At 44.2% G+C, this 255,226-nt stretch overlaps 3 protein-coding genes across 13 annotated transcripts; 2 read left to right on the top strand and 1 right to left on the bottom strand.

Moving 5' to 3' along the window:
• Positions 1–51,541: 51,541 nt before the first annotated feature.
• Positions 51,542–107,562, top strand: MTM1 (myotubularin 1). Of its 2 annotated transcripts, XM_075260662.1 has the most exons (15): positions 51,542–51,632; positions 63,775–63,847; positions 65,477–65,549; positions 67,159–67,253; positions 74,869–74,979; positions 75,733–75,834; positions 88,733–88,816; positions 95,033–95,182; positions 96,207–96,395; positions 96,720–96,905; positions 97,305–97,511; positions 99,702–99,794; positions 99,889–100,002; positions 102,718–102,894; positions 107,259–107,562. In XM_075260662.1, exons 2-15 carry the CDS (start codon positions 63,785–63,787, stop codon positions 107,415–107,417), a joined length of 1,803 nt encoding a protein of 600 aa, XP_075116763.1. In that variant the 5' UTR covers positions 51,542–51,632; positions 63,775–63,784; the 3' UTR covers positions 107,418–107,562. The 2 variants fall into 2 exon arrangements, with proteins under 2 accessions (XP_075116763.1, XP_075116764.1); XM_075260663.1 differs by lacking the exons at positions 51,542–51,632; positions 63,775–63,847 and having other exon boundaries at positions 65,476–65,549; positions 67,159–67,242.
• A 14,202-nt stretch (positions 107,563–121,764) lies between these two features.
• Positions 121,765–177,800, top strand: MTMR1 (myotubularin related protein 1). 9 transcript variants are annotated; one of them, XM_075260653.1, is made up of 18 exons: positions 121,765–122,049; positions 128,324–128,429; positions 130,674–130,697; positions 136,413–136,439; positions 137,200–137,250; positions 142,101–142,176; positions 144,772–144,866; positions 148,225–148,332; positions 149,612–149,713; positions 156,565–156,648; positions 160,919–161,068; positions 161,232–161,420; positions 162,476–162,661; positions 163,083–163,289; positions 163,542–163,634; positions 165,325–165,438; positions 166,695–166,871; positions 176,907–177,800. In XM_075260653.1, exons 1-18 carry the CDS (start codon positions 121,913–121,915, stop codon positions 177,069–177,071), a joined length of 2,091 nt encoding a protein of 696 aa, XP_075116754.1. In that variant the 5' UTR covers positions 121,765–121,912; the 3' UTR covers positions 177,072–177,800. The 9 variants fall into 9 exon arrangements, with proteins under 9 accessions (XP_075116754.1, XP_075116753.1, XP_075116756.1 ...); XM_075260652.1 differs by having other exon boundaries at positions 137,200–137,253; XM_075260655.1 differs by lacking the exon at positions 136,413–136,439.
• Positions 177,801–191,173: 13,373 nt separating this feature from the next.
• Positions 191,174–245,690, bottom strand: CD99L2 (CD99 molecule like 2). 2 transcript variants are annotated; one of them, XM_075260664.1, is made up of 12 exons: positions 245,225–245,690; positions 218,253–218,312; positions 214,851–214,895; positions 212,115–212,192; positions 209,998–210,045; positions 205,759–205,821; positions 204,899–204,946; positions 203,204–203,266; positions 202,358–202,414; positions 201,219–201,338; positions 196,194–196,259; positions 191,174–194,490 (listed from the first exon to the last, which is right to left on the bottom strand). In XM_075260664.1, exons 1-12 carry the CDS (start codon positions 245,283–245,285, stop codon positions 194,426–194,428), a joined length of 774 nt encoding a protein of 257 aa, XP_075116765.1. In that variant the 5' UTR covers positions 245,286–245,690; the 3' UTR covers positions 191,174–194,425. The 2 variants fall into 2 exon arrangements, with proteins under 2 accessions (XP_075116765.1, XP_075116766.1); XM_075260665.1 differs by lacking the exon at positions 204,899–204,946.
• Positions 245,691–255,226: the final 9,536 nt, after the last annotated feature.

Raw genomic sequence — 255,226 nt, 5'->3', positions numbered from 1 at the left:
CGCCCCCTGCACTTCGTCACGCCCCCTCCGCTCCGCCACACCCCTCCGCTCCGCCCCCTCCTCCCAGCCCCCTTTCTGTAGTTCGCCTCGGGCGGCGAAAGGGGAAGGTTCGCCCCTGGGTTTAGTCCCTTTGCATACCCATGTTTAGAAAGAATAAAACCTGAAGGTGACATCGTCTACCAAAATACAATTGAATGCACTTACGGTAAATCTGAATTGACCGAATATTCTGCTCAATAATCCATCTATGTAAAATTTCATGAGGATATCACATTGTTGGTTTGCACACCTCTGTATATATTTGTAGTATAAAGGCAACCGGTTCCTGGGTTTAAGGCTTTTTTTCCCAGTTATGTTTTACTGAAAAAAAAACTGTTTCAACGAAAAAAAACAAAAAAACCTAGACATGGATTTTGTCAATTTTGTCTATGATGTTTTCTGTCAGCTAATATTGTCCGATGTATATTTAAGAGTCTGTTTATAAAAAAAAAAAAATCCACTGTACTGTAAACCTATAAATGTTCATACTTTTTTGTGTAATCATATTTTAATAGTCGCACCATATTTCTGTAATACATTTGTAATATAATGTCTGCATCAAGCACAGAATCAATGATGTTTTTCTTCATACCATAATAAAGAGCCAGGGAAATAAATTGGTTTCTACATTTAATGCTGTAAATATCTCAGGAGGTCAACTAATAGAAGCGGATAGAAAGAGCTGTTCCAGGAGGCCCCATACAATTCAGCCGCATCATTGTTAAGCGATTAAAATCACATCCGTCTAAAAATATGTAATTTTCTACCATTTTGGATGTGTTTACTTTTGCCCTCTGTTCCAAAACTACCACTCCTCTGTCTGGGGGAGGCTTATAGCTCTGTGCATCAATTTAAAGGGATTCTACCATTATAAAACAATTTTTTCTAGGTAACACGTCGGAATAGCCTTTAGAAACGCTATTCGTCTCCAACCTTTGGAAGTGCTCTCCGCCACACCGTTCGTACAAAATACCGGTTTGTACTGGTATTCTAATTAGTTCTCTCGCAGCGATGGGGGCGTCCCCATTGCTGCTCGAAAACCGACTGCTGCACCGCCTCTATGTTCTTCTGTATCCTCCCCTTCCTTCTTCAGCTTGATGTCGGACGCCTGCGCAGTACGCTCTGTTCGGCGAACTTTGCCGAACGTACTGCGCATGCCCGGGGCGCAGTACGTTCTTCGAAGTCTTCGCCGAACAGAGAGTATTGCGCAGGCGTCCGAAATCAAGCTGAAGAAGGAAGGGGAGGATACAGAAGAACATAGAGGCGGCGCTGCAGTCGGTTTTCGAGCAGCAATGGGGACGCCCCCACCGCATCTCCTGCGCCGGGGGATGCCCCCATCACTGCAAGAGAGCTAATTAGCATACCGGTACAAACCAGTATTTCGAACGAACGGCAGAGCACTTCCAAAGGTAGGAGACGAATAGCCTTTCTAAAGGCTATTCCGACGTGTTACCTAGAAAAAATTGTTTTTTAATGGTAGAATCCCTTTAAGAATTACAGTAGACTAATACAGACAGAGCTGTACTGAGATAGGTATGAGATGGGATATATCCCTGCGTAGAGATGTATATTCATATGGCATTTAGGAATGTGGAAAGTTCTAAGACAACATAGACTAAGACTTTACATAGTAGATGAGGTTGGATGAAGACATCAGTCCATCAAGTCCAACCTATAACCCTTCAATCCCCAACAGTGTTGATCCAGGGGAACCCTATGTGAACACTACAACAGTAGCAATGACCATCATCTGTTACCTGTGTGGGAAACTGACATAAATACCCCATTGCACCAGCCTCCCAGCTGGTCATGCCCTGCTAAGAAGTCTGGGAAAGGGACATGCTTGGTGGAAGAAGGGAGCTTGCTCTAGCACCACCTTTTCCCCTAGATCAATACTTGATTCTTGAAACCTAGTGGCATAATCTGCTGATAAAGCCAAACCAGAATAACTCTTCCAAAAAGAATAGAAACCCATGCACAGACAGCTGTTTCGAGATTGACTCCCATCAGTGCAAAGCAGGGTATTGGCTGGCAGGGTGGTGGGACAGAATGGCATGCATGAGATATGTCCCCTGTACGCTGAAAAGCAGCTTCTTTGAGAAAAATGTCTTCTTAAGGCTGAGACCCCACATTGCGGAAATGCACCTTTTTTTGTTGCAGATTTTGTTGCGTTTTTTTTTTTTTAGCCAAAGTCAAAAATGGCTACACAAGGAATGGGAAATATATCGGACATTCTTACACGTCTCCCTTCTGCTCAATCCACACTGGCTTTGACTGAAAAAACCGCAGCAAAATCTGCAACAAAAAAAGCTGCGTTTCCGCAATGTGGGGCCTCAGCCTAAGGAGATATATTACTGCTTCCAAACGATGTCTATGGCTGAGTTCACACAGGGTTTTTGGTCCTGATTTTGAAGCAGAATCTGTGTCAAAATACAGCTCAAAAAAACGCCTCCCATTGAAATCAATGGGCTCCTTTTTACGCAAGCCTGTCTTCAGGCGGATTCCGCGACTCATTCAGCTGTGGAGGTCCGCCTCGAGACACTCCCTCTGGACTAGGCCCATTCATTTGGGCCCAATCCAGAGCAGAATGCCAGTGCACTATATGCACTGCACCGGCATCCAGTCTCGGCTAGCTGCTTTTTGGGCTGGATTCTGAGGCAGCCTTCACCTCAAAATCTGGTCCAAAAAACTACGTCTGAACCCAGCCTATGACTTCTCACCGTTTCGCCCTGATGAGAGGCAATAACCTCAAAACAGCTGTTTGCAGGCAGCTTTTTCTTTCTTTGGAGGAGTTATTCTTTCTTGGCTTTATTCCCAGATCTTATTCAACTAGGTTTCAGGAAAACCAGGCATTGATCTATACGGAGTTGTCTTCCAAAAAGTGGAACTAGAACAAATTCTCCTTTTCCACTAAGGAGGACTTAATAGCATATTCTATCCCATTCTACCTAGGGAAAATTAACATACATAGTTCTTTTCTGTACTTTTGTACCTTGAGACCATACTTAACATACACTGCTTGGGTGGAGGGGGCAACAAATCGGCATGGTCATTTCACTGGTGAAACTCCTGCATTGGTGAAGTCCATGCACTGACTGCTCACTAGTAGCACCTCTCTACAGTATAGCGCAGTACTACATGTCCTGTACTTCTCTTTACTTGTGTCTCGATGAGCTGCTCCTTTGGCCACCAGATGAGAGTGGTTCCATATTTTTCTTGGAGTGCACCATATATTATCTTTAGCACCATAAAAAATTCATCTATCACCATCATAGAAAGTGAATTACAGTTTCCAGCAGCTCTTTCTGCCATATCTATATCCTACTAATATTATAAGTGTGAAAGTTTGTGTGTTTGGATGTTTGTGAGTTTGGATGTTTGTTCCTCAATCACGCTAAAACGCCTGGACGGATTTGCATGCAATTTTCCACAAACATAGTTTTCCCTCAGGATTGAGTCACAGGCTACTTTTGGTGCCACTACACAACATGGCTTCCTAGCAGGAGACTCACAAAAGCTGGACTCCTAGCCCCAGCTATAGACTCACACACACTGCCTGGCATTTCCTGCCTCAACCTGCCTGCACACTCCTTACTGTCACCTCAGGAGTAGCTCTCACTCTACTCACTCACATTTACATATAGCTTTCCACTATATAACACATCACATTGTCTGTATCACTACATACACAATATAACACATCACATTTTTGAAATGGGGTACCCCCCCCCCCCCCCCCCCCCGGCCGACTCCGAAGACCTCGACCGACCCCCTCCTCCACATTCCTGCGCACACTATTATGTCCCTTAGTGGTCCCTGCACACAGTATTATGTCCCTCAGTGACCCCTGCACACAGTATTATGTCCCTTAGTGACCCCTGCACACAGTATTATGCCCCATAGTGGCCCCTGCACTAACTATTATATCCCTTAGTGGCCCCTGCACACAGTATTATGTCCCTCAGTGGCCCCTGCACACAGTATTATGTCCCTCATAGTCGCCCCTGCACACAGTATTATGTCCCACTGTGGACACTCATAAACAACTATTATACTCTGGGGTCTCTTCAGACCCCAGAGTATAATAATCGGAGACCCAGGGGAATAAAAACATTTAAAAAAAAACACTGTTGCTTACTTGACCCCGCCTTCTTCAATGATGTCGGACGTCACATGACCTGGGATGCAGGCCGGGTTCATGTGACGTCAGACAACTAGACCTGAGGCCTGCCCTGATCGTGGAGAGGTAAGTAACAGTGTTTTTTATGTTTCTTACCTCTCCCGGGCCTCCAATTATTATACTCGGGGGGTCTGAAAAGACCTCCGAGTATAATAATAGTCTTTGTGGGGCCCCAGCCCAGCCTGGATCGGTAAGTAAATAGAACCCGTTACCGGCTGGAGTAACTTCAGCTGCTAACGTCCTATTAAAAAAAACAAAACGCAGCGGTAGCGGCTGTCACCGGGCCCCCTAATGTCCAGGTCCCTGTGGCAGCTGCCTCTGCTGCTATGGCGGTAGTTACGCCACTGCTTATATGAAAAAAGACCTTATAATGTTGGCCATATTCTAAATAGCCATGTTCAACCAATAGCAATCGCTCTCATCTCTACAAACACACAATAAAGTGTTTTTTTTAACCTAGTATAGTGACACTTCTCAACTATCTAAAGTATTAATAAATGGTCGCAGACTCAACTCTGACAAGTTAAAAATTTATACTCAAAAAGCCAGGGCAGCTTTGGAACCCTATATCAAAGTTACATAAAAACATGCTGGTGGTTTAGTGGCCCCCAAGCCGGTGACATCCCAGGTCCCTCTGCGTAAACTAATATATGATACAGTAAGAAATTACAGCACACTGATGCTGGTGCATAGGATACCTTATCGCAACTTAATGCAATGCAAATGCAAAATATGTAATGGGGCCTCTATCTACCTTGTGTCTCTTGTGTGCTGCTTCAACCCCTATAGCTACGTCCCTGCTTTTAGCCTCACTAGAGATGAGCGAACACTGTTCGGATCAGCCGATCCGAACAGGACGCACCCATAGAAATGAATGGAAGCACCTGGTACGTACACTTTACCGGCGGCCGGCCGGCGTCACAGGTGCTTCCATTCATTTCTATGGGAGCGTGCTGTTCGGATCGGCTGATCCGAACAGTGTTCACTCAACTCTAGTCCTCACATTTTGTCGCACTCTTGTGATTCAGCTATAGATGGAATTTTTGTGTCTTAACTATCCATTTATTAACATAACTGGTATGGAGTGGCTCTTAGGTACCGATATGGTTAAAATTCACCATTATAAACGTCACTTTAATTCCAGGTATCAGTTACATTCTGTTATTTTTGCACCTGCAATAAAGTTCTGCCTGCTAACCTCTGGGGTTGTGGCTTTGGCAGCTATATAAAAGCATGGTTTAATCTTGCTGATAATGCTCCTTTGTTACAATAAACAGGTAATACTTTACTGTAACTGCAATAAGGGCTTTTTGTTAAAAGTAAAAGTTATTAAAAGAGAGTTTAAAGGACTACGGCACCAACGTGCTGTCTATATAAAACAGCTGCTATAAACTCATTAGTTGGTCCCTATACCTTATTTAGGCACCTACAATGCTGTTTGAAAGTCTCGCCAGAAGGCCATTCCTTTGACAAGAATACTCCCTTAAAGGGAATGTATTACCAAAAATGTCACTATCTAATTTTTTAAATAAGAACTATATCCTGCAATTTACAAACTGCAATAAAGCCTGATAATAGACCAGTATTTGAGATTCTGTTGTTATATTCACTGCAGTTATTACGTTATTCAATCACAAACATCCTAGACAGAATCACAATAGAAGTTAACACCTGTACAGATAAAACCAAACACACAGTTATACATCATTTCATCCACTACAGACAATAGATGATGTTGCTGCTTATTTCCTTCTCTTCCCAGCTTATGTAGAAAGCTCCCCTGTAGTCCTCAATGAATCAGTCCTCGACTATTTTTGCCTAAAGCTATGACCATATTCAGGGGCGTAACTACCGGGGTAGTTACTCCAGCCGGTAACGGGCCCTATTTACTGCCAGGATCGGTAAGTGATGCTGCGGGCCCCACAAGCACTATTATACTCAGGGGTCTTTTCGGACCCCCGAGTATAACGATCAGAGGCCCAGGAGAGGTAAGGGAACATAAAAAACAGTGTTACTTATCTCTCCGGGCTCCGCGCAGGCTTCGGACCTACTTGCATGACGTGTGAAAAAGACCCCAGAGTACAATAGTTCATGGGTGTCCATAATGGGGCATAATACTGTGTGCAGGGGCTACTATGGGGCATAATACTGTGTGCAGGGGTCACTATGGGGCATAATACTGTGTGCAAAGGCCACTATGGGGCATAATACTGTGTGCAGGGGTCATTATGGGGCATAATACTGTGTGCAAAGGCCACTATGGGGCATAATACTGTGTGCAGGGGTTATTATGGGGCATAATACTGTGTGCAGGGTCCACTATGGGACATAATACTGTGTGCAGGGGCCACTATGGGGCATAATACTGTGTGCAGGGGTCACTATGGGGCATAAAAGTGTGCACAGAAATGCGGGGGGGGGCGGTTGGTTGAGGTCTTTGGTGTCGGTCGGGGAGGGGGGGCATTTCAAAAGTTCGCCATGGGGCCCCGCCATTCCTAGTTACGCCACTGACCATATTGTAAAGCATATGACTAAATGTTGTTAACAGAGCAAAAGAAAAGCTCAAGTAAGTTGGCAGTTCCCATAATCATGTCCAGGAAATAGAATACATAATCTGAAAATTTACAGTCTGAATATAAAAACAGAATAGGAAAAAGTAATATATTTTACTATGTGGTTTTAATAAATAAGTTAAAAAATAAGGACCATTTTTTCGGAAACTGATTTTCCTCTCCATTATACTCCACATTATGAAAGCTACTTCACTAATAACAGGCCACCATTATTCCAACCAAAATCCACTTTTTTAAAGCAAATTGATCATTGAAAAAGTTCACATTGTAGGGAGGCTGTCAGAGAATGGGGAGACCAGGATAGAGAATGGAAACCATGGATGGGACCAGGCAGCGCCGCACCTCCCATGAGGCGACCTGAAGCGAGCGCTTCAGGCGGCGCTATGTCAGGACCTCAGGGAGGGCGGCATTTTTGATCACCTAAGCCAGTCCAGGACAAGTTGTCCTGGACTGGCTTAGCACCGAGTGGTGGTTTGGGGAGGCCACTGGAGCAGCGCTGCTCCAGCAGCCTCCCCTCACACTCAGGCAGAGAGCAGGTCATCTCCGTGCCTGCTCTCTGCCTGCGAACGTCGCTAAGCCCCACCCCCTTTGCGGCTTTCTGTAGTTCGCCTCGGGCGGCAAAAGGGGTAGGTTCACCCTTGGGACCAGGACTCAAAGTGAGAACCATGCTGGGGACCAGGAATGTGGGTGGATTATGCTAGAAATTAGTGATGAGTGAATCAGTTCATAATGAGCTGAAATTTTTAGAGGTCACCTAAAAAACCCCATCAAAGTTGATTCAGGCCCCAGACTATAATAATCGGAGGCGTGCACAAAAATTTTTAGTAAAAAATTCCACTTTTCCTAGGCCTCTTCCTAGGCCATCCACCATCTGTAAGCACCAAGTCTCCACTAACGCCTGCGATTGATCCTCCCACTACTTTGGCATCACCCATTCCTTTTGAGAAGTAAGAGCAATGCTCCCAGAGTTGAAGCTCCACCCTCAGTGCACCAACTGCGTCAGTTGCATTAGGCCGGAAACGCCACAATTTTACAGTAATTGCAAAGTGGATTTATGCGAATTCCATGCCCACTTTAAAACCGCAGCGCGGACATGCTGGGATTTCCAAAACCGGCACAGTTTTGAAAATCGCAGCATGTCAATTATATCTATCGAAATTCCGGAAACAGTTTCCGGAAATCACAGCATGTCAATTATATCTATGGAAATGCCGGAAACGGTTTCTGGAAATCACAGAAGGTCAATTATATCTACGGAAACGCCGGCATTCCCGTAGATATACTGTATATACTCGAGTATAAGTCGGATGCATGACATTCTGTTTGTGCTCATGTTAATCCTAGCAGGCTTTGGGCCTGTATGATAATGTCCTAGACTTCACATGGTCTGGGATATTACCATATAGGCCCAAAGCCTGTGCTAGTAGTAATTGCCTGTTACTGCTAGTACAGGCTTTGGGCCTATATGATAATGGCCAGACATCTGAGATATTATCAAACAGGCCCAAAGCCTTATGGTAGCAGTAACAGCCTGTTGCCATACAGGCCCAAAGCCTGTACTAGCAGTAACAGGCTATTACTACTAGTACAGGCTTTAGGACTATACGGTACTACTACCACAGGCTTTGGGCCTATGACCATGTAACATCTGGGATATTACCATATAGGCACAAAGACGGCTAGGATTAATACTGGATCCCCGTGAGGTGAGTAAAACTGTTTATTATGTTCTCTCACCTCCCCTGGAGCTCCAATTATTATACTCGGGGGTCTGAAAAGACCCCCAAGTATAATAATAGCGGCAGTGGGATCGCGGCCTGGGCTCGGGCCTACTCACTGCCGGCCTCCACGGCCTATAGTATAAGTTGAAGCGGGGGTCCCCAATGAGCAGGCCCAGGGAGGTTGGTAAATAGGCCGCTACCTGCTGGGAATGGTCCAGCAGGTAGCGGCCTATTATAAAACAAACAAACATAAGTCCTTATACTTACCAACCTCGCGCTCCCGCTGCCTCTGTCTCCTCTTCTCCCTGCAGTACGCTGCTAAGACGCAGTGAGACGTCATCGACGCACGCTGGGTGCAGGCCTGAGCTTACGAGGCCGCGTCACCCGGCGTGTGATGTAGCCGGGGGAAGGGGCCGGGACTGGAGCAGAGGCCCGCTGCTGACTGTGGGCGGCCACTGGAGCAGTGCTGCTGCTGATAGGTGGGTGGTGAGGCAGAGCTGTCTCCAGGGCCACCTTAAGATGTTTCCAAGGCAGAGAAGACACTCTGGAAACATCTTGGGTTGGTCCTGGAGACAGCGCTGCCTCACCACTCACCTATCAGCAGCAGTGCTGCTCCAGCGGCCTCCCATAAATGTCTTGCACAGGGAGGTCCTCTTTAAATTACCATATTGACTCGAGTATAAGCCGAGGCGCACTTTATCAGCACAAAAACTGTGCTGAAAAACTCAAGTATATATGGTAATTGTAACACAAAGACTCCACAAACTTTATATTCAAAGCACTGCAGGAAGAACCGCAATGTAATCTTGCTGCATCTTTTCCCGCAGTGCTTTAGTGCTGCGGATTGTCCCGTGGGGCCTTAGCCTAAGACTTCAAAGTTCTTTATGTCCAAATCTACACAAGTGACGTCCATGACAAATATATGTTGTTTATCACTGTAATGTGCCCTGTAACATGGTGGTAACAGTTCTTATGAGAGGAGGTAGATTTCAATATATATATATATATATATATATATATATATATATATATATACACTTTTATTAGACTATCTAATGGTATGATAGTGCTCAGTATAATGTCCCCCACATGATTTCATAATGAGATTCCTGTTGACAGACTCCCTTTCAGAGGCAAAAACAGCCAATAGCTTCTTTCTATATCCATATCCATATGTACTTCTATACAGGTACACACAATGAAAATATGTGACATCCATTAACTTTGGCTTATATAATATGACAATAATGAAGTGCAATAGCATTGACTGTTAAGCTGGATTTCTACACTCATTTTTTAAAAGCAGTTTTTAAAGCCAAAACCAGGACTCAATTGGAAAAAAAGAGAAGTACCATCTGTCCTTTCTATGTTCTCTCCCTTTATGATCCACACCTGGTTCTGGCTTCATAAACTGCAGAAAAAAACCTGAATATGAAAAAACAGCCCTAGATCATTCCATAAATATGCCACAGTCATTAGTATATATTGCATATCATCCCTGCTTGTCATTTCCCATCAACATAACCATATTTATATTTGTAGATAATTAAAAGTTAAACATTTTTACAACTATAACTAATAAAAAAATTTGCAGAGTTTAAAAAGTAACTGTTGTTTCAAATTATTATTTTTTTGGAAATGAATAGTTCGGATGAATATAAGAAACTTCAGAGGAAATTGCTTCCATCTGCTGTTATCAGCTTCTCTTCAGCAAGGTAAACTACTTATTTCACTGAGAAGTCTTCGGGTAAGTTCACACGGCTTTTTTGGACAGGCCCCTGAGGCGGCGTTCTGATCCAAAAACCAGGTAGCCGTGACTGAAAGCCGGAGCACCGCACTGGCATCCAGCCGCACACTCTGCTCCGGATTAGGCCCAATGAATGGGCCGCACCTCGGGCGGCGGAATGCAGGGGGGAGGCAGCATGGGCGATGTTTTTTTTTTTTCCTGGTTTTGGTGCTTTTCTGTTATCGGGCCAGCATCGCAGTTCAGCATCAGCATCAGGACATGCTGAACTTCTGACTGCTGGCCTGATGCTGGCTGGCACTGGAGCTGTGTAAAGGAGCAGCGGATCACAGGACACCAGAGAGGGGCACCCAGACCCTGCCCTCACTCGCGGTACAGAGAGGATGGTGGAGCCTGACCTGGCGTGAGCGGTGTGCCACCGTGACAGACGTTGTGTGCGTGTCATTGCAGCCGCAGCATCAGGGGGTGACGTCCAGCCTCACCGTGTCCTCCCAGCACTGGGATGTGCAGCCCGGCTGCTGACAAGCTTGTGCTCATCATCAGTGCAATCCCCAAGTCAACCCACGCCCCAACCCCGTCATCATCCTCTCCGCACCGCGAGTGAGGGCAGGGTCTGGATGCCCCTCTCTGGTGTCCTGTGATCTGCTGCTCCTTTACACAGCTCTAGTGCCAGCCAGCATCAGGCCAGCAGACAGCAGTTCAGCATGTCCCGATGCTGGTGCTGAACTGCGATGCTGACCCAATACTGTTTTTACTGTTTTCTCTCTGAACCTTGCTATTACTTGTGGGGCTATTTGCATACTCCAGAGGTAAATGTTAGTATTTATTTAAAAAAAAAAAATCCGGCCTCCTGCCACCCCTTAATAGCCGGCCAACTCACACCTATTCCTCCCACCTATGACATTACTGTAATAGACAAGAGGAATTCCTAATATCGGTAACATTTTTTTTTAATGACTATTTAGAGAGTATATCTCTGTATATAGTATTAAAAATGTCATAGGCACGTGATAATCTGACTTTCTCCAACTCAAGGCAGCATCACAAGGCGCTATCATGAATTTGAGGAAATCCACTTACCGTTAAAATACACATGCCCGTGATTAGACAGGAGCACCGATGTTTTGGTGCTCCTACTTACCACCCATCCAGGTCTTCTACCAGCCGGGTCCGTTAGCGACGTCCAGCGATGTCTTCAATAGCTTCGTCCTCTTTCTTGAAGATGTTTCTCTTGAGTCCAGTCCAATCTTCTGTGTGTTTTGAAGAAGGTTCCTGTCTTTGGCCTGTCCATTGGTCTTCTGCCAGGAGCTCAGAGGATATTTTTCTCTGGTGACTTGAGAGCCGGTGTCTTGCAAAGGGTTCATCAGATGACAAATGAGAATCCTTTGAATATGGCCTGATCTTTTGCTGTTAAACGTCTTCTCTTGGCTTCCGCTGCCTCCATTTTGGCCAGATTGAAATGTTTGGCTGGGCGACGAGGTGCTGCTGGTTCTGGGATGTGTGGTGGGGGCATCCGGAGTGCTTCAACAGAGACCCAATCGATATACTTGAAAAACTGGTGGCTCCGGATCTTTCCATTCACTCCCAAGCGCTTCGCTGGATTTTTCAGGAGGAGCTGAAAATAAGAAATAGCATTATGAATATCTACATATATCTTACACACAAAAAATACAATATCATTGTATAATACAATGGTGGCATACTGACTTGTGTGATGGTAACTGTGTATAATACAATGGTGATATACTGACCTGTTTGATGATGTCTTCGGCGCCGGAGGGCATTGAGGTGTACAGTTTGGGATGGTAAGTACACTCACTGGTAAGCATGATGTTTAGGATGACGCCAAATGAATACCAGTCCACTCCGGCGCCATATTCCTTGTCTGCGATCATCTCAGGAGCGATGAAGCCTTCAGTACCAGCATATTCGGTGGCAGTACGGTCTTCAAACATGTTCTCCAGGGCGAGACCGAAATCACTGATCTTCACGTGGCCCGACTCTGCCACCAGGATGTTCTCGGGCTTCAGGTCTCTGTGGATGACTCCTTTTTGATGAAGAAATTGGATGCCACATACTAGCTCGGCAGCGTAGAATCTTGCACTGGGGATGTCAAGCCGCCCCTTCCGCTGCAGAAGTTGTTTGAAGTCTCCGCAGCTCATATACTCCAGCCCTAGTAGAACGTGCATCTTTGTTTGAAATGCAAATGAGGGCTGGATAAGGAAGGGGCTCCCAGCTGCCAGCCGTAGGACACGATGTTCCACCCACACATCCGCCTCGTTTCCAGTAGATAGGAGGGATTTCTTGCTGACGATCTTCACAGCAAACTTCCGGTGGTTCGAAGCGTCCTCAGCCAGCACAACTTTGCCGAAGTTTCCTTGCCCGAGCACGTGATGGAAAACCAGTCTCAGTCTTATGGAGAGCGTGCTTCCAGAGCAGGTAGGCCTGACACCGGTGTCCTCTGTTAGAGGGAAAATAATTGGAAAACTTAGAAGACAATTAAAACAGGTCAATAGAAATTCTCTATTTATATCTCTGTTAATAATATTAGTATAACAATCTTATTTTGATGTCAAAACCTGGGGAATAGAAGCTGTAAAACTCTCTATGTGCTCAGCTCCCCTTAGTGGTGACTATTGGAAAGCAATTTCATTCTCTTGAGAAGCTAGAGAAGGCGGCCTGTGCCAGGCCCTCCGTCAAATACAGGCCCCATGGAATGCAGACACGTTCACTGCTACAGTCATATTAATGGGAGTGCTAACCACTCTATATCCAGTGCTCCCATTGGAATGAATGGAGTGTGGGAACATCTGTATGTTTCACTATATTCTCGATGGGAGTAAAACACCCCCCATTCTCAGGATCGGTGGGGGTCAAACCACTGGGATCAGCAGTTTATGCTCTATCCTATAGAAAGCGGATGCAAATTATCACGGCATAACCCCTTTAATACATGGGGCGGGTTTTTTTTTTTTTCTTTATACCAATGTAAATGACTAACCCTGATCAAAAAATGTAGAAATTATCAAAATTTTACAGTATAAAGTAAATTACAATTATTACTTTTTAATAATACATTTTATTAAAGGGGTTGTCCAGAGAGGATGACTAAAGATGAACCAGAGGTTCTGACAACATCGCAATCTCTGGGTCATGTGATCCAAAGCAGTATTTTGCCCCGGGTTGCTCCGCCCCTTCCTCCCCAATCTCACAGGTATCTAACTACCTGTATTATGGTGAATAACTTTTAGTTACCCAGCTCTCATAGAACATGTGATTAATTACCTGCTAGATTGGGGAGGATGGGGAGGAATGGTCCAGAGGGTAGAGTGACCCAGGAGGGGTGGGGGTTTGGGGGGAATGCTGCTTTGGATCACATGACCTGGGGGTCATGACATCATCAGTGATACCCAGGACTGGGTAGGTAAATTACTACTCCGCAGATAACGCCTTTTTTAAATGACTATCACATAGGAAGGAGCAGGAAAAATATTCGATATTGCAATAACTGGTATAAAATACACAATAAAATGAACACAATATTTATAGTGAGCACTAAATGGCCGAAATAAAATGGCGTCATTGTTTATTTTATATAAACAGCGACAATCTAGAGTCCAATATTATTATATGGGGTCTCAGTATATTTAGCTGTGCCCTATCATAAAGGTCACACCCTATGAAAAGGCCACCCCTGCTTTTGCCATGAAATAGCATTTGTGAAATGCTCTCCCTGGTGACACACATACACACACATGTATACATACTCACATATACACACACACACATATACATACATACATATACTCACAAATACACACACATACATATACATACAGACAGTGGCGTAACTACCGCCGTAGCAGCAAAGGCAGGTGCCACAGGGCCCGGGACATTAGGGGCCCGGCGACAGCCGCTACCGCTGCGGGGTTTTTTTTTTTCTCCTTAATAGGCCGTTACCGGCTGGAGTAACTCCAGCCGGTAACGGGCCCTATTTACTTACCGATCCTGGCAGGGCCTGGATCGGTAAGTGACACCGCGGACCCCCACAAACACTATCATTATACTCGGGTCTACCCCGACTATAATGATCTGAGGCCCGGGAGAAGTAAGAAACATAAAAAACACTGTTACTTACCTCTCCACGATCAGGCTTCAGGCCTAGTTGTCTGACATCTCATGACCCCGGCCTGCATCCCGGGTCATGTGACGTCTGACGTAATTGAAGATGGACTACAGCAGAGGCCGACAGTGGAGGACTGCAGCAGAGCCGGGAGATAGGTGAGTAGCAGTGTTTTTTTATCGTTTTCTCCCCCTGGGTCTCCGATTATTATACTCTGAGGTCTGAAAAGACCCCAGAGGATAATAATTGTTTATGGGTGTCCACAGTGGGGCATAATACTGTGTGCAGGGGCCACTATGGGGGATAATACTGTGTGCAGGGGCCACTATGTGGCATAATACCATGTGCATGGGCCACTATGGGGTAGAATACTGTGTGCAGGGGCCACTATGGGGGATAATACTGTGTGTAGGGGGTCACTGAGGGACATAATAGTGTGTGCAGCGGCCACTAAGGGACATAATACTGTGTGCAGGGGCCACTATGGGGTATAATACTGTGTGCAGGGGCCACTATGGGGGATAATACTGTGTGTAGGGGGTCACTGAGGGACATAATACTGTGTGCAGCGTTCACTAAGGGACATAATACTGTGTGCAGGGGCAACTATGGGGTATAATACTGTGTGCAGGGGCCACTATGGGGCATAATAGAGTGCGCAGGAATGCATAGGAGGGGGTTGGTTGAGGTCTTCGGTGTCAGTGCTGGTTGGGGGGGGGATGTGAAAAGTTCGCCACAGGGCCCCGCCATTCCTAGTTACGCCACTGCATACACATATGCACACACAAGGACACATCAATACACACATTTATACATAAACACAAGTATGCACACAGACACACACCTACACGCCTTGAGAAGGTGACAGGCAGAGTGCTGGAGTCCCGATATATCAGCCCCAGGTTCCTGACATATGTGTGGGCCAGGGCAGGTCTTGAATAGGCCTCAGCCCAGGTGTAGGTCCCAGGCTTGTTACTGGGTCATAAAAGGCTGCAGAGGCTGCACTTCAGCAACTTATCCCCCAAATTAAACTAGGGACATCTGGAGGGGGACATTAACCCTTTCACTGCCAAGGGTCTCTGGAAATTCTGCACCTCCAGTAGCCAGAGCAATTTTTACAGTTTTGAGATGGACAAATCAAACCTAAATTGCAACATTAAAAAATCATCCAACCTCCCCATACCTATATATTTTCTGAAAGTAGACACCTGCAGCATTGTTAGAATGCCACTTGGTACTGTATACGAACAGGCACCTTCATGCAATTTTGATTGAAAGTGAATGTTTTATGAAAAAATGCTAATAAATGTATATTAGTTGTTAAAAGTAGAAACCAAACAATAAATTATATGCACAAAACCTACTAAAAATAAGAGTTCAACAAGTGCAGAGTCCATTCATATCACTAAGACCTACACCCGCATGCACGTGTCTTTAGAAAATCACCAGAACTGGAAGGAACAAAAATCTGCTTTGAAGCTGGAAATGTTAAAAAAGTATCATATAATGTAGGGATTACACACTGTGAAAAGCAAGTGAACCCCTAAACCCTATATATTTTTTGAAAGTAGACAACCTGAAGATTACATATGTCTCAATGGGTCATCAACAGCCACATCCGCCTTCATGCAACTTTGTGACAAACAAAACATTTTTTGAAAAAAATGCACTAAAACAAATACTTGTACCTAAAACTCATGTTCAATCTCGCATTCATATACAAAATACATTTAAAATAATAGCTTATGGTGTAGACAGTGTATATATGTATATATATATATATATATATATATATATATATATATATATATACTATATGCACTGCAAAAATCAACTACAACAAGAGCTTGGACTCTCAAAAACACTAAGGGTGCCTTCACATGGCGTAGTACGCTGCTCCTTTAGACACGTATACACGTGTCCGAGTGCGGTGCTTCAAAACAGAGCCCATTGATTTCAATGGGTGCCGATATACGTGCGCTACCCATTGAAATCAATAGGTAAAAAAGCCTCCGATTGATTTTAATGGGTAGCGCACGTATATCAGCACCCATTGAAATCAATGGGCTCTGTTTTGAAGCGCCGCGCTTGGACTCGTGTATACGTGTCTAAAGGAGCGTCGCGCTACGCCATTTGAAGGCACCCTAATACAGAAGACAAGCAGGATTTTGCTGTTATTCACTAATATGTTAAAATCTATACTGCACCTAGCAAACTGTGACTGTGATGCCAAAATCTAACTTTTTTCATATTGCACAGCATGCCACATATAAAAACACAACTTAAAGAGGACCTTTTATGGGTTTGGGCACAGGCAGTTCTATATAATGCTGGAAAGTCAACAGTGCGCTGAATTCAGCACACTGTCGGCTTTCACGATCTGTGCCCCGGGTGAAGAGCTGTCGGTAGCGGTACCGTAGCTCTTCATCGTCAGAAGGGTGTTCCTGACATTCTGTCAGGGCCTATAGCGTTGTACTGTGTGAGCGGGGAGGAATGCCTCCTCCCTCTGCTCACAGTACTCGTCCATAGACAAGTACTATCAAGAGGGGAGGGGGCGTTCTTTCCCGCTCACACAGTACAATGCTATAGGCGCTGCTGCGGAGACACCCTTCTGACGATGAAGAGCTACGGTACCGGTATCAATAGCTCTTCACCCGGGGCACAGATCGCGAAAGGCAGTGCGCTGAATTCAGCGCACTGTCGGCTTTCCAGCAGTATATAGAACTGCCTGTGCCCAAACCATGAAAGGTCCTCTTTAATGTTTCATATATACAACCACCTTAATGCAACTTTGCAGCAGACAGAGATTGCGCAAAAATTCTAATTTGCCACTAAAGTGCCAGCTCATGCAATCTCTTTCTGCAAACAAAATATACTTTCCAAAAAACTGCAATATGTGAGGAGTTCATACATGCCACACATGTACTGTATATATTAACATGGGCGGACAGGGTCGCCGATAGGCCAGTATTACTGCTATTGGCGTCAGGGGCCTGGCCAAATTGAAAAATGGGGAGGGCCCGGTTTTGGCCCGCCACCGTGTGCCGGCCCTCTGGCGCCCACAGCAGTCATTGTATGTCCGATTTCAACTCAGATCTGCGTCCAGAGGATGCAGATCTGAGTTGAACACATACGCAGCTACAGCAAGGAGCTGTCACAGCTCAGCTCCTTGCTTCGCCGCTCCACGCCGCCTACTGGCTGTGTAGACGCGATGTGATGACGTCACATCGCGTCTACAACTATGTGCGAGAAAGAGAGAGAATCGCGCAGAGAGAGCGGCGGGGGAGCGAGGAGAAGGTAAGTTTAATGTGTACACTGAGGTGGAACGTGAAACTGGGGGCAGATGAAGGAGAGGACGGCATGAAACTGGGGGGCAGAGATGTGGAGACATGAATCTGGGGGCAGAGATGGAGGGGACATGAATCTGGGGGCAGAGATGTGGGGACATGAATCTGGGGGCAGAGATGTGGGGACATGAATCTGGGGGCAGAGATGGAGGGGACATGAATCTGGGGGCAGAGATGTGGGGACATGAATCTGGGGGCAGAGATGTGGGGACATGAATCTGGGGGCAGAGATGGAGGGGACATGTATCTGGGGGCAGAGATGTGGGGACATGAATCTGGGCGCAGAGATGGAGTGGACATGAATCTGGGGGCAGAGATGTGGGGACATGAATCTGGGCGCAGATATGGAGTGGACATGAATCTGGGGGCAGAGATGGGGGGACATGAATCTGGGGGCAGAGATGGGGGGAACATGAATCTGGGGGCAGAGATGTGGGGACATGAATCTGGGGGCAGAGATGGAGGGGACATGAATCTGGGGGCAGAGATGGGGGAACATGAAACTGGGGCAGAGATGGGGGCATGAATCTGGGGGTAGAGATGGGGGACATGAAACTGTGGGCAGAAATGGGGGACATGAATCTGGGGACAGAGATGGAGGGGACATGAATCTGGAGACAGAGATGGAGGGGACATGAATCTGGGGACAGAGATGGAGGGGACATGAATCTGGAGACAGAGATGGGGGGATATGAAACTGGGGGCAGATGAAGGGTGTATATGAAGCTGGGGGAGAGATAGAGGGGAGACATATAATTTATGGGTGACTGTAGGAGGATTATACTGTGTGCGGGCACATGAAAAATGAATGAGAATGGGCGGAGTCAACATAAAAGTGGGTGGGGCTAAATTTGCTGTGGCGCACAGAGCGCGCCGCACATTTTGTCCCTCTTTCGGTTCTTCAAAAGTTGGGAGGTATGGGTACAGGGGGCAATGGAAAGATGTTAGAAGGTGGACGGGGGGGGGGGGGGATTGTTGGGGTATCGGGTGTGCGGCACTGCAGAGAGGGAACTGGGGCAATAATATATAATATATAAGTTTTTAGCTGGGGAGCTACAAAGCACACAATATCTCCAAAGTGTGCTTTGTATTAATAATGATGTAGGCTGCTATGCTACTAGCATAGCAGCCTGTTTGGGGGTGGGACTTTCACTTTAAAGGAGTGTTCACATTGCGTTTTTGGCCTCCCTTGCCGGGATACGTTGGTAACCAGTCACAATCAGCTCCCCACTTATCTCTGCACGAAGAACTGCAGGCCCCCCCTTTTTTTTATTGGCCAGTTCTTCGTGCAGGGATAAGTTGACAGCTGATTCTGACTCGTTACCAACATATCCCGGCAAGGGAGGCCAAAAACGCAAAGTGAAAAAGCCCTGAGGATTTATTAGGAGGCTCTTATAGATGGTGTTGGCTCTCTATAGGCGCGGTCACACGTAGCAGATTATACCTGCAAATAGAATCTGATTAAGCCTTTTAATGCTGCTAAATAAAGGGAAATGTAATACAGAATTGGTATGTCGCAAAATAAAGTAGTTTTAAAATGGCGGGGGGGGGGAGACACTTAGGCTGCATGGGGCCCCAAAATTCCTGATGGCGGCCCTGTGGGCGGATGTTAAAGAAACGCCAAAATTGCAGAAATGTGCCATCCCATTTTGTGCATGCAAATTAAATAGGACTTTACATAAAAATATTATTTTCTATCCCCCTATAAAAAATTTTATCAAACTATACATTCATCTCTAGTGATAATAGTTATTACTATTATTTTATTGTGTAGTGGACATCGCTAGAGGCGTATTTTACTGTAGAAAGCTCAGGTATGGACAGGACAGGGATTAAGTGAAATGTAAACTTTACTCATGACTTTGTGCATGTGTTGTGTTAGTGTTTGGTGTGACTTTTATTATGGCTCTGAGACCTGGATAATGGTAAACGTCTAGGTTACAGCACCAATAAACTTCCTGATTATGCACAGAGGGTATTACATAAGAATACCCCACTAGTAAAGCTCAGGGGGAATTGCATTATACTTATATGTGTATCAGAGAGCAAAAGTATAGTATACTCTGATTGGCATGAGAGGGGTTAACCCCTGCTAACCCCCGTCCTGGGGTCACACACAGGTTATGCACATTGATAAGAATCTCTGTGCACGCTGCAGGAGTCCTCCTCTCCAGGGGTGAACCTGCCCCTTTCGCCGCCCGAGGCGAACTACAGAAAGCCACCCCCCACCCCCGCCAGAGGAGGGGGCGGATCGGGGGCAGGGCTGAGCAGAGGGGGCGTGACAAATCGAAGGGGGTGGGGCTTAGCGTCGTTCGCCGGCAGAGAGCAGGCATGGAGAGGGCCTGCTCTCTGCCTGAGCGTGAGGGGAGGCCGCTGGAGCAGCGCTGCTCCAGTGGCCTCCCCAAACCACCGCTCGGTGCTAAGCCAGTCCAGGACAGCTTGTCCTGGACTGGCTTAGGTTAGCAAAAATGCCGCCCTCCCTGGGGCCCTGGCATAGCGCCGCCTGAAGCGGTCGCTTCAGGTCGCCTCATGGGAGGTGCGGCGTTGCTCCTCTCCCCTCCCTTTCTGCTACAGTTCACTCACACTTCCCGAGACAGGAGGGGGGTACACTTTAAAGTCCTGTATCTCAGGACCCGTTTGGCCTATGAAGATTCATTTTAAAGATGAGAATCTCATCTTTAAAATGATACCAGGTTCTTCATAATAGCCCTTACAGATTTTGAGCGATTTGCTGTTAAAAACGCTGTCGGGAATTGAGATCTTCAATGGGATCTCAATCCCAAATAGGATTTTTAACAATGAATCGCTTTGGCACTGTAAAGGTTAACGTGAAATCCTTGGTATCATTTTAAAGGGATTCTACCATTAAAAATCTTTTTTTTTTGTTCACATGTCGGAATAGCCTTAAGAAAGGCTATTCTTCTCCTACCTTTAGAAGTTCTCTCTGGCCCACCGTTTGGTTAAAAACCCGATTCTTGTCAGTATGCAAATGAGTTCTCTCACAGCAATGGGGGCGTCCCCAATGCTGCGATTGAACTCTCTCCAGCGCCGCCTCCATCTTCTTCAGCAACCGCCTCTTCACTCGTCTTCTTCCGGCTGGGGTCACACGTCAACGCCTGCGCAATCGGGCCGCAGGCAGAGCCGAGTGCACTGACCGGCGGCCATGTTTTGGAGGCCGCTTACACGTGCATGCGCAGTACGCGCCTGCAGTTCTATGGAGTACAGGAGCGTACTGCGCATGCGTGCGTAAGCGGCCTCCAAAAAATCTCCACCGGCCAGTGCACTCGGCTCTGCCTGCAGCCCAATGGCAGAGCCAACTGCGCAAGCGTCGATGTGTGACCCCAGCCGTAAGATGAGTGAAGAGGCGGTTGCTGAAGAAGATGGAGGCGTCACTGGAGAGAGTTCTCTTGCAGCATTGAGGACGCCCCAGTGCTGTTTGAGCGCTGGGGCCCGCCCCCAGTGCTGTGAGAGAACTAATTTGCATACCGAACGGTGGGCCAGAGACAACTTCTAAAGGTAGGAGACGAATAGCCTTTCTTAAGGCTATTCCGACATGTGAACTAGAAAAAAATGATTTTTAATGGTAGAATCTAAAATTATCTTCAGAGTCCAAACGAGTCCAGAGATATGGGCTTTAGAAGTAAGGACGTAGCAGCTACCTCCTCAGCTAGACAAGTGATACCCTGAGAGGACGTAGAGGTACGTGCTTGGCAAGATAAGGATTAAACAATGGGGGGTTACTGGAGGACATTAAACCATTGGAGTAGCTGGAGGGGGACATGATCACATCTAGTTGCCCCTAATTTAATGTCTCCCTCCAGTTACTATTAATTAATTAATAATAATAATAAGTGAATAAAGATAAATGAATAAGACACAACACACACGCATCCTCATGTGACTCTTGGCAATCACTAAGCAGTAATATTACCTGATATCAGACAAGAGTGAGTGTCATTTACATACATAACTTTATTGTTTGTAAGTGATATTTAAACAAAGTTCATTTGAAAAAAAAGCAACTGTCACCTGGACAGCACTGACTGGATACCAGAGGTCACATGACTGGCACCATGACTGATTTAAAGGGCCATACACTCATACTAGACTTGTAGGTGACAATGGAGCCAACATGAGGGTTGTTTAAAGTATAGTTGCCAATCCACCCAGCCAATGGGCCAGAAGAGGCCTATGGTATTGAGGAGGTGACATCATATAATGCTGCAGCTCAGTCCCATTCAAATTAGTAGGGCTCAGCAGTAGCATGGTCATGTGACCAACATACCACTGCCCAAGAAGAAGACGTGGAGCTCAGTATCCTCGTCCCGGACAAGCCCTTTAAGGTGCATGCTACCCAACCTATATAACTTATTAAGGCCAGGCGTATGATACTGAGCTCCACTTTCTCTTCTCAGGCAGTGACATCACAACCATTTGTTTCATGAATTTGAATGGGACTGAGCTACAGCATGGCTATGTGACCAAGGGACATGAGTTCACTTTCTAATAAGAGGAGATGGAGTTCAGTATCAGAAGCCTGGACAACCACTTTAAATTGTAGGCAAAAATATATAAAATCATTGAAATAAAGCATCATGTGAACAGGCATCTAACATTCCTATTATGTGGCATGTACAAACAGTTCAGATTTCAATCATATAAACCAGTCATATATATATATATATATATATATATATATATATATATATATATATATATACACATATATATAGTCATATATATATATATATAATATACTGTATACATATAGTCATAAATATACATAGAATAACATGAGTGAGTGATGTGTTATGTGAATAGGCACTTAGTATCCATCACTATATCGCATGCACTTACAGCTAGATTTGAAACAAATAGTTACACCCTAGCTGTAAATGGGAGATGTAAATCTAGAATAGTCTTACTTCTGGTTCTAACCTGATCCCACCAAATTAGCCCTACAAATATTTATATATAATATGTATATGTATGTATGTGTTTGTGTGTGTGTGCATATGCACATACCTGAGGCTTCCTGGTCTTCTGGCCGGTCTTGGGTCTTCTGGACATCTTCACCGGCCTTCTGTGCTTCCGTTGAAGGGGTCTTGATGAATCTCCTCTTCTTGACACATTTCCGGTGGGCAGTCACATCTTCTCTCTCATCCTGGATGGCAGAAGGCATCTTGGAGGATTTGGATGGGTCAGTTCTCTTCCTCTTCTTGGATGTCTTCATATCTTCATCCGGTGAGGTCAGGACGATACGTCGCTTCTTCCTGATGAAGAAGTCCCCTTCTTCATCTTTCATGGCCTGCTCATCAGCCGATGAGGGCAGGACAGCACGTCGTTTCTTCGGTGCTTCCTTGAAGATTAAATCTTCTTTCTTCATGACTCTCTGTCCATCAGCCGATGAAACAGAGGTAGTTCTTCTTTTCTTGACTCTTCTCCTCCTCAAGACAATCTCCTCTTCTTCCATATCCAATAAAAATCGCTTCGAAAAAGGTCAGCCGATCCTTCAACGTCGCAGTCAACTCTAACTCTAACTGTCACTGTCACCTGCCAGTCACTATACATCAGAATGGCCGCACGGCTGGCACTGGTCATGTGCTCAGTAACTGACCGTTACAGCTCAGCCATATCTGCCATTGACTTATAGTATACATTCTACACCAACTGATAATATGTCCATATGTGGCACAAACATCCGCCATATTTATGTAAGACGTGTTCTGTGACATGTATGACACCTGTAATACAAATCCATCACATGGTAGACCAAACAACGAGTAATGGTTACACCAAATACAATGCGGTGAGATAAGGCCAATATATGATGTAGCCTGCGCCATGGGGTGAGATTTGGTGGGATTTGCTCCACACTTTGCTCTGTGAAGTATAATTCTTACACTATTGATGAATGTTCCCATCTTATCACTTTTACTGAGATTTGTGGCACAACCAATAAAAGTTATACAAGTTGTTCCCCTCAGGAGACTGCCCATTGTCCATAAGCAGAGCTGGGGTGAGGGGTTGGCCAAGTAGACGCCATCCAGGATACCAGGGGGTGTAAACTCCTATGGATAGGCCATAAAAACATCTCCCATTCATTTCAGTGGGAGTCACTCGCTTTTTTTCCCACTAGCGCTTATTTTTCAGCTAGCGGGGAAAAAAGCGGCATACCCTATCTTCACGCAGATTCCGCGGCTGAGTCAGGCGCGGCGTCCATGGCATGAGACTCACTCCTGATTAGGCCCATTCATCCAGGCCTAATCAGGACTGCCAATGCACTGCAACAGCATCCCATTGCTGGTAGTCGCACCAAAAAAGCCACACGGTGGACTTTCTTTGAAAAGCACTGCGGGGAAAAAACGCAATGCATTTACGCCGCAGTGTTTTCCGCAGTGATTTTTAGCGCTTGAGTCCATGTGTGCTCTGGGACCCAGTATATTAATGGGACGATCTCCACTGTATGTTGTTTGCTCATCTCACAGAACAGAGATCACAGAAGGACAGAAGACACATGGGCGCAAACTAGACCTTCCTGCAGTGCTGCATTCAGATCACACCACATATGAGCTTATCAATGTAGCAGAGCTGAGCTGGTCATTTGGCACAATGTGCTGTGGGTTTCCCTTAGTATACTGAATAATAATAGCACAGCTATGTCTGTATTTAGTGCAGTATTACCATACACTATGAATATGGCTACAAATCTAATAGGTCTGGTAGTCTGGAAGTGTCTCATCCTTACAGGGTCATGTAAAGATAGCTTAAAGAGGACCTTTCATGTCTCCTGGCACCCGCGGTTTTATATACTGCTAGAAAGCTGACAGTGCGGTGAATTCAGTACACGCCATAGTGCTGGAGTTATCTGCGCTTCTAGTTTTGGCATTGATATCCCTTCACCATCAGAAGGACGGGCCTTACTGCCCAGTGTCATGTGACCGTACAATTCTATGGAGGAGTACTGTCAGGTGGGGCGTTCCTTACCGCCCAGCAATGACACTGAGCAGGTAAACGCTTCTCCAGCACCCGGGCACCCGTCAGGAAGATTCCCTGTCAGCTTTGTAGCGGTATATAATACAGCGGGTGCCAGAGGACATGAAAGCTCCTCTTTACTAACTCCATATAATGACATTGACAAGTTACATAGGGACATACAATATCTGAGAAAAGTCAGTAAACCCCGCACATTTTTGTAATAATTTCATTATATGTTTTCTTGGGACAACACTGAAGATCCAACACTGTGATATAACCTAGAGTAGTCAGTGTACAGCTTGTATACCAGGATAGATGTGTGCCCTGAAAATCACTTAGCACACAGCCATTAATGTCTAATCCCCAGGCAGCAAAAGTGAGAACGCCCCTAAGGGAATGTGGACAAATTGTCAAAGTGTTGGACCACCATTATTTTCCAACACTGCCTAAACTCTCTTGGGCATGGCGTTCACCAGAGCGTCACAGGTTGCCACTGGAATCTTCTTCCATGACGACATCACAAAGTTGATGGATGTTATAGACCTTGTGTTCGTCCACCTTCCGTTTGGGGATGCCCCACAGATGCTCAATAGGGTTTAGGTCTGGAGACATACGGGGCCAGTCCAGCACCTTTACCCTCAGCTTCTCTAGCAAGGCAGTGGTTGTCTTGGAGGTGTTTGGATTGGTTATCGTGTTGGACTACTGCCTTGTGGCCCAGTTTCGAAGGGAGGGGATCATGCTCAGCTTGAGTATGTCACAGTACATGTTGGCATTCATGGTGCACTCAATGAGCTGTAACTGCCCACAGTCAGAAGCCCTGGACCATGACACTCCCTCCACCATGCTTAACTGCAGGAAAACACACTTGTCTTTGTACTCCTCACCAACTCGCCATTCATGATTGACACCATGTGAACCAAATAAGTTTATCTTGGTCTCTTCAGGGCACAGGACATGGTTCCAGTATTCCATGTCCTTAGTCTCCTTGTCAGCGCAAAACTGTGGGCTTTCTTGTGCATCATCTTTACAAGAGGTTTCCTTCTGAGATGACAGCTATGTAGACTAATTTGAGGCAGTGTGCGGCATTATATGGTTTGAGAACTGACATGCTAACCCCCCACACCCCTTTAACTTCTGCAGCAATGCTGGCAGCGCTCATACATCTATTTTACAAGACAAACTATGGATATGATCCTGAGCATGGGCATTCAACTTCTTTGGGCGACCATGGCGAGGCCTGTTCAGAGTGGAGTCTGTTTTGTTAAACGGCTGTAAGGTCTTGGCCATGGTGCTGCGGCTCAGTTTCAGGGTCTGATAGCCCGGGCTATTATTATTATAGATGACACATGGTGGGCGGGGGCCTTGCTGTAGATTTTGCATTGTGCAGACCACGAAAGATGTTATTAACCTCTTTGCAGCCCTAGACCCTGAGGGAGGTTATCACTGATTCATTCACTAGTTTATCCCGCCAAAGATGTTAACATTACATTTTTTGCTTTTGTAACCTACATGAGGTTTTAACCCCTTCTCTGCCCTAGACCTCCATACTGATACTGTGACCTATCCTGTGGCCAGAAAACTCATTTCACTTTTTTTTTTTCCTAACCCACAAGTGAAGTTACCATTTACATTTTAACTACCCTAGACTATGGGAAGAATATGCAAATCTGTATCCCAAGATGTTTATATCTTGGGAGACAGATTTGCATATTCTTCCCATGTTCCCTTGCAGTGGAGCAACTCTGGCTGTATAAGTCTCCACACACCTGAAAAGGTGGTCTCTCCCTAAGGAGTGACATTATCCCCATAATCTACCCTAGACTAGTAAGAGTATCATTACTAAGCCAGGCCGACTACCTAAAATTAACTAGAGAGTATCTGTCCAATAAGAGATGATTTATTAATTGTCAATAAATACTATAAATATGAAAAGATGCAATTTGTGGGTTCTGCTGGCTGAAGAGGGCCCACAATTTGTTTTTGAACAGGAGACCCCATAGTCCATGTCTGCCCCTGATCAGGACACACAATGTATAACAGCTTTATCTGTATGGGGTTAGTCAGAGAGCCCATGTCACCACTAACCTCGAGCTACCACTGACAGAACCTACAAAAGACACATGAGTACCAGGACAGGACCATAGACAGTGGCAGACAGGGTCGCTGTAGTGGCTGCCAGGGGGCCCACAATCACCTGCTGCCTCTATTTTTAATAGGCCAATACTTTCAGCAGTAATCCCAGCAGGTAATGGACCCTATTTACTTATCAATCACCGCTCCTGCTCACAGTTGTCTCCACTTTCCCTTCTGCCCACCAGGGGTCTGATGCCCCTCTCCCCAGGTTGTTGCCCCACCCTGTGTATGTCACGTCTTTTGTCCCATGTTTGGTTTGTCCTTGGTTATTAATGATTATTCTGGATTTTTGTCCCCATCCTCTTACCCCCTTCCCTGACTCTTTTTGTATTTTGTTTACCTTACTGTCAGTATTCTGAAAATTTTGTAAAAACTCAATAAAAATTACAGTTAAAAAAAAAATTGAAGAAATACAGAGGGGCCATCCAGCTCATACATTGTCTATTCCATGTTCATTTAGGAAAGAAATATTAATCAGGCCTATATCTGAGTAATAAATGTCTCTTTCAGAACTCCGCACAGACTCACATCTCCTGTATAAAAATAGATTTCCCTCACTGTGTTTCCTGCCTCATTTGCATCGAAAAGCTGATTTGGAATATCTAATAAGAACATTTGCATTTTGTGCTGGCTTCTAAGACCAAATTGGTTTGGGGCACTTTACCGAGATCTTATGGAAGGTCAGTTCTGCTTAAACTTCAAGATGCAGTTTCAAGCAATACCTGACCGATATGTGTTTAATCCTGTTTTAGTAATGGATTAGATGCATATTGATGGGGCACTTATAGACAGCCATAGTGCTACGCCTCCAGGTCTTGTAATTAGCTGCTAACTCTGTTTTTATTTACAGGGGATTGTGGGTTTTTAATGCCGGCTTATGCGTCTTGTACAATACATGGCTGTCAGGGTATACTTGGAGGTATAGTTTCAAGTAATTAAATGTGCAATTATTTTTCAGTCCTTGCTTAAGGGGATGTCAGCTGTGGACAATTTATTTTTGTACATGCGCACATGAATATAACCAGATTAAATGGCGGTACCCGGCAGTAAGTTGTGATCTATGTAGGGATCCAGAGCTATAGCTAGGCTTTCCTTCACTCCTGGAAAAGGTTCTGTTCACTGCTCTTACCCTTGGTTCAGATCTGTGTTTGGTAATCCGTTCGGGGATTGAGCATGGGGACCCCCTGAACGGACTACAAAATGCATTTGCAAGCAGCGTGCAGTGAAAGCACATGGACCCCATAGATCTCAGCAGGGGACATGCGGACAGGAAAGTAGATCTCACGGCAAGCACATGGACCCCATTATAGTCTATGGGGTCCATATGCTTTCACTGCACACCGCTTGCAAATGCGTTTGGTAGTCCGTTCAGGGGTTCCCCATGCTCAATCCCCGAACGGACTACCAACACAGATGTGAACGAGGCCTTACTCTGTATCTAAATACATAAAGGTGACTTGTTGGCGACCCCCTGACAACCATCACCCAGGACATATGCTTCAATTGCCCCCCAACCCCACTACACCCCTGAGAAAGTCGTGCATGCAGGACCATCTCTTCCATTACAAAGGTAAATAAACATCTTTACAATAGTGTCAATGGGAACGGACAAAGAATCAGTCTGTGACCATTCTCTGTGACAGTTTAATGTCCGTTGTTGTCATCGTATGATGGAAGTGTGAACACGCCCTAAGGGTTAAAGGAATTTATTTAAAGTAGATTTCCCATGAACATAGCCATGATTAAATGTGTACACACAAAAAAATAAAATAAAATAAACATTTTTCTACATATAAATGATTAAAAGTTTTCAAGATTTTCTCTTCCCATCTTAGTGGTGACAGTCTGTTGTCTTGGTTAGGAGCCTATGGATACGACCATGAAAGCAGAATATTTCTATGCTATGGCACCTGTTAGAAACCCAGTCCTGATTTCCTTTTTGTGGCAGGGTTATCTGCTCATAGATGTAGTGTCCCTGCCTGGTAACCTGTCGACTATAAGGACATCATGGTTGGGTTTCCCACAAGTCCCAGACCATAGAAAGTTTCTGCATTCATAGTCATATGCATTTGCAATCAATTAAGACAACAGACTGTCACCACTAAGCCCTCTTTCACATCAGCATTTGGAATCCGTCCAGGGGAGTCCGCATGCAAACCCCCCGAACGGAATACCAATTGAAATTGCAGGTGCTGTGCAGTAAAAGGACACGGATCCCATAGACTCTAATGGGGTCCACGTTCTTGCCGCACGCTACCTGCACGAATCATGCGGACAGGAAAGTAGCTTGTGAACTACTTTCCTGTCCGCATGATCCCTGTGGAGATCTCGCGGTAAGCACACGGACCCCATTATAGTCTATGGGGTCCGTGTGCTTTCACTGTCAGTTGTGTTTGATACTCCGTTCAGGGGGGTCCTCATACAGACTTCCCTGGACAGAATACCAACACAGATGTGAATGAGGCCTAAGGGTAAATTCACATGGAAGAATTTGCAGTGGACAGGGACTGTCAATTTTCACCATGTGAATTTACCCTATGACGGTTAGAGAAAATCGTGAAGGCTACATACCCTACATAGCAGATTGCAGGAAAAAAAAAGCTCTTTTCACAGAAAGTCCAGTCTTTGCAGGGACTGTAAAACGCAGTGGCCTAGTCACAGTGTTTACGCCGTGTAGGGCCGTGGCTTAAAAGTCTGCACTACTTCATGTCCATTATACCAACAGAAGTGTTGGTGGTTTCCCTGTAGGTATAAATGAAATAGAAAGCCTGCACGGGACAAAAAATGCAATGAGTTTTCCTCTGTGTTTTTTCCCGCAGCCCGCTATGTGAGGCCTTAGCCTAACATGCCATTTCTAAAAGTAGGGTAAAATGTTGTATAAATATATTTTGGTCTTACAATGGATCCAAACTACTAGGCCAGGGTATCCATTTCATACAAACCCATTTTAGGATTCTATTCTGAAAAAAAACGACAAGAAGGTATGCATTTTGACATCAATTCAATCCAAAGAAATACATAGAATTAATCAATACATTAATAATAAAACAATTTCTTAATAATGTTTGTATCCAATAACGAAACTTTTCTTTTCAAGAGGAACATGATTTATCATTGCAAGTCCCTTGCGTTTTATTCCAGCACCCCTGGTGAGAAATTGTCTTCTTGACTTATTATTGACCACCAGAAAGCCCAAGTCATTTGGGTGAAGAATTAATGGAATGTTCTTGTCCACGTTCTTTTTTATATGTTTTACTTTTGTCAAAGTTCCTGGATTGAAATTTGGAAAAAGTTGGACCACAAACTCTATCTAACTACATCCAGTAACGGCTTAAAGTGCAGAACAGCGCCCAGAAAGCGCCCAAGTTATGCCAAGAGCTCAAAGCCAGGTTAGTGGACATGATGGAACAATGGCATCAATCATGGAAAATGTTTTCTCCTGGCTTTTGCAATGGAATACATTTAAAATACCAAAGATATTTACTATTACATTCATGCTTTTCAGAAAAATTAGAATTCTAAGTAAGTGTCCCATCACTAACATCGCTTCTAAACCACTTATATGTGTTTGTAGAGCTGGTAAGTGACATAGTAAATAGGCCTGTATTGTCTGAAAGTGCAGACTTGTTACTTAATCCATATGCAAATTAGATGTTTTTGTGAGTGTTCTCCACTAGAAATGGTTAAACTTCTCAGGATTCGTTTTGGGTGGTTCAGATCTCTTTAGATTCCAGAGTATAATACCGTGTTTCCCTGAAAATAGGTCATCCCCCGAAAATAAAGCATGAGGGAGGTTTCTCTTTAATTGCCTAATATAAGACATCCCCCAAAAACCATTGCAGCCTGCTGAACACTGTGCGCGATGTTCTGTGTGCACAGGAAAGCCGGCTGCTGCCTCTGCTGTGATACTGTAGGTTGTATCCACTGTCCCTGCTGTAGGATGAGCTGGGAGATGCCGCTGTGCATATGCTGCGGGGAGTTGGCTCTCCCAGCTCATCCCACAGCAGCCAGTATCACAGTAGAGGTAGCAGCCAGCTTTCCTGTGCACATGGAACACAGTGCACAGCATTCAGCCGGCTACAATGCCCACAAAGTGAGGCTCCCTGGCAACTGCCGGCGGCCTCGCTAAGCCCCGCCCACCACTTCCGCCGCTGCGATCAACAGCAGCACCAGCGCTGCTATGAAGATGGGGAAGGTAAGTAGCCTACCTCCCCCTCCCTCGCCTAACCTCCTGCATGTCTTATAGAGCAGGTAGTCCCCCGCTCCATAAGACAACCACCGAAAATAAGACGTGCTATATTTAGGATGAGAATTTAATATAAGACACTGTCTTATTTTCAGGGAAACACAGTAGTCGGAGGCCCAAGGGAGGTGAAAAAAAGAATATTCATACTCATCTTCGTTTACCTTTTGTGGGCCTCCTTATGGAGTCCGACACTCTCTCTTGGTCTTCTTGGTGATATCATGCACCTGGGGTCAACATTGAGGCCTGTGATTGGGCACGCTGAGCGTCATGATGTCACTGAGGAGGTCAGCAGGTCTGTCAATATTATTCAGGAATTTCTGCAACTAAATCTGCAACTAAAAAAGCCGGGGCCTCAGCCTAAGAGTGAATCCCCCATTCCCTCCATCCTAATTGCATCTTTGGCACATGCCCAGTCTGCACCCCTTCACCTACCCCAGCTATGTCCCTGACTAGGCCTTGGACTGAATATTCCCATAGCCATATTTTAATCAGTGCTACATAGTTAAATGTTTTTGCCATAGTGCACATAGAAGGAGGACAAGAGACATAAAATTGCTTCATATTTCTTGTTTATTCTCTTTCCAAGTAAAGGTCAAGCACAAGATTCTGCAGTCACAGATTTGATTACCTGAAAACAAACAGGATGATGTTCTGCTTTCTATTCCATAATAAGAATTAATCAGGAAAATGGACAAAGGAGCGATTTCTACAACATACTCTTAAGAAAGTACCTGTCAGCTCTCCTTGTGTGACTGTTTTAGTAATACTTACATTTCTGTTCATATAACTCCCCTGAAACATCCTTTTGGATAACTCCGTGTTAGACTTTTGCTCTGGCATATAGGGGCATTTAGTAAACACACAGCTGTCCCTGGAAAATTTCCTCATATGGCACCAATTTAGACCCTAAGGAGGCATTCATATTTGCACCTTTTGTCTGCCCGTCATCATCCCACCGAAATTGCATAAAAACAGATTGGGGCCTGCTTGCATACGGTCCGTTTAAAACCCCATCCATTTAAATGGGTTTTTAAAGCAAATCACAGGTGTCTGTATGCAGCCTTTCTGCCGTGAAACCGCTTTTTTGCATGGACATGCAGGATATTGTGCATATGGTTTGCTTTAAAAATTGAAATGAATGGGGTTCTAAACTGACCAAATGCAAGCTGTCCCCAATCTGTTTTTCTGCAGAATCACGGTGGGCAGACAGCAGATGCAATTATGAATGCCCCCTTACAAAGACACACAGCCTTCACTCCTTTTTCGAAGATTTGCAGAGCTCCAGCCCCGAGACTGCAATCTATTGGTTTTGATTAGAGATGAGCGAGTACTGTTCGGATCAGCCGATCCGAACAGCACGCTCACATAGAAATGAATGGACGTAGCCGGCACGCGGGGGGTTAAGCGGCTGGTCGCCATCAAAGCGGAAGTACCAGGTGCATCCATTCATTTCTATGTAGCGTGCTGTTCGGATCGGCTGATCCGAACAGTACTCGCTCATCTCTAGTTTTCCTATGTGGGGACCACCCAGCCTTATAAAGGAAAGCTCACACTGAGTTTTTTTGAAGGCTGATTTTGAGGCAAAATCTGTCTCAAAATCCAACTCAAAAAACACCTCCCGTTCATTTCAATGAGAGTAAGTAGCTATAAAAATCAACATGACCTATTCAGCCTTGAAAAACCCATTGAAATCAATGGGTGGTAAAAAAAAACGTGATGTAGTTGTTGACATGGTTTTTGCAATTACCACATAAAAACCTGCTATAGTTTTTTTTTTTTTTTAAGTGAAGTTTTGAGGTCCATACAGTGTGCAGGAGTAAAAAAAAAAAAAAACCGTAGCAAAGGTGCATCAAGAATCAAAGAAACTTTATTGGCACATCCGAACAGATATTTGGCATTGCCAAAGCAAGTAGAGTAGGAAGGGGGGGGGGAGTAGGGGGGGATGGGTGAATGGGTGGATGATTTGGGGTATAACAGTCCATGGGGTCTCATCTTCCCCTCATTCGGTGGCAGGGGGACAAATATTGGGCAGTGATCGCCACAGTCGACTCCTCTTCTTCCAGTAGGATGTAGAGTTTCCACTTCTCATTAAATTAAATCAAGTCAGAAGATCTTTATTGGCACCAAAGGGAGTGGTTAGTATGGTGGGGGGGTTGGGACGTATGGGGGTGGATGGGTGATTAGAGGGGTGGTGTAAGGGAATTGCTAGAACCACAATTCCCCAGTAACTGTTTGAACCCTGGGACAGGACACAACAGACAGTGAGCCCTAAGCTGAAGCCCCCAACTTTCCCTTCCTATTGCCAGGCCCTATCCTATGTAATAGGCGGCAACCACGAAGACAGTCCCTACCTGTATAGGTGAGACAAAAAACGCAGACAAGACTGACAACAAAAAAGAGAGGTTAGCTAGCCAAGGGTCAGTAACAGCCGAGCGATGCAGTGCCAAATCGGAGTCCATAGAATAGTCAGTAGGGAAAGCCAGAGGTCAAGGATAATAGTGTAAGCAAAAATAGGGACAGTAAAGAGCAAGAATGCGATAGCAAGCATAGGTGTGAATGAGAGCCAAGGTTAAATAGGGAGGAAGAACCCGCCCATGGAGTTGACAGGAAGGCAGGCTGTCAATCACAGGGCAATGTCAGATTAACCATTAGAGGAGCAGAGACAAACAAGGGCAGAAGACAGGTGTGGTGCAAATACAATCACAGCAGTAGAGCCATGTTCACACAGTGCGACCAAAAACTTTAAGCCATGAACCAAACTGCACCCGCCTCCTGCACCGCAGCACAGCAGAGGGTGGCGCAGAGACCCGAACAGGCAGAGATGTTACAGGTGGTAATGGGGTATAACAGTACATGGGATTTCATCTAACCCCTCATTTGGTGACAGCTGGACACATTTTGGGCAGCGATCTCCACAGTGGCCTCTTCTTCTCCCAGTAGGATGTAGAGTCTCCTCTTCTCGTCAGCTTGCAAAAAAAAAATAATAAAATTCTCACAAGATGCTACCATTTTTCTATATTGTTAAACAATCTCAAATTTATGTTTAAGATGTGAAGGATCACTGATTGCAATGCTCCACATCTGGTGGGATCGCCCCATTCGATCTGCTTTATAGAGAAACATTTTCTTCCTTTACAAGAGCCTTATGGGATCTTCCATATTGGCTTCTCCAAAGATCTCCTGTTCATCCTCGTTGACCCCATCAAGGTTCTAAAAAAGGGAATTTCAGACATGTTTTGGTGGCTGGTAGGACTGTCATCCCTCGCCATTGGCAGTCAACGGTCCCTTCCCTTCCTATAGGAGTGGGTGGTAGAGATGGGGGAAAAAAGCAAAAACTATAGGTAAGGCCTCGTTCACATCTGCGTTGGTAATCCGTTCAGGGGAGTCCTCATGGGGAAGTGGAATAGCAAACACACTGCCAAGCAGTGTGCAGTGAAAGCACACAGACCCCATAGACTATAATGGGGTCCGTGTGCTTGCTGCCAGATCTCTGCAGGAGACATGCGGACAGGGAAGTACTTCACAATCTACTTTCCTGTCCGCATGACTCGTGCAGAGATAATAATAATAATACATTTTATTTATATAGCGCCAACATATTCCGCAGCGCTGTACAATTTGTAGGGTTAAAATACAGACAGATACATTACAAAGAGAATCATTTCACACAATGGAACTGAGGGCCCTGCTCGCAAGAGCTTACAATCTATGAGGTAGAGGGGGTGACACAAGAGGTAGCAGGGGCAGCATTACTTATACAGGGGTCAGACACTTCTGTAATAGAGGTGACTGTCATTACACAAACAAAACTTTATGAGCCGTCACCAGTCGTGTCCTGTAACATGTGGATGGAGCTTGGACCTATAAAATTATCCTGAGATGACATCATATCATGTGGGGTAATGTGGGAGCGGGGACAGAGGACGGTTAAGGGTTTACGCTAGACATTGTGATAGGCTTGTCTGAAAAGATGCGTCTTTAGTTTGCATTTGAAACTGTAGAAATTGGGAGTTAATCTGATTGTCCGGGGTAGAGCATTCCAGAGAAGTGGTTCAGCTCGGGAGAAGTCTTGTATACGAGCGTCGGAGGTTCTGATAATAGAGGATGTAAGTGTTAGGTCATTGAGTGAGCGGAGAGCTCGGGTTGGGCGGTAGACAGAGATGAGGGAGGAAATGTATGGAGGTGCGGCATTATGCAGAGCCTTGTGGATGAGAGTAATAACTTTATATTTTATTCTATATTGAATAGGCAGCCAATGTAGCGACTGGCACAGACCAGAGGCATCACTGTAGCGTCTAGCCTGATAGATGAGCCTGGCCGCTGCATTCAGAATAGATTGTAGAGGGGAGAGTTTAGTGAGGGGAAGACCGATTAGTAAGGAGTTACAGTAGTCAAGGCGAGAATGAATCAGAGAGACAGTAAGTGTCTTTAGTGTATCTCTGGTAAGGAAAGGGCGTATTCTGGAGATGTTTTTGAGGTGGAGGTGACATGAACGTGCAAGTGATTCAATATGAGGGGTGAAGGAAAGGTTTGCGTCAAACATAACCCCGAGGCAGCGGGCCTGCTGCCTAGGAGTTATAGTAAGGCCTGAGACTGCAATGGATATATCAGGGACAGATCTATTAGATGGTGGAAACAGTAGTAGTTCAGTCTTGGAGAGATTTAGTTTCAGATAGAGAGAGGACATGATATTTGAGACAGCAGAGAGACAGTCACTGGTGTTCTGTATGAGTGCAGGGGTGATGTCATGGGAAGATGTGGAGATCTCGTGGCAAGCACATGGACCCCATTATAATCTATGGGGTCCGTGTGCTTTCACTGCACACTGCTTGCAAATACGTTCGGTAGTCCATTTGGGTGGTCCCCATGCAGATGTGAACCAAAGGTGATAAATTTATTCACCCAAACTGCAACATTTCAGCCCTTCTCAATGGGACTTTCTCCAGACAGATTTACTAGAAATAATTTTTTATGATTTGTATAAAATTTGTCAATGGTCATATCATTCGGCTCTAATCATTATACGTCTTAATACTAAAAGTGTCCTTCTTAAAAATTTTCCCCGTCTGATCTCTCCTTCTGCTACAATAGTGGCATGTAAATGGTGAAGATAAATTCTGAGCAACAACGAGATTTTTTGTTTTTTTTTTCTTTCTCAAATGGAAACAATTTTTGCATCTCCATGTATCTGTGTAAATGTACAGTCAGGCTTGTGTCCCGGTAATTTACACATTGCTACATCGTCTCTGAAGGCGTGTTTAAGAAATACAAGATTTTAGATGGCAAAATATAATAAAGCAAAAAAAATTCTGTTGTCTAAAAATACATTTAAATACAAGCCATAATGAGAGAAAAAACACACACGCATTGAAAGAGATATCCGTTAACATTATTTCCTCCATTTTGATTTCCGAACCCATTTTTATTGCCGAGGCTCTTCTTTACAGCTCTTATGCAGATTAGAGAGTCATGTGATAATTTGGCTCTTTAGAAAAATATCATTTCAAATAGCAAAGTGCTGTCAGCGTTTAATTCTCATTGCGGATGCATGAAAAGCCATTTTCGTTACTGAGGTGTCTGCATAATTTGTATTCAGCAGTAATTCTGTCTGCCGCTGGCACTAAGTGAAGTTGGTATAGGTACTAATAAGAGTCTAGTGTTAATGAAATTGTCAAGAATTATCCACAGCAGTTTAAAGGAAATCTTGACTTAATTGGAGCATTTATTGGCTATGCGGTATCCTTATATAAACTGAAAAATGTCATAACCAGGGATTTTTTTTTTTTTCATTGCACATGCAAAAGATTTTAGGTGTGTATTAAAATGTCCTGAGCATTTTACGACTGCAGTCATGGGAATGTCTAGTTACTGCCGGAGTATAGGAATGGCCGTTGCTAAAAAATATTGTAAGGGATAGTAGGTATGGATGCAAATCTAACCCATACACATACCTGTACATGTTCATGGGAGGATCCGTGACCATGAGGATAGTCAGCTGATGACTTCTTGCAGCACTCTATGTCTACTTAAAGGGGTTGTCCAGGATTGTGAAATGCCTTAAAATAGCAAAGCAAGCCGTACTTACCTTTTAAAGAGGACCTTTCACTATTTGGGGCACATGTGGTTTAATACACTGCTAGAAAGCCGACAGTGCGCTGAATTCAGCGGCTTTCCCGTTCTGTGCCCCCGCTGATGAGCTATCAGTGCTGATACCGTAGCTCTTCACTGTCAGAAGGGCGTTTCTGACAGTCAGGCAGGAACGCCCTTCGTCACAGTAGCGTCTATAGTGCTGTACTGTGCGAGCAGGAAGGAACGCCCCCTCCCCTCCTGATAGTACTCATCCATAGACAAGCACTGGGGAGGGCGTTCCTCACCACTCAGCATCATCACTGGGCGGTAAGCAATGCCCCCTCTCACAGTACAACGCAATAGCCACTGCTGTGAGGAAGGGCGTTCCTGACTGACTGTCAGAAACACCCTTCTGACAGTGAAGAGCTACAGTACCGGTGCTGAACTCAGCGCACTGTCGGCTTTCTAACAGTGTATTAAACCGCATGTGCCCCAGATGGTGAAAGGTCCTCTTTAAATTGCCTGCCACACCAGCGCTGCCTATCTGTCTCTCCTCACTAGTGTATGTTTATATGGCCATAGCAATGGCCACACACTGAGACATATGACAAGCGCAGTACATCACTGGCCTTAGCAGTACTCTACCTTGTATCTTGGTTTCATATTTTAAGATGACCCGTGCCTGTTGCCCAATTGTTTAATAATGTGGACAATGCCTTTGATGTTTACCCCTCTGTAGCCATAGAATTAAAAAAAAAATCTGTCTGCCCAAAGTCACCACTAGATGGAGTTCAAGAGCTCACTGCATACTGTTTTATAATGTTATACAATTAAGCTACTGAGTGACCCCCAAACAGTGTTTTATGGTTTTACTAACATCCACCCCATGACATACTATTACATCTTGGGTGGGAAGCTGTTAACACAGACGGCCAATCAAAGTGACTGATAGGATTAGGAATACAATTCAGCAAACAGTATCACACATGATAGGAATAGATACATTGGTTCAACAGACAGTATAACATATGATAGCCTTACATACAAACAACCCCTATGAGGATTTAATATCTAAAAATAATCAGATTTTCCATCAAATAAAATTATATCACCCCAGAGAACAGGCCAAACACCAGTATGGGTGGTGATATCCAAAATAACAAGAAGGAAAAATCAGAATATTCTCTGGTGGTTACTCCCCAGGGTCAGAGAAACAAGCCATCTATGGTAGTCAAACTCCTTAGCAAGAAACAAACTTTCAAAGAACAAGAATGTTCTCAGTAGCAAAGGATCATGAAACCTAAGATGGCAACCAAGAAGAAGACTATAAACCCATCAATGAGCCTTAAAGTGGTTGACCAGGAATTAAAAATTTAAAAAAGAGAAGCAAACTGTCCCTGATGCTCCGGAGTGCCCCAGGGCTTGTTCTGGAAGAAAGGAGCCGTAACCTCACTCACATTACATCACCCGTCACATCTTGGTTCCCTTCCTTAGGTTGCTGATTGGCATCAGTGGTCACATGTGGCAAAGAATTCTACCAGAACAAGTCCCGTGGACCAGACTGCAGTGGGGCACAGCGGAGCAGTGGAGACAGGTAAGTATGAGGGGGGTTTTCTTATGTTTCAGCTTCCCTGGCCTCCTTACCAAAACCTGTAATTCAGGACAACCCCTTTAAAACCCACAATAAGCCAGATTTATGTTTCGGATACAATTTATCTTCTGACCACTTGTTTCAATATTAATATCTCAATATATCATTATTCGTTTACTATTATCTACAGGACAATGATACAACTGCTGCAGTTTTGATTTCTATGAGAGCAGAGACTGGAAGTGATGGGAGGTTGGGATGAGGATGAAGAATACAGGGGCTATAGGCAGCCTTTCTTCATTTTTTAAAATGGTTGTTTCCAATCACCATGGATTTTGTTGCACCAGTAGCGAGCAGAAGTTCAGCGCCCCCCAGTGGCAGCTTTACCAGAAAAAAACAGATACTATAGTAAAGGCTAATGTACCGTATATACTGGAGTATAAGCCAAATTTTTCAGCACAGTTTTTGTGCTGAAAAAGTCCCCCTGGGCTTATACTCGAGTCAATTTTTTTTTTTTTTAATTTTTTTTTTTTTTTTTTGGGGGGGGGGGGTTCTATGACCAGCTGCAATAGTAATGTATAGAATCTCCCATAAAATAGTGGGAAAAAAAAAAAAAACCAGGAAGCTTTAATAAGATAGATAAAAGTTCTATATCCCTCCTTTCCCTAGAATACATATAAAAGTAGAAAATGACTGTGAAACACAAACACATTAGGTATGCCTGTGTCTGACAGTGCCTGGTCTACTGAATATAGGGGATCTGCAGTGCTCCTGTTCCGTCAGGAAGGGGTTAATAGGAGCACTGCAGATCCCCTATATACAGCCAGACTGAATTCCAAGTGGGGGGAAAAAACAGTCCTCAAGCTGAGGGAAGGGGCAGACAGACAACCAAAACACCCCCTCCCCTTCCCCAGCACCCAGCATCTACTGCACCTAAAAACAATTTTAATTTTTGAAATTTCCCAGTAGCTGCTGCATTTCCCCCCTCGGCTTATACTCAAGTCAATCATTTTCCCCAGTTTTTTGTGGTAAAATTAGGGGCCCGGGCTTATATTCGGGTCGGCTTATACTCGAGTATATACGATATTTGCATTTTGAAGCAGCCTGTATGACCTGTGCGAGACAGAAAGATATTGTTATCTCCAGGGTACTGTAATTTCCTTTCATGATCATTTTTTATCATTTTAATTTATTTTTGTTATTTACTATTTTTTTCTTTTAATTAGATTTTACTATCTCCATTGGTGCGAAGGTTTCACAAAAGTAGTGTCTATTCAAACTGCACTGTACCTCAGAAAGATCTCTCCAAATTAGATCTAAATACAATATAAAATACATCATGTGGAAATTTATACTCATAAAGTAATGAGAAAGCGATTACATCATAAGTCTATGGGGTCTATGGGTAGATGGTTTTTAACCCCTTCCCGACATCCGCCGTAATAGTACGGCGCATGTCGGGTGTGTAACTATGGCGACCGCCTGGGAGCCCGGGACCGCCCGCCGCCAACCAGCTCTATTGCCTCCGATCAGTCCCCCAACCGATTGGAGGCATTAACCCCTCCGGTGCCACGGCCATTTTGCCGGTGATCGCTGGCTCCTGGAGCATGCTCCAGGGCCGACGTCACGTTGGCATGACAGCCGGGAGCCTTTACAAGGCTCCCAGGCTTGTCTGCAAGCTCTTTCTTTTGCAGGCTGGTCTATGCAGCCTGCAAAAGAAAGGATGATTTTTTGCAATGCATTAGCATTGTAATGCATTGTGTTAGTGATCAGACCCCCTGGGGTTCAACACCCCTAGGGGGTCGAATAAATTAAAAAAAAAAAAAATTAAAAATTTTAATATATATATATATATATATATATATATATATATATATATATATATATATATATATATATATAACGTATTAAAAATTCAAATCACCCCCCTTTCCCTAGAACACATATAAAAGAAGTTAAATACTGTGAAACACATACATGTTGGGTATCCCCGTGTCCGAAATCGCTCGCTCTACAAATCTATAAAAATATTTTTCCTGTTCGGTAAACGCCGTAGCAGGAAAAATAGTCAAAAGTACCAAATCGCCGTTTTTTTCACTAAATAAAAATTTTAATAAAAAGTGATCAAAGCAATAGCATTTCCCAAAAATGGTAGAACTAAAAAGTACACCCGGCCCCGCAAACAACGACGCCCTATGCATCCCCGTACACTGACGTATAAAAAAGTTACGGCTGTCGGAATATGGCGACTTTTAGAAAAAAAATTTTTTAACACAGTTTTGAATTTTTTTAAGGGGTCAAAATGTAAATAAAACCATATAAATTTGGTATCCCCGGAACCGTACCGAAACACTGAATGCAGGGGACATGTCAATTTGGCTGCACAGTGAATGCCGTAAAACCAAAGCCCGTAAGAATGTCGCAGACATGCATTTTTTCTTCGAATCCACCCCATTCTGAATTTTTTTTCTGCTTCCCAGTACATTATATAGAATAAATAATGGTGGCATCATGCAGAAAAATTTGTCCCGCAAAAATTAAGACCTTATATGGCTCTGGAAGCGGTGAAATAAAAAAGTTATGGGGTTTAGAAGGAGGGGAGTCAAAAACGAAATAAAGAAAATCAGAAAATGCCATCGGCGGGAAAGGGTTAAAGGGATTCTATTATTGGAATCCCGTTTTAAGCTAAACCCACGCTGGAATAGCCTTAAGAAAGGCTATTCTTCCTCTACCTTTAGACCTTCTCCGTGATGCCGTTCCTTAGATGTCCCGATTTTTGTCCATATGCTAATTAATTTTTTATGCAATAAAACTATCCAGTGCCGCCTTCTTCTTGTTTGCCGCCTCCGCCTCTTCTTTTCTGTTCAGTGACAAGAAAATGGGCAACTGCAGCCACAGGAAAATGGCGACGTATACGCGCAGTCGTCGCTTATTTGAAGAAGACGTGATGGGACAAAGAAGTAGAGGCTGAGGAAGCGAACAAGAAGAAGGTGGTGCTGGATAATCTTCTCACAGCACTGAGGACCACATATGGAACCAAGATATCTAAGGAACAACGGCGCGGAGAAGACGTCTAAAGGTAGGGGAAGAATAGCCATTCTTACGGCTATTCCGACGTGAGTTTAGCTTAAAACGGGATTCTAATGATAGAATCCCTTTAAATGGACATGGTCTTTTGGGTCTCCATGCAGACACGAACCATGGAGACACGAATGCTAGTACGAACCCAGTGTAAGAGCTCGCATGCCAGCAGCTGCAAGATGTTCTATTACCTAAGTTTCTACTGTGTTCCCCTAATGTCTATCGAGTGGATCTGAAGTTCTGTTTGATGACAATTTTTATTTATATAGTGCAAACATATTCTGCAACATAGAAAGAGTTCCATCTCCTATAAGTAGTATTAAGAAATTAGCACAACGCGGAACTATCTAGATAAAAAGAAATAAAATAGGCATTCCATTTCCTCTACTCAATACCTTCTATATTGTACATATCAGTGTATTGTAGAGTAGTGAAATGAAGAATCCGTTGATCGCATTAAACCTTCTAGTTACTCATGTATAGCATTCAGCTATGTACAGCAGTAATTTTGCTTGCTCTTTAAAGACTTTCAGAGCAAGACATCTTCTATTAATAGAAATCCAAGCTTTTCATGTTAAGTTGAATTCTCTTAACCATAGTAACAGTGTAAATACCCACTGAGAAGCCTGTAGTGATAAGAAAGTATATTAAGGCCTTGTCTAGTGTATAATGATCTGGTAAATTACAGATATCATAAGGGGGTCCAAATGCCTGCAGATGAGCATTGTGGGGAGGGGGCAATGAGTGCAAATGTAAAATGATATGAATTGAAAAATAGCAGCAATGTAAAAAGAAAGCCTGCTAACAAATGGATTGCAGGAGGTGGTTGAGTGTTCCCCTTTAAAGACAACAACAGACTGTAATGACTTTTCTTTTTGACACAACGATGAATTAGATTCTTGACCATTTGATGACATTGAATGGCATATTACGCTTCATGGGTACAGCTCACTTTCATAAGGCATGAAATGCGTGGCAATAGATTGCGCTGTATCGTGAGTGGCAGAAATACAACGCACTTGGAGAAGTTACTATGGATGGTTGTAAATCATACATGGTGGCACAGAACACTTGAATGTTCTAGGACTCAACTTCAACAGTCGTTCACGCAACTTGAAAATCCCCAAGAGCTCCCACAAAGAATCCCTCCTAAAACTCCCTTTACTCCATTCATATTTCAGAACCAGTCATATTGTTAGGTATGTTCAAATGGGACAATGATCAGGAAGGAATATATGTATGAACACTTGACTCTGGAACAAAGATCAGAAATTGTAGGGTCTGGCTGACAACAGAGAGCAGTAGAACCAGCTGTTTAGATGTTACACAGCACTGAGAGATAGATCCCGGGCATCCAAACGCCTTCACCAGTGCCAGCCATGAGGCCAGATGGATTTGTGCTGAATTTAGGGCCAAAGTTATCACCAAAGAAACTGGTACATGAAATAAACTCTCCACAATCTTAAGTCACACCAGAGCCTATGATATGTTTACAAGGTGGATGAATCGGTAGAGTGAATGAGTCCAAGCCTTTTCAGTCTGAGAGTTAACATCAGAGCCTAAATCAGGAGAAAAGCAGACTTCCAGGAACAAGTCAAAGGTTACTCCAAGAGGTAATAGCAGAACCAAAATCAGAAGACAGAATTCTTCTAGGTACATTTGCACATAGTTTTTGAAGGAACTTGGAAGGAAGGTTGTTCCAAACTTCTTGGAGGACTAAGCACAGATCTTCTGTGAATGTTCGCTTGCTTCAATCCTTCTGTCTCTTCACGTAATCCCAGACATACTGGATGACATTGAGAAAGAAATGAGAGCATTCTCGTGTATTAATGGAGTGGTCCAGTGGTCTAAGGTTTGTGATGTGATCACAACAATTCAAGGTTATGCAGGGCGGCTGCTACTCCACGTAACGAAGACGTACCAGAGAACAAAGTGATGGACCAGCCCAATCAATTGATTCGGGAAGAGGAAAGCGCTCACCCAGGAGTAAATTCAAGGTTTCTTTATTGTGGCAGAAAAGCACATAACGCGTTTCGGGCCATACACAGTCCTTTTTCAAGTGCAATTCTTCCCAGAGTGCATTTGGCCCGCTCTGGGAAGAATTGCACTTGAAAAAGGGCCGTATATGGGCTGAAACACGTTGATTGGGCTGATCCATCACATTGTTCTCTGGATGACATTGAGATCAGGGCTCTGTAAGGACGATATCATCACTTCCAGGACTCCTCCTCCAAAGGGTGTTCACACCAAATATTGATGGGATTTAGATGTATGTTCATTCACTTTACATTGTAATTTACAAAAATAAAGTTATTATTTTTATTATTATTATTTATATTTGTTAAAGCATTCTTACTTTGCTATTCTATTTTTTCCACATTTTCTTATAATGGTTGCACACTATTGTATGTATACAGGAAAATACAAGTGCAATAAGACAGTCTGTACAAGCAGTAATATGAAAAAAAGGGACGTCAGATAACTGGATTTTTGCAACCATTATGGAAAAAAAACTGTCACGTGGGAGCAGAAAAAAGGCTTTCAAAATCTATCTGAAATTACAAATTGTGTCAAAAGCTATGTGGCTTCAGCAAGCAAGTAAGAAAAACAGTTTGGACGTGAACAGGAGACATGCATGATAAGGCCAGACACGGCACAAAGATGTGCGAAAGGGAAAGCAGCTAAAGCAAAAATGAAATCAACAAAAATGATATATCTCGAAGATGTCCAGAAAAAAAGCGCCTGCTATGTTAAATTATACCTAAATGTAAATGCGCTAGTTTCTCGCTTAACATTGCTTGATGCTTCTTTTTGTATCCTGAGGGTTTACTAGCTTGTTAATGCATGTAAAAGAGGCAAGCAAAATTAAAAAAAAAAAATCCAGTCTGTGCAAACATCAGAATCTTGGGCCCCTGCGGTGACATCAGTTGTACAGCAGGAGGACAGCAATTGGATTGAGGGACAGACTTGTCCAAAATGCACCATATTTTAATTAAGACGATTACTGTGAGAAGTAATCGCCTTAGATTAAATATTGCCTTTGTACAGTTTAAGGGTACGATTAACAGATGGCTTCTGATCATTAAGGACAGCCGGGCTACAGCCGAGCTACAGCACAGGGTTTCACACACATCACATTCGGAGGCTGGTAATTACGTTTGATTAAGAAGGAAAAAAAAATTATATAAGACCTTGAAATCCTATAATTCAGAGTAATATCAGTAAATTAGACGTATCACAAGTTCAATGGAAAGGCATCTGAGGGGTTAACCTTTGTAAGCCATTCTGTATGCACGACCCAAACAGAATTGGCAAATGATTACAATTAAAGAATCATGTAACCCTCTCTTAAGTGTATAGGAAGATCCCCCCCCCCCCTTGTTTTTGTCTCGTCGATGACGTTTAGTCTGGTTGAATCTGTGCCACACATAGTTATGCCAAGGCCAGATTAGACCGCAGACCGTGAACCCTGCGCACGCTCGTATCAAGGCCTAGAGATGGCCGCTCCATTGTTACGTTAGTCAGTTGCAGTGTAAAATACCTTTCAGCTATTTTTATCTTGCTGCATCAGAGAACTGGATAATTGCTATATTGAGCGATATCCTTTTTGTTTTCCACTGAGTGTCTGTTCTGGAACCAGACTGTGGACAGATGGGGTGGGAGGGGGGTCCTCGTCTTTCTCAAGCAGTAGGTTATTTTGGGACCTACAGCTAAAGTGGTCAGGCAAAATATTAAAATCAGCACATTGAAAGTCATATATATTGTCATTGCAAGGTAAGTCATTGCAATATATTAGAATATTCAGATCAAGTTTATCCCGTACAGACAGGTGAATGGGCAGATGTGAAAAGTGGCGTATTCTAATATGAGCTAGGCCGAGTGTTTGGAAGAGCCTTAACGTAGATAAGGTAGGGTTCACACTACGGTTGCATATCCGTTATGATAGTGTCCGTTACACTCTGAAAAGACCTCAGAGTATAATAATTGTTTATGGGTGATGCACAATGGGGCATAATACTGTGCATGCAGGAGCCACTATGGGGCATCATACTGTGTGCAGGGGCCACTATGGAGCATAACAGTGTGTGCAGGGGCCACTATGGGGCATCATACTGTGTGCATGGGCCACTATGGAGCATAACAGTGTGTGCAGAGGCCACAGGAATGTGTGTGGGGGGGAGTTGGTCGCTCGGGGTCTTTGGTGTTGGTCGGGCACAGTCCCAGTGCCACAGTGCCCCATCTTTCTTCTTTTATGAGGCTTGTCGAGGTACGTGGTCTTCCGGAACGCTTCTTATGGATGTCCTGAACAGTTCTATCAGCTTCAAACTTATCTCTAATTCGAGTGATGGTAACTCGTGTAGGTGGTTCTTTGTTAAACTCCCTCCTAAATTGTCTTTGCACTTCTACTGCGTTTTCAGACTTCCAGTAGCATTTTAGAATAAAATTCCTTTCTTCAAAGTCAAGTCTGTATGCCATCACTCGGTTTAATGGGTTCAGTCTGTAAAGAAAGAATAAATAATTGAGTTATCAGCTGCTAAAATGTGTATACATTTTTTTGGGACACTATATATATATATATATATCGGGAGAGCTGGCAGCTTGCATTTATGCGGGAGCTGACTTTTTCTCATAGGAGTGCATTGGCCAGTGTACAGCATTCGGCCAATCAACGCTGGTTCTGCTGGAGGCTAGTCCGTGAGGAGGTGGAGTCTAAGATCGGACCAAAGCAGTCTCCATTGTGGTCCAATATTAAACTCCGCCTTCTCACAGGCGAGCCTCCAGCAGAACCAGCGTTGATTGGCCGAATGCAGTACACTGGCCAATCAACCCTGGCCAATGCATTCCTATGAGAAAAAGTCAGCTCCCGCATAAACACAAGCTGCCAGCTCTCCCTGTACAGTACGTGATTTAGTGTGCAGCGGCTCGGAACTGAGGAAGACTGTACTGTACTGTATATGATACAGTCTTCCTTGGTTCCGAGCCGCTGCACACTAAATCATGTTGATCCGTTCCTACGTGGCGTCATATGGTACAGTGTATGTTTGCGAATTACGTCGAAATTCGGTTTACGACGCCACGTAAGAACGGATCAACGCCATAAGTCAAGGACTACCTGTATATATATTTTTTTTCCATTAACAAGAAAGGGAAGAAGTCTATTTTTACTTTTTTTGTAAAGCTATTTACAAACTCCTGCACATTGGTTAAAGGGATCCAATCATTGGAATCCCATTTTTTCACCCAAAACACGTAGGAATAGCCTTAAGAAAGGCTATTCTTCTCCTACCTTTAGATGTCTTCTCTGTGCCGCCATTCAGTAGAAATCCCGGTTTTCTTCTGTATGCAGATGAGTTCAAAATTGGCCATCCCCAATGTTGCCAGAGAAATCTCCAGTGACACCTCCATCTTTGTCTGGAACGCATTTCATCGCGTCTTCTTCCATCCTGGGTTTCAAACTTTTAGGTATACACAGTTTGTTCTCCCATCGACCTCGGGCAGAGCCGACTGTGCATGCCTGCGGCCATTTTCTTGTGGCCGCTTACACAGTAAGTTGGTGTAAGCGGCCACAAGAAAATAGCCACAGGCATGCGCAGTTGGCTCTGCCCGAGGACCGATGGGAGAGCCAACTGTGCATACCTTGAAGTTTGAAACCCAGGATGGAAGAAGACGCGGAGAGAGGCGTTCCAGACGAAGATAGAGGCATCGTTGGAGATTTCTCTTGCAGCATTGGGGACGCCCCCAGTGCTGTTTGAAAGCTGGGGCCCACCCCTAGTGCTGTGAGAGAACTCATTAGCATACAGAAAAAAAAACTGCGATTTATACCGAACGGCGGCACGGAGAAGACATCTAAAGGTAGGAGAAAAATAGCCTTTCTTAAGGATATTCCTACGTGTGAACGAGAAAAAATAGGATTCCAATGATTGGATCCCTTTAAAGTGAAAGTGTAAGTATATGCAGCTCCACTTTAACCACTGATATCTCAAACATTTCAGGCATAAAAATAAAAGTCCACTGACCACTGTATAAGCAATGCTACCTCCGATGCCGCCCCTGCTATCTCTTGTGTCACCCCCTCTACCTAATAGATTGTAAGCTCCTGAGAACAGGGCCCTCACTCCTATTGCATGAAGTGACTATTTATTTGTAATGTATCTTTTTGTCTGTCTTTGAACCCTACAAATTGTACAGCGCTGCGGAATATGTTGGCGCTATTTAATTAAAATGTATTATTATTATTATTATTATTAGAATATTCCTGCCTGATTCATCCTGTTACTTTTAACCAAGGGGGTTGGTATGAGACCAAGGTCTTATTTCCTGCTGACAATGATGTTTTACTTCCATGCAAACACTATGCCTTAATGCAGTAGAGAATACACATTAAGACAATGCACAGTAAGTGTGAATCACAGGAAGCCATGTAATGGAATCCTCTTGACTTTCATGTAATGGAGACTGTATATTTCATGAAGCGTCACATGGAATATTTACATAGTACAGATATTCAAGAGTACTAGAGCTGTCAAACCATCCAGTGACATGTTGTCTCTATTGTTGGGTGTAAAAACTCCCTGGTAAGAGTAGCTTCTACTAGTCTTGTCTCAACAAATAATGCTTCTAATGTGTTATGGGTCATTTAAACATTTATTGCAGCTCCTTGAAAACACTTCTTCTGGTGTTGTCCACAGCAGTGCTGCTTACCATGTGGTCCCAAGAGACTCCAGCATGCTACCTTGTCAGATACTATATACAAAATGCTTATACTGAATATAAAATGCTTATATCACCAGTTTTAACATAAGAAAAAATTGTGCATCCCTTCAGATATTGTGTTATGCCATGCCTGATGAAGAGACCTGAGTAGTCTTGAAAGCTTGCAATCTTTCACCATTTTTGTTAGCCATTAAAACTGTATCAACTACTGAGGACTCTCATTCTTTACAGTTCTAACAAGGCAATATTCATTATAAATAGGGCAAATGGGGTCACTATAAACAACTAGAACATCTGACCTGCCCAAGCCCGTAGATGCACCGAGAAGAGAAATAAATGCACTGCGCCAAGTGCAAATGCTGTGGTACTGTGGTGGATCAGGAAATAGGAATAGCATGAATAGATTGAAGGCTCTGACAATAGTTCACAACCGCTATATAGACATATAGGAGAGGACCTCCAAAATGAGGAAGGAACCTCTCCAAGTGGACGGACACCAGTAAGCAGCAGCCAAACCTCTGTAACGGCGAATAACTGTTACGGGCTTCTGGAACATCCAATGGGCAAGCAAAGAAGGAGGCAGAATGTGTGTTGGTCCAAGTCAAGTCTTCTGCCTCCTTCTTTGCTTGGCCATTGGAAGAAGCTAATAGATGTGTGTGGGTCAGGTTTAGGCTAGGCTCACCTCTCCGTTGGAGGACCATAACATCGGAGAGACGAACCACTAAAATAGCGATAACACACAGATCAGACAGGTCCATTTGACTATAATGGGGTCTATCATTTTAAAACGGAAGCTATCAAAGGAAAAAGTCCTCCGTGTAGGAGTCCCCAGCAGAGACTCCAGACTGGGAAAGTGCAATGCACACGTGTATGACGTCAGTCCACACCCAGAAGTGCCCGACCTGTACTTCATAACGAGGCTTCATAGAGGTTATTATGAAAGATCCCATCAATTAAACCTTTGCATGGCGGCTATCTGAAATCTAATGTATGGCCAGATATAAATTCTAGAGGCACAGCTATATTTGTGGTAAAACTCTACTTAGGCATGGTTTTCACACACATTGCTTTGTGCCTCTACCATACTGTGGCGTGTGTGAATTTTCCCTTATCTCTCCTTTATAAGAGCTTTCATGAAATGCAATAATTTGCAAGCAGAGGCCACAAGTTGCAGAATGCAGTGTTTTGGCTGTGGCAGAAATGCAAAGAGAATGACATTTTGTTTCTTTTCATACAAACATTGCCAGAAGAAAATATTATTTTTTGAAAAATGCTGAATTGATATTATTATTACGGTATTTATTTATTTATTACCATCAATCCCATGGTGCTTTACACTTGAGGGTTTACATACAGTACACAAAATATACAAAACAAATATAATACTAACAGTGACTGACTGGCACAATGGGGTAGAGGGCCCTGCCCGTAAAGGCTTACAATCTAAGAGGGATAGAGACAGGAGGTGAGGGGAGAGACTGTTGGGATGGTGGTGAGGCGACAGTAGTGTTATTGGGATGTTATATATATTGGAATGTTATATTTACCTGCTGAAATGTTTGGAATTTCTGCGTTTTCTCCATAGACTTAGATTAGGGGAAGGGGGGGGGCTGAGAATGCTGAAGAATACAAGTACTTTTGCTATATTTTTTCTGCACCATTTTTAGCTGTTTCACTATGTGTGGCCTTACACTAGGTTCACACCTGCGTTTGGGTTTCTGTTCATGGTGTTGGATTGGGGACCTGACAAATGGAAACCTAATCCGCTTAGAAATTCGATTACCCGTGGAAACCCATAGACCTAGACTATAATAGGGTCCGTTGGGTCTCTGCCTGAAAAATGTGGAGAGAAAGGTCCTGCTTGCAGGACTTTTCTCTCCGCATTTTTAAAGCAGATTTGGGAACGGAATCCCTGAGCGGAGATCCGGCGAATGTGTGAACCCAGCCTTAGACTAAATGAAAATATCGTAAACCTTCCAGTGTTCTGCTCACTGGGGTCCCACCATGTCAACGGGAGCTGAGCTACAGTAATGCTGAGTTCACATTGAGTTTTTTGGACCGGATTTGGACGCGGTAGCCGCCTCCCATTGTCTTCAATGGGAGCCATTCACTTTTTTTTCTGCTACCGTTTAAGGAAGCGAGCTACCTTATCTTGCCACGGCTGAATCTGTCCTGGCGCAAGACTCCCTCTCGACTAGGCCCATTCATTTAGGCCTGATCTGGAGCCGAATGCCGCGACTGGATGCACTGCACCGGCAACCAGTCGTGGCTAGCCGCGGGAGACGTTTTTTGGAGGCGGATTCTGAGGCGACTTCCACGTCCAAAAAACTCCATGCGAACTCAGCATAACACTGTCTAGTAGAGATGAGCGAGTACTGAGAACAGCACGCTCGCATAGAGATGAATGGACGTAGCCGGCACGTGGGGGGTTAAGCGACCGGCCGACGTCAAAGCGGAAGTACCAGGTGCTTCCATTCATTTCTATGGAGCGTGCTGATCGGATCGCAGTACTCGCTCATCTCTACTGTCTACACTACACAGTGTATGGAGCTTTCTGCTCCTGGCTCTGTACACTGTTTACTATGGGGATCGGATGCAGCTCCGAACAGCTGCTATGGGCAACAAAGAGACTTTTTAGACAGTTTGGACTATTTGCCCAACCATAGCCATGTCTATCAGTCCGGTACTATATGGCACTTATAATCCTATCACACAAGTACAAGGCACCGGTCTATTAGAGTTTACAAGCACTTGTCTGTGGCTATGTAGGTGTGTATGTGAGGGCTATGGCGCTCACTATGAGGCGGGGGAGCTCCACATCCCTATGACAGCTCTCCGATATATAAATAACTCTGGCGTCGCCTCGCAAGACCTTCTTGACTCCAAAAAACTGAAAAAAAACTACATGTCCCATCGTGCACTGCGCGGCCTGCTCGCGGCCCGTCCAATCCTAAGTGCCGCCTGTGCTAACACCCCGCCCCTGCCGGGATCACGTGACGGCTGCTTGGGCTGTTCTCCTTAGGAGAGGTGAGCGCTGCTTTCAGAACTTCCTGTCAGGCTGAGCGGCCCTGGAGGCGGATCTGACCCGCACAGGTAGGCAGCGCAGTCCGGGGCTGAGGCCGCCGGTGTGACCAGGGGGGATTGTTGTGTCTGGGTGGATGAAGTATGGCGTGCTGACCGCTGCCTGTGTCCGGCCGGGCCCCCGGCTTAGTTGTAGCGAGCAGGCGGGGCAGTGAGGAGTGTCCGGCTGTCAGTGCGGGTTGTTGCCTTCTTATTGCCGTATATGTATCATATTGGACGTGTGTGAGCGGCAGGAGAGGCGCAGGTGTTATTTATGGCCCGTCCAGGCACCCGTCCTTATCTGGAAGTGTAGTCATGTAGCCTGGCGGAGTCAGAGCCCTGCACTGATGGAAAACTACCCAGCTGTACCCCCTCCTGGGATGGAGGGCCCCAATCTGTGGTGTCTACACCAGGGGGTACTTGGATGGAATTTGAGTAGTGGTCTCTTGGCTTGGAATTGTTATAGATGAGAGAGATGACCTGTATGACAGCCTGGACCCCACTGAGCATAAAAATGGGGGTCCTGTATAAAGAGAGGGGCAGGCTGCTCATGTGCATTGATGATCCCTTCATAAGACACCTCTCCATGGAGAAATACGGGGACCCCTGTTCTCTTGATCGGTGGGGGGTCCTACAGTCATCATCATCCTCATTAATAACCTTACCCCACATCAGCAGGATAGAGGGTGAGAGATTCGCATGGCCCCCCAGTGATCACAAGAACAGGACTCCCCAGCAATCTGTTCATCCCATACAAATGAATAGAGCGGTGGCCCCACTACTTGAGTCACACAGGCGCCCTATACCTTCTCATTATTGCTGGGGGTCTGTCTGCTGACCCCAGGGTCAGACACTTATCAAAGTGTTATTAATTGGGCAAACGCCTTTAGGCTGGGATACATGTTATATACTTGCAGTGGGGAAGGTGTTGCAAAATATCTGGAGGTTGATCCACACACTGCAGCAAAATACACACTGCCCAGTGTCTTGCTCTGCGGGTTTTGCACACTGCACTTGTTCAACGTTGCCAACGTAAAGGATGAAAGCAGGAGCCTGTCGTCTGAAAGATCGATCAAAGACTGGTCGTATTTTTATTTTTCCGCTGTTGGGATGTCTGGCGTAAACTTCCTGCAGTGGACTCGGTCGTGTAGTTTCTAATAGTCTTAAAGGTGGCGTTTTTTTTTTTTAACTATTTGATACATGTAATGCAAGGCTCTGCCACCAAGGCTGACTGCCTAAATAGATGCCCCTAGATGCTAGTCTACTAAGAGGTTGTGTTCTAGCTGGAATTAACCCGACACATATGACTAGAGATTGCTTTCATGATGCTCGGACAGTAAACCTTGGCTTCATAGCACTGGAGTCAGACTCTTGGCCTTATTGCAGAACTGCCCATGATCCAGAGGTAGCCATTGGTTATTTTCCTTACCTTTACAGTGTTCCATGGAGATATTTGTGACACTAAACCACCCTGTTAGATTCTCTTCAGAAGCCTGTGAGATGGCTTTACTTGCTCTAGCAACGTGAATTCTAAAAAAATAAAAGGACTGAAATCTTTCTATAGGGTGTACTTATGACAAAAAAAACAATATATACAGGAAAAATCCTGTGTTCTAAAAATCTGAGCTGGACTTGAGTTGTATCCTTCAGGATTTCTAACTATCTGAAGTATTTGCTGTGTATGTGTTTGACACTTCTATGTCATTTGCACCCGGTTCCTATCACAGTATAGTGAAAGTCCAGCATAGGATAATAGGAAATTACTGCAAGTTTGTAATGTAACACTTACCCAGGAGCGGACATATCTGGGGACAAGGCGCCTAGAAATGTTTTGCAAGCGTCTCACTTTTTGAATTGCTTTCCAAGGGTGCCACAATCTGTAGCCCTGATACCCGACAAGTCTCAGAACGGCGCTGATGGGGTTTAGGTAGATGCATTTACTAATATTGATACCGGGCATGTCATTCTATAGGTTGTGTTCCCCAAGATGACGCCTGTTGAACGAGGAACTCACTTCTTTACTGGACTTTGGTACCTGGCATCACTCATTGTTACCTTTGCAGATGGGAAGATGCTGGGATACTTATGTAAATGTTTAACGGAGGAATTTTTGAGATTTTTTTTATTTTGTGTTTGTTGTATGGTGTTAAATTTTGGTTGTTGCTTGTTTAAATACACATACATGTGCTACCAGGTCTGACCATATCCGGGACCTTAGTCCTTAATGGAAGAGATTAAAAATGGAGTTTAGTAGTTCTCTCCCAAAGTCTGCAGTGATTTATCAATTTACTGGAATGGTACGGCTCCTTTTCGTGATGCGGTGCTAGCGCTGTGGTCGCAGTTCTGGGAACTGTAACTGTTCTGCCCCCCCTCTTTCTTTACCTGGGGAATAAGAGTAGGTGGTATGTCTGAGTGCTGAGCCACAATTGTACTGAAACAGGTGTCACTTCCTTTTTCTCAGACGTCGGGAAGGAACAACACTAGACTAAGATCACGAACATCACCAAAACAGCGAATGCCAGCCATGTGTGAAATTTCTTTTTGCAACTTATACTGCCCGTTTGTGTGTGTGTGTATATGTATATATATATATATATATATATATATATATATATGTATGTATATTTTTTTTACTCTTCCGGTGTTGCAGAAATGCAAAGTTTTTTTTGTAGCTGATTTTGCTGCATTTTTTGCACAAAAGCCAAGAATGTCTCCCAAAGGAATAAGAAATATATAGGAAGTTCTTATACTTCTTCCTTCTGATCAATCCACTCCTGGCTTTGGATCAAAAAAAGCAGTAAAATCTGCTACAAAAAAAAGCTGCGTTTCCACAACGTGGGGCTTTAGCCTAAGGGTAAGTTCATACGGGGTTTTTTGGTCATTGTCAACATTGCAGGGAGAGTAGGTTGAACCGGAGAAGGGTGTGCGTCTGTGTGTGTCTTCCCCCAGAGTCTAATTTTCCGGGTGCAGGTTTAATGAGATACAATGGGGCTGATACTCGTGAACCTCTTGCCGCTGGTTCTGAATCATCTCTGGAATCCGCAGCAAGGACACTGAGCAGGACATTTATTTTTTTGAGCATCCTGAAGAAACGAAGCCTCTATTACTGCATCTCAGTGAGCACATTTTGAGGCAGAATCTTCCTCAAAATCTGCTCCAAATTCCTTGTTTTGACCATATCATGGCCTATCCACATTCTTGTCTCTATTCGGAACTCCCATAGAACTAAATGGAGAGAGAGCTGCATTTGTGACTACGTCCCAGGGAGCATCAGCTGTGGTTTCTGTAGAAGAGCGCAGGTGTAACCTCTAGATATAACAGAAGTATCCAAGGGGGCGTTCACACTACCGTCTGTGTCCGAAAGGTAGTGTCCGCTCCTAGTGTCCGTTCAAAATCTAGCACGGACATTAGGAGCGGACACTAGCTGTGTCCGTGACACCTGTCATTTATTTAAATGGGCATCGGGTCCGTTCTTTTGCACTCTGTGCCCTTCCTTCACTGTCCGCATGTAAAGATGTCCGACTTTTGAAGCGGACAGAAAAACCCGACATGTCCGTGCCAGATTTTGGACGGACACTAGGAGCGGACACTATCTGTCGGACACAGATGGTAGTGTGAACACCCCACCCCCCCCCAAGATGGAAATTTTCATAGCAGAAAAAATAATTTTCCGGTTGTATTTATGCTGTAGGCTGTTTCCAAATCTTCTCCAGGTTGTAGCCAGTGTGATACAAATGGTTGCAGAGAAGTGGTCATATTCCAAGAGAACTAACTGCATACATTTACAGCCACGTCTTCAGGGACTCCACTACTTTTTTTTTGCACACGACTGTATTCCGTTTGGGTGAAACAGTCCGTGTGGGGGCCATGTTTCCTAAACTGACCACAACCGTCTGCATAGGACTCCTGAATAACCTTATCACTACTGCACTAGACTGGAGTAAACCTGTGAGTTCAGGACTGTAGAGATCGGGCCCTTCTTGTATTTAATCCTCAAATACTAACCCAGAGACTTCACTGCAATGTTCATAGTTTAGTATATGTGCGGTTTTGCAAAAGCTGTTCACATATATTGTCCTGTATGTTATTCTGCACCTATTACGCCACATGGAAATCCGTCCCTAGAAGAACGTCCATGTGCACTTTATTGTATTCCTTAGTGTAGGTCCAATAAGCAGTTTGTCAGATTACTATGAAAGGTAATGACGTTTATGGTAGAACGCTAGGAGTAGTGATCACAGGCCATATATGTGCAGGATTCCCTTCATAATCTCACTTCCTACAGTTATGGGAACAGAAAGTCGAGTAAAAAGCACCATGGAACAGCTATATGGAGGATAAAGTAAAAGTAAGGTTGTCCTGTGATGGGGAAGAGATACTGAGACCCTGCTGACATGAAGGGCGAGTACTTATACACCCCTGCAATATATACTTTATATAAATGGGTTGTTCTGATGTCATTGTATGTGATTTCTGCTATAACACATATGTAGTACATACGCCACATAGAGTTCTGTTCTGCTGTGAATAAAGGTATAGACCCATACGTTTCACTAGGTGCAGACACACAGAACTAGTCTTTGTGACACTGCGCCCAGGCCAAACTGAAGAGCTGCAAAATATGGAGCGGGTTTTATACTTCTCCGTACTTGTCTCATCTATTGACGTGCACACAGTAAATTTGGCCACTGCTGTCTTACTTGTGACCAACTGTCTACAATGTTATAGTGGCAGCAAAGTGGGAGAGGTTTAGGCCGGGGCCCCACGTTGTGAAATGCTGCATGTTACGGTACATTCAAAGTGGATGGGATTCTGGCTAATCCCATCCACACATTGCAGAAAATAAAAACGGAAAAACCGCCTTTTTGGAAATCGCAGCATCTAAATTATACCTACAGAAACTGTTAAACTCTTTGTGAAAAAAACCAATGCTTTTCTGCAGCAGCTTTTTTTTTCCCCCCATGGCTCACTTCGTGGAACCATAGCTTTAAAGGTATTTTCCAGGCTAAAATATTGATGATAGGTCAGTAATATCAAATCTTTGGCCACTCCCAGTGATGTTGTTCTAAACAACTGATAACAGAGGACAACAGCGGAATCAGACAGCTCTGTTCTGTGTAGTGGTGAAGTCACTGAATGGAAGCTGATCCGCAGTACCTGCTCTGGCCACTACACTCAGAACAGAGCTGTCTGCTTCCTGTTTTATTGCCGATGTAGTACCAGACACTTAACCTATCCTTAGAATGGGTCATCAGTGTTTTCAGGCTGATAAACCCCTTTAACCAAATCTCACCACATCCAGTCTCTCGGTGCATATTGATCCGAGTTCTGTGTTTTAACTCTGCTATACGTTTTTCCTGTGGTTTTCACAGTTTGCTACCCAAAGTTAAATGTACTGTGACACCCTAAAGGCCCCCCATTATTGCTGTGGCACATTTGGACAAATCAGCAGTGCGCCCATCCTGTGTATAGTCAGCCTTATAGTCCCAAAAAAACCTGGTAGTCCTTGTGGATCATCATTAAAGTGAAATGTAATGTTTTTCTTCTCCTGGAATGTAGCGCTCAGGGCGCCAGGTCCTCCTTCTCTCCCATATCTCTAAGATGCCTTGGCCGTGCAGGTGTTGCCTCTTTAAGTCTTCTCTATTAACAAGGACAGTCCTCGTCTGCTGGTGGAGAGTCTTGGAGGGGTCGGCCATGCCCAGCGCTTGTTTTTCCTATTAGGTTTCCCTTTATAGTCTCTCCATCAGTTATAGGCGCCTTCTGCTGCACCCTTACTAACCTCTCCGCCTGTAGAAGGATCGCCTTCAGAGAACACATCCACAATTCTCACTTTATATCCATTGTGTTTGATTTCTTGGCTTCCGCCATTCAGAGCTCCTCTCGAGAACAATAAAGCTCTTAAGAGTTGACAGATGTCAAAGTTTAGAGAGACACAATTGTTCTTGCTGCTCCGCCGTCGTGCCCAGTCCACCCATAAAATAACAATGATACATGTACAAATGGAGTCTGTTCTATAACCATTTCATGTCTCAGACCTTGTAGACATCTTCTTCAGTCGATGTCAAGAAATTCTGCGCCTGATCGAAATGATTGACACTCACTTGCCAAGATGGGAGAATTAACTAGTCCCATTTGCCTGATCTAGTTTGTGCTCCGGCATAAGATCTTAGTGTTTTAGTTTCGTAGCTGAAATACAAATGACTGGAAATGTTTGTCTACCCGTATACTTGGATATAGCGTGCAGTGATGTGGTTGTCAGTAAAGTAAATGCGGCCCGTAATCTGTAAAACCTTGTCACAGGAGCATGCAGAGAACTCAGTTTATGTTAAAGGGATTCTACCATTAAAATCAAATTTTTCTTCTCCTACCTTTAGATGTCTTCTCCGCACCACCGTTCGGTAGAAATCTCGGGTTTCTTCGGTATGCAAATGAGTTCTTTCGCAGCACTGGGGGCGTCCCCAATGCTGCGAGAGAACTCTCTCCAGCGCCGCCTCCATCTTTTTCAGGAACGGCCTCTTCACGCGTCTTCTTCCGGAGTTGGGTTCAAACTTATAGACCTCGACAAAGCCGACTGCGCATGCCCGTGACCACAGTAAGCGGCCATTTTCTTGTGGCCTGTGGGCATTAGCAGTCGGCTCTGCTTGAGGTCTATAAGTTTGAACCCAACTCCAGAAGAAGATGCGTGAAGAAGATGGAGGTGGCGCTAGAGAGAGTTCTCTCGCAGCATTGGGGACACCCTTAATGCTGTTTGAGCGTTGAAGACCACCCCCAGCTCTGCGAGAGAACTCATTTGCATACCAAAGGGATTTATACCAAACGGCGGCACGGAGAAGACATCTAAATATAGAAGAATAGCCTTTCTTAAGGGTATTCCTACATGTGAATGAGAAAAAAATTTGATTTTAATGGTAGAATCCCTTTAAGGGTAAGTTGACACAGGCATGTGTGGATGGTTTGGATAATATGGTCTCGGTGACTACTATATTTTACATACTGGCCATATGTCACTGCTGTGAATGGAGAGGTGGCCGGCCATGCACACGACTCTTTCCATTCAACTCTATGGGAGTTCTGAAAAAAGTTGCATCCTCTCTGTTCACTGACCCCTGTTTTTAAGATAGATGCAGGTCACAGATATGTCATATATGTCTGAGGTGGAAATACCCCTTTAACTCTGGCCACTTATTTTTTTCCTATTCTACTTTGACCTTGTCTGCTCTCCTCACTACTTGGACAGACAAGTCTCAACTCCTGCCGTGCAACCAAAATTTGCTGCATTGAAGTTTCGCTGAAACTCCTTCACTAATGTTAGTCCCAGTCAGCATCTGCATTCGGGTTTCCGTTTGGGACCCCCTGATTGTAAACCTATCCACATAAAAAGCAGTTACCTTAGGAAACCCATGGACCCCATAGACTATAATGGGGTCTGTGTGGTTGCCTCTCGGTTTCCACATGGAAAATGCGGAGAGAAAAGTGCTGCTTGCCGGACTTGGGGACCCAGAACACTGAAACAGGTTACACCCCATTGCAGGACTTTTCTCTCCAGTTTTGGCGATGGTTTTTCCAACCGAGATGTGAACCCAACCTTACTAGCTGGCGGCTTCTGTCCTTTCCATTATTTGCTGCCAATACCAAGACCAGTTTGGTTAAAAGATATTTCTTAAAGGCGATAACATCCTCCTTTCCCTTCTTGTGCAGTAATAGACACAGAATATAAGACGTCTTACACGTATGTGTGGTTTTTACTGTCGGTCTCTCCTAATCCTTTGTGTGGACACAGAGTACACGGCTGTAACAGGGAAGGAATTAGACGCCCTCCTCCTCCTCGCGTCTTGTATCTCTGTGCTATTAATCCTTTGATTCATTTTACTGACTGTTGTATGTCATCGTTGCCCGCAACTGGACCATATTTTATTTCGGCCTTTGGGACTATTGTCACCTCAGTGGATCCGTTCAGTGTGTCCCCTCCAGCCACGCTTGTTTCCAGGTGTAGGATTGTGTTGAGGGGTGATGATTTTGTCTTTTAGTATTTCCGCCTGCTGTCATAGAAGGGAACACACGGGTTTACATTTAGAGGTTGTAACCTGTAAAGACGTGAGCACTTCTCACAGCTGATGGTTTGTTACAGATGGAGTATTCGTGCTTACGGGTGAGACTAAACCCTGCAAAATGAAGGGTTAATCCAAGCCTTACATCCTGACCAGCAAGAATAGGATAGGTCATCTGTATCACATTGATGGGGATCCAAGTTTCCAACCTTGCCGCTCATGTTTCATGGGACTTTGGTGCTCGGACGAGCTGTGCACCCTCTTTACAGTTTACGTTGGTCCAAGTATTGCACTTTTGTCTCTGTCTGTGACACAGAGTATCTCAGAATACCTATGGGCTTTGATTGATCTACACCCCATAGGCACCCTATGGCCGGACCAAATCTTATTCGAGTGTTTCTTGTGCAGGTGTAGACAGGGTGTGAATGTCAGACAGAGCTCTAAGCAGGGGATAGATTTATTGTGTGTCTTCCTGGTCATATGATAGATCTGGGCTCAGCAACCTTCGGCTTTCCAGCTGCTGTGAAACTACAACTCCCAGCATGCTCCATTCACTTCCATGGGAGTTCCAAGAACAGCAGAGCAAGTATGCATGCTGGGAGTTGTAGTTTTACAACAGCTGGAGTGCCGAAGGTTGCCTACCCCTGTGATGGAGGAAGGTCGGAGTAGTACGCCAGGCTCCGCAGTGTCAGAGGTATGGGTCACTTGATGAGAATAAGAAGCAGCGGTCAGTCTCCAGAGGTCACAAGAATGCCTGCTCAGGCAACTTGTGCTTTGAAAGTAAAATTGGGTTGGTACAATACGAGCAGCATAATATAATATGGCACAGAGCAGGAAGGGGTTAATGAATTTGACATTGACTTACAGGGTAGCCACCTAATGGTGGCACTGGAGGCAGCTTTCCTTCTGGAGGAGAGCTAATTTGCATACCTTTTCCCAGGGTGCACTGCCTGTAAGACTCCTTACACTATCCAGAACTCCAAAATGAGAACGGCATCCCCTTGAGAGCAATTCTGAACATTCAATTAATTGAATCCTGGAACCAAATACAGGCTAGATAGAATTACAAAGGCAGTCATAGGGGAATCCGGGCTTGATCATCCACTCTGTGGATCTTTTGGATTTCCAGGCCTGAACCTTGCGTGAGGACCTGGACTCCTTGGATCATAGTGATCCGTCATCCTGGGAGTCTCCTGCCTTCTTTTGACTTCACACGCCATAATGTCTATACAATAGTATAGGACTGTAAAGTCCCGTACTCCTAGTATCCTAGAAGTCCTGGTCTTCAGACCTGGAATTCCAGCTGATGTACAGACTGGATTTTCTGGTGCGGATTCCCCTGAGTGCACAGGACTTTTTATAAATGTCATTGATATTAATGGGTTAATAAATGCAACCATATACCCTTGGCAGTGATTTCTGGGTGTCTCTGGGGGCTCCTGGTATCTTCTGCATTTGTTTACTTGGTTCAGCTTCCCGCTATATAACTCTACCATATTGTAATAGTGACGATCCGTTTCTGGAAATGGGGAAACGGATCGCCACCGGATAATCAGAAAATACTGAATTAAAAAAAATTCTGAGAGCTTCATCATATACCCATGCTATGACGCACGTGGGTTTGTGTTTGCTGGTCACTTGGTCAGGACTAGAGGTGCAGACCCCCGCCTGTCCCGTGTCGGACCCCTCTGCCTTCCTGCTTGTTGTTAGCCCGCTCTGCTCCATTGCCTCGCTCTTATCAATTTGCCATAGGGAATTTCTGAATCTTAAATTTGTTTTCCCTCCTCGACGAGAGTCTTGAAATCGAATTATATCTATTTGTACTCTGTCTAGGATGATAAACTGTGGTTCATAATTGGCCCCGAGCACTTTATTTTACGGGGTTTTTTTTCGTTTTTTTTTCCGGTTTACAGAAACTTTTAGTATTTGACATCATACTTGTGACCGATACTTGTCAGAACGATTCTGCCGAGTCCTGATTGAGACCTGAGTCGACACGTCTGACTCAAAGCTGGTTTTGTATTGGAGGGAGAAACATCTTTGGTTTATAGACGCCCCCTCCCCGAGCAGGCACATGATGCTGGGATCTTTACTTTTTCATGCAGCTCTGCATGTCTGTTTTGTATGGGTTTAAGCTAAAGGTTTAACTACCCGAATTTCATAGTGCAAATGTGTTCTGTTGTTATTATTGTGTCGTCTTGCATTAGTTATCGAGGACTCTATATCTTCATAATGTCTGACAGATTGAACAGTGGGCCAGGGGCCAAAAGGGACTTTGTAATCTGCAGACGTTTGGTTTAGTTTATCTGCATGGTCAATGAAGTATAGACCTAAATCCTACTCTTGGACTTATGTTGTGCAGCGTTTCTGGAACTATCAACTTTCTTTAGGGATCTTCCTTCTCAAATACTAGTTTGGACCCATCTCTGGGACTCACCTGTGTGACTCGAGCCCCTGCTCCGATCTCTGGGGCCATTTTGTGGGCCAAGTGACTCCTCCAGAGCTCATCTGTGTGACTCGGGTTTCTGGCCTCATCATCTGTGTGACTCGGGTTTCTGGCCTCATCATCTGTGTGACTCGGGTTTCTGGCCTCATCATCTGTGTGACTCGGGTTTCTGGCCTCATCATCTGTGTGACTTGGGCCCCTGCCTCCATCTCTAGGGCCCTTCTGCATTCCAAGTCTCTCCATCCAGGGCTCATTTGTTTGGCAAGGTCCCCAAGGATTCAACTGTGTGACTCTGGCCCCTTCCTTCATCCTCAGGGCTCATCTGTGTGGCCAGGTCCCTGCATTCATGCATGTATCACTGGACCCCCACCCTCTGGGTTCATCTGTGTGACTGGACCGCTCCTCTAAATTTCATTGTAAATGGCCATAGTCAGTATTTCCTTGAGGTATTTTTTTTCATGATACCTCCTACAGGATTTGTCATCTCTCTAGCTCAGAGTCCATTCTTAAAGAGATTGTATCCTTATCACATTTTTTTCTCGATCACAAGTAGGAATAGCCTTAAGAAAGGCTATTCTTCTCCTACCTTTAGATGTCTTCTCCGCGCCGCCGTTCGGTATAAATCTTGGTTTTCTTCGGTACGCAAATGAGTTCTCTCGCAGCACTGGGGGCGTCCCCAATGCTGCAAGAGAAATCTCCAGCGCCGCCTCCATCGTCTTCAGGAACGGCCTCCCTCTGTGTCTTCTTCCGTCCTGGGTTTCAATCTTCTAGGCCTTGGGCAGAACCAACTGCGCATGCCTGCGGCCATTTTCTTGTGGCCTGTGGGCATGTGCAGTTGGCCCGATGGCATAGCCGACTGCTCATGCGTAGAAGTTTGAACCCAACTCCGGAAGAAGATGCACAAAGAGGCCGTTCCTGAAGAAGATGAAGGCGGCGCTGTAGATTTCTCCTGCAGCATTGGGGACGCCCCCGGTGCTGTTTGAGCGCTAAAGACCATGCCCAGTGCTGTGAGAGAACTCATTTGCGTACAGACAAAAAACTTTAAGCCAAATTTTTATTTTTTGGTATTCTCAGTTGGTTTGGGTTTTGCTGAACAATATAGGTATTAAGGAACTGCGCTTGTCTATTGTGGATACCTCGAATACAACGCTGTCAGCAGGTAGCCCGGTCCGATACCAGAAGACACCAGCGTATGTCAATGCAGAAGCTTCTGTATCTCCGCCAACATCAAGTGCATAGTCATAAGTAGCATTCCAGTCCTATAAGGTCACTTGTCACTATGCACTTGATGGAGACGTAAATTAGGATCCCTCTGTATTGAGAGGTGCTGCCGTCTTCCACACGTGATGGTGCAGTTAGCGCTGACAGATTTCGGGTCCGGTGGTGATAGAAAACCATCCCGAATTCCTGACTCCAGTGCTAATAGTATGACTAGCTGATACGGTGCTCTTGTCTGTGGTATTGACACGTATACAGCTCCATTCACACCATCCATGTGTACTGTTTGAAGTGAAATCTCTTCCAGACAGAGGTGTTAAGCAGCTGTAGCGCCTGATAGCCATTTCTTTCATTCACCAGCGATACCTGGCTGTCAGCGGCGTCTCTAGAAAATCGCCATCTGCAAACAGCCATCTCCTCAGGTAGACATTATCTTTTATTTCTTTTTTTTTTCCTTTTGCAGGTTCCTCATCATGGCCTCGTCCTCAATGACAAGGTTCAACTCCAACTCCTTGGAAAATGCTTCAATAAGAAGGGTAAGTGTAAGACGTGTATGTTTACAGCACAATATTTTCAGTGCACTCGAGGAAATTGGTTGTCTTGAGAAAATTCCACCAAGGACAAAGTCATCTTTAGTTAATAAACCTTCTGGCAGTGCAAGGGTCACACTGAATCTTGATATATTAACAGGTGTTCTGCTGTAGTGGATCACATACTATCACTTCTGTCTGGAGTGCTCCTTTAAATCGCCTGCACACCTTCCAAATGTCCAAATATATTCGATATCTCCAATGAAAGCCTAACGCGTTTTTTGGAGAACGCTCCTGCACAGTTACGCTTTTGTTTACCAAGGATCCATATGGATTTCAGTGGTGGTGCTAAGCTCTCTAACAATAATGCACAAGCATTCATTGGATTGGCAAATAAATTTGCAAAGCGGGCAATGAAAATATCACCAAAACGGTCGGGCTGGGTTGATATATTCGGGCTCTGGTAACTTTTTCTCATTGTTTCGGTCGGGGATTCTGAAAGCTTAGAAATCTATATAATTTTTATTTATTTTTTATTAAATACGTGCTTGAAACTATTTAAACTACTTAAAACCGCTTTTGCACTGATGGTGTGCTTGTTTTCATGGTGACAGACTACAAACAAACCCCGTGTAGTCTGAAACTATAGTGATTTTTCTCTTCCATGAAAATGGCGATACTCGGCTACCTCCCTGTCTCTCAATTCTCCAAGTGCAGGCACTAGCCAGGTCAGAAGTAAAGTGGCTCAGGTGACTACCACAGCCAATCACTGGCCTCAGTCATCACGTTGGGTTCCGGACACGCAGTGACATCATATCCAACGTGTGATCGCTGAGGTCAGTGATTGACTGAATTGGTCACCTGAACAACCTCACTTCTGACCCAGCCAATACCTGTGCAGAATGGAACAGGACTTGGGGTGGCGGTAGGGGTGTAGTTGGTTATATCTTTTTTTTTTTTTTTTTTCTTTTTTTTCCCCTATTTTAACCTACACCCTGTCATCCCTGACTTTTCCAGTTTGCCTGGAAAACTCCTTTAAGCTAAGGCCCCACGGGCCGTATCCGCAGCACAAAAGCGCTGCAGGAAGAACCGCGGCGTGAACGCATTGCAGTTCTTTCCGCAGCGCTTTTAAGAGTAAGTTCACAGAGTTTTCCTCCGCGGACTTTCTCTTAACATTATATCTACGGGAAAGCGGCCGGCATTTCCGTAGATATAATTGACATGCTGCGATTTGCCAAGCCGCAACAGCTTTGCAAATCGCAGTGTGTCCGTGCTGCGATCTTTTCCGCAAAGTGGGCATGGGATTCGCATGAATCCCATCCACTTTGCCTGCACTGTACAATGCCGCGATTTTTCCCACAGCATCTCTGCTGCTGGCAAATCGCGGCGTTTCTGGTCCGTGGGGCCCTGGCCTTTAAGTGACTTTAAGTTTGAAGGTTTTTTTCCCTTTCACAGGTTTAGTTAATAATTGATATAGGATATGTTCTTGGTTCCTTATGACAGTAATGATTGACCTAGTAAATGTTATACTTGTAAAATATATACCGTGTGTGTATGTATGTATGTGTATATATATATATATATATATATATATATATTCTATTGCAAAACCTAGAAACTGCTTAATTTTCGCAGCCTCCCAGAGATGGTGCCAACCAAGAACACAACAATGAAGTCCCACTCCTACCTGGGGAAAGTCTTGTAACAGGTGTGTGTTCTACGTAACAGACCAGACCATTTGTGTGTGTGTATGTATATATATATATATATATATATATATATATATATATATATATATATATATATATATGCGCTAACCTGCTGCCACTTTCAGTAGCAGCATTGTGGATGACATTCCATGTGCTGAGACTAAAGCCCTCTCCATCATGACCATTATTACTAAGGATTTACCCTTTGCAATGCAAAGTTGAAAGCCCCGGGGAAGGGGGACAGGGACCTACAGGTCATCCGCAGCTAAATAAAGACAAAATGCCCAATGTCAGTGGTTCTGATTCCTTTATTAGTCAGCCCTAACCCTTCTTCATCATCTATAATAAATAATTAGTAGAAACCCACCATCCGTCCCTGGCTCCTTTCTCACCGTGGCACCTATTGTTAGAAGTGCTGGCTTACCATATGACCAGTCCGCTATCAGTAGCTCTATGCAGTGATGCTATGGCTCTCTTCTGGTATTATCTTGTACACTTTTACCGGAGTTCCCCATTAAGACAACAGCTAAGTAACGCCTTTGAACCATTACAGTATCTTCTGTTTTGTACAGATTTGTCTCAGAACACACTGAGCTTAAGTTATAAAAAAAAAAACAAAAAAAAAAAACAACCTAGTGCAGACATAGTGATGTTATTGATATAGACGTCTATATACATTACTGTACTTGCATTTTCTGTCTTGCTGTAGCAAATTAATCCTTTAGTGTATAACCCTGGCACTTCTACGTAGAAGGACCCCTAAGTGATCAGCTGTTATTACTATAGTGTCTCCAGCTGTCTGCCACAGTGAATATTTAAAGAGGACCTTTCACCACCTCCACCATTCTAGTTCTTAGCATCTATTAATAGGTGCTGCTTACAGCCTTAACTTCAGGCAAAAACCTCAAACAAAACCCTGCTCGTCCGAGCACTAACTAAACAGTATCAAGCTAACTATTTGTGTGGCTTATTACCAACCACACGAACAAAATAGCACAGTACAGTCTCACCAGACTCTCAGTATTTTAGGACAGATCAGACGCCTCCTCTTGCTCCCAGGATCTGCCCTGAAGTGCAGGCGCTACAGCTTTTTATGGCCATTAACGATCCTAGGACCTACGCCTGGGACTGAGGCCTACTCAAGACCCGCACTGGACCACACATATGTCAGAAACCTGGGGGAAATATAGCAGGACTCCAGCACCCTGTCTGTCACCTTCTCACACCTCATTACTCACCCTTCTTTTGCTCTGGTCTGTTCACTTTCTATTGGGGGCCTCCATGTTGTTATTGGGGCACGGCTCCCCACTTCCTTATCAAGTCCCTGTAAACTTCCTAGATTGCAGTCCATGAATACATGGGAGACGTATTTGAATAGGTTCTATAATACATTACATTTGGTTATGTTCTACAAATAACTTTTGTTTTGCATTTAGTAGGATTGTGCTCAAAGGAAAATGTTCCTTTTAGTTAAATGGGATTTTTGGCTAGTTTTGCATTTTATCATTTGGCTAAAAAAATGTGACTGCTTTTATAGACTTTATTTTGTTTAAAAACAAAAAAAACCTATATTCCTGTTTGATGTATGCGCTCTGTTCTTCTTGGCAGATAAGGAAGTTATTTATATGTGTCCTTTTAATGCCCCAGTAAAAGGAAGGCTGTATGTCACAAATTACAAACTGTACTTCAAAGGTGAGGAGACGGTAAGTTAAAGTCGTCTTGTATCACAATAGCTTTATGTTTCTGTTCCCTGCCAGGGTGGAAATAGGTGCAGGTCCCACATTTGGGACACGCACCTGTAGGATATGTATGACACCTCTTGTGGATATGATGTCTATGATGAGAATATCCATCTTATTTAACCGGTTAAGGACCGAGCCCAAAAGTATGTTAAAGACCAGGCCTTTTTTTTCAAAACTGACATGTGTCACTTTAAATGGCAATAACTTTGAGACGCTTTAACATAGACAAGTGATTCTGAGATTGTTTTTTCGTAACACCTTGTACTTCATGTCAGTAGTAAATTTTGGTCGGTATGTTATGTCTTTGATTATTAAAAAATATGAAATTTGGCGAAAATTTGGAAAAAAATGCAGTTTTCAAACTTTGAAATTGCATGTCTTTCAAATAGAAAGTCATACCACCCAAATTTTTTCATAAATATAATTAACCATGTCTTTCATTTATGTAGCAATCAAATTTTAATCACTCTTTAATTTTTTTCAGATATTATAAGGCTTACAAATCAAGCAGTAATTTTCAAAATTTTCAAGAATATTTCCAAAACACATTTTTCAAGGGACCAGTTCAGTTCAGAAGGGAACTTGAAAGGCCTCTGTAATAAAAAACCCCATAAGTCACCCCATTCTAAAAACTGCACTCCTGAAAGAATCCAAAACAGCAGGTAGAAAGTTTTTTAACCCTTTCAGCATTTCACAGCAATTAAAACAAAATGGAGGTCAAATTTACATTTTTCAATTCCTATCACTAATATATTCATTTAGCCCTAGAATTTACACATTTACTAAGAGTTAAAAGAGGAAATGCACCCCACATTTTGTTGCACAATTTCTTCCGAACACGACAATACCCCATAAGTGCTGTTACCCTAATGTACGGGCACACAATCGCTCTCAGAACGGATGGAGCGCTAATTGGATTTTGTAGGCCAGATTTTGATAAAATAGTTTGCAGGCACCATGTCCCATTTGCAGAGCTCCCAAGGTGCCAAAATAGTGGAAACCCCCCAAATGTGACCCCATTTTGGAAACTAGACCCCTCAAGGAATTTATCAAGGGGTATAGTGAGCCCTTTGACCCTACAGGTGTCTCACAGATTTATTTACCATTTAGACGTGAAAATGAAAAATTACTTTTTTTGTAATAAAATGTTACTGTAGCCCCAAATTTTTCATCTTTACAAGGGGTTAAAGGAGAAACTGCACCCCATATTTTGTTGCACAATTTCTCCCGAACACAACAATACCCCATATGTGCTGGTACCCAAATGTACGGGCACACGGTCGCTCTCAGAGCGGATGGAGCGCTAATTGGATTTTGTAGGCCAGATTTTGCTAGAATACTTTTCAGGCACCATGTCGCATTTGCAGAGCTCCCAAGGTGCCAAAATAGTGGAAACCCCCCAAATGTGACCCCATTTTGGAAACTAGACCCCTCAAGGAATTTATCAAGGGGTATAGTGAGCCCTTTGACCCTACAGATGTCTCACAGATTTATTTACCATTTAGACGTGAAAATGAAAAATGACTTTTTTTGTAATAAAATGTTACTGTAGCCCCAAATTTTTCATCTTTACAAGGGGTTAAAGGAGAAACTGCACCCCATATTTTGTTGCACAATTTCTCCCGAACACAACAATACCCCATATGTGCTGGTACCCTAATGTACGGGCACACGATCGCTCTCAGAACGTATGGAGCGCTAATTGGATTTTGTAGGCCAGATTTTGATAAAATAGTTTGCAGGCACCATGTCCCATTTGCAGAGCTCCCAAGGTGCCAAAATAGTGGAAACCCCCCAAATGTGACCCCATTTTGGAAACTAGACCCCTCAAGGAATTTATCAAGGGGTATAGTGAGCCCTTTGACCCTACAGGTGTCTCACAGATTTATTTACCATTTAGACGTGAAAATGAAAAATTACTTTTTTCATAATAAAATGTTACTGTAGCCCCAAATTTTTCATCTTTACAAGGGGTTAAAGGAGAAACTACACCCCATATTTTGTTACACAATTTCTCCCGAACACGACAATACCACATATGTGCTGTTACCGTAAAGTACGGGCACATGGTCGCTCTCAGAACGGATGGAGCGCTAATTGGATTTTGTAGGCCAGATTTTGCTAGAATACTTTTCAGGCACCATGTCCCATTTGCAGAGCTCCCAAGGTGCCAAAACAGTGGAAACCCCCAAAATATGACCCCATTTTGGAAACTAGACCCTTCAAGGAATTTATCAAGGGGTATAGTGAGCACTTTGACCCTACAGGAGTTTCACAGAATTGGCCCAGCAAATTGGAAAATGACATTTTTTGCTATAAAATGTTGCTTTAACCCAAAATTTTGCATTTCCACAAGGGGTTAAAGGAGAAATTGCACCCACATTTTGTTACACAATTTCTCCCGAACGTGACAATACCCCATATGTGCTGGTAATCTAATGTACGAACGGATGGAGCGCTAATTGGATTTTGTAGGCCAGATTTTGCTAGAATAGTTTGCAGGCATCATGTCCCTTTTGCAGAGCCCCCAAAGTGCCAAAACAGTGGAAACCCCCAAAATATCACCCCATTTTGGAAACTAGACCCTTCAAGGAATTTATCAAGGGGTATATTGAGCACTTTGACCCTACAGTTGTTTCACAGAATTGGCCCAGCAAATGGGAAAATGACATTTTTTGCTATAAAATGTTGCTTTACCCCAAATTTTGCATTTCCACAAGGGGTTAAAGGAGAAATTGCACCCCACATTTTGTTACCCAATTTCTCCCGAACGTGACAATACCCCATATGTGCTGGTACCCGAATGTACGGGCACACGGTCGCTCTCAGAACGGATGGAGCGCTAATTGGATTTTGTAGGCCAGATTTTGCTAGAATAGTTTGCAGGTATTCAATAAGTGCTTTAGCATCTTCTTAGAGTATCCAGATTTTTTGTGAAATGTTGAAAAAGATGCAAAAAAATGTAATTAGTATTTTTGTTCCCCAATGTATTCATCTAGGGGTATAATTTAGGGAATTTAGAGTTTATAACAATAGGAATTTGCAGGTTTATGCAAAAGATGGGGCTTGGTGGCAATCACAAAATTAGAAATGGAATTTTCTGGGGAAGAGATCTAATAATGAAGAACAGTGTGGTATCTCTCAAAGCAAGGGACAATACACAGGCCTGGTTTTGAGGGGCATGAGGGACAATGGTAACGGGTATCTCTGCGTCGCCCATTTTTGGTGCAGACACGGCATTTTTTTTGCGCGTTAGCTCGTGTTGTTGTGGAGGGAAGTAGACTAATAAAATGCCTTTCAGTGAGTCGTTTGACATCTTCAGACTGGGGGGTCTCTATGGGGTCCTGAGGGTCAAAAAGGAGGTTGTGAATTATTTTTTCCTGGAAATCCAGATATTTGTCGGTGCCTCCCTTCTTTTTATAAAGTAAAAAGGCATTTTGGATTCCAATTTGTATTAGGTAGATGGCCACTTTTTTATACCAGGTTTTGGTTTTTCTTTTTACTAGATAGGGCTGTAAGATTTGATCACTTAAATCCACCCCCCCCATGTGTTTGTTATACTCGGACACACTTATTGGCTTATGCTTGTCTGCTGTTGCCCCTCTTTCCCTCACTGCCACTGTTCCTGTGGGGTGTATTGTGCTCAACAAATAGACATCTCTCCTATCTCTGTATTTCACCGCCAACAGCTCCTCACAAGAATAAGAACAGGACTCCCCCTTTTGTATGCCCTTCCCCACTAGCTGCTGCGGAAAACCAATTCGGTTTTTGCGCATGGTTCCACATGCTCCTGTGCTTGCACAATGCAAGTGTCTAAATAGGGCCACACCTGAATAGAAGTTGTCACAATACAAGTGGTACCCTTTGTGTAGCAGGGGCTGCATTATCTCCACCACTATTTTACTACTGATGGGAAAATTTGGGGGGCATCCTGGGGAATTAATTTTTTTATCTCGTCCCTCATATATTCTGAAGGCGGCGGTGTAGCCAGAACTGCTTTCGCAAAGCTTATATAGCTTTATGCCATATCTTGCCCGTTTGGAAGGGAGATATTGGCGAAAGCTCAGTCTACCGTGAAAACTAAGGAGGGATTCGTCCACACTGACGTTTTGCTCTGGGGTGTAATGTTGTAAAAAGGAGTGGTTCAAATAATTTATGAGGGGTCTCAGTTTGAATAACCGATCACGGTTTGGATCATCACTTGGGGGGGCCTGTGAATTATCACTGAAGTGAAGGAACCTCATTAGTCGCTCATAGCGAAGCCTGGACATGACTGCCGAATATATTGGGGTTGACTGTGCGGGACTTTTTGACCAATATGATCTGATTGAGGGCTTTTTTACAATACCCATATTTAGGGTGAGGCCCCAAAATTTTTTCATTTCCACCAGATCTGTGGGTGTCCAATCTTTGGCATGGGCAGAGGAAGGTTTTTGGGTTATGTACTGGGTGGCATATAAATTTGTTTGAAGGACAATGTCATTGAGGAGGTCGTCGCTTATGAATAAACTAAAATAATTCATGTGGGTAAACTGGGAATCATCCACTGTTATGCCAGGAGATGCAGTAAATGGGTGGACTCTAGGGGCAAAAGATGGAGCAGGTGCCCACTGGAGGGAACGCACATCAATTAGTGGGAAAGTGTCACTGTGTGCTGCCGCACTGCTAGTTCCGGCACCTTCACCATCTGAAGAGTCAATGTCATCAGGGAGAACGTCTCCTGAAGACACATCTGAAATGACACTTGTATTGTCATTTTCATTGTCTGCAAATGTTTCAGTGTCAGACGCATCTGATGCATCTGACCAAAGAATGGCGTATGCCTCCTCACTAGTATAAAACCTCCTCGCCATAATGTCACTGATTGCGAGCCCTCTTTGGTAGAGTGGCTGTAAAGCGCCGCAGAATATGTTAGCGCTATACAAGTCACAGATATATATATACCTATATGGCAGGTATATATATATGTATATATATATCTAAAATTTATACGGTAGATATATATATAGTGCTAGAGAGCTGATTATTGTGAGCCCTCTTTGGTAGAGTGGCTGTAAAGCGCCGCAGAATATGTTAGCGCTATACAAGTCACAGATATATATATATACCTATATGGCGGGTATATATATATATGTATATATATATCTATCTAAAATTTATACGGTAGATATATATATAGTGCTAGAGAGCTGATTATTGTGAGCCCTCTTTGGTAGAGTGGCTGTAAAGCGCCGCAGAATATGTTAGCGCTATACAAGTCACAGATATATATATATACCTATATGGCGGGTATATATATATATATATATATGTATATATATATCTATCTAAAATTTATACGGTAGATATATATATAGTGCTAGAGAGCTGATTATTGTGAGCCCTCTTTGGTAGAGTGGCTGTAAAGCGCCGCAGAATATGTTAGCGCTATACAAGTCACAGATATATATATATACCTATATGGTGGGTATATATATATATGTATATATATATCTATCTAAAATTTATACGGTAGATATATATATAGTGCTAGAGAGCTGATTATTGTGAGCCCTCTTTGGTAGAGTGGCTGTAAAGCGCCGCAGAATATGTTAGCGCTATACAAGTCACAGATATATATATATATATACCTATATGGCGGGTATATATATATATGTATATATATATATCTAAAATTTATACGGTAGATATATATATATATGGTGCTAGAGAGCAATTTATTGTGAGCCCTATAGGGTACGGTGACTGACACTTTCTGTAAAGCGCCACAGAATATGTTAGCGCTATACAAGTGACAGAAATATATATATATACCTATATGGTGGGTATATATATATATATCTCCCTATCTAGCTCTGATATACACAGATATATATATATATATTTATTTTTTTATATATATATATATGATCTATATATAGATCTGGGGATAGGGGATTAGGAATTAGGGGATCGATGGGTTTGGGGGCAGGATCGGGCAGTGGAAAGTGTGTATAGGGGTGTTTTTTAGCAAGCAATGTCTCAAGTCTCTCTCCTTCTTCTCTTCTCCTCACAAAGTAACAATGTGTAAGGAGAAGAGGAGAGGGAGGAGACTTAAGACGCTGGCTATACTGTAAATAAAAGAGATCGCTGTGACTTGCTGTCACAGCGATCACATGACCGGGGACCAATCAGATCGGTCCCCGGCATCTTCACCAAGTCCCGGGCTAGAGGTAGGGGCGGGACTGTTACCAGGGGGGGGCGCGATCTGCTCTAAAATGGCACCTAAAGACCGGACGTATTTCGACAATAGTCCGGTCTTTAGGTACCATCACATGAGGCCGTAAATTTACGTACGGCGGTCCTCATGTGGTTAAAGTGCACCTGCAATGAATAGTTCAGGTTAATAGAAGAAACTTTGTAATATATCTTATTATATACATAGGTTTCCTTTTTCACTTACCAGGCCGTTTTCCCTTCTCTCTTCACTCACTCTCATCTGTTGTATCTCTTGTGTCTGTATCCAGCCTTACACACAGAAGTCTATGGGGAGGGGAGAGGAATCGGCTGCTGCCAGTTAGTAGTTGAGTTTTTGCCTCATTCTGTACAGTGACAGTGTTGTCTTAATAGATATAGTAGAGTCAATAGCGTTATCTTAGGCCTGGTTCACATCTGCGTTCGGGAGCCTCCCCGAACGGAATACCGAACGCATTGGCAAGTGGTGAGCTTTTGAAAGCACACGGACCCCATAGACTATAACAGGGTCCGTGTGCTTTCTGCGCAGTGTCCACACGGAACATGTGGACAGGAAAGTGCTTCATGATCTACTTTCATGTCCGCATGACTCGTGCGGGAATCACACGGGCCCCATTATAGTCTATGGGGTCCGTGTGCTTTCACTGCTTGCCAGTGCGTTCCGTATTCCGTTTTGGGGGGTCCCCATATAGACTCCCTGAACGGATTATCGAACATAGATGTAAACCAGGCTTTAGTTACAATGCATCAGAGCGTAAAAGTAGCAATATGTGTGTGTCCTTTCCAGCAGTTTCCTACATTCTCTTTCCATAGACTTCTATGTTAGAAGTAATTCTGTCTTATAAATGGAGAACAAAGCATTCTTAATTAGTAAGCTATATTGCAGATCTTCTTATACTACAACACTCAGTGTCTCGGTATATATATATTCTAGTTGCCTATGTCGTGCAGAGTGTTATTCAATGAAGGTCATGGATAGACTGGTCTGGTGAGGCGGCTCTCCACAAGTAGCCATGTTGGGACCAGCATTGTAAAATGGATCTGACTCTAATACACAAGGGGCATCTTTGCTTGGCTAAGAACAGCAGTGCTAATGGCCTACTCCACTATATTAGTAAATGCTCATATTGCTGTTTCCTTCACATTTGTAGACTTCAGATAAAATGGTCAAGTCCCTTTAACCAGAACCAGATATGTTCTCCATCATCCCTATTATCTGTACTGGAGTGTTGCTTGCGTCTATAGAGTTTTACATAGAACAATCTTGAAATGAAGAATTAATAAGTGAATATTTATATATATTATGTCTTTTTTTTTTTTTCTTTTTCTTTTTTTTTTTTAGGAGCAGTTAATTGTGTTTGAAGTTCCTCTTGGTGTTATTGCAAGGATTGAAAAGATGGGTGGCGCTACTAGTAGGGGTGAAAATTCCTATGGACTGGATATAACCTGCAAAGTAAGTATGGCAGCTGTGCTGCGTGCCTTTGTGTTAAATGGTGCTTGTATGAGTGAACTATTTTATTATGGCTGACTCTGGCAGATCTAAAAAACAAAAAAAACACATCATTGGCCTTCACCATTTACCCCCTGCTGTGAATGAAGCTGGGTTTAATGTGGGTTTAACCCCTCTGGACATAATGCACTTCAATGGGAGTGTCGGAGATAGTACTGTACTTTGGTTATCTCTGACACTCTCATTGAAGTGAATGGGAGCAGGTATGTGTCCCATCCAGCAGGGGCGCTCCTACTTACAGCCTGACTACATTCATAATGTCCCCTGTTCTCATTGGTGGGGGCTGAACAGTAAGACACCCACTGATCAGCTATCTTATGACTAGACGAGGAATATGCTTTGTGGAATAACCTGTGAACAACCTCATCAATGGGTTGGGCTCCTACTCTTGGCGCCCCTACTGATAGACTTGTGAAACTGCATCTTTGCCCCATTTACTTGAATGAAGCTGCAAAAATTGTGCAGTGCTGCTACTAAGTCTAGGTGGTGCAGGTGTACTAAGCAATGAGAACAGCTCGGCAGCTGATCAGCAGGGGTGCCAGAAGTCACCCACCAATCTGAAACGCTGTTGCAATGGTGTGATATGAATCCATGTTCCACAATTTTTCATCGTATATAAAGAAGTACAAGTCTTATACACCGGGTACTATTTATATTTGTGATGCATTGATTTATTTGTATCGTTTTGCACTTTAGGACATGAGAAACCTGCGTTTTGCTCTGAAACAGGAAACTCACAGCAGAAAACAGATATTTGAAGATCTGAGCAGACACGCTTTTCCTCTTTCACATGGTTTGGTAAGAGGCTGATAATGCTATCATTTCGAATTTCTATCATTTTCCTCCGTAGTCGCTGACTGATGTCGGATCAGCCTAGTTGACGCTCAGTTTTATTGGTGGGTTTGGTGACAAATAGACATTTTCCTAGTTGTTACTTAATACATTTATGACATGCATCAGTAGCAATGATCTTGTACATGTGTTTGTGTGTATGTATATATATATATATATATATATATATATATACCCATAGGCTGAATCCCAAGCTGATATGTTCAGTTTCTGAAGCCATCGATACAATAATGATGATCGGTGGAGATCTCCCACTTGAAGTGTACTGTAAATTGGGCGATTCTCCACCACTTACTTGAAAGTACAATTGTATCTAAAGCCAAAAGTAACAGCACCAATATTTTTTCTCTCCTTCATATCCCATTCCAAATATACCAGTGGGGGATTCAGCAGAGCGCATCAGTCTATGGGTATATATGGCTCCTGAGGTCCGAGGACATGACTAAATCAGTAGCTATATCCTGCAAACACGTGTCCAGCGTGTTCTATTATTTTTTTGTGCCGTTTGGCTACTAAGTATACAGACTTGTAGCCATAACGTGCTGCCTTACTGCACTGTAGCATAACATAAGCTGATAAATTCCCTTTAAGGAGTGACTTAAGCTTCCTTTCCAATCTTTCTTTATACTGCATATTACATTGAGGTTTCAGATTTAAGCATCACAATGCAGTAGTCCGATACCGACCGACTGTACTCCAGTCTCAAGTGCGACTTTCTTTGTACATCCACCGAGCGATACAGCCGAGCTAAGAAAAGATCTAAATAAAGGGCATGGTATTGTTGAAGAGAGTAATGCATGCTTGACTTGAGTAGGCTATTATTGATGGGAAAAGCCACTCAAGGCTGTTCTAATCCTTAATCCTCCTGGGAGAGTTCTGCGGAGTGACAGGGTTGTAATGTACGGTATATTGTGCCGTCTACACTTACCTGTCATGAAAGGGGCATTAACTGGTATCACACTGAAGGGAGCGAGAAGTATTACAGATCCGAGGCGGGACATCTGACCTGGGTATTAATAATGTGTTATATACCTGCAGTGCTATAAATAGTGCCGCCTGGTGTATAAATAAGACGCTCTCCGGTGTCACAATCCATTATTTAGAGACTGTTACCCTTTAACAAAACCTGCTGAAAGTTGAATTTATGAATAATGTATTTCATGCCAGGTTTGCCACATAGTTGTTGTCATTGCTAGGAAAAGCGCTTGTCCCCACCACAGACCCAGTGTCACCAAAGCTAAAATTACACTATAAACTCAATATCTCAATAAGCTTAGAACGGTATAATTAAAAAAAAGAACATGACTGAGGATCGGGAGCAGAAAAACACCACTAGATGTCATAAAACAATATGTCCACTCATTATGTAAGTAATATACCTCCCCCATACTGATACTTTCTATGCTGATGGCTAGTGAGGTCATAACATAGACTTGTGGTAGGTTTAGTAGAATAGCTGCAGTATGTGCATGAGGGGTGACACTGTTTCTGGCCATATATCTTGTATTCTGCTCAATTTAGCAGTCTTTCCCCCTGCAGGGTCTATCGCTAGTCTTCACTTGTGCCTGAGCGGGTGGAAACTAGCTGCTATAATGTCTCCTATGACGGCACATGGCGAAAACACACAGGCGTCAAACACACGACCAAGTCCGTTCTGATGTTTATAGAGCAGATCCTATAAAATATTGGAACAGAGCATCAGTACATCCTTGGGGCCACAAACTGTATGTGCATGAAACCTAACTCTCTCTCAGAAGCAACACCCTATAGGTCATTCTTGTAAGACGTGGCCGGTATTGATATGAATAAAAGCACTTCATAGCATGTTGTCTTTCACTTGGCTAATACCTCCCTCCCCCCTTTTATGGGAATATACAAGCAAACTGTAACTTTTAAGCCAGATTCAGATGTTTTTTTTTTTTGTTTTGTTTTTTTGTCAGGATTTTGACGTGGAATCTGTGTCAAAATCTTGACCAAAAAAAGCCTCCCATTGAAATGATTGTGAGCCGGTCATTTCAAGCGAGCTGCCCTTTCTTCAAGGCGGATGTCCGCTTTGTGACGTCCCCTCCCGACTTGGCCCATTCATTTGGGCCTACTCCGGAGCAGAATGCCGTGACCGGATGCCGGTGCACTGCATGGTGGCTCAGTGGTTAGCACTGCAGCCTTGCAGTACTGGGGTCCTTGGTTCAAATCCTGCCAAGGGCAACATCTGCAAGGAGTTTGTGTTCTCCCCGTGTTTGCATGGGTTTTCTGAGTATCCAGTTTCCTCCCACACACCAAAGACATGCTGATAGGGAAAGTAGAATGTGAGCCCTATACGGGACAGTGACTGACAATATCTGTAAAGCGCTGCGGAATATGATGGCACTATATAAGTAAGCATAATAAAATAATAATAATAATGTTTTTTATTAAATGACTTTGTAAAACCAGCTGAAATACAGAAGATGAAGGTAGTATCTGCTTTTACATTTCACTTCTTAATGTCACAATGATATAACTGTAGTAAACTCTACTGAAAACTGAGCCATCGCTTGTGGAGGGATTTACGGTTTAGACTGAAAATACCAGACCTTAGGGAAATACATGATGGCAGCCATCTTCTGGGGACTCGCTTCATATTCTTTGGCCAATCCATTGCAGTGACTGCAGTCGGACAGAAAAGTTCTGCAAATCCAAATTTATTTATTTTTTTTATAGTTTGGCAATTTCAGTTTACAACAGACACCCAGCGCATTCTTCTATAGTAAATGGGCTCCGTGGATCAACGTTGGTGTGCGCTGGGGTAGTGGTCCTTGTCTCGTTGCTCTGGTCCTCAGACACCCGACAGGTGAAGCTATACTAAAATTTCCAATCATACATCTCATTCCCTTCATAGGCTGTGAAAATGGCACAGTCCATTTTGCACACTTGTAAAACCCAACTCGGTGGCTGGACAGAAGTATATGGGCGGTTTCACACATTGCAGTTTTTTTTGGGGGGGGGGGGGAAAAACCACTGCAGTTTTCATATTTCGCTTTCATTCACTTAAGTTTGGCTAAAAAGAAAAGACAAACTACTACAACTTGTTACATAAAAAGGTGTTGTTTTTTTTTTTTTTGCTTTTTTTTTTTTTTATGTATAAAAACCAACTCCAAAATTGGCTTTGCCTGCAGCGCTGTTTTTTAAATACTGCTATTGAAATAAATTTGGAAACAGGAGGTTGGCGGGGAAATTTTAGTATTGCGGCTAGGGAAGATGAAAAATAACCCCCACACACACACACACACACACACACTAACCTGTTGTGGTGCTGTGGTGTGACTGGCTGCTTTGCAGTGTCGTGGTGTCACAGAGCTTTTCCATTGGAAGCGACTGCTGAGGCCAATCAACGGCCTAAGGAAAGGAACCCGGGACGTCACCGGAGACGTATGCAAGTGACTTCCAATATATATATATATATATATATATATATATATATATATATATATATATATATTAATATGTTTTGTAATTTTTCACCTTCCCAGCCTTCACAGAAAGTATAATTTCTCCTGGACAAACCCTTTAAGGCACAAATTGCAAAGCCACAAAGCAGTGTGAATCTTTCCTAAATCTCCAAGTGTTTTCTATCACACACATGTGCTAAGTGTTATTGCAACCCTGTTCACACGTGTGATCATTTTCATGCAGATTTTAGTCTTGGCCCTGGGAATTATCCCAATAAGTAGCCTACCAGCAGTTTATCAGGCACAGAAATTCCCTCTTGAATACGGCTTATACTCTTGCAGATCCATTACTCCTCCTACGACACGTTTGCGGTAGAATCCAATTCTGCCACAAGTATTGTGTGACTAGTCGCTGATGTGAGCCCCTCCTAAGCTGCCGCTGCGCTCCTCATTGACCCTGCTGATTTTTATAGAGTTGTGCTATTGTATGAGCGCGGAGCATTACGTGGTGATGTTTGCGGTCTCTCCTGTCCGCAGTACGGTGCGCGCTATTATGAGTTATGTTTCCTTATTAAGCTTGCCTATGTAGTTAATGCTTTAGTAATTAACCCACATATGAAGATTCGCAGTCCCAGAAGATGGAACTCATTTTGACTGACAGCGTTTTAGTAGCTGGTGGTGCTGGACCTGAGCGATATTGTAATGCCAAATGCATATTTGCCAGTGGATGTGATCTAAAGAGGAATTCACTTCCTCCGCTGCTGCTGACCTTGCAGTAATACAATTCCTTTGTTAATCTAGGTTGATTTGCATGCAGAGATAATGCCGGTTTACAGCTCTGTTCAGATGTTCATCTGCCTGATTATTTTTTATTTTTCCCCTTGCAGATAAGGTGGTATAGAGTGACATAAGGTGGCCAAGGATATAACTGGGTTGCATAACTGAGCAGGTGCCTCAATGCTGGAAGTATCCCTCATGGGACCTCACAAGTCACAATAACTGGGTCCTGTGTAGAGATGAGCGAACACTGTTCGGATCAGCCGTTCCGAACAGCACGCTCCCATAGAAATGAATGGAAGCAGCTGGCATGGCCACCGGCCACCGGCAAAGTGTACGTGCCAGGTGCTTCCATTCATTTCTATGGGAGTGTGCTGTTTGGAACGGCTGATCCGAACAGTGTTTGCTCATCTCTAGTCCTGTGTCCTCCCCGTCTGTATAGAGCGACTATCAGATATGCACACCGCCCCTCTGTTCAAAGTCTATGAAACTGCTGATGGCTAAATGTTGGCTATCCGTGCCATAGCGATTGAAATGAGCACCTGTGTAGTATCACTCAATTCAGTTGGGGACCCTGGACCCAGTTTTTGTGATTACTGACAGGGCCTGTGTCAGCATCCAACTGACCTGGGCAGGTGCCGGTATCGCAGAGCCTGGGGAAGCTCAATGGAATTTCATTCAATAGCACTGGAAGTAATCATTGCTTTTCAGTAGGCTTTGCTACTCCCAGGGCTGCCCATCCCCTTGCTTCAGAGCTCAGTACAAGGAATTTTTATTAGCAGTCAGTAAAGGTTGCCCTTATATATGAAATAATGAGTCAGTAAGAGTAGGCCATAACCCAACTCTGACTGCAACTCCTTCATAAATGGATGATAGTCATTGACATCAGCAGTAAAGCTTTAGGCTACTTTAGGCTCAGCCCATGTAGCAAAAAGCCGCATAAGGCTGGGGCCCCACATTGCGGAAACGCAGCTTTTTTTTTGTTGCATTTTTTTGAGCCAAAGCCAGGACTAGACTGAACAGAAGTTAGAAGTTTAAGAGCTTTCTATATATTTCCAATTCCATTTGTAGCCATTCGTGGCTTTGGCTCAAAAAAACGCAACAAAATCTGCAACAAAAAAAAGCTGCGTTTCCGCACCGTGTGGCCTCAGCCTAAAGAAGCTTCATAAAAAAAACCTAGTTGCGTCCCGCAGCGTTTTTAAGTATTTTTGCAGAGATTTCCTCTGTGGACTTTCTTCCCTTATAGCTATACAGAAAACTCCACCATTTCCGCAGGTATAATTGACATACTGCCATTTTAGAAAACGTGGGCGTTTTTGAAAAAGCAGTTTTTCCGCTGAGGTTTTTTTCCTGCAATGTGTGGATGGGATTAGCCAGAATCTCCTTTATTTTACAGGTATGGCAAAACACTGTTTTTTGCAACGTGGGGCTTCCACCTTATAGGAGTTGTCCAAGCAGTATTTATTTACCTAACTGATTCGGCAGAATTCTTTTGATGGACTTTGGGGTTCTGGCAACATCACAACCCTCAGGTCATGTGATCAGAGGAAATATTAGGCTCCCCGGGTTGCCCAGACTCCGCCAACACGGCCCTGACTCGGACGGTGATTGTACTAATGTTAATGCCCATTAGATTCTTTGGTGGTTTGATGACTTGTTACGTGTTAATTTAGACATTCTGGTCTGTACATCAACTCGATTTCCCAGCGTGAGCTCAGTCAGGAGACAGGACTCCTTGTATCCTAGTGCTCTATAGTGCTAGGAGTCTGGGCCTGGCGGTGGCTTCACTGTTCTGTCCTGTATGTAGTATAGGATATCAGAGCCATGAGAAGGCAGAGACTAGATCATTACGATGTCATGAGTCCCTGGACTGGGTCTGAGCCAGGTACGCCGGCCCATGTATGGACTGAAATCTCATGCACATGGGGCCTAAAAATGCCAACACTGAAGCACCATTATCAGGGATTGTCGCCCGTTTTGTTTTTTTTTTCAGTGCACAGTAAATCTCTCCTTGAATGGGTCCAGTCAGTCCACCGGCTCGCAGCGGTAAATGGAGGCTTCTATATTTTTGCTGTGGAGCCATGGCTATCATACTTTTTCAATGTATATTATTGCCTTGTGGATGTACCTTTAATATTATTACACCGTGGACTGGGCACTTGCATTGTATATAGCATTTTTGTGTAATGTGCTGATTTTTTATTCATGGCATTGCAAGAGGCTCACGTAAAAATCACGTTGCGTAACCACATTCCAGTATCCTATTTATAAGTTCGGCGCCTGGGCCACATTTTTGCCAAGAAGCTGTAGTCACTATATGTCAGTTATGTGTCCAGCTAAATAAACATTTCTTCCTCCTCCAGCAGGTTTCTTCTGATGAACTGTGCTGAATTTTGATGTGTATAACCTTGTCCGGCATCTTCCCAGTTGACCAAGACAAATGGCTTTTCTGTTTCAGTTCAGCCGGCTCCTCCATTATACCCTGACCGCTATTTTCACAGTTCACTTTCTGGAAATGTTCGTGCGTGTAGCTCTAAAGTAAGATTGTAAGCGAGTCATCTGGCCGTGTTGTAATGGCTCTGTCCTTGGGAGTGGGTGGATTGTCACCATGGTTGTTTTTACTTCTGTCTTGTAATATATTCCAAGGCTTCTTAATTTTTTTTTAATATATAAATAATATCAAAAAGTGACCGCATATAACTACGAGTTCCCATGACTTCATGATCGTTATCTTTAGTTGTTGTTGTTTTTTTGTTTTGTTTTTTTTGTTTTTTTTTGTTTTTTAGGATAAAAAAATAAAAAATTCCGAGTTGGAAAATTTTAACCTTATGCTTTCTTTTTTATACAGTGTGTGTATATATAGATATACACTCACCGGCCACTTTATTAGGTACACCTGTCCAACTGCTTGTTAACACTTAATTTCTAATCAGCCAATCACATGGCGGCAACTCAGTGCATTTAGGCATGTAGACATGGTCAAGACAATCTCCTGCAGTTCAAACCGAGCATCAGTATGGGGAAGAAAGGTGATTTGAGTGCCTTTGAACGTGGCATGGTTGTTGGTGCCAGAAGGGCTGGTCTGAGTATTTCAGAAACTGCTGATCTACTGGGATTTTCACGCACAACCATCTCTAGGGTTTACAGAGAATGGTCCGAAAAAGAAAAAACATCCAGTGAGCGGCAGTTCTGTGGGCGGAAATGCGTTGTTGATGCCAGAGGTCAGAGGAGAATGGCCAGACTGGTTCGAGCTGATAGAAAGGCAACAGTGACTCAAATAGCCACCCGTTACAACCAAGGTAGCCAGAAGAGCATCTCTGAACGCCGCACAGTACGTCGAACTTTGAGGCTACAGATGGGCTACAGCAGCAGAAGACCACACCGGGTGCCACTCCTTTCAGCTAAGAACAGGAAACTGAGGCTACAATTTGCACAAGCTCATCGAAATTGGACAATTGAAGATTGGAAAAACGTTGCCTGGTCTGATGAGTCTCGATTTCTGCTGCGACATTCGGATGGTAGGGTCAGAATTTGGCGTCAACAACATGAAAGCATGGATCCATCCTGCCTTGTATCAACGGTTCAGGCTGGTGGTGGTGGTGTCATGGTGTGGGGAATATTTTCTTGGCACTCTTTGGGCCCCTTGGTACCAATTGAGCATCGTTGCAACGCCAAAGCCTACCTGAGTATTGTTGCTGACCATGTCCATCCCTTTATGACCACAATGTACCCAACATCTGATGGCTACTTTCAGCAGGATAATGCAATGCCATGTCATAAAGCTGGAATCATCTCAGACTGGTTTCTTGAACATGACAATGAGTTCACTGTACTCCAATGGCCTCCACAGTCACCAGATCTCAATCCAATAGAGCATGTTTGGGATGTGGTGGAACGGGAGATTCGCATCATGGATGTGCAGCCGACAAATCTGCGGCAACTGTGTGATGCCATCATGTCAATATGGACCAAAATCTCTGAGGAATGCTTCCAGCACCTTGTTGTATCTATGCCACGAAGAATTGAGGCAGTTCTGAAGGCAAAAGGGGGTCCAACCCGTTACTAGCATGGTGTACCTAATAAAGTGGCCGGTGAGTGTATGTGTGTGTGTATATATATATATATATATATATATATATATATATATATATATATATATAATTTCTTTTTTTTTTTTTTTTTTTTTAAGGGAGAATGTTCTCTTCATTTAAGAGATTACTTCAACTTTTATTTATTTTCCCATTTACAAACTTGGACAGTTCCATCCTTGTTTTTTCTTTTTTAATCTGATATACCATATATACTCGAGTATATGCTGACTCCCCCTCCCCCTAATTTTACCACAAAAAACTGGGTAAACGTATTGACTCTAGTATAGCTGAGGGAGGAAAATGCTAGCAGTACCATACAGGCCCAAAGCCTGTGCTAGCAGTAACAGGCTATTACTACTAGCACAGGCTTCGGACCTATATGGTACAGCTAGCACAGGCTTTGGCCTATATGGTATATGGTAATATCCCAGACCACATGACGTCTGGGACATTACCATATTGGCCCGAAGCCTCCTAGGAGTAACATCAGATCCCAGAGAGGTGAGTAAAACTGTTTGTTTTCTCTCACCTCCCCTGGGGCTCCGATTATACTCGAGGGTCTGAAAAGACCCTCCCCCCGAGTATAATAATAGTGGTAGTGGGATCGCGGCCTGGACCTGGGCCTATTCACTACCGCCCTTTGTGGCCTATAGTACAAGGGGAAGCAGGGGTGACGGTAAGTAGGTCTGGGTAGGTTGATAAATAGGCCGCTACCTACTGGGGATACTCCAGCAAGCAGCGGCCTATTATAAAGCCAACAAACAAACAAAAAGTTCTTTTACTTACCACCTCGCCGCTGCTCCCGCTGCCGCCTCCTCTTCACTGATGAGACGTCTACGCGTGTGAAAGAAACCAGCACAGGATGCTGATAAATGATATCAGTGTGTCATCCATGGACCCAGGCCGCAAAACAGATAGGAATAGGGTCTGTCCTGATTTTTGCCACCTAGACGGACTCCTGATATGGGGCCTTAAGAAAATATTGAGTCATTGGCAGCAAGGTGGCTCAGTGGTTAGCATTGCAGCCTTGTAGCTGGAGTCCTGGGTTCGAATCCTGCCTAGGGCAACATCTACAATGAGTTTATATGCTCTCCCTGTGTTTGTGTGGGTTTCCTCACATACTCCGAAGACATACTGATAGGGGGGAAAAAAATGGAGCCATTGTGCTATCCCTTGGTTGTATACATGGAGCCCTAGTACTAGTTTCCAGGCTCACACCTTAGCAGCGGCTTTTGTGGTTTGTTATTTTAGGGTTTAGAATCCTATAAAAACATTAATATTGGAGCTGAGGGTTCAATAGATTGTATTCATTGACGTTATCCATTCATTGTAATATAGTCTGACCACCGCTATATTAGTGTCTCTGGTGAGATATGGCTGTTCATCGGGAAGGCTAGCCAATAGTCCTGGGGTTAGCTGTGTACATACTATTAGGCTTGGTCATTGTTCTGCCTATACCGGGTCCCTGTTACTGCTTCATCATTGACAGCTACAAATCTTTGAGTTTATATAGTGAACTCCTGGGGAGTCAGGAAGCCGTGCACAGGGTTTCCTTCCACCCTCCCCACGTGTGTTAGTCATACTCGTCCTGTCTCGAGCAGACTAGTTTTACATGTCAAACTGCTTATTTTCTGTTGGACAGACCTGATGGTGCGATGCATGAGCGTTACGTACTGTGTTTATGAGCCGTCTATCATCAGCGTTGTGCAATCTTATGTAATTATACACTCCTATGGCAATACCTGCGCTGGTAATGGCTTGTAATGGATACAATGTTCTCTCTAGTAGATGGTTTATTAGGGCGGATGTAGATGTGTTTTATTGTAGAACATTTTTTTTTTAATGTGGAAAGAAGTAAATCAGAAATCCACCAGTCTATGTATATATGTATGTCATCTCCCACCAATGTCTGATCACTCCTCTCCTCGCCCATCACTAGAATATAGAGACCACTGCATTAGGAAAGTGCAATGCCACTACTTGTGGCTTTGATGTGAGAGCCCCCTCCCCATAGCCTTTGACATGGACATTATTTTCAAAGATCAACCATTCAGATGCTTGAGAAAAGCCAGGTCAATGTCGCTTAGCTGTCAAACTTGATCCCATTGGGGTTCTGGTGTTTTGACGGCAGGGCTGGTGTCCTAAACTGTTCTTGGTAGTGGCTTGACTTTGTGTGACTTTATTACATTCTGGTAAATGGTAAGTATTTAAAATTATTAAAGGGGGTGTCCAAGACCTTGGATCCGGAGGATTTAGGTTATTACTATTTCATCGGTGGGGAACTGACAACTGGACCCTGCACCCATCAGTTGAACCGGCTGCCGGGAATCGCTCTCCTCTACAGTGTACCCTCTCTGTAGTAATGGCGTCGGAGAACTGCAAATCTGAATAGGACATAGCTGCTTCTGACTACACACAGCTTCTGGATCAGCTGATCGTTGCGGGATTTGGTTATTGATTCCCCACCATTCAGATACTAGTGACCTATTCTGTGGATTAGGTAATCAGGATCCAAAACACTTGGGGATTAGACACAACCCTTTTAATTTTAAGAGGCTGTGAAGGATTGGGACAAAATGGATTCCTTCTTCCAAAACCAACTCCACCCTTGTCTATAGTTTTCTCTGGTATTCTCATACCATATCGTCACTATTAAATGTGGATGGATGGATGGATGTAAATGATAAAGGCACCATGTCCCATGAAGTTAGAGACTGGTCCCCAATAATGATCTAAAAATTGGCTATCAATATAGTGATCCCTGGAGATACCACAATGGGACAGCTCTGTTTAGATTGGGACTACCAGGACAGTCTGCTAATAGTCCAGAGTCCTGGTTTATATTGAACCAACACATCGTACTACATGGTGGTCATTTAGATGAATGGCTCTCCATGTAATACCTGGTCAGCTCAAGTCTGCCAGAACAGGAGTTGCTCCCCAAAGCATCCCCCCATACACGTCTGTTTGGCTTAGTGTGCAAGTGTTCTGTATGGGGAGAAGAGTAAGGCATTGCCATACACCACTGGTAACACTTTAGCACTCCTAAGAACAGAAGGAATTGGTGTTGAAATTCCACTTTTTTCACACCCTATATCTGTAAATCTGACAAGTGCTTCTATACCCTGCATGTTTCCCTGACGTTGCTCTTATATGTATAGGGGCTGTGGGGAAAGTAACTCAGTAGCAGCACAGCAATGGTGCGGACCCAACCAGTCACAGACATGGACACACAACTGTTGCAAAACAGGTTTATTTAGGAAAAACAAACCTTGACTTCAGGCACAAAAACAGCAAAATAAAATACAGCTTTAACTTCAGGCAAAAATGTGAAACAAAACCCTGCTCGTCTGAGCACTCACTAGACAATACATACTAACTGTATGTGTGGTTTACTTTCAGCCCTATGAATCAACAAAGCGCAGCACAGTCTCTGTGTCAGGACAGCCCCAGGCACCCCGTGTCACTCCCAGGATCTGCCATGAAGTGCAGGCTCTGCAGCCTTTTATGGGCCCAATAATGAGTCCAGGACCCACACCTAGGGCTGAGGCCTACTCAAGACCTGCCCTGGACCACACATAGGTCAGAAATCTAGGGGACATATACCCTGACTCCAGCATTCTGCCTTTATATATGTCTCATGGAAGGGGGGGAGAGTTTAGGGGGTTACCGTTGTGCCAAGTCCCATCTAGGATCCTGGGATTGCACGGTTGCCTGTGTCATATGTTGCTCCATGTTTAACCCCTTTTCTTCCTTGTATTGTGGCATTTATTGATTTATTGCCCCGTTCAGAGCCTTCCCTTTGTAGCGTAACCTTAATTTAAATGTGTTAAGTGATGGAGCAGTAAGAAATTGCTAGGCGCTTGTAAGTAAAGGAGATGTTTCTTTGTGCAGAAATTGCCGTGTTGGGGAAAGATACTGATCACAGCAAATCTGTCATTCAAAGCACAGCAGTAGACGCATTGTTCAGATTGCTTTCTGTACACATTATCCCCCCCCTCTTATTCCTCTCTCGCGAACGCTTTGATTACAAGACTATTTTTTTTTTTTATATTCCTTTCTCTAACGAGAGCTGTGGACGCTGCCAGAATTTCTTGTAAAATTGACATATATTTGTCAGACGGCCTTGTGTTGTCTATTAAGGCATGGATGTTGAAGAATTAGTAGTGTTGTGAGTCCTATGTACTTCATATAAGGCATCTGTAAGGAGTACGCGGGTACGCCTAATGTACAGTCTACCCCAAACCCTAGGGTCTTAGTGCTGTATAGTGTTACTTCCGACAAACCAATGTAGTCTGACAAGTAAGAGATTGAAAGCATTTTGTTTTCTGCATCGTGCATGTATTCTTTTACATTGCAGGCTGCTCGGTGTCATTCATTGATAAACCTGACTGATATGATGTTTAATGCCCTGATCTGTAGCTCATCTCTCTGCCCCCTCAAGCATACATAGAAGGCACCATAGAAGGCTGTTCTCACCAAAAAGATGATTATTTGAGACTTGCTGATTAATTTTATTTTTTTTCTCCCCTCCTTCTTTTATTCCAGCAATTCTTTGCGTTTGTAAGTGAAGAAAGATTTCCTAACAATGGTTGGGATATATACGATCCTATTAAGGAGTTTCAGAGGCAGGTAAGGCAAATTCTCCATTTCACTATATTGACTACCAACCTAGGCTATGTAAACGGCTACCGTGTTTCCCCGAAAATAAGACAGTGTCTTATATTAAATTGTTGCCCTAAATATAGGACCTGTCTTATTTTCAGGGGGTGCCTTATTACAACCGGCACTTCCTTAGTGGAGTGTCAGCATGACTGCCGGTTGTAGGTAGTGTAGTGCAGGGGAGGGGGGAAGTTATCATACTTACCTTTCCCTTCTTCCTAGCAGCGCTGGTGCTGCTGTTCGTCCTGGAAGTGGTGAGCGGGGCTTAGCGAGGATTCGGGGGGCGGGTCTTAGCGAGGATTCGGGGCGGGGCTTAGCGGAGCTTTGCAAGCTTCACTTCACTGACACAGCAGCCGTGCTCTGTGCTCCGTGTGTACAGCAAAGCCGGCTGCTGCCTCTTCTGTATGGCAGCTGCTGTCTCTGCCTCTGGGATGAGCTGGGAGAGCTCATCCTACAACAGCAGAGGCAGCAGCCGGCTTTGCTGTGCACACGGAGCACAGAGCATGGCTGCTGTGTCAGTGAAGTGGAGCTTGCAAAGCTCCGCTAAGCCCCGCCCCCCGAAACCTCCGCTAAGCCCGGCCCCCCGAAACCTCGCACACCACTGCCGGGCATGCCTTTTTTTCGGGGGATGCCTTATATTAGGCAATTCAACAGAAACCCCTGCATGCCTTACTTTCAGGGGGTGTCATACTTTCGGGGAAACACTGTAAATGTATGGTCTAGTCCTATGTAAACATGGCATAACCACTGTATAATAACATTATTTAATGCACCTAATATCCTGGTTATATTGACCAATATGACAAGGCAGTGGAGGCCCCGATCCACAAGGTAGAAACACAGTTTGATGCAGGTGACAGCATTCACCTATTTCTCCATGCAATGACCTACGGTTTTATTTTCCATGAACTGTGGACACTACAGGTCATGCTGAGCTATATGTTTGCTAAAATTGTGAAAGGGGAAAGACTAAAGGGGCTCTATCATTGCCAAAACGTTCTGAGCGCTACTTCGCGTGCCCGAGCGCCATTTTCTTGTAGATCGCTATAGAACAGCATACTGAGGTCTATAGGTAGCTACAAGAAAATGGCGTCCGGACTTTTGTCTCATTGTGTAATATATCATTTTTACTGGAGGGTTCCCCCAGGATCATCATCAGATCAATTTATACACAATGGGTTTACAGACCTTTCTTAAAGGTCTGTACTTTTTAGTGGCAGGAGGCACCTGCCCCCCCTTACTTACTCTTAATAGAACAAACTTATGACAGACATGATTTCTGAGGAAGAAAGTCATGTAGGTCTTAAATTTTCCTTGCAAAATTTTCCTTATAAAAATAGCAACCACCGCATTGGCCAGGACAACACCAGTTGTATGACTGGTCTTTGCGGCCTCGTGTACTGCCCAGGTGGACTGCGATGACTGCTCTGTCTGATTCATCTACGAGCTAGTGTCTACGTCACAAGACCGATTCATTCCAGTAGTCGGGATATACATATGAAATCATAAAACCAAAAATTTTAGTACAGAGTATGACAGAATCCCTCTCCAAAAATCATTTTCACAGACCCCCAGTGAATTGATACTTGTCTGATGGACTCCCCAGTAGCGAGTGATGGAAGTTAGGGCCATGAATCCAAGACGTTGGTGAAGAAATGCCGATATACAGTGGCATGCAAAAGTTTGGACATCCCTGGTCACAATGCTATTGTGAACAGTTAAGCAAGTTGAAGATGACGTGATATTTAAAATGCGTAAGGTTAAAGATTAAACAAACTGGTCTATAATTTTAAGCACTATTAAATAAAAAGGGAAAGGAGTACCTTGCAAAGGTTTGGGAACCCTTGTAGATTTGTGTGCTCATATAAATTTGACCAAGGTCTCAGACCTTCATTAGCCGGTTAGGACTGTGGCTTGCTCACTATCATTGTTAGGAAAGGCCAAAAGATGCAAAAGTTACAGCTTTATAAATCCCCAGTTGCCTTTTCTAACCTTGTGCCGAAAACCGCAGCCTTGGGTTCTTCTAAGCAGCCGCCTAGCACCCTGAAAATAGTAGAGGCCCACAAAGCAGGAGCAGGCTATAAGAAGATAGCAAAGAGTTTTCAAGTTGCCCTTTCCTCAATTCAAAGTGTAATTAAGAAATGACCAAGGAAAATTTCAGTGAGAGCTGCTAGGAATGCCAAAGTGGCAAATCAGAACCCCTGCTAGACTGCAAAAGACCTTCAGGAAGATTTAGCAGACTCTGGAGTTGTGGTACATTGTTCTACTATTCAGCGATACCTGCACAATTATGGCCTTTATGGAAGAGTCATCAGAAGACAACCTCTCCTGCGTCCTCACCATAAAATTTAGTGTAAGAAGTTTGCAGAAGAACATCTAAATAAGCCTAATACATTCAGGAAACGGGTTCTGTGGACCGATGAGGATAAAACAGAACTCTTTGGTCTCCATGATCAAAGTTATGTTTGGAGAAAAAGGGCACAGAATTTCAGGAAAGAACATCATCTCCAACTATTAAGCATGGGGTTGGATTAATACATTTTAAGATAATCCTTTAATAGTCCCACCATGGGGAAATTCAGTGTGTTACAGCGGCATGGTAATAATAAAGTAATATATTACAAGAAAGAACACATACAAGTTCAGAATAGCAGATAGAAAAGATACTAGGAGTCATAGCAGCTAAGAAGAAAATAAGACTTCAGGATCATTTAGTTCTCTGTGCGGAGTGATCTCCGCTTAGCCTGATGTTGATTATACAGCCTGGCCGCGATTGGGAGGAAGGATCTCCGATATCGCACCTTCGCACACTTGGGGTGAAGCAGTCGGTCACTGACAGTACTGTCCAGTGCTATCACTGTCTCTTACAAGGGATGAGATTCATTCTCCAGCATGGAGCTCACCACAGACAGTATCCTTCTGTCACCCACCACCTGTACTGGTTCAAAGGGACTCCCTAGGACAGAGCTGACCCTCCTGAGCAGGTAGAGCTTGCTGTGACCCTTTCTGTGCAGCGCATCCAGTGATCAGCCCAGTCCAGCTTATTATTGAGGAGCACACCCAGGTACTTATAGGTCTTAATTATCTCAATGCTTGTCCCTTGGATGTCCAGGGCGCTGTTCGGGGCACTTGCCACCTTACTAAAGTCCACCACCATCTCCTTGGTCTTCCCATCATTAATCCTGAGGTGGTTCCACTGGCACTATTCTACAAAATCCCGGTTTAAATCTCTGTACTCTCTGCAGTCTCTGTCTGTGATGAGGCCTACTATTGCAGAGTCACCGGAGTAATTTTGCCAGTAACAGCTACATGAGTTATAGCTAAAGTCAGCAGTGCCCAGTGTGAAGACAAAGTGGGCAAGAACTGTACCTTGTGGTGCCCCTGTACTACAGATCAGTGTCTGACACACAGCCCCGGGCTCCCACATACTGATGCTCATACTCACATAATACTGCTTTGGGGTTGTGTTGGAGTCATTGGCACAGGGAACATTTCATGGGTAAAGAAGAATGGAAGAATGGATTCAATGAAATTTCAGTAAATTCTTGGAAATTGAAAAGATGAGGAGGAGTTTGGCTTCTACAAATTGATGGAATGGATGAAAATCCCTCAAACAAGAATGGAAAGACTCTTGACTGTCGACAAAAAACGTTTACAAGCTGTGATACTTGCCATAGGGGGTGCTGCTAGGTACTAACCATGCAGGGTGCCCAAAAATATAAAAAAATTAAAATGTTTTTTTTTTTTTTTCTTTCCAAAAATACATTGTGATTGTGTCATCTTTAATGTTTTGCCTTTTAGTAGATCATTTTATCTTCTACTTGCTTAACCGTTCACAATAACAGTCATTTTGACCAGGGGTGTCCAAACCTTTGCATGCCACTGTAGGTATATACATAGAACATATACAGTATTTGTCTAGGATAGGTCTAACCAAACCATTATAGACACACGTCAGCAGCAGGATATTATCATGCTTGGTGAATAGGAAAGATCAAAGAATACAAAGTAACGTAGGAGATTTCCTTATTGCATTTGCACCAGAATTCTCTTAGGGCAGAGCACAGCTTTACTATAATGTGCACGTCTTTATGAATCTGGCGCATGTTATTCCATTGGGTTTTAGTTGAAGACTGGCATATGAAATTCTCCCTTATTTTTTTTAACCTGTATTCATGAGCAGAGTTCTTCTGCGCCTCCCCTGCCCTATACACATTGATGGGCTATGGTGTGTACAGATCTCATAAACTGTATACATGGCAGGGATGGATCACCTTAACAATAACTTTCCCTTTTAGATATGCAAATACTAAAGAACCTCATTGCTCACCATTACTGGTAGTGTCTGAGAGACGTAAGGGGGTGCTCTCTACTGTAATATGTAATAACTAGGTGCCCATAACTGTTCTTGCACAGGGGTCCTCCGCTTTTTGGGTCCACCCCTGGTCCTGTTCACCTAAGGGTACTATATTTGTGTGCGGTATTGGTTAATAGGAGAATGTCCCTATCCACATGCGATGCTGTGTTGTCTGATGACAGATCCGCTTTAAATCACCCCTGAATGTTGATGGTGTATGAGGAGTTCTCCTTTACAAAATACTGCAGCTTCCCGGGTTATTAAGGCCCGAGTTCTTCGCTACACAAAGTGTCTCGCTGATGGCGCTCTGAAATATTCATCAGGACAACCCCCCGTCACATTATCTTTGACGCCTCCATAATACATGTTCCATGTGCAATGTTTGGATCGACACATTTGTGTTCTACACAATGTAACAGGGAGAGTCCATGTGCTACAATTGTGTAGCTATTGGAATATGAGCATTTATATATACTGTATATCCAGAGTTCTCTATTCTATACTGGCTTCTGTATTTTTACTGATTGTATCCGAAACCCGCTTAGTATTCTTTATTGATACATTGTCAGTTCCATAAAACTAAAAAGGAAAAGTGAAGGCAAAGATCGCAACAATGAAATGTTATATACGTGATGGCAGTGTAAACCATACCATAGTGTAGTGTTCGGCAATCAATGGCGGCACAGGGCTCTCACACATGGCGGTGCTGATCTTTCAGGCTGCGTCCACCTTTGCGTCAGTCTCCATAGGCAGAAGAAAAAGTCCTGCAGACACCGTCCAAAGGATCCCATTATAGGAAGGTCTCTTGGGCCCTGTATATAACCTCTATTTTATAGTGGTCTGCCTGTCCTCCATTAAACCAGAACAACGGACAACCAATGCTAGTGTGAACCTAGCGTCAGTCCGAGGGGAGGATGAACATCATGGCAAGGATCACTGTAGTGGTTATGGTTTGTTATATACTGTCCTCCTGACTATTATTGCACGACACTGACTACTTCATCTTTATTTTTATTTTTTCCAATTGGGACCCCATCCATAAAAGGTTGCTGACCCCTGGTCTAGCCTATAAATTGTCATAGGAATATCTGAGCTAGATTTTGCTATTCAGGAAGGGAGGAGATGGATTAAAATGACTGACCTCTCCTTCTCTTTGGGTGTGAGCACAATCTGTCTGACCCTGTAACGTATAGCGTGAGTGATAGGCGGCTTGCACTAGAACTAGCCAAGAGCCACAGGTTGCATTGTAGAGCGGTGTCTTGTGTGATAGGAGGTAAGTGAATACGCACTTGTCATAGTAAGTGTCAATCGATAGTTTCTTCATCTCATGCCCTCTTCATCTGTATCAGGCCGACATACAAAGCAATAAGTGCTTCACATTATTGTCTGCAAACTTCCATGTGGTATGAGCAAGGCTTCCGGGCTTCCTGCCCAGGTTGAGTCAGCCTGTTAGTACAACAGCTGCCAGCTCAATGGCCACTCCGCCCTCCTAACATTTTCAATCGTTATGCCATTAAAGCGATTACACCCATTTTGTGTCTGTACATTTCCACTTAGGGCTCGGATACACCTCCAAGCTCTCTTCACACTATGGCCTCCTTCACGGATCCTATTGAAGATCATGGTGTGAAATGTTCAGTCTGGTATTTATGTCTTTTGTGTTTTGTCGCCTTCTATATTGTTTGAATAATCCTTATCGCAGATGGTCTTCGTAGTGTGAGATGTGATCACCACCCTGTGGTTACATGCTCAAAGTACAATGGAAAGGAAACCCATTCCAGAAGTGAATTTACCGCCATCATCTCTTTTTCTTGTTTTTCTCCCTGCAGGGCTTACCAAACAATAATTGGAGATTAACCTTTATTAATAAAACCTATGAGTTCTGCGACACCTACCCTCCTCTGTTAATGGTCCCATTCAATGCCACAGATGATGATCTCAGGAAAGTCGCCACCTTCAGGTCCAGGAATAGGATTCCGGTACGTGGAAGGGTTGACAATGTGCATGGTAAAAATAAAGAAGGTTAGATCCATTACAACAGGGGTAGGGAACGTACGGCTCTCCAGCAGTTGCAAAACTACAACTCCCAGCATGCATACTGGCTCTTCTGTTGTGGGAACTCCCATGGAAGTGAATGGAGCATGCTGGGAGTTGTAGTTTCACAGCAGCTGGAGAGCCAAAGGTTCCCTACCCCTGCATTACAAGGTGCAGTCAATGGACAGATGTGGCTCTGTGTAGGGACAAGTCCTGGGCGATCCTTTACATTGTAGCTTGCAGGCTTAGAATCAGCAAAAAACCGTATGCACCACTTTATTTTAAAACAACAAAATCTTTATTAATATATAGAGATGAGCTCGATCGAATACCTCCGCTGCATAGCTCCCGGCGCCTGGGAAGGTGGGAGGGGCAGTAAAAATTCGATGCCCCGGAAGTGTTTTTGCACGGGAACTATGCGGCGGAGGTTTTTTTGATCGAGTATATTCGCTCATTTCTTTTAATATATAATATGGGTATTGCTGTCATTTTACTGACCTGCAGAATAAAGTACTTAATAATACTTGGCGTCAGTAAGGGGCGGTTACCTAGAACAGAGGGTGGAGCCTCAGCAGGAGAAGAAATGACCCTAAAAGAACTTTTCAGATAATTTACAGAACAGTAAAATCCTGATTTTTGTGACCATGGAGCTGCAATGCAAAATAAGGCCTATTTGGAAAGCATAGAAGCCGCCCCACAATACACGGTTATTGGTGACTCCCGAATTTGCAAGTGGGCGTCAGGTTATATATGCATGTAGCTGTACAGTGGCCCCCAGAATTTTTTTTATTAAAGGGCCCCAGACACTCCAATCTGACAATAGGCATGGGGGCGTGAGAAAACGAAACCGTATGAGTAAGACCTAAAACTGCAGTAGTAAGAGGATAAATAAGCATCGAATTGTATAAAATGAGAGGACAATGTGGCCCAATCTCTGCTCTGTAACTAGTAATGTCCTCCCCTCTGCAGGTTTTATCTTGGATCCACCCAGAAAATCAGTCCGTCATCACAAGGTGTAGCCAGCCATTAGTAGGGATGAGCGGCAAGCGGAATAAGGATGATGAGCGGTACCTGGATATTATTAAAGATGCCAATAATCAGGGCGCAAAGCTGACCATTTATGACGCCAGGCCAAATGTAAATGCTGTGGCTAATAAGGTAAGAGCGGTCCGAGTATCACAGCTCCCCTCACACACCTTGTATGTCTTTATACTAAAAGTAAATACCTGCAATGAATGAGCCTCCATGTATGGGGGACTATGGGATGTTGAAGGGATGTATGATTCTGGTACAGAGTGACTTATTTTTATTAAAGAAGACCACACTGCATGTTACAGCTATAGGTCTGCACTACTGCACACAACTGTTGTGAAAGAATACACCAGACTTATAGTTTGGGTCCGGCTGTATTCATGAGCAGAACACCCCTCCCCCACCCCCTCCGGATGGTGATTGACATGTGCTGTATCGGTCTTTCTATAGGCTACAGGAGGAGGCTACGAGAGTGACGACGCATATCCATTTGCAGAATTTGTTTTTCTGGATATCCATAACATTCATGTAATGAGGGAATCTCTGAAGAAGCTGAAGGATATCGTCTTCCCGCATGTGGAGGAATCTCACTGGCTGTCCAGCCTGGAGTCTACGCACTGGTTAGAGCACATTAAGGTAGGACGGACCCATTGGTGTAAAGAGCTATAGATAGAAATGAGAGGAGGTAGAGGCAACGTCATGTTATAATAGCAAGTCCTAATCTTAGGATGGAGTCATTCCTGTATCATTGTCTTGTAGATGTGAACGCTATTTCTAGAAGTGGTGGCCTATGAATAAGATTTGTGTTATTACTTTTAACTTCGTGAGGTTTCACTCTTTGGATCCATCACCATGTGAATGATCATTGTGTACACTGTAGATGGGGTCTATTGGAGACTGTTGATTTCAGCATGTTATCTCACTCCTATTGTATGAACTGAACTATATGTACTTGAACCCAACAATTTATATTGTGCATTATGGCCAGTACACTGGTTGCAAATAACTTGAGCGTTTTCTCTGTCCCCTCTCCAGCTGGTCTTGACAGGAGCCATCCAAGTAGCAGATAAGGTGGCGTCTGGTAAAAGTTCTGTGGTCGTGCACTGCAGCGACGGCTGGGATCGGACAGCCCAGCTGACGTCTCTGGCCATGCTGATGCTGGACAGCTACTATAGGACCGTAGAAGGCTTCGAGGTGTTGGTACAAAAGGAGTGGATTAGTTTTGGGCATAAGTTCTCATCGGTAAGTATAGAAACCATCTTTTCATCCATCATATTCTGTTTCTTGAGAACGGTTATGTTCATTTTAGGAGTCCTAGATATAAAGTGAGCTGTGTGTGCATTGCGACATATGCATAACTTTCTTTTTTTAATGTAGATTGTGAGCCCCACATAGAGCTCACAATGTAAATTTTTTTCCCTATCAGTATGTCTTTGGAATATGGGATGGAAATCCATGCAAACACGGGGAGAACATACAAACTCCTTGCAGATGTTTGTTTGCCCTTGGTGGGATTTGAACACCAGGACTCCAGCGCTGCAAGGCTGCAGTGCTAACCACTGAGCCACCGTGTATATGCATAATGTTCACAGGGGAAGGAAATATGTGGCAAACAGTGGCAACCATTGCATGGTGAAAGGGGGAAGCAGCCTGGAATGTCCTAAAAAGTAGACCTGCATACATTCACCTTAAATATTTATCTTCACCAAATGCTTGTGTTTCCCATCTGTAGGAAAAAAAAAAACATATGGAGGCACAGACTAAGTCAGCCGCTTTATCTTTAGAGTTTTAGGGAGTTAGAACCGGTTTACTGGTTTGCATTCTGGCTGCTTAATTGACTTATTGCTCACTTTGTGCTCTCAGGGCTTCTTATCTACAACCTAGCAGTGTTAAAGCAATGAATAGCAGAGTATAGCGGCAGCTATTGTTTTAATGATGCTTTCGAATTACCCCCCCCCCCCCCCTTCATAGAGTACCATGGAGAAAGTAACTGTCTGAAAAGTGGAGAAGAAAACTTATTTCTTCAATAACATATATTACAATGTTTCATAGTTTAACCTGTACTATTCATTTATGAAACGTTGTTCATACCTGGAGGCATGCTTTGTCTCCCAGTTTCTGAGCATATCATGTCTACATCTCCTGGTCTGTGCTACCATTCAAACCCTGTTGTATAGCCTCACCTGTCTTCTCTGCACTAAAGCGTAAACCACACAATGTGTGTTCCTGAATCTATACCCAAAATATGATATGACTTAAATATCTGGGACCCAGAGTTACCATATATAGTTGAGTATGAGCCGACTTTTTTAATGCTGAAATAGCTCTCCTGGGCTTATACACGAGTCGGGCCACAGAGCACGGAAACTGGAAGGACCTGGAAGGGGGAGGTCCTTTAGTGCTACTGCTCTGTGATTGGCTTGTCATGAGGTCACGTGACTGTGATGTCATCAAAGGTCCTGTAGCTACTGGTATGTAACATCTGCAGATAAGGTTGAGTCTAAATCCTAGTAGCTCCGCCCACACCAGAGTCAGATCACATGGTCATGATGTCATCAGAGGTCCTTTAGCACACTAGGATTTAGCATCTCCCCTGCAGATGAGTGGCCAGGATTCATTGTGTCTTATGGAAGATGTCTGTTGTATGGAGGAGAGGAAGCTACAGTAACGTGACACACAGGGACCTTCCTTTAGTTACTCTGCCTAGTAATGTCAGGCATTTGGGGTTATTCATTTAGTTTCAGTAACTCCGTGTGCCTCACATTAATAACAGTTAACCCCATCATGTCCCTCATATTAACCCCTGTGTGCCCTATATAAGGGTTACTAAAATGTGAGACACATGAAGGTGCTAATGAAGGACCTTAATTATGAAGATACCTAATTATTACCTCCATATGTCCCACATATCAGTAACTCTTATGTGAGGCACACAGGGGGTTAATGTGAGGGACATGATGGGGTTAACTGCTATTACTATGATCCCCATGCAGTTACTAAGCTGCAATGCACATGACCAGACTTGTTATCTGCAGTGGTGGGTTGTCCTCCCCTCGGCTTATACTCGAGTCAATAAGTTTTCCCATTTTTTAATGGTAAAATTAGGGGTGTCGGCTTATATTTGGGTCGGCTTATACTCGAGTATATATGGTATATTGTTCTCTGATCCACATTCCAGCCAGATGGGGTGTCCACTGGGTTTGGGCCAGGAACGACTGGAGAGCTGGTTGCCCATGTGCATTGCTTTCTTTGTTCATTTCTGTGGAAGTTACAGAAGCCATTTTTACTAACTCCTATAGAAGTGAATACAGTGATCCACCGGACATTGTTCTAATGATGAACACTACATGTATAGCATTGTCTTTACACTCACCTACATGTATTCTTCTGTATAGGAATCATTAAAGTTACAAGCTGTTATCTTAATTTCAGAGAATAGGACACGGTGACAAAAATCACGCCGATGCCGACAGATCTCCAATCTTCCTTCAGTTCATTGACTGTGTGTGGCAAATGTCTAAACAGGTATATTGTCCATCTATGCCAGCATTCCTGTAAGATCTGCCATATATCCAGGCGTCTCTGGTCCTTCTCATGTAACATTGATGCTTTCCTTCAGTTTCCAACAGCCTTTGAATTTAATGAATATTTTCTGATCACTATCCTGGACCATCTCTACAGCTGTCGATTCGGCTCCTTCTTGTATAACTGTGAGTCTGTCAGAGAAAAAGAGGCAAGTATCTCCAAGCTATGTGAAGGCAACCATTTCTACATTACAGGACAGGGCTAGATCACTCCTATTAAGGTGTATGGTGCAGGGCCGCAGTACCAAGCACGACTACATAGAATATATAGCGCTATACTTGGTGAGTAGTGATGAGGCCACAGCACTTATGGAGACCCTGCAACCTCTTCACAGCTGGTTGGTGAGGGTGCCGTTCATAGGACCACCACCATTTTGATATTGATGGCTTATCCTAAAGATAGTTCCTCAATATTTAAACCTCTTAAGACTGAGACCACACTATATGGCAAAACTGCGTTTTGGGAAGTAAATTTTGCTTTATTTTTGAGCCAAAGCCAAGCCTTTTGTTAAATCCACTCCTGACTGTGTCAAAAAAAAAAAGGCTGCAAAATCTACCCCAAAAACACAATGTTTTTGCAAGGTGTGGCCTCGGTCTTAGCTGAGGTTCTGTAAGTTCAGGTGTCCTCTTATTCCTTCAAGTGAAATTTCTCAAACCCTATTTCTGGAAAGTGCACCATAGGTGTTCCCGTATTCTTACAGCCAAACCAATTTTACAAAGTGCTGCAAACCATTCAATGTAGTCTGTCCCTGGTAAATTGGTTATAAACCTAATCCCAGCACCTTGTCCAGGTGATTCTACACTTTCCAAAATTGACGACTGTTCAGCTTTGGAGCCTTATTTTGATGTATGTAAATGAGGGGGGAAGTGTTTTGGTGTGTCTTAGATTGCCCTCATTTGCATATGAATAAAACAGCTAGTTGCAGGACAGTGGGGCTCCAAAGCTCCTCCTGTCCTTTATTTTATCTACATTTTCCCAGATATTAACCCCTTCCCAGCGCAGTCATTTTTTTCGATTTTCATCTTTTACTTCCATCCTTCCAAAAGCCATAACTTTTTTTTTTTTTGTATTCAAAACCGTATGTGAGCCTACCGTATTTTCCGGACTATAAGGCGCACATAAAAACCTACGATTTCCTCAGAAATCGTAAGTGCGCCTTATAGTCCGGTGCGCCTTATATATGGATGGAAGCGGCGGCAAAGTCTGCGTGCCACTTCCATACATACATAAAAGGCACCGTAAGGGTGCATTCACACTACGGAACGACAGCCTGTATCACAGCCGTACACGCCGGCGTTACAGCAGGGCTGCCGGACACTTCCCATTCATTTCTATGGGAGCCGGCATGCGAGCGCTCCCCATAGAAATGAATGGAAAAAAAGCAGTCCATTCATTTCTATGGGGAGCGCTCGCATGCCGGCTCCCATAGAAATGAATGGGAAGTGTCCGGCAGCCCTGCTGTAACGCCGGCGTGTACGGCTGTGATACACGCTGGCGTTCCGTAGTGTGAATGCACCCTTAAAAGTTTTATATTAAACTACCCCCCCCGTTTTAAAATAAAACCCTGAAACAGAATGTGAAACTTACCGAACGGTGCAGGGCGGGCGGGCATTCAGGCCTCCTCTTCCTCCGATGTCCTGACCACTTCCTCCGGCGCTCGCTAACTGATAATGGCCTGGGCGCATGCGCAATATCATAATGCTTCTACTACGGCTACTGCGCATGCGCCCAGGCCATTATCAGTTCGCGAGCGCCGGAGGAGGAGGACGGAACATCGGAGGAAGAGGAGGCCTGAATGCCCGCCCACCCTGCACCGTTCGGTAAGTTTCACATTCTGTTTCAGGGTTTTATTTTAAAACGGGGGGGGGTAGTTTAATATAACTTTTACGGTTGGGCTCTATCAGCATGATTTTGCTGATAGAGCCCCTTTCACTCCACGCCTGCCGAGCGCTTCCAATAGAAGCGGCTGGCACGCGGGGGGTTAAGCGGCCGCTGGCAAAGTCTGCGTGCCGCCGCTTTCAATAACCTATAATGCGCACCGGACTGCGGCTTATAGTCCGTTGCGCCTTATATATGAACCGAGACGGACTATAAGGCGCTCATGGGCAATGCGCCTTATAGTCCAGTGCACCTTATAGTCCGTAAAATACGGTCGTTTTTGCAGGACAAATTGTACTTCACATTGGTACAATTTAATATTTCATACAATGTACTGAGAAGCTGGAAAACAAAATTCAGAATGGGGTAGAATTAGAGAAGAACTGCATTTGTGTGACTCTTTGGTTTTATGGTGTTCAGCGTGTGTTCATAGTAATAGTATCGCGGAAAGGGTTAAAGTGAAAATATGCCAAAATAAAAACTTAAAAATAAAGCCCCATCTATTTATCAACGAATAATGGCGCAAAATCATTTCAATAATCCAAAGGGAAAAAAAAAAAACGTTGTTGCCCTCCAAAATCACACAAAAAAAACTCAAAAATGGGCCAGTCCTCAAGTGATTGACTACCCAAACCTCTTCGGATAGATGACGATGACTGGTCAGAAGATGGCAGGTGACAATCTCAATAAGTTTCCTAAGTGAGTTTGACGAGTCCTGGATTAATATGAACAATATCCCATATTTTGGGCTTTTTTGCACTCCTCCACTAATCCCTCGTATTCAGGCTATTCCTCCGTGTTACTGACATCTCTCCGCTCCGTTCCCAGGGGGTCTATAAACTCTTGGCAGCATTTTTTGTCTTCCTATAATACAACCTGAAGTTCTGTTTACAATTGCTCAGTAGCCCGGACATGGTTGGAAATGAAGCAGAAACATGTTTTCTTGTCATTTTCCGTCGCTAGATTTATGTTTCTTTTATCCTAGAAACTAAGGGAAAAGACACAGTCCCTGTGGTCCTGGATAAACAGTGAGAAGGCAAAGTACATAAATCCCTTTTACACAAAGGAGTTGAACAGAGTCTTATACCCCGTCGCCAGCATGCGTCACCTGGAGCTCTGGGTCAATTACTATATCCGGTGGAATACAAGAATCAGACAGCAGGTAAACTTTCTGTATCCTCTTATACTCTGATGTTTAGTGGAAGAACTTTAGCGGATGATGGCGTAGAATAGAGGAAACCATGATAAGGTGGTATGCACGAGACCATCCACATTGATCACTTTATTCTGTTATATTAAAGGGGATTTCTGGACCCAAATGGAGTTTCCATACCAATATCTACAGGACAGGTCCATGATGGTGAACCTACAGCACAGGTGCCAGAGGTGGTCTCTGTTGGCACCTATCTGTGGAGCAGATTGTACTGTGTGGGGGCCACTGTGGAGCAAATTGGACTGTGTGGGGGCCCTTTACTATTTATATCACACAGTATCGTTTTATAGCAGACATGTGATATTATTATGGTTCATAATAACAACGCACTGACCTATAAAACAGATCTGTACAATGCAAATAGTGAACATTAATTGTTCAAAATTATACCAAATGCAGTACAAAGTTGTTGGTATAATTTGAAAGCTCTGTAAAGCTCCATTCACACGACCGTATTTTGTGGGTCTGTAATTGTCCGCAATTGTGGATCTGCACAGTATCGAGGTTAAAGTGTCGTGTTGGCACTTTGTGATAATTTAGTGAGTTAGGTTATCCGTATGTGATCTGTGGGGGTCCACACTGGTCAGCAGCTGAGAGTATGTGCAGGCACAGCAATCCCCCAGAACCATCACTATACTCTAGACCAGGGGTAGAGAACGTACGGCTCTCCAGCTGTTGCAAAACTACAACTCCCAGCATGCATACTGGCTCCACTGTTCTTGGAACTCCTGTGGAAGTGAATGGAGCATGCTGGGAGTTGTAGTTTCACAGCAGCTGGAGAGCCGAAGGTTCCCTATCCCTGCTCTAGACACAGGGCTGCAGCTCGACACCTGTTAACTAAATAGGAGCTGCCTGCACACGCTCTCCCTCCACTGCAACAGATTCTGGTGCTTGGAGGCTGCTGGAACAGCTGATCTGTGCAGGGTCAGGGTGTTGGACCCCCTCACACCATCGAGATGGTTCATCGGTATGAACACTTCAGTTGGGGCTGGAAAACCCCCCTTAGGCTAAGGCCCCATGTGCCATATCTGCAGCACTAAAGCGCTGTGGGAAGAACCGCAGCAGAGACGTTTACGTCCCGTGGGGCCCTGGCCTTAAGTGAGTGCTCTGGAGTAGTTGGTTTCTACTATGTGTTTTGGGATGTTTTGGACCGCTCTAGTCCCCTAGGTCCCCAATAGACCAGAAGATGACTTGTATACAACAGAGTGGATGCTACATGGTCAGAATTGGAGCAAGCTCAATCTGCAGCTGGCGCTTTTGGGATTTGGAGAGAACTTCTCATGCACATTCGGTGCAAAGTGACCAAAGCATCTATGAGGTTTGAAGGGTGCAGAGTTTTAATACTTTGTCATAGCAACTGAAATCCGAATGAAGGTCCCCAGATCTGCCGTCTCTCTCCACCTATTGTGTAGCCCAATGCACTACAGATGGTTTGGGACGTGTTATATAAGTTCATAGACCTTCAAATCCTCATGTAGGGAAGAAAAGTCTTTTATCCCATTAAATCCCCGGTGCATTATTAAGGAATGGACAACCCCAAATGCCAAGGCCACACCAAGACGCCTTGTATCCCTACTGATACCAAAGGAATGTCTTCACGTTTATGAAATGTTGTGGCCTGTAGCTGTCACTTGGTAGGAAAGTCAATCGCCAGCTCAACAAAGTCAAGCCTGTTTTGTAAGATGATTTTCAGATTTACTTTAGGTGCTGTATTTGGAGTTTTTTTTCTTTTTCTTCAGCCTCATATTGACTTTTAAAGGCAGTCTAATCATAAGAATCCCTTTTTCAGTTAATATCACGTCGGAATAGCCTTAAGAAAGGATATTCGTCCCCTACCTTTATATTCCTGCTCTGCGCCGCCGTTCCGTTGATATACCTTTTTTTCCCTAGTATACAAAAGTCCAGACAGCACAGTGGGCAGGAGTAGGGGACCAGGGGGCCGTTATGGAAAAACCACACTCTCTGGTGTATAGAAGAGGATGGTAGAACAATTTATTGGATAATGTACAGCACAGCACGACACGTTTTGGGCCTCACAATGGCCCTTTCTCAAGTGCAAAGACGAAAAGCAGGTCTCGTCGGGCCAAGCGATTGGGTGTCCATGGGTGTTCCCCCTGTGCTCAAACAGCAAAGGGGCATCCCCTGTGTTCCTCTCCACCGCGTCCTTTGTGTAGTCTTCTTCTGGCGAGCCTGCTTTCAGAATCTAAATTCTGCGCATGCGCAGTTGGCTCTACCATCGGGCTTTGGGCAGTGCCAACTGCACATGTCTAGTTGGCCATTTTACTGTGGCCGCTTATACGAGCGTACTGTTCCTATAAGCGGCCATAGTAAAATGGCCGAACAGACATGTATTTAGATTCTCAACGCCCCCTGTGCTGTCTGGAGACTCTTTTGCATACCAGGGAAAAAAACGGTATATCGTTGCAATGGCGGCATGGAGCAGAAATATAAAGGTGGGGGACGAATAGTCTTTCTTAAAGAGGACCTTTCATCAGATTGGGCACAGGCAGTTCTATATACTGCTGGAAAGCCGACGGTGCGCTGAATTCAGCGCACTGTTGGCTTTCCCGATGTAAAGCGCTATCGGACCCGGTACCGTAATGCTTTACAGTCAGAAGGGCGTTTCTGACACTTAGCTAGGAACGTCCTTCTGCCTCTGCCTATCGTGCTGTACAGTGTGAGCGGGGAGGAACGCCCCCTCCCTCTGCTCACACAGCTCGTCCATAGACGAGTATTATCAGGAGGGGAGGGGACGTTCCTCCCCGCTCACACCGCACAGTGCGATAGGCGCTGCGCGGCAGAAGGGCGTCCCTGGCTAAGTGTCAGAAACGCCCTTCTCACTGTAAAGCATTACGGTACCGGGACCGATAGCGCTTTACATCGGGCACAGATCGGGAAAGCCGACAGTGCGCTGAACTCAGCGCACTGTCAGCTTTCCAGTACTATATAGAACTGCCTGTGCCCAATCTGATGAAAGGTCCTCTTTAAAGGGATTCTGATGTGATGCTAACTGATTTTAATGATACAATCTCTTTTCTGTCTCAAGATGGGGGGGTCGGATGTTTTTTGTTTTTTTTCTTTCAGCTAGCTGAAAAAAATCTGAACTAAAAAAGAAGCTAGGCGACTCCCATGGATATCAGTTGGAGAACTTTCAGGCATTTTTGAAGTGTGAACTGGCCCTACAGCGGGTTTATAGACAACCTGTGTCTCCCTTATATCTCATTTCATTGCATAAAAATTTTTAAGCTACCGTATTTTTCGGACTATAAGACGCACCTAGGTTTTAGAGGAGGAAAATAGGGGAAAAAAATTTTGAAGCAAAAAATGGTAAAATATTTAATATATGGGAGTTGTAGTTTTGCAACAGCTGCAAGGCCACTTTGTATTCTAGGGAAAGGAGGAGATTTAGAACTCTTATTTATTTAATTTTTTTTATTATATAGTTTTAAAGCTTTTTTTTTTTTTTTTTTTTTTTTTAACTATTTTATTAGTTCCTAGGGGGCTTGAACCTGCAGTTATTTGATTGCAAGTCCCATAGACGGCAATACAACTGTATTGCCGTCTATGGGACATTCTGTATATTAGTATTACGGCTGGTCATAGACCCAGCCGCAATACTAATATAGCTGTGACAGGCCTGGGAGCCTTCATTAGGCTCCCGGCTGTCACCCGAACAGGTCGGCTCCTGCGATATCACCCCCCGGGGGGGTAGTTTACACTTTGGGGGGGAAAGAAGGGGCCGCCAATACAGACCCGGCATCCACTGTAATAGGCGGATGCTGGGGAGGGTTAGACACCGGCACATGTGCCGGGGCCTGAGACATCGCTATTGCGATGCTGCTATTGCGGGGAGGGATGGAGGAGCGGAATAGCAGCATCACTCCTGCCACTGCTGGCTTCATGCAGGGCAGGAGTGTAGCGATGTCTCAGGCCCCGGCACATGTGCCGACGTCTAACCCTCCCCGGCATCCGCCTTCCTATTACAGCGGATGCCGGGTCTGTATTGCGGCCACATTCGGACTATAAGACGCACCCTTCTTTTCCCCCCAAATTTGGGAGAAAAAAAGTGCGTCTTATAGTCCGAAAAATATGGTAATTTTAAAAAAAATAAATAAATTGTCCCTATAAACAGTAGTCCTCCCCCTCTTTTCTTTAGTTTGAGACTGTTTTATTTTTTAATTTTTGGCAAAAAATGTTGTCAGCTCCCATGGGCGGTTACACACAGTGGTCAGATTGTATTCAAAAAGGTCAAGCGACTTATAGACACGGTGTTACTCTTTGTGACTTTTTTCTTTTTCTACCTCTCTCAATAGCAACCAAACCCAGTGGAACAGCGATACATGGAGCTCCTGGCTCTCCGAGACGATTATATAAAGAAACTTGAAGAACTCCAAATCTCAAATTCACCAAATATGAACAACTCGTCCACCTCTCCTCCGTCACCTTCACGAATTATGCAAACTCCGTTTTGAAAGCCCCCCCCCCCTTCCCCTTTGTATGAAGGATAAATACGGACTCTGCTCGGTTTTCGGGAGGCCATTTTGAATGATGCCTTAATTTGGATGAAGTTTGAATCTTCGCGGTTGAATAAAAATGTGCCTTTTTAAGATCTTGAAATATTACCTTTTTTATATGTTGCACTGGTATGTAGATCCTGTTAAATAATATATGTAGGAAACGTTCCCTGGCCGGCTTTTAACCATATCACATTGGACTTGTGAATAGAGATATTAACCAGAGCGCGACTTCTGTTGCTATTTTTCAAGACTTGGTTTTTCTTTTTTGTAAACCGCTTTCTTTAGGCAAAATTGGATGCAACAGTCCGTGTGTTATTGTACAGTGTGCCCCCAGGGTCATATCTTCCTTGTGCTGGTCACACAGGGCAAATTGTATGCTGTACAGCTTATAGGGTGCATTTTACAGTATTTACTATGCGCCAGAATCTTCAATTTTCCTATAAAAGGGGAAAAAAAACTCAAATTTTTATGCTCTGCCCACGGGTAGTCTTCTTACCTGCTGTGTTCTGGTCCTCCACTGTACCACATGACCCGCAGTCTTGGTTCACAGCATCTTATGTGCGGACCAGACGTCAATATCTCAGTTCCTATGAGATGTTCAAGGTGAGTCCCATAGACTTGAATAAAGAAAGTGAATTCTAACCCGCACATAAGACGCTGTACAGAGTGCAAGTCATGTGATACAATGGAGGACCAGAGCGGATAACTCCTGTATAAAGGCACCGCTAGAAGATCGCTCTATAGGCCAGAGAATAAAAATTTGCAGGAGTGCTTCTTAAACATTTTTCATGTCTTCTAGGTTGATAACTATAGACGCTATATAGACGACCTCTCAAGTTTTCTTAGAGATATGAATGTTGCTGTTCTTTCTATGTGTAGTGAAATTCTTATAGTAAAAGTTTATTTTCTAACTATTAGTTTTATTAAAAGGGATGCCGTCTGCCGATCAAAATACTCGCTAGTATACTCTGCGAAAAATCTACATTAAATAGGACCTGCAAGCTCTCCGGACGTATTGTAGTAAATGGTATTCTGCATGAATTAATTCTGTAGCTTGTACTATTAGAGCTCTGTCTTGTGCTGAGAAATGTAGGGATATATTTGGGGTGTTTCACTGGCCAGTCAGGGCTGACACCTCCAGACTCGGATGGGACACACCTCTCTGACAGTGACTGGTAACAACCCATTAAGTTGTTATAACCATTTTAGAGAACGGAATAGCACAATGTAGAGTCCTAAGAAAATATGTTCCACAATTGATATCTAATGCAGAATACTAGTATTTACTAAATCTGAAATGTTGAAAGGTAACTGATCCTCTAAACTGCCCTTAAAGGGATCCTACCATTGGATACCCTTTTTTTTCCTGACTAAAACGTAGGAATAGCGTTAAGAAAAGCTATTCTTCTCCTACCTTTTAGAGGTCTTTTCCGCGCCGCCGTTCGGTAGAAATCCAGGTTTTCTTTGGTATGCCAATGAGTTCTCTCGCAGCACTGGGGGCGGACCTCAGTGCTCAAACAGCAATGCTGAAACCCCAATGCTGCGAAAGAAATCTCCAGTGACGCCTCTATCTTCTTCTGAAACACCTTGTGTCTTCTTCCGTCCTGGGTTTCAGACTTCTAGGCCTTGGGCAGAGCCAACTGCGCATGCCCGTGGCCACAAGAAAATTGACACTTACACCAGCTTACTGTGTAAGTGACCATTTTCTTGTGGCCATGGGCATGTGCATTCTGCTCTGCCCGAGGCCTGATGCGCCAACTGCACATGGCCGGAAGATTGAAACCCAGGATAGAAGAAGACACAAGGAGAAGGCGTTCCTGAAGAAGGAGGCGGCGCTGGAGAGTTCTCTTGCAGCATTGGGGACGCCTCCAGTGCTGTTTGAGCGTTTGGGACCGCGTCCAGTGCTGCGAGAGAACTCTTTTTCATACCCAAGAAAACCTGGATTTCTACCAATGGTGGTGCTGAGAAGACATCTAATGGTAGGAGAAGAATAACATTTCTTAAGGATCCCTTTAAGGCCCCATTCAGACATTGGAAAATGAAGAGGAATTTTAAGCTATCACCCGCCTCAGATTCCTCTTGATCTTCTGCCCCCCTGCAAAATACTGATGCAGAACATGGGTATCCATTGCAGATGGCGCCTAGATGAATGGGCCTAACCAGTGGGGAGTGTCAAATTGTAGACTCTGCGGCTGAACCTACGACTAGATCAATTAGGACTCTTATTTTTACAGCGTCCTCTTCTGATCTCTACCTTCCATTGAAAACCATGTAAGGCAAAATCAGGGCAGGTTCTGCCACAAATTCAGTAGTAGATTCTGCTGTGTGAATGGGGCCAAAGTTCCTTATGAGCAGATAATTGTACTGTAATAACAAAGTTGTATAGTGTTATGTTAAGCTGGTCACTGTCTGGATATTGCTGGTCTACATTTAGCCTTACTTGCCTTGTGCCTTCCAATAATGACCTGTTCCTCTCCACTGACACCTCCATTTAATATGTAAAAAATCTAGTACATGGACATATGTATAGATGATGATCAATAATAATTTGACGCCTCCAGTGTAAGCAAATGTCAGAGAATTTATCATTTTGTACATATTGGCTATATACTGTTCTAGTAGCGTCTCCTAGGCTGAACTTGTAGTATTAGTGAGAATTTGTAAAGCGTTATTGCATCCCTCTCCCTGAGCGTTATGTACGTGTACACACCTGTATAAAGCTTCGAGCAAGTGACATAACTGACTATTAGAATGACTGGCTACAGGATCTTTAACACTAGAAGTCCCAGAGAGGGGTCATTTAACATTTCTACCATTGCTTCAAATGGGAGCTTGAAATGTCTGGGACTTCTAGTGTTAAGGCAAGAAACCTAACCTTTCAGTACATTGGGGGTGTACTGGAGAAGTAACACTATTTCTGACCATTACATGACTTATATTTTTAGCAGTTTTTCCCTCTGCCTCTTAATTTTTAGTGAATGGGTAAAGACCAGCTGTTATGGTGTCTCCCGTACACTATCCCCAGAAAACAGAGGAAAATCTGCTTACTTGCCACTCTCAGAAGCATCCGCAGGATCGTATAAGATGAAATAGAGAAGTACTGGCCTGTTTAGACGTGCATAAAGTATTTGGGGTGAGAGAGAAACTTCCTATTTACCTATACTCTCTGTCTGAGGCTGTTTCTCTTCCCCGCTCCATAGACTTCTATGTAAACCATCATTTGACACCTCTGTGAGCATCTGTCTCCTCTTGCTAGAGTAAAAGGGATTAAAGGAGCTAAAGTTAGACCACCACATATCTGATATTATTGACCATTAGCCGTTTTCAGCAGCTGATACACAGAGAATGGAGCAGAAAGCAGACAGCTGTATTTTGACTGTTCTGCTACCACGCAGACATCAGCTTAGCTCTTATTCATATAAATGGGAACTAATTTTCAGTAACTGGTTTGGCTACTAAACTTAGAACAGAACATTTTGCTCAATATTTCAGGGCTGTGGATTCAGAGTTGGGGGGCATATTACTGTAGAATTGGGAGTTACCAACTCTAGCGTCGAAATAAAGTGATTAAAGGGAATTTCCAGGTGAAAATATTCATAAGTTATCCTAAGGATAGATTTGTCACGAATATCAAATCAGTAGGGGGGGGGGGGTCTTCCATCTGCCACCCCATCAACCAGCTGTTCTTAGCAGCGGATACACAGAGAATAGAGCAGGAAGCAGATGGCGCTGTTCTCTGTGTAGTGGTTGAATGAGTCGCTGCAACTTAGCTCCTATGTAAGTATATAGCAGTTGATCTGTAGTACCCGGTCTGGCCACTAGACTATCTGCTTCCAGCTCCACTCTGTGCATCAACTGCTGAGAACAGCTGATCGGTGTTGTTGGACCCCCATTCCTCCCAATTCTTAGAAGAAGTCATTCATTTTTTAGATAGAGAAAAATCCTTTCAAGCAAAGACTTTACAGTGATTGCCAGTTTGGCTCTTTTCCTTCTTCCTCTCCCCCTGCTAGATGAGGGGAGAAAGAAGCATTTTTCTCTATATTGCAAAGTTTTGTATATTTTCTGCACTATTGATTGAAAGTATGTGACCATGTTATGTATGTGGCTATATAACATTGCTATAAACCTTTGTATGTACATACCTTCACCAGTTTAGACATTTGTAAAACCTTTAACTGAATTGTTAACCAATAGAATTGTTGTTTCTGAAACCGCTAAAGATCTAAGTTTTCTGTTCTGACTATACGTGTATACTTATGTACTGCATTGTGTTTAATGCATAGGAAACCAATGGTGATGTTTATCATAGGAAAGGCATTGGTATGGAAGTATAATGTGCAGTGTATGCGTCAGTAAAAGAGTTTCTAAACCCAATGGAAATCTGTTTTAATTACTTCCCAGGGTCACCTTTTTCTGTTCATAGTGATTCCTTTAAAGAGGACCTTTCATGGTCCGGGGCACAGGCAGTTCTATATACTGCTGGAAAGCTGACATGGGGGTCTTAGCCCAACACTGTTACCTTATAGGGAAGGGAACGTACGGCTCTCCAGCAGTTGCAAAACTACAACCCCCAGCATGCACACTTGCTCTGCTGTTCTTGGAACTCCCATGGAAGTGAATGGAGCATGCTGGGAGTTGTAGTTTCACAGCAGCTGGAGAGCCGAAGGTTCCCTACCCCTGTTATAGAGGATCTGTCACTGCTCTCGATGTGTTCGTTTTAGCATGTACTTGTATCCCCATGACCTGACCATTCTTGAGTATCTTTCCCACAAGTCTTTTTGGGTTGTTACTCTGTTATTCCTCCTGAATAAATTGACAACTGGGTGTTACCATTCTCTTTGCAAAGACTAGGTAAATAAAATCCCAATGGGTAGCATGCAGTTATCAATTTATTTGTAAACTCCTAGGAGTAGTAAGGGTAAGTTCACACAGAGATTTTTGGTCAGGATTTTGAGGCCGTATCCTCCTCAAAATCCTGACCAAAAAGACGACTCCTATTGAAATCAATGGGAGCCGCTCAGGAGTTTCTTCCGGCTCCTGGAAAAAAGAAGCGAGATGTTCATTCTTCAGGCCGAGTCGCGTCGCGATTCGGCCTGAAGACATTCCCATTCATTGGGCTTAATCTGGAGCGGAGTGCGCGGCTGGATGTTGGTGCAGTGCACCGGCTTTCAGTCGCGGCTACCCAGTTTTTGGACCTGAACCTGAGGCGGCCTCTGCCTCAGATTCCGATCCAAAAACCTCCGTGTGAAGTTACCCTTAGGGTATGTTTCCACATAGGAATTTTGATGCAGATTTGGCTTCAAAAGCGCCAACAGACTCTGCCCTCAGTCTGTCTCCCAGTGTGTCAGTCCGCCAACTAGCCACATTCATCTGGGGCTACTCGGCAAGGGAAAATGGGCAGAAATGGAAGATGTATTTGAAACTGGCTTTCATTTCCACCATGAGAGAGATGCAGAGGTCTAAGGAAAGTTACTCCAGAATAATTTCATGAAGAATAGGAGTATTTATAATACGCAGTCTTAAAGGCCTGTGCACACAAGCATATTTCAGTTCACACAGCTGCTGAGTGGAATCCAGTCTGTGGGTTTATACTGTACCTCCGGATTACACACAGATTCCATAAGGATTTTTATTTTAAGAGACCTAGCTAGTTTCACACAATCGTCAGCTTATCCGTTGGAGGATCAGAACAACAGATCGACTGATCACTACAACAGTGGTCTCTTACAGAGCCCATGACTCATGTCAACCTTAATGTGATTAGTTGGGTGTCTGTTATTTTATACCTCAACTACCAGAGGAAAAAGACTGACTTAGGTTAAAGGGGCTCTATCATCGGGAAAAGTCATTTTTATCTAATCAAATGCTTGCATAGGCTTTAGAAAGTCTATTCCACACTTACCTTTAGTATGTAGATTGCCTCAGTGGTTTCTGAATAAGTCCGTTTTTATTCATATGCTAATGAGCTTCCAGCCAGCACAGGAAGTTCCCAGCAGCACTCGTCTCTGCTATTATCTCCTATGTGTATGAGGCAAACAGGAAGCTGAGTCATCATCAGCAGCAGCCTGTGCAGTATATACCCATAGGAAACAATAGCAAAGGAGGTGCACGATGCATCCAGTCTAATTAGCATATGAATAAAAACAGACTTATTCAGAAACCACTGAGGCAATCTACATACTATAGGTAGGTGTGGAATAGACTTTCTAAAGCCTATGCAAGGATGTGATTAGATAAAAATGATTTTTCCCAGTGATAGAGCCCCTTTAAGGTCCCATGTTGCGGACACGCAGCGCTTTTTTTGCTGCGGATTTTGGAGGCAATGCCAGGAGTGGATTGATCAGAAGGGAGAAGTATAAGAACTTCCTATATATCTCCCATTCCTTTTGTAGCCATTCATGGCTTTGGCTCTAAAAACCGCAGCAAAATCTGCAACAAAAAAAAGCTGCGTTTCCACAACGTGGGGCCTCAGACTTGCAGGCTCTTAGGTGTATTCTCTAGCGGAGAATGCCTCTGTAGCATATTGCTAAACACCTGGGGTGGCACCTGAGTGTGGATGAGGCCTAATGCTGACCGTACACACTATATAGGTTTTAGACAAACACGTGCAACAATCTATCCAGACCACCCCATACACTTGTCCCCTAAGCTCAACCGGGCATACATGTATTCTCCAAGGAGTGTGAGCCACTGCTATACAACCCTGGTGGTAGCTTTTATCATCTAAGGGGGGGGGGGGGGGGGGAATTGTCCTGTTGACCTCTATCCCTACCACCTCTCCAAGTCCCTATCACTAGATGCTTCCATAAACATACTCAGGAATGTTACGTCTTTCTTTTCCTGATGTTTTTGGCTATATTTCGCCCAAGTCCCGTCTTTCTGTACCAGTCACCGTTACAAACCGCAGTATTTAAAGGGAAGTTTTCTCCTGTATCAGACTGTTAATTACTGTAAAGGATTTTAGATAAAATATACCTTACTATATAATATGGGTTCTTAAACATTCATGTGAAATAAAGTAAAAACGCATTAAAACATTTTTGTGTATACAGTATATTCGTAACGGAAAAAATCAGTAAAGAATTGGAGTTGCCGCATGTAGCTGACCTTCTGCGCATTGTGTTCATATAGGACTTTGTGTTTCTTATATCATCAGATGTTGTGGTGCGGTCTACTAATGTAAGCCTATGCTGTTTGGAATATTTATTATGTTCTCAGGTTGCTGTGCCTTTAAGAACCGTTCTGAATAAGTCCGCTTTAAGAACAGAGTGGGGCCACCTCATTTTTGGGCTAAACCAGTAGTGTAAAGCGTAAAAGCAGGAACTCCACTAAGGGCGCGTAGAGGTTTTTCCTTAAACATAACCATGTTTAAATTTGGAGACAATTAAAAAAAAAAAAAAAATTCAACAAATTTTTTGCAAATTTAAATAATTTACAAATATATATATATAATTTTCTTTAATCATAGTATTGTTGCCTTGATCGGTTGTCAATGGATATGACCAGGAATGCGGAAACTGTCTACACTACGCAAAACCAGTTTTGCGCGGTGTGGTTCATGCAATATCGTAGTCTGTTTTTTTCTCTTCTAACTTGAAGGTGCTATCAGATACCCAAAATTAGTGACTTATCCTTACGCTAGGTCATTTTTTGATATTGGAGGGTGGGGGGTTGGACACCTATCTCTGTACACTATTCGGTTGGCGTTGCGCTGTCTGCTTTTATCTCCATGCGCTGTAGACTGTTGAAGCGAAGATGATTTCTATCTGAATAGTGGTAATCTATTCCGCAGGACACATGATACGTTATATGTACAGACAAGATTAACCATTAGTAATTAATAATCAACTAAAACAAGAGCGCGAGCCCTGCCCACAAGAGCTTACCATCAATGAGCTCCCATTTCTGTAAATGGGAGCAGTCTGTTCCACCTCTGTATACTGTGCAGAAAACAGTGGATTGGTGGAGGCCGGAAACCCAAGATCCTTACCAATCACAAATGAATGACCTGTTCTAAGGATAGATCATTAATTTTGGGTCTTGGATACACCTTTAATGTCATAGGCTGGCTGGAAGTGATAGATTGAAGGGAACATGTCAGTCAGATCAGACTAGAGTTTATATATTGGCATGGAGTCTGAGTCTGCATAGGACTGCATGGAAAGAAATGACAATTTGGTTTAGTCCATACATGCTATGGCCACGGCATGGTTATGTAAGGTGTTGGTAAGTAGGGGGTTCTCCTGCAGACTCCTTCTGGACAGGAGGCAAGTGCTAATGTGAACTGGCCCTTACTCATCCTGCAGAACCAGCATTGATTGGCCGAAGGCTATACACTATATAGCATTCAGCAAATCAACGCTAGTTCTGCAGCAGGCTCGTCCTTGCTAGTCAGGAGAGCTGGCAGCTTGCATTTATGCAGGAGCTTACTTTTTCTCATAGGAATGCATTGACCAGCGTTGATTGGCCATTGTACAGCATTCGGCCAATCAACGCTGGTTCTGCCGGAGGCTCGTCTGTGAGGAGGCGGAGTCTAAGATCGGACCACAGCAATCTCCATTGTGGTCCGATCTTAGACTCCGCCTCCTCACAGACAATGCCTCATGTAGCCATCAGCAATCTGTTGGGAGGTGGCGGTGGGATGCAGGGTCAGAGTTCAGATGTCGGGTCACTGTTGGCTAATGGAGCATGTTTATTGTGTTTGAGCAATGTCTGATACACTTGTGAAAAGTATAGTGTACGGTGGAGTATTCATACTTACTACACAGCCTGATATTTTCTTAGTTCATGTATTACCTGTACAGAATATTTCCAACTTGTAACTAAAAATAAAAAAAATCCATTTTTTTCTGTAATTGCATTATCATACAATTTAGCTAGTTTTTTTTATGTATGGCTTCATTTGATTTCTTTAAACTGAAATAAATATGTATATAGTAAGCTCAGTATATGTGTGTGGTGTAATTGTTTGTTACCCGTATCCTATGACAGGCACAGAGGGAGTCCTCTACTTGGGCCCCCCTCCGTTTAATCAGGTATTGCAATGAATCCCTCATTCGGAGGACTATGACCATGTTTTATATGATACATTAATGCAGTTGGGTGTTGTGATCTATTTGGGTGCAGTAGACTTACAATGAGTGCACCTGGTATGTTGTTCCCCCCCCCTCCCCCTCTCTACTGCTATTAGTTTTAGCTGATATGATGGGATTTGTGCCACCCAGTTCACATAAAGTAGACAATTCTGCGCAGATTTTTGGCTACATTAGAAAAAAAAACAAACCCTGTTTTCGCAACGAACGCCTTTTTCTTTTTTCACACTGAAACATGAAGGATTGGCCTGCTGAAGGACAACAGTGGCAGTTCTTGTGAACATCTGAGTGACCTTGGATGGGGGAAGTCAGGAAGGGATTAAGACGTAGAACACTTACTATTAAACCCTTAAGGCATACAGTTGTGGCCTTTTTTCTTGACAAAGTTGAGGGCTTGTATTTTGCATGATAAGTTATATTTCTCAATGACGCCTTTTTGGGATACTTATATAGTATGGAATAAATTTTATTAACTCTTTTTGAGATGGATGGAAAATAAAAACAACCAATTTTTAATGTTTGCTATGAGACCCCAGAGTATAATAACAGCAGTTCCAGTTCAGACACACATACTCCTACTTTAAAGGGATCCTATCACTCAGACATGATTTTTTTTCTAAGTAGCACGTCGGAATAGCCTTAAGAAAGGCTATTCACCTCCTACCTTTAGTCGTCTTCTCTGCGCCGCCGTTTGCCTACAATCCCGGTATGCTAATGAGTTCTCTCGCAGCACTGGGGGAGAGCTCCAGCGCTCAGACAGCACTGGGGCGTCCCCAATGCTGCGAGAGAACTCTCTCCAGCGCCGCCTCCTCTTCTTCAGCAGTGTCACCTTCAGCCTCTTCTTCCAGCGGTAACTTCTAAGGCCTCGGGCCTTGGACAGAGCAGACTGCGCATGCCCACAGGCCACGAGAAAATGACCGCTTGCACAGTATTGGAAGCGGCCATTTTCTTGTGGCCTGTGGGCATGCGCAGTCTGCTCTGCCCGAGGCCTTAGAAGTTACAAGCCACCGCCGGAAGAAGAGGCTGAAGGTGACGCTGCTGAAGAAGAGGCAGCGCTGAAGAGAGTTCTCTCGCAGCATTGGGGACGCCCCCAGAGAGCTCATTAGAATACCAACAAGAACCGGGATTGTAGGCGAACGGCGGCGCGGAGAAGACGACGAAAGGTAGGAGACGTATAGCCTTTCTTAAGGCTATTCCGACATGGTACTTAGAAATAATCATGTCTGAGTGATAGGATCCCTTTAAAAAAAGGCTTGGTTTGAAAAGGGGCAGGACCTAAATAATTGCTATTAATCATAATGGAAGCCTGATTGTGCACAAATGATCAAACTCACCTTTTCCCGGTGGGCTGGTGCCTCCCTGCGCGGTCCGCTCCTGCCAGTCCATTGTTTTCCCAGCAAAAGTCTCCGTGGCATGTGACCACTGAGGCCAGTCAGCAGACTTAGCAAAGGACACGTGATGATGTCACTTTCTGATGCCACTGATTCCACAGAAGGGACCTTGGATGTTACAGCTTCACTTCAAGAAGATGCCGGAGCAGCAGGACCAGACTGCACTGGAAGGACACCAGAGAACCGGTGACAGGTGAGTATGACTTTTTTTCACCTCCCCGGCTTATGTTAAAATATATTTTTTTGCCCGGATAGCCTCTTTAAGGGAGCCCTCACACGATGTTACGCTTCGCTCATTCTGAACGTAAAATTCGTTCAGAATAAGTGCGTAACAAGCTGCTCCCATTGATTTGAATGGGTGCCGGCATACGCGCGCTACTCAGTGAAATCAATGGGAGCTGCTTGTTAAAGGGATCCTACCACTAAAACACATTTTTTTCTAGTTAACACGTCGGAATAGCCTTTAAAAAGGCTATTCGTCTCCTACCTGTGGAAGTGCTTTCCGCCGCGCCGTTCGTTCAAAATACCGGTTTGTACCGGTATGCTAATTAGTTCTCTCGCAGCGATGGGGGCGTCCCCATTGCAGCTCGAAAACCGACTGCAGCGCCGCCTCTATGGTCTTCTGTATCCTCCCCTTGCTTATTCAGCATCTGTCGGACGCCTGCGCAGTACGCTCTGTTCGGCGAAAATTGCCGAACGTACTGCGCATGCGCGAAATTGCGGTGCCCGCACTATGGCTGGGACCGCAATTTTGCGCTTGCGCAGTACGTTCGGCAATCTTCGCCGAACAGAGCGTACTGCGCAGGCGTCCGACAGACGCTGAATAAGCAAGGGGAGGATAAAGAAGACCATAGAGGCGGCGCTGCGGTCGGTTTTCGAGCTGCAATGGGGACGCCCCCATCGCTGCGAGAGAACTAATTAGCATACCGGTACAAACCGGTATTTTGAACGAACGGCGCGGCGGAAAGCACTTCCACAGGTAGGAGACGAATAGCCTTTTTAAAGGCTATTCCGACGTGTTAACTAGAAAAAAATGTGTTTTAATGGTAGAATCCCTTTAAGCACTCATTCTGAACACATTTTACGTTCAGAATGAGTGGAGCGTAACATCGTGTGAATGCTCTCTAAGAGTGCACCAATACTAAAAATGTATATATGGAAAGCACAAGCCAAAAAGTGGAGAGGAATCTAAAATGAAGGACTGCTTCGAAGTTTTCTTCATTTTCCAACTTACGATCTTAGCTAGTGTTGATAGCAGATTGGAATACCTCACTCCATAGGAATGCGTGTTAGCGGCCGGTGCTTAACCCCTTGGTGTTCAGCCGCTTACATGCATTCCTATGGAAGCGGAAATATTTGAAACTATTTGTGGAATACTATTCGCTCATCTCTAATCCTAGCCTAATGGGACTAGCTCATGGGATCGCCTGATAGACACTAATATATGCAGCATATGGTGACTGTCCGCGTGTGGCAGATCACCAATCGAGACAGGACCTGATTACCAAGTGAAGATGGCGGACCCTGGAGACTTGTTGGGACCCAAGGTTGCTGTAGCAGCATGGACACTCACTGCCACCAATGATATTTATAGAACTAGCCTCCGTTGGCTGGAGAAGCATCCAGTCCGACGTGAGTTAAGGTAAGATCTAAGAATTTTGGGCTATTATTGCCCTACAGCAGCCTATTTGATTAGAAATGGACTTCTAAACCAGACCCCTTTTTATTGACGAGTAGTAATCTGCTAGTCTTCCACATAGTAGTTAAATGTTGGACGTGACACCAGTATCTCTGGTGGAACCAATCCAGACCATTTGTTGTATCTTTGGAGTATTTCACCCAGAACACTTGCTGTATTCTGTACTTGAGTCCCAGTATTTATACATCCATTTGAGATCTAACTGTTTTTTATGGTATATGACGTTCAGTTTGTGAATTAGCCACATTGTTTACACGCATTAGCTTGCACAACTGTTACTTATTGATCCTTCGATTTGGCACTGAATAGAGTTGCATTATTTATTTAATGGAACTCTTCAACTGGACAGACAGTCCTGCTTATATGTGGATGCATTGGATTTTATTATGTGTTTATTTTAAGGTTGAGGTCCCACCTTACAGAAATTTAGCTTTTTTTGTTGCAGATTTTGCTGCGGTTTTCTGAGCAAAAGCCAAGAGTAGCTACAGAAGGAATGTGAAATATATAGGTAGTTCTTATACTGCTCCTTCTGTTCCATCCACTCCTGGCCTTGGCTCAAAAGAAACACAACCAAAAAAAGAAAAGTTATGTTTCCACAACATTGGGCCTCAACCTAAAGGATCCTAGTTGGTTAAAGGACCTGCATCTTCTGAGCACTAGAACAAGGTTTATCAACTAGCCACAAAAAGTTAAAATCAACTACCCCCAAGGATGAGTCCAAAAGGCAACACAATAAGGGGATCGGCATGTCTGCGGGGTATCCAAAAGATTATACAGTCTCCAGACATTCCCGGGAGAGATTACAAGTATTACTATGAGACACAACTAACCAGACTTATGTTATGTCCGTCCATGTGACATTCACATTAGCCTGACTGACCGCACCTCATCTGAACTAAACTTACTGTGTCATACTGATGTATATTAGAGGGAGTTCTGCTCAAATCCAAGAGGGCAGAGGGACCTGATCCTTCTGCTCAAAACTAGCTATCTCTAATGGGTAAAGGCACCTGCTCCTTCAGCCCCCATAGGATTCTTAAATAGAGCAGTCTAAATCCTAGTGGGCTAAAGGACCAGATCCCTCAGCCCCCTAGATATAGCTAGATTTGAGTAGAAGGACCAGGTCCCTTAGCCCACTAGGATTTAGTCTGAAAACTATCTCTAGTTGGCAAATACAGATTGTCAGAAGTCCACAGCGGATCTGCGTTCACGTGCTTTCACAGCTCAGCTCATTTATTTGAGTGGGACTGAGCTGCGATCAAGTCATGTGACTTACGTCATAGGACCAAAACAATGAAAACAGTTTCTGCGAGCGTCACTACAGCATCAAACTGCTGATGAAAGCCCCATGGAATAGAAAGTGATCAGATAAGGCATAAAAAAAATGGACCAAGAACATCAAAATAAACCATTTTTATATTTAAATAAAAAAAATTAGATTTCTGTATATATTACAAGTCCTTTAGCCAAATAAGATTTAGCTTTCTTATATAAAACAAGATAAATGCTAGTGGGCTAAAGGACCTGGTCCCTCTGCTCACTGGGATATAGCATCCTTATATAGAGCCGGCTAGTAGCTAGTGGATAGAAGGACCTGGTCCTTTAGCCCACTAGGATTTAGAGCAGGGGTAGGGAACGTACGGCTCTCCAGCTGTTGCAAAACTACAACTCCCAGCATGCATACTTGTTCTGCTGTTCTGGGAACTCCCATGGAAGTGAATGGAGCATGCTGGGAGTTGTAGTTTCACAGCAGCTGGAGAGCCAAAGGTTCCCTAGCCCTGATTTAGACTCATCCGTGCAGCCTACACATGGCTCAGACAGATTGGATACATTGTCACCAGTTTTGTATCTTTCACCCTGTCCTGGTCTTGGCTTATACTGACGCAGAACACTGCTGTGTGGATAAGGTCTTATAAATGAGCCGCCTGGCTTATAGCCACAGTGGCCCGTGACTCGCCCTGTACCCCGGACTGTGCTAGTAATGACAGCTCGGAGCCGGCGGCCGCTGCGCGCGGTGCATTGTGGGCGCTGCCCGGTCTCTATACAGGCGCGGTGCATTGTGGGTTGTTATTAGTAGTCGCCGCCGCGGTGCATGCCGGTCCTTGCAGGTTTGACAGCGGGGACGTCAGAGTGACTCCCCCCCTCTCCCTCCATCACAGCAGGAAGCCGGCAGGAAACGAGGCCTCCAATCCGGCCCTTCCTGCGAGATAAGCGGCTCAGCTGCATCCCGAGCATCCGGGGAGGAGGTGGAGAAGGAAGGGAAGAGTCATGGATAAAGTGCCGGGGCTGGAGACTAGCACTGGAGGCGGCACCGCTGGAGCATCTGCTGCTAGGAAACCTCCCAGACCCGCCGCACCGCCGTCACTGCCCAGCTCCCGGCAGGCCAGCGTGGAGACCCTGGACAGGTACAGAGGGGGGGGAGGGGGGGGGAGCGGGCACTAAGGGGTTACTAGAGTGCTAGCTCTGCGGCCAGCTGGTGTCCTAGTGCTGCTGTGTGTCTATGTGGCACCGCACAGCTGCTTCACATGACGTCACTGACTGTACAGTGACGTCAGAAGACTGCACTAGTACAGTATATACATCCCCCTAACTGTGATGCTGTGGGCCTGGTCTCCAGCTGAATATCCCCTGTATATAGATGGGGCAGGTCTGGGTATGTGAGGGGGGTGGGGGGCTGCCAGTCACATCTTTAGCCTCCCCATTGTATAACTGCAGTCTTGCCCTGAATTCTCCTCATGAGCCCCCTTTACCTTCCTGCAGCTGTCGGCTCCACATTCTATAAAGGGTTAATGTTGGAAGTAATAACTTTGGGCAGTGTACAGACTTACTGATGTACACCCCGAAACGTGGGTGTGATCCTATAGTCAGGGTGCCAGACGTCCTCTCTTTGTGGCGACGCTCCGACCCTTATGTCACATGGCCGACCCTGCTCTAGTTCTGTTGCTTGTACGCTGAGTTGGTCAGACATGTGGCCCAGAGTCTCAGCGTCCCCAAGGAGGTAGAAGGAGAAGACTTCAGGCACTCGGAGAATGTAAGAATCACCTGGACAGGGGGCTGGGTATATACTAGTACATCTACTGATATGGTGCACTGAGTACGCTGCCCAAAGTTTCTCCCCCTTGTGCTACCCACTGAGTCAGTGTTCTGCCCATTTGCCTTGTCACGTCTGAGCTGGGACATAATCTGCATGCAGTCTGTATGGTCTTTCTGCCTTGGCGTGGATTTCCTCCAGGTGCTCCGGTTTCCTCCCACACCCCAATGATAGTGTATTTAGATTGTGAGCCCTACTATGGACAGTCAGTGATAAGTGTCTGCAAAGTGCTGCGGTATATGTTGGCGCTGTATAAGTAAGATCAATAATAAATAATTAAAAAATCCAGAACCCATTAATTTCAATGTGAGACAGACGCTTCTGCGCCCCGCCATTCCCAAGCAAGAAGTGCTGTTAGTTTTGGTGTCTGGTATACTATTTAGGCTGGTCTTACACGGCCGTAATGTAAGTCCGCAATTGCGAGTTTTCAGACACATTATATTCAATGCAGCCTCTTACACCACCGGATATTTTATCTGTGGTGTGGCCGGTCCGCAATTTATAGAACATGTCCATAATGGCTGTGAATTGCGGCACTGCCGGACTCGTACATAGAACTCTCAGCAACTTGCAGACCGTAAAATCATTACCTAAGTCTCTGTACTGTCAGGAGGGCGGGGGTTAGACAGAAGCAGGCAAAGGGTGTGATTTTGAACTCTGACATTGGTGCTCTGAATCACACCCCCTGCCTGACACCGCCATTCTGACGTTACAGAGCTTATATAGCACATCAGATACAAAAACTAACTGTGCTTGTTGCTCGGGAATGGTGGGGGATAGAGAAAAAAAATGCCAACTGACGTCACAGAGCTTACATAGCACATTGAACACCAAAACTAACTGCAATGATTGCTTGGGAGTGGCGGGGACTTGATAAAAATGTGTAACTGCATTGGAATCGGTGGTGCCTATTAGCTGCTAGGAACTGGAGATGGTGAAAGGTCCTTCTTAAAGGGATTCTTCAGTTTCAGACAAACGTATAATTAAAGGTTTTCTGATATACTTTGTGTATCATTTTCTCGCCGTTTTCTAGATCTCGGCTTGTTGTCATTCTTTGGTTACTTACAATGGATATACATCCGTCGTGTGCACAGGTACATAGCTCGTTACCAGGCTGATGTCTGATTACTGTAACGAGCCGTGCACCTCTGTGTAGGTCACATGACCATGGATTGATTTTTTTTTTATCCAGAATGAATGACAGCAAGCAGAGATCTAGAGACCTTGATGCAGAAAGTACACGGTGTTCCAAACTATTATGCAAATCATATTTTTTCATATTTACATGTATGAATTGCAGTCATTGTCATTTTCCAGCCATCCACTATTAGAATACGATGGAAAGGTTTTTGAACAGACTGCCTATGATAACCGTATATTTTAATAAAAACACAAAATACACGTTCTAAATTATTATGCACAGCAGAGTTTTCAACCTTTTTATTTTTATTTGGTCATTTGTGAAATTCTAAGCATTAGCAGGTTATTACAAAGTGAAATCAAACAGTTTTCAAGTCAAAACTTTCTTCTAGGTGATGTTACATTTGCACATCGGACCCCTTGTTCATAAGGAGCTTCTGAACTCTCTTGTCCATTGGATTTCTCAGGTTTTGGATGGTTTCGGCTTCAATTGTTTTGCATGAGGACTGAATACCCTCCAAGAGTTGTTGCTTAGATGTGACCTGCCTCCCGCCATCATAGACACTCCTTTTGATGATGCTCCAGAGGTTCTCAATGGGGTTGAGGTCAGGGGAGCATGGGGGCCACACCATAAGTTTGTCCCCTGTTATGCGCATAGCAGCCAGAGATGCAGATGTGTTTGCAGCATTATCATGTATGAAAATGATCTTGCTGCGGATTGCACGGTTCTTCTTCTTGAACCCTGGTAGGAAGTGCTGTTTGAGAAACGCCACATACATTATGGAGTTCATCTTTACCCCTTCAGGGATCCGACAATCTCTCTCCCCATGATTCCAGCCCAAAACATTACTCCACCTCCTCCTTGTTGGCGCCGTAGCCATATTTGCCTGGGGTTTCCATCAACCAGCCATCCTCCACTCCATCCATCTGGACCATCGAGCGTTGCACGGCACTCATCGGTGAACCATACAGTTTTGAAGTCAGTCTTCATGTATTGTTTGGCCCACTGGAGCCATTTCTGCTTGTGTGCAGGGGATAGAGGAGGTGGACAGGATGGCTTACGCACAGCTGCAAACCTCTGTAGGACCCTGCACCTTGTTGTTTGGGGGATGTTGGAGGCATCAGCAGCTTTAAAAACATGTCTGCTGCTATGACCAGGCATTTTTTCCGCTGCTCTTTTATCCTGACGTAATTGTCTGTTGGAAAGAGTCCTCAATTTTCCCTTCTCGGCACGCACACGTGTGTGCTGTGAATCCGCTACATACTTCTTGATTGTGCGATGATCACGACGAAGTGTCTTGGCAATGTTGATTGTAGTCATTCCTTGACCTAAATACTCCACAATTTGTTGCTTCTCAGCAGCCGACACATCCTTTTTCTTTCCCATTTTGGCAGAAAATGTAGGTTGCTTAATAATGTGGGACAGCCTTCTTAAGTAGTCTTGCCTTTAAATAGGACACACCTGCCAATCTAATTAGCACAGGCGTCTGCAATTGCTCTCAGTGATATAAAGAGCCCTGACACACATCGCCATCAATGACAAACAAAAAAAATTCTTACCTTATCACTCCTAAACACTTTTTGCATAATAATGTGGAACACCGTGTATATTGGAAAATTGTCTAACTTTTTTTATTTAGCAAATATTGCAGATCTTGTCTTGTCATTGTGGATGATACAACATATAGATAATCCTTTAATAGTCCCACAATAGGGACATATATATATATATATATATATATATATATATATATATATATATGCTCCTTTCTCTAAGGCTATGTTCACATACATGTCTGAGTTTCCATTTAGAGTCTCAGACAGAGTTTTCCGTAAAAATCCCAGACAAAATTTCAGAAATCTTCTGCACTTAGTGCTGTTCTCCCAGCGGACCCCATTATAGCCGGTGCGCTCCATTAGGGGACATCTGCGCACATCATTACACTGATTCAGGGCTTCAATTATTTTCGTTGTTCGGATCCCATTATGGAGCAGAACAATGAAAATAAAAAAAGTACTGATGTGAATAGAGTCTAATGCGTAGCACTTATAATAAGCAGTATTTCTCGTACCCGGATAATCTGAGTATTTATTCAATGCTGGTTCCAAAGCAGGAAATAAGCAGTGTGAACATGCTCTAAGTGTTTGTACTACTTGTCCTGGTGCCTTCTCTACATTCCTGATTTGCAGCGCTAGTCTTCATGTATATCTGTATGTTTTACAGGAAAGCACTGGCGTGGCGGTTCATAGCTTAACCCCTTCTTGCCCTGAGCTTTAATAGTACTTTGCATTAAAGGGGTTCTGTAGGGAGAAAATCTAGCTTACTGGAGCATTGTCTGTACTGGATAAGCTGAGTACACATAGATGCTGGTTCCCTGATGATTAGATTTTCAGCGTGCCATAAAGGGAGACTGGAAGTTACTAACCCTGCTGCCATTCTGGCTGGCTGTGATGTCACTGACTTCTCTCTACTCCTGATGCAGGTTTAGGCCGGGGCCCCACGGGTCAGAAACGCTGTCATTTGCCTAAGGGCTAGTTCACAGGGGGCCAAAGGGGCAGATTTTGACAGCGGCATCCACGTCATAATCCGCCGTTTTACAATGGTGGTCTATGGAAACGGCAACGGCCGATAGCGGGAAAAAAAAGAAGTGAGCTGCCCTTTCTTCAGGCGGATTCCGCTGCCCGCTGAGCCGCGGCTTCCGCCTGGCAGCCGCAGCCTCCAGTGTCAGCCCATTCATTTGAGCTGACTTCGGGGTGGGGGAAACCACGACCGCGTCATCGTGGCAGGCGGGTTTTGACCATATTTTGACTTGGCTCCCCAAGTCAAAATATGGTCAAAATCCGGTACACTGCCCCCCGTGTGAGCGAGCCCTTAGGCAGAAATGCCGCTGGAAAAATCGTGGCGTTTTATAGTAATTGTAAAGTGGATGGTGTTCACACGAGTCCTATGCCCACGTTGCGATTTCCAAAATCGGCATGATTTTGGAAATCGCAGCGTGTCAATTATATCTACAGAAACGCCAGCGGCTTCCCCGTAGATTTAATGATAACAGAAAGTCTATGGAGAAAAACTGTGAGCTTACAGCCTATCCTCATCACTGGACTGAGAGGAACGCCCTCATTACAGTATTCTTCCATAGACTTCTACTGTTGAGGGGGGCGTTCTTTATCACCAAGCCATGATATGCTGAACTATAAGGAACGCCCCCGACAGTGGGATTGGTAGTTGTGTATCTCTCATCTTGAGCTATGTTTCTCCTTTGTAGTCTGATGCTGCGGGCCTCTTCTCTTCTATCTGTCCACTACTTTTTGGTAACGAAGAACTAAGGGACAGATACGTGTGTGACTGCGGTGGTTTGTTTGCTGTCTGTTACATGGAGACACATAGGCCTGCATAGGAGCTGTAGATCCGGAATAGAACAATAAGACCTAAACGAGCTCTGACATTAAGGAGGACGTAGTCTTATTATGTTTTCAGTGGCCATTACCTCATCCCACCGTTAGATTTCACCCTTTCCAGGATCATTTCTTCCCTCCTTTCCTAAAGGTCACGCTCAGTCAGAGATGGACGGATCCGATCATGAGCTATTTCTTTCTCCTCTTTCCGAGGACGGTCCTGATCACTTGTGACAAGGAAACTTTCTATTCCAACTATTTTGTTTTAGCAACAAAATTCACCGGCCAAACACCATTGTGAGACTGAAGGCTTAAAGCGTCTCCCGTGAAATGTCACTGGTTTTTCCATTCGCCGTTACAGCTGCTTCTTACAAACCAAGGAGGTTTGGCAAGAGGTTTCCAATCCCACACAAGGAAAATCTTGTCTTGTATCATACAGATTAGATAATAAGCAGAGATTAATCGAAAGGTCAAGGATTTTATAGAATAGGTTCTGTTCATACCGAATTTAGTTTTTAGCAGAATATCGTAAGGACATGAATCATTAAAGGGCTTGTCCAGGCAAGAATTGGCAACCTGTTTATGTAATAAATAGGCATGGGGCAGTGGAAAAAAAAAAAAAGTACCTTTCCACGGTGCTGCGGTGCCTCCCTGTACGGTCCAATCTTCTGGGTCCTGGGCTGACTTGTGGCGGAGGTCCCAGCCTCATGTGACTGCTATCATCTATGCTGCTGACATCTATGTAATCGTAAGCATATAGGCCCAGGTCTTGTTTTGTTTCTGTGCAGCCAAACCACAAGCTTCATCTTGGTGACTGATGCTATTTAACCCTTTCCCTCCTGCAAATGAAAGGTTCATTTTTTTAGCTTAATTTGTCTTGTTGGCATTATTAGTGCAGACTCCAGCACAGTTCTCTCAATCTAAACTGTTGGAAGCTCAACAGGTCATTTTGGTTCCCTCTCTCCTGTGGCCCTGGTTCACCCGCCTGCTGAAGAGTAACCTGTAAATCTAGTATGTCAGAACTTATTGGACGTGTCTGTTCTTTCTTGCAGTCCTACTGGATCTCATGTTGAATGGTGCAAGCAGCTGATAGCAGCCACAATATCCAGTCAGATCTCTGGGTCCGTGCCCCCCGAAAATGTTTCTCGAGATTACAGGGTGAGTGGCTAATGTAGTATATCTGTGTGTTACGTTAGATAAATGCTATGTTTTCAGGCAAGTGGGTGAAATGTTCATCTAAGCCCAAACAAGATGATATGTTACCCTGTTCTATTGAGTTTTGACTTTTTCAGCCTCTATACCAAAGCCGTGCCTGACCTAAAGGGGGTCTGCAGGTCCGAAATGCCATCCAAACCAATAATGGTGCTTTGTAGGGGCCTTTAATAGAAGCAGAAATATACCTTTGTGGCCACAAACTGATGCAGAGATGATCTATTTATGGATATGCAAATCACACTGCAGGTTCACTGAGGGCGGGGCCTGATTTGTTGATGTGGATTAGAAAAACCATGTTCCAGAAACAGTGCCACACCTGTCCTAAAGTTGTGTGTGGTACTACGGGTTACACTGGGTTCACACCAGCGTTCGGCACTCCGTTCTCAGGTTTCCGTCTTCTGCATGCAGAAGACGGAAACCTGTCATGCCGAGTCCGGCCGTGAGCGCTGGTGAGTGTTTTATGCTCTCCGCGGCTAAACCGTTTTTTTTTTAAAACTGACACAGAGTACTGCATGTCCGACTCTGTGTCCGGTTTAAAAAAAAAAAAAAAAAAAAACGGTTTCGCCATGGAGAGCGTAAAACGCTCACCGGCGCTCACGGCCGCACACTTTTCAAACACACTCAAATGAATGAGTTTGAAAGATGCCGGCAGGTTTCCGTCTTCTGCCCAATTTTGTGCAGGAAACTGAAACCTGCAGAACGGAGTCCCGGGCGCAGATGTGAACGAGCCCTTAGCGCTATACACTTTAGTGGGGTGGAGCTGCAATATCAGACATAACCCATTAACAAGTGTGGTGCTATTTCCAGAAGAAAGTCTTGGTTTTCTAATCCTACACAACCCATTAAAGGGATTCTACCATTAAACTACCTTTTTTTCTAATGAACATGTCGGAATAGCCTTAAGAAAGGCTATTCGTCTCCTACCTTTAGACGTGGTCTCCGCCGCACCGTTCCGCAGAAATACCGGTTTTAACCAATATGCAAATGAGCTCTCTGCAGCAATGAGGGCGGGCCCCAGCGCTGAAACACCAATGAGCGCGTCTCCATTTCTGCCCAGAGCTCTTTCCTGCGCCGCCTCCTTCTTCTGCAGCAACTCCGCCTCTTCTGGCTTCTCTTGCTCTTGTAGTTCTATACAGGAGCATAGAGAGGCCACCCCAAAATGGCCGCCGGCCAGCTCCTGTATTGAACTGCAAGAGTGGCTACCCCAAAATGGCCGCCAGCCGGCTCCTGTATTGAACTGCAAGAGCGGCCACCCAAAAATGGCCGGCGGCCATTTTTGGGTAGCTGCTCTTGCAGTTCAATACAGGAGCCGGACGGCGGCCATTTTGGGGTGGCCTCTCTATGCTCCTGTATAGAACTACAAGAGCAAGAGAAGCCAGAAGAGGCGGAGTTGCTGCAAAAGAAGGAAGCGGCGCAGGAAAGAGCTCCCGGGCAGCAATGGGGATGCGCTTATCGGACTTTCAGTGCTGGGGCCCGCCCTCATTGCTGTGGAGAGCTCATTTGCATACCGGTGAAAACCGGTATTTTTACGGAACGGCGCGGCGGAGACCACGTCTAAAGGTAGGAGACAAATAGCCTTTCTTAAGGCTATTCCGACGTGGTAATTAGAAAAAAAAGTAGTTTAATGGTAGAATCCCTTTAACACCTTTCCTGATTTTTGGCTTCACCCTAAAAGGTCAGTAATAGACTAGAGTTTGGGGACTATAAATAGACAAGTCATTTCCCCTTAGGCCAGTTTCACACGACCGTATGCAGTCCCCGGCCGTGATTGAACGGCATGGGCAGCACGTAGATGTCATCCGTGTGCTGACCGAGCACTGGCACAGGTCCTATTCCTATCCACAAAACTTGTTAGGAATAGCACCTGTCCTAAATTTTGCAGCCTGAACTGAATGAATGGGTCAACGTGCTATCCGGGAAAACCCATATAGCATGCTGAACCACGCCACGGTATATATTATTTTTACTTTGTAATTTTATTAGCATGTCCCTGCAATGGAATGATAAAGTTCAACGGAAATACCATATGCCAGTATATCAAAATGTAATATTCTAGTTCGCTGGCAAAGTATCTTTACAGTAAGGGCCGACTATGATAAAAGATGAAGTTTCTTACACCTACTATGAATTTTAAGAGCCCACTACAGAGTACGTACCTTGTCTTGACTTTGTTGTGCATCTTAACAGGTCTACAAGAGGCCCGATATAAGGGTAAGATATTCCTGGTGTCCAGCAAGTCGGCCTCTCGCCTGTTTGTCCACTACGTGCCACATGTTGATAATTTTTTACGTATATCGAGTATCAAAATCTCTATATGGTACAAAAATGACCCTGCAACATTTCTGGAGAAGATGATTGGGAGCGGACGGATTCCAGATTTGTCTTTCTGTTTTTGTAACCTTTTGTCCATTTGGAGATCTTGATGCTCTTCTTGCGTTTTGTCTCTTCCTTGTGCCGTGAAGATGTTTTTCAGGTTTTGCAGCCTGTGTTTTTCGCTTACATTGTGCGTGCTTTGTTGGTTGCTCTGTAGTCTCACCGGTTTTTTGTTCACTTGTGCGAGTGTATTGTATTTTATGGTTGACCTCAGTCTACATAGACATTTGGTGGCCAGTCTGTGCAGTGTGTTTTTTGGCTTTTATGTGTGGTGACTTAATGAGAATGAACAGTATATTGCCTCACTTTACTTGTTACTTTTAATCTTATTTTTAAGGGAAACTGTGCCGCCATATGGGGTCCCAGGGGATGCTGTATTTTTACCTAGAAGTAATGATTCTAAGATTGGATACCTGTGAATTGAGCAAGCCACGATACTTTTTTTTTTTTTTTTTTTGTTTCTCCAGATTCCTTGCGTACACGTAACACTAGGTTCACACTAGCGTTCGGACTCCCGTCCTTTGGGTCCGCATGTGGACCTGAAAGATGGAGACCCTGTCTGCTTAAAAAGTAGAACATCACCCCATGTGATGAGGGCTTTTGGTACTGTGGGAACAATTGCTTTAGCGATTGATCCTCTTGCGTCTTGTCTGGAATAGAGCGGTGCGGAACCAGCCCTGATCGGTACGATTAGTCACGGATCAGTTCTCATTAAAAAATAATCTTTACATCTAATACAGCCTTAAGGTTGTCAGCCATCAATTCCAGTAACTCGACCTTCTCTGGTTTGAAGAAATCCTAAAAAGCAGCCAAAGGGTGAGCTTAAAATATAAATTGTAATATTAATCAACTAAAAAAAAACAAAAAACCTTAATACTAGCCAGAAAAAAAACCCCCTCATATTCTAGGTCTGAACACATCGGTCAGAATCTCCAGTATAGACATTGGCCCCTATATCGGGGCTATCAGACTGAAGTCCTTGTATGGGTTGGACTGGTCTTATTAAGGTTCATAAGACCAAGGCCTAGGTGATGTAGAAGAAGGGGAAGGATCTGTCCTATGTCAGGATTGGCGGTCCTGTGAGACAGCAGTCGTCGCATGCCTCGGGAGTATATGTCCCAAAATGAGGTCCATGGAGCCTAGCCTATGCTGCTGTAGTGTTATGAAGCCAGTATAGATGGTGGCGGGTAGCAGTGTCTTGTGTTAAAAGGGGTTGTGTGTAGTATTTCAGCTTAGCCCTATTTCCTTCAATAGAATCACTTTGCAGTACCAGACATGATCTGTGAATAAGAGTGGCGCTATTTCTGGTATACCATGATCTTCTAATCCTGTACAACCCCTTTAAAGGGATCCTGTCATTGGATACCCTTGTTTTCTGACTAACACGTAGGAATAGCCTTAAAGAGGATCTTTCGTGGTTTGGGGCACAGGCAGTTTTATATACTGCTGGAAAGCTGGTGAGTACTGGGGGGGGGGGCGTTCCTCCCCGCTCTCACTGTACAGCGCTATAGACGCTGCTGGGAAGAAGGACGTTCATGACAGACTGTCAGGAACGCCCTTCTGACGATGAAGAGCTACGGTACCGGTAACACTAGCTCTTCACCCGGGGCACAGATCGGGAAAGCCAACAGTGCGCTGAATTCAGTGCACTGTCTGCTTTCCAGCAGTATATAACACCGCATGTGCCCAAATCCATGAAAGGTCCTCTTTAAGAAAGGCTATTCTTCTCCTACCTTTTAGATGTCTTCTCCGCGTCGCTGTTTGGTAGAAATACAGGTTTTCTTCGGTATGCAAATTAGTTATTTTGCAGCACTGGGGGCGGTCCCTGGCGCGTAAACATCACTGGGGGCGTCCCCAATGGTGCAAGAGAGATCTCCAGCGCCGCCTCTATCTGCTTCTGGAACGCCCTCTCCTTATGTCTTCTTCCGGCGCTGGGTTTCAATCTTCTAGGCCTCAGGCAGAGCCGACTGCGCATGCCCACAGCCACAAGAAAAATGGCCTCTTAATCAGTAAGCTGCGTAAGCAGCCACAAGAAAATGGCCACTTACACAGTAAGCTGGTGTAAGTGGCCATTTTCTTGTGGCCCGGGCATGCACAGTCGGCTCTGCCCAAGGCCTAGAAGATTGAAACCCAGCGCCGGAAGAAGACACAGGGAGAGGGCGTTCCAGAAGCAGAGGCGGCGCTGGAGATCTCTCTCTCACCATTGGGGACACCCCCAGTAATGTTTAAGCACTGGGGACCGCCCCCAGTGCTGCGAGATAACTAATTTGCATACCGAAGAAAAAACAAATTTCTACTGAACAGCGGCGCTGAGAAGACATCTAAAGGTAGGAGAAGAATAGCCTTTCCTTAAGGCTATTTCTACGTGTTAGTCAGAAAAAAAAGGCTATCCGATGATAGGATCCCTTTAAATGAGATGTCTGCTAGAAGAGTCACGTAAGTGTAATATAGGAGAACACGGCAGCAATTGTTCTATTTTACTTTCCCTACAGGGAAAATCTTGCATAACCTTCTCAACAATGACGGTGTAATGTACTGCCAGATCTTCCATTTTTAGCAGTTCCCTTATACCGTACGTGACTGGGTTTTCCGAACTAGACAACCATGATGAGCGTTTCTCACCTTTACACAGTATAGGGGATACATATGCCCTTGCTGGGGGTCCTCCACAGCCCCATTCATTCTCACGGTGTTGATGCGTGCAGTTGAATGGAGCAGCTCACGTGTCCTCACCGCTACTCCTCACTACAGACGGGAGACCTAAAGGCCTCAAAACTCTTATTCTAAAAGTTGGCGTGATTCCAGCGACCGGATAAATTTACGTTGCAGAAAAACCCCTTTATTAAACCTCCTTGCGATTTTAGTAGCTTTATAGATTTTTCCGCTTTCGCTCTCTTCCCCGTACACCAGTCCGGTGAGTATGTGCAGAACACTTCGGGTTTAATGGCTTTAAATAAAATGTAAGCTCCCATTCCTGCTTTTTACTGGCGTGTAAGGATCCTTGACAGCTTGATAGATGTGTTACTAGAGGCCGTCTGCTCCACATCATTGGGAGACGGTCAATACTTCTGCTGCGGGATGTGCTTTGTTTAGTGTCATTCTTCCACAGCGCCGCTTGCCTGATCCTCGCCATTACACCGGCTTTTCTGCTGCTCAAGTGAGCATCCGGTTTTCTAAACCAGGCGAATCCGTCAGCTAGGGACAATCTGTAAGGAATCAGCACAGTAGTCTCATGGGTCACCATGTCACCGCTGTGTCCCCGTAAACGCGTATTTCATAAGTTTATGAATATACAGCAATGAGCCCCCTATCACTCCAGGACGCTGAGACGTCAATTAAAACCGTCAATTACAACCATCTATATATTATATTTTATGTACATAACGTTATAGCCATTGGTAATACAGACCACTGCTTTATAGGGTTTTGTTGATGGGGCTCATTACTATACGTATTTTGCGGACTATAAGGCGCACTGGACTATAAGGCGCATTACCCATGAGCGCCTTATAGTCCTGTCTAGGTTCATATATAAGGCGCACCGGACTATAAGGCGCAGCGCTGTCTGGTGCGCCTTATATGTGATTGAAAGCGGCGGCACGCAGACTTTGCCGGCGGCTGCTTAACCCCCCGCGTGCCAGCCGTTTCTATTCATTTCAATGGCACGCGTCCATTGAAATGAATGGAAGCGCTCGGCACGCGAGAAGTTACATCCATACATTGAAATGGGAGCGTGCTAAGTTAGAGATGAGCGAATACTATTCGAATAGCACGCTCCCATTGCAATGTATGGAAGTGGCACGCAGACTTTGCCGGCGGCCGCCGCTTAACTCCTCGCGTGCCGCCGCTTCCATCCATATATAAGGCGCACCAGAGTATAAGGCGCACTTTTGATTTCTGAGGAAATCGTAGGATTTTATGTGCGCCTTATAGTCCAGAAAATACGGTAATCTTAGTCATTAGTCTGTGTCTTGGGGCTTATTCACACTCCTCCTTTGCAGACATGTGATGATCACACATACTATCCAATCTTGCTTATTTTAGGGTCATTTTTTTCACATTCATTAAAAACCAGATCAATTTTTTTTTTCATCTGTCTCCGTGAAAACTTGACCGCTTATGGATGGCATCTGTACGCCGTTTATTTTTACGGGCTGAGGCGAGATTCACAAGACGTGAGTTTCTCCTGTGAAACTTAGTCCGTGTACGTCGGATTCACCAGCCTGAACGCCATGTCAGGAGCAGGACTCCTAACAGTATAGTGATATATGATGCTAAGGATTCGCTCACACGGGGCAAGAGATGCCAAATCCACCTCAGAATCCGCCCCATCACAATGGAGGACTATGTAGACCGCTAGCTTCCTTTTTACCGTGAGCGGTATGTTTTGGCTCAAGAAAAAAGAAGCGAGCTGCCCTTTCTTCAGGTGGATTCAGCCCCATGGTCCGCTTCGCGACAGCACCCTCTGGACTAGGCCCATTCATTTGGGCCTACTCCGGAGCGGGATGCCGCGACTGTCGGAAGCTGCGGCAGTCTCATTTTGGTCCTAGTCTGACGCGGCTTCCCGCATCAAAATCAGGACCAAAATAAGCCGTCCCATGCCCGGAACTAGCCCTAAGAGTCCTAGCCTCCCATACAATAATCCCTACTGGACAGTATGTCACTGGCAGGCAGGGACTCCTATCTAGAGAACTATACTGCTCTCTGTCAGTAAATCTGAAGCACACGTGGACCAAGTTTCATGGGTCGTCTCGTGAATTTGGCTATATAGACTTTAATGGAGCGTTGTGGTCTGCACAATAGAGCAGGCTGCCATTGTTTCTCAAATAGACCTGTTCATGCACCCATATTAGCAGTAGGTGTTCACGATATCCATGGACATTACGCCAGTAGGCCTCGTTCACACGGGGCACGGAACCGTGTATTTTGGTCCTGATCCCAAATGAATGGGCCTAGTCCGGAGGGTGCGGTCACGAGGCGGACATGGGGGCTGACTCAGCCACGCAATCCGCCTGAAGAAAGGGCAGTTCACTTCTTTTTTCCGTGAGCTGGAACATGCCACACGCGGAAAAAAGTAAGCTAGCGGTCTACATAGACCTCGATTGTGAGGGGGCGGATTCTGAGGGGAATTCGACGTCAGAATGCGCCCCCTTTTGCCCCGTGTGGTGCTTTACTGTAACTGACGGGCTTACACTGTACACCATAGTCCCTCTGTGTATTACTAATGTGGCGAAATCTTCCTGTAATGACTGTGTATTTGTACATTGCATCTTGGTAATAACGGGATTGTTTCCAGGTAAACGTTCTTGTGAGTACCATCCACTTTCTATAATCTGATCTTCTATTTGAGCATGATTCAGATGGTTACACGTCTGCTGCCGGTCTGACCAGTGATCCGCATGGTTGCCCCCTTGTACGCTGCCTATTTATGGCATGCCCGCTGTGTGTCTGGCTTCTTGTAACTGCTTGTCTATCACAAGACTGTGCACCCGCAGCAGATGGTGATGTGTATTCTGACATTCATGTACATTCTCTATTATGTCTTACTCTAAGCCGACCCCAACACTCGAAATTTCTCAGGTTTGTATAACGTGTATTACAAGCATTTCAGGAAACTGAAGGAAGCTACTTGTGTTTTCTTACCATTGAGTCCTTCTAACACACAGGACGTCCATAATGGTATATACAGATGATGTCACATATGGACGTATGACCTCTCTGTGCAACCTCCTAAACTTTAATGGCTCCCTGTTGGACAAATGGAGTTTTGGGGTTGTGTTTTTTTTTTTGTTTTTTTTTTTTTTTTAATAGACCTTACACTGTTATGTCGGAATCCCCAAGTGTGGTATTACTATGGTAAAACACAAGATACCCCAACAAGGCCTCCCCCAAATACTCATCTACAGGTCCACGATTCACCCTTTGCAGGTATGAAGCTATACAGGTGGTCCATTGCATGTCAATGGCCACGCTGACAGATACCAGAGACCTCCATCATCCATGGGCTGCCATATCCCCTCTAACATGGGCACCTATGGGTCACGTCATAGGTCTAGAGGCATACGCCCGAGGTCTTTGCCAGTAAAGCTTCCACCACCGTGGTTGACCATTGCAGTATTCTGTGTATGAACACTTTGGTAATAACACCTATGTAGCGTTCCTTCTCAGTTTCTGCACGTGCTGACTTACATGCCAAAGAGGACGTCCACCCTCCACTTTGTGCGCATGCGTGGCTACTGTCTTGACTATGTCTTTAAGTCTGACCTGTCCTTTTATCTGTTGTCTGCATGATTATTTTTCTCTTGTTGCCTCCGTTCTGTCCCGCCTCGTGCACACTCAGGATATACAGGACGAGCACAATGGCTATCATTCCGAATCGGAGGCTGAGCAGGTGGCAAGTTGTACCCCTATATTTTATATCACCGTAGTGCATGTCTCTAGGTTTTAGATATGTCTTAGTATAATCCATTCTATGAATATTCTGCTCATTTAGAAGTCATCATCACTTTTGAGAACATTATATGTTATAGATCGGGGTCGGCAACTTTCGGCACTCCAGCTGTTGCAAAACTACAACTCTCAGCATGCATACACCCATAGAAGTTAATAGAGCATTTTGGGAGTTGGAGTTTCGCAGCAGATGGAGTGCTGAAGGTTCCTGCCCCCTATTATAGATTATACCCTTAAGACTGCAATCACTTTTTCGGTGAAGAATGTTGTATTTTTACCTGGGCTAGAATACCGACTCTGACTGCTGCGGAATCTGCTGCAGAATGTTTCTGCCTCTCATTCACTTCAATGGGAGTTATAAGGCAGGATCTGCCTAAATATCCAACATAACGCTGATTTTTCCGCTAGCTGAAAAAAATAATTCAGCGTCTGACTACCATTGAAATCAATGGCGGCTGGTTTCAGGTGGAATTTGGTGCTGCTTTTGAGACACAATCCAATTCACATTCAGCACCAAGTTCCACCATGTGAACATACCCTAACCGTAGCCCTAGGCCAGTGATGGCGAACCTTTTAGAGACCGAGTGCCCAAACTGCAACCCAAAACCCACTAATTTATCACAAAGTGTCAACACGGGAATTTAACCTTAATGTGCGGATCCACAATTGCAGACAATTACAAACCTGCAAAATACAGTTATGTGAATGGGGCTTTATAGAGCTTTCTGCTCCACTGACCCCCCTACACATTCCAAACTGCTTCACAGTGACACCCACACAGTACAATCAGCTCCACAGTGGTCCTCACACAGTATAATCTGCTCCACAGTAGCCTCCGCACAGTACAATCAGCTCCACAGTGGCCTCTGCACAGTACAATCAGCTCCACAGTAGCCTCCGCACAGTACAATCAGCTCCACAGTAGCCTCCGCACAGTACAATCAGCTCCACATAGGCCTCCACACAGTACAATCAGCTCCACAGAGGCCTCCACACAGTACAATCAGCTCCACAGAGGCCTCCACAAAGTATAATCTGCTCCACAGTGACCCCCACACAGTACAATCAGCTCCACAGTGGCCTCCGCACAGTACAATCAGCTCCACAGTAGCCTCCACACAGTACAATCAGCTCCACAGAGGCCTCCACACAGTACAATCTGCTCCACAGAGGCCTCCACAAAGTATAATCTGCTCCACAGTGACCCCCACACAGTACAATCTTCTCCACAGTGACCTCTGCACAGTATAATCTGCTGCACAGTGACCCCCACACAGTACAATTTGCTCCATGGTGGCCGCCACACAGTATAATCTGCTCCACAGTGGCCTACACACAGTACAATTTGCTCCATGGTGGCCCCACACAGTATAATCTGTTGCACAGATGGGTGTCCAAAGAGAGGGCTCAGAGGTGGCACTCTGTCACCCGTGCCATAGGTTCGCCATCACGGCCCTAGGCCTCCGTTCACCCCTTTGCACAGTGAGTGTCTTTCTAGCTTCAGTTGGGGTGGCACGTACTAGTATATCTTTTGTCTCACTTTACTATATTGTGGGACCTGCCAAAAACTAAACCATGGTATACGCTGGAGTATATACCTCTGATATCTACCAGTACCCAGCTGTGAACAGAACCCAAACTAGACTTAACTGCATTTGAAACCTTGATATAAGTGTGTGAATGAGACCAAGATGGCAGACTAGTTCGCAACCTATAGGGCACGCTGCAGAATGTAAACCCCACCGCTTGCTCTAAAATCTGCTCTGAATGTTTGTTTTTTCTAATTCATGTGAATGAGGTTCAACATTACTGTTTTTCACGCCAGGTGACAAGAAGGCCTCAGATACGATGTGCTTGTACATTTAGGCTTCATTCACACCTACATTTGGTCTGTTCCCAAGCAGAAACCTTATCCTCATAAAAATGCGTTTACCTCAGGAATCCCACAGACTCCTTAAACTAGAAATGGGGTCCGTGTGGTTTCCGCTCAGTTTCCACACAAAAAATGTGGACAGAAAGGTGCAGCTCGCAGCGCTATTCTCTCTGCGTTTTTCATGCGGAGAAGGGAACGGAATCCCCGAACGTAGATGTGAACTGGGCCTTACACTTCTAATTTACTTTTTTTGGGATTGTCATTACTTATAGGCTTTTCCTGTGTAAATTGTAAAACTGCCACAGGGTTTTCCCCTTTGGTTGATATCTGACCACAGAGTATGAATAAACCCTAAGGCAGGGGTGGGCAATTAATTTTCCCATGGGGCCGCGTAAGAAATTGAAACTATGCTAGAGGGCCGCGCCATGGCAAATTTAGCTCCACCCACTTCTACGTTGACTCCGCCCATTCCCAGTCATCTTTCCATGTGCCCCCACAAAGTATAATCCTCCTACAGTCACCCGAACATTATATGTCCCCACATTATAATGTTCCCTTCCAACTGCCCCACATTATTAAGTCCCTCTCCTGGTGCCCCAGTATAAACTTGTGGAAACTAGAGGGGACATGAAACTGGAGCAGCTGGAGGGGACATTAAACAGTGGGGGTAGTTGGAGGGGGGCAATAAATTGACAGCTGGAGCGGGACATGAAACTGGTGGCAACTAGAGGGGGACATTAAAATCAGGAAGCTGGAAGCAGACATTAAAACCGTAGGGGTAGCTTGAGGGTGACATTAAACTGGGGGCAACTAGAGGCAGACAGGTCCCTCTCCACCTACCTCCATTGTTTAATGCCCCCTCCAGTTGTCCCCATTTTAATGTCCCCCCAGTCTAAATGCCCTCTTCATCTACCCCCAGTTTCATGTTCCCCCCTCCATGTCTCCCTCAGTTTCATATCCCCCTTCATCTGCCCCATTTCATGTCCCCCCTCCATCTCTCCCCCAGTTTCATGTCCCCCCCCCCTCCATCTGCCATCTCTGCCCTAGTATAACATTCCCCTTCCATCTTTTATGTGGTATTTTGGTCATGTGATTTGTACAAGATGTACCAAGTGATAAAATAAAAATAAATTTTAAAAAATGTGCACGTTAAGAAAGCAATCACTGTCATGTCCGCCATCTTTTTGCTGTTATTTTTTCACGAACTTGGTTCTAAAGATAGAAGTAGCGTTACTATTGTCTAGGATAGATATATACTGTCAAGTGGGCGGTCCTCCACGGACCAGTAAGGACCAGCTGAACAGACTGATTATAGTACTTGACAATACACAATTTGCAAAGTGTATTGACAAGGCAGTGGTCTACGACTTTCCATGTGACAGAGCATGCAAACCCGGCACGCTACACCAAAAAAAAAAAAAATGGCATCAGTGGACTCCATGCCAGTTTGTTGGCGTATACAAGACAAAAAGTGATATAATAGTTCTGTGAAGACCTGGGTGGCAGTGAGAGACTTCAGTCCCAACATTTTCCGTATGTATATCACCAGCGTCGGCTCTTTATAGGCCTTGACAGTGCAGGTAATGTTGGGAGATTTGAGCTGTGGAGCTGACAGAATTGTGAATTCAGCTCTGGACTAGTATACAGACTGTAACTAGTGATGGAGAATATTTTGCTTGCGTATGGATTATTTTAATAATCTAATTCTCACCAGTTGGCGTTGACGCCCATTTGTACATTAGTAGTAGAACTTTGTATATGATAGCAGCATTATAGCTTTGCTTGCCCATATTACGATGCATTCATTAATGTGAGGTTAGGCAGTGGCAGTTTCTACATTAATGAAGTGGATTTTTTTTCCATTAAATAACCATTCTGCAGCCTCTCTTTCGCGCCAGTCCTCTGTTAGTCCTCCTGGAAATATATGACTGAATTGTCAACTGGGCGTTACCAGTGGAAGGTGCATGCTCTGCCCAATAACTGCTCCCAGTATCAGCCTGGACAGGGACACTGCCCTTTTATAAGGAGAATGCCAACACCCGCTGGTCAATCAATTTATTCCTAAATATTCAGGAGGAGTAACAGAGGAACGGCACAATGATCCAGAATTCTTATTTCATGTCAAGTATTTACTAACCTAGCGCAAGGAGAGGCGACATCCTTTTTAAAGGGGTTGTCATTTACTTACCTGGTCCCGGGGGTCCGTCCATATCACGACCCCAGAGTCAGGTAAGTAAATGACACCTCCCTGGACAACCCCTTTAAGGAGTGGCAGCTCTATCTGTGGACAAATAGTCATTACACCGTCCCTCGATCAGCATTTTGGGATGCCTTTTATTGATCCTGTAGATCTTAAAGGGGACTATATCAGAGAACATGCCCTTTAAATTCTATTCTAACTTTTTATTACAAACCGAACCGCAGTAAGTTTAGCATTACAGTAAGGATCTCACATTAATGGCTGTGTCCGTGCTCGTATTGTGTACGCTGCTTGTTTTTTGTGGGCTCCATTCAAGCTACAATAGCGAGCCTTACATTGATTTCTATTCTTCACTTCTGCTTCCCACTGTATATAAAAGCAGGACATTGATTTCTGTGCCCGACCTCCCGGTGGAGCTGTTCAGTACACAAACATGTCTATAGCTTCATATGCATTACTGTTATGAGCTGCCCACGGAAATCAATGTCTGCCCTGGATATTAGGCCATAGAATGATGTCGCATTTCGGATGAATTTATTATACATGAGATAATGATTGCGGCGGGAGGTGATCTAGACTGGATGGAGCCCACTGTGTCTTATTAATCCCGTATTCACCGGTCATTTTGTAAGGGGCCGCGCTCCTCACTGGGTGGGGAAGGGCTTCTACTTCTTGGAAAAATTCGACTGGGATATGACACACTTATTCTTTTTGTCAGGCTCTGAGAGATGGGAACAAGCTGGCACAGATGGAGGAGGCACCACTTTTTCCTGGCGAGTCCATCAAAGCCATTGGTAAGAGAAGATGAGCTTCACACAGTCATATATAATACTTATACGATAGGTCTTTTTGGTCTTAACCATCATTATATAAAGACCAACGTTATCAGAGAGGAATGTCTCTTTATGCTATTGGACCATGGGAAGAATATGCAAATCTGTCTTCCATGATGTAATTAGGAAGTCAGCTGCTGTCTCAGTGTTGCAAACCAATAGAGGGCGCTCACTGGAATGTGCAAGCCTGTCTTCCCTGATGTAGTTAGGAAGACAGAATTTCAGTGACATAACCCAATAAAGGCTGCTCCCTTTAGCATCATGCTCGACCTTCCAAGAGGCCTTTGTTTTGCAATGACGCTGGGATTATTACTAGGTATAGTCTCTCAATCGAGGACGGCCGTTTCAATGTACTTGCATCTCGTCAGCTCGATGTAGAGAGGACTATAACCTGGTAGAGGTGAGACTTAATAAGTCTCCACACACCTATATGTTGGTCTCTCCCCAAGGAGTGACAATATCCCCTTAACCCTGTCTAAGCCTCTCACCTCTACCAGGATATAGTTCTCTCTACATCGAGCTGACGAGATGCAAGTACATCGAAACAGCCGTCCTCGATTGAGAGACTATACCTGGTAATAATCCCAGTGTCGTTGTAAAACAAAGGCCTCTTGGAAGGTCGAGCATGATGCTAAAGGGAGCAGCCTTTATTGGGTTATTTCACTGGAGTTCTGTCTTCCTAACTACATCAGGGAAGACAGGCTTGCACATTCCAGTGAGCGCCCTCTATTGGTTTGCAACACTGAGGCAGCAGCTGACTTCCTAATTACATCATGGAAGACAGATTTGCATATTCTTCCCATGGTCCCTTGTGAAGTGGAGTGCTAAAGGCTTAATAAGTCTCCACACACCTATATGGTGGTCTCTCCCCAAGGAGTGACCATATCCCCTTAACTCTTTATGCTATTATCAGACTTCATTCCCTCCCTCTACTAAAATGACTTTCACTCTGAAAATCTCTGCTCTGTCCATCTCAAGACGAACTGGTCACGTGGCTCGAGTATATAAAGGGAAGGGGGACAAGGGAAGACAGGTTTAGGCTAAAGCCCCAAATTGCAGAAATGCAGCTTTTTTTTGTTGCGGTTTTTTGAGCCAAAGCCAGGAATGGACTGAGCAGAAGGGAGAAGTATAAGAACTTCCTATATATTTCCCATTCCCTCTATAGCCGTTCTTGGCTTTGGCTCAAAAAAATGCAGCAAAATCTGCAACAACAAAAAAAAGCTGCGTTTCCGCAATGTGGGGCTCCAGCCTTAGGGTATGTTCACAGAGAGGAATTCCGCCTCCAATTCCTGTAGACTTTTCATCATGAGGACATACCCTTCATCTGATGCAAGAGCTGAATGTTAAAACTTTCTATCACTACTCACAGCAGCACAAGTTCGTACTTCTCTATATATGTCCTGTATGATGCTGGAGCTGTGAGATGGAGCTGGCTATAGAACAGATTCTCCTTTGCTTACTGTGTGTTGTGTATGCCAGCTAGTCTTCGCCCACCAGCTCGGAGAACTGGAGACTCCAAATACAGCATGCGGAGGGGACAACTGCAGAATATAGGTCATAAATACATGTAGAAATTATTTTCTTTCTCATGTACACAGGTGACAGCTTAACTTGAGAAGTCAAATTAAATGACAGCTGTCTGTCACGTAAATTTGAGACACTAAACCACTAACAGGTCCTCATAGACCAGTGGTTTGTTTTTCCCAGATAGCTAGATGTACCTGATTAATATCCCAAAAAAAATCTTTATCCCTACCTAGAGATGGTGCTCATTTCTAGTTCTGTTGGCGCATGTGCAGCGACGCCAGGGCAGTACACCTTGACTTCACTGCGCGTGCGCTGGTAGCTTTGGTTTTATTGAATTTCTATATGGATATTAAATTACTATTGCTTAAGGACCTGCTAGTGGTTTAATGTCCCAAATTTACCAGACAGGTTTCCTATAATGAACACCCATTTATTAATGTATTTGCTGAAAGTTATAGGCGGCAAGCTCCTAAAAATAACAGGGAAAGAATTTTAGACCTGTGTAGACTACAAAAAGCAAAATGCAGGAGCGGAGCCTTAGTATCTGTCTATTGTATATGGCTGTTTAGGTAAAAGGACCTGTTTTATGCACACACCATATATCCAGGGTCGTACACTTTCTGTGGGTGGTCTTTGGTATTTTTGTACCGCTGAATGTCTGTTTACTTGCCTACGCAGACTACTAATATCTACATTATACACAACTTTACGACTTTTTTTTTTTTTTTTGTTAACCTCTTCTAGATGAACCCATGATGTGCCACAGGGGGACAAGCTCTGGTACTAGTGTGGTATCTGCAGCTAGGATCGCACGTTAGTTGCTATAATGCCTTTTAACCAAAAGTGACTCTCGTTTTCATGGACTTGTTTTGTCCTCTGTTACATGGCTGGACTGTAATTCCTGCAGCAATGTTCTCGTTGTCTGAAGCTTGACCCTTGTCCTTCAGCCGGCTTCAATCCAAAAACAGAATGTCCTGCTAAGACGTTTAACACCGTTCTGCAGTCTTAACCTAATATTTTATTTTGCAGCGAAGGATGTCATGTACATCTGTCCATTTTGGGGAGCCGTGAGTGGGACTCTTACAGTGACGGATTTCAAGATGTACTTCAAAAATGTGGAAAGGGTAAGATATCAAGAGAAACGTGGTAGTGTAAAACAGAAGCTATAAAATCGGGAAGAAGACTCTGGCTGCGCTGTGACTTTTTGTAGTGCTAGTAGTTGTCACTAAATAGTTAAATTCATTTAGTAGCGCTGCAAAAGTCGTAGTGTAGCCCGGGCCTAAAGCTGGATAGGTTCATCTATTGTGAGGCCAAATGGCAATAAAACCAACATTAGCCTAGATTTACTAGTTAGATCGGCAGTCTGAAAATGCAGCATGTTTATCACAGTCAGTGGTGTAAGTACGAAAAGACCCCAGAGTATAATAATTGTTTATGGGTGTCCACAGTGGGGCATAATACTGTTAGGGGCCACTATGGGGCATAATACTGTGTGCAGGGGCCACTATGGGGATAATACTATGTGCAGGGGCCACTATGGGGGATAATACTGTGTGCAGGGGCCAATATGGTGCATAATACTGTGTGCAGGGGCCACTATGGGGCATAATACTGTGTGCAGGGGCCAGTATGGGGGATAATACTGTGTGCAGGGGCCAGTATGGGGATAATACTATGTGCAGGGGCCACTATGAAGTATAATACTGTATGCAGGGGCTACTATGGGACATAATACTGTGTGCAAGGGCCGCTATGGGGCATCATACTGTGTGCAGGGGCCACTATGGGGTATAATATTGTGTGCAGGGGCCACTATGGGGTATAATATTGTGTGCAGGGGCCACTATGGGGTATAATAGAGCACGCCGGAATGCAAGGAGGGGGGGGGGATCAGTTGGTCAAGATCTTTGGCGTCGGTGGGGTGGGGGGGGGAGCCCACGTCAAAAGTTTACTACGGAGCCCCGCCATTCCTAGTTACGCCATTGATCACAGTGTCTGATGCTGGACCTTTTAGTTGCCTTGCCTTACCTTACCAATGTCTAGTCGTAACCACGATAGCTCAGTGTTATAAAGAATATAGCAGGCTTAGGCTAGGTTCTCTTCTGCACTGGGCCCTCCATCGTTCAGGTTCCAAACAACACAGAGCCAAACTGCTAAAACGTTGGTTACCCACAGACACAAGCGGACCCAATGGACTATAATGGGGTCCGCCATTTTTATACTAAAAGTGACAGAGGAAAGCCCTCCATGCAGGATTTTTCTTTCCAATGATTTCTGGCGGTTTCTGCGGTGGGAAACTTCGGGGCAGATATGAACTTCGCCTTAAACGCCATGGGTTCAATCTACATTAATAAAAAAAATTGCAGACAAGGATGAAGTGATGCTATCCATGGCACAATGGGAAAGATTTATTCATCTCTCTAGGCCAGTTCTTACTCCGGAGCGACTCCCTTTTTTCTTTGACATTTGTGTCTGACGTCAAGAGCCGCTGATTGGACCTCAGTGCGCCGTGACGCATAGTCAGAAGTAACGCAACACCACTTGACGTCAGCCAGAAGCCTTTTATGGCCACATCTCATAGGTCTGAGCCTGTGGAGATACCAACCTCACTCCCTCTGAATCTTGTTGTAAGATACCTATACGTAATACTAGAAAAGAATTTACTGACTCCAACTCTGGCTATAAAATAAAATGATTATTTTTGAGATTTTACCATTTTTAATTCTGTATAATTAATTAGGTATATCGTTTATTACATTTTTTGTTTCCTAAGAATTCCAATCACTTTTTAATAGATTAGAGGAGCTTTATAGCTTCTGACTGATCCTGGCCAGTTATGGAGGAGTCTGAGTGTGAGACTCTCGGCTTGCGCTGGCAGGGGGTCATCTTGTGCTTATGGGATTTGTAAGCTGTAGCACAGAGCGATCCTTTGTAAGATACAGTAAACTTTTGTAAGGTATTGTGTTATATTTGTATGGCCATTATCTAAACTTCATGATACCATTACCGTTAGCTTTTCTGATTATTGGTGTGATTTTGCCATGTGACTCTCACCATTATGGCTTTAAAGAGTTAAAGAGACTCTGTTAGGGCGATTTGGTACTCTAAACCGTATAGATCGGGGGTTTAGTGTCCCAAGTCTCACCATTATAAAATCATCCTCCCCCATAATAAGTCTTTATCCTCGCCCTGCCGTTGTGGCGGCACAGTTCACCTCCTCTCCAGTGTGCCGGCCCTGTAACTCCAGCACTTGCACAGTGAGGTTGGGGTGTATGTCCGGCTTCGCTATAGAACTGCGCAGACGCCGGGAGCACCAGGAATGAGTCCGATGAGACGCATCTGTAGGGAAGTATAAAGGTTTAGTTTTTTTAAATGCAGACACGGATGGACTTAAAGGGATTCTACCATTAAAAATCCTTTTTTTTTGTAGATAAGAAGTCGGAATAGCCTTTAGAAAGGCTATTCATCTCTTACCTTGAGATGTGATCTCCGCCGCGCCGTTCCTTAGAAATACCGATTTTTTTTTTACTGGTATGCAAATTAGTTCTCTTGCAGCGATGGGGGGGGGGGGGGCAGCGCTGGAAATGCGATGACAGCAGGCCCCAGCGCTGGAAATGCGATGGGGCGTCCCCACTGCTGCTCGAAAACAGGCTCCAGCGACGCCTCTATCTTCTGCTTGATCCTCCCCTTTTTTCTTCGTCTTTCTTCGCCGTCACCTCCGACGCCTGCGCAGTTGGCTCTGCCAGTGAGACACTAGTAGAGCTGACTGTACATGCTCGCGGCCATAGTTCCAAGGCCGCAATTGCGCACATGCGCAGTCAGCTCTACTAGTGTCTCACTGGCAGAGCCAATTGCGCAGGCGTCGGAGGTGACGCCGAAGAAAGAAGGGAAGGATCCAGCAGAAGATAGAGGCGTCGCTGAAGCCTGTTTTCGAGCAGCAGTGGGGACGCCCCCATTGCACTTCCAGCGCTGGGGCCCGCTCCCATCGCTGCGAGAGAACTAATTTGCATACCGGTAAAAAACGGTATTTCTAAGGAACGGCGCAGCGGAGACCACGTCTCAAGGTAAGAGACGAATAGTCTTATCTAAAAAAAAAAAAAAAAAAAAAAAAAAAAAAAAAAAAAAGGTTTTAATGGTAGAATCCCTTTAAATCTGGTCAATTTTGGACTCTGAACCCCCCTCTAGAAGGGTCGGTGGGTGGTTTTGTTTCCCAAATGAAACCTAACAGATTCTCTTTTAACTTCTCTACTTTCTATGGGCTTTGATAAAGGTGTATACCAAAGAGCCCAAGCACTGGGGCTGGTGTCCTCTATGGATACTCCCATGTACATTGGTAATCTTACTGGGACTTCTGAAACACTGCACATGTCTGTCTGCAGACCAAGTGCCGGGATCTGTTCATGAATCAGCAAGAACAAAGTTATTTGCAACAAGGATCAGGTTTTTCTTATTTTTCCCTAACATATCTGTGTTGTATTGCAGGACCCTCCATTCATCCTCGATGTCCCTCTGGGCGTATTCAGCCGAGTGGAGAAGATTGGTGTCCAAAGCCAAGGGAACAACTCTTGTGGTATAGAGATAGTTTGCAAGGTATTTGTCTGTGTAACTTATAGAGGGATAAACCTTTCTTTTCCACTGATCCTGTCTCTATAACAATGTGTTCTGCAGACAGCATGTTATAGAGCAGGAGGGACTGAGCAGATGAGTTATAGTTTAGTGGGAAACATTCAGTGTAACATTATTTATCCATTGAAATCTCTGACTCTTCTATGCTTAGGAACCCAGCGGTCGATCCTGCTTGGTTAGTAACAGCCTATCCATTCTGTCAGTCTCAGCTCCTCCTTCTGTGTATATATGTATACTGCTGCCTGTGGTTTAGCATACATTTCCAATCTGACCGGTTCCCTTTAACACTAGAAGTCCCAGACATTTCGAGCTCCCATTTGAAGCAATGGTAGAAATGTTAAATGACCCCTCTCTGGGACTTCTAGTGTTTAAATGAGTTTTCCCATCAAAGCAAGTTATCCATTAACTTGCTTTGATGGGCAAACCACCTTTAAGAGAACTGGTGGGGTTAGACCACTCAGACCTTCACCTTCCAGAGAAGAGGGGCCTTTTCCTCCCTGTTCTGAATGAAGGGATGATTGGGCACTGTGTGTACCACTCAATGGAAATCCCAGAGATATCCAAAGTACGGTATTTGGCTATATTCGGCACTTCTATTGAAATTGAGTGTGCGCTCTGTCCAACCGCTGTTTTATACAGAATGGGGGGCCAAAGTCCTCTGATCTCTTGATCGATTCCGACTGATCTGCAAGGTTGCCATAGGGTGGCCATAGGATAGGGAATGACTTGCTTTGCTTTTTAACAGCCAAAGAGCTTAATGACAAAAATCTACTTTTTATGGACAAGTAAATATTCTAATATCTAGTACATTCTAATGAAGTGTTCTCTCAAATGTAATGAGTGACGCGTTTCATGCCTTTAGGATAGCCAGGAGACCTGTATGTGCAGCCATGACCAGCAGTCCAAATAAGATGCATAGGCTTTATACATCTCTGGTGCCAGATAATTAGTCATTAGAACATTGTGTCCCTGCCACCATTAAGCGCCTCTGCCTTCAGTTATTCCATAGAGCAGTCCCCAGCGATGGGGCAGGGTATTCCTTCTCCCCACCATGGAGGTCTGACCAGCATAGAGAGTGCTGGTGACCTCCGCTGCCACCAAAGAGGAAATGTGCACTATTATTTGACATGACATTGGTAAACAGTGAAATTCTTCAGCTTCCTCTTCTTTTAACATTCTTCGTAGCATAACCCAAGATTATGGCTTTATTTGTAACACAGCCCATATGTTTATGTCTCCAAAGGATATGAGGAACTTGCGGCTGGCGTACAAGCAGGAAGAGCAGAGCAAACTGGAAATATTTGAGAATCTTATAAGGCATGCGTTTCCTGTCTCCAATGGGATGGTAAGTGATGTCATTGACCCTGATAATGCCACTGATGATGGACTGAAATACATACTGGGGTCACGGGGGAGTTTGCAGTGTAAACTACACAGCTCTACAAATAACAAGGGGTCACTGACTTGGCTCCATCGCTACAGCTACCTAATTTACAAGGCCACAGCAGCCGTGTGTTCAATGCAGCACTGCAGTTATTTAAAGCCCATATTCACACAGGAAAGTCTCCTCTGGGAAACCTGGTCTGTGTGTAGGCCGTCCTTCCCAGACTGAACTCGGTACAACGTAGTGAATGGTACAACGTAGTGAATGAAGTTGCTAACTTTTTAGAATTTTAAATATCAGTCACCAGATCTGAGCAGTGGTCGGAGTGTGTGGTGTAGACTGTCACAGCATGTTATATAAGAATACCGTGCTGACATTTGTAGTTATACAGTGACGGTATATCGCAAAGGTATGTCACCATTCCATAATCAGTGTCCGTCTTACCAATGGAACACTGATCGATCCTGAGAATGACGGTTCTGCAGCGCTTATGTCACACTGGGTTCTATTACCCTGCACGGTGGTGCCCTACCCACTCTGCAGGGGGACAGCAGTGCAGCTCTATTTAAAGACGACCTGGTGCTGCTCCACTGATTCTGGCACAGATGAAATTTCTTTTCCCTAGCCTCCACCATTCCTGAGCAATAAGTGTTGGTAGTTTTGGTCCCTGATATACTATTTAGGCTCTGCACTGTCAGGAGAAGACAAGGGGTGCGATTCTGAGCTCTGACACTGGCTGCCTCTGAACCACATCCCCTTGCCTGCTCCTGCCTGACACTGCCCACCTAACACAGGCACAGAGCCTATATAGCAGTGATGGTGAAGCTTTTAGAAACCAAGTGCCCAATCTGCAACTCAAAACCTACTAAATTATCACAAAGTGCCAACATGGCGATTTAACCTTGATACTGTGCGGAGACACTATTACACCTTAGAAGCATGCTGCAGGACAAGCTGGACAAGCATGCTCTTACCATCCCCCACGAACTAATAAGGAGACTTAGAAAACGCGGAAAACGAGCCGGCATACTGAGACGCGAAGGAAGAAAACGCAAAAAGCATGTGATCCCGTCCATCATTATGGGGAATGTGAGATCAATTGTGAATAAGATGGATGAACTGACAGCACTGACCAGACATCAACAGGAGTTTCGTGAGTGCAGTATGATGCTGTTTACAGAGACTTGGCTTACTGAAATCACTCCGGACATACTTGCCTCCGTGGAGGGCTTCAAACTTCTTCGGGCGGACAGAACACTGGAGAGCGGTAAGCGAATAGGCGGAGGAATTGCAATATTTGTCAATGAGAGATGGTGTAATCCAGGACATATTGTGGTTAAGAAACAATTGTGTGGAAAGGATATTGAACTGCTAGCCGTGGGCATGAGACCTTTTTACCTGCCAAGGGAACTATCACATGTTATTGTACTAGCTGCCTATGTCCCCCCCTCTGCTAAAGCTGACGCTGCCTGTGAAGTCCTCCATGCTGTTGTGAGTGAGCTGCAATCATCTCACCCCCATGCCCTGCTCCTAGTGTCTGGAGACTTCAACCATGTCTCAGCATCCACTCTACCAGGCTTCACACAGTATGTAACCTGCCATACAAGAGACAACAAGACGCTGGACTTGCTCTTTGCCAATGTAAGGGATGCATATAACTCATCTGCCTTACCACCCCTAGGCAGATCAGATCACAACCTGGTACATCTGCGACCCACATACATTCCACTGGTGCGCAGAGAACCGGCGGTTACCCGTACCGTGAAGATTTGGTCAGAGGGAAGTGTCGAGTCTCTAAGGGACTGCTTTGATATAACTTTATGGGAAGTGTTTCAAGACTCATTTCCAGAGGACATTGAGGGACTCACACATTGCATAACGGACTACATTAATTTCTGTGTGGACAGCACGGTACCAACTAGGAAGGTGAGGTGTTTCTCCAATAACAAACCATGGATTAACTCTGAGATTAAAACTCTCCTCAAGCAAAAAAAGAGAATTTTTAGGTCTGGGGACAAAGATGGCCTGGGGGCGGTGCAGAAACAACTAAGACAATTGATCAGAGAAGGGAAAGCCAACTACAGACGGAAGATGGAACTACAGATGGGGGAGGGTAGAATCTCTGAGGTGTGGGACAGCCTTAAGGCAATTTCAGGACACAAGGAAAAGACAAGGCACCGAACAGTAGGGGACAGGAAGTGGCTTAACGAGCTTAATCTATTCTTCAATAGATTCGACTCCAAGCAAATGCTCCCTCCACCAGCATGTCAGCCAACCCCCCATCCCTCACACACCAAGACCCAACCCCCACCGACCTGCGGTCAACTGCAATCTGACTATCTGATCCTGCAGGAGTCTCAGGTGTGTAAGGAAATGAAGAATATTAGAGCGAACAAAGCGGGGGGACCTGATGGTATAAGCGCAAGAGTTCTTAAAATGTGCAGTGACCAGCTGTGTGGTATTATAACGCACATGTACAATATGAGCCTGAAGCTGGGAGTGGTACCTCAACTGTGGAAAACATCTTGCGTGGTACCAGTCCCAAAGAAACCCAACCCGATGGGCTACAATGACTACCGACCTGTAGCACTGACATCACACCTAATGAAGGTCCTAGAGAGACTGGTCCTGACACACCTACGCCCCCTAGTGAGCTCCGCTCTGGACCCCCTCCAGTTTGCCTACCGGCCAGGCATTGGGGTAGATGACGCCATCATCCACCTTCTTCATAGAGCTCTCTCTCACCTGGAGAAACCCGGGAACACTGTGAGAATAATGTTCTTTGATTTCTCCAGTGCGTTCAACACCATTCAGCCAGGGCTACTGAGGGAGAAGCTGAACCTTGGTGGTGTGGACCATCACCTGTCCAACTGGATCCTAGACTACCTGACAAACCGCCCTCAGTATGTGAGAGCCCAGGACTGTGTGTCTGACACTGTGATCTGTAGTACGGGGGCACCTCAAGGTACAGTTCTTGCCCCATTCCTCTTCACACTGTACACTGCTGACTTCAGGCACAACTCATCCAGCTGTTACTTACAGAAGTACTCCGATGACTCTGCTATAGTCGGCCTTATCACTGATGGCGATGATAGGGAATACAGAGACTTAAACCGGGATTTTGTTGAATGGTGCCAGCAGAACCAGCTCAGGATTAATGCTGGGAAGACCAAGGAGATGGTGGTGGACTTTAGTAAACGGAGAGGTGCTCCGATCCTAGTGGAGATCCAAGGAACATGTATTGAGATAGTCAGGACCTATAAGTACCTGGGCGTGCTCCTCAATAATAAACTAGACTGGGCTGATCACCTGGAGGCGCTGCACAGAAAGGGCCACAGCAGACTCTACCTGCTCAGGAGGCTGAGGGCCTTCGGAGTCCAGGGGACACTTCTTAGGGCCTTCTTCAACTCTGTGGTTGCCTCAGCCATCTTTTTCGGTGTGGCCTGCTGGGGAAGCAGTATATCAACCAGGGACAGAAATAGACTTGACAGGCTGATCAGGAGGGCCAGCTCTGTCCTGGGGAGCCCCTTGGACCCAGTACAGGTGGTGGGTGACAGAAGGATACTGTCTGTGGTGACCTCCATGCGGGGGAACAAATCCCACCCCATGTATGGGACCCTGATGGGACTTGGCAGCACTGTAAGCGACCGTCTGCTTCACCCCAAGTGTGAGAAGGAGCGCTATCGCAGGTCCTTCCTTCCAACCGCGACCAGGCTGTATAATCTACATCAGACCAAGGGAAGACACTCCGCACAGAGAACTAATGATTATGAGGATGACCATGAGGTCTTCCTCTTCCTCTTCTGTTTTTCCTTAGCTGCCATGGACTCCTAGTATATCTTCTCTTCTCAGCTTATCTGTGTCTACGTCTGTAACATATTACTCTGTATTATCCTGTATCTGTATTACTATGCTGCTGTAACACGCTGAAATTTCCCCAAGGTGGGACTATTAAAGGATTATCTTATCTTATCCACAATTGGGGACAATTACGGACGCACAAAATACGGTCGTGGGAATGGGGCTTTTCATTATACAAACAACTTTGTAATGTATAAGGTGTATATAGTTCTGCTATATAATTCTTTGGTATAATTCTGAACAATTAATGTTCACTATTTACATTGTTCAGATCTGTTGTATAGGTCCCTTCCTGTGACCTATAATAATATCACGTCTGCTATAAAACAGATACTGTGTAATATAAATAGTAAAGGGTCCCCACACAGTCCAATCTGCTCCACAGTGGCCCCCACACAGCATAGTGTGCTCCACGGTGGCCCCCCCACACAGTACAGTCTTCTCCACAGTGGCCCCCCACACAGCACAGTCTGCTGCACAGTGGCCTTCACACAGTACATTCTGCTCCACAGTGGTCGCCACACAGTACAATCTGCTCCACAGTGGTCGCCACACAGTACAATCTGCTCCACAATGACTGCCACACAGTCTAATCTGCTCCACAGTGGCCCCCACACGGTCCAATCTGCTCCACAGTGGCCTTCACACAGTCCAATCTGCTCCACAGTGGCCCTCACACAGTATAATCTGTTTTACAGATGCCTGCCCACAGAGAGGGATTTGAGTGCCACCTCTGACACCCATGCCATAGGTTCGCCATCACGGCTATATAGCATATCTGGCACCAAAATTACCACTTAACTTTCGCAAAGGAAAAAATGTTCCATCAGTAGAGTTTACTGGCCTGAATGCGGCTCACTGAACCGTCTGGCTGAATTCCGTTTAGTGGGCCACATTTAGGCCGATACATGGACGGTTTTTAGCCGTCTGAACTTGGCCATATGAAATACCACTTGTGTTAATAAAATCTTGATGTCACCGTGGTCATCTGCGTTACTGCCGATCTGCTGGGAATGTAGTTCGGGACTGCTTATTGAAAATGGCGTTGCAAGCCCTGAGTTGCAGAGGAGGTCGTGCCTCCTGTAGGGATAACTCCAGCAGACACCCCTGTTGACCCCTTGTGTTTCCAGATGACCAGCAACCTCTCTACCACCCAACAAGTCAGAATATTCAGATTCTCAGCGGCCCAGTAAAAGCCCTTCGCTTTGTACTTACTGATGAGTAATTTGGTTTCAGATTTGGACAGACTTCAGATTTTTAATGGAATAAGTGTTCATTTGGATCGTAGTGAAGTCTTCGTGTTTCAGTTCTGTGACTGGACTCCGCACTGGAACCAGTTTTATTTTGCTATGAGTTCTTTTGTGCACTGCCAGGAAAACTATACAGTTGTGCTGGAAGGATGTAAAGCCCCCCATCTTGTTATTATGGGATCAAAACATGTTTACGAAGGCTGAGAACAGCTGTGATGGTGGAAAGGATGAAGCCAGAGCAACACTGGACATCTAATCTACCTGGATTAAATGTGTTAAAGTCGTGACTTCATGTTTAATATCGCCCGTTCTGTGTGACTGCTGTATTCTTATGTACAAATAAATAGTCTCCCGGATAGCTAGTACATGAAAAAAACACCCCTCCCTGTTTTTCTTAATTTATTTGAAGGTTTTCTGTCCCCACATAACCCCTTTCACAGTGCATTCAATGCATTGGATAAGTGTCCTTATTATATAGATAAGGGTCCCCCCCCCCTCCCTCCCGCTGCTCCGGGGGACCCTTATCTATTGGCTTTTCGGAGAAGATCTAACACTGTGTCTCACAGGACTGTTCCGCTCTGCTCTGTGTAAAAGCAATAGGAGGAGAGCAGAGTCAGGGGTGTCATATAGAGCTGGAGATGGAACAAATTGTGTTATATGCTTCTTCTATTCATTCATGTTCAGTCCACCATATATGCATTTTACAACCTTCTCCTAGCTTTAGACTGCTATGTACTTATGTCGCTCACAGTAATTCAGGCTGGGCGTGAAGTTTGTCCAAGATGCTGCTACATTCACTAGCTCTAATAGATCAGTACAGCTTTTTCCCTTGACTGATTCCTCCTTCTGCTGCTCCCTTGAGCGTTCCCCATTCTCTCCTGTTTCTGTACACTCATACAGTCTGTGTAGACTCCCTTCCTTGTCCCCACCTCCCACAAATTGCCTCCTCATCAATCTCAAGTTTCTGTACAACTTGTATGGTGTGGGAGAAAGCAAAAAATGCTGAGGGAGCCAGGAAGTCTTATACTGTCAGATATGTCCGAATCAACAGGGCAGCCAGCTAAGTGAAGGAGATCAACATATGCCACATCAAGAAAATGGTAGAACTTTTTTATTTTATGAAGACTTTAGGTCAGGTTATAAGCCTGTTCAAAGTCCGGTTTACATATGTATTTGAAGTTTTGGAAAGTATTAGGTGGAAGGGAATTATATAGAGAGCCACAAAGCGTGAGAAGGTGATTGGAGCAGGACAGAGAAGTCCGTCATGGTCAGAGCAGAGATATTATTCTATAGTGACGTCTACAGTTCAGATATATGATGTAGATAGACTGTAGGAGAGATTTTATCATGAGGGGAAGTTCTGTTCTGTGATGTCACCCCGCTGTCTACACCACCACCCCTGCCAGAGTGACATTGAAATTATATTTGCAACTTTTTACCATTTGCTCTGGGGTATACCAGTTCTGTAGGCTTACCACATCCACTTTCCCACCCACTTCTCTAAAAGTGGAGTTAATGGCGTTGCGGTTACCTTTGTGACATTTTGTTGCTGACATTCTGGAGATCGTGGCTTGTGTTTCCGATCATGGTGGCAATGCAGTTACTACAGTGTTGTCTCATGTTCCCATTGGTAATTGAGGAGGGGGTTATTGCTTTTTGTGACTTCAGATTACTTTCATAAAACCGTTTCTTCTTTTTCAGCCTCTGTTTGCCTTCAGCTATAAAGAAAAGTTCTCTGTAAATGGCTGGAAAGTTTATGACCCTGCGGCAGAATACAAAAGACAGGTATGGTGCGATACCTTGCTGCACTTCCTTCAGTTCTTTCTGGAATCTCATGTATTTTATTCACTTGTGCCTCGTTTTATCCATTGTAAGGCTATAATTACACCTAAGAGGGGCCACACGGTGGCTCAGTGGTTAGCACTGCATCCTTGCAACGCTGGAGTCCTGGTGTTCAAATCCCGCCAAGGGCAAAAACCATCTGCAAGGAGTTTGTATGTTCTCCTCATGTTTGCATGGATTCCCATCCCATATTCCAAAGACATACTGATAGGGGAAAAATGTACATTGTGAGCTCTGTGTGGGGTTCATAATCTACATAAAAAAAATAAATAAAAATAATAATAATAATTACATCTAAGGCCTCGTTCACATCTGTGTTGGTATTCCGTTCAGGGGAGTCCGCATGGGGACCCCTTGAACGGAATACCAAATGCACTGGCTAGTGCTGTACAGTGAAAGCACACGGACCCTATAGACTGTAATGGGGTCTGTGTGCTTGCCACGAAATCTCTGCAGGGAACATGTGGACACGAAAGTATTTCACAATCTACTTTCCTGTCCACAGAACTCGTGCGGAGATCTCGCGTCAAACACAAAGACCCCATTACAATCTATAGGGTCCGTGTGCTTTCACTGCGCAGCACTTGCAATTGCATTCTGTAGTCTGTTAAGGGGGTCCCTGAACGGATGACCAAATGCAGATGTGAACAAGGGGTAAGTTGCTATAGTGTCTTTTGTAGGAAGAATGCTATTCTTACCATCAGAGTTACAGGCACTTCGACTAACACCTCAACGGTTACTCAGCCAGTAATATAATGAGGTCGGTTTGTTTGGATTCCATTTATATCGGACAGATGTGACGTCAGGTTCACACTAGCATCCGCCTATCTGTTGTTCTGATCCTTTGGCAGATTAGAACAATAAAGAGGTGGTTTGCTACAACAGTGATCACATATGGGACCCGGCGGACCCTATTAATTATAATGGATCTGCAGATGTCTATTCTTTTAAATTGAAACCACAAAACATAGTCGTACAGGAGCTTTTCGTCAGGTGACTTTGGACACACGTTGCGTCAGTGTATGCAAATGAAAAGTCCAGCGCAGATGGAGTTTTAAAGGGATCCTATCATTGGATACCCTTTTTTTCTCCCTAACATTAGGAATAGCCTTAAGAAAGGCTATTCTTCTCCTACCTTTAGATGTCTTCTCCGCGCCGCCGTTCGGTAGAAATCCTGGTTTTCTTCAGTATGCAAATGAGTTCTGTGAAATCAGCCATTTTCTTGTGGCCTGGGCATGCGCAGTCGGCTCTGCCCGAGGCCTGGAAGGTTGAAACCCAGGACAGAAGAAGACACAGGGAGAGGGCGTTCCAGAAGTAGATCGAGGCGTCGCTGGAGATTTCTCTCGCAGCATTGGGTCCGCCCCCAGTGCTGCGAGACAACTCATTTGCATACCAAAGAAAACCGGGATTTCTACCGAACGGCGGCGCGGAGAAGACATCTAAATGTAGGAGAAGAATAGACTTTCTTAAAGCTATTCATACGTGTTAGGGAGAAAAAAGGGTATCCAATGGTAGGATCCCTTTAAGTATCTGTTTTCGTATGTGTAAAATTGGCCATAAAATGCGATAGGTATTGGCTAGTCAGTTTTTTTTTTTTTTCATCCGATAGCTACCGTATTTCTTGGACGCCATCCATCTCTGCTTGTACGGTCGTGATCAGCTCAGCCGAGTGTGCATGTTTCACAATAGGGAGAAGGGAATAAGCTACTGACAGACTCCTGGCAACGTTTTATCTTCTTAGACATCAGAGGATCAAATGTGTTGAAATCCAACATGCTTGACCTCTACTGCTGGAAGGAGACAGATTAGATGGTTGGGGGGATTGATGGCCATTCATGTAATAGGTACGCACCCCCTCCCCAGTGACTGCTATAGAATAGATGCCTTGTCTTTGCTGATATAAGGGCTGCTGAAGAGTTCCTCTTTAGGATATTTTGCAGTAAATACAATGCAGATCCTTATCCTTTATTTATATAGTGCTGACCTATTCAGCGGCGCTCTACCACGAGCGCTTTGATTCCTATCAGAGGCAGAGTCAGCAATAACATGCCTACATAAGACACGAACATGAAGACCATTATCTTATATCCTATATAAACCCCAAGTTCACGTTATCTCCGTACTAGTCACAAATAAGCTGCTGGTAATATACCTAGTATACACTGCAGATATAAATAATAGATATACCATTATAGTGCAGGAGCCATATATCACACCGGGTGGGTATACAGATACTAGTCAGCGACTCGTCTCTCCTGAATAGTAATTGCGGTCCCAGATAATGACATGTTATTCCTCCCTGCCTATATTTGCTATTGATTCCTCGGTCCTCTGTATTACATTTATTAACCTCTCGGTGATTCATTTTCCTGTTTAGATCGTGTCCCCTAAGGACGTATTGATCAGGTCTCTTATAGAGCTCAGGTCTCTGTTTGAGAATATGTTAAATCTAATTACCTTTTATATAGGATGTAGATGGTTTAGTCTGGTGTTCAGAACAGGGCGGATTATGTACCAGAACGTCATACGGGAAGTCGATTTACCCGGTGAAGTCATTCATACAGTTTACATGGTTTAAAGGGGTTTTCCAGGACTGAAATAGGATAGGCCGTCAGTATGTGATGGGTGAGGGTCTGATGTGCACAACAGCCGTCACCTTGTATGGACAAGCGCTGCAGCCTCTTCATTGCTTACCAAGCGCAGCGCCGCACATGGTTCAGCAACCGTCAATGGGACTGAACTGCAATCTGTCATGTGACCTCACGGGAGCGCTGCTGCTACTTAAAGCAGCCCATCTGCGGGATCTCAGGTGTCAGACCCCCACTGATGTAATATTGATGATCTATCCTAAGGGGATATTCCAATCCTGGAAACCTATTTCGCTGCCTGCCTACATTTCTCCTCATTGTTGCCTATAATGTATACTAATCTATCATTCTGTCATACACAATGTGTTCTTATCAGAGTGGTATCAGTAGGGACAATACTACTGAGAATCGTCCAATCCCTTAGAGCTGGACCTAACACTGGACAGAGGAGAATCGCTCGCCAAGATGCTGAGGATCTTATATCTTCTTTCATTTCTATGGTCGGGGGCATAAAGTTAAAGCCAGCCATTACCCTGGAAGAAAAGGGATTTCTACGAGATATTCTCCTCTGTGCAATGTTGTGCCTAGCTCTAAAGAAGGAAATAAGGACGACAGTGCCCATCACCCAGTAAGGGTATGTTCACACAGTTTTTTGCAGGTGTTTTTTTTTTTTTTTTAAATGTAGATCTGTGAGCCTCTATATGGGGGCATTTTTCCCCCTATCAGTATGTCTTTGTAGAATGGGAGGAAATCCACAAAAGAACGGTGAGGACATACAAACTCCTTGCAGATGTTGTTTCTGGCGGGATTTGAACCCAGGACTCCAGCGCTGTGCTAACCGCCGAGACAGTGTTGCCCCCGGATTTTGACGCGGAAGCCGCCTTTAAAATTCGCCTGGAAAAATGCCTCTCATTCATTTCAATGGGAGAAAAAAATGCAACATGTCCTATCTTCACTTCACACCTATTCCACGGCTGAGTCAGCCGCACCGTCCGCGACTTGAGACACCCATTCATCCAGGCCTAGTCAGGAGCGGGATGCCAGTGCACTGCGTTCTGATGCAGCTAGCCATGTGAAAAAAAAACACACGGCGGAAAAGGTTTCCACCATGTGAACTAACCCTAAGAAATACTCTCCTTTGTGCAATGTATAGCAGAGCTGCAGTGTAAAGTATGGGTGAGGGGCAGTGCACATGGTGAGTGTCCTAACTCCAGTAGGTAATGTAGACAATGATAGTGAAGTCTGGTGTCAGAGGACTTATCCTGGATATACAGATGACAGCTGAAAACAGATATGACTGAAGAATATGGTCATGGCCAGAATCCATATCTAGACCAAATTAATGGCCGAGATTGATATCAGACAATTGAATTGATAAGATTGATATCTTGCATCTATGGCCAACTGGAGGCTCATTTGGTCACCAGCAATTTCTCCCGACTTTACACACAGGCATACCTGGTTCAGGGCTTGCATGTACTATTGTCAATGGGGAGAGGAGTAAGCCATTGTCGGGCACCTTAATGGTGTCTAGCCATCTTTCTCCTGTGGTATTTACATTATATTAAGTCAATACGATATCATTATGTTAATAACAGGCTTTATCTGCTCATTAATCCCTTTAGGGTTTACCTAATGAAAGCTGGAAAATCTCAAAGATCAACAGCACCTATGAGCTCTGTGATACTTACCCGGCGGTTTTTGTGGTCCCCACAAGTGTGGCAGATGATGACTTGACCAGAGTTGGAGCGTTTAGAGCCAAAGGGCGTATTCCGGTAAGACGCAGGTTTTTGCATAAAATATCATTTTGATTTTTCTGCTTGTTCCAAAACCTCTGACTATTCCATGGGAAGTATTATATGCAAGTTCTACTCTCTTCAAGCAAATGTCTGCCCCTGTAGATGTAGCAGGAGGTTGATCGTGGTGTTATGTTTGCAGGTTTTATCCTGGATTCACCCAGAAAGCCAGGCAACCATCACGCGTTGCAGCCAGCCCTTGGTGGGACCCAATGACAAGCGATGTAAAGAAGATGAGAAGTATTTACAGACCATCATGGATGCTAACGCTCAGTCACACAAACTTATTATATTTGATGCCAGACAGAACAGTGTCGCTGATACTAACAAGGTAATGTCAGGATTATTGTTGTGATCTTATCAAAAAGAATCACCTATAAAGGACTCGTAACGTTCTCCACACTGTTTGATTCACACTTATCTTGTAGCAATCCTTCTGAGATTCATTTGCTTCTGGTCGCTTGGATTTTAAGCCAAGGAATGGCTGTGGGTGTGGGGCTGAATGATCCTTGTGTCCTTCTGCAAAGAGAGCAGTGGGGGGAGGCTCCTGCTGCAGACATTTGTTTTACAGCCACAGAGGATCATGGGAAGTGCAGGAAAAGACTTCTTTACATCTTTCTTCATTTTAAAGGGGTTATGTGGGCAAGAAAAAATTCTGCAGTGTATGGCAGGGTTGACTTACTGACAGTCTTCTATTTCAAGCTCGGACTTTTTCATTATGTGGCCAACTCCGCTCTACCCCTGCAGCCTTACTTAGGCTAGAGCAGGGGTGGTCACATGATGATTTGGAGCATCAGCAGAGCAGGCTTAAAGGGGGTGTGCTGCTGTGGACACTTATTCACATGGTGATCTGGAGCATTGGACGATTAGTCCCCTTGAAAATCTCCTTGTGAATGCGCTGCCGAAAACTACATAGAAGCGAATGGAGCGACAGTCACACGCAGGCGCACTGACACTCCTTTCACTTTCGGTTCCCCATCCTCCTGATCACTGGGTGACCGGCAATTGGGTTCCCAGTGCTTGAACCCTTATCCAGTGTCCTGGGGTGTGCCATGAGCCTTACCCTCCTGTCGCAGTCTATTCTGGGCCAAAATATAACTTCTCTTCACATAATATCCTTAATTTTAATTTTTTTCTTTCTTAAATCTGAATTCAAACCAGACTTCAGATCTGTAGTCCAATATTCATAGCATCATTTAAGAATGGGACACTAGACCTATATAGTCTGATTCAGCCAAACCCAAGGGGATCCGAGGAACGTTGCCGGCACAATGACAGTATTAACCAGTCCCAATTCTGCCTTTGGAATAAGGACATGAATAAAGCTTCTCATCTTTGTACTGTTGGGACTTCAGAGCTAATTTATGAACTCTTTGTATTTTTCAGGCTAAAGGTGGAGGATATGAGAGTGAAACTGCTTATCCCAATGCAGAGCTAATTTTTTTGGAGATCCACAACATCCATGTAATGAGGGAATCGCTGCGTAAACTGAAGGAGATTGTCTATCCGGCTATTGATGAGGCTCGCTGGTTAACCAATGTGGATGGAACGCATTGGCTGGAATACATTAGGGTAAGGGATATACATGGGCATATGGATGTTATTACGTAAAGGTTAGCCAATTCCTTACAATCGATGACCTAGGGGAACTGATTCTAGCCGCCATTGTGAATCAGCTGGTTATATTACGTCATTTTAAGTCATTTTGCTTGGCATTGCAGCTTACTGTGAATGGGGCGAAGTTGTAGTAGACCATAATACCAGGCACAACCTCTACTATATGTTCGGAGGAAATGTAGTGATCGCCAGAACACACAGCCCCTTCTAATGTCAGATCATCGGGTGTGACGAGAGACTGACCCCACTGATCTGATATTAGTCGTGATGTTGGCGGAGTCTTACAGAGCTTACTCGTGTGTTGTATTATCTACTTATTGCGTTTATCATCTATTTTCCAACCATAATTTTTCTTCTGTTTGCGGTTTCCTTCTAGATGCTCCTGGCGGGTTCTGTGAGGATCGCAGACAGGGTTGAATCCAGCAAGACCTCGGTTGTGGTTCACTGCAGTGACGGATGGGACCGAACGGCCCAGCTAACCTCCCTGGCCATGCTAATGCTGGACAGCTACTACAGGACTATCAAAGGCTTCGAAGTTCTCATTGAGAAAGAATGGATAAGCTTTGGCCATAGGTTTGCTATGGTACGTATGTGAAAACAAACAAAAGAAATATTGGGCTCTTAATTGAAAAAAAAACACCGTACATTTGGTCCACTAGATATTCATTAATATAGGGACAATGAGGTTCTTTTAAAGGCAACGTATCACTAGAAAATGACCTCTTGTTTAAATCGCGTTTTTATGTTAAAACAGGTTTATGAAATCTTGGGTATTTCTCCAGTGTTAATATTTGGGTTTGCCATTTGTTAATGCGATGTCTCCTCTTCTTTTCAGAGAGTGGGTCATGGGGAGGACAATCACGCCGATGCAGACCGGTCCCCAATTTTTCTTCAGTTCATTGACTGTGTTTGGCAAATGACAAATCAGGTAAGTTGTATCTTCATCATTGCTGTGACATAGTCCACATTGTAAGGAGATTGTGTGGTTTTACATAGAAGGGTTTCCCACAATCCATAGGAAAGGTGATGAGGGTCTGACTGCTTGGACCCCTACCGATCATGACAACATTAAAGGGATTCTACCATTAAAACCTCTTTTTTTGTGGATAAGACGTCGGAATAGCCTTTAGAAAGGCTATTCGTCTCTTACCTTTAGATGTGATCTCCGCTGCGCCGTTCCTTAGAAATACCGGTTTTTACCGGTATATAAATTAGTTCTCTGGCAGCAATGGGGGCGGGCCCCAGCGCTGAAAATGCAATGGGGGTGTCCCCACTGCTGCTCGAGAACACGATCCTGCGACTCCTCTATCTTTGGCTGGATCTTCCCCTTCTCTTTCGTCTTCCTCCTGCGTCACCTCCGACGCCTGCGCAGTTGGCTCTGCCAGTGAGACACTGTAGTTCAATGCAGGAGCCAACTGTAGTTCAATGCAGGAGCGGCTTCCCAAAAATGGCCGCCGGCCGGCATTCGCACTCGGTTCTGCTGGTGTCTCACTGGCAGAGCCAACTGCGCTGGCGCCGGAGGTGACGCAGGAGGAAGACGACAGAGAAGGGGAGGATCCAGCCGAAGATAGAGGCGTCGCAGGATCGTGTTCTCGAGCAGCAGCAGTGGGGATGCCCCCATCGCATTTTCCGCGCTGGGGCCCGCCCCCATCGCTGCCAGAGAGCCAATTTGCATACCGCTAAAAACGGTATTTCTAAGGAACGGCGCAGCGGAGATCACATCTAAAGGTAAGAGACGAATAGCCTTTCTAAAGGCTATTCTGACGTCTTATCCACAAAAAAAGAGGTTTTAATGGTAGAATCCCTTTAACCCTGTGTCTCTCATTTTAAGTATATGCCATAACTCTTATTTAGTATCTATAGGTATGATGAAGCTAGTGCCTATCTATCTTTGTCAGGGCTCGTTCACATCTGCGCCTGGGGTCTCCGTTATGCAGGTTTCCATTTCCTGCCCAAAACTAGACAGGAGACGGAAACCTGCCGGCATTCGTCAAACTCATTCAAATGAATGGGTTTGGAAAGTGTCCAGCCATGAGCGCCGGTGAGTGTTTTGTGCTCTCCGCTGCGAAATCCGGTTTTGCATGTCCAACTTTGTGTCCGGTTTAAAAAAAAAAAAAAAGTTTCGCCACGGAGAGCACAAAACACTCACAGGCGCTCACTGCCAGACACAGTCTGCAAGGTTTCAGTCTTTTGTCGGCAGAAGACTGAAATTGAAAGCAGAGACCGGGGCGCAGGTGTGAACCCAGCGTCAGACCTATAGACATCGAATGGAGCCCTGTGTGCATCACTTAATTCTAATGGAGAACACAGAACCCCTCTTCTCATAATCGGTGGGGGTCCCAGTGGTGAAATACTTATTAACTATCCTGCAGCCATATTACTGACCTATAAAACTAGGCTGGTGCTGTATTACAGCCAGAATACCCATCCATGTCCACAAAGTGCATAATCTGTGCTGGCTTCATTCATCTAAGACACTTTACACTTGTCATGGTGGCAGTAATGTGTGTCATCCCCTGCCAGGTGTTTGCTATAGGAATAATGAGATTTCACGTGTTCTCTGTGTATTCTGAATAGCTTCTGAATATTATAATAACTCTCTTGTTTGGTTCCTTTAGTTTCCTGCAGCCTTTGAGTTTAATGAGCTTTTCCTCATCACCATTCTGGACCATCTCTACAGCTGCTTGTTTGGCACGTTCTTATACAATAGCGAGCAGCAAAGAATGAAGGAGGTATGTATTCTCTCCGCTCCAAACCATCACATTTACTGTCTGTCAGCTGACCACATGGACCGTGCGGCTCCATGAAAACTATTGATGTAGGCCGCAATTCATGTGTATATATCTGATTCCAAAAAAAATCCATATAAAGCATTTTTCTATGATACCCACCGATGGCGGGTTAGGGATTCCTTGGCCCAACAAATTTACTAAACACTCTCCAGAAAGTTATCATGAGCCCCTGACTGGTGTAGATTCCAATTCTGGCGCACAGGAGTGCGCCAAAATTATTAAAGGCAGTCATCACAACCCAATTTATTAGCCCAGCCCTGCAGATAGATGTTAGGGTCACCTGACTCTATAGCAGGGGTAGGGAACCTTTGACTCTCCAGCTGCTGTGAAACTATAACTCCCAGCATGCTCCATTCACTTCCATGGGAGTTCCCAGAACAGCAGAGCCAGTATGCATGCTGGGAGTTGTAGTTTTGCAACAGCTGGAGAGCCGTGCGTTCCCTACCCCTGCTCTATGGCTAAGATATCATCACTTTTCTCAATTTGCAGATGTGCTTGGAACAATGATGGCGTTGTTGGAGCAACGACAATATCATTGCTCCGGTGAGATCTTGTTGGCACCGATTGATCCAGGTGACCCTATTGTATCTGTGGGGCTAGGTTAATATTCTGGGTTCTGGAGACTTCCTCCCTTTAACAGGCTCCCCTGGAGCCTTGTAATCCTTCTGGTCATATCTCATGCCAGGGATTAGCGTAGCACATAATTTCCCCCAATGTGATTTTTACCTTTAGCCAGATATAAAGTCAAGTACAGTCAAGACAGAAAAGTGGTAAAGTCTTGTAAGTGTTTAGAAAGCAAAAAACGTTCATGGCGAGAAATACGTAATAGTAGTAACAATCTGCACTTAAGATATGTAAGATTATGGCATTTATGTTGTAGACCACTAGGTGGCGATAAAGGCTTTCCAATTTTTTGGCCAGGGCGCACAGTCATTATTATTCTTCACATCTTTCCTGTTTATAATGTTTCCAGAATAACAGACGTATAGCACTGCCTACTTGCAGCTTCACGGAGAGAGAATTCTTCTGTTGCATTCATAAGCAACTTAGTATTCAATATGAGGCTTTTTAGAAAGAAAACCTGACATTTGTTGTTTTTGTCCCTATGATCTCATGCGATGCATTACTAGTTTTGCATTCTGAACGCCCCATAGTATGTACATGTGTAATTGTTCTTTGTGTGTTTTCTCATCTAGGAGGTGCAGACAAAGACTATATCTCTGTGGTCCTACATTAATAGCCATGTGGATGAGTTTACGAACCCTTTCTATGTGAATTATGAGCACCATGTGCTGTATCCGGTTGCCAGTCTCAGCCACTTGGAGCTGTGGGTGAATTACTACATTAGGTGGAATCCAAGGACCAGACCTCAGGTTTGTAACTACAAGTCCAACTGTGAATTGCTTATGGAAACCTTCTCCATAATGTAACTGCTTGCCCCATAGAGCGGTCGTATATGGTTTATGCCCCTTTCACACTTGCGCTCGTTCTCCAGTTTGTGCATTTTGCCAGGTTTTCGTCTTCTGCCCTGGCGAAACTGGACAGGGGACGGAAACCTGGTGGTCAGTTGTAAAACCCATTCACCTGAATGGGTTTGCAAAGGGTGACCGCCTGTGTGCGTCTTCTGCCTGCCTGTTTTTAAGTCAGACATACAGAACTTTGTGTCCGACTAAAAAAAAAAAAATCGGGTTCTCGTGGACAGGCAAAAGAGGTACATGGGCGGTGACCTTTGCAAACCCATTCAAGTGAATGGGTTTTACAACTGACCGCCACGGTTTCCGTCCCTTGTCCAGTTTCGCCGGGGCCCTACAGTGTTGAATAGTATTGCACAGTATTGCAGATAGGCTAAAAAATGGCAGAGAACGTTACGTCAGAGTGTCTCTTTTTGGGTAAAACTGTCAGATACCAGAGGACAATCTCTGAGCACACTCAGACACAATGGCTATGATCATATGTAATGTGTCACTGTCCAAGGGGACTGGTGAAGAGTTTTCCAAATGGACTACAAAGGATAGTAGTGAATAAAGGAGGAGAAAGTATGGCAGGGCCATCCGTCCTCTGTCCATCCTGGTTCATACGCCAAGAGATAGGTGGGAGGAATACGTGTCATTACACGGGGGAAAGGGATCTAATACATGAGAGCTGGTGAAGGAAGCCGCATCCTGGACAGATATTGATGTTGACTAGTATGTGATTTCCCTTTCTGTCACCGAAAACGTGAGTTCTTTCCCCCCTCTCCACAGTCTGATCTATATATATAACACCCCTATATTGCTACCTTGAATGTGGAGAGCCGAGAAAGCCAGGAGCCTTGTTCTGTTAGGTGTATATCAGAAGCAGCAGGACAGCCATCTATGAGAAGGAGTTAAACAGCATAATGGTAGTAATTTTTCTAATAAACACCATTTAGAAAGTTTTCTAATTTTGCTTTTAGAAAGTTAACAATGAAATTAAACATCGGGCTAAAGGTGTGCATATCGCACAACAATGTCTAGTCAACGTTTTGGTTCGCCGTACTGTTCCTTACATTGAATAGTATAGTGCTTTTCTTTCACTAACCCGTTTCTCCATGACTCCAAATTTCTGAACAATGGTGTATGTGGCTGTTTTTAATAAATGCATTGTCTAGACTCCCATCAGCAACAACAGAGCTGAGATTTTAGAAGTGAAGAGCCGGCAGTCTGAGAGGTGCAGCGTACTGTTGTCAGAATAATAGAATAATAATAATGCATGGCAAGGTGATATGCTTTCTGAATCACGGCTCATTGTCTGCACTATGTAATCCATGCTGGGTGTACGGAGAACAAAGCCTGGCTTTATAAAGAGTGTTAAGTGGTTTTCAATTTTTACTTCCCTAAAAAATTACAAATTGCCAAGAAAGTGAGGCCACAAGTGGGTTTGTAGATAGACTGGGTGCACAGCGCGGAGAGGTCCTGTCTGTAGGATGGCTTTGGAGTTCAGTCACGTGTATTCAGAACCTGTCTGTAAGACCTAATTGACTATTCATTCCTACAGCCCCGACTTCCTATTTCCTACAACCTTGCTTTCCGTTTTTTTTTTGCTGTTGGATCTAGTTAATCGCATGGCTACTAAGTATTGGCAGCCCAAGTATTTGGATAAGATGGAGCGTGTAGCGGAAATGTCAACACTGGTTAATATTTCCCCAAAAGAACGCCATCCTATCCACCAGTGCTCTGTTGGGGGAGCCACAATCAGATTTCTCCATCTTATACAGTCTGGGATCAGTTTCGTAGAAAGTCAGTTAAAGGGATTCTATCATTAAAATCACTTTCTTTTTTTTTTTCTCGATCACACGTAGGAATAGCCTTAAGAAAGGTTATTCTTCTCCTACCTTTAGATGTCTTCTTCGCGCTGCCGTTCGGTAGAAATCTCAGTTTTTGTCTGTATGCAAATGAGTTCTCTCGCAGCACTAGGGGCTTCCCCAATGCTGCGTGAGAAATCTCCAGCGACGCCTCCATCTTCTTCAGGAATGGCCTCCGTGCGTTTTCTTCTGGAGCTGGGTTCAAACTTCTAGACCTCGGGCAGAGCCGACTGTGCATGCCTACGGCCTCAAGAAAAATGGCCATTTTCTTGTGGCCGCTTACACAGTAAATTGGTATAAGCAGCCATTTTCTTGTGGCCTGTGTGCATGCGCAGTCTGCTCTGCCCGAGGCCTAGAAGTTTGAACCCAGTTCCGGAAGAAAACGCACAGAGAGGCTGTTCCTAAAGAAGATAGAGGCAGCGCTGGAGAGTTGTCTCGCAGCATTGGGGACGCCCCCAGTGCTGTTTGAGTGCTGGGGACCGCCCCCAGTGCTGCAAGAGAACTCCCTATGACCAGCTGCAATAGTAATGTACAGAATCTCCCATAAAATAGTGGGGGAAAAAATTTGAAGCTTTAAAAAAATATATTAAAAAAATAAAATAAAAGTTGTAAATCCCTCCTTTCCCTATAATACGTATAAAAGTAGGAAATGACTGTGACACACATACACATTAGGTCTACTGAATATAGGGGATCTGCAGTGCTCCTGTTCCGTGGGGAAGGGGTTAATAGGAGCACGGCAGATCCCCTATATTCAGCCAGGCTGAATTCCAAGTGGGGGAAGAAAAAACCCCAGTCCTCCAGCTCAGGGAAGGGGCAGACAGACAACCAAAACACCCCCTCCCCTTCCCCAGCAACTACTGCACCCAAAAACTCCGACCATTTTAATTTTTGAAATTTCCCAGTAGCTGCTGCATTTCCCCCCCTCGGCTTATACTCGAGTCAATAAGTTTTCCCAGTTTTTTGTGGTAAAATTAGGGGCCTCGGCTTATACTCGAGTATATACGGTATTTATTACTGTTTGAGTTCAGTATTTAGGCCATTAGGCCTCTGTTATACCGATGGACAATGACAACCCAGCAGTGCTCTAGTTATCATGTTCCTGGCCCACCCCCTACCCAAGTGGACCCAAAGAACCTAAACCCGAACGCAGGTGTGAACCTAGCGTGAGAGTGCAGGCCCAGTGAGTGGGTGCTTTTTTTTTTTTTTTTTTTTTTTTTTTTTTTTTATATAAAGAGAAGGCAGTCTGTTCACATTAAGATGACATTTGGGGGTCTTACAAGCTTCATTCATTTCGGGTTCTGTCCTGTTCCAAACCATAATAGAGTATATAGGGTCTGTTCTATATTTATTGGATCAGTACAGAGTATTGGAACCCCCTCAGATGACCTATTCTGCATCCTGCTGCGATCTTCGCTTTCCATTGACACAACATTAACGATCTGCATTCGGGGGCGTAATCTGCCCCATTCCGTGACAAATTCCTCCATGTGAACACAGGCTTTTTGGATTTCCGGTTTTTGTAACCTAAAAGCTGTTTTTGAACACCGCTCTATAGTGGAGAAGCCTCATTCTGACTGCAGCCTGACATGATACATCCGACTTGCCTTGTGACAAGTATAATATTATGACTTTTGCGGATAATTACAGCGCCGCTCTATTGTTTAGGTAGAAGTTATTAAAAAGTCCATAGATCTGACAAAGGCTTAGCATGGCGGCTGCGGAGACGACTGCAGTGCGATGCTAATTGTCGCCACTGAAAAACATCACATTGCCGCTCGTCTAATGGCTAAATAACGCCTTTCGCTGCGAGGACATTTAATCGTCAGGGCTCACTTGTTCAGACCCAGTCAGATAGCGTTCTATTTCATCATGAAGAGAAAGCACAGGGAGAGACGGAACCGCGGGGAAAAAAAAAATGTCTTGAAGTAAATGTGTTTTTGCAGATAAATGGGAATAAATGGTGGCTTGATTTGACGGAGATCACACGGTGGCATTAAAACACATTTGCTTTTCTATCAAGACTCCCTGTAGCAACCGAAGATGAAAAAAAAAAATCCCACAGACTCATTCAGCAAGAACAAATAGATTCATCACTTAACAGTTTTCAAGGTAATGCGTGTCCTTGAGTGAATAATGTTCGGCACATTATACAGCCAGACACACTTGGTGAATAGGAGAAGCCTTTGTGTAGAAGACCTTGTAGAACCTGCAATCTCCCGGCCCCATCCTCCAGAGTGTACACACGAGTCCCTTTAAGAGCACCTACACTCCTGGGCCCCCCCATTGTCTGGTGAACTTGCTGGAACTGAAGTGGTCACCATTGCTGTACTGCTTGTGTATGATCTCCGATCTGACGCCATAGCTGCTTACATCTTCTTTAATTTAGTATTACATTGCTATGCGGGATTTCTGCTTATCGACTCGCAGCTCCTCCTCAGTGTATTCAGGATGCCTAGCAAACCGGTACGGGTGACAACCGAATGTGAGTATCTCGGTGCAGACACCGCAGCGATCGCAGGATGATCTATCCACAGCGAGCACATTGCAGCTCTGCGATACAGTCCTGCGTTGCGTCCCCTCGTGTTATGACAGCACGTGAAATCTTACAGCATGTGGGTAAGAAATACAAGGGGGGGGGGGGTATATATAGCGAAGAGACGGACTAAACCTGGAAACGTACAGTGCGCGCTCCTATAAACTTTCTGGTTTCACATATCGGGACATAAGGAAAAAAATCTGGTCTTAAAGGTGAAAGGAATTAGGTGAAAATAACTTTCGATGAACAAAAACACACAAGAGATTCCACCGCTTACAAACAGGAAGCCAAGGGTGAAAAACTAAGTACACCCCAGGAATCAGTAGCTTGTGGAACCTCCTTTATCAGCGATAACCTACAGTAATGGTTTTCTAGAAGACTTTATCACTTCCAGAATGTTCTGGACGCATTTTGGCCCAATGTTCTTAAAGGGATTTTCTGGGCAATTTTTTTTTTTCTAAGAAAACTCTTCTGCTATTAATGGGTTAATAAGTGCACCTAAACACCTTTTAGCAATGTTTTGAGTGATTTCTGGGAGCTCCTGGCATCTTCTGCATTTGTTTACATGGTGCAGGTTCCTGCTGTCTTAGCTCATGAAATGCATCATGGTAGTTTTAGGCTGACTAAGGCTGGTCATACACGACCGTAGTGGTTTTTGCGGTCCGCAATTTGTGGATCCGCAACACAAATTTCACTTTAAAAATTAATTCTGCAGAAATCCGCAAAGTGCATCTGTAACCTTCCGTGTGTATCCGTATTATGAGGATACGCAAAAAACAAAACACACCACAAAACACACATGTTGATATCCGCAATTGCGGATATATACTGATGTATGTTCAGTGTATATCCGAAAAAAAATGCACGCGCCCATAGACTTTTATTGGACGTGCCGTGCCGTAAAAGCACGGCCATTACGAACATGTGGTATACTGTCTGGACCACGGTTGCAGCACGCCACACCACTGACAAAATCTATGATCGTGTAAGAGGCCTAATAGAAAATTATTTTGAACCCGCAATTGCGGACCATTTGCGGTGCAAAACTACGGTCGTGTAACACCAGCCTAACACTACCTCCTTCTCACTCACTCCCCCTCCCTGTCTCCCTAGCTATCCCGCCCCACTACTAGCCCTTCCCAACTATCTCAGTCCACTCCTCTCCACCCCATCATACTTGCCTGTCTTTCTTCCCAACTTCCTTCTGCAGGGACTGCTCCTCCTCTTCTTTGACTCTGCTGGCGCATGCGCAGTAGTCCCGGTGTTGCAGTCGGCAATCCACCTGTACTGTGCAGGGGTGGGAGGCTCCTTCAGCCTGCACATGCGCTGGCAGACATCAAGAGGAGGAACCGTACCACAGAAGGAAGACAGGTAAGTATGATGGGGTGGCCTCAGGGAGTAGTATTGGTGACTTTCTGTTGCTGGAAACGGTGAAACTGAATGTCGCCGGATAATCAGACAATGTGCTTGGGGCGGTCACAGGGATATATAGGTAAATAGAGGGTGTTTAGATTAGATTAGTTTAGGAATTCCATTTTATGCCGGACAATCCCTTTTAAGAGCGATGCTTCAGTCCAGTGAGGTTTCTGAGCATGTATTTATGCACCGCTCTCTTAATAAACTATCACCACCAACTAACAGCATGTTTCAAAAGGTGGTACCCCACTGATTCTGGCGCGGTTGGAATTTTTTCTCTTGTCCCCACTTTTCCGGAGCTATGAATTCTGTTAGTTTCAGCACACTTCTGCTGTCAGGTGAGCGGTCCTAGGCTGGAGCATAAAGGCAGGGGCCTGGGATTATTGTCCTGCTGCAGCTTGGCAAATTTATAGGGTTTGACCGGGAATTGGTGACTGGAAAGGATCCAGTGATGTCCCTCACACGTCACCGGTTCCTTACCTGTGGCCACTGAGGTGCTGAATTTCCAGCGGCCTGAGGACACTGTCCAGGTGAGTTTGATTTGGTTTCATTGTATATTTCACCATCCCCTGTTTCCTTTGTGATTTGTCCAATTCCTGGGCAAGCCTTTTGAGTCATGCTGCCATGTTTTTTGTAGAAATAAGAGGCTTTCTCCTGGCGACCCTAAAGTTCTGTAATAAATTTGGCATATTAAATATTCGAGGCCTCTTAGATTTAACTCTTGCGCATTTTGCAGTTGCTCCAAGCATTGAACTGTCTGACCTTGGAATAAATTTACTGAGATGTGCGGGCAACACGGTGGCTCAGTGGTTAGCATTGCAGCCTTGCAGCGCTGGGGTCCTGGGTTCATATCCTGCCAAGGACAACATCTGCAAGGAGTTTGTATGTTCTCACCGTATTTGCGTGGATTTCCTCCCATGCTCCAAAGACATACTGATAGGAAAAAAAAAGATTACTGAGATGTCCACTGCTGGGAAAATTACAAGTGTCTTTAAATGTTTTCCACATAATCGTTCTCGCTGTAGAATGATGGACCTCAAATGGTTTGGAAATGGCCTTATAATACTTCCATATTAATGGGCAGCAAAAATTACTACTCTAAGATCATTGCAGTTTAGCATTGTGTTGACATAAGCCTATAATCTGACAGACCTTCCTTTGCTTTGTGTGGGTAAGCATTATACTACAGAAAAATGCCAGTTGGACGCCCTGCCATGAGCACATGTGGCTGCAGAATGTCCTGCACATATCACTACTAGGGAATACTGACTGTTGTATGTAGTAACTCCCCCAGATCACCATACCAATAGTCGGGGCATTGTGTTGCGCTACAGCAGATGCAGGATTGAAACACTCGCCACATGGTCTTCATAATCAAATTTTATCTTCCTTGGAACCCAAAGGGGTAGTTCACACGGAGGCATCTGCCACGGATTTGGGGGCGGATTCCACCCGAATCCACCTTCCGTTGTTTTCAAGCAGGATGTGAAAAAAAAAAATGTCCTGCTCTATTTTGCCGCAGATTCCGCCCACGGCTTGAAAATCCCTCCTGATTAGGCCTATTCATCCGGGCCTAATCAGGAGTGGGATGCCGCAACAAAATGCTGATGCACTGCATCGATATACTGGTGCGGCGCCTGAACTGACCCAAATAGAACCTGGATGCGGTGCTAAAAGTGATACAATTCCAGTCTGCAACAGTCCAGGGTTCTCATTCCCAATACCAATGCTAATAAAGGCAACTGTCTATTAAATGGCAGGACGCCTAGTAGGTGACATGACACCACACTTCTTTCTTCTATCACCTGTAAATAGTCTGGGCTGATATGGGAAATATAATGAAGCTGCCACTCGCTTGTATCTGGATGGTAGAGCAGGAAGCTAGCTGCATGTGTTTGTGAGTGGATCCCCTATACCAGTGGTTTGCAGCAACCTGTCCGCCTTGCATGCCCTTCACTAACCACCGCTCCTAACATCATCTGACAGCTTGGTCAGAATGACCTTGATGGTTGCCAACTTTTTGAAGTCGCCATCCTGTTTCTCTCACTCCAGTGATATGCCCCCTCACCAAGTCTGTCAACTGGTCAAAGTGTCTTCCAGTGCATCGTAGAGGTATGTCTAGCCATCAACTATCTCTCACGAAGAGATACACTACCCAAAAGTGGCCAGTGATGGCTTTTTTTTATAGGGCAGCAGGGCAAGAAATATATGACCCCTTGTGATCAAACCACACCTGTAGCCATTTACAAATGCTTGAGACACACCTACAAACCGAGCATTGCAGTAATGTGGAATCTCTATCTGGGTGCCTTATGTTTTTTTCTGTGACCTCAATACAGGTCAGCACTTCTCTGTACACGTCCTGCATGATCCTGGGGCTGTTTGTAAGTGAGTGAGAGAGTTATGGAGCAGATTCTCCTCGGCGTCCTGTGAGCGGTGTATGATGGCTAGTCTCCATCCACCTGCTCAGGGGGAAATGCTGCTACAGTTCTAACATGCAGATGGGAGAAAACTGCTAAAACTAGTCCTTTAATGGACAACTACAAGGACACAATACTTGTCTGGCTCATACAGAGATGTAAAACACCTCTATTGTAGTGAGTAGTGATGACTACTATACATAGATGGTAGGTATCGTATCGGTATTCTTACATTTAGCTACAAGGGGTTTTCTTTACAATTGACATATGTATTCTAGAAAAAAAAAGTGCCGTCTATTTAGAGCTTTGGATCAGCCCTTACACAGGGAATGTAGATGAGTCACAGGAGCCCAAACCATCAATATACAAGTATGTACTAAATCTATTATACCGCATTATTATAGTATGTTTTCTGCAAGCCTGCCCTGCCTCTGTCTTATTTGGGGAGTACGGGCACAGCGTGTCCCTCTTGCACATACATGTTTCCATGTAGATGAGAGCCATATGCACATATCCGGCACTGGAGAGCCCTTGCCGCTCGGTGTTAGGTTTTGCAGCGGCCATGGGATTTGGAGATGTATTCTAATCAGCAGATTGCAGGCGACTTCACAGCGGAGTCAGGCTGGCTTTTTGATTTAGTGATCTTATGCGTTTCAGAGTAAAACCTGGAGCATCTGAAAAGCAAATGAAAGCTCTGCATGGGAAAGCCGAGCTGTGAAGAGCGTATATTTAGAGCCTAATGTGTGCGCGCTGTTACCATCATATTTATCCAAAATGGTTGGTTTTTCCCTGTACATTAATAGTATTCTCATTGCATTGACTGTAAGAGGCAATAATCATGTATAACTGAAGTATATGCGGTAATGTATCGTACACACTGTGCCTATGCTAAGCCTGGCCTTTGCAGGTTTTTGGGGTTTTTTTTGTATTTTATAAAAAGTCTGCTATTTTCAGTCTCTGATGTACACGTTGGCTCACCGTGCTTATGGTGCATGCGTATTGAAGCCGAAGTATAACGCTCCAGCGTCGTAGATGGAAGGCGCAGGTATTGAATCAGTGGCCCATAGACACGCTGGTGGTTTAGGCTCTCAAAAATGGCTAATAGTTTGCCTTTAAGACTGTTAGTTTGGTTTTTTGGAGCAGGTAGATCAGCTCTTAATTGTATTTTAATAAGGTGAACTTTAAAGGTTTTTCTCAGCCATTGAAGAGACCCATGGAAGCAGCGCAGTTGGGATTGTAGATGTAGGGTGACCTCTTCTGCTGTCAGCCATCATTAAATCAGGGGAACATCAGACTTTTTCAAGGGCAGCTCCTGTTTTACTATTTCATATTCCAGGTCTGTGTATATTGGAGTAACTTCTACAGTCCTTTTATTCGGATATTGCATTGCCAGGGTGCATATAGGGACACCTTAAAGAGGAGCCTTAGAAATCTAGTGACTTACATCATCTGATCAGCCACTCCTTTTAATATTGATGCAAATTGGGGTATATAAAGCAAGTGGGTGGTAACACTGGTTTCTTTGGGATGGGGTCTGTGCTGGATGTCATGTAGGCTAGTATACCTGAATTTTCTGCAACCTCTGACTCTGGTAGTGCCTGCTGCATTCTGGGTTCAATCAGAGATAGCAAGGTCCAATCCATATACATACATGCAGATAGATATTGGTTATATGAGAGATCTATACCTCAACCTTGTTCCATTTTCTTAGATGCCAATTCATCAAAACCTTAAGGATCTCTTGGCTATTCGAGCAGAGCTACAGAAGAAAGTGGAGGAGCTTCAGCGAGAAGCGACAACCAGATCTGTCTCCTCTTCATCAGATCGAGGATCTTCTCCTTCACATTCCGCGACTCCTGTACACACCGCTGTCTGATGAACAAGTACTGAGCGGCGCAGCATGGAGACTTGTCCTGGCCTCCTGCCAAGTGCCCTCTAACATCGGCCGTGCATGAAGACATATCCTATCGGGCACGCAGGAACCAGTTGAATTTCGTTCAGGGTTTTGGTTTTTTTTGTAAATACATGTCACCTGCTACATAAGGACACGACGGCCGGATTAAATGCTGGAAGCCATTCCGTTTTTTTTTTTCCTCCCGATGAGCAGGACTTGTAAATATGGTCAATGCCGTTCTATATTGTTTACAGGCCGTGCACTCCTGTGCTCTTCAGCTGTTACAGTGGATTGTGGTCCCAGTGCCGTTTACGGTATACAGGTGTTCTGTCGTGTTCTGTTCATAGCACTCGCCCCCCCCCCCCCGAGTTTTACAGACGTCTATTTTATATTGTATTTCTGTTGGTAGGAAAATGAAGCTGACGTAATTTCTAGCCAGTGATTGTAGTAACGAACAAGACTCGTTTTATGTTATCTCTATGAAGGGATCCCGGGCCTGGACGAGATGGTATTTTTTTAATCTTGTATGAACTGACAATGTAAATTGAATTCCATATTGCACCTATTTAAGCAATGTAATGCACCTGATGCCGTGTAAAGCTTACTGAACAATGAATGGAAGTTACCACGTGTAAGTTATCCTGTTGCACTTATGTATGTATTTCTATAGTGTTTTTACCTCAAAAAAACATGAATTTTTATTTCACCATTGCCATGTTTTATTTGTAGATGTTCTCATGTCCCTCACGTGTTAATAGTAGTTACCCTATATACCGACAAAGTGCACATACTTCTAGCAACACAAAATACCACAGCACCAAATATGAGCACTTAGCCAAAAAAAATACCTAAGCAGAACCCCCGCACAGCCTCACTGGTAGCAGCACTGCCCCATACCTTCCCCTGTTCTAATATCAGGTGCGGTCTCCCCCCCCCCCCCCAACCCCCTTACCACCTGTAGCCCATTGCCAGCAGCATTCTCCCAAATTAAACCTTCTAAGCTTGCAGCAAATTACTCCCCAAACCCCCACTATCAGGAGCGCCCCACACCACAATGGTATCAGGAGCGCCCCACACCACAATGGTATCAGGAGCGCCCCACACCACAATGGTATCAGGAGCGCCCCACACCACAATGGTATCAGGAGCGCCCCACACCACAATGGTATCAGGAGCGCCCCACACCACAATGGAGAGAAGTAACATTCAGCCTGCAGACTCCAGTTGCGCTCTCCATCGTGAAGGACCTGTGGTTCCTTAGTGATCTCCTCACAGGTCCTTCAGCCTTCCTAGCCATGGAGTTGGCCCTGACAATGCAAGGCTGACATTATCAGGGCAGTTTCTGACACTGGCAGGGATCTGCGCCTCTCCAGCCAGGGAACTAGGCCTCACCCTATGCACTGCTATAACCTAGCAAGACTAAGTGTCTTGTAGGACCAATGCGACAACTACAATATAGCGGATTTACCCCTGGACACCATGATTTTGTGTAATGCTGTAAGGAATTGATTTAGATTTTTCATTTCAACTGGTGTCCTATTTAGGATAAAAGGAAATTTAAAGGGGTCATCTGATGAAGACCGCTCCTCTAATTCCTAACCATCCGTGTACAAGCCTTTACCTCCTTAATGTATTTGTGAGGGTTTTTTATATCGTAAAAAAAAATCTGTATTTATTTGAGGAATTTAGGGTCAGTAAATTAATTTTTTTGTTACCTATTGACATGAGACGGGACTCTTGGTAGGTCTCACCTTTTCTCTGGACAATCTTGAAGAAAGTATCAAGGACATACTGATAGTATCCAGGAAGATCAGGGACTGGACTGCGGAGGACTGGGGACATGTTATTCTCTCTGATCCCCCCTCTAGACTGTTTGGGCAGAAGAAGGAAAAGTTGAGCTCTACCATGACAAGTAAAGTGTCCCAGGACCAGACCATTCATGTGTGGGGTTGTTTTTTTTCCTACAGGTGAGTGGGCTCGCTGACTATTTTGCTTAAGAACGCTACAATGAATAAAAAAATTATATCTAAACGTCCTCCAAGAACAACTTCTTGTAACAATTCAGATGTAATTTGGTGATGAGCAATACTTGTCCATCATGATTTTCACATGGAAAATGTCATAACTAAGTGGATCAGTGAGCAAAACATTGAAATTTCAGGTCCGTGGCCAGAAAAATACCCATATCTCAATCCCATTGAGCCCCTTTGGTCAATCTTCCAAAAAGAGTATCAACAAATAAAAACAGAAACATTGGATATGCAACAATGGGTTGTCATCAGTCAGGATTTGGGCCCAGAAGCTGATATCCAGAATGGCAGAAGTCTAGAAAAGTAAGGGTTAACCCTGTAAATACCGAGTCTTTCCATAAATTTGTCAAAAGTTTAAAAACTAAATAAATTCTTATTATTGTACTTCACTAACCATAGAAACGAGGGCTGGGGGATTAATTGGATAAATTAAATGGGCTCTCTTCCCACCCAGGGGTGTGGCTATAGGAGGTGCAGAGGTAGCAGTCTCTAGCGGGCTCCAGACCCTGAGGGGGCCCCAAAGGTCTCTCTGCCACATATAATATACCACTATTCTAAATTATGCAATTTTGCATTGGGCCCAGGGCTTTAAAGGGATTGTCCAGTGAGTATTTATTCACTTACCTGTCCCGGCAGAATGATTTTGATGGACCCAGGCGTTCTGATGACGTCACAACCCACTGGTCATGATCGGAGGGAGCGTTTGGGTCCCTGGGTCCCTCCACCCCTCTGTCCTATAGTGACTGGCTTTACTATAATGAGCCAGCTCCAATATTTAATTACCTGTAAGATCGGGGAAGGAGGAGGCGGAGCGACCCGGGGAGTCAAATGTTGCCACCGATTAAACCACCCAGGGGTCGTGACATTGATGGAACTCTTGGGTCCATCAAATAATTCCATTGGACCCGGTAAGTGAATAAATACTCTCTGGACAACCCCTTTAAGCTACCCCTTTGCATCCTTGTGCGAGCTTCATTGTACTTTATTGGCTAAAGTGAACCTGCAGGCGAAGATGAAGATGACTGTGCAGTTTTGGTTTGTTTTTGAAACTGTAATTTTTATTAAGTTTTTACAAAAGTTTTGGAAACCAAAGGATAAAATACAATATAGAAGGATAGTTGGAGAAGGGAAAAATGAGGGAGGATTGTGTGTGCATGTTGTATGTCTGCTCAACGGCCTGTGGTCCAGAGGTCTCTATGTTTACGGAGTATGAAGAAGCTATCCAACACCTGCTCTACTCTCGGATCCCTACGGTCATGAGGATTCCCCTCCCCCTGCCAGGCCTCCAGGTCAGGTAATCCAGCGAGCTAATCCTCCCATCCTTCTCACTGTACGGAGACCTCCTGGTGTGAGCCTGTCCTGTGAAACACGACCTAATATCACAAGTAACTGTATTCTTACATCAACAATGTGGGAAATGAGTTTGATTTGATTTTTTTTTTTCTAAGTTTTTTTCTATTATTCTCTCTGATTTAGTGATGTGACATGTTCTTCAATGTTTAAGTATCTAGTTCAGCGGTTGTCAACACGAAGGAGGTATTAGAAGAAGCCCTGAGCGTAAGGTTACAAGTTCTGGCAGCCGCATGTGGTCGAAAATGTGTCCAACTGCAGTCACCAGTTTCTGCACAATTCGGATGGTAACATCTCAATTTTATCCATAAAATCTTGTAGCCACTGGCCAGTGTGAGCTGGTAGGGTTATGTCAATGTGCCGCAGCCACTGTAGAGCATTAACGGGGCTCTGGAGAGCCTATTATATTGTATGGAGCCATTATACTGGGGGGATGGTCTGGGCAGCATAATATATTGTGTGGAGTTACATGTTATATTGGGGAGGCCTCTGTGCAGCATAAAATATGTGGATCATTATACTGGAGAGCATATTATACTGTGCAGCATATTATACTGTGTGGTGCCACTGTGGAGAATATTATACTGTGTGGTGCCACTGTGGAGAATATTATACTGTGTGGTGCCACTGTGGAGAATATTATACTGTGTGGTGCCACTGTGGAGCATATTATACTGTGTGGTGCCAATATGGAGCATATTATACTGTGTGGTGCCACTGTGGAGCATATTATACTGTGTGGGGGCCACTGAGATGCGTCTTTTATGCTTTGCGGAGCATATTATACTGTGTGGTGCCACTGTGCAGCATATTATACTGTGTGGAGGCCACTGTGGGGCATATTATACTGTGTGTGGGCCACTGTGCGGAGTCTTTTATGCTTTGTGGAGCCTATTATACTGTGTGGTGCCACTGTGGAGCATATTATACTGTGTGGTGCCACTGTGGATCATATTATACTGTGTGGGGGCCACTGAGAGGAGTCTTTTATGCTTTGTGGGGCATATTATACTGTGTGGGACCACTGGGTGGAAAATTTTATACTGGGGGGAAGGGGTGCTCAAAATTCCTTCCAGCAGCCCTGTGTGCTGTGTCTGCATCACATCTCCCTCACTATAATCTTGCACATACGTGTAATGGTCCATGCTGCAATATTGCAATGTATAAGGGATCCGTGGTGCCAAATTGCTGCAAAAAATTTAAATTTTTCAAAACTTTATATCTATAATAACACAAACACGGTTATATGAATGTGGCCCAAGAGTGATGTCCTAGAGATCCCCACGGATTCCTTACACATGGGGACTCTCTGGCGGTCTGTAACCCCTCCACCTGTCCTGATGGAGAGTCTGCTGACCAGTATAGGGCTACGTTGCATTGCCAGCCTATGTGGTATATGGTAAGGGACTAGTGTGCGGGGCCGATGGCTGCCGGGATAAGGCAGGTGCTGCAGGCTGTAATTTGTCTGTTTTCATACAACCTCTATAGCCGCCCTCTCTGCTGCAGAATTACCGCTACGCTAATGACGGGTCTACCTTGCCAAACTGTGTATTTAATGTTTTTCCAGCCATTTTACTCCATCATATTTTTAGCTGAGTAGGTTTGATGTTGCCTAGCAGCCCGGAAGGTCACTGTTTGGCGTTAAAAGCCGGGATGTTCGCACTTTTAATATTGCCGTTTTGTTATGCCACAATACTGTGAAATTGTGACCTCAAATATATGCAAAATGACACTTTCTGCACACTGACTACAAATATTGTTTTCTGGCAAGCACAGTAGTGTACGAGCGGCGGCTGCGACATGTTTTATTCAGAGGAATCAGGATTTAACCAGCGGGAAACTCATTGCAAACAACCCCTTTAGCCCCCTTGCAGACGGCCGTGCACGAGATCAGTGTGCTGTGTTGTTCCCGGATTCATTTCTATGGGCCCGTACACATGACTGTGAATTACATGGTCACTTGTGCAGGCCAATAGTCCGGGCCGCAAAATATGGAACAGGTTCTATTCGTATCTGTGGCTCCTATATGTTTAATGAAAGGGGTCGTGGAACACGGCTGGCGCACGTGTGATATCCGCATGTCCCCGTTAGCCGCCTATGCCTTTAATTCACAGCCACCTGGAAGAACGCGGTCATCTGCAACCAGCCTTCATGTGAGAGCTGCAGGGATCCCTAGCAAACAGTTGGATTTACTGGTGGAAGATGCGGGCAGGTATGACTTACCTTAGCTGTTCATGTAACACAATGAGGGCCTGGCTAAGGGGTGTCATTGACTCTTAGTTTTCCAGATCGAGGGGTTGACTCATAGTCAACACATATCCAAAAGATAAGGCTAGATGCACACGAAAGAGGTGGAAAGGGCCGTGAAAAATTTCCATAAGATATGACCTATATTTTGATGGTTCGTGACAAGAGACGTCAAAATAAGTCATGTGAATAGCCCCCATTCACTGCCATGTGACATCCGTTTAAAAAAAAAAAAAAAAAAAAACACGGCCAGGTTTCACAGTCAGGTGAATGTAGCCTCAGATTAGATTCACACTACCGTTATTTGATGTCCATTGCTCACCTCCATCACAGGAGGAGAACAATGGACATTAAATTACAGATGGTGTCCCTACTGCCTGGGGCCCAGCTGCAATCTCACCCATGCAAAAAAAAAAAAAAAAAAAAAAAAAACTTTTTTTTTTTTTTTTTTTTAACCTTTCTGATGTCTTGCATGCAACACTTGTCTTCGGTCATGTATTTTTTATATTGGAAGGCAATGTGACATTATAGTCAATGGGATAGGACGTAGTGACCTATTGCAGATGAAATGGTCAATTTTAACATGTTTTGCAAACAATTATCTCCTATTTTTCATCATATTTCTGGGCCATCTGACCATCAGTGTCATTTTTTTTTCAAAATTTTTGCATTAAAAAAAATTTAAAAAATAGTCGAACTTCACCAGACTTTTTTTTTTTTTTTTTAAACACTCTAAATTCTAAGCCGTATTAGTTTCCCATAGCATCCAATCACAGTGCAGCTTTCTGTTGATAGTCTGCACCCGAAAAATCAGAGCTGCTATGGGTAAGTAACGTAGCTTTATTAACTCTTCCACAATGACTTGTATTGGGTCCATAAGGTTGGTAAAAATTGTCCAAAAATAGGTTACGTCCTATCGCATGGACACTTTTCACTGTGATGTGCATGAGGGCACAGGGGGTAAGGGACTGCTGGACCCCCGTGCTCCCAGGTCGCAGGGAATAGAAAATGTACTTGGTTTGCAAAAATGGTTAGGAAGGTGGAAAAAGTAATAACCACATCAGAGGTGTAGCCAGGGGTTTAACTCAGGAGTAGGGGGCAAAATTCCCATGATTGGACCCGCAAAATAACAGTGACCATATAGTGGTAGATAGTGGATGTGTACAGGAGCTTGGTGGACCAGTACAAGTTTACCTCTCTGGCCCACATTGCCCGCTATGCTTAGAAAGTGGCCAAACCTGACATATTTTTGGTGCACTATGGGCATCTCAGCCGCGTGCCACTTTTTTTTTAGGTGATGGGTGGAATGGGGCAGGACTCTTACCATGGGTTTTAGCTGTAAGTGTCTTGTACAGCTATATGGTGAAAGTGGCACTCCCAAGGATCTTTGGTGTTACTCCCCCTTTGCCCCAGCCTCCCCCCATACTAGCTACACCCCTGATCCACATGGACCCAAGTTTTTCCATCAAAACATTGACGAGAGCCTCACACCACCTCTATTAGTTAGTCGTCTTCCCATAATGTATCCTGGTACCATGTGGTATCCATCAGATCAGCTCGCCTTCTTCCATTACCCCACGGTCCAGTTATGATGCCCACTGGACACTTTTGGCAATGGACAAGGGGCAGCCCGGGCACTGTACCCAATGTGTGGCATCTCCACACCCTACAAGTTGGTACCTTTCTATCGTTTCTGACCTTTAACCCATTGAAAGAGCCGACTTAACTCATTTTTCAATACTTTGATCCCGCCGTACCGCTACTGCAGAACAGTCGGACTAGTGTTGACTCTCAATGTGCCCCCTTACTTAGTCTAGGTACCCCAACCACTACATACAGGAACACCCCACAAGACAAGGCATTTTGGAGACGTTCTGACCCATTCGTCCGCCCTTACCAAGCCCCTGAAGATCCTTGCCTTTGCCATTTCTCCTGCTTTTAACACATCACCCCCGGAGCTGACGGCTCACTCGCCGCCTAATTTATCGCACCCCATGACAGGTCCCATTGCCACGGTATAATCGATGGTAATCTCTTTGCCTCTTCGTGGTTTTAATGTTATGGCAGCAGGTGTATTATTTCTACAAAGTAGATGGAGATAAATGAATGCGGTTTTATTCCCTCTTGGCTGCAGAAACTTCTCTTGTCCCGCTTTTATGTGGCGGACTAATGATGGGATCAGAATGATTACAAACATAACAAAGACAACGCTGCAATTAGTTTCGCCTTCAGACACCGGCGGGGTCATGGACCAGCACTGTCTTTTAACTGAGACAGTTTTTAGATTTTTTTTTTTGTTTTTTTTTTCATCACCATTTCGTTAATTCTCGTTTTCCATTTGATTTACGAGTTTGAAGACAAATTGGTGCAACTGGGCATTAAAAAACGCAGCTGTTAATGGCTTTAATGCAGCCATCTTTGTAAGGAGGAAAGCTTAGAAGAAATTGCTTGTATTTGCTGCCGTAGGGTAATAATCTATGAGAGTGCATAGCATTAATCTCCTGTTGTTTGGCCATATGTAGAGACTTTTAGTTATTTTTTTTTTTTGCTTTGGATTAGAATTTTTAATTACGATTATCATTATTTAAGTTGGACTTGGTCACATGACCTGCGCTGTACATGGTAATTGTTATAATCTGGGTTATGCTGACCTATCTGACCAATACATCGCCAAAAAGAATATCGCACTGTACGCAAATAAAAATCACTTTAAGGCTAAGCCCCATGTGGCGTCCCATAGCAAAGAAGCGCTGCGGGAACAACAGTGGCGACATCTTATCGCGGTTCTTCAGTGCTTTTGACATAGAAAATACTCAGAGGAAACCTCTGTGAACTTTGTTTCAATTATACCTATGGGGAAACTGCTGGCGTTTCCATAGATAGAATTGACATGTTTCAATTTCCAAAACCGCGCCAGTTTTGAAATCGCGGCGTGTCCGCAGCACGGTATTTACCGCAAAGTGGGCATGTGATTCGCTCTCACTTTGCTCTGACTGTAAAACGATGCAATTTTTACCGTTTCCGCCATGGACGAATTGCAGCATTTACGCCACGTGGGGCCCCATGTAGTAAGCTGCAGCCAAAAACTCAGCGCTTTGCCCTTCGTTCACATCGGCGTTCGTATTCCGTCTGGGGGAGTTTGCATGGGACTCCCCCACTCGAACGGAATACCGAACGCAACTGCAAGTTGTGAAAGCACACGGACCCCATAGACTATAATCAGGTCTGTGTGCTTGCCGCGGTGCCCGCACAAATCATGCGGACAGGAAAGTAGATTGTGAACTACTGTCCTGTCCGCATGATCCCTGCGGAGATCTGGCAGCAAGCACACAGACCCCATTATAGTCTATGGGGTCCGTGTGCTTTCCCTGGCACAACGCTTGCAGTTACGTTTGGTATTCCGTTCGGGGGAGGGGGGCTGCGGACTCCCCCGGACTGAATACGAACGCTGATGTGAATGAGGCCTTATAGTCACTGTATAGTGGATGGGATTCTAATTAATCCCACCCTCACAGTGCAAAGAAATCGCAGAATTGGTGATTTCCCTGTAAGTATAATGGAAGTAGAAAAGCTCTGCCAGGAAAAAATGCGATATGTTGCTGCTGCCTTTTTTTCTGAAGTGCTTTTTTTTTTTTTTTTTTCTTTTCCTGCAGCCTGTTGCATCCAAAAAAAACACTACGTAAGAGACTGCAGCAGAAAAGCATTGAGATTTTTTTCCTGCATGGTTTTTCACAGAAAGTCTGTAGTTTCCCTCTGCGGACTTTCTGCTTCTATTCTACCTATACGGAAAAAGCCCACGTTTCCATAGGTGTAATTGACATGTTGCGATTTGCAAAAAAAACACGTTTTATGTTGCAGCAATTCCGCTGCATATTGTTTTCTGCAATGTGTGGATGGGATTAGCCAGAATCCCATCCACTTTGCAGAAACTGTAAAACGCTGCGTTTTCGCAACGTGGGGGCACAGCCTAAATAAAAACCTGTATCTAGCCACAGTAGTATTAACAAACAAGAAAACTCCATAAATAACATTTTAGGCTTCGTTCCCTCTGGCTTCTTTAGGTTGTTCTTCTGATCAGTCATAGGATCAGAACAACAGACCAAAACACTAACAGAATAACTGATACAGATGGAAACAAATTCCGTTTTCACCCATCATTAGTCACTGTCACATAAAGCTTTCTTGTAACCGGTTTACTGTACAAAAAAATGCTGCATTTTACATTACCTGTAAGGTGGATGGGATTGTTTAATCCCATCCACACGTTACAGAAAAAAATTGCCCAGTGCGGTCCTAGTGAGGTCTGACGTATAATGAGCAGTGGGTGTGGGGAGCAGCAGTCAATGAGCTGCCTACAACTGAAGGAGCATCCTGCGGCCTGGTACCAAGTGATCCATGGCCTTGTCCTATTCCACAGCCCAGTGGTAGTAGTGTCAGCATTTTTTCTTTCAAAAATTTTATATATAATAGAAAACTTTAACGTAACATTTAGTGTCCTATCCATGGATTCCGAGAAGTGTTAACATCTGTGTGACCTGGAGTCAGCCAACTCCGAACAGGTCTAGTTCAACCAAGTCTCTATGGTAAAAACAAGTTGAAATATTTTAGGAAACACATTGAGTGGCCCAAAAATAAATGGCACAACGTATCATGGAGTCATGAAAGCTTCTTGCTGTGCATGCGCTATCGGGTCTGCCACTTCAGGTTCGAGTAGAGTTGACGGCTCATGCTCCGCCTGCCATCTTGCTTTGCTGACTACATGAGCGTACTGTGCAGGACAAAATGGAAGTTGTCATGGTTGGAGGTCAATGCTTAATGGCAAAATAGCCACTTGTACATCCACCAGCTCTGCCTCTAACCGCAACTGTTCAACCTCAGACTGTGAGCGAAACTTGGGTAGTTAGTGATGGTCACAGGAACCAGGTATCCTCCATTATCAAATCTTCGAACTCCCACCCAAGGAGTTAAAGAAATAAATAAATCAAACATCTTATTCCAACAGATCATCTATCCGTGCTGGTCCATGTCTTCATAATCTCCCGCCTGGACAACTGATGTGCGCTTTAAGTAGACCTTCTGGATGAAGACATTGATTTATCAGGTGAATAATGTTGGCTACGTTTTGAACATTGCTGTAGCTGGTCTAGATTTGTTGTCATTTCTGCCAAATCTTTGACATAAATGAAGATGAATGTGACCTGCTTGAAGGGTCTGTCCATTCCCTGCCCAATTGAAGAAAAAGTGGCAAAGTCAGTCCAAAAGCACCGCTAGTGACTATTTTAGTGTCTAAGACTAAGTTTCCACGTAGCGAGCCGCATCCGAAAAATGCTGCGGAAACAAGTGCGGTGTACAAGCTATGTTTTTTTCTGCAGCGTTTTTCACAAAGTCCGCAGAGTTTTCTTTTGTTGACTTTCTGCTTCTTTTATACCTATACTGAAAACGCCAGCTGTGCCGTAGGTACAATTCACATGTTGCGATTTATGTAAGCATGAGCATTTATGAGATCGCTGCATTTCCACTGCGGATTATTTTCTGCAACGTGTGGATGGAATTAGCCAGTATCCCATCTACTCTGCAGGTACCGAAAAACCTTGCGGTTTTTGCCACGCTTTTGCAACTTGGCGCATTACATTATCCCTGTCCCGTGCCATCACCGTGTACATTAATCCTGCCTTGTGCCATCACCGTGTACATTGTCCCTGTCCCGTGCCGTCACTGTGTACGTTATCCCTGTCCCGTGCCGTCACAGTGTACGTTATCCCTGTCCCGTCCCCGCGTACGTTATCCCTGTCCCGTGCCGTCGCCGTGTACGTTATCCCTGTCCCGTGCCGTCGCCGCGTACGTTATCCCTGTCCCGTGCCGTCGCCGCGTACGTTATCCCGGTCCCGCGCCGTCGCCGCGTACGTTATCCCTGTCCCGCGCCGTCGCCGCGTACGTTATCCCTGTCCCGCGCCGTCGCCGCGTACGTTATCCCTGTCCCGTGCCGTCGCCGCGTACGTTATCCCTGTCCCGTGCCGTCACAGTGTACGTTATCCCTGTCCCGTGCCGTCACAGTGTACGTTATCCCGGTCCCGTGCCGTCGCTGCATACGTTATCCCTGTCCCGTGCCGTCACAGTGTACGTTATCCCTGTCCCGTGCCGTCACAGTGTACGTTATCCCTGTCCCGTCCCCGCGTACGTTATCCCGGTCCCGTGCCGTCAGTGTACGTTATCCCTGTCCCGTGCCGTCACAGTGTACGTTATCCCTGTCCCGTCCCCGCGTACGTTATCCCGGTCCCGTGCCGTCGCCGCGTACGTTATTCCTGTGCTGGGATACGACCATGTCTTGTATCCCTGATTATAAAAAGAAAACAAAATAACAGTACAAGTTCTGAACTTGCTGCTTCTGGTGGCCTTGGGGCGCCATTACAGTTCTGCTATAAGGCCCTGTGGTTACTCGTTACACCTATGGGGGTTTACGTACCGTTTGGCTATTGATCTAATCAGAGACTATAAAATAATTGAGCCTTTGATTCCAGACACTCCAAATAACCGTCCAGCCGGGATCTGGATCTGTTTCATTTGGTGATCATCACTTTCCCCAACAATTCATTTCCTATGTCTGCAGAGGCGCTTAACACCCTGAACAGACGCTGTTTTACAAACTCGCATTAATTGTATTTGGTGACCTTGCTCCTCAGTAAGTGAAGCAGAATATTGATTCTTGGCTGCACGTCCATATAATTTCCTTAACAGTCAGAATGTTCTTGTTAAGAGGATCAGATTTGCACATACAGACTACAAAATTAGTTGCATATTGCAGCAGCCATCAGTCACAGTGGGGAGTAATAGCACATGCCGAAAACTACTGCAAGGCACTGAGGCCTGAATGATAGAAAGGGAGTGTAAGGCAGCCACAATGCACTGTAGGGGACATTATGCTGAGCACTGTCGTACCTTAGGATAATCCAATGGAGGCAACATTTCCTAGAAAAAAACTTCCCAAATATATGCAAACAAGGGCCCCCCCAGGCCACCGACCATACAGGAGCGTGGAAAACACCTGTAAAGATGACTGGGTACTGTGGCAGAGCCCCATAGAGGTGATGGAAGGTACAGTGGCTTGCAAAAGTATTCACACCCCCTTGAGGTTTTCACATTTTGTCACCTTACAACCACAAACTTAAAGGAGGACCTTTCATGGATTTGGGCACATGCAGTGTTATATACCGCTGGAAAGCCGACTGTGCGCTGAATTCAGCGCACTGTTGGCTTTCCCGAATTGTGCCCCGGGTGAAGAGCTATCTGTCCCGGTACCGTAGCTCTTTACAGTCAGAAGGGCGTTTCTGAAAGTCAGTCAGGAACGTCCTTCTGCACAGCAGCGCCTATCACGCTGTACCGTGTAAGCGGGGAGGAACGCCCCCTCCCCTTCTGATAATACTCGTCTATGGATGAGCGTTGTGAGCAGAGGGAGAGGACGTTCCTCCCCGCTCACACAGTACAGTGCTATAGGTGCTGCTGTGCAGAAGGATGTTCCCGACAGTGTCAGGAACGCCCTTCTGATGATGAAGAGCTACAGTACCGGGACTGCTCTTCACCCAGGGCACAGATCGGGAAAGCAGACAGTGCACTGAATTCAGCACACCGTCGGCTTTCCAGCAGTATATATCACCGCATGTGTCCAAATTCATGAAAGGTCCTCTTTAAATGTATTTTGAGATTTTAAAATCATTAAAATTACTTTTTTTTTTTTTCTCAATCACACGTAGGAATAGCCTTAAGAAAGGCTATTCTTCTCCTACCTTTTAGATGTCTTCTCCGCGCCGCCGTTCGGTAGAAATCTCAGTTTTCATCTGTATGCAAATGAGTTCTCTCACAGCACTGGGGGCGTCCCCAATGCAGTGAGAGAAATCGCCAGCGCTGCTTCCATCTTTTTCAGGAACAGCCTCTCAACGCGTCTTCTGGGGCTGGGTTCAAACTTCTAAGCTGTCTGTGCATGCCCACTGGCCATAAGAAAATGGCCGCTTACTTACTGTGACAATGACCCTAATCATACAGCCAGAGCTTCAGTGGAATGGTTTAGATCAAAGAATATTTGTGTGTTAGAATGGACAAGTCACAGTCCTGCCTAATCCCCTTTTGCACATCATACTTTTCAGATCCGGAGCAGAATGTAGCTACTGGGTAGATGTGGCCACCAACACCGAACACAAAAGGTAGACATTGTGAGAAGGAATCCAAATAACACTAGGGGGCCCTATAAGAAATACTGTATATAATTGTCTGATTCCCCCTCGGGATTGACTCAGTCTGTTGTGTATATTAGGCTGTAGAGTCTGGAATAGGAACGGCCCAATTTCTTGTGAATTTTCATTGTTGGACTATAAGCAGGGTATAAAACAATAAATACGTATCACCCGACCTCATAAAATGGTTCCCCCCATTGAGTAGATCCCCCAAACAAAAACAAACATCGCCTTCAGAACCAGAATTTCTCATTTTTATTTTAATTTATTATTTAAATGTGTTCAAAAAGAGCAGACAAATCCATTCAGTGTAAGAGTGACACGAAATAAGATTTAGTGACAAGTTTTACATGTGACAGATTCAAGAAAAGCAAAATGATCCAATTAGCAAGGCACCGAATTTATAATTACCCATCACTGAAGACAGGGCTGAAATCCTTTGACATGGAGATCTATTGTTAATGGGGTTGTGCAGAATTACCAGAAAGCAAAAGCTTTTTGTTTGCAGTTTCTTCAAGGCTAAGGCCCCATGAGCTGTAATCACAGCGCAGAAAGAACCGCGGCGTGAACGCATTGCGGTTCTTTCTGCAGCGCTTTTAAGAGAGAGTTCAAAGAGTTTTCCTCTGCGGACTTTCTCTTAACATTATATCTACGGGAATGGCACCGGCGTCGTTGGGAGTGGGGTCATGTATTTTTTTATTTATTTATTTATTTTTTTTCAGATTATGTCCCCATAAGGTCATAAGAGACCTTTGGGGACATCTGATCACTTTTTCTTCTGCGGATGGAGGTGGATTGTCCCTGTAACTAGTATATATAGCCCCACTTGTAGGAGGAATACAGCCTCTTGCGCATTACTATAGGATTAATAGAGCTGATCGGGGTCCTGTAGGACCCAGCAGCTCTTACAGACACTGACTCCGAAGAAAAATGTGACCACCGGGTCAGTGGGCGGTCGCATCCAACCCTGCCTTCTCTCTGGGAGCTCCGGCTGAAGTTACAGCTGCAGCTACTGAAAACCACCTGGATGCACCGGTAGGTCCTTTCAAGACAAGAAAGCCACTATCCACACGTATATACTCTATGAGACGTCTGGAAGTGGTTAAAGGGAGTCTATCAAGACCTAAATCCCTTCTAAATCACTTCTATTCTGTTTGCGTGGTCCTTGGTGGCATAGTGAACATACCTTTTTTGTGTCAAAGTGCAAACATGCTTGCAAGAAATTCACCTTTTAGCCCGTTGGAAAAGCCGCGATTTGTCAGCGGCGGAAACAATCACGTCGTTTTTCAATAATTGCAAAGTGGATGGGATTTATGCGAATCCTATGGCCACTTCGCTTTAAACAGCACAGCGCAGACACAATGCGATTATTCAAAACCCGGCGCGGTTTTGGAAATCACAGCATGTCAATTACGTCTATGGAAACACTGGTGGCTTCCCCGTAGATATAATGGTAACAGAAAGTTAGCGGAGGAAAACTCTGAACTCTCTGTTCAAAGCGCTGTGGGAAGAAAAGTGATGCATCCCGCCGCAGTTTTTCTTTATAGACTGAACTTCAACAACAGTGTAAAAGTGTTTTAGATGAGATTTTGGTTCTGGTAGAACATACTTAACGCCATAATAAAATTTGCAGAAACTCTAGAAGTAATGAACCTGTAACGGTGTTAGATATGCTAATTGACAGACACAATAAATATGCAAAAAGTGCATTCCAAAGGCATTGTCAGAGCAAATACTTTTTGGGTTTCCAGTTTTGTTCTTCTTACCCTTCGTTCACATCTGCATTTGGTAATCCGTTCAGGGAGTCTGCATGTGGACTCCCAGAACAGACTAACGAACGCATTTGCAAGCGGTGTGCAGTGAAAGCACACGGACCCCATAGACTATAATGGGGTCCGTGTGCTTGCCACGGGTTCTCTGCATGGAACATGTGGAAAGAAAAGTAGATTGTGAAGTACTTCCCTGTCCGCATGTTCCCTGCAGAGATCTCGTGGCAAGTACACGGACCCCATTATAGTCTATGCCAGTGCGTTTGGTATTCTGTCCGGGTGGGGGTCCGAACGGAATACAAACGCAGATGTGAACGAGGGGTGAAACTGACGCGTTAATGAACATTGCCTGTACAGTCAGTAAATACACCGTGCCTCTATTCTATATTGTACACTTCCTCTTGTCACTACCTGGAAACTGTCAACAAGCTGACGTTAACATTGATCTAATTCTTTAGCCATGTGAGTCTCTGTTTCCAATTATCACTACTGATATGCAGCAAGGATCTATGTCAGCGAGCGAGACGCTACGTGAAACAGACGGCCCATAGAGAGAGGTGTGTATGGATCTTGTTCTCAGAATGTCACGTTATTGTATCAACTGTCCATAACACGTAGAATAAAAATAATTCTGCTTTAATGTCATCCTTTCACTAATTGCGGACAATCCACGGTGGTCATCGTCCTATTCACTTCAATGGAAGGTTGGGGGGAATCTACTTGAAGAAAGCGGATCAATAAAATCTGCCCATTGTGACAACTCACCAAGGATCAGAAAGTATCATACGGCCCTTGTTTATACCGTCATGATGATAATGCTAGAATACAATTTGCTTATAACATAGCCAATATTAATCAAAGGTGAAGCTTCGGTTTAGAGGTCATGTCCACCTTCAACAGCCATTTATTCCGCTTCAATGCGTCTAATATGAACCAATGGTGCAAATAGTTCGAATACATTTTTGGTATTCTTTTGTTTCTGACTTTCATTGAGTGGTAACAGACTACAAGCTGTGTCTTCAGATCCCATTGCCGTTTTCTTTTTAATCTGACCCCATACTTCTTAAATTTGTTAGTTTAGCAAGAACTTAAAATTTACAGGGCTCTTTGCATAGGGCGGAGATGTTATCCTATAATAATATAATAATATACCATTGCCCATGATGGTCGCTCTGACATTCTCCAAGCAAGTAAAGAATATTAACAAAAAGTTGGAACCCGTCAGCAGGCAGGGTGACTGCCGGATCAGACTACACGCGTTTGTTGTCTGTTACCATGAAACCCATAGGCGATGTAGAAACAGAATAGGCATTGAAGGAAATGCTAATGATTTTTTTGTGCAGCTGTACATAGACTTTAATCACCATTTGTTCTGTAAATTAGCAAGCCATATCGCATCAATTAAAAAAAAAATTACCTTAAAAGCTAAAATGTAAACTTGGAACGCATTAAAGGGAACGCGGGAGCTTAAGGTGAGCCATGGAGCCCAATAAATAAGAAACGTTGCGTCCCCTAGAGAAATCGGGGGGAGAATTTACACAGGGTGGGGGAACGGAAACCAAATAGTATCTCCCATAGTTCCCAGATTACAGGATTCCCCTAGTGACGAGAATAGTCATTGGCAGGTAGGGGTAACTCGTTTTCCCCCATAAAGGATCCCCATAGGTGCAGCCGGTAAGATCGGTGGTGTGGGAATCCTACTAAGGCTGCGACCGTCACACTTTGGATGGATCTCCTGTGGGTGGCGCCGCAGACTGGGGTTCCAAGGCGGAATATTTTACTGAAAAAGGCAACAGTAAGTCTGTTAGGATCACATACATCTTGTCAAGTGCATTTCATCCACGTCTTAGACTAGGTTACATCTACATTAGGCCCTGCTGTGGGCGGTTCTGTCAAGGACTTGTTATCACGACAATAGAAAACCACAAAGGACCCCCATTATAAAAGCAAAGGACCTTCATTACCCTGACATGCACAGATGCTACACAACGGCCTACAGATTCCTAGGAAGTCGGCTTCTAGGAATAGCAGCATGGAGAATGTAGAAAGCGAGGACTAGAGAAGTGTCAGCACTCTGGAGTGATTCACTAATATTACTGTAAGCTACGTCAGGTTATCAGACTCTAAAATTTACCAAAATTTCAATTTAATACAAGTGGTTAGAGATATTAGATATCCCTGTCTAAACCAACTTATCTCTGGCGCTCTCTAAATAAATTTGGTTCATTTGCAACAACATATTGGTGTGAAGGTTTCTCCAGGACTAGGATATGGACGACCTATCCTTGGGTATAAGATTAGAGCAGGAACAATCCCTGACAATCAGCTGTTTCACGACACTTTGGCATTCGGGCAAGTACTTTATTGTCTTCTCAGCTGGTGACTTCACCTTCATTGGTCGCATGGCCAGGCTGCAGCTCAGTCCCAATCACATGAATGAGATGCAAACAAAGCGCAGCCACTAAACAATCTATCGACACCTGCCTGTTATGCAGTGAAGAGCCCGTAATGCTCATCTGAAAGCTGCCGCTTCTTCAAACAGCTGATCGGCAGGGGTGCCCGGAGTCAGAACCAATGTTTTCATGCTGATGGCCTAAACTAAAGATAGGTCATCAATATTATAATCCCGGGAAAGCTCTTTAATAATTGCACCATTTTCTTTAAACCTCCTTAGCCAGCACTTTTTTTTTTTTTTTTTTTGCATAAACTCCCCTCTCCATAGACTTCTTTACACGTGTAATTTGATACGTGTCCTGCACTCCGGTTATATAGCAGACATTTCAGAGTGAAAGTCAGCTTAGCAGGAAAGGGGAAAAGAAAACAGCCTTGTGGCAAACTCATTATTCCCTATTGGGGCGTATGTTTAGCACGAGGCCCGTCAAACCCTGATGGCCAAGGTATCGGAGCCTTGGTCTGACAGATTTATTATCACTCACGACAGTATAATGGGAAGCTATGCCAGTTGTATCCTATCCCTTGGTATAAGATTAGTCGGGGAACAATCCCTGACAATCAGCCATTTGATGCCACTTTGACATTCGGGCAAGTACTTTATTGTCTTCTCAGATGGCGACTTCACCTTCATTGGTCACATGACCAGGCTGCAGCTCAGTCCCAATCAAATGAGTGAGATGCAAATAAAGCGCAGCCACTAAACAATCTATTGTGGTGCAGGAATTTCTCAGTCCCTGTCCCATTTGGAACGTTTACTAAGACTGGCATACGATACACCAGTCTCAATAAATATGCCCCATTCTCCTCTGATAAGATACATTATAGAGTAGCTTCTATTTGTCTGTACTATCGATTTACGTAAAGTATGTCGACATGACAGCGATCATACTGTAAAGTATATGTTGATGTCCGTACAACCAGGTAAGTGCGTGACATCGATTGTCCTAGTCCATGCAGAGATGTGGACGGAGCAGAGACTGGAAACACTTCCACATACAATGGCAATGTGCGTTATTACTGAGGTCTCACCTTGAGGTTCTTCTGCCATCACAGCCTCCATGTTCTCTCCCTTCACATACTCGGCATTAAGTCCTTCTGTAAAACAAGACGAGTACGATTATTCATGGTCTGGTCTACATGGGCACAGTCCTACCCTCAATAGCCGTTACCACGATTGCCATGACGGAACATTTTGTTGGTGACACATATACCGTACAGGGATGCACCAGGACGGTGGAGACGTCTACAGTAGCCATATACCACCGTATACTGTGATCTACAGAGAGCCATTATCTCCTATTCTAAGCCGCATTAATACAGCTGTCCTTGCTGGCTTCACATATCATTTTCTGTGTGCTGGAGGCAAAAAAAAAATAAAAAAATAAAGCAAACTCTTCCTACTGCACGGCTCATTTGATGTTTTCTGTTGCAGGGATACAATGATGCTGCGCAGCAGTATGGAGACACCATTATGAAAGGCCTCGCCAACACAGGGCCGTGCGGAGCCGAGCACACTTTAAAGGATTACGGCAAATGACTGAATCGAGAGAACGTGATGAAACCAATTCTCTAGCGGGGGAAGTAAATGAGAGGATATAGGCAGATGAGCAATGAATTCACTGATGATTCACTAATGTTTATCGGTGAAAGACTTTTTTCACTTTCCAGCTCATTGACGGTGTATTAGCAGGCGCTCTATAACAGGGCCGCTTTATTGCTGCGGGAGAGATAGTGTTAAAAATGACCCAAATCTTCAGGAAACGAGAAGACACCTTAGTGAGTGCAAGCAAATTGCTAGAATTCTGTAAGGGGGGTGTTCACACGTAGGAATTTGACGCTGAATTTATCAAGCAGAAAATTTCAGCTTTTGGAATTCCAAGCAGATTTTTTTTCTTCTGCTTGACAAAAAACAGACGCTGAAGTTGAGGCAGACAAAATACAGTGGCACTCTTCAAATTCTATTTTATTTTTTTTTGTAGATAGTGAGCCCCATATAGGGATCACAATGTACTTTTTTTTCCCCCTATCAGTATGTCTTTGTAGAATGGGAGGAAATCCACGCAAACACAGGGAGAACATACAAACTCCTTGCAGATGTTGTTCCTGGCAGGATTCGAACCCAGGACTCCAGCGCTGCAAAGCTACAGTGCTAACCACTGAGCCACCGTGTTACCCCTTTATTTTGCCTTTATTGGACAGGGTCATATTCCAAATTCTGCGATGTGAATTTTGAGAAAAACCATGTTGACTTCTGCAATGTGTGAACACCCCCAGCCAGTTTTTCCTGACTGCAACTTTAGCGCAGATCAGATACAGCTTGAGCGGTCTGCACTGGAGATATCGTGAACAGGATTAACCAATACTTAATCTCACTTTTATCCTTTATTACTTGTACAATCTATGACATTAAATTCTAAATACATTCAGTGCCAGCCTATGTGTTGTGCTTGCATGCATAGATTTCTCATCTCCTACAGTAGCCAAAGAGTTAATAAATGCCAAGGAACCAACCATGAGAAATATATGAATAGTCTGAATAGCAACAAGTACCGGTAATAAAACACCATCGTTGTAAACAAGTAGATAAGTCTAACATATTGACTTAGAGGGAGTCTGTCACCTGAACCCAGAAGATAGATGGAATAAAGTCATCTGAATCAAACAGAGTTTTCCCCTTGTGAATTGATCTTTTCTTTGTCAAAATACAGCCATTTTTATCCATTTGCAAATGAACACTTTGGGCAAGGAGAGCATGGTCATTTACCTCTCTGGAGCAATGGCAACGCCCTTGTTGCTCCAATGAGTTCATCTGCATATTGACAAAAATGTAAATATATTGGCAATGGAGGCAGTTAGGTCAGGGGCAGCTGAATCAATCTGTGGGGCTGGAGTGACACATTCCTCTTAAGACACAAATGCCACACCGTGGCGTTTTAAAGTCACTGTAAAGTGGATGGGATTTGCACGCATTCCAAGAAAATTCTGCAGTGGAAATGCTGCAATTTCCAAAAAACAGCACGGTTTTGGAAATTGAAGCTTGTCAATGATACCTACCATAACGCCAGCGGTTTACCTGTATAATGGAAGCAGAAAGCCTGCAGAGGAAACCTCTATGGACTGTGAAAAGTGTTGCAATAAAAGCAGTGATGCCACTGTGGTTTTTTCTGCAGTGCTCTTTTTTTTTGTTTGCTGCCCCCCCTCCCCCTTCCGCCTGCTATGTGGCGGATTAGCCTAAAGGCTACCAAGAGACTCCGGCCTTTTAACAAGTCAGGTGCACGCCCATGTGTCAGAATAGGAATCTACACTGGTCCGTCACTGGCATAGATTTCTTGGATGACTCACAGCAGAAAACTGGCGTGAGTTATAATAAATATGTTGGGCCGAGAGATCCCCAGCCCATCACCCATTCACAGAAAGTGGTGAACGAGGCACAGAATAGGGAACGTGCTGCACCTCCTTGCTCAAAAGATGCACCTCATCAAACTTCTATGCCAGAAATCTGAGATAGATGTGCTAATGAATTCCCCACCATATCGTCACTATTGAGGCCCATTAGGGCGACCACACCAAGGCCACGACAAAAGGCAAAGACTCCGCGGTATAATTCCCCGAGCAATGGCCTGTTCCATGTTATAACTATGATCCCATCCATGCTAGACAACATTTCTCCCTGCAAATACCACGACAGATGTGTCATCGGGTCCTCGTCCGTCTGTTCGGTGTAGAAATGATAATTTACACAGTGAATGGAAGCCTACGCCACATGTACTGAGAAGTGTTACTGTATAAACAGCTTCTGTTCTGTGAGCTAGCGTATGGGCTAAATGACTCACATCACATGTGCCAATTCACTGATGGCAATCGTGTGGCGCTGGCATCCTGATCATTAGCATTCTGTTTGTACCCCTTATCTAATTGCTGGAAAAAATCCGACAAGAAGAAAATAGGACTTGAAAGCGAGCCGGCCAATTCTTATATCATTTATAGATCTGCCGCAATTTACTATATAGCTCCTTCCAGTCTCATCGCACAGCACAAATATCATCCAATGCTCCTTGTTAATGCAGATATCATATCTTGTAGAGATGTAAAATAATCATTTATCTATGCGTACATCTATATACTGTATCTGATGTATGGGTACATCTATATACTGTATCTGATGTATGGGTACATCTATATACTGTATATGATCTATGGGTACATCTATATACTGTAAATGATCTATGCGTACATCTATATACTGTATCTGATCTATGGGTACATCTATATACTGTAAATGATCTATGGGTCCATCTATATACTGTATCTGATGTATGGGTACATCTATATACTGTATGATCTATGGGTCCATCTATATACTGTATCTGATGTATGGGTACATCTATATACTGTATGATCTATGGGTCCATCTATATACTGTATCTGATCTATGGGTACATCTATATACTGTATCTGATGTATGGGTACATCTATATACTGTATGATCTATGGGTCCATCTATATACTGTAAATGATCTATGCGTACATCTATATACTGTATATGATCTATGGGTACATCTATATACTGTATATGATCTATGGGTACATCTATATACTGTAAATGATCTATGGGTCCATCTATATACTGTATATGATCTATGCGTACATCTATATACTGTATCTGATCTATGGGTACATCTATATACTGTAAATGATCTATGGGTCCATCTATATACTGTATCTGATGTATGGGTACATCTATATACTGTATGATCTATGGGTCCATCTATATACTGTATCTGATGTATGGGTACATCTATATACTGTATATGATCTATGGGTCCATCTATATACTGTATATGATCTATGGGTACATCTATATACTGTATGATCTATGGGTACATCTATATACTGTATATGATCTATGGGTCCATCTATATACTGTATATGATCTATGGATACATCTATATACTGTAATAGATCTATGTGTACATCTATATACTGTAATTTATACATGTATACACGGTAGCTATGAAGCTGCTCTGTCACATCTATCCTATATGAGCACAGCATCCTAGAGGTGGAGACGCAGAGTTCAGGAATACATACAGTAGGGATTCAGCTTTTCTACGTCTTCCAGGACTCATACAGGAACGCTAAGAGTCCTGCTTCCCCCGCCGACACAGAACGATTGACAGATCACTGTAGGAGTCTATATGCTGGGAAAGCCTTCAATCACTGAGTGTACCGGAAAAGAAACAGGACTCACACGCTTCCTCTAGGATCCCTAACAGAATTTCAACAACTTGGAAGGGAGTATATCACTTATAAAGGACAAATATCCCTATTATAGAAGAGTATGGGATAGCCTGACCTGCTGTCAGAGAAATGTGTCATATGGACCACAGGAACCTATAGCCATGAGCTATTCATTGTAATCATATTCTAGACATGCTCTGTGACCTGTGAGAGGTCATTGTGCAGGGAGGACGAGGACGTGAGCTGTGACCATCATATATTGGGAAAGGTGGATCCCATGTTATTATCCCATAGGATACCCATCATTGTAATGCCGCCTGTGCTGGTAATGGGGTAGCTAGTGAAAAGTGATCTCTACAGAACAGGCTGTATCGGCCCAATATGAGGCTCAGTGGGCAAAGTGAAAATTGTAGGATTTCTTTTTTAACCAGATACCGACTGCCCATTGGCAATATGTATATGTATCTGGACGGGTGACATCAACTCTGCAAGGTCTCTTCAAGGAGTCAGACATCCCAGAGAAAAGGCAGGAATGGATTATATCTGTCCTGCCTTCCTGATCATTGCATCAGACAAAAAAAAAACGTCTCAAGCATTCCCATAGGTTACACACATTGCGTCTTATGCATCTACTGTCACATTAGAGCCCTGGTTTACATACAGGAGACGAGTGGAATATCCTCATTGATTCCAATGTCCAATCCTACTACTTCTTATATCAAAACTTTGTAAGGCCGGGTGCAAGCAAAGGGGATGGGATACATAGTGTATATTCTATATCCCCTCCCCAGCACAATAAAAAAAAAAACATACGCTGAATACTGAAGCAAAATTTCTTCTGTTGGTAGGAGATATAGCTGGACACAGCCCCAAATAAAGCTAGAACCAGAGTGCTTGCAATGCCTGCGATGGTTCCTGTTTCGGCCATGTTCCCTGTCAGGAGACAAAGATAATAAAGGTAAGAATGGAAGGTTCATGTTAAGCAGCCTTTCCCCTACTGTAATAGGTGCGGACAGGGCTATAAGGTGTTCTGGCGTGTTTAGCGATTTCTTATTTCTGGTAAAGGCTGGGTTCACACCAGCGTACATTTAATGTATGCATGTATCATATGGTATGGCAGTTTTGATTGGAAGCAATACCCTAAAGGCATCGCTATCATTGGCCAGAACCTAGTTGTAAATTGTAAGATCTGTTACTATAAAATAAACCGGTTGCTATGAGGTCATTTAACAGACTTCATGTCTGCCATACCGTGTTGAGTAGCGTTTTTTCTCCCCTCAAAGAGTAGTCAAGAATTGGCAAGCTCACGGGCAATAAGGTGATCTCTAGGTGATACTCTACTCATGGATGTACCAGACTCCAAACATAGGAGGTGGATTCATCAAGACAGACATACTGTACGCTGGTCTTGATGTCCCCTGAGTAGTGAAAAATTAAAAACGAAGTGCACGTCGATCGAATGGCAGCAGATGGCCCTGCCCAAGCAGGCGTAGAAATGCTACCTGCAACTAACAAAGTCACAGTCAGCATTATAAAGTTGTAACTTTTTTTTTCTTCTTTCTGTTTGGATACTAAAATGTAGTGTAGACTCTTAAGGAAACGGTCACTTTGTATCCGGTGTATTTTTCATCTGCTCCCATTAGCCAAAAGACACGCAGGACTCAGATCTCCTGTGCCAGCAGAGGATCCGGCTCATTTATGATGAGAAGGCTTTGTCATAAATCAGATGCTTCTGTTTGTAGCGGTTGTAGATTTTAGGTATAATTTACACCTGAAATCCATGCGAGCTCGATGTTTGTTTTTTGTTTTTTTTGAAAAGTGTTAATGGTGGCAAAAACACAAACAAAGAACGCAACGTGCGGAAATTTCTGTTTTATCATTTAAAATGAATGTGTGTATAGATATATATATTTTTTTATTTTATGGTTTTTGGGGTTTTTTACAGCACATACCTGAGTCATCGTAGTTATCGTTGCCTCCAGCTCCACCTCGTCCTCCAGAGCCCCCACCTAAATAGATGCATTAAGTGAATAATTCAGCTCATATCTGCAATAACTAATGAGGGTTACAATATACGCATGCAGGTTTTACTAGTTTGTGAAGAAGTATTTAAGGCTCCGTTCACAAAGCAGTTTCCACCACAAAAATTCCACATCGCCTTCATTTCAATGAGCGGCAAGTGCATTATTTTCATCTAGCTGGAAAAAAAATTTTTTTTAAAAAAATCAGCTAGCGGAGAAAATAAGCGTTCTGCTCGGAAACTGCCCACAGCTCCTATTGAAGGGAATAGGACTAGGAAATCTTTCTGCCTCCTGGAGATCCTGTCGCATAATCCACAATGTGATCCTAGCCTAAATGGGATCCGTCACCTCACCAGACATGTCAGTTTTGTAAGTACTTGCATATATTCTAATATAACTCTACTGGAGCAGCTTTTCTTTAGAGGTTTGCAGTTCCTTTGTTGTTCTTCCTGAAAATGCATGCGCTACCTGGTCAATAATGTCCCTACTAGGAAAGCTGCCTGAACCAGCCATGACTATATACTGTGAAGGCATGATCATGAATATTGGCTTTCACCATGGCAGGTACTCCCATGTTCCCATGTTAGATAAACCACTGCCTGAGGAGCTTTGCAGCTTTTTTTAAAATCCAAAAACATTCCTGATTTGTCTTTAAAAATTGCACCAAAAAACGTGAATAGTCATTAATAATGGTCGGTGCAGAGTTGATGACGACACGGTCTGTAGAGACAGATGATATTTTTATATAATCCGATAACTCAGATGGGTAGACTATACCTTTCCCTTTATCTGGCTTGTAGCCATCGTCAAATACGCCTCCCAAATCATCATCTTCAAAGTCTGAAATGCAAAAATGAATACATGAAACGCTGGTCTTGGACTTCTTAGGCGGCTGAATAATTCTTCAAGATCCAAAGCACCATCAATGTTAAGCTTGCCAGAAATGCATCAAGCGTGAGACTGATTCTAGCCACCAAGGCGTTTGGACACTGAATGTAACTGGTACAATTTTTAGAACAAGATTAGGAAAAACCACATGCCAGAATCTCAGTCATCTATGTGGAAAAATAGGAAATACCAGTAACCCAGTTCTTAGGCAGAAGACCCTGAAGTGGCTTGGAATATGGCAACGTTCATCTTCTCTTGTATATTGTAAATGGGCATAGCTCTATCTGCTGCAGGGCTTTCGGTCTAACTTTATCATCTCAGTTACCCATACACTAGGTCAGGGGTCAGCAACATTCAGCACCCCAGCGGCTGTGGAGCTACAACTCGCAACATGGTCCATTCACTTCCATGGGAGTTCAAGAACAGCAAAGCAAGTATACATGCTGGGAGTTGTAGTTTTGCAATAGCTGGAGGTTGTCTAGCCCTGAACTAGGCACTTTATAGAAAGAATGTAGAAACTCCTTGCAAAGTGCCAAGAATCAAAACTAGAACCTCTGTACCACGAGACAACTGTGGTAAGTACTGAGCCATCTTGCTGTCCTATGTATGTGTTATAAGTAGTAGCAAATAAGCTAGCCATAGACATCAGATTGTGTTGACCGATGATAGAGAGGCATAGATAAGATGGGTAGAATCAGAACCTGCGTGATCCTAAAGTTTTCACTAATGTCCCTCTCTTTATAGAAATAGCCTACTGCACAGGACAGACCGGGTACTGTAAAGATTTCATTCTGGTCCAAGGATCCATGAAACAAGAATGAGGATGTATATATACACACACACACACACACACACACGAGGATGACCAACGGGATCTTGACCTGAACTAATTTAACAATGATTATATCTTTCCATTGATCTGAAGAAGGAGGTGATACATCTCCGAAACATGTAATCATCAATATACTCGTCCAGCTCAAGATCTCATTGGTCACCCTAGTACATATACTTGGTGTCTACATCTGGTAATCGGCGTTCAGTGCCTTTATCATCTCCACCACCATCTGGCACAGCACTGGGCCCCTCATTCCTGTCTCACGGGCCCTTGAATTAGAACTAAATCTGCATTCTCACTGGCTAAAGTTTTCCAGCTTTTTCACAAGCGGTTTGCAGTTTTCTGCCTATTGGGATTGCACAACCGCCAAAGGTGGGGTAGGTGTTCACCTAGGTCTTCGTTTTTTAACCCTACTTCTCTATTGGAGCACATTCTCTTCATTTTTATCTCCCTTAACTCAGAGCTCCATTACTTTAATGGACAATGTATGGAGCGGTGTCTGCCTCCCGGGTACTGCCGCCCCCTCAGTCCGATGGGGGTAGAGACCTTGACACGTTGGCCCATTTAAGGATAGTTTATGAATACGCCCTTTAACTTATGTTCACCATACTGTATGTTCCAGCCAAGCTTAGAGTTAGTGAAGCAGGGAAGCGTGGTAAGTTGGTATAGAGAAGAAAGTGACTTGTTAAAATTTAGAGATTTTAGAATAAGATATATGAGTAGCCAGAGCCATATGAAGAAAGTCTCACCTTTGCTTCCACCACCCTTGGGTTTATCTTTATCTCTAATCGTGGAACCTACAGTCATGGAGATGTCAATTGTATATGCTTCATAGTAAGACCAACAGCCGCAAAGAATCACTTCCAAAATCCTGACATTCATAGATAAATCCAATAATATTGACATTTGATGCAGTATAATTTATCAACTCCTTAAGAGGTCTGTATTGGGCTCTGTTCCCATAATACTATGACGGTGTCCCAACATATATTTCCAACTGAACAGGTATATAGTAGAATAAATTGCCAATACAGTCTCTTTTAGGAAACGCACCTCACAACCAGCATCTGTATCCAGACACCTACCTGCACAATGCGTTATGTACACCTACACCATGACACTGAGTGGTAACTCAACCAGTTCAATGGATTTTGTCATGTTCCGTAATACGGTATCATGCTGCAGCCTATTATCAGTGTCAAGTTGAACTTTACTACATGTGTACATTATGAAGAATATCTAACAGATGCCTTAAAGTAAAGAGGATAATGGATGAAACCTTCCAGGTGCTGCTTACAACTAATGGCAGATTGTACTGAGACAGATCAAGCCTGGTTCACATCTTAATATGGTTAGAATGTCCCCCCCTTGTCACAGATTAGAAACATTACAGATTGCAACAAAAATGGAGGGTAAAGCTTATACAGATAACGTGTATCACTCAATATACTGATGAACTGTGAAATGGAAAATTATGATAGTCATTTTTTAATTTTCAGTGCAATTTTTTTTTTTTGTTTAATCGTCTTAGAATTTACAACCTTGAGTATATCTTAGTATCCATTGGATAGTATAAAAAAACAAAAAAACAGATCAACCCATAACTTACCTCTATTTTTATCTGGGTCATTTCTGTCATCCAAGGCATCTTCCAAATTAAAATCATGAATACCTTTAAAATTCAACACGGAACTGAGGTAAAGCATAAATCAAATAATAAAAGCTCAAACGCAGCTTAAAAAAGATAATGAATAAAAAAATATCAAAAGGAAAGTCAGGAGGAAAACCAGGACATGCAAAGACTGTGAAGGCATGAAAAGAACACTGCAAAATACAGAATACTGCAAAACATGTCTTACATGGCCCATACCATAACAGCTATCCGAACCTTCCGAATTTGTGGGGACTGACCAAGTACACAGAGTATATAGAGTGCAGGAGGGTGTGTGGATATGTAAACATACGAATGCCAAACACTAATGTCTAGGGGTCAGGAGGAACAGTTTTGGGCCAAAAAACAGCCATTTTGTTAACAGGAATATCATTAGTGCACAATACTCTCCAAGTGTTGTACCCCTGCCTCTGCAAAAGTACTGCCCAAGAGCTTGTCCAGGAATCTGACAACTCACAGAGGAGGCCGGGGAAGATGAAACATAAGAAAAAAAAAAAAGTTGCTACCGGAAGTCGCGGACTGTTTGGGACTACTGAGACCAATGGCGGCAGGTGAGTATAATTTTTTTTTTTTATGTTTCACCATTCCAGCCTCCTCTGTGAGTTTTCAAATTCCTGGGCTCCTTCAAGTGGAGGTACACTTTATTTTTTTATTTTATTTTTTTAAAGGGGCTCTATCAGCAAAATCATGCTGCTAGAGCCCTACATATGCGTGCATAGCCTTTAAAAAGGCTATTCAGGCACCGTAAAAGTTATATTAAACTACCCCCCTGTTGTAAAATAAAACCCTAAAAAAGAATGTGATCTACTTACGCATCGTGCACGCTGGGCGGGCATTCAGGGTGTGTCTTCTTCTTCATCCACGCCTCCTTCCTCCGATGTCCTCCGGTCCCGTCTTCCTCCGATGCTCGCGAACTCACACTGATAAAAAAAAAAATGGCCTGGGCGCCTGCGCAGTAGCCGTAGTAGAAGCCGCATGCTACTGCGCATGCACCCAGGCCATTTTTTTATATCAGTGTCCGTTCGCGAGCGCCGGAGGAGGACAGGACCGGAGGACATCGGAGGAAGAAGAGGCGTGGATGAAGAAGAAGACACACCCTGAATGCCCGCCCAGCGTGCACGATGCGTAAGTAGATCACATTCTTTTTTAGGGTTTTATTTTACAACAGGGGGGCGGGGGGTAGTTTAATATAACTTTTACAGTGCCTGAATAGCCTTTTTAAAGGCTATTCACGCATATGTGGGGCTCTAGCAGCATGATTTTGCTGCTAGAGCCCCTTTAATGCACCTATTCCCATGATAAATATTTTAGCTAATATTATACAGCTATTTCTTTGTACCTAAAAATGTATAGGATCTTACTCTGCAGTTGCATCATGTAATATCATGGTGACCACCCTGAGAATAACAGGTCTTTCTGTTTTCTCGTAGGGACGCCATGTGAGGAACCAAGATCCTTGTCTAATTATATCGCACGGACTATCCCACCAGGCCAGACAGAAAGTCCTATTATAGTTACTGCAGATGATGAGACGGCTCCTGCCACACAGTTATAATGCAGGCTGTCTCAGTTGACTGTATGGTCTTTTAGATTTTTCCAGAGAATAGAGACATAAGGATTATTACTCTCCCCTAACTTGCAGATCAGTTGGAGACTAACAAACCCTTTTTGAAGGGGGGTCCTATTTATTTTTCTAGAAACAGCACCATTTTGTCCATGGCTTGCATGTGGTACTGTAACCCAATATTGCAATACCGGAACACTGGACATGTCCTGCTGACATAAACCAGGGTTTGTCACATTTGACTATATGGGATCAAAGCTTAGAAAATAATTTTATTCACCTACCCCAAGCTACATTACATCCCGAATTAAGCAAAAAGTCAACTGATAGCATATTGAGCTCACTTTAGCACAAATACATGCATAAATGAATGGCAAACAATGAAATAAGATTGGTGTAAAAAGCTGAAAGGACAAACCTGATGTCCCTGATCGGTCATTGTGGAGGTTTAATACACAGTGCCCACGTAATACCCTCCAAAGGTCCCATTCATGGTCTCACTAATGCAGTATGCTACTACCGTGTATGATACTACTGAAAATGCAACACAACGCGGCCACAATTTGCAGCAGTTCATGCTTTACTCCACATTTCTTAAACCACGTTAGACACTTATATGACAGGTGGGTGGGGCTTGTTTGCAAAGAGCCAGGAAACATTGTGGTACTTTTTTTTTGGAAACTAAACCAACTCATAGGTGAACTTAGATTAGTCTAAGACCTGCACAGCTTTAAGGGCGTGTTCACACAGCGAACTCCGGCACTGATTTTCAGATGGATTCTGCCTACCATTGTTTCAAACAGGATACTGAAAAAAACAAAAGCGACCTGCTGGATTTTGTCATGGATTCTGTGGCTGAATCTGCAGCACGAGACGCCCCACTGGGGCTATTCAGAGGTGGAAAGTCACAGCGTGTGTGAATAGTGTTCTATAATACTCCCTATTGCAGGGTTTTATGAAGGTCAGCCCAATGCTGAAAGGCATCCTATTAGACCCTGCCTCTGGCAGAACCTAACAGGTACACAAACATGGCAGTGGACCGGGATTAGGATGGGGCATACCATGACAACCAAGGAAGGGGACAGAGATACTCAATGTTGCATCTGTGGGATGAATCTTGCAGGATCTTGCCATTAAAACAGGGTGTCAGATGTAATATCGCCAAAATCCATAGATCACAACCTTTTAAATGTATCCCTAATACAACCTGCTATGTAATATGCAGATATCAATCATAAAATAACAGACTACTTATATTCACAGTATACATTATCAAGACTGCAATGCTCTCCTCTAGTCCTTTACCCCTTGAAACCATTTTTGGTATTTGACCCACATCTCTCAGTAAAAAATGACAAGTTGTCACAATTCTATATCAATCGTCATTTTGATCTTCCTCCACTCTCCTCATGAGTAGGAGCCCTGGGATCAGTCCTGGCGTACAATATGGTAGTGAATTATTCGCATCATGAAGGGTCAACCTTCCCCCTTGTGAGGAACGCAATTTACATTGTAAGCTCTAGGGGGCAGGATGCTTTTTGTCTCATTTCGGCCTGTGAAATATAGTAGGTACGGTGGTATAATATGGTGGTATTATATACCGCTAGAAAGCAGACAGTGCGCTTGCTTTGCCAATATGCACCCCACTGCCAGAGATATTGGTACCTTCATTTTCGGTACCGATATCCCTGCACCGTTAGAAGGGCCGGCCTTACAGCTCAACGTCATCGCTGGGCAGTTAGGAACTTCCATCAATAGTATTCTTCCATAGCCTTGTACTGTCAGGAAGGGCGTTCCTCACAGAGCAGCAATGATGTTGAGCTGTTAGGCCCATCCTTCTGACAGGTGAGAGGTATCGGTGCCAAAACTAACAGCACTGATATCTCTGGCACCGTGACGCATACCAGCAAAACTAACAGCGCACTTCACTGCCTATCCAGTCCAGTGCCTGACATCATACAGTGCCAGAGCTTGGTATTGCAGCTCAGTCCTAATAAATTGAAGGGGGACTGAGCTGCAAATAGGCCAATGTGACCGATAAACGTGACGTCACGGACCTGTGAAGCAAAACGGCTTCAAACAGCTGACTGGCAGGGATGCTGGGACCTGCCCCCACCTATCTAATATTGGTGGTCTTACCTATTATTCCTACTAGATATTTGTGACAATTATATATATAAATTGACAAATATATAATTGACAAAGATGTATTAACATTCGGGGGGACGTCTTTGAATATTGCGACATTGTTTACTGTATGGACAATGGAATGCTAACACCCAGCTGTTATTTTACGCCCAAATTTCTAAATGGAACAACAGGGGACCAACACAACGGAGACTGACTGCTGAGGGTAGTGGATGGCTGCAGCACTCACATGGGGGTGTCATGGCCGCAGCAAAATGGACAAAGGCCGTATAGAAGATTAGTGTGGAACTTCTGGAAGCAGGGGGCGGTAGAACTTGTGAGTATAGGTATATTATTTTTTTTTTTTTTGTAACAACTGTAGGTAATGGGCAAATTTTTGAATAACTGAGAAAAACCTCACATATCTTTACGTACCTGAATGGTTCTGGAGACTATCTTATAAGATAAGCTTACAAAAATAGTACCTGGCTTTTTTGTTGGCTTAAAAGGCTTCTTAGTTGGGATAAATACACCTAGAAATGACATAAAATTGTAAAGCAAATTAAAACCTGCATGTAATGGCTCCTACTCATATAATCTTAGCACTGGTATAGGTACACATTTATTTTTACAGGTCCCAGGTCTACTACAGGCTTTCAGAGACTGAAGACACTCCCGACTAGACCCATTCATTTGGGCCTAATCTGGATCGGAGTGCTGTGACTGGATGCTGATGCACAGCACCGGCATCCAGTCGCAGCTACCCGTATTTTGGACTGGAACCTGACGCGGCCTCTGCGTCAAATTCCGGTCCAAAATATCCTGTCTGAACCTGGCCTTAGTCTGATTCCATACACAGTGAGATTACATAGAGTCTCTGGTATATAGGCAGGTACTACATTGTAAAAAATAGTGGAAATTATTCCCCCCATCTAAGGCTATAGTCACACAAACTGAATGGGGGATCCGTGAAAATAGACAGAAATATTACATGTCCGGTTTTTTGATCATCCGTTAAAACAGATCAAAAACAACCCAATCGTGTCATTAGACAGAAAGGGTTTAATAAAATGTGCCTAAAATGACTTCACTTTCCACTTTATCGAATATAAAAGGTGCGTAAATTGAGCAGGATTCATCAAATAGTGGCAAATGTTTGATGAATGTGGCGCAATTTTGGAAAAGTTAATTAATCCGTATTACGTATCATTTGGCGCAACCTTTTGGAGCTTTACACAAGGGTCACGGTGCAGTGATTTTTGGTCTCGAAATTACTTTTGTATTAGACCCAACTGTTGAATTTGACTATATACACTCACCGGCCACTTTATTAGGTACACCTGTCCAACTGCTCGTTAACACTTAATTTCTAATCAGCCAATCACATGGCGGCAACTCAGTGCATTTAGGCATGTAGACATGGTCAAGACAATCTCCTGCAGTTCAAACCGAGCATCAGTATGGGGAAGAAAGGTGATTTGAGTGCCTTTGAACGTGGCATGGTTGTTGGTGCCAGAAGGGCTGGTCTGAGTATTTCAGAAACTGCTGATCTGCTGGGATTTTCACGCACAACCATCTCTAGGGTTTACAGAGAATGGTCCGAAAAAGAAAAAACATCCAGTGAGCGGCAGTTCTGTGGGCGGAAATGCGTTGTTGATGCCAGAGGTCAGAGGAGAATGGCCAGACTGGTTCGAGCCGATAGAAAGGCAACAGTGACTCAAATAGCCACCCGTTACAACCAAGGTAGCCAGAAGAGCATCTCTGAACGCCGCACAGTACGTCCAACTTTGAGGCAGATGGGCTACAGCAGCAGAAGACCACACCGGGTGCCACTCCTTTCAGCTAAGAACAGGAAACTGAGGCTACAATTTGCACAAGCTCATCGAAATTGGACAATTGAAGATTGGAAAAACGTTGCCTGGTCTGATGAGTCTCGATTTCTGCTGCGACATTCGGATGGTAGGGTCAGAATTTGGCGTCAACAACATGAAAGCATGGATCCATCCTGCCTTGTATCAACGGTTCAGGCTGGTGGTGGTGGTGTCATGGTGTGGGGAATATTTTCTTGGCACTCTTTGGGCCCCTTGGTACCAATTGAGCATCGTTGCAACGCCAAAGCCTACCTGAGTATTGTTGCTGACCATGTCCATCCCTTTATGACCACAATGTACCCAACATCTGATGGCTACTTTCAGCAGGATAATGCAATGCCATGTCATAAAGCTGGAATCATCTCAGACTGGTTTCTTGAACATGACAATGAGTTCACTGTACTCCAATGGCCTCCACAGTCACCAGATCTCAATCCAATAGAGCATCTTTGGGATGTGGTGGAACGGGAGATTCGCATCATGGATGTGCAGCCGACAAATCTGCGGCAACTGTGTGATGCCATCATGTCAATATGGACCAAAATCTCTGAGGAATGCTTCCAGCACCTTGTTGAATCTATGCCACGAAGAATTGAGGCAGTTCTGAAGGCAAAAGGGGGTCCAACCCGTTACTAGCATGGTGTACCTAATAAAGTGGCCGGTGAGTGTATATAGCCAGGCATTAACCAGTATACATCACACTATGAAGATCTATCCGCTTTCCGAATTACCTGGCTTCTTGGTTGGACGTTTAGGGACCACTCTTGGTGGTTGGGTGGGATCGAAGAAGTCGGTCAAGTCAAAGTCATCTGGATAGGAAAAGAAATAGAAGAGTCACATTCTAAAAATCAGTTATTTCAGTCTATACATCCATGAACCGTATATCAACCCCGCCGACTATCACTGAAGCAATAGATCATTGTAGCCATTGTTGGAACTGGCACACACGCATAAAGATAGAAAGATATACAAGGGGGCGGTGTGCTAGCCATGAAAAACTCCTTCATGTACATGGAGCCTTAATTCAGCATTTTTCTAGGTCTAGTAGCAGCAGGTGGAATACGCGCTGCAGAACCCACCAGGGGGTCGAGGGATTTGGTGACTGTACACACTGTATTTTGCTAGTTGTAGGTGCAGGTTGGACCACTAGAGGGCGGTGCCATAGCTCTTATATTACCGTTATAGAGAATGAAATATTTTGCAGGAGAGAAAAACAAAATCAGTATTCGTGTGTGAAAGCAGATATGGATGAAATCCAAAGCCATTTGTAGCCTCTGTGCTGCAAATCCGCAGACTCATCACACTGTTGCCGATGCTGTAGAATATTAGATCAGCTCACCTCTAAATCACTGGCAGCCTGCAGAGAACTGCAGAACACGTATGAACTGTCATATGGATCCGGAGCAAATAAAATATTCACCGGTCACAAGTGTAACCCTTCGCGCTTCTAACACAGTCCTACGTGCAGTTATTGTGTTCGCCTTCAACCCAAAAGCTTACATGTTGGGTGTTAAAAATGAAAAAAAAACAAAAAAACACCATAACGTCTGTGGACACTCGACAAAGGGGATTTTAGGTTTGCCAAGTATCCAATACAACATTCAGGTCAAAGGGCTGTTGGGGAACTTAAAGTTCCCGGACGAAAAAAAAAAAAAAATTGGCCCCCATATCATATCATATCATATTATTATATATATTGGGCCAAAGTAGCAGCAGGTGGGGCCGATTTAAGTAGGTGTCAGTAAGCCATTAGCCCTAACTACAGGTAAGGCCAATGCAAAAATACACCCTCCATAGTCACCAATATGAGACAACCCCAAAACGTGAGGTTCCTGCAGTGAATCTGCATTGTATGTACTGTATATTTGGCTTCATTTTCCCAGCACTGATTATAATAGATATAGCAACTCTGTATGACTGAAGGTATATAAACACCTAACTATACATCTGTCCTTACACCAGATACCACTGGCCACTGTGATAGAACTACAACTCTCAACATGCCTGCCCACTCAGCTCTGCTACATGTTGAGTCCTCCTGTACACCTGACATCTTGCAATCAGCTCCGGGTGCGGACACAGATAACCCTGGTGGTGGAATACTTGTTGTCAGGGACATTATCAGAGCACAGGAATGGGGCAGTAAGTGTGCAGCACACAGGCGCAGACTGGCCATAGGTGAGCCAGAAAGTCCCCTGGTTGGCCCTTGGCCTGGCACAGCCTGCCCACTGTACTTTATACAGATCTGCACCAGGCTATACACCATTATAGTACACAGGGTAGATTATTTAAGAAACTCCCCAGTTTATTTTTTATATACTATAGACATAATGGGCAGCAGAGATGACATCTCGGTGCAGAGTCAGGACAGCCCATATTCTTCTTCCTTGGGGCCCATCTTCTCAATCACATTACATGGCACCTAACCAGCATCTTACAGCACGTCATCTGCTGCCTGAGTCCTACTGCTGTGTGTGAACAGGTCTCATGCTCACAGAACTGAGAGGGTCCTAATTCCAGGTAAGAGCCTGTCCGCAGACTACTGGCCGGACCCTGTACAGAAATAGTCAAAGGCAAGACCTACGCAGCAGGAGACGACCGAACAATACATTTATGTTGGCGACATTTTAGGAATTTGCGAATGAGTGTAATATTTGTATGTAGCTGTATAGGGGGGCCCGGTAGGAATTTAAGTGATGGATTAGCACCCCAGTCTGACACTGGCAGCACTTGTAGCATCTTATTAGATCAGAGCTTATTATATGGTGGAGGACACTGGGAGGGCGTGATCACTGTATGTGGGGTAGCCCAGGACATGCTGTGGTTACATGCGGCACACACATCCATAGGAGGAGAATGGAAATATTTTTGCATTTCACGTGTCCCTTATTTATCTTTAATAACAGTGAGAAGTGGCGTTTGCTCCAGTTCAGGTCGCCATCTCAAGCTCAGCATACAGTGACACAGCAGGAGAATGGATCTCAGTCAGCTATGGGTGCCAAGGGGACACCCTACTCGCTGGCAGCTGGCCCTATGATTGAATGACCCCTCAATCTGTACCAGTAAAGCTAGTGACCAAATTGCCCATGTCCAGATACGAGTATCTTATTATAGCACAGATATTAACAACAACACCTATGTTAGTACCAATATCACCAGGCGTTGCAGAGAATCCGCTCTCCATTGACAGAACACACATGTAACGTCCTAGCAGCCGCTCTCCGCAACTTCTAAAACACATCAGCTCCCAAATGTAATATCTCCGGAAATGGAAACCCATCAGGGAATTGCTGTAAATGCCATTCCCCTTAGAAGGAGAGTGAATAATCCTATATTATATGATGTCTAGAACTGCTCAGATGCCATGTACTCACGGAAAATAAGACCGCAGTAAAGTGTAAACTCGGTCTAAGGATCTGTTCATATAAAGCCATAAAAATCCTTTAAGTAGAAATCAATGTATTTACCTTTGCCGTGTGTTGGAATTTTGGGTGGCTTTGGTGCCGGTTTAGCTGTAAGAAAAATAAAAACACGTTACATAATTCACACTTTCGGGATTTACTATGCGCACCACAGGAAGAATTACACATATATACTCACCGGCCACTTTATTAGGTACACCTGTCCGACTGCTCGTTAACACTTAATTTCTAATCAGCCAATCACATGGCGGCAACTCAGTGCATTTAGGCATGTAGACATGGTCAAGACAATCTCCTGCAGTTCAAACCGAGCATCAGTATGGGGAAGAAAGGTGATTTGAGTGCCTTTGAACGTGGCATGGTTGTTGGTGCCAGAAGGGCTGGTCTGAGTATTTCAGAAACTGCTGATCTACTGGGATTTTCATGCACAACCATCTCTAGGGTTTACAGAGAATGGTCCGAAAAAGAAAAAACATCCAGTGAGCGGCAGTTCTGTGGGGGGCGGAAATGCGTTGTTGATGCCAGAGGTCAGAGGAGAATGGCCAGACTGGTTCGAGCTGATAGAAAGGCAACAGTGACTCAAATAGCCACCCGTTACAACCAAGGTAGCCAGAAGAGCATCTCTGAACGCACAGTACGTCGAACTTTGAGGCAGATGGGCTACAGCAGCAGAAGACCACACCGGGTGCCACTCCTTTCAGCTAAGAACAGGAAACTGAGGCTACAATTTGCACAAGCTCATCGAAATTGGACAATTGAAGATTGGAAAAACGTTGCCTGGTCTGATGAGTCTCGATTTCTGCTGCGACATTCGGATGGTAGGGTCAGAATTTGGCGTCAACAACATGAAAGCATGGATCCATCCTGCCTTGTATCAACGGTTCAGGCTGGTGGTGGTGGTGTCATGGTGTGGGGAATATTTTCTTGGCACTCTTTGGGCCCCTTGGTACCAATTGAGCATCGTTGCAACGCCAAAGCCTACCTGAGTATTGTTGCTGACCATGTCCATCCCTTTATGACCACAATGTACCCAACATCTGATGGCTACTTTCAGCAGGATAATGCGCCATGTCATAAAGCTGGAATCATCTCAGACTGGTTTCTTGAACATGACAATGAGTTCACTGTACTCCAATGGCCTCCACAGTCACCAGATCTCAATCCAATAGAGCATCTTTGGGATGTGGTGGAACGGGAGATTCGCATCATGGATGTGCAGCCGACAAATCTGCGGCAACTGTGTGATGCCATCATGTCAATATGGACCAAAATCTCTGAGGAATACTTCCAGCACCTTGTTGAATCTATGCCACGAAGAATTGAGGCAGTTCTGAAGGCAAAAGGGGGTCCAACCCGTTACTAGCATGGTGTACCTAATAAAGTGGCCGGTGAGTGTATGAAGTTTGCATAAAACTCATCCATTTTGCCTGCACAGTAAAATGATGTAGATTATCGTCCTGCAATTTCTTCATCGGAAAATCCACAGCATACATCTTTTGTGTGAACATACCTTTACAGGAGTGTGAAAACAGTATGCCTCCTATTATATTACTAGCAGCTACCCGTGACTTCGTCTGCGGGTTGGCGGTGGCGTTTAACTGCTTAGATGTGTTGTCCCCCCGTCTCTGCCGCCAGTTCCTTGTCCCCCATCTCTGCCCCCAGTTTCTTGTCCCCCTCATCTCTTCGTCCCCAGTTTCTTGTCCCCCATTTCTGCCGCCAGTTTCTTGTCCCCCCATCTCTGCCCCCAGTTTCTTGTCCCCCCATCTCTGCCCCCAGTTTCTTGTTCCCCCATCTCTGTCCCCCAATTTTTTGTCTCCGCAGTTTCTTGTCTCCCCCCCACCCCCCATCTCTGGCCCCAGTTTCATGTCCCCCATCTCTGCCCCCAGCATCATGTCCCCCTCCTACATCGGCCCCAGTGTATTAGCACTTACCTTGGCCACTCTCCGTCGCCGCTGCTTTCTCCGCTCGCTGCTGCCTGTGTGTGTCCTAGCGAGGCCCCGGCGTCAGGTTGCTATGATGCCAGGCCGCGCGCTGCTGCTTACAGAACACATACAGGCAGCAGCGCACGAACTATGTGGACTGAGCGAGCGAGAGAGCGGCGGCGAGGGAGCATGGCCAAGGTAAGTGCTACTACACTGGGGCTGATGTAGGAGGGAGACATGAAGCTGGGGAATGTGGTTGATCCCTGGGGACCCCCCCCCCCCCCCCCGGGACGATGTGGGCTGCCGCCATCTTCCTCACTGTGTCCCTGCTCAATCGGCACGCCCACATTCATCCCCCAACCTATGGTGCCGCAGCCCTGCCTCTATAGCCCGCCCACAGCCTGCCATGCACCAATAGGAGGTGAGTGGACAGACCAGCGCTGGCAGAATGCCAGGTTCTACAGACGAGCCCGGAGGTGTCTTTGGAGGGTCACAGTGGCGATTTGGGGTGAGTGACCCACATTTTAAGTAGCCTACTACCTTTTCCTGGCAAGTGTGTGTGTGTGTGTGTGTGTGTGTGTGTGTGTGTGTGTGTGTGTGAAATTTCCCCAAAATCCATTCAGCTGTTTGGATGTTTGTGAGTTTGTTCCTCAATCACAGCCAAACACACAAACCCACAAACTTTCACCTTTATAATATTAATAGGATTGTATATTTGTTAAAATGAAAGATCTCCAATCATGAATGGCTGAACCACAGACCACATTTCCTGTTGGTAGACATACCTCCTAACCATCCCAGTTTCAGTGGGACAGTCCTGGATTCCAGGTTCAGTCCTGCTGTTGCTGTCGGCAAGAGGAATGTCCTGGTTTTAACTCATTATTTGAATGCAATGGTGAAGCAGGGAGACGTCCGCTTCTCTGCTTCACCGCTCGGCCACAGTCTCTGCTTCAGGAGTAGTAGGTGCCATTAATTGTTTTGTTTGTCTGTTTGGTACCATGGGAAGAATATGCAAATCTGACTTCCTTGATGTAATTACCAGATACAATCCAGATAAAATCCCAACATCATTGCAAACAAAGGTCTCTGAGAAGGTCGGCATGATGTTAAAGGGAACGCCCTCTATTGGATGTCTTGACTGAGACTCTGTCTTCCTAATTACATGATAGAAGATAGACTTGCACATTCTCAGTCAGCGCCCTCTATTGGTGTGCATACTTGAGGCACTGACATCCTAATTACATCATGGAAGTCAGATTTGCATATTCTTCCCATGTTCCTTTGCACAGTGGAGCGCTCATGGCTTATTTAGACTCCACACACCTAAATGGTGGTTCTCTCCCTATGGAGTGACGATATCCCCTCAACCCTGTTTGGTACCAGGTATATACAGTATATTGGAACCAGGTATCAATTATCCTTGTGTTCCAGGCACAATACCATTATGGCTAAAAACAATGACATATTCCTCATTTCGATTCCAATGTACATGCTACATTTTTAAGACTACGAAATAAACACTTACGCTTCTGAGTTGGGATATCATCGAAAGCGTCTTCCAGACTGAAGTCATCTTGTGCAGATGCTAAAATACAATAATAAAGTATATTAGAAAACACAGAATTTTACAAATATTAACCATGTAATAAATTACTATAGAAACATACTGTATACTGCAAGAACCAGGGCTACTAAATCTCTGTGCTCATGATAAATTCTCAAAGGTACATCACTTACCAAGCCATTGTGTATATGGGAATTACATTATGAGCAACTGCCTGAAATTAGGTTACATCCAAATCCCTCTCACCAGGACTTCAAAAACATGGCGGCTTTTTTCTTCTAAGGAAGTGACACCATGTCCATTGGTCACTTGCATTGCGGCATCTCCATCGCATTAAAATGAATAAGCTACTACATGGTCATGTGATTAAAGGACATGATATCACTTCCTGCGAAGAAGAAAGCAGCCACAGTTTTGAAGTCCTGCACAACCCCTTTAAAGGCATTGCTGCAGCCCCTGTACTCCCCTGCAAATCACAGAAAAGCTAAAATATTGCTGGTGTTAAGAGGTAACAAAATAGCAAGTCCCAAAAATTTAAGCAATACAATAACTTTTTTTTTCAATACAAGATAGACGGTAATAAGAAAGAGTAGGGATATGGGCACACGAATTAGAGAACATAAATTTTTTTTCAATGGAATGTGTCCAGGGACAGCCCATATGTCCCCAATGGCTGCGGTCAAGGATATTTATTCCACTCGAGAGAAGCGACTAGCACCTACTTATTCTCTCCCTGCAGCAAGAAATCTGTATAGTCGCTGACCTTAGCAAGGATGTTTTTGAGTAAGTAGGGAGAAGATAGTTGTTCGCCATATGAAGGATATGGTCAGTATATTTCTGCACTACAGACAGAGACAGGTTATTATTTAGGGGAACCAGACTGGTGCTTTAATTTATTCCTTGGGTACCCAGTCCTCGGTCCACTGTGAGCTTTGTTCATCTCTGACCGGTGGTCAAGGGTCACATTCACTTAAACATATTTGGACTCGCCATGGTTTTCCACAGCGAGTCTCTAATATGGGGGCCGTGAGCCACATGCGACTCCCATGCTACTAGTTGGGAACCACAGATTAATGCTGTTAGTTCCTGCTTGGAGAAGGAAGCAGAGCTGATACAGTCACTATATGGAAAGAGATCAGGTAGTGACAGTAGAAGGCTAGGATCGCAGGTGACAGATTTGCCTACGGATATTTAGGGGACCTAAAGTAAAAGTTCTCAAGCACGTTCCATATGTGGGGATTGTGGGTTTCCAGAAAGTTACTATAAGCCTTATAAATACATCTTTCTCAATAGATAGAAAGGTGAAACATTGAAGCAACAACCACTATATACGTGCTCATAGCACAAGGTGACACTTGGATCACTTTCCTACAGCGCTGATGTCCTCTATAGATATCATTAAGCTTCTTGTGTTTTTGCCTTCTAATCAGCAGATATTAATAGGATTATCACAGCTATTTAGGACTGTTATAATATGTTTACAACCACAACAGACACCCACATACTGAATTCCAAGTGAGGAGCCCGCGGGATGAAAATCTCACTGTACGAGCTGAGCCAACACACATTTATGGAATCCTTCCTCTCAGTGTAGAATCCAGCAGCCGCTCCAAATCACCAATAATAAGACGTATACACCATGCCAATCTTTATACTTGTCACCCATATGAGCAGTGAATTGGTAGAGGAAGCCAGGACCTGGCAGAAGGGATTGCCAGGAAACCATGAAGAAGCAAAGCAGTGGATACGGGCTAAAGAATTAAGTCATGTTATCTGAATGCGGAGAAGGAGGAAATCACTACTAGGAATAGCGCTTTATGCAGTAAATGTCCACCGCAATGGCCCTATCTGAGACAAGTTAAGAAAGGGATTCGTACAACTTGGTTTTGCTGACATCCCTGTTATATAGCATATAGCAAAGCTGTTATTACACCCGGTTTGTTCCACATTTACTTTCAAGCATAGCCTCCACTGTTGCAGAGATATTGGTACCGTAAATGCCAGCTACCCATATCACTGTATTGTCAGTGTGAAGGGCTTTGCCTCTCGGTCTCATTGCTTCATGGAGACCGCCCCAAATATAAAGTCAGGGGGACATTCATGACTGCCCCAGCGTACCTCCAGTTATAATCTACTTTTCATAATCAAATAGTAAAAGTGAATAAGAAATTTTGTAATATATCTTATTAAAGAAACCTGTTTCCTTCTCCATTTTACAAGCAGAGTTACTTTCTACATATTAGTCTATGAAGAGGGGAGGGGTAGGATGAGGCTGCTATAAAAGACACTCAAATAATCGCTGCTCCTCTTTGCTCTGTTAACAATGCTAGGTTGTAGATAAGAGGCTACCTGAGCACAGAACGAGGAAATAAATTAGCCTCCTACTCACACACTCCCTTCTCCATACAGCTCTGTGTGTGAAGTTGAATACAGAGACAAATCTAATGTAAACAAGCGAACTGATTGATGATAACAAGAACCAGAATGGCTTAGTAAGTGGAGAAGGGAACAGATCTTATTAAGGGGCGTTCACACTAGCGTCTTCTCTCTGTCCAGAAGGCTTGCCGGCGGTCAGTTTTAAAACCTATTCATTTGTATGGGTTTTTAAAGCAAACCACCTGTGTCCGTATGCGGCCTCTCCATGGAGGAACAGGTTTTTTTTGGATGGACACAAAGTTCTGTCCGACTTTGTGTCCGTGCAAAAGAAAACGACATACGGATACCGGTAGCTAAGTATGCCCAAACCATACGTATGCAGATTCTGCCACCTATCACCTACTTTTTACTGACATGCATTTAGTGCAGACCGCCTGGGACCACCCACCTGACAGTAGAGTGCCTAATTAGCATATTGGGTGCTGAAACAAAAATGATTGCTTGGCAATGGTGGGGGCCAGAGAAAAAATTCCAAAAGGCTTGAATTAGAGGAACGATGGAAATATTGGAAGAGTTGGTGGAGGTGGTGAAAGGTCCTCTTAAAGATTATTTACAAGGTTGTTTCAGGGGAGCAATAAAAATGATTGCACAAGTGTACGGACCCTGTAATATACAGTAAAATGCTATAGCTCATATACTGCAGATATATCAGACGTCTCTAATTTGGGGGAAATCTTTGCCTGTAAACCTATGATGACATCTACTCCTTGTACAGACTGTACGGATAACCAACGTCCACATTTTATTTAGGACAATGACTTATCCCATCACCAAGTACCCGGTCAGTTTCTTGCTAAGAAAAGTAAAACTACATTGCTGACAATTCCCCATCTGTACATCTGGCCTTCTCCTGGCACAGCTCCTTAGATGAGATTTTCTGTGGGGTGCCATGTTCTACACTTTGCTGTAATGGACTGTGACAGAAATAGAGATTTTATTGTGTCTTATTTCTGCCTGCTGCAGCGCTAAACAGAAAGGTTAACATCCATTTTCTCCTCCAGTGATTTCCTGTAATTCACGCAGACAAGTGTCTACCCAGCTGTTCTGCAACTACAACAACTACCGACTGCTTGATGGTGGACAATGATGTGATCTGTAGTTCTGCAAACCTTCCCTAAACATGGCTACCGCTTTTACACTCCAGCATGATCTACACTCAGGTTCAACTGTCTTCATACACTGAAAAAATACACACAATGCACCCAGATAGTAATGTCACATTTAGTAATGTCTCAGGTGCGAACATGAAAGTGCTTCCATCGGTACCCTGGAAAAAGGTTAACAGAGGCTGCTTTTGGGTAGTGGAGCTCTTGATAATATATCATTCTGGCCAACTGACAAACTTTGCGAGGGGGTCAATATTGGACTGCGAGAAGTTTGATGATCTTTTGACAAGACACCCGGCATTTAGGTTATTCTAATCTACTTGTAAGGCCGGTTGTAGACAACCATAGGGGGGTGGGGGAAGACACCCGGATGCCCCCATGTGCTGCCCGTACTTCTGCGGCTCCTTTCATGAAATGCATAGAAGCCGTGGAAGCGCAGGCAGCAAAGTAGGACAGGAATAAGACCTGTCCTCTCTGATTTGGCTCAGGCTGTCGTCCCGTACCCTGAAAATCACGGTCGTGTGTACGGGCTCATAGAAAAGAATCGGTCAGTGTGCTAACTGTGAAATACATGGATAGCACACTGACCCCCACCACTGGTGTCTGCAATGGGCCTTAGAAGGTACTGAGAGCAATGGTTATCTGAGGGTGAACAGACTTCCGGAGGCCCAGACAGGCCACCAGTAGAAAGGATCACTGATTCACTGACAAGCTTGAGCAGCTCCTTGTCCACCATCCAGACCCATGTGGCACCTTCATTATACTCCCCTGCCAGGATCATTTCCAGGCGTTCAGCCAAAGGGAATTTGGGGTCGCTGCGTCCAGTACGTATCTTGCCCTTGAAGCCAGACACCACTGTTTTGTTTTTTTTTGTTTTTGCAGTAGTGTTGTGAATGCGAAAACTGGACTGCTACAGATTGGAACCGTATCGTATTAGAATATGAAGGCCTTGTGTGATGCTGGGTTCACACTTGCGCCTGGTATCTGTCTAGTTGCAAACTGTTTAAAAAAAAAAAAAAAGTTTGGTACAACAATGATTCCAAATGGTTACACAGAGGATATCCGAATCTACTGCATCTTATTCTTCTGCAAATTAATCGAAAAGCACTTTAGGGGTATTTCTTCTCCTGTCACTCTCTGCTGACCCTGCCGGCCAGCTCTGCCTTTCCTTGCATGAGTGACATCTTCCACTTTGTCTGTAGTTAAGGACAGTTATCTGGAGAGGAGAATGAAGCCCTTGAAGATGGGGGGTAAAAATGCCCCTAAAGCCCCTTCTCAGCTGAATTGCTTAGGAATACAATCCTGGTTTGCATGAAAATGGAGCTGCAATGCAGAATAGAGAAGGTATCTTTGGAAAGTGTAGAAGCAGCTCTACAAAGTATTATCATAGTCTGATACCGATTTACCAGTTGACAGTATCCCTTTAAATGATCATATTAAATAAATATAAATAAGGCGACACAGGGATAAGATAGAATGAATATATTATTTTTTCTATAAGCCTTATTTTAAGGTTAGGTGAATTCCTGTGTTTGGAAGCGGTGATCTACAGCAGACTTATCTAGACAGTACAGAAAAGGGAATACAGCAGCAGATCTTGATATTTATATATTGAGCCAGCGAGACACTTGTGAAATGAGAATGTGTCTGACATTTGCAGCACAAAAGAACCTGTGTTTGCAGTTCTTTAATTTCTTCATCGCTGTATGGCATCACTCCCTTCCACACAAGCCAGAAACAATAGAATTTATTATACAGGACACTTTGCATCGTATACATAGTGGTGTGGTCCCCAAAGCAGATCTTGGAAATGGTGTAGAGGGTAAATTGTACACACTACTTGTCTATAGTTTTCACCTGGATCAACACTGTAGGGACTGTAGGGTTATAGGTTGGACTTGATGGACTGATGTCTTCATCCAACCTCATCTACTATGTAACTATGTAGCTATATAGTTACTTCAGTGTAAACAACCCCAGGAATTTAGGGTTCCACTTATGGTTAATTTTATACCTATAGACCAATATCTCATATAGGGTTAAATTTAAAACTGTCTTTCTTTTTGAAGACCTAGGTAAGGCTATGTTCACACCTGTGTTGGATGTTCTACTAGGAGCCTCTGTCACAGATTCCCTCAAAAAAAGCACACACACAAAAAAAATTCTGCACGATGAACTTTTCACATTGAGTAACACAACAGAGGTTACATTACAACCTCCACTATAACAAGAGGCCGCACTGACTACAATGTGTCCGCAATTGAGAACCCACAATTGTGGACTAAACTTACTGTCGTGTAGGACCAGCCTTAAGGTCCCGCTAAGTCCCCGTCACATGGAAAGTGGTGATTTTATAGTCACCATTCAGTAACTGGCCTCAGCAATTTCAAGTACATGATTGGCACCTGACCACCAAGGACAGTCACTGGCTGAGCCGTCACCGGAACGATAGATCCTACTAATATTATAAATGTGAAAGTTTTGTGTTTGGATGTTTGTTATTCAATCACGCAAAAATGGCTGAACAGATTTGGATGAAATTTGGCACGTAGATAGCTTGTAACCTCGATTAACACATAGGCTACATTTTATCCCGGTAAATGACATGGCTTCATGACTGTTATGAATTTATGTTCATATGCAATATTAAACTGCTCTTGCCAGCAGGACTCTCTCAGGTAATTGGTGTTTGCTGATAAAGCCTGGTCTGTTATGTCTCTATGTAAACACAAAGATAATACTGAGTCCATTCTGTCCAAGCATCTGCATATTATCTGATCTGCATAAGTGTTCTGTGTCCTCCAGGCAGCGTGCTGAAACAGTGAGATGGGAAGACCTTTTAATCCAAATTGGCAGTTTCCCCATTTTAAATATAGCAGAAAAAGAAAGTGTAATTTGATGCAAAATTAAATAAAACAAAACAAATAAAAGACAGCTATGAAGGTAGCCAGAAGTCAACAGAGTTCTCCTCAAGTGGAGCTGAGGAGGATTGAGCAAGCTAGGCATCAAGTGGCTCTTAGAGCAGCCGAAAAGCGAGAGCAGACGGATCATCAACGCCAACAACATGCTCATTATATGGCGTCCCAGTGAGCTGCTGAGATGTCAGAACAAATCACAGGCACGGTGCAAGGAACAAGTTCAGCAGCAGGCCAGGTTGAGAGCTGCTGAAACACCGGAGCAGGCGAACCATCAACGGCAGCAATTTGCTGAATATAGGTGGATCATTGATGCCAGCAACACACAGACAAAGTCGTGGGCAGAGGCTAGTATGATATAAACTTAATTTCCAATTGGAGACCCCAGGAAGCAGACCCGCACAGATGGAGTGGAGAAAGTGAAATTGTTCTCCATTTTGTCAGCTTAGCAGAAGTATAACAAAGGTTTATAAAATCTATGGCCATATTGGAGAGTGTGAACTCGGGGTCAGAAAAACAGCGGAAGCAGATATAAAATATATATATATATATATATATATATATATATATATATATATATATATAAAATGCAGCACAAATTTTGAAACTAATAAACATTATGATAAAATATTGACATTTTTCAGCTTCTTGCACCAGATATATCGTGCGACAACATTGTCTTCAGTAAAAACTAAGCAAACAAAACTTCTGTCCCTTCACCTATACCAGTAGTTTTTCTTCCAAGGGAGCAAAAGGTTGGGCGTGTTGAAATCCATCATAATCTTTGGTTTCTCTACATCTGTGGCTGAGCTCCATGATTAGATAGACAGATAAAGTTTATAGCAGCACCATGCACCATGTGTGAGTGCTAAGCTACAAATCTTTGATCAAAAAGATCCACCAAGGATAATACAAGATAAAGGCAGCACTCCGAAAATGTAAAAAATAAAAATAAATATACACATAGTGGTACGTAATATGGTTTGGAGCAGGATTTCAGGGTAAAAAGCAGAGCAAACCCTGCGACAGGACTCCTATGACATAGTGAGAGTCCTGATTACTCTGCGCACACAGGATGACTGACAGCTCTTTATGTACTCAGGGCAGAGTAATTAGGACTCTCACTATCTCTCTTAGGCCGGGTTTACATGAGAGTTTTTTGAACCGGATTTTGACCCGGGAAGCGACCTGAAATCCAGTCCAAAAAACGGTTGGTCATGACTGGATGCCGCTGCAGTGCATACAGTGCACCGGCATCCAGTCACGGCATTCCGCTCCGGATTAGGTCCAAACGAATGGGCTTGTCGCGACACGGATTCTGCCGTGGAATCCGTGTGAAGAAAGGGCAGGAAATGACCATCTCCCATTGAAGCTGGATTTTGACACAGATTCCGAGCTAAAAAACCCTGTGTGAACCCGGCCTTAAACTAGGTTCACATGTGGTTTTTAGGTCCGGATTTTCGTCCACTTTCTGCGAGTGGTGTGTTCCTACTCACGGAAAAAAGAAGCAACATGCTCTTTCTTGAGGCGGATTCAGCTGTGACGCCTCGTGACGCTCCCTCCTGACTAGACCCTTTCATTTTGGCCTAATCCGGAGCAGAATACCGCGACTGGATGCCGGTGTACTGTATGCACATCACCAGCATCTAGTCGCGGCTAGCCGTTTTTTGGACCGGATTCTGAGGCGGCCTCAGCTTTAGGAGTCCTGTTAGGACTTACTCAGAGATCCTTCTCCATACCATATAAACCTATATATCACTCAGCTTAGCTTCTCCTCTACTATATATCCTGCTTTCAGATAATGCAATAAAATTCACCTGACCCATTCACTATGTGCAGGGACTAAGGTGTCATACCGTGCAGGGACGGCGTTGACAAGGGGAACTGTAGTTTCCAGCTGTTAATGTATTAATTCATTTCCCCTTAAAGGGGGCAACACTGTGCAATTTATTTTGCATATCCAATAAACTATATATTCATAAGTAAAGCTGCGCTTCTGCTCATTACAGAGATTACCGTACATCATGCCTCTATACCATAGAGAATTGGTGGCTTGCTTTCATCTGTCACAGTGAAGTGCCGAGCCGTATAGATTGATGCCATATGACGGTACAATAAAGTATTAATGACTGCTGGCTGATATAGAAGAAGGCGTTGCTGGGTGGAGCAGGCCATAAACACCAGACATAAGACAACACTAGAATATACGATATATCATTACAAGAGAACAGTAAGGTGTCCATCATGAATAATGCCGTGTCTCTGTGAAATCCATCCTGCAATGTGCGCAGCACTAACTAGGGGTTTAGATGATGGTTTACTAATGGCGGAGGAGTGTACGTAATCCAGAAATAACAATCTCCCTGGAATACACAGAGAATCAGCAGGAGGGTAGGCAGTGTTTATGGAAAATATATGTGAATGGTGCACTAAGATGCATTTATTCGCTACTCGTAAAATCGCTCGAGGCAAATGATAGAAGACGAGTTTAGACCGCAGATCAGAGCTGAAGCCTAAAAAACACCCGCCATCATTGTATGGCTGGCTCTAATACTGTGCCAGGGCCGCAGACAGGGATTTACTACTTGGACCCTTTGATAAAATATTCACTACCACGTGGCCATCTTATCTGAGCAGGTTACATGTATCCATCTTTGGTAAGTAGCTATATCAATGAGTGATTAGAGCTGTCATATACAATTACTGGGTTTATATCACAGCGTACAGCTTCATCTCCTTCCTACAGGAATACCGCTGTCATTATATGGGGGAGATATATTAGGAGCAATTACCAAATACATTTCATTCAGCTTCAACAGGCCTAGATAGGTGACAGATTGCCTAATATTCGACATTATTGGAAGGTCATAAAGATGTATATACAACTACTATGTAAGGGCAAAGAAGTCATTTTAATATGATACAATTACTTTTCCAAAAAGGGATTTTCGGACATTTTTATAAAGATAATCCGCTATCTTTCTTTAGGAAGGTGTAATGCCCAGCATCCCCACCAGCTGACGAAATGTGGGGAGAGAACCGAAGCAGACTCTTCTTTATTAACTGTGACATCATATCCATCACTCATATGGTCATTCTACAGCTCAGTACCATTCAAATTAAAGGGACTGAGCTGTCATACCAGATATAGCCATTAAGTCAGTGGTGCCCAATACGTCAATCGTAAAGGAAGTATGGGTCGATCACGTGACATTTTTTATTTTATTTTTTTTACTTTTTTTTTTTGTTTGTTTGAACCAGCGCAGGAGAGCTGCCGATCTCCTTGCACTGGTTCAGACATCTACGTTTCAGCGTAGGCGGCGTGATGACGCCGCCTACGCAGACCGCTGCCAGGAGAAAAGGATGCGGTGACAGCGGGAGAAGCAGCAGCATCGAGGTGGGTAAGTATGAGAACTTTATGTTTGTTTGTTTTATAATAGGCCGCTACCTGCTGGGAATACTCCTATTTACCAACCTCCCCGGACCTGTTCACTGCCGCCCCTGCTTCCCCTTGTACTATAGGCCGCGGCGGGCGGTAGTGAATATCCCCGGGCCAGGCCGCGACTCCACTACCGCTATTATTATATTCGTGGGGGTCTTTTCAGACCCCCGAGTATAATAATCGGAGCCCCAGGGGAGGTGAGAGAACATAATAAATAGTGTTACTTACCTCTCTGGGATCCGATGTCAATCTGACAATGCTGCGGCCCAGGCCCCGTCCACAAGAAGTGCGTAGTAGATCTTTTGACTTGGTCATTTTATAAGTAGCTCGCATGCTGAAAAAGTGTGAGCACCCCTGCATTGTATTATGTTATGTACAGCGCTGTACCTGGTATACATGGAAGAGGCTTCAGCATTCACCCACTAGAGCCCCTTTAATCAGCTGATTGGCGGTGGTGCCAGGAGTTCTAGTTCCATTGACTTCCATTTCTTGGCTGGATTGAATGGACCTTTACATGCAACTTGCAGACGCAAGACATTCAGATACCGCATGACAAAAAGTCTCCAAGCAACCCAGTTCTAAATCACCTAAATCAATTCCCAACTGGTAGACTATTCTCAATATGCAACATTTTCTCGTCTTGTGAAATTTTATATTACAATCCAGTTCTAGATGTAAACAGGTGCCAACCAGCACTTGGTTGAGTCTCCACAGATAGGTGCAGGCCACCAGAGGGAACAGACTAAACTCCCAGAAGTAAGCCATTGAAGAAGAAATGGGACAACACTCCAATGGGGTAACCCGCTAGTTGAAGTAGTATTCTTTTATTGCACATCAGTCTATAAAGCATCACATAAGCAATGTCATTGTAATTCAAGTATATCAAAGGAGCGTTTTGGTTCACAAACTCTTCATCAGGTGTACACTGTTTGACTGGAAGAAAGAGGACAAAGGCTGGAACATCTCATGACATCCTACCAAGGGGACAACCAACCACTTGGATCCTAACACACATGTTCCTTCAAAAGGGTTGTCCTTCCTTTTTATAATCTGCAGTGGAGGAGGCAGGAAAGAAAGAAAATACTCCAATTGGCCCTTTAAAATTTCCTTGGTTGTAAGGCGCTGCACCCAGGAGCTGAGTAAAGCACAGGGAGAGGCGAGTATGTGATGTGCTTAGAAGATTTCCCAGCTGTTTCTGGAGAGCCTCTCTTTCCTGGAAATTACTCAGAAATTCTGTGAGAGTTGGCAAGTATGGGCTATATCTGTGTACACATAACAGCAGCCCAATTACAAAATACAGACTACCATACACAGGGCCTTTGTTGATAGCACTGATAAATCAATTATCAGACTAGTTTTTGTCTGGAAGAGACCGCCAGCATTAAGGGTTTGCTACGTTACCAGTTCCTTCAAGAGTTGTTCTTTTCCTCAAGTGTTAGTAGAGAACCTTCCAAATACTATTTGGCTGTCATTACTGTCCCCGTGTCCTGCACATTACAGAAATACATGAGGGGTCACTACCATAAATCACCCTGTGCAATCTCTGGTATGCAACACCTGAGGACAAGAGTAGACGGGCACGTGGAAGATTTGCTAGCTCTTCTGGGATTTTGGGAAATCTCTCGTGTTTCTCGATGTCCCATGGGCATTCTTGGAGTTAAAAGGGTTACCCAGTATTAGAAAAGTAATTCTCATTTTATCCAGAAATAGCGCCCCTCCCGTTCATGAGCAATCTCAAATGAGTGCGGCCAAGCTGTCTTCCACTTATAGCACCTGGACAAAATTGGCGCATCATTTTTCTAATTCTATAAAGCCCCTTTAATCTTTTGAATGACACCAATCCTGCTAAGGATCCCCTCCAGAATACTACGTAGGAGAACAAGACTCCTTAGTTGTTATCGCCCCAGTATCTACAAACCAAACACTAAGGTTTAGATGAAGTTACAACTACCTTATAAAGAGATCCGCTATCCACAACCATTAGGAGAGACGTGCGATGTGCTCCCCTGAACAGGCAGACTGCTTATCATGGCAGCAGGAGAATCTATTAAACGGATGTTTGGTCTCGCACTGAATAACATTTTGCCTAAGGTTGACAGCTAAAATAACTTTTTTTCTCCTCTGTTAAACAGAAATCTACTCCCACATGCTGCCAAGCCAGGATAACAGACTGCTGGGAAGACACATGTACAGAAGGGGAGGCCTGCACGGCTGCTAATAGTCAATGGCATTTTTTAATAATTTTTTTTTTTTTTTTACGGGGTTAAACTGCATGTGCAAGAACTGCACAAAACTTTGGTGCAGTTTTTAGGTTACTGGTGAAACATGTTAAATAAATGCATTTCATTTTGTATATTAATAAACTGCACCAAAAATCTGCACGTAGTTCAAATGCACTATATGAATCCAACCTATGCCACGGCAATAACTGCAGTGTTTTACAGTACCTGTAAAGTGGAACGGATTCTGGGTCATCCCATCCACCTATTGCAGAAAAATATACGCAGCAGACACGCTGCGACTTCAAATACCGTTGCGTTTTTGTAAATCACAGCATGCCAATTGTAACTACGGTAATGCTGGCGCTTTCCGTATAGGTATAATTGAAGCAGAAAGTCTGCAGAGGAGAACTCTGCGGACATTTAGTGAAAAGCGCGGCGTGAAAAACCGCATTGAGTTTGCACCACGGTTTTTCCCGCAGCGCTTTTTGGCTGCAGCTTTAGCCAAAAGAGTCACTTGTGCTCTATTTTAAGATTATTGCAGTACATTGTCCAGAATCCTAGCTGTTTCTAATTGAATAAGACAAGTACTAAAAAAACACAAGTAGACAAGTATTTCTGATATCTGTTCTGCCTCAAAACAAAAAGACATCTGACACATCTTCCAATGGTGACTTATTTCCTTCCCCTTAGAAGAAAAGATAAAAAGGTTAATAAAAGTTCAATCACATTGGCTGAATCAGCACAATGCCCCATACACCTTCACCTTGGGCCTAGCTGGGCATCACTACCAGATACGTCTTCTACTGTAACAAAGGATCAGATGATATGTTGGATATCTGGCCAATGGTCCGTAGGCCTTTAGAAGTATTCAAGTGATCGGGTTCTGTCACCTATTATCGGACATGTATAGCTTGCACAACTGGTCGCAGTATCATCAATAGTCTAGATGGGGTCAAGGGGTTTTCCATTGGTTACGTTCACAGGATAAGGACAATGTCTGACTGCTAGAGGTGCAACCAATGGGAACACCAGCCATCACAACATAAATTCATGGACAACCCCTTAAATCCACTATGCCGTGTTCACCCCCTGCGCTGCTGTGTCCGTTGTTCTACTCCGTCACAAATGGACTGAAAACAGCGGATGGCAATGATATCAAGAGGCCATACTGAGTTTCTTGTAGGTAAATTGTGAAGCAGAATCCCTCCAAGAACACCTCCTAATTCTCCCATTCATTTCAGAGGGAGTCAGGAGTAGATTTTTTTTCCTCTAGCTGATTTTTCTGCTTCATATAAAAAGAAGCATCATGGCTGAGCGAACACTACATCCTACATGGCTACATCCATTCATTTCTATGGGAGCGTGCTATTCGAAACGGCTGTTTCGAACAGTGTTCGCTTATCTCTAGATGACTTATCTTTAGTCAGATTCAGCCTTGCAAAAAAAAAAAAAAAATCTGCATGACTCTCATTGAAGTGAATGAGAGAGTTGGAAGGCATTTTTTTGAGGGATTCAGCCTCAAAAATCTACCTGCAAAAAGCTCAGTGTGAACTTACCCTATAGTGTTCACCTTATCACTGATAATCCCTCCAATGATCAGTTATTGACAACCTATCCTGAGGTTCTCACAATCCCAGAAATTCGCTTTAGAGCAGTTGTCCGGGATAGACACTTTTCCATATAAAGCAGGGGAACGTATTAAAGTAATTACCTATTTCCATTCTATGGATGGCTTATTCTACAGTATTACCATGCTTTAGTATTAATTTTATATATTAAGCTTGGATAGAACAAAGGTTTTCTGCAGAATCACATGTGAATGGGCTTAAAAAGCTTACTATATGAAAAAGGCTTTTTACACCATGCTGACAAGGACCCGCCTAAACTCAACACATGGAGAACGGGGACTTATCAGATGTCCGCAGACCATCTATACTACAGATTAGTATTCTTTGCATGTGTAACTGTCTTAAAAAGTATAAAAAGCCAGTCTGAGCTGGTCATGGCGGCGCGGCTCTCACAAACATTGTTTGAAGTGAAAGCTACATCACTTGAATATTTGTATTTGATATTTTGTTTTTCAATAAGAAAGCTACAATTCAGAACAGCTGCGTCACGTTCATTTCTTTCCCTAAAAAAGGTGAAAAATAAATTAAAAACAAAACACGGACTCACCAGTCCTTGGTGCTCTGGTGTCTCACAATACAGTCCATTCTAGCTACCCCAGTGTGAAGTCTCCGTCACACTGTGACATCCCAAGTCCCTTTCCATTGGCCTCAGCGGTCACGTGTGTCGTGGGATTTCCATCAGAAGAAAACACCAGAGCAGCAGGACCAGACTGTGCCGGGAGACACCGAAGCAGCAGGACCAGACTGTGCCGGGAGACACCGGAGCAGCAGGACCAGACTGTGCCGGGAGACACCGGAGCAGCAGGACCAGACTGTGCCGGGAGACACCGGAGCAGCAGGACCAGACTGTGCCGGGAGACACCGGAGCAGCAGGACCAGACTGTGCCGGGAGACACCGGAGCAGCAGGACCAGACTGTGCCGGGAGACACCGGAGCAGCAGGACCAGACTGTGCCGGGAGACACCGGAGCAGCAGGACCAGACTGTGCCGGGAGACACCGGAGCAGCAGGACCAGACTGTGCCGGGAGACACCGGAGCAGCAGGACCAGACTGTGCCGGGAGACACCGGAGCAGCAGGACCAGACTGTGCCGGGAGACACCGGAGCAGCAGGACCAGACTGTGCCGGGAGACACCGGAGCAGCAGGACCAGACTGTGCCGGGAGACACCGGAGCAGCAGGACCAGACTGTGCCGGGAGACACCGGAGCAGCAGGACCAGACTGTGCCGGGAGACACCGGAGCAGCAGGACCAGACTGTGCCGGGAGACACCGGAGCAGCAGGACCAGACTGTGCCGGGAGACACCGGAGCAGCAGGACCAGACTGTGCCGGGAGACACCGGAGCAGCAGGACCAGACTGTGCCGGGAGACACCGGAGCAGCAGGACCAGACTGTGCCGGGAGACACCGGAGCAGCAGGACCAGACTGTGCCGGGAGACACCAGAGCAGCAGGACCAGACTGTGCCGGGAGACACCGGAGCAGCAGGACCAGACTGTGCCGGGAGACACCGGAGCAGCAGGACCAGACTGTGCCGGGAGACACCGGAGCAGCAAGACCAGACTGTGCCGGGAGACACCGGAGCAGCAGGACCAGACTGTGCCGGGAGACACCGGAGCAGCAGGACCAGACTGTGCCGGGAGACACCGAAGCAGCAGGACCAGACTGTGCCGGGAGACACAGGAGCAGCAGGACCAGACTGTGCCGGGAGAAACCGGAGCAGCAGGACCAGACTGTGCCGGGAGACACCAGAGCAGCAGGACCAGACTGTGCCGGGAGACACCAGAGCAGCAGGACCAGACTGTGCCGGGAGACACAGGAGCAGCAGGACCAGACTGTGCCAGGAGACACCGGAGCACCGGTGACAAATGAATGGGGTCCTTTTTTTTCACTTTACCCAGCCTCATATTGTAAAAGTGGAAAACCCCCTTTAACACCATTCATTAGGCAGAGGGCAATCCATAGAGAAATGACTGCAAAAGGAAACAAATTACATATACATATATATATATATATATATATATATATATATATATATATATATATATATATATATATACACACAAATATATATATAGTCAATGTTACCAGTCAAAAAGCTTACCTCCTGCTATTTCCATAACATTTCTCCACCAATTCCCATAAGCTATCACTGCATTTACAGCTCACACCAAATCCCTGCTAACAAATGATTCCACCGAGGGTTCAGTCACACCGACTTGTCTACTATTTTATGACTCCTAATCCTCTTACCTTCTGTCCCAGGGGGAACCCTAGGTCCAAACCACAATATCCAGCTATATCTACAGAAAGGGATTTAGTACAACCCTCATTTTGGTCCACATTCACATTGCATATTATAGCCAGTTGCTCAGGAGGGAAGCGTTTTAACAAAAAACGAAACACGAGAACAAGGGGGCACCATCAGAAATTAGATTAGGGGGAGGAAGCAGATGCAATGTCAGGAAATATTATTAGATTGAAATTTGAGGCTTGGAATACATTTCCAGCAGATAATGTCGGGAAAACCTTAGACGTTTTCCTTCTGTTTAGTCCACTCCTGACTTTGTCTGAAAAACTGCAACAGAAAAGGCTGTATATCCACACGCAGCAGAAATCCCGGATAGCACATGGAACATCCATACGGTTGTGTATAAGAGGGCTATGGCAGATGAGGGAAAACAACAAACAGCTACTTCCCACCTCTCCTGGATATCCGGCGGTCCCCTGGCAGGTTCTTCTGACCTCTTGTGGCCCTTGGATAACGTCAGCGCATCCCACGTGACCACCGAGGCCCAATCTCGTGAGGTTTGCCCATCTCTACACACCAGTATTCATGGCCAAATTGATCTATTTTTTATTATTATAATATTTGTATCAGTTTTTATCACTAACTGGACCTGCTGAACAGACAGCAGAAAGGTGATGTGAAAGGTCCTCCTAGAGACCAAGTGTTAGAAAATCCAGATTTTACTACCACATCTGCTGAAACATATAAATTCAATGGAGTTCTTTCCAGAATTGATCCCTCCTCCATCGCACACAGAATCTGATACCCAGCTCTGTTTGCAAATCTTGAAATAATGTGAAAAAATGCCAGCTGTCTCACAAATACATTCTCAACTGTGAGGAGAGTTCACAAACCCTTAGGCTGAGCTCAGACGGGGATTTTTTGGAATCCGCATCAAAATCCTGACCAAAAAAACCGCCTCCCATTGAAAACAATGGGAGCCGGTCATTTCTTTTTCTCGCCAACAGTTTGTTCCTGCTCGCGGAATAAAGCAGCAACATGCCTTTTTTTCCAGGCGGATTCCGTGGCTGATTCAGCCGCGGACGTCCACCTGAAGATACTCCCTCCCGACTACTAGCACTGCACCGGCATCCAGTCGCGGCTACCTGTTTTTTTGGTTCGGAATCTGAGGTATCCTCCACGTCAAATTCCGGAACCAAAAAACCCAGTCTGAACTCAGCCTTAGGATTGTAGGACATCAGGCTTTTCTGAAACAAAGCAATATTAGCTTTATTTGATAACAAATAGAGACAACACATAGCCCCTCTGCAAGCCAGCCAGCATGTTGTCTGCAGATTATCAGTCTTCATGAGTTTTTATAATAAAATGGTCATATGACTTTTGTGGTTAACATTTTAAAAATACAGAAGTAATATGCCGACATCTTAAAAGATTAACCCCTTCCCAACATCCGCTGTACTAGGTGTTTAACTATGGCGGCTACTCGGGAGTCGGGCGGCCACCATAGCTGCAGGGTGGCTGCTGTTTTATACAACAGACAACCGGTGCTAATGCGGGAATTAACCCCTCCGGAGCCTCGGTCAAAGCTGACCAAGGCCCCATTTTATCAGCAGTGCCTGGGCGCCACCATTTTCCTGGGGATCGCAGGCACCCAGAACAAGCTCTGGGACCGGCGTCCTGTTTCTGTGAGAGCCAGGTGCCTTGTAAAGGCTCTCAGGCCTGTAATTGTATACTTTGTATTGCAAGCTACTCTATGCAGCCTGCAATAGAAATACTGGATTTTTGCAATGCATTAGCATTGTAATGCACTGCATTAGTGATCAGATTCCTTGGGTTTCAAGACCCCGAGGGGTTCTAATAAAAGCAAAGTAAAAACAAAAATAAAAAGTACCGTATTTTCCAGACTATAAGGCGCACATAAAATCCTACGATTTCCTCAGAAATCGAAAGTGCGCCTTATAGTCCGGTGCGCTTTATATATGGATTGTAAATTGAAGTTAGAGATATTAGAATACTATTCGAATAGCACGCTCCCATTGCAATGTATGGAAGCGGCACGCAGACTTTGCCGGTGGCCGCCGCTTAACTCCTCGCGTGCCGAGCGCTTCCATTCATTTCAATGGAAGCGTGCTATTGAAATTAATAGAAGCAGCTGGCATGAGGGGGGGGGTTAAGCGGCCGCCTGCAAAGTCCGCATGCTGCCGCTTTCAATCACATATAAGGCGCACCGGACAGCGCTGTGCCTTATAGTCCGGTGCGCCTTATCTATGAACCTAGACAGGACTATAAGGCGCTCATGGGTAATGCGCTTATAGTCCGCAAAATACGGTATTAAAAATTCAAATCACCCCCCTTTCCCTAGAACGCATATAAAAGTACTATACTATACAGTGAAACACATATTGTACACATTAGGTATCCCTGTGTCTAAAAACACCCAGTGTACAAATGTATAAAAATATTTTTTCCGTACGGTAAATGCCGTAGTGGGGGAAAAAAAAGTCAAAAGTGCCAAACTGCCATTTATTTCCTGTTTTGCCTCTGATAATAAAAAGTATAATAAAAATATAAATTTGAATAAAAAATGAACAAAGCAATATCAATTCCCCAAAATGGTATAACTGAAAAGTACACCCTGATCCTCAAAAAAAGACGCCCTATGCATGGTGTGAATATGGAAGCTTTTTTTAAAAAAAATAAATAGTTGGCACAATTTTGGATTTTTGTTAAGGGGTTAAAATGTAAATACAACCATATAAATTTGGTATCCTTAGAATCAAACCGAAATATAGAATACAGGTGACACGTCAATTTGGCTGCACAGTGAACGACATAAAAATGAAAGTCCGTAAGAAAGTCGCACAAATTCACTTTTTCTTCAAATCCCCCCCATTCAGAATTTTTTTTCCAGACTCCTAGTACATTTTACAGAATAATAAACGGTGGCATCATGAAGAACAATTAGTCCTGCAAACATTAAAACCTCAGATGGCTCTGAAAGCAGAAACATAAAAAAAAAAAAAAAAAAAGTTTTGGGGTTTGGAAGGAGGGAAGTCAAAAAAATAAATAAAAAAAAAATAAATAAATAAATGCCCGCGGTGGGAATGGGTTAAACATAAACTGCTGACGACCTAGACAGGAACTTGTACAGGGAAGTGTCTTCCTGGTCATACCACGAGCATACTGTGAGCATCTGTCTGGGTCAAAATACTGATGAAACATCAATATAAAAAAATATACAATTTACATCATATAATGTAAAAACTATCCAAACAACAACACAAACCCTTCTGTGCCCCGAGTTACTACAGTCACAAACACCAATCGTGAGACCGGCAAACTGAATCGATTTAAAGGGCTTTTCCAGGTTAAAAATATGAACGACCTATCCCAGGGGTGAGGAACCTTTATTGTCTGGGGTCTGATAGCGAATACAAAGTAATCAGCTTACCATGCTATAATTGTAAGGATGTCGACCACCCATAGAAAAGTCATAAAACACAGACCGCATCTGCAACCAAATAGTCCATTACATATTACATTGCATTTGGATCCTGACTTTTTTTTAGTAAAATGATTCCTATTTTGTGGATATGAATTTTGCCTGAGGCAAGCTAGAAAGGAGCCCCCCCCCCCCTCCAAAAAAAATAATACCCAACACAGCTACCTTTGGTTGCATGATGGGGCACCCTAATTAAAATTGTAGGACATTCGCCACCCATTTGCAAATCAAAAAAATTCCCTTATTTGGCCCACACACAGTATAAAAACCCCTTCTTTTTGGCCACCCACATAATATATGAACCCCTTTTTGTGTCTCCTTTTTCTGCCCTCCCACACAGTGTATGACCCCCTTTTTTGGCTCACCACACTGTACGTGCACCCCTTTTTTCTGGCCCACCACAAAGTATATGACCCTCTTGTTTGTCCCCCCACAGAATACGATCACCTTATGTTTATATCCTTAATAGAGATGAGCGAACAGTAAAATGTTCGATATTCGATATTCGTTTCGAGTAGCCCCTTAATATTCTACTACTCGAATCGAATATCGAACCCTATTATACTCTATGGGGGGAAAATGCTCGTTTCAGGGGTAGGCAATGTTCGATCAAATTATACTTACCAAGTCCACGAGTGAGGGTCGGGCTGGATCCTCCGAGAAGTCTTCTCCGTGCAGCTTCCCCCGGCTCTGAATTCACTCTGCCAGGCATCGGGCCTGGGCAGAGCCGACTGCACATGCCTGCACTACAAGCAGACATGCGCAGTCGGCTCTGCCCAGGCCCGATGCCCGGCAGAGTGAATGAAGTGCCAGAAGACGCCGCGGGGAAGCTGCACGGAGAAGACTTCTAAAGGTAGGAGAAGAACCAGCGTTGATTGGCCGACTGTATAGCATTCGGCCAATCAATGCTGGTTCTGCATCGAACTTTTCCATTCGAACAGCGAGTGGTACTCGATCGAGTACGAGTATTTCGAATACCGTAGTATTCGATCGAATACCTACTCAATCGAATACTACTCGCTCATCTCTAATCCTTAACACAATATATGATCCCCCATTTTTACAGAGGTCCTATAAGGCTGTAGTCCTTAGGTTGCCTCATGGAAGATGCTCCCTTGGACCTATCTTTGGGAAAGGTAATCAATATTTTTAGTCTAGGATACCTCTTTAGTATATCCATGAATGAAAAGTGGAGATGAAAATACCATTTTACGCCCCATTCACTTAAAGGAGTTATCCAAGGAGTGGTTAAATATCTACTTTTCCCAGGTTCTACGTGGATGGTACTTCAGGATCCCAGACTGGTTCTGAAACTGGGACATGTAATAGGAACTAGCGCCTGAGTCAATCCACCTCCTCTCTCCCTTGTTCATGGTATTATGGGGGGGCTGGTATCACCATTATAATGATCTAGTTGGCCAGTCCTCATAACACAAGTTACTAGCAGTAAACATGGGCGAGGAAGACGAGAATGGTTTACAAATACTGATCTGAATACTGTCAAATGAAAGAGGCCAAGAGGAAAGTTTGGTGGAGTTACGTCCCTACATCTACAACAGGTCCTATTCAAGTACTAGGAGCAGAGGAACAGCCCTGGCAACTCTATGACGCTGGTTCTAGGGGACTTCAGCTCCATACCCATTACTTGAATAGGAGAAGTATGTACGCACCCCCTGTCCAGTGCGGATTGGAGATTGCCGGCAAAACTGATCTGTGCGGGGTTTGGGTGGCAGCAGATGCTCCAGCCTCTTACCTATTCTGGCATATCATGGGAGGTCCAATGGGCCAAGAATGAAATCTTTGCCAGTCTGGACTAGTGTAAATTTCATGCATAGCTTCTAATATAAGGAGTTGGAAAATGCCCAGTTTTTGCCGCTACATAAAATTATTCCAGAAAAACTGACATATTTTTTAAAAATTTAGTCGAATGGCCAGTCTTCTGTCATAGCAATAATTTTAGGATAGACAAACTCCTACACTCTCTTATATGAGCGGATATCATGTTGGTGTAATCTCATCTTTGTATTATAGATGCTTTCCTGGGCCAAGGGCCAAGAGGGAATTATCCAACTCTTGGCACCTTACTAGACTTTTGGACAATATTTGTACATGTACCAGATGGGCCTCAAGTAGATGTTATTGTGTTGTATGGTGGGAATAACCATCCGTACGTCATCGAGCTGTACACCATATTGTTTCACAGATTTACTGTAGAACTTCCAATACAAATCACTAGTAATATCAACTACTTGTGTAATGTACATGAAACTTTGGACCGCTCATTTTGTTATATTTTCTATCCAGGACTACGGTAACATCTGTGCCCTGCATTTCTGCTGTTCTACCCCATTACAGAATGAAGCCTGGATCTGATGCAGGACGCCCGGGTCTGGTGCACGACGCCCGGGTCTGCTGCAAAACAGATAGGAATGGCGCCCAATGGAACCACTGACTATAATGGGGACTCTTTCAGATTTCCATCATAATGTATGTATTTTACCCGAACAAATTAATGCAGCATGCTGTAGCATTTTGTCCAGCTTTTTTGATAGAATTTGCACCTTAAGCTCTGTAAGAAGCCTCCAACTCAAATGTGAACACAGCCGAACATTTATCTATACCCTGTTCAAGAAGACAAGTCTCCAGAAATCATCATTTCTAACAGATCCAACTTTTGGTACGTTAGGGCCACAGAGTCGGTCAACAAAGTCTTGTCCACAATGGAAAAGGTAATATAATAAATGTACGGAAATGAAACGAATGTTGCAGATTATAAAGATCTTATCTTAATAACATAATTCCACAAACCCAGATCTGAAACCACAGCCGCAGATAAACTGTTTGATACGGTTACTACATAATCCCAATGCTATTCAGTCACTGAAGGATTAGCTATCTTGTTTGCAACTAACAAAACAAATGATGGTGCGACAGATTTCTCCATCCGTAGAAACAATAATACAATGTCACCCGCCCCTGGTAGTTGTGTCCGAGTCCGACACTGCATGTTCCCAGTCACAACCAGCCATGTAACACAGACGACAACCACTCTTCAATTTTATCTATACGCTTACATGTTAAATTGTCCATAGGTATCGCAATTGTCAAAAAAAAAAAAAAAAAAGGGTGCCTGTAAATGGCCACGATTTTGCAATGCTGGTCAGTTGTGCAGTGTGATCCAGTGAAGCATAGCATGTGCAATGTACTCGCACTATAAACCTCCTGGACAATACAGCACTAGCCGATGTGTATGGGCAGCCTTCGGCTTGGTTCACATTGCGTCATAGACTCTGTAGCAGAGTCCGTCTTATTGCCAGATGAAAAAGTTCTGCAAGCATGACTTTTTGGCCAGCACTTAGTTAAAAAGAGAGAACATCTGACAGACCCCATTATAGTCAATGGGTTCCGTTAATGTCCGCTATTTTACCAGTCCGTTGTTGTGGTCCTCTGACAAGTTTGACCTATGTAAGGCTGGGTTCAGACCAGCGCTTAAACTCAGTTCGTGGTTTCTGTCCCCAAATCCGTTTAAAAAATGTGGAGAGAAAAGTGCTGCATGCAGTACTTTTCGCCCTTTCGTGCAGAAACTTGGTGGACCCCATTATAGTCTCTGGGGTCCATGGCTAACCACTTTTTAAGCGGCCACAAGAAAATGGCCGCTTACTTACTGTGTAAGCGGCCATTTTTCTTGTGGCCGCGGGCATGCGCAGTCTGCTCTGCCCGAGGCCTAGAAGTTTGACCGCCAGAAGAAGACACGTGAAGAGCCTGTTCCTGAAGAAAAGGCGTCGCTGGAGAGTTCTCTCGCAGAAATGGGGACACCCCCAGTGCTGTTTGAGTGCTGGAGCCCACCCAGAGTGCTGCAAGAGAGCTCATTTGCATACTGACGAAAACCGGCATTTCTACCGAACAGCAGTACGGAGAAGACATCTAAAGGTAGGAGAAGAATAGTCTTTCTTAAGGCTATTCCTACGTGTTAGTCACAAAAAATTGGGTTTTAATGACAGGATCCTTTTAAATTTTCCTTTCCGACTATATTACATGTCCTATTTAGATCAGTTGTCACAAATCCAAGCTGCCCCTTGAAATCAACTGAACAGTAAAAAAAAAAAAAAAAAATGACACTTGGATTGCAAAAATAGTTGTCTGAATGAAACCTTAGGTTTCAAGCAAATGTCAAAAAAAAACAAAAACCCAGTTTCACTTTATACAGAGACCTAATAGGTCTTATACAGAAGTTCATACAAAAAAGTTTTTATCTGTCCAACATTGTACAATAAATACACAATAAATACATAAATAATCGTATAATAAATACACAATACAAAAACAAAAAATCATGCCATACACCATTGAATTTGATATGTACACTAATTCTGTGGGCTAGTGCAATTCTAGCGATACCTATATTTATACATAATTTTCCATCTATGGAGTTAGTTGAGGCCTTATTTTGGTGGAAAGAAGTGTACTTTTCATTGGCACATTCAACTTTTACGGTACGTTCACACAGACTTTTTTGCAGGTAGATTTTGACGCGGAATCCGCCTCAAAATCTGCCTGCAAAAATGGCTCCCGTTAACTTCAATGGGAGCCGTTTACTTTTTATTCCCACTGGCTAGTAGCGGAAAAAAGAAGCGAGATGACCTATCTTGCCGCAGATTCTGTGGCTGAATCAGCTGCGGCGTCCACGGCTTGAGACACGCTCCTGTTTAGGCCCATTCATTCGGATCTAATCAGGAGCAGCATGCAATGACGGAACGTCAATGCTGCATCGGCATCCTGTTGCGGCTAGCTGCGCGGAATGGTCACAAGGCGTAAAAGGTTTCCACGACCTTTTCCTCCGTGTGAACATACCCTTAGATCACTTATTTGTTTTGTTTTTTTATTTATTTTGGAGGCTAGGTGACCACACAAAAACTGCATCTCCGCCATTTAATGAGTTATTTTGAAATTAGAAGATGGCGATTGTTGCAGTTTTTAGAATTTTAAGATCTAAGGCTAGGTTCACTTCTGCGCTCAGGTTTCCATTCAGAAATCTAATCCTCATAAAAAAAGCATTTACATTAGGAAACCAGCGGATCCCATAGACTATAATGTGGTCTGCGTGGTTTCCACCTGAAAAGGACCAAAAATGCGGAGAGAAAAGTGCCGCTCGCAGTGCTTTACTCTCCGCATTTTTCATGTGGAGGTGGAAATGAGTCCCCTCACCGAGACTGGACGCAGATGTGTACCAAGCCTTACAGACATGTGAATACACCCATAGACAATCAAAAGGCTTTCTAGCTCAATCCTGAACGGTGTCAAATATTACATCACAGGCACAGTACTGTGGCCTTGCAGCACTGGAGATCTGGGTTCGAATCCAACCAAGGACAACATCTGAAAGAAGTCTATATGTCCTCCCTGTGTTTTGTGTGTTTCTACAAGGTTCTGATAGGGAATTCAGACTGGGAGCCCCAGATGGGACAATTTCTGTAAAGTGCTGCAGAATATTTTGGCGCAAAATAAATTAATTCTAATGCTATTATAATACAATTGCACTAATATATATATATCACACCTCTATGAAACCCAGTGCCATTTACCCAGATGCCAATGCACTTAGCATGTGAGTGGCAGTTATTACAATGCCATCTGGACACATGGAATGGATTTGGGAACATCTGGGGGGGGGATCATACACATCACTAGTCCCATCCATATTAATAATAAAAAAGAGCATTATCATTAAACTCTACTTAGGATAAACTCATAAAATACAAATCTATCGAGGAACACCACGCCACCAACACTGCAGCACATGTGTCAAGAGGTCATACTCCATGGTACGTCACATAAATTGATACCCATAAAGCGGATTTATTTGTGTTACTTCCATAAAATATTAGGTATAGTGCTACAATGTCACGAAGTGTGACACTAGAGAATACAACACACAGATCAGCCACACGGGCAACAAAGTTACACCATGTCCAACCACTATGACAGCAGTGTAATACATGCCACATAGAAAAGTCTCTGCACATATGATGATGTCCTCACAATCTTGCTTATATCTAACAATATTCTGTCATCCCATGGCCTATATTGTAGTAAAAATTCTGCGATAGGCTCCAACTATCATAAGACACCAAACAGAGTGTAAGCCTAAGTGACGGCAGACAACAAAAGCCGAGCTCCCCCTGTAGAAAGAGCACATTACAGACACCCCCTGTCAAAGAGGGCAGGCAACAAAGGCCCCCTGTCAAAAACGGCGGAGGGCAGAAAACAGGCCCCCCATAAGACCGGGATCACAACATCCTGTTACAAACATTTAATTTTCAGAATGTCTAAGTTATTCTTGAAAGAGTAAATGAAAATGTAAATTTATTGGAAAAAAATCAGAAATCTACATGATGTACCTCAAAAAGCCATGGTGGGAAATGTATGCACTACTTTCAAGCAGGAAATAAGCCACTCCATGAAGTACACGCACACCTACCATGTAAGAAAAATGTATGCACCCCTATAGTGCACACTGGAGAATGTATGACCCCTATAATGCCAGAAAATGTATGCACCCCTATAGTGCACATCAGAGAATGTATGAGCCCTATAATGCACATCAGAAAGCGTATGCACCCCTATAGTGAACATCGGAGAATATATGACCCCTATAATGCCAGAAAATGTATGCACCCCTATAGTGCACATCAGAGAATGTATGAGCCCTATAATGCACATCAGAAAGCGTATGCACCCCTATAGTGAACATCAGAAAACGTATGCACCCCTATAGTGAACATCAGAAAGCGTATGCACCCCTATAGTGAACATCAGAAAGCGTATGCACCCCTATAGTGAACATCAGAAAGCGTATGCACCCCTATAGTGAACATCAGAAAACGTATGCACCCCTTTAGTGCACATCAGAAAACCTTTTCCCCCCACTATAGTGAACATCAGAAAGCGTATGCACCCCTATAGTGCACATCAGAGAATATATGCATCCCTCTAATGTAGATCAAAGAATGTATGTACCCCTATAGTGTATATCAGAAAATATATACACCCCTATAATGTATAACACAGAATATATGAACCCCAATACTGTATGAGAATGTATGCACCCCTATCATGTATATCATAGACTATAAGCACCCCTATATTGTATATCATAGACTATAAGCACCCCTATCATGTATATCATAGACTATAAGCACCCCTATCATGTATATCAGAGAATATAAGCACCCCTATCATGTATATTAGATAATATAAGCACCTCTATAAACATCTGTACATACCATGTCATACACTGGGCGATGCATGACGTCTAGAAGATGTGGTGCCACCTAGCAGACCAGCTGGGCACACACATCTGTGAGAGGACCGCATACATCATCTGTCCGGGCCATTGTGTCCCCTATAGAGCCGCATAGAAGGAATGCCACTTACCCTTCCACGCCAGAGCCAGCACCGCCAGGGACAGCACCAGGGTTACATGTAACGGGGCCATCCTCACACAGCTCCTACGGGACAGTCTGACGGAGAAGAGGCCGCAGAGTAGTGCACAGCAGGCAGAGGGTCCACCCAGCCGCGGCCGCAGGGCAGACACTGAGAGCAGCGGTGTGATTCTCTCCGGCAGCGGGAGGGGGAGCTCTCAGTCCCCGCCCAGAGAAGACACGATGGTGATTACACTGACGAGAAACAGCCGGCACTGCAATGGCCCCCGGAGGAGCTGCACTGTGTGGCCGGAGACACCTCGCTGTGCGGGGTCACACACTGCCGGGACACCGCACTGACCAGGGCTCACTCTGCCAGGGACACCGCACTGACCGGGGACATCAGGGACAAGAGTATGCTGTGGCCCAGCCTCTCCTTGCAGGTTGCCTGCATACACCAGTCACACATATAGCAAACCCAGGGGGTCGTCTATAAATAGGAGCAGGGACAGGCGCAGTCCACACCACATGGCTGACATGATATATGGTTGGGAGGACATTAGTCATGTCAGGGGATTGCAAGACCACCAATCACACTATCATATACCGGGAAAAAAAAATATATATATATATATATATATATATATATATATATATATATGCAAACAAAGGCACTGCATAGGTGAGTGCAAAAAATATAAAGAACCTCCACAAGGACTGGAGGTAGAGATACCAATAATACACATGAGGCTGTCAGAAGGGAGACAAAGTATCAACATAATAAGAGATCAGCCTAACATATATACATAACAAATACAACCAGAGCCCTAAACATAGGTGAAGACATGTATGAGAATCATGAAAAGGAACCTACCACATGCAAACACGTCCCTTTCTTGCGCCCATAATGGGTTGCGTTTGCATGTGGTAGGTTCCTTTTCCTGACTCTCGTACATGTCTTCGCCTATGTTTAGCGGTCTGGTTGTATTTATTATGTAGAAGATTTGAAGTGTAAAACATCCAGCATTACCATCTTCAATAAAAATTAACTTTTAATGAAAATTCAATTTAAAATCCAAAGTTCTTTTTCAACAAGCATTATGCGTTAATAAATTGGTGCCTTAAGCCACATAGTGACTAGTTTATGCGTTTCGGAAAACACTTCCTTAGTCGTAGCCTGCTGAAAATATGTTAAATTGTTGGTTATGCTGGCTAAAGTAAAACTTTCAGTGTCACACTGTAATGGACATTGTCAGAGTGATACAGTAGATCTTTTTTTTTTCCACTTAAACATACCTCCCAACTTTTGAAGTACAATAAGAGGGATAAAATGTGTGGTGCACTATGCGCGATGTGGCAAATTTAGCCCCTCCCACTTTTATGTTGACCCCACCCATTCTCCCATTCATTTTTCATGTGCTCCCACACAGTATAATTCTCCTACAGTCACCTGTAAATGATATGTCCCCCTCCATCTCCATCACCCAGTTTCATGTCCCCCCTTCATCTGCCCCCTAGTTTCATTTCCCCCCCTCCATCTGCCCCCAGTTTCATGTCCCCTCCATCTCTGTCCCCAGTTCCATGTCCCCCTCCATCTCTGCCCACAGTTTCATGCCCCCCTTTCATCTCTTCCCACAGTTTCATGTCCCCCCTCCATCTCTGCCCCAGTTTAATGTCCCCCCCTCCATCTTTTCACCCAGTTTCATGTTCCCCCCTCCATCTCTGCCCCCGGTTACATGTCCCCCCCCCCCTACATCTCTGCCCCCAGTTTCATGTCCCCCCTCCATCTCTGCTCCAGTTTCATATCGTTCTTCCCACTCCTTCATCTGCCCCTAGTTTCATGGGCCCCCTTCAGTATGTTCCCCCTCAATGTTTAACACAAAACAACACTGATACTCACCTTTCCCTTGCTACCCGCAGCTCTCTCCGCAGTCCCACTTACAGAGTTGTAGGCGTGATGTGAGTGACGTCATCACATCGCGCCTACACATCCAGGAGCCAGATCGCAGTGTTAAAGCAGGAGCTGAGTTGTGACAGCTCCTGCTTTACTCGCCTATGTGTTCAACTCCAGACGCAGATGAGTTAAAACCAGGACATACCTCCCGCTGACCAGGACTACGGGACAGGACCCCGAATCCGGGAATATCCAGCAGAATCTGGGACTGTTAGGAGGCATGCTTAAAATTTTTACTTATTTTGCCATTTTACTAATTTTAACACCTTTTTTTTTTTTCATTTCAACATTTTTATTGATTTTACATATTCAATACATATTATGTAGTATAAACTATTACAACTGTATTTTAAACTATTTATCAAAAATTAAAATTTATGTCCCTTACACAAACATCTAAAATATTTACACCCAATTAACAACAAAATGCAACCCTCCCCCCCTCCCTCCAGTGTAATCTATAAGTAGATCACAGACAAAAGAGTAACATTTGTTTCCAGTTACACAACTATCTATTGTAGGGCTTCAGTGATGAAAGCTCCCTGTATAGTAAGAAATAATGACAATCTTACTATCAGGCAGTTTTCACCTGACCAATAATGCTGCTCAGTAAGACTGCTCACACACTACAGTAACATTACAGTCTCTGGGCCGTGGATTCTACATCTCCATAGACTTCTATGAAGCCTGCAAAATTCACAGCTTTGTGCACAAAGAAGTCTATGGAACCGCCAAATCCATGGCCTGGAGGACCGTGAAAAATACTGTAGTGTGCAAGCAGCCACTAAGGATACCAGACAGGTTTTGTCAGTGCATGCGTGCGTGTACATGCATGTGATCCATGTGTATGTATGCGTGTGCACGTGCGTGTGTTTATTTGTGGGTATGTGCACACGTGTGATCCATGTGTATGAATGCATGTGTGCATGCACGTGTGTGGTCTGTGTATATGTATGCGTGTATGTGCATGTGTGATCCATGTGTTTCTGGGTACACAGAGCAAGTGTCCATGTGTGCGGTAGTTGTGTGTGAGTACGCATGTGCTCTGTTCGTCCGTGTGTGTAGTGTGCATATATCTGAGTGTGTTTGTGTGCGTGTGGTATTTATGGGGTGTTGTGGTATTTGCGGGGTGGTCTTTGTGTTGTGTGTGTCTAGAGTGGTCTGATGTTTGTGTGCTGTGTTGTGTTATTTGTGTGGTGTTGTGCTTGTGGGTTGGTGTATGTGTGCTGTCTGTGTGACGTATATATGGTATTTGTGAAATGTTTGTGTGTTGTGTGTGGTGTTGCGGCCCCTTTAGCAGCGACTCTTTGGCGCTATCGCTATAATCCGTCCCTGTCAGTCACAACTATTGTTTTCTCCTCAGCGCTTTCACTTTTCCCCATTATATGTATAGGGTCTAAATTTAGGGGCCCCAATCTCATGACGGGGGGACGCTAGCGAGATGTAACATACACAGTATTCTGCTCCTGTGGATGGAGAGGGGGTGTGCCAAATTTCACCCAAATCAGGTGAGAACTGTGGATTTGTATAGAGCAGACTACTACAGAATATGAGTTATATATATATATATATATATATATATATATATATATATATATATATATGTTTGGCTAATCTCTTATTATGTTGACACTTTGTCTCCCTTCTGACAGCCTCATGTGTATTATTGGTATTTCTACCTCCAGTCCTTTGCATATTCATTATTGTGTTTCTCTTACCCTCCACATGTTTTTTTCAGGAAGCATTGGTTCCCCTGTCATGTATTTTGTTGTTATTGTATTGTGAAGACTTTAACATATATTTTTCCAATAAGCATTGCATTTTTATCACTTATGGTCGTTCCATCTGTTGACACTGTGTTTCTTCTCACTATCATGTACCGGACAACCAGTATACGTGCAGTATTTCCACTAAGGGACAGTTCACACCATTGCATATAAAATAGCTTGCTCTACATCTACAAAAAAACAGACCTTGTTTTTTCAACCACATGTATCTGTTGTCTCATCCATATGTTATGGACAGCAGGGGCACAATCAGGAATTCCACCTGGTGGTGGGGAGGGGTATAGCATGTGTTGGAGGTTGGGGTGGGATTCACATTTTTTTTAACAGGTTCCATGGGCAGGGCTGGTGGTGCAACAAGCATATGGCATTTTTTTTTTTTTTTGGATCAGGAGGGGTGCCTCATGCAGAATGCATCTGGGAAAAGTGCCATGACCCCTTCACTTTTTACATTGCACAGGATTAGTTTTATATTGACCCTGCAATGTAATTACAGCCTATAATAATATATTGTCTGCTATAAAACAGGGTGTGATGTAGCTAGTGCAGGGAACCCATATAGTATAATATTTTCCCCAGAGCCTCCCCATAGTATAATGCTCCACAGTGGCCCTTATACAGTATAATATTCTCCACAGTGTTTCTCACATAGTATATTATACTCCACAGTCACTTCAGGCAAACTCCACAAAATTTGATGAATATTCGTGAGGATCAGAACTCTACTTAGTGTTGGTGCTATTATTATACTCTAGGGTCACCTCAGTCCTCGGAGGCTCAGGGGAGGTGATGGAAAATAACAAACACTTATACTCACCTTACCTCATCTCTCCTGACGTTCTCGCTCCATGCAGTTCTCTGCATCCTCCTCCTCGGTCATCTTCTGCCGGTGACAGTGGTCACACGCCCCAGCGTATTCTTGATAACCGCTATTGTGGATACTATAGTTGTATCTCTTTCAGGTATCTGAGACAACGCAGCAGCATCCATGACCGTCACTATCAAGAATACACTGTAGGGAGGGGGCTCTGGTAAAAGTTTGCACTGGGCCCACGAGGGTTTTTTGTGGGATAAACTGTACTTTGTAGTTGTACCCTGTGGGAAGCTGGATGTGTTTCTTACGGGCTTTGTTTTGACAGCTTTCACTTTCACATATCAGTTGTATCCTATGGGTTGGTACAATTACGGCCATACTAAATTTATACATTATTTTTTCTTACGTTTTAACATCTTTCAATAAAAATTCTTGTGGTTGCCATATTCCATGTACGGGGCTGCTTTTTTTGTGGGGCCATATGTACTTTTTTTAGTTATACCAATTTGGGGAATGTCTATTGCTTTGATCGCTTTTTAGCCAAATTTTTATGGGAGTCGAAACAGTAGTGCAGCTCTTTTCCTATATTTTTAATATACCGTATTTATATTTATAGGAATAGATAGAGCGGTGCTTTTTCAGATACAGGGATACCAAATGTGTTTGTGCTACAAGAGGACCTTTCATATCCTCATCGATGTGCGGTATTATAGTATAATGACAGTGACTTCATCGACTTCCCAGCATGTTCCCCAGAGGTGGAGATATCACTATCGTTAATTTCTACACCATTGTCTCTCCACTGTCAGAAGGGAGCGCCTTACAGCCTAGTGTCATAGTGGTGAAAAAAAAAAGGGACTTTTTCTTTGCTTGTGTGTCAGTTTTGTAATGATGACAATTAGACTTAGACACATCTACGTTCGGGATTCCGTTCAGAGAGTCCGCATGGGACCCCCTGAACAGAAACCTATACGCATTAAAAAGCAGTTACATAAAGGAAACCTGCGGACCTCATAGACTATAATGGGGTCCGTGTGGTTTCAGTTTGGTTTCTGCACGAAACATGCGGAGAGAAAATGCTGCTTGCAGGACTTTTCTCTCCCCATGTTTTATGCGGAAACCACACGGACCCCATTACAGTCAATGGGGTCCACAGGTTTAACAGGTAACGCTTTTTACTGCGTATAGGTTTCCGTTCAGTCACCATGTGGACTCCTCAAACGGAAAACCGAACGCGGATGTGAATCGGGCTTTAGATTCTATTATACAGCACTTTTATATTGCTAGATATTAATATCTATTATTAATGCTAATATACCACGGCCCAAACTGCTTAAATGGCTAAGGGTGAAAAGTGACTAGAAAAGCTGTCAAGAGCCTCATTCTGCGGAGGTGTGAGACTTTCTAGAGGTGATGGTTTTTTCTAAGACATTTACAGATAATGAAGTGTGAAATAAATGATACCTGGATAAATGGAAAGAAAGCGGCACATATAATGAAGACCTGCTCGTATTCTATCCACACATGAAACTGATCCCATTAGGGTTCATTCACAGGGAGGAAAATGGCGCTGAATTTCAGCGCTTAAAAAAAGCGCTTCCCATTGACTTCAATGGGTTCCTTTTTCTGCTAGCAGAATTTCAGTTCTGTTAGCAGAAAAAGTTCTCATGAGTTTAAAGAGGATCTGTCGCCACCTCCACTAATTCATGTTCTTATCACCTGTTAATAGGTTCCGCTCCACTGATTCCGATGCAGTTGGAATTTTTTCTCTAGCCCCCACCGTTCCTGAGCAACAAGCCCAGTTAGTTTTGGTGCCTGATGTGCTATATATGCAACTGTGCCAGAATCAGTGGAGCAGGGCTTATTAAATGATGTAAAAAGCTGGATTTGTTGGAGCTGGTGAGAGGTCCTCTTTAAAAGAAACCTGTCACCTGTAGTATACGCTGCACCACCACCAACCAGAGGGCTAGGAATGTGTTCCCAAAAGAACTCATTTTTTTTATAAATGGAAATTACTGTTTAGTAATTTTAGCATTTTTTGGCATTGTATCTTTTTTTTAGATTTCAGGAAATTAAGTTAAAAAGTCTAAAATAATTTTGAATGTTTACTGCTGCTGACCACTAGAGGGTGTATCATCTGTGTACTGTGTTTAAAGGGGTTGTCTCAAACCCCATGTGTACTGGATACTGATGACCTATTGAAAGGATAGCTTATCAGCAGGGGCGTAACTACCGCAGAGGCAGCTGCCACAGGGCCCAGGCCATTAGGGGGCCCGGTGACAGCTGCTACCGCTGCTTTTTTTTTTTTTTAATAGGCCGTTACGGCCCCTATTTACTTGCCGATCCTGGCTGGGCCGGGATTGGTAAGTGACACCGCGGGCCCCACAAATACTATCATTATACTTGGGGGTCTTTGCAGACCCCCGAGTATAATGATCGGCGGACCGGGAGAGGTAAGGGAACGTAAAAAACACTGTTATTTACCTCTCCACGATCCTGCCAGGCCTCCGTCCTACTTGTCTGACGTCACATGAAACCCAGCCTGCTTCCCAAGTCATGTGACGTCCGACGTCATAGAAGTAGGACAGCAGCGGAGAAGACAGCGTATGAGCCGGGGGACAGGTAAGAAACAGTAATTTTTTTATGCTTTTATTCCCCCGGGTCTCCGATTATTATACTCTGGGATCTGAAAAGACCCCAGAGTATAATAATTGTTTATGGGTATCCACTATGGGGGATAATACTGTGTGCAGGGGCCACTATGGGGGATAATACTGTGTGCAGGGGACAATACTGTGTGTAGGGGCCACTATGGGGGATAATACTGTGTGCAGGGGACACTATGGGGCATAATACTGTGTGCAGGGGCCAGTATGGGACATAATACTGTGTGCAGGGGCCACTATGGGGGATAATACTGTGTGCAGGGGCCACTATGGGGGATAATACTGTGTGCAGGGGCCACTATGGGGGATAATCCTGTGTGCAGGGGACACTATGGGGGATAATGCTGTGTGCAGGGGCCACTATGGGGGATGATACTGTGTGCAGGGGCCACTATGGGACATAATACTGTGTGCAGGGGCCACTATGGGACATAATACTGTGTGCAGGGGCCACTATGGGGTATAATACTGTGTGCAGGGGCCACTATGGGGGATAATACTGTGTGCAGGGGCCACTAAGGGACATAATACTGTGTGCAGGGCTTACTAAGGGACATAATAGAGTGTGGAGGAGGGGGTCGGTCGAGGTCTTCGGTGTCGGTTGGGGGGGGGACCCATGTCAAAAGTTTGCCACGGGGCCCCGCCATTCTTAGTTACGCCACTGCTCATCAGTATCTGATCACTGGGGATCTGACACTGGACCCAAAGCCGATCAGCTGATCCAGTTGCCTATGGGCACCAGAATCTACATAAATGGTGTACGATCAGAAGCAGCTCGGCTCTTGTTCAAAATAATGGTAGCAGAACTGCAGTTCCCGGTTAAAAACCTAGTGTAATAGTGAGCATGGTGGTATCCATAAATCAAAAGAAAGATACAGTGTGCCATCCAAAGAGAGAGGCAACATGTGCTAATGTGACTAAGGCTATGATCAAATAGAAGTATTAGTTCTGCTTTTCCCAGTATTTTAGCTATTCTGCAGGAAAATAGAAATAACAAATATGCAAGTGTCTCTAAAAAGTAGTAACAAATGTATACAATCTATAAAACACACAAGTGAGAATGTATTTTAATGGACAAAACAATGAGACAGTATCAGTAGCTCAATCCTCATAAAGACGCAAATAAAGACAATTTTCATATGGCCTTTAATTAGAGATGAGCAAAATTGAAGCTGACGAAGTGGAATCTGGATTTCCTTCCACTTTGTGGTAACAAATCGCATGGCTCTGATTGGGGTTTTTGCGGTATCCAAGGGGTTCCACCATGCTACATGTCCCCCTCAGCACCCCCCGCGGTGATTAAAAATAAAAAAATATTGATGCTCAGCATCCACTCTGGAGCTCTTCCGGTGGTGACTGAGGCCCTGTGTCCCAGGGCTCACTGCTGAGTTCTGTGATTGGGCCCCAGTGGTCTAGTGAAGTACACCAGGCGTAATGACGTCATTACATCCAGCCCCAGCGGTGAGGTCTGGGGAACAGGGTCTCAGTCACCACTGGAAGAGCTCTGGAATGGATGCTGAGCCCAGGACAGGTGAGTATCAGTATTTTTTTTTTATTTTTAATCACTACGGCACCTCCTGAAAACATTGTGGGGGTGGAATATTGAGGTAGCCATCAAGATCTCAATATATAATAAAACCCCTGAGATGCCACGGTCAGGTTTGACCCTGGTATTTCAGGGGTTAACACTCGCGATTGAAGCTCAGTTCCCACCAGGGGTGTTAGAAGACAGTGTCAGCACTGACACCTGCAAAGCAGGGTGTGCACGCAGTTTCAGTGTATGCACCATGCTTCCACTTGTTTTTTTGCGAAGTCCTTCTTGGCATCATCGCACTAAGGTGGATGCTGGGAAGGGGTTTACACAATTCATTGTAAATTAATTTGGATCGAATAGTATAGTCGAATCCTAGAGTTCAGGAGAAGATCAGAACAAACAAGCCTGGCATCTGAAGTGTTAATAATCACAAGACCGTAGCAACCTAAATGACTAAGGCGACATTCACATCTGTGGCAGAGTGTCTGATGGACTGTTACCCTTCGTTCACATCTGCGTTTGGTATGCTGTTTGGGAAGTCCTCATGGGAACCACCCGAACGGAATAACGAATGCAACTTCAAGTGCTGTGCAGTAAAAGCACACGGACCCCAGAGACTATAATGGGGTCTGTGTGCTTGCCACGCGCTTCCAGCACGAAGGAAAGTAGATTCTGAACTACTTTCCTTTCCGCATGACAGTTGCGTTTGGTATTCCGTTCGAGGGGGGGGGGGGGGGTTCCTCATGCGGACTCCCCCAGACGGAATCCAAATGCAGATGTGATCGGGGCCTTACTTCTGTTGGTTTCAGTTTTATACGTCAATGGGGTCCATCAGACTCTGTGTGTTACTGCTGCGTTAGGTGACGCTAGTGTGAGCCGAGTGTGTTCAGTATTTATGTGTCATTTTATATATGCTTCTATAAGGAGTCTGTACATCTACTACACGCACAAACTTAGTGCATATTACACACACAGTATAACATACACAAAGACTGTGCTGTCTTCACCAATTCTCGAAAAAAGGGAGTATGGCGGGGGCATTTACAACAGAAATCTGGCGTAAATCATATGGGAAATGTACACTGCACATATATATACATTTCCAGAAATGATAGGTATGTAGATAGGTAAAGGGTGTATATACAAAAATCTTTACCACCCTTCTCTTCCCTTGGCGAAATAGCAAAACAAATAACATGGGAGTTACATTTTAGAAATTTGAAATTTACTGAAAATTTAAAACGTTATCGATTTTCAAAATTT

This window comes from Leptodactylus fuscus, chromosome 11, assembly GCF_031893055.1.
Source record: "Leptodactylus fuscus isolate aLepFus1 chromosome 11, aLepFus1.hap2, whole genome shotgun sequence".
NCBI lineage: Eukaryota > Metazoa > Chordata > Amphibia > Anura > Leptodactylidae > Leptodactylus > Leptodactylus fuscus.
Note: the sequence above shows the minus strand (reverse complement) of the source record. Positions and strands in the feature narration are given on the sequence as shown.

Bases quoted from the DNA above. Each gene is read 5' to 3' on its own strand.
- MTM1 (XM_075260662.1), top strand. From the start codon at position 63,785: ATGGCCTCGTCCTCAATGACAAGGTTCAACTCCAACTCCTTGGAAAAT. The intron at 95,183-96,206 runs GTACGTGGAAGG...TCCCCTCTGCAG, and splicing joins GGTCCAGGAATAGGATTCCG to GTTTTATCTTGGATCCACCC. The intron at 96,396-96,719 runs GTAAGAGCGGTC...GTCTTTCTATAG, and splicing joins TAAATGCTGTGGCTAATAAG to GCTACAGGAGGAGGCTACGA.
- CD99L2 (XM_075260664.1), bottom strand. From the start codon at position 245,285: ATGGCCCCGTTACATGTAACCCTGGTGCTGTCCCTGGCGGTGCTGGCT. The intron at 205,822-209,997 runs GTACTATTTTTG...TGAATTTTAAAG, and splicing joins TAAGCCAACAAAAAAGCCAG to GTATTCATGATTTTAATTTG. The intron at 204,947-205,758 runs GTAAGTTATGGG...CCATGACTGTAG, and splicing joins TGACCCAGATAAAAATAGAG to GTTCCACGATTAGAGATAAA.
- MTMR1 (XM_075260652.1), top strand. From the start codon at position 121,913: ATGGATAAAGTGCCGGGGCTGGAGACTAGCACTGGAGGCGGCACCGCT. The intron at 142,177-144,771 runs GTAAGAGAAGAT...TTTATTTTGCAG, and splicing joins CGAGTCCATCAAAGCCATTG to CGAAGGATGTCATGTACATC. The intron at 163,290-163,541 runs GTACGTATGTGA...TCTTCTTTTCAG, and splicing joins TTGGCCATAGGTTTGCTATG to AGAGTGGGTCATGGGGAGGA.